This window comes from Orcinus orca, chromosome 1 (assembly GCF_937001465.1).
Source record: "Orcinus orca chromosome 1, mOrcOrc1.1, whole genome shotgun sequence".
NCBI lineage: Eukaryota > Metazoa > Chordata > Mammalia > Artiodactyla > Delphinidae > Orcinus > Orcinus orca.
The window spans coordinates 109,856,745-110,098,300 of record NC_064559.1 but is presented as its reverse complement, the minus strand read 5'-3'; the positions used below and the strand labels follow the sequence as shown (position 1 = coordinate 110,098,300).

Genomic DNA, 241,556 nt, shown 5'->3' with positions numbered 1-241,556 from the left:
TACTCTGCTGAGTGTCTCCTCTACTAGCATAGAAGCTCCAGGAGGAAAAGCACTTTGTTTTGTTCATGCAGTATCCCCAGCACTGAGAACAGTGCCTGGCGTATAGTAGATGCACCATTAAATACTTGTTTCCTGAATTAATCAGGTTGGTTTTCCATCTAAAATCATTCTGTACATTTTCTTCTTTACACATGTCTATATTTTCCAAATTTTCTGCAGTAGCTATATATCACTTTCAGTCACAGAAAGCAATAAATGAAGTCTTCTCCAGGACAGTTCTCTGGGAGACCCTCTGGGGTCTGAGTGGCACCAGGTCTGTCCTGAGCTGCTTGGAGCCATAAGGATACTGGGAGGAACCTCCAGTTTCTGATGGTGGATGGCAAACTCAGTGATGACAAGAAGCCCCTGTTTAGCCACCAGCACCTTGTCTTGGGATCAGTGGTGGGGAGCGCTGAGGAGGGCAGAGAGAAGTGAAAACAGAACCAGCAATAGCTGTGACATTCACCCTGCTCTCCTCTGCCTGGTACACACGCAAACATAAGCACTCCCAAGGATCCGGGCTCCCAGGGCTCTCCTCCAGAGAAGGCCCTGCTGCTGTGGGCTATGGTTTCACGGGCACAACCGGCTTTCCTCCCTCAGGTTTTCGTTCTCTTTTCTTTGGGGACTGTCTCTGGGCCTGGTACCTCCTGGCTCTGCTCAGTTGAGTGACTGAATCTAAAACAAAGAAGCAACATCACGGCTCCAGGGGCAGGTCTCAGGCCTGATGGAGCCCCTCATCTGGTCTCTGTGTCAGAGCCCCTGCCTCCCCAAGTGGGTGGAAATCCCGGGCTCTCCCATGACTCAGAATTCCTGTTCACAAGAGCTCAGCAGTTCCAGATGACAGCACAGCCTCGCACACTAGAAACAATTCAGGAAATGAAAGCACCTTGAACTTGATCATTTTCTGAAGGAATCTTTTCTGAGCCTCTTGCATAAAACCCATCCAAAATAGACATCGGAAGAGAGAACTAAGTGGCCTCGTTTCCCCTCCCTCCTCCAGCCCCAGAGCTTCCCTTGTGGGAGTGACTCAGAGTCCCAGGCCCTGGCTCCTGCCTGTCTTATTGTGACATATCACCAGGTCCCATCACCCTCAGGGACAGAGCTGCTGTCTCCTGGGCTAAGACAAGCCTGAGACGCTCAAGAGCAGGGGTTGGACACCTTCTATAAAGAGCCAGATGGCAAACACTTTAGCCTTTCTGAGCCATCTACAGTCTGGTTCCTGTCACCTATTTTTTGTTTGTTTCCTACAACCCTTTAGAAATGTAAAAACCTTTCTTAGCTCACAGGCCTTACAAAAACAGACTGTAAAGGTGGGCAAGGTACAGCCCATGGGCCAAATCCAGTCCACTGTCTGTTTTTGTAAAATGACGTTGTATGGGAACACAGCCATGCTATGTACCGTCTGTGGCTGCTTTCAGGCTGCAATAGCAGAATTGAACACTTGCCACGGACACCAGCAAAGCCTGAAATAGTTACTATCTGGCCTTTTACAGAGAACATTCGCCAAGCCCTGCTTCAAAGTACTAATATAAATGACTCACTGGTATTCCAGCTTTTCGTGCTGCACACACCTTCCTGTTTCATACTGGAAACATTTTTGGAGATTAGTATTTGTCCCATTTTACAGATGAGGAAACTGAGGACCAAAAGGTTCAGGCTAACCCAAGGTCACACAGCTAATAGGGATTTTGGACCAGGCAAAGCTGCTCTGGAAAGGGCAATCCCTGAAGCCTGGAGTCGACCTCTTGTTCAGCCCCGTCAGGGAAGGAGGCAGCAAGCAGGTCCCTTGGTGCAGCGACAGAGAGAGACACCGGGTATGGAAAGCAAGCAGGCTGACCTGTACAGGCACTCCTAAGATTCTCGTGAAATCCTCGTGTGCAGAATATCTCCAAGGCCTTTCTGTGCACAGGAAAGGCTACTGGCTGACTGACTGGCAGGAAAGAGGTCCTTTCAAATCCATGTTTGGCTTCTGTAAAGATTAAACAGGTAGTCACATAACGGTGAAATCAGGGAGCCACAGCAATCCTCCCACAGAGATCTGGAGGACCTTGCATCCCGCAGACCTGAGGACGGCAGCGCCATCACTGGTGTGAGAGAGACCCCCAGTGGAAATTAGTGGTATCGCAGCTCCCAAGTGTCTAGAAACACCCTCAGGCTTCCAGGAGCTCACTTCCTGGGCTGGGAGTGTAAAAGGCTGGTGTCATCTTTGAGTCATTGTCCCAGTACGTGAAACTAAATGAGTGTTGTCCTCCTCAAAACCCTCCCTGAGGGAGGTTGGTGTCTGCATGCGCTCACAGTGCTGTCATTTCACAGGACGTGTTAGGAGCGCTTCCTAGGCCTGCTTTCATGGCCTTTCCTGTGCTTTTAGAGTTTTATCTGCGGGGCACATCTGACTCCTGAGAACAGCTGGCCTCTGCGAAGCTTTGTTTATGCTTCCTTCAGTCTAACTTTGCTCCAGGACGTGTTTAGTGTGTCTCATAAGGTTGTTAGATGTTGCTATTGTTGGTGGGCTTTTTTTTAAATTGGAATTAAATACCACAGTCATAAATTAGGATTCCTAGCATTTCTGGAAAAGTCAGACAACACTGGTTCTAAGTGTTGGAGCCAGTGGTTGAAGCTGAGGAGCTGCCGCCCCCTTAGAAGGATTCTCCAGTTTGCCACAGTCCTCACTCCGCCCTATTACCTATTATTGCCTGCCCTGCTGTTGATTACATTGCCTTCCTTGTCTCTATGGAAGTGCTATAGTTATATCACATATACGGAATAACTGCCCTAATAATAACTGTTGCCACAGGACCGGACACTATGCGAAGCATGGCACGTACATTCTCTCATCTAACCCAGTGCCTTAGTATCGTTGTTCTCAACTCACAGATGCAGAAACTGGGCTTCACCTTCCCCTAAGCGACTTGCCCAGGATCAAACAGCAAGTATCTTCCCCATGCAATTACCTGCTGTGGTCAGGCAAGCAGGCAGACCTGGATTTGATTCCATGAGATAGTAGAAAGTTAGGTTAAACAGATATAAAATATCTTTATGAGCCATAGGGTTGAACTGAATTTCAGTTACGGACATATGCATTTGACCTTGTCAGATAACGGCTCCTCCCATTAGTTTAGGGGGTGTGTCTGGCTCAGCAAGGCCCCAAACAATCACTAGGTTTTCCTCTTTCTCTACCCATAATGTATTCAAGAATGGCTAGCCCTGATTCCAATTATGAAGCAGGCTACGTATCTCTGGTGTTAAAGACACCGGACTCTTCCCCCTCTCTTCCTCAGGATACCTGTCTTGACCCTCCTCTGATGCCACGTGCCCAGTGCCCTGAGGTCCTGACAAGGGGCCTGGAGACCCTGCTGTAACAGTGTCGAGGCCTGAACTCTGAGACATCACCTCACCTTCCAGATTTTCCCTATGCCCTTTGTCTAGCAAAATGTCCTCCATCAAAACATCCTCTTCTGTGTCCCAAATGTTCAGCCCCTTCTAAATGACTGACTGCTTAATCTGATAAATGAATGGGAAGATGAGGTGCTAAGGGACTTAGTCACTCTTCCAAAAACTCCTTTTAAAACAATCCCAGGGCTTCCCATTGCTCTTTGGAGACTGAAGACAAAATCCTCAGCAAGACCCAAAAGGCCCTTCTGTCCACCGGCCACTCCCCCACCCCACTCTCCATCCGGCATTCCCCCCACCTTCTCCCAGTTCCTCCCACACACCTTAGTTCCCCACTACTGCTGGGTCTTTACACTGATCCTGTCCTCTGCCTGGAAATCTCTTCCACCCCATCTTGGTCAGTGGCTGCCTCCCGTCCTTCACATCTCCATTCAGCCATGACCTCATTAGAAAGCATCCCCTGACCTCCCCAACTAGGTCAATCCCACCATTAGACTCATGCAGGTACCGTGACCTTCTCCAGCACAGAACGCATTCCTCAAGGATGGAATTCTGCACGCATTGATTTACAGTACTTGTGCCTCATTGGACGATGAGTTCAATGATGCCATCATGGAGGTATTTTATCTGTTTCTATTCATTTTTATATCCCTGGTGCCTAGATGCCTAATTCATATGTATTGAAGGAAAGTGGTCGCCAGGGGGAGAGGGAAGGGAAGAATTACAAATGACTTTCTACAGCTGAACCAGAGAGAACCGAAATGGCTTGCTCAAATTCACAGAACTAGCTAGTGATGCAGCAGAAAGTTGGACCCAAGTTTCCAAGGCACATTTCTTTTCCACTCTATCATTCTTTGCTCTGGGGCCTCTGCGGGCCTCTTTGCGCTGAGATGGATAATTGCACCCTGAAAATTATGGCTTTGGAGGCAGGCCTGGCCTGGCTCCAGACAGAGGTGGTGAAGTAGAATCAGGCTGCAGCTGGGTCCCTTTGTCATATGCAGGGGCAGAGCAGACCTCTGGGCCCCCTCCCGGTGGGCTACTGGGGCACTATGGCTGCATTGAGTGGGCATGTAAGACCCGGGATAATCAACGTGCTGGAAGAAGAAAAGTGACCGTCTGCCGTGCTCTTAGAACGTGCAAAAAAACCCTGTAAGGGACACTATTCAGTTGATTCTGACACGAGCTCTGCCAAAGAAATGTTATTCTCTCCATTGACACATGAAGAAACAGGTCCAGAGACTGAGCTTCCAAAAGTCACACAGCCAATCCGTGCAAGAATGGTTTTTTAGACTGAATGTGTGAAATTCCTGAGCAAATTCTTAACATCATGATGCGTCACAGCCTTGAAGAAGAACAGACCTTATTCCTGTTCAGAATATGAGAAATCAACGTGAGAAGAATGAGAGAGCAGGACCTAGGACCCAAGGGGGGAGGGCTGGCTGGGGGACAAGAAGCACAGAACGTACAAGTCGGGAAGGAACTGGGGCTGGGCAGAGAAGGACTGAGATGATGAGCCCCGAGCTCAGTGCGCTGTCCTACTTCTCCAGGCTGTGCCCTGCATTTACCCCCCAGACTTCTTAGCAAAAGCGTTTTTTATTTCCATTGTCTATGGAAACATTAATTCCTCAGCAATCAGATGTCCTAGATCTGGAAGAAGAAAGTGGCTGTCCAGTGGCCTGGTTGTCCAGTTCAAAGGAAAATGCAGTGATGAGTCTCTGAGCCCTGCTTCAGAGAAACGGGCACAGGGAGGGGAGGGAGAAGAAGCCCCGTGTACCCCCGGGAGGCGGGGCTCAGGGAAGGCCACGGGGCTGGTCCTCAGGAGCTCCTGCCTCCCCCTGGGTGACTTTGGGCTGTTGTTCTGGAATTCAGTTTCCTCCCTCTAGAGGGAGGGGCTGGATGGGATGGCCTCTTATACTCTGTGGTTTTATGCTTCTCCAGCCTAGGCCTGGGGTGCAGGTGAGTGAGATGAGAACAAGCACAGTGGTGAGCGAGAGTCATCCAGGAGAAGATTTAGTCAGTGACTGCAGAGCCATTAAACAGCTAGAGATGGGGTTTGAAACTTCTCAGCCTTTGTTTTGAACCTTGAGGTTTTCTCATGGTCAGTGAGAAAAATGATTGTAGATTTGAATAGATTGTGGGTGCTGTGTTATCTAAATGGCATAGGTTTGGGTGTCAGGCCCAGGTTTAAAAGTCAGGGCTTGGGTAGACGGATGACCCTCTCTGAGCCCCAGATGCCTCGTTTGTGAAAGAGGCACACCTCACAGGGTGGCCGAGAGGTTAGATGAGCTTCCATAGAGAGAGCATCTAGCATAGGACCTGGTAGACTTCCTACAAATCATCTGTCCTCCTCCCCCTCCTCCCACTGGGGAGGGAAAAAATGAAAGTGGAGAATGGACTTAAACTGAATTCAAACTCAGCAAGTGTTTATTGAGCCTCAAATGTGTTTTGCCCTACTCTTTCATACATTCATGTATTCACAACGAGGTGAATATCTAGTGCCATTCTACTACTGTACAGAAGAAGACACTGACGGTCAGGGAGGGCTTCAGCTCATAAACAGAACTGAGATCTGAATGTCTGTCTGCTGGATCCAACCCCAAAGAGTCTTTTCACAGATTCGCAGAGACACCTCTGGGACAGATCTCTGGGGCACAAGTCCACTGGGATAGGATTTAGCTTGGGGGTTGCTCTGGGAAGCCCCAGTGTTATATAGTTGTATGTAACATCCTCATATTCTTGGTGGTGTGAGGAGGCGCTGGAACAAGGGCCCTCTGGCCCTTGGTCATGGCTGGAATGGAGCCAGCCTTACGTCCACCTGGGGCAAGGGGATCTCTCAACCGCTTCCTACAGTTAGTCAAGGCTTTTCTGGTATTGACACTCCAGCTCCTCGTAAAAGTTACTATTTACATAGTGCCTTGATGTTTTACAGTGATTTCACTCACCTGCTGTGAGGTGAGGGAGAGTATCATTATCCTTATTTTTTCGGGTGGGAGCAGGCTCAGGACCTTCCCTGATTTGCTGGAGGCCACGCCTCCCGCGCCCACTGCTGAGAATCTTCCCCCCATCACTGTGCTCTGCATCTTGCCCAGGTGGCTCCTTGCCAAGGGCTAAGGGGTTCTTGTCACCCAGAGGTTGAAGTGAGGGAAGGGCACACAGTCAAAGCACCTGTGAATTCAGTGGTAACAAGGGATTGAGTCAATAATAGTTCCTTGGGCTTCCCTGGTGGCGCAGTGGTTGAGAGTCCGCCTGCCGATGCAGGGGACACGGGTTCGTGCCCCAGTCCGGGAAGATCCCACATGCTGCGGAGCGGCTGGGCCCGTGAGCCATGGCCGCTGAGCCTGCGCGTCTGGAGCCTGTGCTCCGCAACGGGAGAGGCCACAACAGTGAGAGGCCCGCGTAACACACACACACACACACACACACACACACCACACACACACAAAATGTTCCTTCAATATGCACATCCTTGGGCTTCCCTGGTGGCGCAGTGGCTAAGAATCCACCTGCCAAGGCAGGGAACGGGGGTTGAGCCCTGGTCTGGGAGGATCCCACATGCCGTGGAGCAGCTAGGCCCGTGCGCCACAACTACTGAAGCCCGCACGTCTAGAGCCCAAGCTCCGCAACAAGAGAAGCCACCGCACCGCAACAAAGAGTGGCCCCCACTTGCCGTAACTAGCGGAAGACTGTGCGCAGCAACGAAGACCCAATGCAGCCAAAAATAAATAAATAAAATAAATTTTTAAAAATTATTATAAAAAAAATAAAATACATAAACCTGTTGACCTAGCAGTTCCACTCCTGAAAATCTACCCTATAGAAATAAAAATACCCGAATGTATGGCTATGTGCACAAATATGTAGAATGAATTGTTTATGGTGGAAAAAAAACAAAACCTAGAAACAGAAAAAATGTCCTTCAAAAGAGGTATTATTGAGTATATTATGACATGCCATGAGTATATTACGACATGCCAGGGAATACTCTACAGCCATTAAAAAGAATAAATTGGAGCTATATCAGGTGCCTCACAGGGACTGCCATGAATAATTGATGAGAAAAAGCAAAGTGCAGGAAATTGGTTATAAAATTTTAAATCATTCCATTTTAAAGAAGAAATAATGCCACCCTCCCCACCCCCGGTCCCCCATGTGCATGTGAGCCAACACACATGAGCATGGAGAAAAACATGGCAGCATCTCGCCCCAGTGGTCATCATGGTTTTTGAGGGAAGGACTGTCCTGTGGCAGGAGAGGGATGGGAGAAAGGGAGGGAGAACCCAATCAGAAGAAAAAGGAAAAGAAAAAAAGACTGCATTGAAATTAATACATATATATGTATTAATATGTATAATATATATATTTATGTATTAACATAAAAGTATCTGTGTAAGCAGATGTAAGAAGAAAATTCTAAATTATATATATATATCTTAAACATTTTTGTTAACCTAAAGCATCCAAATGTACATTCCTTCACCAATAGTTTGACAGACAGCCAAGATCTTTTCACTGAGAATAAGTCTGTTTGGGAGGACTGGTTCTGCCCCACTCTGCTTTTTGTACAAAAATCGCACCTTTAATGCTTTGTCTGCAATTTTTTTTTTTAATTATTTATTTATTTATGGCTGTGTTGGGTCTTCGTTTCTGCGCGAGGGCTTTCTCCAGTTGTGGCAAGCGGGGGCCACTCTTCATCACGGTGTGCGGGCCTCTCACTATCGCGGCCTCTCTTGTTGTGGAGCACAGGCTCCAGACGCGCAGGCTCAGTAGTTGTGGCTCACGGGCCTAGTTGCTCCGCGGCATGTGGGATCTTCCCGGACCAGGGCTCGAACCTGTCTCCCCTGCATTGGCAGGCACATTCTCAACCACTGCGCCACCAGGGAAGGCCTTTGTCTGCAATTTCTAATTTTAGTTTCTGTAGAGTGAAGTGAGGACTTAGACACTTGGAAAACAACTTTGTACAGGAATCTTTCAGATATTATGCTCCCCCCCCCCCCGCAACAACTTATTCAGTTGTCTTGCCTACACCCAATTCAACAATCTTATTTTAGGATCTCTCCTTTACTGTCTTTCCAAAACTGTCAACTTGGTTCTTACAGAAACAATTCTTTTTCTCTTACATTAACCTTAACAAAATTTCTCTTCCCTCATGCGGCAGAGCAACTAAGCCCGTGAGCCACAGCTACTGAGCCTGCACTCTAGAGCCCATGAGCCACATCTAATGAGACCGCGTGCCACAACTACTGAAGCCCGTGTGCCTAGAGCCCGTGCTCTGCAACAAGTGAAACCACTGCAACGAGAAGCCCACGCACCACAACGAAGAGTAGCCCCCAGCTCACCGCAACTAGAGAAAGCCCACGCATAGCAACAAAGACCCAACGCAGCCAAAAATAAATAACTAAATAATAAAATAAATTTATTTTTTTAAAAAAGCAAAAGAATCTTCACAGCTTCTGTTTGACATATTTTCTTTTTAGGAATGAAGGAAAATTCTCCCATGTTTGAGCTATTCTTTTATGTCAATTTTACAAAATTGCATGTAACTTTATAAATATTTTTAAAAGATATAGTTTTGTAAGTATTTAATATTCTGCTAATTTGATTTTGAATTGTAAATGTCAAGTATTCTGTTTTGGGGGGTTTTATGTTTTATTAGACTTTGTTAAAAAGGAAAAATTATACATTTTTCGAATGTTTTTATGAGTAAATTTAATGTACTGAAAATAAAAATTAAAAAAAAAACAAAAAAACAAAACTGAGGGTGGATGTTGGGAGGCACCCTGGTGTCAAAGGAAGGCATTGGAGACGAGGCCAAGATTTTAGGGCTCCTGCTTCTGGGCCTTTCACTGGACTAGCTGTGAGTGCTTGGTCCAGTTCCCTTCTTTCTCTAAGCCCCAGTCTTCTCATCTGTCCGATGGGACCTCTGAAAACCCCTCCAGCTTTGAGTCTAGAAGGTGGAATTCAGCATAATATTGGTGCCTTTGATCCATGGTCAACACAAGTGGTTAAAAGCAAGCCCTCTCTCTAGAGAATACCTAAAGATACACTCTTCCTTTGAGTAAACATAAAACAAAACTTGGAAAAGCATTTCTGAGGACTCCTAACTATATGTGGAAAAATAGACCAAACACATCTATATTATCACAGTGTGGCTTGGTGGTCGAGAGGCCACTGGGGCCACACTGCCTGGGTTTGAATCCTGGTTCTGCCACTTATAACTGACTGACCTTGAACAAGTACATGTCAGTTTTCTCATTTGTGAAACAAGGAGAGTGATAGTACCTGCTTGTCCCTTGGAGAGGGCTGCCAGTGGAGACAGAGTTTTGGGCAGAAGGGCCAGGGGATGCAGAGATGGGTGTGATTAAAACACAAGGCTGAGGCTGCAGGGTAGACGGTTGACGGTGGAAAGGAGGTTCCAGTGGCTTTGCACGAGGACACCCACAGAAGGAGGAGAGGGGCAGGAAGCATGGGGCAGTGTAGAAATGGGTGGGCAGAAGAAGGCAGATGACCGGGGGATGTGTACACTGGGCAGAGCCTGGCTAAGAGGGGAGGAGGGAGAAACACAATGGGACAATCTGTCTCAAGATTCTAAATTAAACTCTGGTTTAAAGGGCTTTCATAGACTCACTAGCTAGCGTCTGAAGCTAGTTCTCTGCTCAGACTTCCAAACAGAAAGTTGCTTTTTGACCTGGTAACTTTCAGCCCCGGGTAGAGAGGAGAAACGAAGTCAGAATCCTGAGGGGAAGGAAGTTGCCTACATAGCCTTTCAGCCTCCAAAGAGCTGAGAGCTGAGCCTGGGCTGAGAAGCTGATGGGGAAGGCCTACTTCAGGATGAGATGCCAGCCTCCTCTATATTTCTTTTTTGGCCACGCCCCGCAGCTTGCGGGATCTTAGTTCCCCCACCAGGGATTGAACCTGTGCCCCCTGCAGTGGAAGCTCACAGTCTTAACCACTGGACCACCAGGGAAGTCCCAATTCCTTAGTTTCTTTTTCAGGAATAACAGTTTTATTAGGACAACCCATATACTATAGAATCCACCCATTCAAAGTGTACAATTCAATAGTTTTAGTGTGTTCAGAGTTGTGCAGTCACTGCAATCAATTCTAGAACATTCTCATCATCCCCCAAAAGAAACCTTGTACTGAGGAGCAGTCCCTCCCTCCCCCCACCCAACATCCCCCTCCCAGCCCTATTCTGGAAATTTTGTATAAATAAAATTGTATAGTATGTGGTCTTTTTAAATTGGCTTCTTTTACTTAGCATGTTTTCAAGGTTCATCCATGTAGTAGCATGAGTCAGACCTTCATTACCTTTTTTTTTTTAGTTTTAAAAAATGTTTTTTATTTTATTTATTTATTAAAATTTTTTATCTTATACTTTTTAAAATAAAAGCATATATTATTTATATAATGGGGGGGAACCCCACAATATTTTCAAGGGAGAGAGAAAAAAATCTGGATTAGTAAAATAGGAACTTGGCATTCAAGATCTATTCCAGGTTTAGAATACCAGTAGAGATTGGCTGACATCCTAAAAGATTGGTCTGTTCTCTAACTTCCAGCCAGTGAGCACCAAACTCAGGAAAACCTTCAACCTTATTCACAGAAGAGAATGGGCAATAGTAGTAGCTACTGTTTATAAACTAGGCCTTGTGCTTAACGATTTGTAACTGTCATCTTCAACAATCCCATGTGGTAGATGCTATGAGCCCTGTTTTATACATGAGACCAAGAGAGCTTACATAACTGACTCCAAATCTGCACATGAACCCTCCTCCGATAACAGGAAAACCATCTGAAGGGCAAGTGACACTGAAGGTTGAACAAATTACCGTCTTGGTGGAAACAGTAACAAATTACAATAAACTCTGACCCAGAAACTGCTGAAGAACAGGATCTAAGAATATTTACTGGTGAAAGATAGGTGTTCAAATATGACCTATCTTCTATCGTTGCCTTAAATAATTAAATGCTAGCTACTTATAAATTCAGTGGGAAACTCATTCTACGCAGATATAGGTAGGTTTCTGTCACCCAAATGCAAATCTAATTAGGTTTGAAATCCTAAAAGTAGAACATTAAGCTAAATGATAACTCTCCCAATATTTTTTCAGTTTTTTTTTTTTTTTAATGGCACCTCATGGGAGCCTGGACACAATGTCCAACTTGAGAATCACCTCTAATTTTCTTTTTTTCTTTAATTAATTAATTTACTTATTTATTTTTGGCTGCGTTGGGTCTTCGTTGCTGCACGCGGGCTTTCTCTAGTTGCGGTGAGCAGGGGCTACTCTTCGTTGTGGTGAGCGGGCTTCTCATTGCGGTGGCTTCTCTTGTTGTGGAGCACAGGCTCCATGCATGTGGGCTTCAGTAGTCGTGGCATGCCGGCTCAGTAGTTGTGGCTCACGGGCTCTAGAGCATAGGCTCAGTAGTTGTGGTGCATGGGCTTAGTTGCTCCGTGGCATGAAAAATGTTTGTTTGTTTTAATTTTAATTTTTAGCTGAGTTGGGTCTTTGTTGCTGTGCTGCGCACGGGCTTTCTCTAGTTGCGGCGAGCGGGGTCTACTCTTCGTTGCGGTGCACCAGCACCAGGGAAGCCCAAAAAATGTTTTTTAATATTATACGAACACACCATAGAGTATATTCTCTCATAAACACTATGTGGGTCAAGAAATAACAATGTCAACTCCCCTGAAGCCCTCATGACCCTTCACAGTCAGTATGCCCTCCTCCCCCATCATTTAGAGTATGAATGACCTTTTCTTTACCATATATCACCACACAGTATAGTCTGCATCACTAAAGACCTTCATTACTTTTTATACTGAATATTATTCCATTGTATGGATAGACCACATTTTATTGATCTGTTCATCAGTGGATGTATATTTGGATTATTTCCATTATTTGCCTATTGTCAATAATGATCTATGAACATCCGTGTACAAGTTTTTCTGTGGACATATGTGTATATTTTTCTTGGGTATATACCAAAGGGTGGAATTGCTGGGTCATGTGGTTATACTTCCTTCATTCTTTGCATGCACTTCCACTTTAGGATATGGTATACTCCTCACAAGCGCTCACAGGTCTGCTTGCCCTGTCATGCTATGAGCTTCCTTCGAATACCCCATGGAAACTAGCACCAAGAAAGCACTAAACAAAAGTGTGTGGGGTCTTCCACTGCTTCAGATGATGCTTACAGAGTAAGACGAGGCCTGGGAACTGACCTTCGGATCTTACAATGAGGGGGTCATCGGTAAGCTTGGCAAATAGTGGGGGTGAAAGGCTGATTGAAGTGTGTTCAAGAAAGAATGGGGGGGACTTCCCCGGTGGTCCAATGCAGGGGACGCGGGGTTCAATCCCTGGTCGGGGAACTAAGATCCCACATGCCGTGGGGCAACTAAGCCCGCCCGCCTCAACTACTGAGCTCGCGCACCTCACCGAGAGAGGCTGTGTGCCGCACGCTACAGAGCCCACGTGCCCTCGAGCCCGCGCCACAACTAGAGAAGAGGAAACCTGCACACCACAACTAGAGAGAAGGCTGCGCGCCCCAATGAAAGATCCCGCATGCCTCAACGAAGATCCCGCGTGCCGCAACTAGGACCCGATGCAGCCAAAACTAAAAATAAAGTCAATAAATAATAAACAAATCTTAAAAAAAAAAGAAAGAATGGGGAGAGAGGAGTCAGAAAAATGAAGTACAGATCATTCTTTTGAGGAACTTTTCATAAAAGAGAGCAGAAAAATGAGACAAGAGCTGCACGGGGAAGTGTAGTCAAGAGCATTTTGGTTTTTTGACGATATGAGAAATGACAGTATGTTTGTATGATGCCGTTGAAAAGTAAAAGCTGGTGATGTGGAGACAGGTGGACAAAGACAAGAGTCATGTCCCTACGCAGATGAGGGGAGATGGTGTCCTGTGCATAAGCAGTGTGAGTGATTCGTCCCCTAAAATTCATGTTGAAACCCTCACCCCTACTGCGGCTGTATTTGGAGATAAGGCCTTCGAGGAGGTGATAAATGTTAAATGAGGTCATAAGGGGAGGTCCCCAATCCGGTAGATTGGTGCCCTTCTAAGAGGAAGAGACACCAGAGCTCTTCTCCCTGCCATGTGAGGACACAGCCAGACAAGAAGGGTTCTCACCAGGAACCACACCGGCCGGCACCTGATGTGGGACTTCCCAGCCTCTAGAACTGAGACAAATACATTTCTGTGTTTTAAGCCAGTCTATGGTATTTTGTTATGGCAACCCGAGCACACTAAGACAAGTGGAAAGATTGGTTTTAGGAGCAAGGAGATTTCATCTACGGTAACAAGAGGCAAAGCCCGTGGGTGCCGATGCAGCTGGGTGAGGAGATGTGTGGTGGGAAGGTGGGAGCTAGGTGGGAGAAGGGTTCTCCTCAGTGCTTTTGTTTTCAGTGATATGGGAAGCAAGGTGAGCAGTTGAGAGTTGTTAGTATTGCAGGTCTAAGAAGAGCAATGAGGAGGCAGTGAACGGACCAGGGCAATGCAGTGAGGACATCTGGGAAACACTGTGAGTCCCTTTGAGGTCTGCGGTCATTGAAATCAAACTTGTCAGCTGGGTGGTGTGTTTTTCTCCAGGATGTTCAGCAGTTTGGATGCAGGGAGGGAACTAGTAGATGCAACTATAACCACAGTTGGGGTTTGGCCAAGTGAAGGGGTAAAGAGTGAGGGTTAGAGGAGTGATGACACTGACGCACGCTGAAGACCCCAAACAGTGAGGAGAATGAGGACCCCGAGCAGCTGAGGGCCAGGGAAGAGGCAGGATGGCTGGCTTGCAGGTCCTGGTGGGGTTGCAGGAGTTTGGGATTCGGGGCCCTCAAGGGTGTGGTGTGGAAGATAACAAGCAGAGAGGGCACACTTGTAGCTGAGATGGTGAGAGACTGCGGGCTTTACTGATAAAAAGGTCAGGAGCAGGGCCAGGGCAGTGCTGGGAAAGGAAGAGCCCTGGGGGAGACCATGATTCGCAGATTTTGAAAACGCTCAGATTCTGAAAGGAGCAGTGTTAAGGGAGAGTGGTTTCCACCTGGTACTAAACATCTTTATGCCACGAGGAATAAAAAGGATAACTCAGAAAAGGGCTATCAGGTGGTGGTGATCTGCTGGTGTGAGCATCAAAGCCGGGCAAGGAGCAATGGTCTGAAAGCAGGAACGAGCTGGGAGGATGCCCCCTCCCTCTGGGACCAGCATACAAGGCGCACAGGAGAGGAGAGCTTCCACTTGAGAGGGTTGCGGGAAGCAGCAACCTAGGGGAGAGCCAGGGTTCCTGACAACAGAAAGGGGACATGAACATTCGTTGAAGAGGATACTAGGAATTTTACTGTTGACTGATGGGGTCAGAAAGGGCCAGAGAGAGCGTATGGGGACCAAAGTACGGAAGACACATTTCGTTAAGACAGCTAAGCCACCTGGAGGCCAAGGCGGGGGCTCTTCTCTGGGGTGCGCAGGGCTTCCAGGCCTCGGTCTCCCTCTTACTGACGCTGTGGGGAGCTGGATGCCACTGTGTCCCGGGGCCCCTTTGCAAACACCCACCTTGGAGGGAAGAAACATCTCTTTCAGGCTGAAGACTCTCATGTGACAGGAACTGCAGGGAGAGTGCGGGCTCAGGAGCGAAGGCCTTTGCACGGTGACTCCGGGGATCTCGGGTTTCTATGATGGCTGCCCAGCGGAGAGCTGGGGCAATTCACCTCTTTATCCAGGAGAAGCTGCTGTTCTGCATGCGTACAGCAGCGGTCCCCAACCTTTTTGGCACCGGGGACTGGCTTCCTGGAAGACAATTTTTCTACGGACCGGTGGTGCGGGCAGTGGGTTGGCAGGGCGTACGGTTCAGGCGGTAATGAGAGCGATGGGGAGCGGCAGGTGAAGCTTTGCTCACCACTCACCTCCTGCTGGGCGGCCCCATTCCTAAGAGGCCGAGGACCGCTCCCGGCCCGAGGCCCAGGGGTCGGGGACCCCTGGTGTATGTCACTTTACAGTTTGTTTTTTTCGTTCGTTTGTTTGTTTTGGGTGCTGATCAAGATACAGATTTTAACACCCAAAGTATTTTATAACTTTTCCCATTTTTGCCACTTTAAAGTATGAATTCCAAGAATAATTCATTTCTCACTTAAGACTGATTGCAGTTAGGAAAAGAGGAAAAAAATAGATGAAGAATTTTTTCAGGTTAGTATTTTCTATTGAGAGGAGACAGTGCAAGTAAGATTGAAGAAGTTATTTCAAACATATACAATAGTACATATATTGGTTACTTAAAATTTAAACATTTGGGAAGAACATGAAATTGTTATAGCCTCGTAATTTACAAGTAATGCACATTGTACAACAAAAATGTATTTTTTGATGAATGACAAACATACGCTTCTGAAACAAATTCTCTAAATATACAATTAAAATTTTAATTTTCTTTTTTAATTAATTTTTATTGGAGTATAGTTGGTTTAAGAGTTCTCTGTTTACCTGCCAATGTGACAGCTAACATGATAAACTACCGTGCTACTGATCCTGCAATGAACTGTTTTTCCTCTAAAACCAAAGAGTGGATTATAGATTTTAGTAAAAAACCTTCACCTCCTGAGTCATGTGACTATTTTGTTTTACAACTCTAACAAGAAAAAAAGAGCCACTTAGTCACACACACACATATATATATATATACATATACATACTTACATTATTTACAAAGATTTACATTTCTCCAAAAATACAATTTATAATAAACAATTACGGGATAAGACAGTATCTGGTGATACTCAGTGTTGGTGACAGAGTAGAAACTAATGCCTGTTGTTTGTTAGTCCTTGTTTCTTCCATGAAGCATTATTTTTTGTTGTTATAAATTTATTTATTTGTTTTATTTTTGGCTGTGTTGGGTCTTCATTGCTGTGCACGGGCTTTCTCTAGTTGTGGTGAGTGGGGACTACTCTTCGTTGCAATGTGCGGGCTTCTCACTGCAGTGGCTTCTTTTGTTGCTCCAGGTGTGCAGGCTTCAGTAGTTGTGGCACGCAGGCTCAGTAGTTGTGGCTCGCAGGCTCTAGAGCGCCGGCTCAGTAGTTGTGGCGCACAGGCTTAGCTGCTCCGCGGCATGTGGGATCTTCGCGGAACAGGGATCAAACCCATGTGCCCTGCATTGGCAGGTGGATTCTTAACCACTGCGCCACCAGGGAAGTCCTGAAACACTGCTTCTTATAAAGGGTCCATTCAGGTTAGACTTCCAAAGTTTCCTCAAGGATGAGGTAATACTCAAATGGTAAATCAGATGCCTTCTGAAAGTGACTGAAATAATGTAATTAGCACGCGTTTGACTTCATCTTCTGTTACCAAACAACAGGTGCTATAAAAGAAATATCTCATATTAGTATAAAATGCAGTCAGTCTGTGCTGCAGTCTATGAGTCTATAAATTACCCTCCGATTCTAATGCGGGTAGCCCTTTTGTAATAAACCCATCAAAAGCAAGGGTTCTAGGGAGCAGAGATGGAGGGAGATTGGTCTTGGGCTCTCATGAGATGGTAGCTGGAGATCCACCAGAAGTTCTACTCTCAGTGCACAGCACTAATTCACAGTCCCATCTTCTCAAACCAACTCAGTCTTTGAGTATAAATGAAATCTCCAAACAACAGAGCTGGGCCCTTAAGACCCATATGTAAACTGTCACCCCTTCTAACAGTCATCTCCTTCTTTGCCACATGAATCCCCGGGTGTGGTTTTCTTCTTTCAGTTTCTCTTTCTGATTATTCATCTCTGTGGTGATGACAGAGCACCCTTGGGTAACTCAGAGGAAATCAGCCCAAACACCCAGCTCCAGCCTTGACCAAGTCCCTGCGAACTGAGATTCCATTCCATGGCGTTTTTTGTCTTCCCCACGGTCTATATTTCCATAGGCCAGATCAGACCACAGCTCCCAAAATATCTGCATTCCTTTGGTAACAGGAATTCATAAAAATTTAGTGCTGGAGTCACGGGTTAGATAAAGGGCATAGGAGTTTTCCTTACGAAGAATCCTGTAGGACTTGAAAATGGGTGCTGTGGATTTCTGAGGGGGATAAAGTGGGCAGCAGCTCTCCACCTAGCCCTGGCAGCACAGGCTCTTCCGCAGGGACTTTCTCACCCTCTCCCACAGCCAGGTGCGTCCATTGCCAAAGAATCAGGCCTGCATCTCCAGTTCTCCTTCAGACTGAGGTAGCACCTGCAAGTCTTTCTTCCCAGAGAACTGGGGGACTCGGCTCCCTTTTTAATTTGGTTGGCTCTGTTTTCCAGACATTTACCAAAAGTGAAGAATACCAGCACTGTCTTGGTGAGAAGTGTAATATCACACCCAACTTCCCTCAGATATCTGATATTTACTTGGTTGCCCTCAGATATATATATTTTTTTGTGGTACGCGGGCCTCTCACTGTTGCGGCCTCTACCATGGCGGAGCGCAGGCTCAGCGGCCATGGCTCACGGGCCCAGCCGCTCTGCGGCATGTGGGATCTTCCCGGACCGGGGCACGAACCCGTGTCCCCTGCATCGGCAGGCGGACTCTCAACCACTGCGCCACCAGGAAAGCCCCCCTCAGATATTTTTAATTGGGGTTAGCTCTTCCTGACACTGGTCTCACGGAGATGTGACAAGTTCACATTTCTTCCTGGTTGTGCTTGCCCCTCCCCAGCTCCTCTCCCAAGCCCTGCCTCTCCATCATATCTGTAACCCTTTAATAACTGAGTTGAGGGAACTCCTCCCTGCAGCCACAGTGGGCTCTTTAAATCTAAAGAGTATTATTAAATAGGGTAGGAAACACACAAAGTACAAAATCTGAATAGCAAACAAAAATACGCCAAGGCAAGTAAGCTCCTCTCCCACACCCAACCCCATCCTACCTAGGTTTCTCCCTGGGATGTTACCTTAAGAAGTCAGGTTTACTTTCCTAGCTCATCATTCCAAAGCAATGTTTTTCACGCAAAACTCTCCTGCTCCAGAACCTACAATGACCCCCTACTCCCATATCACTTGATTTTAACGCCCTTGACTTCCAAAATTTTTCTTGCAAATATTGTCTCTTTTGCCATTTCTTCAACTTGATGCTAAGCAGGTTGACGTCTTTATCAAATAACCACGACAGGTTGCGTTCCCCTCCGTGTCTCTGCTGATTCTCCCAGCTGGAATGCCTTTTCCACTCTGCTCTTGCTTTGAAGATCTAGCTCACATCGTACTCCTTTCAAAATCTTCATGATTATTCTGGCCTCTTCACCTCCCCCTTGTTGGTTGCCCAGCCCTGACCATCCATTCCAGCCCATCACCATGTGCTTCTTGCCTAAGTCTTTCTGTTTCTTACACACTCATCCATTCTCCCCAATGTGACCATAAGCTCCTCAGGGTAGGACCTTTAATATATGCTTTCTCTGAATCCCACACAATGTCTAGCCTCACTGGGTACACTGATCTCAAGCCATGGGCTAACACAGTGCCTGACATCTAGTAATCTCCGTAAGTTATTTGCTGAATGAATAAAGGAGCAAGGGAAAGGAGTGAGTTCTGGGATACCCCATCACCTTTCTCAGTGGCCCGGGATGACAGCGCTCCCATGAACAACATTCCCCGTCACTGTCTGTGATGGCCATGCCTCCACTGCTACCAAGTGGATCTCAGCAGAGGCACTCCTCCGATCTCACCGTCACCTGCCCTCACACACATTACTTCAAATCCGAAACGCCCCACCTCTGACCATAACCCCCAGGTCTTCTACCTCTCCCCACACTGCTAGCACACCTGCCCCTCACCTCATCCATGGCTACCTGACTCCTCTCCAACCCCTCTCCATGGGGCCTCCTGGACCATCAACCCCTCGCAGACTCACTACCGCTGCCCACTTTGCACCCTGAAGCTGGCTGAGCTGTCCCCTAGAACCCCTTGCCCCAGGCCTTCTGCTGCAACTGACTTCCCGGGTGACCTGGTCACTGTCCTGGCTGGCAGCTGGGGAGAAAGGAAGCCTCCCAAGCCCACCCATTGGTCTGACTGCCCCCAGACCCTCACTGCTGTGCTGCGATCCCTCCACTCCAACCACTCACCCAGGGGCTTTCATGAAAGTCAGCAACTCGTTCAACCAAGCGAAAGGTCTCGACCGCTGCCTCCCGCTTTGCCTCCTTGCAGCTCTAGCACGTCGCCTCCCCCTCGGACCCCTAACAGGGAGCCGCCTGGGTCTCCTCCTGGCTCCTCTGCCTCGCCCACCACTCGAAGGCCTTCAGCTTCTCTTTCTTGGTGACCTCAAATGCTCAGGGAATCCATCACTGTTCTGACGAAGATGCTCCCCAACCTGTAACCCCAGCCCCTAAAGCCACTTCTCCAATATGCTGGACGCCCCTATCCACGTGATGTGCCCGCACCCCAGACTCAGCCTGTCAGAGCACAAGTTCACCTTCCCAAACAGGGGCCCCGCCTGAGTCCTCCGCTGTGCCTGCCATGCTGCCAAGGGTCAGAATTCCTGTCCCTTTTGGCTTCTTTCTTTCAAAAAAACTAATTAATTAATCAATTAATTAATTAATTTTTATTTTTGGCTGTGTTGGGTCTTCGTTGCTGTGCGTGGGCTTTCTCTAGTTGTGGCGAGCGGGGGCTGCTCTTCATTGTGGTGCGTGGGCTTCTCATTGTGGTGGCTTCTGTTGGTGCAGAGCACAGGCTCTAGGCACGCGGGCTTCAGTAGTTGTGGCTCATAGGCTTACTCACTCCACGGCACGTGGGATCTGCCCGGGCCAGGGCTCGAACCCGTGTCCCCTGCAGTGGCAGGTGGATTCTTAACCACTGCTCTGCCAGGGAAGCCCCTTGGCTCCTTTCTTGAAGAATAATCATAACCATAATAGCTAACATTTACTGAGCACCATTATGAGCCCGTCACTCTTCTAAGTATTTTGCTTACAATAACTTGTTTGTACATATTATTTCTCTGCTATTATTACCTACACTATCGTTGTGATTTCTATACTATTGTTATGCCCATTGTCCACAGAAGAAAACTGAGGTGGCAAAGAGTTTAATTGACTTGTCCGAGGGCTGTGAGAGACAGAGCTGCCATTTAACCCCAGGGAGTCTGGCACCAGACTACACTCTCCGCTGAGACTTTGTTCATACGATATCCGTACTTTCTCTGAAACCTAGCCCTCCTTCATTTCTGCCATGACCACCCCGATTCAACCTCTCCTCTGCTTGGCTGGATTATTTCATTTATCCACCAACCAGTGTCCCCATCTCTAGCCTCTTGTCTATTAATTCACCCTATGCTTTACCAGCAGAGAGATCTTTCCAAAGCATAGCTCTGCTCAAAAATCCTCAGTGGGGACTTCCCTGGTGGCACAGTGGTTAAGAATCCATCCACCTGCCAATGCAGGGGACACGGGTTCGATCCCTGGTTGGGGAAGATCCCACATGCCGCGGAGCAACTGAGCCCATGAGCCGCAACTACTGAGCCTGCGCTCTACAGCCCGTGCTCCGCAACGAGAGAAGCCACCGCAAAGAGAAGCCCCCGCTTGCCGCAACCAGAGAAAGCCCACACGCAGCAACGGAGACCCAACACAGCCAAAAATAAATAAAATCAATCAATCAATCCTCAGTGGTTTCCCAGAAAAAAATCACCCAACCTCTTGGCAACTCTCTCTCAATATCTTGGCCTGCCTCAACCTCTATCCCACCAACATACGCTGCCCCCAAAAGGGATGACTTGCCACCCCCTACCCTGCCTTTTACAGCCCTGGGCCTTTACTCTTCCCTTCATCCCTCAAAGCCCGGCTCGTGGGCCCCTGCCTCCTGACCACGGGGACTCTGCCAGGACGGGGCCTTCTGGAGCCTCCTTACGGCAACTGACTTCACCCACCGCCACCGTTCATTGTGTTTGGATCCTATCTTTTGTTCACGATACGGGCCCAGCTCTGACCCTGGCTCCTGAAGTGAACCCTATCCTTGGCTCAATTTTCCTGGGATGGGAGAAGGAGGGAGCAGATTGTGGTGGGTAACAGGATAACTCTTGGAGTCTGAAGACCTAGATTTGAATCCCAGCTCTACATTTATGAGCGATGGGACCTGACTTCTCCGAGTCTTACGTTTGCTGTCTCTAAACAAGCTGTAAAGATACCCCCTTGCAAAGCTCACTGAGAGGGTTCAATGAGATGTTACATGGGAAGTCGCCATTTGGTGCTTAATGAACTGTGGTGAGTATATCTGCTGATGTAACTTATTACTGTTCAAGGCAACTAACTGACAGATAAGTAGAATCTGGCTCCCCAAGGAACAGGCCCTCTACATCAGGCTGTTCTGCTTCTAGTGCACGATATACAATGCACCCACTGAGCAGTCTACAGGACACTTACCTAGTTCTCCGTGTTTATCTGCTATGGGCGTCCCAGAAAACCTACAAATGAAGACATTTGCATCTCAGTTAAAGAGCTGAAAAGAAAAGCTGGAATCTGGAGTTGCTGGCTAGAGGCCTGAACTGGGAAAATTCTAAAGCAGAGCCCTGTCGAGCTGGTATTTCCTACTCTCCTAAATGCTTGCATCAAATTGGCCATAGAGTTGGGCCAAAGAGTTGTTCGAAAACTGGTCATCAGATGATAGAAAAACAAAAATTGTTGACGAGCGTTTTCTTCTATAGCAGCTTGTGCATAAAGCTGAAGATGGAGGGCCCAGCGCTGCCTGATAGGGATATAATGTGAGCCACGTAAGTAATTTAAAATGCTTAGTAGCCACATTACACAGTAAAAAGAAATGGATGGGGACTTCCCTGGCGGCCCAGCGGTTAAGACTCTGTGCTTCCACTGCAGGCGGCACGGGTTCAATCCCTGGTCGGGGAACTAAGATCCCGCATGCCACGCAGCACAGCCAAAACATTAATAAAATAAAATAAAGTAAAATAAATAAAATAAAATAAAAATAGTAGTAGAGCAATTATATTTTAAAAAAAGAAATGGATGAAATTAATTTTCATGATACATTTTACTGACTAGCCCAACAAATCAAAGATACTATTTTAACGTGTAATCAATATAAACATTATTAATGAGATACTTTACATTCCTTTTTTAATAAGAAGTCTTACAAACCCGGTGTCTATTTTATACTGATGGCACATCTCAATTTGGACTCTCCTGTTTCAAGGGTTCAACAGCCACATGTGGCTCGTGGCTACCATTTTGGACAGCACCGGTTTGGACGTTAAGATACGGTCCCACGTGTATGCATCAGTTTCCTCCCCATCGAAGGCATCAGCTAGCCTGGAGCCATGCTAATGGTCCAGAAGCCAAGTCCACAGGCTTGACTGAGCTTGTAAAAGTGTCAACTACAACTAGCCGATGGAGCTGTTTACATTCAACTCTCTCCCCTTCTGAAGGCTCCATGTCAAATGCCTCACTTTCCCAATTAATGGCTTTAGGGTTGAGATGCTTGCTGAAGTAATTATTTCTTAGAACAATTTGTTTTTCCAGGTTATATGGTGCTACCAGTAGTGATCACTGGTGTAAGTTTCCCTCCACTGAATAAACTTTTTTTTTTTTTTTTGCGGTACACGGACGCGGGCCTCTCACTGTTGTGGCCTCTCCCGTTGTGGAGCACAGGCTCTGGACGCGCAGGCTCAGCAGCCATGGCTCACGGGCCCAGCCGCTCCGCGGCATGTGGGATCTTCCCGGACCGGGGCACAAACCCGTGTCCCCTGCATCGGCAGGCGGACTCTCAACCACTGCGCCACCAGGGAAGCCCAAACTTTTTTTTTTTTTAATAAGTTAAATCAGACAGAAAAGTCTTCAGTGCTACTTTTCTCTGGTTCAGGAGTTCTGGTGGTAGACACCCGCCCTCCCTCCCAAGAAAAACACATGAGTGGAAAATTATTTTGGTTTCTGGGGACCAATCTGTTAAGGAGATGATTAACTATAATATCGCTATTTGGGGATTAAAAATAACTTTTTAAAAAGAACACCTGAGCTCCCCAAATGTTTTACGTATTGGTAATGATGGCTTAAAACTTTCTTCAGCTGATTTTTTTATAACTTGTTTGGAGGAGATTCAGTTGATGGTAATCTATAACTTAGGGATCTTCGTGGTATTTGAAACCTATAATATAGAAATGGAACCTTCGGGAAATCATATTCTAGTGCCAATACCCCAAAAAAGTCTAGGTCAGCACTGACCAACAGAACTTTCTGCAATGATGGAATTGTTCTCTATTTGGTCTCACATGGTAGCCACTAGCCATCTGTGGCTACTGAGCCCTTGAAATGTGGCTAGTATGACTGAGAAACTAAATTTTAAATTTTATTTAATCTTCATTAATTAAAATTTATATTTAGATCACTGTACGTGGCTAGTACCCACTGTATTGAACAGTGCAGGTCTAGGGAAACTTAAATCTAGTCTGTGAACTTGATTCAAGACATGACTGTGAAATGACATGGACCCCGGATGCCATCACCTTGCAGAAAGCTTCCTCTTCAACATTCCCTGTGAGAGTGACAAATCAGTCTCGGAAATTTCCTTTTGGTGAAGGCTGATATGGAAACTGATGGGGCTTCAAGAACCTCTACTCTGAAATTTACAGCCTAGTCAACATCCTCTGGGACTTGAGGAGGGGTTTCTTGACACCAGGAAAGAACAGGCTGGGATGAGGTTACCAGTTCTCCAGGGCATATGGGTTCCTTTCTGGAGACTGAGGAAGGCTCAGGAAGGCAACACACGTAATACCAGGTCATTTTACCCACTCCATGTCACCTGACTCAACAAATGCTCCTTCCTACCTGGGACCTCCTTCTGGGCTATAAGTCATGAAAATTATGGCAGCCAAGAGTAAGAGGTTTTTTTGCAAAATCTGGCTTGAGACCAGAAGTATAACTATATGTTGAGGTGGGCCACAGATATGAGGCTGTGGAACAGTCCTAAGTATATTCGTCTGTGTTCCCACTCCTGTACAGCTCTCTATGGCCCAAGGATTCATTCCACCTCAAGATAATGCAGAATCTTGGGGAACCCGACACACTCAGCAACCCCAGACAACAAGTACAACAAAAAAGGTTCTGTTTCTTTCGAAACAGCTAAGATTTCAAACTTTGTTTTCATCTTCAAATTAATCATTTTCTGGCCTTTGAAAAACCCATTCCAGTTTGAAAACATATTATTTTTAAAAAAGAAAGTATACGTACATTTTAAAAACAGCAAACCACCTATTAGTGCTGGCAGTATGGTGAAAAGCACAAACCTGTGCCTTGTATTGTCTGAAAAAAAAAAGAAAGAAAGAAATACAATTAGCTGGAACTGACCAAAACAGAGATACAGTTGATCCTCTTTATTTGTAGATTCCGTATTTGCAATTTATCTACTTGCTAAAATTTATTTGTACTCCCCAAACCAATACCTGCAGCGCTTTCACGGTCACGCGCTGACATGGGCCACAGAATGGTGAAACCTGTGTTGCCTGATGTACACATTCCCAAGCTGAGGTTCAAGGCAATGCTCTGCCCTTGTGTTTTAGCCCTTGTACTGTAGACATGTGCCCTATTTGTGGTCTATTTAGTGCCATGTGTTTCACATTTTTGTATTTTTTTGTTGTCTAGTTCACTGTCTAAAACGGCCCCCAAGCACAGTGCTGAAATGCTGTCTCGTGTTCCCAAGCATAAGAAGGCTGTGTGTGCCTTACAGAGAAAACACACGTGTTAGATAAGCTTCACTTAGGCATCAGTTGTGGTGCTGTGAATTCACTGTTCATGCAGCAAGCACATATATTAAATAAGGTGTCTTTAAACAGAAGCACACATAAAGCAAGGTTCTGTATTGATTCCTTGCCAAAAATGTTGTGACCGGAGGCTTGCAGGAACCTAAACCTCTATCTCCCCTGGGAGCAATGGTTCACTATGCACTAATTCTGTGTTTACAGTGACAGTAAAACATAACTATCGTGAATAAAGAGAATCGACTGTGTTTCTAAATAAACGTATATGCACAAGGTTGATACACATCTGGCCCAGTGCTGTTTATTAAAAGCAGCAGATAGTCCACTATTCAGCCATCCTGTCCTGCCAGTGGGAGCACAGCTTGGTATCGTGTGCTTGGCAGGGCAATGTGGCAGCCATGCATTGCAAGCCTGAGAAATGTTCATCATACAGCCGCTGACACTGTGCTAAATGATGTGCCTACAGGCTCACCAAATCATTGCGACAACGTTGGATTAGTGCTCTAACCTCTCAGTGCCTCAGTTTCCTCTTGGGGATCACTATAAATGGAACTGATCAATATGCCTCCTAGGGTAATTGTGAGCATTCATTGAGTCAATGCACTTAAGAACAGCTATTAGCTCTTGCCATGAACCTATTGAGTTGATGCTATTGGAATCTCTACTAACGTCCTTTGATCCTGCAATTCCATGTCTAAGATATTAACCTACAGAAACTATCAGTTATGTGCCCCTCTCCTCCCTCCAAAAAAGGCACAAAGATATTTACCACAGTCTTACAATATCAAAAAGCTGAAACAACCGAAGTGTCCACAATAGAAAAGAATGATGTGTGTTCATGAGGTGGACTCTATCCACCTACTAAAACTCTAAGGGCAGAATACTGAGCATATGGCAAAGCAATCACCACATATTGCTAAGCGAGAGGGTGGGGTCACTCACAGCAGGTACAGCCTGGATGACAGAGAGGGGAGAGGAGGAGAGAGGAGGGGAGGGGAGGGGAGGAGAGGGAAGGGGAGAGAGAAAACGAAAGAATGAATGAGAGTATGAACACACACCCTTTCCTCTTAGTAGGAACACAGGTGGGTTAGAGCAAATAGGCAATAATCCATTGGTTTGATTTGAGAGGCCCCTGGCCAGAAACCGCTAGTTGCTCCCCATACCCATTCTCCCCTCTTTAATAAAAGAATTCCGATTTTCAGCTGGGCATACCACCACTCCCCTAAAAGATTAGTTTCTCAGCCTTTCTTGTAGCAAGGTTTAACCATGTGGCAAGTTTTGGGCCGTGAGATGCAAGAAGGGTTGTGTGGTATTTCTCAAAAGTCTCCCTGAAAGGGGTAAGACACACCATCTTCCCCTCCCTGGGTCCCACTGCCTGAGATAGCAGGGAAGGTGCAGGAGCTGGACCACACAACTGCATAAAGTAGCAATGTGCCCAGGGCTGCCTACCTCCAATTATTATTATTTTTTAGTTGAGAAAAGTTCATCATTTATCCTTTTTTAAAAAAATTGGAGTATAGTTGATTTACAATGTTGTGTTAGTTTCAGGTATACAGCACAGTGATATACCTGATATATTTTACCTTTTCTGTAAGATGTTATGGAGAAACCCGAACAAACTTTTTGGCCAACCATATACATATATACACATATATATACACACACACACATATATATATATTCTTTTTCAGATTCTTTTCCATTATAGGTTATTACAAGATATTGAATATAGTTCCCTGTGCTATACAGTAGGTCCTTGTTTATCTATTTTATATATAGTAGTGTGTATCTTTTTTTTTTTTTTTTTTTTTTTGCTGTGCGTGGGCCTCTCACTGCCGTGGCCTCTCCCGTTGCGGAGCACAGGCTCCGGACGCGCAGGCTCAGCGGCCATGGCTCACGGGCCCAGTCGCTCCGCGGCACGTGGGATCCTCCCGGACCGGGGCACGAACCCGTGTCCCCTGCATCGGCAGGTGGACTCTCAACCACTGTGCCACCAGGGAAGCCCAATAGTGTGTATCTTTTAATCCCAAACTCATAATTTATCCCTCCCTCCCCAATGTTTTTTTTTTAGCATGAAAGAAGTAATCTACATTTTTAAGTCACTGATATTTAAAAAAAATTTTTTAAACAGCTGAATCTAACGCTACTTGATACAGTCCCTTCCAAAATCCTTTCTCCCACGGGATGATGCCAGATGCCGTCATCGCTTTGGGACAGCAGAGATTTAGGGGAGATGAAACAACAAAGATACAAGTTCTTAATGACGTTCTTCCTTCTTGACCTGGCCGGTGCACTGACAGCTGCTCGCTCTCTCTTCACTCGGCTTTGGAGATACCAAGTTTTTGGGGTTTTCTGCCTTCCTCCCTAGCGATCCTTTTCAGTCTCCTTTGCTGGATCCTCTGCCCTTAACAGCCCCTACATGCGGGAGTCCTCAGGACTCAGTCTCAGCACCCCTCTCTGACGACTGCTTCCTCCACATGATCTCTTCTAGTCCCAAGGCTTTAAATGCCTCCTGTACTCTGATTATGCCCAAGTCTCCATCTCCAGCCCTAACCACTCACGAGAGACCTAGACTCATAAATCAGAGGACCGTATTTGACGTCTCCATTTGAAATCTAACGGGAATCTCAAACAACATGTCCCAAACCAAACTCTATTTCTTCCACACACCTGCCGTTCCCCTGCTTTCCAGTCCAATAGCAACACAATTCATTCCGTTGCTTGTGCCAGAAATCTAGGGGTCATCTGAGTATTTCTTTTTAGACACCTTTCTTCCACTCAAACCATTAGAAAATCCTGTTTCTATTTTCCAAACGTAGCCTAATCGGAACCACTTCTCCCAACTCTACTAGTCCAAGACACCATCTTCTCTTGCTTAGACCGAGAGTTTCCAAATTAGGCACATAACCCCAGGGAGAACATAAGATGAGCAATGAGGTGCAAAAAAAATTAGAACCTCTATCTGTTTTTACTACTTATGTCATTCTTTAAGCTTTTTAGATTTTGTATATGTTTTAAAATTGTATGAGTTATATTCATTTTGTAGTACATTGTGGTAGAAGCATCTGCTGTTCCCCGATAAGCAATCTCTCCTTTTCACTCTGGGAGGAGAACCCCTGTGTTTTATTTTTATTTTTATTTTTTTTTTGCGGTACACGGGCCTCTCACTGCTGTGGTCTCTCCCATTGCGGAGCACAGGCTCCGGACACGCAGGCTCAGCAGCCATGGCTCAGGGGCCCAGCCACTTCGCGGCATGTGGGATCCTCCCAGACTGGGGCACGAACCCGCGTCCCCTGCATCAGCAGGCGGACTCTCAACCACTGCACCACCAGGGAAGCCCCAACCCCTGTGTTTTAACTGGGCACATGGCCAGCAAAAGATGGCACTTCTCAGCCCCCCTCAGCTAGATGTGGCCATGAACTCAGACTGGCCAAGGGGGTGTGAATGGAAGTGATGCATGCCACACTTGATCTTTAAAGGGGAGGACCAGGCTCCATCCCTCTCCTTCTCCCCTCCCACTTGCTATGGAGCAATTAGAGGTGCGAGCCCCTGTTTGACTCCAGAGAGCACAATTTTTAAGCTATAAGCATTTCAGTATGTATTTCCGAAAGGTAAGGATTCTTTGTAAAACATAACCATGGCATCGTCAGACTTAAAAAATTGTGTTCAACATCATCAAACATGGAATCACTGTTTAAATTGCTCCTGTTTTTTACTCTTTTCTGTTTGAATCAAGACCTAATAAGGTCCATACATTGCAATTAATTAATATGTTTCTTAAATTTCCTTAAACTTTAAGTCCCCCCATCACCTCTCTTTTTACTCCCCTTATAATTTATTTATTGAAGAAACTAGATCTTCAGTCCTACAAAATCTTCCACAGTCTGTACTTTCATTTAACATGGTATGGTTCTCACTAGCCAATTCCTGTGAATCAGTCCAAAAAGATTTTTTTTATTTGATTTATTTTGAGATATATAATATAAAGAGTCAGGATGGTGTCATGGAAAAAAACTCCAGAAATCGGAAGACTTAAATTTCTATTCTATTTCCATTACTTAAGTGACCTAAATAAATATTAAAAAAAAAAGGAAAAAATTTATTCGCAGAATCACCCTACCCCAGCCCAAGGAGACTCACACTTTTTATCTGCCCTAGAATCCTGTTCACACCTCACAATTGTGATATTATCCTGAAATACAGTATTTACTATTTTCATCTCTTATGCTTTAGTGAGCCACTTTCAAATTACTGATCCGTCTGTTTATAAACTGGGGGTATAATGTATAAAACAGATGAGAAGAATTGTAAATTACAAATATACATGATACTTAAGCAACATAAAAAGACCAGAGCTGAGACAGACTGTCATGCTATTAACCGAGCGTTAGCCTAGACAAACGTATTGAATGCACTTTTTTAAAAAAATTAATTAATTAATTAGGCTGTGCCGGGTCTTAGTTACGGCACACAGGATCTTCGTTGCCGCATGTGGGATCTTTTAGTTGGGGCATGAGGGCTCTTAGTTGCGGCATGCGGGCTCTTAGTTGTAGCACGTACGTGGGATCTAGTTCCCTGACCAAGGATCGAAGCTGGGGCCCCTGCATTGGGAGCTTGGTGTCTTAACCACTGGACCACCAGGGAAGTCTCTGAAGGCACCTTCCTGTTGCACGTGTGCAACCTTGAAGAACACAATGTTAATGAAGAATATTAGGAAGCAGTATTGTGAATAATTAAGAGCATGGGTTCTGAAGCCAGATGGCCTGATTTCAAAACCAGGCTCTACCACTTACTGGCTATTGACCTTGGACAAGCAACTTAAACTCCCAACTATGTCTTGGTTTCTCCTCATGAAATAAGGATAATTACTAGATTGCGTGGGGATGGAATTAATTAACATATGTATTAGAATGGTACTTGACACAGAAAGTACTAAAAAGTATTAGCTTTATATCTGTAATAGAGTGTCTGTGAAAACTGTAACTCAATTTAAGTTTCAAATTTATGAAATGTATGTTAGTTACTGCATCTGTGGTATGAAATTCATGAACCACTACTTGTATGTAGGTCCATGAACCCCACTTGTATATAGGATCTCTACCATGACACACGTAGTCACTTACCACTTGGGACACAGGTTGACAAAATGATTGATGTTGTCCTTCTGAATAATGGATTGCTAATGATACACTGAATTTCCTGTGATAGATCACCTTCCTTCGTAACATACGCTTCAGATGGTTTTGAGCCACTCTGACACTGTATTGTTGAAGGACAGTCCCAGGAGTACTGTATGAGTTCTAGATGGGTGTTGTAATCTTCCAGGATCACGCACTGGAGTGTAATGTTCCCATCAATCAATGTGCAAGATAGTGTTGGTGATGGAAGAGACTCTGGGGAAAAAAAAAAAAAGTAATGTTTAGTACAGAAAAGAGTAATATTTAGACTCCTCATCTGCAAATTCAGAAAGAGCTTCCAGGGACTTCCCTGGTGGCACAGTGGTTAAGAATCTACCTGCCAATGCAGGGGACACGGGTTCAATCCCTGGTCCGGGAAGATCCCACATGCCACGGAGCAACTGAGCCCGTGTGCCACAACTACTGAAGCCCACACCCTAGAGCCTGTGGTCTACAATAAGCGAAGCCACTGCAATGAGAAGCCCGTGCACCACAATGAAGACTAGACCCCACTTGCTACAACTAGAGAAAGCCCGTGCGCAGCAACAAAGATGCAACACAGCCAAAAATTAAAAAAAAAAAAAAGAAAAGAAAGAGCTCCCAACTTCCTTATGAGCTTGAAAAGACGAGCAGTCCACCCCCTTGAGCACCAAGGGGAGAGAATTCTCTCTTCTTCTGGGTCAGATCTATCTGCTCAAATTCAGCATAGATACAGGCCCCAAATGCCTTATCCTCAATTCTGAAATCCAAAGAGTTCCGAAAGCCAAAAGATTTTTCACAAATATTTATTACCATGTTTTACTAAAAATATTTGCATGCTTGAGTGAGCGGCTCTCCGTAACTAAGTGAAGTGCTTCTTAACACACACAGAGGAGATAGTTTATATCTATTGCCTTTCTAAAATCTGAAGAAGGCTGAATTCCAAAGCACACCTGACTCAAAGGATTTTGCAAAAGGTTCTGAGGAGCTGTACTGTGGGCTGGCCCCGCTCTGAGGTAGAGGAGGGCACGGCACTTGTCACAGCCCTGTCGGTCTAGAGGCCTCACCCCCAGGTTTATTCTGGAAGCACCTCCTGCTGGCTAAGGCAGCTGGAGTTGCAAGGATGGATAAGACAAAAGTCATGACACGCCATGATCACCCTCTAAATTTAACCTCAAAGCAATCGGCTCACCCCATTAGTCAGTGGTTTATTAATTCATATACCTTCTTGCATCTCTCCTTTCCACCGAAAACTAATCACAAGAGATTTGAGAAACATGTAAAAATATATGGAATATACAAAAATTGGTCACGGTAGCATTTGGATAATAAAATTTCAATACCTTGCAAACATCTACTAAAAAGCGAATTAAAGTTCATCAAGATGATGCGATACTATGCTGTCATTTAAAATATTTTCTAAGACAAAGGAACACAAGCCCCACTTGATAATCTAAAAAATAAATATGTTCAACTCATCTTGCCTCCCTCTTCTCCTCCTGACTTCTTTCTGGCTCAGTTAAATAACACACCCAGCCTGTCTTGTTAGACCTGAGTCACACACGACTTCGCTTTCTGCTTGGCGTTTCCTCAAGTTTTAGGTTTAATCTAGCTCACATAATTCATTACACACTGCCTTCAAGTTGTGTTCTTTAGTTAAAAGAACTCTAAGACATACACACACACAAGTGTGTATTCACTGCAGACTACCTGCTATCAGTAAGCAGGGTGACGAGTGGTGAGTCGTGGCAGAGGCAGGCACCAACGAAGCTTGGTTTCAAGGGAAAATGGATAAGGAAGGTGAGGGGACACTTGGAAGGCCCAGAAGCCATGCTTCATGATTTGGCCAAGAACAGGTCCTGAGCAGAAATGACTGCTGAACCCAGTGCTCAAGTAGCAACTTGGAGCTCTTCTAATAATCACTTCAGAATCCCATGGTCTACTGGAAAACCACCACAGATAATCCTAACCAGGATCATTCAAAATCACATTTGTACTCAGTCTTAAAAGAAAGGAAATTCAGACACATGCTACAACATGGATGGACCTTGAAGATGTTATGCTAAGTGAAATAAGGCAGTCACGAAAGAATAAATCTTACACGATTCCACTGATAGGAGGTTCTTAACGGTAGCCAGATTCTTAGAGACAGAAAATAGAATGGTAGTTGCCAGGGAACTGGGGGAGAGGGGAATGGGGAGTTCGCGTTTAACGGGTACAGAGTTTCAGTTTGGAAGATGAAAAGTTCACCTGTTCTGTTACAGATTCTAGTTTATTGATCTAGTTCAGCCAAAGTCTCGCTGCCCATGACGGGACTTACCACAGCTATAATCTAACAAATGTTAGTTACATCTGTGCCTTAATCAACTGGCAAGAAATGTGCCTACTTCAGCCCTAAGACAACTTAGTCAATTTATAATTAATGAGTTCAGCTCACTATTCTGTAAGAAATGAGAATTTCTTATACATATCTGATGACATTTCTATATTTCCATAAACTTTAATAAAAAGTCATATGCCAGTCCAAACCTTTTAAGGATAGAGCAGTTAATTGTACTTATATGAACATTACCAGCCTCCATGCAATAAAGGTTTTAAGAGGATGGGCAAGGACTATTAAACGCTGATGGTGGAAATTTTTAAGGGGACTTTGAGGGAAGGAGGAAAGCCAGATGTTCACTTACACAGAAGGACGTAGATGCTCTGAACCTAGAGGTACCAGGAAATCCCCCTGTCTAAAATATCCTTTCTGAAAGGGTCTGGTGTCTCCGGAAGATTACTGAGTCTTATTAGTTTAGTCTTAACATACCATCATGGAAGTATGACTTCCTCATTTCTAAAAACAAAAGTATGACTAATCGTTTTGACATTCACGTATGTATTTTTATAACCAAAATCTAAATCTTATTAACTCTTTCTTGGAAGTGTCTTCTGATTCTTTCCTTTCCAAACATCTACTACTAACACCTCTATCTACCTGGATAATCACAGTAGCTTCCAACCTGGCGTCTCCTTTTCCTAATCCACCGTAAATACCTCCCATCTGATTAACCTTCCAGAAATATATTTCATCAAGGCACTTCTCTGCTCCAGTATCAGATACAGTGGCTCTCCACTCCCACAGGCTAAAACCCAGATTCCCAAACCAGAACTTGAAGTCAACACATTAACGGCCAATATCACTCAGTGCCTCCTGATTGAAACTTGCCTCCCCTGCACCTTGCTCCTCTGCAGGCCTTTGCTGAGCTTCCTAGGGACGATCCAGTTAGTCTCACTACCAAAATCAAGCACCTTTGTTGAGTTACCATGGAATTTTTACAATTAAATTATTTAAAAATTATTACTTTTAAACATTTCATCAAGTTTTAAAAAGAGAAACTTAAATGTTTCGAATTCAGTCTTACAAACTCTATACAGGGGCTCGTGAAATGCATTCTATTCTAATTTAAATTCTGAATCAATCTTTTTGTTTGCTTGCCCTACAACTGCCAAATCTCCAGCTTGCAGGTTTTAAGGATTTTTGCTTCTTCAAAGGCATTGCTTGATCCTTCTAACAGGATGCCTGCACACCTTAACAAGCTTCACTTATCTAAAAGGAGTTCATCATCTCCTGGACAAACCAGTCACCCAGTCTGAGAGCCCCGCCCCCCCCCACTACTCTAAATTGTACATCCCACCTCCCAATCATCCTGATCAATTGCTTCCATATCTGCTGAGTGCCCATCACCTATTCAAATCCTTTGCTGGGCTCTGGGGGTACAACGGTGAACAACAGAGAAATTCTCTCTCCCTCCCACTGTCTCCGATACTGGGTAGCTGAACCGGTGAGGGACAGCTATTCACCCAGCTATATCCTGTTCCACTGAGACCACCTCAAACAGCTCAGACTTGAACTGCTATATTGCACTCTGCCTCTTCTCCATCCCCTGGAAACCATCTTACAGAGTTTGCCACCAGTTGGATCTTCCTAAAACACCCTTTAACATAGAGGAAGTAGGCCTAGAACTATACCCACATCTTGGATAAAACAAGTGAAACTGTGAGGCAGGAGAGGGGACAGATGGGTACAGGTTGAGTTGTGCTGGGTGGAGGCACAGAAAAGGCAGCTATGAGGCAAAAGCATTACTAGGACATCTGAGAAAAGCAAGGGGAGGTCACGGGGCCAGATCTCATGTAGCCTTGTAGGCCACTGTAAAGACTTTAGCTGTAACTCAGAGTCAGATGGGGCCACTAGAAAGTTCTAAGCAGAGGAGTGATGTGATTTGACCTCTGTTTTAAGAAGACCACTCTGGCTTCTGTGTTTAAAATTAAACTGTAGAGGGGCAAGGGTGGAAGCTGGGAGACCAATTAGCAGGCTATTGCAATCCTCCAGGTGAGAATGAAGCAGTCCTGGATCAGACCAGAGGACATGATGAGAGGTGGTCAGATTCTGGTTATATTTTGAAGGCAGAACCAACAAAATTTTCTGGTGGAGTGAATATGGTGTTCAAGAGAAAGAGAGGTGTCAAGGATGATACCAAGGTTTCAGCTTGAGCAACTGCAAGGATGGAGCTGCCATTAACCAAGAGGGGGAAGGTTTGGGGAGGAACAGGTTTTGAGGGAAAGGTCATGAGCTCACTTCTGGACATGTGAGATTTGAGAGGCCACTTAGATATCTGAGTGGAGACAGAGTAGGCAGTCAGATAAACACCTAAGGAGCTCAGTGGAGGTCTGGGCTAGAGCTCTAAATCTATGCACTATCAGCACTGAATGCTATTTAAAGCCCTGACATGTGATAAGCCCACCCAGCTGGGTGTGAATGCAGGCAGAGAAGGGAAGAGGTCCAAGGCTTAAGCCTTGAAGTCGCCAATGTTAAGAGGTTGGGGGAGGGACTTCCCTGGTGGTGCAGTGGTTAGCAGTCTGCCTGCCAATGCAGGGGACACGGAACTGAGCCCGTGCGTCACAACTATGGAGCCTGCGCTCTAGAGCCCGCGTGCCACAACTACTGAGCCCGTGTGCTGCAACTACTGAAGCCCGTGTGCCTAGAGTCTGTGCTCCACAACATGAGAAGCCACCGCAATGAGAAGCCCACGCACCGCAAGGAAGAGTAGACCCCGCTCGCCGCAACTAGAGGAAGCCCGCACGCAGCAACAAAGACCCAACGCGGCCAAAAATAAATAAAAAAAAAAGAGGTTGGGGGATGCAAGGGGATAAGGGAACGAACCAACAAAGGAAACTGAGAAGGAACTGTTAGTGACTTAAAAGGAAACTAGAGTCGGGTGGTGCCCGGATGCTAAGGTGAAGATGTTTCACAGAGGAGGGAGTGAGTAGCTGTCTCAAAAACTTCTGAGAGAAAGATGTGGATGGAGAATGAGTCACTGGATTTATTCATGAGGAAGTCATGAGGAGTTTGGGTACAGCAGTGGGGATGAAAGCCTGTTTGGAGTAGCTTAAAAGTGAACAGGAGAAAGGGGGTATGTAGACAGCTCTTCCAGTAGATTCTCTATAAACTGAAGGCAGAAAAGTGGGTGGTAGGTGGAGGAGTAGAGGGGCCAGAAGAGGGCTTGCAATGATGGTACAGATAATCGCTTATTTGTATGCTGATGGGAATGAGTCATTATCTCGTGGAGGAAATTACTGTAAGGAGAGAGTGGGTAGAATTACAGAAGTGACATCCCTGAGTATAATGAGAGGAGGTGGGATCCAGGGCACAAGTAGAGGGTTTGGCTCCAGATGAGAACTCAGCAAGCTGAAAGTAAGAACTGCCGAACAGGAATGGTAGAGAACAGGGGATACAGGGTCAGGCACAGGTAAGCAGATAGGCTAGTGGTGAGAGCTTGTCGAAGTTCTCTTCTGGTTGCTCGTTTTCCTCAGTGAAACAAGAAGCAAAGCCTTCAGCTGAGCAGTGGGTCTGGAGAAGGAGGTGTTCAAGGTTTGAGGAGAGAAAAGGTAAACTGCTGGGAGTGGGTGAGTGAAGACACTAGGAACATATTGGGTTTAGCTGCAGTAAATCATCAGAATTTTAAAGTGTGGGACTCTGCAAGGTGATGTGCTTTTCTGCAGCTACGAGGTGTGAGCACAGAACGTTGGATTGCACCTGGCTGGACTGGGCTCATCCAGTCAAAGTTCAATCATTGAGCACGACCAATCAGCAAAGGAGCAAAGAAGCTGGGTGTGTCTGCAACAGAGTGAGCCCAGGGAGTGAGCACGGCACTGGGGCGCAGAAGGAGGGCAGGGAGGACATCAGTGGGGGAAGGACTGTCAGAGTTGGCAGAGCAGAGGAACTGAGCTTCCAGCAGAGGAAGTGGAACTGAGATACTGAGGTGATGGAGGGAATGGAATCACTGGTAAAGACAAGTTCTACATTATATCTGTGGGCAGAGGTAAGACAGAGTGAAGGAGAAGATCATTACAGGAGAGGAGAGCAAGGACTAAGAAGTCAGGATATTAGAAAGAACTTTTATTTAAATATTACAAAAGCACCAAGATTATGACAGCAGGAACATCAGAAACAGTGAAAAGGAACCAGGCACTAAAATAATCAGGAAATATTGGGGTGATGTTCTTAGCAGCACTATTTACAATAGCCAAGACATGGAAACATTGTAAGTGTCCATCAACAGATGAATGGATAAAGAAGATGTGGTGTATATAAATGGACTATTATTCAGCCATAAAAGAAAAGTGAGAGAATCCTACCATTTGTGACAACATAGATAGACCCGGAAGGCATTATGCTAAGTGAAATAAATCAGACTGAGAATGCAAATACTGTATGATCTCTAAAAAGAGAGAAATCTCTAGAAATCTTTTTAGATTTAGTGGAACGTAAAAAGAAAAAAACCAAGCTCATAGAAAAAGAGATCAGACTTGTGGTTACCAGAGGTGGAGGGTGGGAGGAAGGGGAGTTGGAGGAAAGTGGTCAAAAGGTATAAACTTCCAGTTATAAAATATATGAACACTAGGGATACAATGTGCTACATGATGACTATAGCTAACACTGCTGTGTGGTATGTAGGTAAGTTGTTAAGAGAGAAGATACTAAGTTCTCATCACAGGAAGAACATTTTTTTCCTTTTTTCTTTCTTTTCTTTTTATGGTATCTATACGAGAAGACGGATGCTAGCTGAACCTATTGTGGTAATCATTTCACAATGCATGTAAATCAAACCACCATGCTGTATGCCTTCAACTTGTACAGTGATGGATGTCAATTATTTCTCAATAAAACTGGGGAAAAAAAGAAACATTAAAGTGTACCCATCAGCCTCTGGATGACTGCAACAAGGAAAGTGCTTTAGAGATGAGGGAAGGAGAATAACCTGGAAACATCAGCGAGAAGCACAGAGGAACCTGTATCCTATCCCCAGTTCCAGTTTAAAGTGGTAAGAGGAGGAAAAAAAAATCCCACCTCCTGTGTGAGCTGCAAGGGGAAGCAGGAACTTTAACTTATAGAGCACCAACTACCCATGGTTCAGAGTTCTGAGCTCACTGATGCCACTACATCCCTTTCCCATTCCCAGCAAGACAAGGGATGCTGCTGCCAGCAGCTCTGCCCAACGTGTGCTGTTCTCCTGACCTCAGTCACATCCTCTCCTCACCAAGAGGATGACAAGGGAGCTGAAAGTGGCTCCTGTGTACCGGAAAGAGAGGAAAACCCTGACAACAGGTGATGACTAATTTTTATTTCTCATAAACCAATGATTAGTATTAGTCTCTTAAAACAGTTAGAAATCTGCCATTTGAACAAACCCATTTATGGCATACTCACCGATCACTCTGAGGGTGAACTTGGTGTTATTTCTAACACTTGGGGATTCAATTCCGTACTCATCTTCGTCCGATGGTGTTAACTTGTAGATTGTGAGGTTACCCGACACAGTGTCTAAGTCAACTCTATCTTTAAAAGATAGAAAAGCTCTGACTTCAGATTGGTCATCCCATTCTACAACTTTATCCTTTCCTCTTTTCCACACAATCTCCTTAAAGGGTTTAAAACTTGATGTGTATAAAGTTACACTCTTGTTCACAGCTCCATATATTACTTGGGAATCACAGCTAATGAAATCTAGGAGAAAAAAAAGAAATTGGTTAGGGAAGATAACATGACTTGATCAAAAGCAGAAAATTATCTTCCAAGATGCCTTGTGGGGGGAAAATGATTAAATTTAGTGGTAAAATTATTCATTAGCTACTTTTTGTACTAAGCTGATAAACTGCTGATAAAAAGTATAGGAAGGAGAACATGCTTGACCCTGTAAGAGTTTATTCTTTAATAGGGAACTGGGGCCCACAGAAATCCAAGAAATGGATTCAACATTTAGGGAGCACCAACTACGTGCCAGGTACTGTGGGCAATGCTGGGAATATGGCAGCAAACAAGACAGGTGTCACTCCAGGCCCTCAAGGGAGGAGACACTGAGCAGACAAGGAGAGCCACCCAGGCAAAGGCCTTTCCTAGCAAATCACGCTGAAATTGACATAGGACAGCAAACCGCCGGAAGATAAGAGGAGTCTGCAAGCTGACAGCCGGGTGAGGAGGGGAAGGAGAGATGGCCAAGCAGACAGAGGAAGCAGCCCCTCTGAAGAGGCAGGCCTTAAATCAGGAAGGCGCTGGGCGTGTCTGAGGAAATAAAAGCAGTTCCAAAAGGCTCAAAGGAAGAGAGTAAGGGGGGAACGGGTGGGGAATGAGGCTGGAGAGGCAGGCAGGGGCCAGACCACAGGGTCTGTGAGTGAGGGGCTGGGCCATGTCCGGTAACATACGCTAAGCGTTTGGAATTTATCCTAATGGCAAGGGAAGGTCACGGACAGGGAAGACCGGCATGACATTTAAGTTTCAGTAGGTTGCCTTTGTCTGCAGGGTGGACACTGGTCAACAGGGTAAGGATGGAGGGCAGAGAAAACCCAGAAGGGCAGTCAGTGCGGGAGCAGTGAAAGAAGGCTGGACCGGGAGACCAGACCAGGGCGCCGGCAGTGGGGATGGATAAGTGGACAGACTCTACATTTGAGAGGGAAATGAACAGGATTTAGTGATTGGATGAGAGGAGTTAATGGTGACTGCCAGGCCTCTCTGCTGGCTGACTGAGGTGCCATTAACTGAAATCAGAATGACCAGGAAGGAAGTCAGGGAGTGTGATGAAGATTACGGTCTCGAGGCCTGGGTGCGGTGGCGTGTTGGAACCAACTGTTAGCCTCTCTGCCGGACTCCGTTCAGGGAAGCCTGGAGAGCTTGGAGTGCACCACAGTGGGAGTATTTATAGCAGAGAAACTGACTCATGCTTCAAATCAGAACCTCCCACCTCCTCCACATCAATCCAGTTGTTAAACATTTACTATTACTACTAGATTGGGATATTCTTGATACCCCAAAATGGGCTTCAATGCATCGTGCTCCAGACTTGACTTCCTTGTTAAGAGAGAAGAGCAGCTGTTAGGGGAGAGACATAAAAGAGAAATTAAAACTTGATTGATTGAAGTTTTTACCTAGAAGCAATCAGGGTAATTGACAGAGTACAGGAAAAATCAAAAATATTAAATAGACCAATTGCAGGCAATTGTATCCAGTAATTTCAAATAAGAAGCAAATACGCCCCATTTGTCTACGTGCAAGGATTTTTAGAACCCACCTCCCTTAATCCAGGGAGGCTGCCTGCAATACACCAGCATCCTTCTGTGGCTTTCCTGACCATGCACTGTTTCTCCCAATCAACCAGAGCCCATGAAAAGGCATGAAAAGGAATAAGATTTGAGGGGTGAGAGTCTATCCACACACAATAGTGGCGGCTCGAAATGTCTTGTACATGAATAGATGAATGAACGGATGAGGGTAAGTAGGGTGGTGGAGGAAGAGAAGAGGTCTCAGTTGAACTGCCCCTCCCTGGCTGCATAAAGCTGGCTTCTGTCTTTCCCAGGGGAAGGTGATGTTTCCTGGGCTTGAGAACAGGAAGAAGAAAAGTCTGGAATGGAGCTAACGGTGGAAAAAAGGGGGAGACCAGTTCAGAAAAAATCATAGTCATTTTGAGCTGGAAGAAACTCCAACAATTAGTCAGTCAAATTACCCCCATTTCACAGGTGAAAGGACAGGGCACCAAGAAAAATGGAAGAAGATGTTACTGAACGCTTACCCTCTGCCAGTTACGTGTTCACGTACTTGTGTCCCTTTTTAATCCTCTCCACATCCCCGTGCAGTGGTGTTGCTAACTCCATCTCTCAGGCCCCGGGAGACATATCAATTGCTCAAGGTCACTCAGCAAGTTTATGGTAGCTGAGGGACCAGAACAGACCTGACATGGCCCAGCCCCTCACTCACAGACCCTGTGGTCTGGCCCCTGCCTGCCTCTCCAGCCTCATTCCCCACCCGTTCCCCCCTTGCTCTCTTCCTTCGAGCCTTTTGGAACTGCTTTTATTTCCTCAGACACGCCAAGCGCCTTCCTGATTCAGGACCTGCCTCCTCAGAGGCACTTCTTCCTCTGTCTGCTTGGCCATCTCTCCTCCCCCTCTTCACCCAGACGTCAGCTGACTGATGGATGCTAAGCATAAGCGACCTGCAAGACATCTGCGTGGAGCTGTCCAGGAGGCTGCGGGGTCCACAGGTCTGCGGGTTCCCAGGGGAAGATACAGATTTGGGATTCATTGCATTTGTAGATGCTATGTCTACCATTTCCTTCCTATAGTAAAGTCTTTTCTGTTGCACCTCCAAGACTGATCCTAAGGTAAGTTACCAATATGACTGCTTCCAATGAAAAAGAGTAGGAGAAAGAAGAGTGAATTTTTTTCTCAAGGTCACACACCCTGAATGAATGAAAGAATGAGCAAACAAACAGCAGCTAAGGAAAGGAGTCAGCAGTGAGTTGCTTACTTTGCTGATAACAGTGAATGGTCAGAAAAGGGACCACAGGGATGCTACCTTACCATGCCAGAGGGCAGAATGAAAAGGGCACCGACTTTCAAGGCAGATGCGCCCAGGGCGAACCTTCAAAAGTTCTCGCCACACTAGGTTTCCTCAGCCTAAAAAACAAATCATAATGCCTACCACAAAAGATTGTTTTGAGGTTTGAATAAGACTGAGAGTCTTTACACAATGGCTGAAATGAAGTAGGCTTTCAACAGGGTTTTCCCTCTTTTTCTTTCAATGATTCAGGCCACCATCAATGCATTCACTGTAGGTGACCCTGGCTGTGTGAGAACTGGGCATAGAGTGAGTTTTTGCTGTTTCGAAGTAGGGAGAGATAGAGGTAGGGGAAAATGTATCAGTGATTGCCTAAACAGATATTCTGTGCTAGACAGAATTTTTTTAACTGTTAGAGGTTTATTTGTTTGGAAGAATACTGAATGATCTTTTCTTTTGAAAGATATGAGGGTACCTAATACCTATATGTACTGTGTTTGTTTCCAATTTCAAAGACTCTTGCAGTCTTAAAAAACATCATCATTATACCCAGTTTTGATAGTTCTTCTCACAGGGCTTGAAGTCCGAAGTGGAACTCAAATATTTTGCAGACAAAGTGACCTGATTTTTGATTTAGAAAATATGGTAACCGTAACTACTGGGTTAATGAAATGGGACCTCCCCCAACTCCCAGCCACAAATTCCTCTGTGCATTTTCACTTGAGTCCTGGGATTCTTTTAAAAAATATTTATTTATTTATTTGGCTGTGTTGAGTCTTAGTTACAGCACGCAGGAACTTTCATTGCGGCGTGCAGGCTCTTTGTTATGGCGCGTGGGCTCTAGAGCATGCACGCAGGCTCAGTAGTTGCAGCGCACAGGCTCTCTAGTTGTGGCATGCGGACTCCAGAGTGCGCAGGTTGTGTAGTTGCGGCACGTGGGCTTTCTAGTTGTGGCGCACGGTCTCTAGAGCACGCGGGCTTAGTTGCCCCATGGCACGTGGGATCTTAGCTCCCCAACTGGAGATCAAACCCGCGTCCCCTGCATTGGAAGGTGGATTCTTATCCACTGGACCACCAGGGAAGTCCCGGGTCCTGGGATTTAGACTGACTGCTATTTTTAGTTTATTTAATCAAACACTTATATAGCACTTACTATCTACTAGGCAGTTGGAAGAACTCTACAAATATGTATTCAGCAAATCCTCTCAAAAACCATATCAGGACTTCCCTGGTGGCACAGTGGTTAAGAATCTGCCTGCCAATGAAGGGGACACAGGTTCGAGCCCTGGTCCGGGAAGATCCCACATGCTGCGAAGCAACTAAGCCCGTGTACCACAACTACTGAGTCCATGCTCTAGAGCCCGTGAGCCACAACTACTGAGCCCACGTGCCACAACTACTGAAGACTGTGCTCCTAGAGCCCGTGCTCTGCAACAAGAGAAGCCACCACAATGAGAAGCCTGTGCACCACAACGAAGAGTAGCCCCCACTGGCTGCAACTAGAGAAAGCCTGCACGCAGCAACAAAGACACAACGCAGCCCAAAAAAATAAATAAATAAATAGATAGATAGATAGAAAAAAAAAAACTTAAAAAGAAAAACCATATTAAGCAGCTGTTATTTTTAACCCTATTTTGCAGATGAGGAAACTGTGACACACAAACGTTAACTGACTAGCTAATTAAGTAGTGAAACTGCTTTTGAACCCGGATAGCCTGACTTTTAACCATTGCTTCTTATTTGGCTAGCTATGTGGTATATGGCTATTAAAGACAGTGACATGATACAGGGTATGTCAGAATGCAATTTCTAGAACGTATGGGAATAGCAGATGTTGGGAATGAGAAAAGTCAAACCATTCTAGTCGGGAGTCAAGCACACCTCTGAAACCTAGAAGGGAAGCATAAGCTCAATGGTCAACACATCACTGAATGTCAGGGCTGGACAGGTCCTCAGAGGACCCTGGCCCGCCCCACACCCATCCTCATATACATGAGGAAATTGCGAAGAGCTGACTGAGCAAGATGGCGATGAACCCAAATCTCCAAAATGTTACATGGGAACCCAAATTTAAACTAAGTTTCATAATGCTGTTGTTTTTTAAAAATAATTTTAGATGTTCAATGGAAAATGAGACAGGGTTTCATAATTAAAGACCAAGAAACTAAGTTGAAAGTAAGGTCTAAGAGTTTGCACTTCTCATGTGTGATGGCAAGGAATATGTGACATGTGAAAAAGTAAGAGAGGGTGAGGGGACAAAAGAGACTCGAAGGCAGGAAGGAAGAAAAGCTGGAGCGGCGTGTGTGGCGAGAAAACAAGGGGCAAACAAAGAGGTAATAAGGACACAAAATCACAGGAGCAGCTGAGAAGCCTGTGAGAACTAGCAAATGAAGCCCTGAGATAGAGACCAGCCGTTCAGCCAACAGAGCAGCCACAGACGGGCCAGGTGTGACCTACAAGGGAGCGGTGGAGGCTGCAGCTCTAGTGAGGCTGGCTCGCCTAGGGAGAGGCCCCTCAGCTCCTACCCACGTGAACACGTGCAAATTGCCGGATCTTCTAAGTTTCCAAGAAATGCTGGACGTTCAAATTTTACGGGAACACAAAAATCAAATTTTATGGGAACACAAAAATCAAATTTTATGGAATCAGTGGGCAATTAATTCCAATCTGAGCGGAGGGGTATCCCATAGTCAGGCCAGCCCCATGAGGACAAAGACAGGGTTGTTCTCCATCTTTGCTGCATCCCCTGCTGGCACATGAAGGACATTCCATAAATATTTGTTGAGTGAATTAACTAAACTGATTTAAATACAACTTAAATGTCATCTAAAAGGCAGGGCTTCCTGACAGAATTACAATATTGGATAGTCACCCCAAACCCTGAGCTTTGCAATACCTCAAATCGCTGTGGAACCTGGTTGGAGAACCATGACTCAGCAAGGAGAGGTGGAGACGTTTAACTGAAGCTGCAGAATGGCCTGGGACCCCTCGTATGCTGTCAGAAGAGAACTCTTTCCTCCTCACTGCCTGCCTCCAGAACCAAAGCAAGACTGGAGGGTCTGCTGGCTCCCCACTCGCCATCCCCTTCAGGTTTAGCGGGGTTTCACCTACCACATGTTGTGGTTGCACCAGATGAGCTTACACCCACTCAGGATATCAGCCCTTCATCAATGTTAACACCCTGTCTGAGGTTTGAGGAGATGCAATTGTTTCACTGATGCCATTGCTGAGAGCCGAGCTAACCACTCTTCTGGGATTTGGAGGAAAGGTTTTTCTGGAGTTTTTTCTTAGAAATGAACAATGTGATTTTAAAATACTTCCTTCTCTTCCTAAAATTTCTTCAAGGTTCCACATGGCTGCAGATTTTAGCAGTTAAGGCAAAAATTCATTTGATGAAAAGAGAAAAAAAATCCCCTGAAAGTTTCAGTACCCAAATACATAAATCTTGGTATTTTCCCCTGTGTGTATGACACCATAACAACAATTCGGTTAAAGATTCATTCAAGCTGGGAGATAGGAGGGCCTTGGGCATTTTTGTACCCAAGTGAGCAGCTGGATTTCTCCTGCAGACAGGGGCTTATGACCATGACCTTGTTCCTCTCACTTCAGCATCACAGCACACTTTCAGTTGATACCCACTTGGGGTACTGGAGCGGTGGCAGCCTGCGAAACTAAGTGTCTGGAGTCACAGACACACATGCTCACAGTACGGAGAGCAGCCACTCTCCTCACGTGTCTATGTCAGGGCTAGTGTCAAACAATCTGTCCTATTAAGTCTACAAACATTCTGTTTGTCAGCCCCCATGTCCCAGTTTGGGCATACGACATATGCTCACCAGGTACATGGATAATCAAAAGAAGAGCACCCAGTCTTTTCACTCAAGGAAGTTTAGTGTAGCTCGTTTCTTTAACCTAGCTCTTAATAAATCCAATCCAAACGAGCCCTAGACCAACTCAGCCTCAGTAATAATATTCCACAACAGCAACGCACTTCCTGAAGGCTCACTGTGTGCCAGGCACTTGTTCCAAGAGATAGATAGATGGATGGATAGATAGATGGACGGATAGATAGATGGACGGATAGATAGATGGACGGATAGATAGATGGATAGATAGATGGACAGATAGATAGATGGATGGATAGATGGATGGATGGATAGACAGATAGATGGATAGGCTCATTTATTCCTCAACTTAACTCTATGAGGTAGGGCTTATTATTCATTTATTCACTCACCAAATATTTGTTGAGTACCTGCTATGTCCCAGGCACTGTACTAAGCAGTGAGGATACAGCACTAAACAAATCAGACAGAATCCTGCCCGCTTGGAGTTTACATTATTGGTGAAGGTGGGGATGCAGGGCAGGGAGGAACACATTAAATGGGAAAGGTGATGTTAAGTGCTACTGAGAAAAATAAAGCAGTGTATTGGGGAGGATGATTAATAGTGAGAAGGGAGGTTGCCATTATACGTGAGGTGGTCCCAGCTGGCATGTGAGCAGGGCCCAGAAAAAACGAGGGAGTGAGCTTGAGCGTGTGGGGCAGAGCATTCAAAGAGTGAGAACCACTAAGTTACAGTTGAGGAAACTGGGGCTCAAAGAGGTTCAGAAGCTGACCGTGGTCACTCAGCTGGTCCAGGACAGAGCTGGTGTCCAGACACAGGTGGCCAGCTCCAAAGCCTGCACTGTTAGCCACAGTGTGAGATGCCTTGGTCCTTCCTTGTCAATTCCACCTGCATCCAGTCCCCGTCAGTGATTTCTGTTTCCATGAGTGCTGAAGGCAGAAATCTACTGGTCTCAGATATGTCACCATGGCTTCCCCGTCTTCAACTATTTCAGACTGAAACTGCAGCCCCCTGACTCCCAACAGACAATAAACCCCCTGGTCCCCCAGTCCCAGAAACTCCACAGAACTCGCCTCACATATGCTCTCAGTTGTCAAGCTATTCCTTGTCTCCTGGATGAGTGCATCCAGAATTAAGACGTTTGTTCTTTAAATCAACTTCCTTTTGAACGTCCCTGTTTCCTGTCATGCTAAAATACTTGCCTTTTTAACCCCTTATTCTTGCACTTAAAAATCCTTCTTTCACCAGACATTTCCCTCTCAATCTGTGCAGTCCGATTCAGTAGCCACTAGCCAATGTGGCTCGCGAGCCCATGCCACGTGGTTAGTCCAAATTGAGATGTGTTGTTAGTATAAGATACACACCAGACTTTGAAGGTCAAGTATGAAAAGGGGAATGTAAAATCTCTCATTAACATTTTCCATATCAACTACATGTCGAAATGAAAATACTGTGGGTGTATTAGGTTAAATAAAATATATTATTAAAATTAATTTTACCTGTTTCATATTATATTTCTATTTAACAGCACTACTCTGGCTGGCTCTTTCAAGATACCCATATCACATCACGCTCAAAAGCCACATTTGCCTTTGACTGTTCTTGTCTTAGATAGGATATATCTGAGACCTACAGCATGCTTTGGAGAATAAGGTTCTTACTAGAGCTATTTAATGCTCTGCAAGTCTTTTTAAATCTATTCTCCAAAGTCTGATTAAAGGTATTTCAATGCACTATTGATCATTTCATTAAAAATTTCTTTATAATCCCTATTATTTTCTAGTTACTCAGTTCATAGTTGAGAAACTCTATTACAACTAATTTATGATGACATAGTCGTTAGTTTCTTATTAATAGGAATTTCTTATTATTTTCTGAATGTGTACAGTAAACTTCATTTTTTTTTTCTAGTTTTTAACTGTTACATGGGAAAAACATTCAGAAACTACAGACCAGAGAGGCTGATGGAAATTCAGACACTGTTCTTAACAGACATTCAGGGGAACATTATGAAAAGTGAAGGTCACTAGGAATCAAAACGAGTTCATTTCCTCAGAACAAGCCTATCAAAATAATTTGGTTCCCTGAGATGGATACTTGCTAAACAGAATAGATCAAGGTCACAAAGGATAGAACTCTGAACTAATAACTTTCAAATGGGGGCAGAGACCAGACATGATTTCTTACAGTGATTCTGGGCAAGAGGTCCCCTCACTTTCACTGGTTTCATTTTGAGCCCCAAAGTCCTTGGGCTAAGAGCTCATCAGCAAAGGCACGAGCAGCATTGAGAAGGAGAAGGCCAATGCGCGCAAGGGAAAGGGACTGAAAACAAGAAAACCAAGAGGCCAAAGGAGAGAATCCCATGCCCATAAAGTAGCTAAAAGACATTTTCCTTTGGGTCTGGTAGATGGGCACTGAAACTTATCTCCAAAGAGGAACTGCTAAAATGTTTTCCACACTTTTTGGGGGACGGTATCACTATTTTAGTCACACTTCATATTAAAACTTGTCTGGGGCTTCCCTGGTGGCGCAGTGGTTGAGAGTCCGCCTGCTGATATAGGGGACATGGGCTCACGTCCCAGTCTGGGAATATCCCACATGCCGCGGAGCGGCTGGGCCCGTGAGCCATGGCCGCTGAGCCTGCGCATCCGGAGCCTGTGCTCCACAACGGGAGAGGCCACAACAGTGAGGCCCATGTACCGCACACCAAAAAAACAAAAAAACAACTTGTCTGAGCAAATGGAAAAGGCTGTATCCAGGTTTCACCTTCAGTCCTGAGATGGAAGCTTTTATCTGTGACTGCAGAATCTAAGGTGCTGTGTGCCCTTAAGTAAAAACTTCAAAAAGCCTTCTGTACTCAAGAGAAAACAACATGAGAAGAAATCAAAAGACAGAAAACTTGTGCACACAAGGGCTGATGTATGCTGCCAAACTTTCTGCTTTTAAACAGAGAAAGCAATGCCTACCATCAAAGCCTATACGAATTAAAACACATTAGAGTGAGACATGCTGGGACCCAGCCCCACCCCCCAGCAGGCCAGCAGGGCTGGCAGCCAGTGGAGTCAGGGGAGTCAGCTGCCCACACTACTTGGCTCTGCCACAGCAGAAGAGTGCATGCAGCCCATATAGGGGGCAGCCTAGAGCACATAACTCTAGTCACCAAAGGGGATGGGGAGAGTCCTGCTGGGCCCCACAGGACATCTCTTACATAAGGCCACTTCTCCAAGACCAGGAAACGTGACCAACCTACCCGCTACATAGAAATAAACATAGAGAATCAGACAAAGTGAGGAGACAGAAATATATAACAGACAAAGGAACAAGACAAACCCCCAAAGAAGAACTAAGTGAGTGGAGATAAGCAATCTAACCAATAAAGACTTCAGGTAATGATCTTAAAGATGCTCAGTGAACTCAAGAGGAGAGTGAATGAACTCTGTGAGAAGTTCAACAAAGAGTTAGAAAATATAAAGAAGACTCAAACAGCTGAAGAATACAATAACTGAAATGTTAAAAATACACTAGAAGGAATCAACAGGAGATTAGATGACACAGAGGAATGCATCAGTGAACTTGGAAGACAGAGTAGTGAAATTCACCCAAGCTGAACAGAAAAAAAAAGAACTTGAAAAAATAAGGCTAGTTTAAGAGACCGCTGAGACAACAGCAGGCACACTAACATTCACATTATAGGGGTGCCAGAAGGAGAAGAGAGAAAGGGACAGAAAACTTATTTAAGTGATAACAGCTAAAAACTTCCCTAACCTGAGAAAGGAAACAGACATCCAAGTTTAGGAAGTACAGAAAGTCCCAAACAAGATGAACCCAAAGAGGTCACACCAAGACACATTGCAATTAAAACAGCAAAAGTTAAAGATAAAAAGAGAATCTTAAAAGCAGTAAGGGAAAAGCAACCAGTACACACAAAGGAACTCACATAAGACTTTCAGCTGACTTTTCAGCAGAATCTTTGCAGGCCAGAAGTACATCATGATGTACTTAACGTGATGAAAGGAAAAAAACTTACAACCAAGAATATTCTACCCGGAAAGGCTATCATTCAGATATGAAGGAGACAAGCAAAAGCTAAAAGAGTTCAGTGTCACTAAACCAGCTTTACAAGGAATGTTAAAGGGACTTCTCTAAGCAGAAAAGACCACAACTAGAAATATGAAAACTCAAAAAGGAAAAATCTCATTGGTAAAGGCAAACATACAGTAAAGGTCAACCACACAAAAAGCTAGTAGGAAGGTTAAAAGACAAAAGCGATAAAATCATCTATATCTATAGTAAAAAGTTAAGGAATACACAAAATAAAAAGATATAAAATATGACATCAAAAACATTAAATGTGGGCTTCCCTGGTGGTGCAGTGGTTGAGAGTCTGCCTGCCAATGCAGGGGACACGGGTTCGTGCCCCGGTCCGGGAAGATCCCACATGCCATGGAGCGGCTGGGCCCGTGAGCCATGACCGCTGAGCCTGTGCGTCCGGAGCTTGTGCTCCGCAACAGGAAAGGCCACAACAGTGAGAGGCCCGCGTACTGCAAAAAAACCAAAAAACAAAAAACATTAAATGTGAGGGTGGGGTGGGCAGCAAAAACACAGGGTTGTTATAATGTGTTCAAACTTAAGAGATCATCAACTTAAAATAATCTCATAAAATTGACTCATTATATAGTTATACATGAACCTCATGGGAACCAAAAGCCTATGATAGATACATACACAAAAAAGAGAAAAGAATCCAAACATAACACTAAAGATAGTCATCAAATCACAAGAAAAGAGAGTAAAAGGAGAAAAAAAGAACAAAAAAGAATTGTAAAAACAACCAGAAAACAATGAACAAAATGGCAATAAGTACACACCTATCAATAATTACTTTCAATGAATGGACTAAATGTTCCAACCAAAAGACATAGAGTGGCTGAATGGATTAAAAAAAAAAAAAGACCCATCTATATGCTGCCTATAAGAGAATCACTTCAGATCTAAAGACATAGACTAAAAGCGAGTGGACGGAAAAAAGGTATTCATGCAAATAGAAATAAAAAGAAAGCTGGGGAAGCAATACTTACATCAGACAAAACAGACTTTAAAATAAAGACTGTGGGGCTTCCCTGGTGGCGCAGTAGTTAACAATCTGCCTGTCAATGCAAGGGACATGGGTTCGAGCCCTGGCCCAGGAAGATCCCACATGCCGTGGAGCAACGAAGCCCAAGCACCACAACTACTGAGCCTGAGCTCTAGAGCCCGCAGGCCACAACTACTGAAGCCTGCGTGCCCAGAGCCCGTGCTCCGCAACAAGAGAAGCCATGACAATGAGAAGCCCACTCACTGCAACGAAGAGCAGCCCCCACTCATCGCAACTAGAGAAAGCCCACATTGCAGCAACGAAGACCCAACACAGCCAAAAATAAATAAATTAATTAATTAAAAAATTAAAACAAAGACTGTAATAAGAGACAGAGAAAGAGATTACATAATGATAAAGGGACCAATCCAACAAGAAGATAAAACAATTGTAAATATCTATGTACCCAACATAGGAACACTTAAATACATAATGCAAATATTAACAAACATAATGGGAAAAATTGTGACAGTAACACAATAATATTAGGGGACTTTAATGTCCCACTTACATCAATGGACAGATCATCCGGACAGGAAATCAATTAGGAAACATTGGCCTTAAATGATACATGAGACCAGATGACCCTAATAGATATATATAGAACATTACATCCAAAAGCAGTTGAATACACATCCTTTTCAAGTACACATAGAACATTCTCCAGGACAGATAACATGCTGGGCTACAAAACAAGTCTCAATAAATTTAAAAGACTAAAATCATATGATGCATCTTTTCCAACCACAGTGCTATAAGACTAGAAATCAACATAGGTAGTATGCTTTTTTTACATCCATCATAGTAATACTTTTTTGGATCTGCCTCCTCAGGCAAGGGAAACAAAAGCAAAAATAAACAAATGGGACTATAGCAAACTAAAAAGGTTCTGCACAGGGAAGGAAACTATCAACGAAATGAAACAGCAGCCTGCCGAATGGGAGAAGCTATCTGCAAATGATATATCTGATAAGGGGTTAATATCCAAACTATACAAAGAACTCATACAACTCAATAGTAAAAGCAACAACAACAACAAAAAAAACCTGATTAGAAAATAGGAAGGGGACCTGAAAACACATTGTCCAAAGAAGCCACAGAGATGGCCAACAGGCACATGAAAAGATGCTCAGCATCACTAATCATCAGGGAAATGCAAATCAAAACCACAATGAGGTGCTACCTCACACTTGTCAGAATGGCTATCCTCAAAAAAGACAACAAAGAACAAGTGTTGGCGAGGGTGTGGAGAAAAGGGAACCCTCATGCATTGCTGGTGGGAACATAAATTGTTGCAGCCACTATGGAAAACAGTGTGGCAGTTCCTCAAAAAATTAATACAAACTGCCGTATGATCCAGCAAATTCACTTCTGTGTACCTGAAGAAAACAAACACACTAACTGGAAAAAAACATATGCACACCAATATTCATTGCAGCATTATTTACAATAGCCAAGATATGGACGCAACCTATGTGTCTACTGATAGATGAATGAATAAAGAAGACGTGGTATTTATATATAATGGAATATTACTCATCCATAAAAAATGGAATCTTGCCTTCTACAACATGGATAGATATAGAAAGTATTAGGCTAAGTAAAACCAGTGAGACAGAGAAAGACCAATACCATATGATTTCACTTATATGTGGAATCTAAAAAACAAAACAAACAAACATTCAAAACAGAAACAGACTCATAGATACAGAGAATAAACTGGTGGTTACCAGAGGGAAGATGGATAGAGAGGGTGAGTGAAATAGGTGAGGGAGATTAAGAGGTACAAACTTCCAGTTATAAAATAAATAAGTCATGGAGATGTAATGTATAGCATAGGGAATATGGTCAATAATATTGTAATAACTTTCTGTGGTGACAGATGGTAACTAGACTTATTGTGACCATTTTGTAATGTAAAAAAATATTGAATCACTATGTTTACACCTGAAACTAATGTATCGATAATATTGTAAGTCAATTTAAAAAGGGAAAAAACAAATAACCATAATAGAGTGTACAATTCAATTTTTTTAATTACAGTAAAAAGACAGCAATAAAACAAATTCCTAGATCTAGTTCTTTAAAAGTAGTTGTAAGTCTTTTTCAAAATTCCTAAAAGATACCTGTCAAAAATAAACAAAAACAGCAACAAATGGAAAAATGTGAAATTTCATTAGATCCTGGTATTTAAAAAAAGACATCCTTGTGACAATTGGAGGAATTTGAGTAAGAGTAGAAGTTAAGTGATATTGTGAGATTACTGTTAATTTTTATAAATATTATGTTACTGGGCTTATGCCAAAGCATTTAGGAGTGAAGTGTGGGTGTATAAAGAAGGTATAATTATGACAAAATGTTAATAAATACATAAATAAAACCCCATTCTGAATTCTATGGCCCAAAGAAGGTTCCCCCACCCCTCTACTGTAGATTACAATATTGGATACAATCTGTGTGATTGGTAATTTGCTGTCATATAATTTCACATGCTTTAGCAAAATTACGTTGGACAATATATATGTTATATATAAGAGATTAACTATGGCTGCACCAATCAACAAAAAGTTGCTTACCTATTCTTGGGTTGGGAATACATAGACTTTGAGTCAAACAGACCTAAGTGCTAGCAGGTTCTACCACTTATTTGTTGTGTGAACTTGGACAAGGTACTTGACCTACCTCAACTTTGTTCTCCTCCTTAACAGTCTCTACCTTATAAAACTGGTGTGACAATTAAATGAAAACAAAAATCTAAAACTCTAAGCACAGCACTTGGCACAGAGCATGTGCTTAATTCATGGCAACTATTATATACACCCCATTATAATACTGGATCTAGTTTTTTGAGAGGAAAACACAACACTATTTTGATTTGGATTACGTTTCATAAATAAAACCTCACAGGCTCTCTGAATCTTAATTAAGCAAAGCATATGAACAAGTCTCACATAATAATGTGAGATAATGATAATTTAAAATGGGGAAATGTTTGACCAATACTTTACCATCTAATGTCCAGATTTAACAATTTGTATTGTTAAAAATATTAAAAGAGATCAATGAAAGAGGGGCTTTCCTGGTGGTGCAGTGGTTGAGAGTCTGCCTGCCAGTGCAGGGGACGCGGGTTCGAGCCCTGGTCTGGGAAGATCCCACATGCCGCGGAGCAACTGGGCCTGTGAGCCACAGCTACTGAGCCTGCGCGTCTGGAGCCTGTGCTCCGCAACAAGAGAGGCCGCGACAGTGAGAAGGTCCGCGCACCGCGATGAAGAGTGGCCCCCGCTCGCCGCAACTAGAGAAAGCCCTCGCACAGAAATGAAGACCCAACACAGCCAAATAAATAAACAAATACATTTAAATCAATGAAAGAAACTTTATATGAAGTGGTATATGACTTGGTTCCTGCATACAAGGATCTAAAATCTAGCTGGAGAGACAACTGTCAAGATAAAGGATCCATAAAAGGTCAACCACAGCAGAATAAGGCAGGCGCTGCTAATGAGAGCTAACTAATACAACAGTTCCTATTTTTGATCTTGCTACTTGCCCAGCGCTACCTAGGTCCTGTCCACATGTTACCCCACTGATGCAAACCAGGGCCAAATCCTGCCAGCCCTACCTTCAAAACACACCCTGCTATCTTCAATTCCTCACCCCAACCCCAGTCATTTCTTACCCACCCCCACCCAGTCATTGTTCCCGCAGCCTCCTAACTGGTCTCCCTGCTTCTCTTTTTTCATCAGCAAGGACCGTCCTCCACCCAGCATCTAGAATCATTCATTTAAACACTCATCACAATTTCACTCCTGTTCATAACTCTCTGAGACTTCCTATTTCACTGGGAATAAAAAAAATGTAGTCTTTCAAAGGGCCACAGGGACTTCCCTGGTGGCGCAGTGGTTAAGAATCCGCCTGCCAATGCAGGGGACACGGGTTTGAGCCCTGGTCCGGGAAGATCCCACATGCCGCAAAGCAACTACGCCGGTGTGCCACAACTACTGAGCCTGCGGAGTTCTAGAGCCCACGAGCCACAACTACTGAGCCCAGGTGCCTAAAGCCTGTGCTCCAAAACAAGAAAAGCCACCGCAATGAGAAGCCCGTGCACCACAACGAAGAGTAGCCCCCTGCTCTCTGCAACTAGAGAAAGCCCACGCACAGCAACGAAGAGCCAACGCAGCAAAAAATAAATAAATAAATAAATTTATTGAAAAAAAAAAAAGGGCCCACAAAACTTTATTTCTAGGGTCCAGCCCTGACTACTTGTACAACTTCATTTCCTATTTACTCTCCAGCACAGTGCCCTCCTCGAAGTTCTTTAAACGGCTGAAGCCTATCTCAGGGTTTTTGCTGCTGTCCTCTCTGTCTGGAATACTACTCTCCCAGATGGTAACCTGGCCTGCTCCATCATTTCCTTTTAAGTCTACACTCAACTGTTACCCTTTTAAAGAGACCCTCCCCTGACCACACTATATAAAATACTAACCACCAGAGAGTGACAATGAAATATCATACCTCCACCCCATGGAGCACTATGAAGCTGTTAAAAAAAAAAAAAAAAAAATGAGGATGCTCTCTATGAACTGATATGGAACGATTTTCCAGACATATGGTTAATTGACAAAAACAAGGTACAAAAGAGTACACAGAGTATGTTACCTGTTGTTTAAAAAAGGGAGTTAGAAATAAACATATGTATCTGTTTATAACTGCAAAAAGAAACAAAGATAAAACTGAAACAAATTATATGTTATGGGGGGAGAGGAAGGGGGGGAATAGAATTTCTGAGTATATATATATATATATATATATATATATATATTTTTTTTTTTTTTTTTTTTTGCGGTACGCGGGCCTCTCACTGTTGTGGCCTCTCCCGTTGTGGAGCATAGGCTCCGGATGCACAGGCTCAGCGGCCATGGCTCACAGGCCCAGCCACTCCGAGGCATGTGGGATCTTCCCGCATGTGGGATTTTCCCGGACCGGGGCACGAACCCGTGTCCCCTGCATCATTAGGCGGACTCTCAACCACTGCGCCACCAGGGAAGCCCCTGAGCATACTTTTTTATGGTCATCCCTCAGTATCCACAGGGAATTGGTTCCAGGATCCCAGTGGATACCAAAATCTGAGGATGATCAAATCCTTCATATAAAATGGCATAATACTTGCATATAACCTATGCACATCCTCTCATATACTGTAAATCATCTCCAGATTACTTATAATACCTAATACAATGTAAATGTTATTTAAATAGTTGTCAGAATGTGGCAAATCAAGTTTTGCTTTCTGGGACTTTTTTTTTTTTTTTCCTGAATATTTTTAATCTGCAGCTGGTTGAATCTGCAAATATGGAAGGCCAGCTGTATATGGTTTTGATTTGAACCATGTTAATAGTTTACATATTTAAAAATTAAATCAAGGTGGGGGAAACCCTAAAACTGAATAGAAAGAGAAACAAATTAATGCAACTATGTATCACTTTGATAACATAACCACACAGAAGAAAAATTCAAATAACTTGAAAATACAGTGTTCTATACATATTTAGTGGGATATATGAAAGAATAAAAAGAACTGCTAAGAAATCTTGAACTGTGTTTAGTAAAGTTTGTGCTTGGGAGTAGTATTGGCATAGCAATTATGGAATTAGTTTGTGTTTAATGTAGATTCGGAAAATATACTAATGCTACTAAGAATAGAATTCACGCCATGGGGAAGGGAGGTACTAATATGGAATGGAGGAAAAGGAAAAACTGAATTGTTGGATTAGCTTTTGCAGTAACAAGATAAATGCCTGACTTTGTGAAAACTATTTCCTAGCACTGAAAACTGACAGGGCCTAGAAGCTATGGCTCCAAGAGCCTTGAGCACACCTAGCACCCAGGTCTTAATTTCTAAATACCATCCCCCACTAACAGGAAAAAAGGAATCTAATGATTCCAAGGCTGAGTCAGGAAAAGAACAAAATGAGTCCAGAATACCCTTCTACACCAGAAAGTAAGGAAAGTGCTCAAAACTGAGGGAAACATGGCAAAAGGACACTGAAACTTGGAAGGGTTCCCACTTGCCAAATACAGAATCACTGAGCATCAAAATGAAAAATGACAGGAATGCCATCTTAAATAATACACGAGTCCTTACTAGTATTAAAAAAAAAAAGAAAATTAAAAAGGGAGGTGCAGAAGCTCTTTGTTACTGAAGAATGTCAATAAAGTATAAACAAAATAGGTATACAAAATTGCTATCTACAAACATTTTAGCAGGAAGAATCGCCACTGGGTTGTAAAACATTGGGTGAAAGATTGGTGGAAAACAGGATATTCACACAATCTCAAAGTGTTACTTAATTAATCAGGTATTACAGACATACCCATTTTATTGTGCTTTGCTTTACTGTGCTTTGTAGATATTGCTTTTTTTGTTTTTTTTTTTGCGGTACGCGGGCCTCTCACTGTTGTGGCCTCTCCCCCTGCGGAGCACAGGCTCCGGACGCGCAGGCTCAGCGGCCATGGCTCACGGGCCCAGCCGCTCCGCGGCATGTGAGATCTTCCCAGACCGGGGCACGAACCCGTGTCCCCTGCATCGGCAGGCAGACTCTCAACCACTGCGCCACCAGGGAAGCCCGATATTGTGTTTTTTTACAAATTAAAGTTTTGTGACAACTCTGCACTGTCAGATGGTAGTTAGCATTTTTTAGCAATAAAGTATCTTTTAATTAAGGTATGTACATTTTTTTAGACATAATGCTATGGCACACTTAATAGACTACAGTATAGTATAAACATCACTTTTAAATATACTAGGAAATCAAAAAACTCGTTATGACTTGCTTTATTGCGATATTTCCAGTGGTTTGGAACCGAGCATGCAAAATCTGTACTCACACGCTTGTATTTTCTCCTCTACAATGGAGAAATCTGGTGGACCTCACCTTCACCACATCATCAACATTAACGTCTCCAATAATGAGACAAATGGACTGCATCTGCAGCCTGATGAGATGCAGACCTGTGAGAATTCCTGCCCAGGAATGTTTAAACCAGAATCTAAGCATGTACTTCAACATCGAGGGACATTTTTATTAAAAAAAAAAAAACAAAACTAGTCCAGACCCCTTCAAAAAGGGCAATACCATAAAGTAGAAAAGAGAAAAAGAAAAAAAGAAGCTGGCTTGGGCTTCCCTGGTGGCGCAGTGGTTGAGAGTCTGCCTGCCGATTCAGGGGACATGGGTTCGTGCCCCGGTCCGGGAAGATCCCACATGCCGTGGAGCGGCTGGGCCCATGAGCCATGGCCGCTGAGCCTGCGCGTCCGTAGCCTGTGCTCCGCAACGGGAGAGGCCACAACAGTGAGAGGCCCGCGTACCGCAAAAAAAAAAAAAAAAAAAAAGAAGCTGGCAACAGTTTAGATTTTTAGATTTAAGGGGATTAAAGAGGAATGACTACCAAATCTGGTGTGTGATCCAAGATCGGCTTCTGGACCCTATCTGAAAACAGTATTGTATCAAGCTATATTTCCTGACTGTGATAATGGTGCCAGGGCTTAACTGCAAACATATTATTCTTAGAAAACCTATGTTGGAAGTTCCCTGGTGGTCCAGTGGGTAAGACTACTCATTCCCAATGCCGGGGGCCCAGGTTCAATCCCTGGTTGGGGAACTAGATCCTGCACGCGTGCCGCCACTAAGACGTGGCACAGCCGAAATAAATAAACAAATATTAAAAAAAAAAAAGACCTATGTTGAAATATTTAGGGTTAAGTTGTCATAAGAACTGCAATTCTCAAATGATTTAACAACAACAACAAAAAAGTTAACTGGATGGGTGTGGGTGTATATAGAGAGGTAATCCAAATGTGATAAAATGTTAATAAGTGGTGATTCAAGAAGAAAGGTGTCTAAGTGTTCACTTTACTATTTTGGCAACTATTCTAAAGATTTTAAATCTTCCAGAATTTTAGAAAATTAAAAGGAACTATTAACCACTTCCATTTCCCTTGCCTCTGCACTAGTAATCTCTATATTAGTAAATGTTCACCACCACCCAACAACTACATAGTTACTGCTTTATTTCCTTACTGTCTCTCCCCCACTATAATGTAAGCTTCCCAGTGCTGACACATAGTTGATAGTCCATAAGTGCGTGTTGAATGGCTGATGCTCACAGTCATCCTATTAAGCAGATATTATTATTATCCTTTCTCTCATGTGAGTGGCGCTCTCTTTAAAGGCAAAGGTGTGGAGGCACACAGAAGTAAGGTAACTTACAGAAGTTTTAACTGCGAGGAGCGGGGCCAGGTCAGAGGCCAGGTATCTCTCTGGGAGCAGATACTCTTCATCACTGTTAGGCAGCTTTCCCTAGTGAGGTGGGTTTGGCCCCCAAAGGGCTCACTGCAGACCTACACGGTTTCCCTTAGCGCAAAGCCTATTCAGAGAAGGCGATATTCATGCTTGCAGAATGAAATGACGTCTGAATAAATAAATGAATTAGGTGGGAGAAACCAGCTAGTTCAGAGGATCTTCCTAGAGGAGGTGTGGCTTGATGGGTAAACTGGGTTTTCAGTTGAAGAGAGAGCACAGAGCAGGCAGTAGTGACCAAAGGTGCATTCTGGGACCGGGGAGAGACCTGTGCCTCTGGAGGAGTTACCTTATCCCTTCAACCTCTGTATATGCCTCTCCCTCCTGCCCATAGCCACCAGCATATGAAACCCTCACAGCTCTTTGGGGTCTGTGATGGTACCTGCCCTGGTCCCCCACCTCCAATTCCTCTCAACTACAATCATTTCTCTTTACTGCTGCCAGATTAATTCTTCCTAAGTGGATGGCTCTGATCCTGTCAGGCCCAGAAAGAGGTCTCCTTCGCCTGCAGAAGAGAATCCCAACTCTCAAAGAGGACATTCAGGGCTCCCCTAGGGGGCCTCAAGCTCCCGTGGGCACTGCAACTCTGCAGTGACACTGATGACTCCCTACTGCCCAAGGTCACCCTCTACACCCTGCTCCCCTGTCTTTCTTTCCTGGTCTCCTGCTCTTGGAATCTTTTCCCACATCACGGCATGTTCACATACCACCTGTCCTCGGAGGCCAGGTTCAAATACCCTCCCTTCCATGAAGTTTCTGCTTCACAAAAGATATTTGATTTCACAAAAGATGTTGCTGTCTTCCCCCTGCACGCCCACAGCACTTTACCTCTCTTAAAACATTTACTTCTGTGCCTTACACTGTAGGTTCTTTTGAACGTATCTCAACCCCCCATTCCGCAGGCTGTAAGCCACAGATGCATGCACCCCAAAGGCACTCAATAAACGCTGAACGCAGAGTGGAGAGGGGAGGTTCATCAGGGGTGTGGGCTAAGGGGCCGGTGGCAGGAAATTCCAAGAAAAGAAGTACTAGTTAAGGGGGTTGTTACTATGCTTCAGGGGTTTGGTTATGACTTAACTAGGGGCCTGTGTGGGGAGAGGTTGCTAAGGGTGGGGAGGTAAAAAATTGAGACAAAGATAACTATTTCATGGCGCTGTCGTAACGATTATGAAAGGGATGAACACAGTCCTAGACACTCACATGTTAGTCCTTTCATGTCCGGAAGGGAGGGGAAAGGGGACCAGCCGACACTCCTTAGGAATTCTGAATTGAGGCCCTCGCCTTCCCGCCGCAGAGCAGTTCTGAACTGCCGCCCTCCGCGCGGGCGCGGGCATACTTGGCTTTGGCCGCAGCGCGCCCACCCCCAGCGCGGAGGCCGGCGCGCGCGCAAAGAGCGCGTTCCTTGGCCAGGGAGGCCAGCCCGAGACAAGCTCCCGCGCTGCGGAAGCGGCGAACCAAGTTCCCCTCAAGTTCTGCGCTACGGCATCTCCGGCTGGAAGCAGTAACTTAGTCACTTGAGTCGCACTGAAAAGGCACCCCTTCCGGAGGAACACGAGTGCGAATCGGGGATCGTGGAGGTTAAGAAGGCTCCCCAGAGGGAGGAAAGAGCCTAGGGGAGGTGAACGAGAAGGAGTCGCGTCCTTCTTTTTCCCAAACAGGCTTCAGAGTCTGCGGTCCACGTTTCCTGCTGACCACCCTAGGGAGACCTGTGGGTGACACGACCAAGTCCCGCGCGCGGGCTGCGTGCCCCACGCCAACCCCACCACCCCACCTTGCAGCGGCCTCGGGCCGCGCCCGTCCACCCGACCCTGGAGCCCCGGGGCCACTGACACCCCGCGCTGCCGGTCCCCGCGGGCTCCCGGGGGAGGCCTCCACTCACCCAACCGGAGCAACAGGCAGACCACTCCGAGGGCCCCCACGGCCCACCCCGCGGCGCTCCCCGCGGCCATAGCGGACGGGCCAGCTTCCGCGACAGGGACCCAGCCGGGCGTCGCCTCGGCCTGCCGGACGGAGAGAGAGCCCGCCCCGCGGTGCGCCCCGCCCCGCGCGTCCCGCCAGGCCCCGGATGACGTCTTGGCGCGCGTTTTCTTCCCCTCCCGAGAACGCGGTCTGGGCCCCGGGTACTTCCTGCTCTTCTGCCGCCTCCCGCCCTCCTCTGTGGAGCTCTCCCCCAAAAGTGGCTTGCGTGTTCACACCAGGTTTATCCTCGTTACTCCCGCACGTCCCGCACTTTTCCTTGGCATTTGGAACGTGATGGAGACGCCCCCATAGCCGGGGGTATCGGACCGTCGCTCCCCGAAAACTGCGCCCCACTCGGCTGGAGGTGACAGCAGAGCTCTGTGCCAGGACAGGGAGGTTCTGAAGCGCTTTATTCCTTCAGCGCTTTCCAGCAGCCGCAGTCGCGCAGCCTCGCTTTTCCTGCCAGTCACTTCGCTACTACGACCCTGGACAAGACAGCTTCCTCAAATATTAAGACAAAAGGAAACGGGCAACATCCTAGACGACTGCTAGACTGTGTGGGGTCCCCTGGTGCGGCCCCAATACCCCTCCCCCAAGTGCCTGCTTCTCATTCAAGTGCAGCCACCTTCTCGTTAAGACGGACCTCACCCCAACACTCCCTCACTGGGAACTGGGATTTCCAGCCTTGGGTTTCTCCTTTCTCCGTTTCCTCTTTGTTTCACTCTTCCTCCATCTCTACTGTGGACTCGCCCTCGCTGCTCACTCCCTCTCCGTTTGGCCTCCCCAAACCTCTCTCCCTCGTGCTGCAGCGGGCGCTTGGAATTCCGCATTTTATTCGCTAGTCCTCTCCCCTCAAATCCATCTGATCCCAGACTCAATTACTACTGTATTCCCAGAACCAGCTACTGGCATCAGTCTCCCGGTCAGCCCCCATTCTTTCAGACAGTGGCACCAGAATGATCCCTGCTCAGCCATTGCCGTTGAGGGAACTCTTCGTTACCATGTGAGCAGGAAACTCCTCCCATGAGCTGGACTCTTGAACGGGACTCTCTGACGTCCCGGCAAACACCAACATGTTTGCCAGTTGTGAAGCGGTGGAAGTGTGCTTTATTGTTGCTGTCATTACCATCATCCTCAGGTGGGGACCTCCACTCAAGACACTTGAACTGCCCTGTTAGGAATTCATAAATTATTTCTTACATTAGCCATGAAATTGTAAAAGGTGTCTATATATATCCGTGAAATTTCTGGGACTGATGTTCTGTACCATGAGCTTAGACATTCCCTATCATCTGAAGATATTGGGAACACAAGGCAGGTACAGTGTGTAGCACAAAATGTGAGAAGATCAAGTTTCTCCTCTGCTCTGGGCTGGTAAGAACTCGGGCTAACTTGTAAAGGTAAGATGGAATCAGAACTTTAAACACTGGGGAGCCCCTCAAAGTTTCTGAGCTGGGAAGTGATATAACAGCAAACATCTGTTGAGTACTTACTATGAGCCAAGCCCTGTGTTAAGTGCATTACCTGCATTAATTTAATCTTATTGCTGTCCTTGTTTTTACAGATTAGGAAACTGAGGCTCTGAGAAGGTAAATGACTTGCCCAAGGACACAGAGTAAGGTGCAGAACTGGGAGTCCAACCCAGGGTAAGTCCAAAGTACCACTCTTACCCTTTCATACAGGATGGGCAGCTATACTGCTGTTTGGACTGGCCAGCAAAAGCTGTCGGCCCCCTCAAGAGCAGGGCTGAGGAAAGGACTGCCCAGTCACCTGGGCTGGGAAGTATTCCCCAGGTCATGGTCTCCAGGTATCAGGCAAGGAATGCTTTAGTAGGTCTTCCTCGATTGGCTGCTTCTCTGGCCAGCGAATGGTGCCAGCTCTTTCATCAAGAGAAATGCTGTGCTTCCAGCAAACATTTTTAGAAGCCCTTATATGCCTGGTCTAGCAGACCTCATGAGTCAAAAGTGGCTCAGAAAGGCTGGACCTGCAATGCATTAGGCAGATGGGCCAAAAGGCCCTATCCATATACTGAGCACTGGCCACCCAAAGGAGGGCTGGATGTATTTTACATCCTGTGACCAGTGTTGAGAGGTCCAGTTTTATCTGCTCATCACTGTAAAGAATCATGGACTAGAAGGGAAAAAAGGAGGGCTCGTTCAGTCTGCTTGGGTGGCGTGGATGGGCTGCTGCTCTTCCCAGCATGCCACTGTAGTTCTCTGGCTCTTGTTCTTGCCAAGCTTGGAACTACACCCAAGAAGCTTGGGAATCCTAGAAAGACAGAGCAAAACACTGATTCTAATCCTGCATACGTGAAAATCGTCCTTGCCCCATATGGAAGTGTATATTCACTTCATTTATATCAACGCTGGGCGGATTTGCACCAAGGGTGTGTGTGTGTGGAGGGGTAATCTTTATTCCATAATACTCTGTTTCCCTTTTTAAAATGCTCCCTGGCAAAAAGAGAGCATTTGGAAAAAATTAGGCAAAAATAATACATAAGACTTAACATGGAACCATTCTGGGTACCCAAGAGATAAACAGTCACATTTCAACTCCCGACCAAGCCAGCAGCTGCAAGAAGTTGATAAGGATGCAGCAAATGGGGCTGGGGAGCAGAGGAAAGCACATATTAAAGCCTTTGAAAGGCTTGAGTTTTAAAAAGAAGAAGAAAAGGAAGTACCTCCTGCTTTTTACCTCCATCTAGTTCCTTTTGCATTCTGTGAATTTTAAAGAACTACAGATGGGTTCTGACTAATCACGTGTCGCTGCTATAGCTTTAAACATTCTATTATTCTTCTCAATTTGCAGATGTGGTGAACTCCCCCCAAAACCTCCCAGCATTTGAGTTGTGCAGGGAACAGAGATGGGTGTGTTCCGTGGGCTCAGTGCACGGGAATGCGCAGCTCCTGCGCTTTCCTCCATCCTGGAAAAGGCTTGCTGAGCATTTCACTGTCAGGACAATACGACAGAGTCTGAAGAAGATGGTGTGCTCTTGCTGCCAAGACAAAGGGAACGCTGTCCCAGGTTCCTGCTCCCCTCCTCTCTCAGTCTCCTCTCACTGCATCCTGTCTCCCCACCTCCACCCCACTCCCACCCAAAAGAAAGCTAGATTCTGAACTGGCCTGTCAGGCCTCCAGGCCTGTGTGTTGAGCGGTGCACGACTCTGCCCTTGACAGTCAGGGTGGATGTGTATGTATGTATGTATGTGTGATATACGCACATTTTCAGCAGCTGAGAGTAAAGTGTCTTGAGAAAGGGGTGGTTTTTATCACTTGTACAAAGGTGCCACTTGCACTGGGGGTGAGGCGTGATAATAGAAGCCGCAATTCACAAACCCTGAGTTTAGCAAGCCAAAGTCTGGGGCAGGACTCCAGGCTCCCAGGGCACAGCTCCGTGGACAGAGTGGCTGATTAGCGAGGAGAAAGAAGGACAGTGGACTCTAGTCAATGTAAACAGCCATATTTTCAACATAATTTACTACAGGTCTCTGAAGTGTATATAAAACATTTTAGTGCAACATCTTACAAATAGATTTCCTTTAAAAAAACAAACAAAAACAAATCAACAGCTCTCTACATCATGCATGGGTAGTTTGCCTACCCTACCTCTTTTTTTTCTTCTTCAAAAGTTAACGCAGAGAAACCATTGTTTGAAAAGAATATGAAAACTTGCTACAGAAACACCCTAGGGAAAGAGGGTGTGGTCATATCCATGTCCTGGAACGGGCCTAGCACAGTGTCGTTTTTCATTAATGCAACATCGTAGATGTAGATAAGTCAAGAGAGCAGTCGGCAGTTTTCCTCTGCGTGTCTCTCCTGTAGGCAACTTGCAGTGAGGTTTCCCAGCCACCGGAGGCCACCATTATCACTCATCTGACGCCACATTTCCATAGAAATGGCCAAAGAAAGAAGGTCCTGGGGATTTTCATAGAAAGCTGAAAAGCTCACCCTTTGACAGTATCCCCTGGCCCAATAGAAAACGCACAGAAAAAAAAAAAGTTATTAAAATACTGGCTTCGGTTTCTTTTTTTCCTTTCAAATCTCCTGCAAGTGCTTCACTTACTTATGTGCAGCACTGGCTTTTCTTTCTTCTGTGAACCAATTCAAACTCAGATCTTCATTATGCGTCCCAGTTCCAGCCAGCCCTCCGGCATCCTTCCTTTCAGACAGAGGGAATGTACATCGTCTTCTCGAGCTGACTCTGTCTATGAATTAAGGTCCAGCAATTTCCCACTGAAAGCCCACACCCTGAAGTGAAGAAATGGGGCCAAAGACCGCCTTATGTCCTCAACACTGCGCCTGCTGTGTAACCTCTACAGCATTGATGCAGCACAAGAAATGGGGATGAGCACATGAGGCTTCAGTGGGATTCAGGCGGCCGCGCCTACACAGTCTCACAGGAGAGTGTATCTGGGAGGGAGAGAAGGCAGGCTATGCAAGCCCCTCAGAAGACGGTTGGGCAGTTGCCTTGCTTCCCCCTTGGCTATGACACATCAAAGCACCTGCCGAGCACCCAGGCCCCCTGCACACCCGCACACGCCAATGAGGATCAGTACCCACGTGGCCTGGAATCCTATAGCGCTCCCCTGGAGTCTGTTCTGTCCCAGAACAGGGTTTCACACTAATCTCTCTGGTTAGACCTAGTTCCAGAATCCCTGGAGGTTTTTTCCAAAGTGGGAACTCCCTTGGGATTCAAGCTGCAAGTTCATAAGGAAGGGAGATGGAACTTGTGGCCAGCAAAACTTGAGAAAGCCAGGGCAGGAAAACATCTTCATGGAGTGCACAAAAGGAAACACTTGCAACCGATGATGCTCCGGAGCCCGGCATCTTGCCCAGCAAGTGTGAAATAACAGGTGACACTGGACTTCGCCAGGCTTTAAGGGGCATTCACATGAAAAGCTGCCATGACAGTGAACAACCAAATCACCTAAAGCCACAAACAAGAGCTAAGAAAGGGAAAGAGAAAAAATCCACGGACAAAGGCATGTGATCACTTTCTGCTGAGATGAGGTAATCCATAAAGATTACAAAGGGCCGCGTCTGGGCCTCACCTGGGCAGACATTCTTATGGCAGTGAGATGCAGGTCAAACGGCGAAGGAGAGAGACATCAGTATCTTTGAGAAAAATCTAATTGGAAGGAAGAAGGAAAACCTAGTCTTCATATCTCCAGGGAGGTAGTTATTCCTCCCTGTTCTACAGTGGCTGGCTCTGGAAACCCCCCCTCACCGCTGGCTGACTGTCCCAAAGTTCACGAACCTTAGCTGTCAGCCAGCCCCCAGTGCCTCCCGACAGTGTATGTGGGGGCTGCTGGGCCCTCTGCAGGCTCACTGGCCATTTTCCCTTAAGAGTTTGTCAAAGCACCTGAAAATAGAAGCCCACCTGCTCGCAATTATCAGTCAGAGACTGCCCTTGCAGAACAGACCAAGGCAACGACCAGCCTTGGTTCCTTCTTTCACTAATCAGTGACTTTGATCAATCTGAAAGTCAGTAGCTGCTAAAAGCAGCCCTCTGCCCACTTTAACTTGCAAAGTGTGTGCTGTTTGGAGCTTCTGACTCGTTCTCCAACAGAGTCTGCTCATTTTTTGGCAAGGTTGGGATGAAGCCTATTGCCTCCCCAACAGATAGGCTAGGCTGGGCGCTATCTACTCCTAGTGGGGTTATGCAGGATTTATCTTGTACATACAGTTCTTTGAAGCAAAATTCAATGCTTTCATCTTGACTACAAAGTGGTTCCAACAACTCCAGCTGAGGGAAAATATAAGATACAAATTGGGCCCACACTACACATAATTTTCAAGTCTCGTTAAGGAAGTAAAAAATGTTTGGGTATATTTTGATCCATGGGTGGCATTTTCAAGTGTGCAAAAATGAAAAAAAGTCTTGGAAGAGATTCCTTTGCGCTATAAAGTTCGTCCTTCCTGCTGCCATCAGTCGTATTTAAGGGTAATTTGTCCACAACATGACGGAATCCAAAAAGCATAAACCAAAGGGATTGAAAAAGCGTCCCTTACAAAGAATAAGAACCCCTGTAACATCTATATCTGAGAATGCTATATAAACCAGTGAGTAGACGGGGCACCGGGAGCTACTCACCACATTACCGAAAACAGAAACAAGCAACCTAATTCGGCAGGATGGCGCCACCTGCTCGAAAATATCTATAACCAACCAAGACTGCCACCTAGAGGCGGTCCGCCTCTGGCTAAGCGGTGACTCCGAACGCTTCGCAAGTCCGACCGCGTTCCGTGGGAGCGCCCCAGAGGTCGGGTGCTGTCCGCTGTCTGATCGCAGAGCAAGAGGCAGTGGGGGAGAGCCTCAGCTCCTCTGTGGCTTATGACCGCCAGGGGTCCCCTTAGTCTATGGCTCCTGGGTGGATACTGAGCACAGGGGGCTCCAGGCAAGTGGGGGAGTAGTTGAGGTGTGGTTCCTTGATCCACAACAGGGGCACCCCATTCTTCCCGTCGGAGTTCTTGCTGGAGTTCCGGCTCTTGAAGCGCACCAGCAGGATGGTGATGATAAGGATGCCAAAGATAGGGAAAGGGTAGAAGAAGACGAAGTAGAAGAGCGCATCGTTGGAGCAGATGATGGACTGCAGGGTGGAACCTGAAAAGGACCGAGAGGGTGACAGGACAATGAGGGCTGAGAACCTGGACTCTCACTCACTCCTGAAGACCCCACCCAACTGCATGGATGCAACTTGGCAGGACTCCTGCATCCACCCTGTCTTTCCCCTCCTGCCACTACTGGAGGGCAGACTACCCTGGTATTCTTGTTTTCACAACCGCATCTCTTCCAACACAGCTGGAAGTTCAAACAAAGCCATGCCTCCATTTCCCACTAGAGTCAATTGTATTGCTCGGAAAGCCACACAAGAAAGTGTAATTTATTGATTGTGAACTCAACTGTATCTGGGGTGGTGAAGATGCTGAATCCACTTCAGCCTGAACCTCCTTCCTGGTTGTATTTTACGTGTCCCTTTGCACTTAGCTCTGCTGCCAATGTCCTTCTTTGGAACAGAACACATTCTCTACCCACCAGCTTCTGAGAGCAGTTTTACCAGAAATGATGCTCATTTGATTAATGTTATCAATTAAAAAGTCGTTATGGACCACTTACAAATGTCTGCAGTGTATCTGTGGCTGCACAGAACACAGTGTTAGTTATTCCTGGATACAGAGGAGAATGAAACCTCACACCCCTGACCTCATCAAGGACTGCTGCTCTGTGACAGGAGCCTGGGCTCTGGGAGGCTGCATTTTCTCTGTAAAATAAGGCTGCTGGATGATCCCTGTGTGCTATGAAGTTTACTAAGTTTGGACAGCCACAGTGGGCTGAAAAAAATGTGGTCTAAACACCTTCCCTTGTACTTTTGGACAGTGGGTTATTCAGCAGATCGTTAGGGGGTCTAAGTATGATTTAGGGTTTTTTGGGGGGGTTTTTGGGGCTTTCCTTTCTACCGCACAGCTGTTGCTCATCAGTATTATTAAGAAAATTTAACGCACACTTACACTTACTAGATTTCCAAGGTCTATGAGACTACTGATATCAAACACTTTTGACCAACGAAACCTCAATTTCATAAGGTTCTATTTAATAAACAGGAGGTTATCAAAGAAAAGAAAAAGCTGACAAAACTGAAAATGATCTGATAAAATGTTGTGATTGAGAAGAAGTTGAAATTTTTAGCCAATTTTTAATTTCTGTATCATAGGCTAATTCTACTATAACAAACAACATTTTCAGTCTGCTAAATTCCACATTTTGACAGAAGGCCAACCAAAAGAGCTCCTCGTTAGAGCTAATAATTCAGGTCAGCAAGAATTTCCTCCAGTCTCTGTTCATGAGTCTCTCGGTATTATAAAAACATTGGGTTCTGGATCATTCTGTAGCAATAGCTGTTGGCTAACGGAGCTGCTGCTAAGCTCTTTCCAGATGCTCTGTAACATCACTGCCCTTCTAGGCTGGTCTTCCCAACTAACCATGCAAAATCCACCTAATCCTCCAAGTTACCCTCCGAAATAAAAATGACTCAGGAACTTGAGAAAAAGGGAGAATGGCAGTGAGGTACTCAGACTTCATTTTATTTTTTCTTCCTCTTCTGTTGCTGATTTGCTAAGAAGAGACTAAGCTGGCTATTCTAACGAGTTAACAAGGTAACATCTAACAATACACTTGTATAATGAAATCCAACGAAAATTGAATCTGGTGGAGCATCAAGCTTATTATAAAGATCATCACTTCAATTATCACTTTAATTCCTCTCTCTATTTTTCCCAAGGGCAATCAAGGGTCAGTTATATGAACTGGTTTGTCAAATCCTAAATGCCCACAACAGGCAAGAAAACTGCTTAGTAGTCCACCATCAAGCTCTGATTTTATCTTCCGGACAGCTGGAATCAACAGTGACACCCCCCCACCCTGAAACCTGGAAAAGCTCACTTGTGTCCAGAACCCGGATGCCGATGGGGGCGGACTCTTCCTCCGTCAGCCGGTACCATTCCTTCTGAGGGCTGGGCAGCCACTCCTCCACGCGGCAGGAGTAGTTGCCCGTGTCCCGAGGGCTTGCCTGCAGCACTGTGAGCCGGTAGAGTAGCGGGGAGAGCCTCTGGAAGCGAAGCCTGCCCTCCCAGGGGCTGCCCTCTGGGCCAAAGACAGCGTCTGGGCCCACGCTCAGCAGGGCCGTCCGCTCTGTGGGGTCCTCTTCCTCCTCTTCTTCCCCCTCCTCCCCTTCCTCCTCCCCATCTTCCAGGCCAGGGCTGCCCCTTTTCCCTCCAGCTTTAGTCCTCAGGGAGTACCAGGCCACAGCGAAGCGGGAGTCCTGGCTGGAGCGAGACACGATGCTACAGTCTAGCTGGAAAGCCGCCTTCTCGGACACCGTGGCATTGGGGACCACCGTGTCCACCTGCAGGGCGGCATCTGGGGGAGATAAGACTGTTTTAATTTCTGTTCAAAACAACCTAAATGTCCACCACTAAATATGTTCTAGTAATATACAAGAGGATTCTACGTATCCACTGAAAGGAACAAGGGGGCGTTGTGTGCAGGGAGGTGGAAGGAGATTCAAGAAAAATTGTTAGAGTACAGCACACTGTGTACTCTATGCATCATCGAGTGGAAGAAAAGAGAAAATAAGTTTTATACTGACATAAGAATCTGTTTATATTTGCAATGGAATATCTGGAAGAATGCACAAGGAGCTGGTAACACGGATGCTTATAGGAATCCAGGGAGGGAGGGACACTCATTTTCACTGTAACCCCTTGCAGTGGGGTTGAATAGTGTCCCCCCAAATTCATGTCCACCTGGACCCTCCAAATTTCCTTAACTGGAAATAGGGTCTTTGCAGATGTAATTAGTTAAGATGCATTCATATACTGATTTGGGGCAGGCCTGGATATAAGAAGAGGAGAGGACACAGAGAGACACACAGAGAGAAGGACACGGGAAGGCAGAGGCAGAGACTGGAGTGATGCAGCCACAAGCCAGGGAACACGGGGCCGTGAGAAGCTGCAAGAGGCGAGGGAGGACCCCTCCCTAGAACCTTCAGGGGAGCGGGGCCCTGATGACACCTTAATTTCACACTTCTAGCCTCCAGAACTGAGAGAGAATAGATTTCTGTTGTTTGAAGCTACAATGCTTGCGCTAATCTGTTATGGCAGCCCTTGGAAATGAACTCACCCCATCAGCAGCTTTTGAATTGAAACCGGGTGCATGTAGATGATTGCCTACACCACAGGGAACCAACCCAAGCAGGTAAAACTTCTCCAAGGATTGAAGCTAAACGAAAGACAATAAACCTGAAAGGGCCCCTCACCCTGAGTATGGACCCCCAGGAGGATAACACAGACAGTGTCCTGACAGAGGTGGGAGATGCAGACTAGCCACGGAGAGACACCTGAGCAGGTAAAGCACATCCCACAGACACCACCAGACAGCTGTATCTGTTTCTTTCTTTCGCGGGTTTTGGCTCACTGGGGTAGGTTCTAAACAAGTAATTCACTCCCTACCTCCTAAAAGATGCTCATGAAAGATGCCAATGTGGCATCAACGAAAGCAGAGAGACCAAATCGGATTCCACTTGGACGACAACCAAACAGGAGCATTTCCCAAGTACCGTCCTGGGCTTTCAATGAAGTGGCTGAATCGGCGTGCCAGTGAACACAAAGCCGGTTACCACTGCTTCCGTGGGGCTCTGACAAGCCCCTCCCCACCCCCCTCAGCACATCTGGAACCTTGTGTGCACCGCTGGACACAAAAGCTTAGGAGCCAGCTATAGGTGGCAGCCAGCCCAGCTCTCACCGGGGCTGGGGAGAGATGCTGGAGGGCGGAAAGCGGCAGGATGGGAAATCAGTTCACAGGTGACTCAAACTCCCTCACTCATCGCCTTATCCCTCCAGGGAGCAAGGCAGACGTGCCCACAGAGAGAGATGCTGTGCAGTGAGGCAATGGACCCATCATGGCAAGGTGGTCAGGGACCGTGGGACATTCAGTTCCCCAGAAGGGCCTCTTCCCATCTACTCTCTCTTTGCTGTCTTCTTGTCTAAAGCTCACAATTTTTCGGGGCCCCTTCAAGTGCCCTGTCTCCGTTAATGACTCAAGTTTTTGGCTTCCCGTGTCTGTCCCCTTCTAGAAGAGGCCAGAGTATCTCCCTGGTCAGCCTTTGACACTCTTTCCTTCCTTTTCCGTGTGTAAGCTACAAGAAAAAAGTTCGTCCCTGCCCCTCCCCGAGGCCATGCTGATGCTCCCATGCTGTGACCTTGACCAGTGACTCTGGGCTGTGGGTGAGGAATGTGGTTCCCTCCCCACCCCAGTGAGCCAAACACAACTACTCATCGACTCAGCTACAATCTCACCCAGGGTAGTCCTTCAGTTTGCATATTTCATAATACGGTCGCCCCTAAGCAATGCAAGGCGATTCTTAACCCAACTTTTAGAGCTCTTTTATTTCAAGTCTTCTATATGTTCAACTTATATCTCAGAAAAAAAGCTTTGAGGTACATCTACATAATGAATGTTATGCAACCAGTAAAAATGGTGGTCATGAAATGCTTTCAATGACATGGGGAAAGGCTCACAAAAGAATGCTGAGTGGGGAAAAAAAAAATCACATAAAACAATAAGATCCTGACTTCGTTTAGAAAGAGAGAGAGAGAGGGAGAGAGACAGAGGGAATATGAAGATATGTAGGTAGTGCGATTACACATAACTTTTTGTTTTTTTTGGCTGTAGGGCATGGGGGATCTCAGTTCCTCAACCAGGGATTGAACCTGTGCCCCCTGCACTGGAAGTATGGAGTCTTAACCACTGGACCACCAGGGAAGTCCCCACAGATAAATTTTCTTTCAAAACTATATTTTTCTGTTTTCCAAATGCTTTGTTACTAGCAATGATCACCTTATATAATCAGGGAAGAAAGGAAGGAAGGAAGGGAGGGAAGGAGGGAGGGAGGGAGGGAGGAAGGCTACTCAACTGACTGAACACAAGGCAGCCTCAGGGCTGCAGACTTAGGGGTCACATTGTGAGCACACAGTGTGGCAGGAGGGAACCTTGGGCGACCACCCAGTCTGCTCAAAGTACTGGCTGTGCGACATTTCTCTTCAGGCTTCAGTTCCCTCGACAGTAAAACCTACCACTTGGGGCTGTGGTGAAGACTGAACATAAACAGCCTCACTGTGGCTGGGGCGCACCTGGCTGCCTCCTCCCACACTGCCTGGGGCCTCAGTGTGCGGATCTCCATAATGGGTGGGAGGTGGAAGAGGACAGTGCTCAGCTGCTGTGTTTACCATTTGCCTTTGGGAAAAGACACGCAGCAGCTTCTAAGCAAGGGGGACAGGGGAAAGAAAGCTCATGGGAAATATGAGTGACTCAAAGTAGAGGCAATTTCCCCTCCAGCTTAGGCAAGACACGGAGGAGAGAGATAATGTCCCTCTCCTGTAACAAAGGCTGTATGCACTCCCCGAAGTGTGTTCATTGATGTGTGGGGCAGGCACAACCGTGAAGCTCCAGGATTCCACCAACAAAAAGAGCTGTTCTACTTAGATGTGAAAACATTATGAAAGCTTCCAACAGTGCCCACGACCACAAACAGCACCCCGGATGCTCAGAACACAAGACAAAGCATTCCCCTGGATGGCGGTCACAGTGCATTTCCGCTCCATGTCCTTCAGGGGATCACTGACTCTTTGCTCTGATATGAATGAATGATGAGGTGATGTTTCGCAGGACACAGGAACCCTGCACATCTTTGCTTTAATTATGTGTGTGAATGTGGAACAATAATTCTACCCAGTAATTATATGCATTTGGGTACTTTAGAAGCAACAATAAAGAAAAGCACAAGGCCACAAAGAACAGTCATTAGTACCAATAAAATTATTAGGAAGTGAGAGTATAACGGCTGCAGTTACGTCATTTTCCATTTAAATCATATGAATCAATTCTTTTCCATTGAAAATCCACAAGCTGAATTTTCTGAACCACATGGCTACTGTTTCAAGATTTTTTTTTTTTTTTTTTTTTGTGGTACGCGGGCCTCTCACTGTTGTGGCTTCTCCCGTTGCGGAGCACAGGTTCTGGACGCACAGGCTCAGCGGCCATGGCTCACGGGCCCAGGCGCTCCGCGGCATGTGGGATTTTCCCGGACCAGGGCATGAACCCGTGTCCCCTGCATCGGCAGGCGGACTCTCAACCACTGCGCCACCAGGGAAGCCCCCTGTTTCAAGATTTTTGCCACTTGTCTGAATCTGAATGTATTCTTTAAAAAGAAAATATTCTAGGCTCTGCAATAAATAATTGACAAATGCTACTCTAGCTAAGAAACAGAATCACCTTAGGCCAAGGCCAGATGTGCAATTTTCCATTCACTAGGGGAAAAAAAATCTCAGACAACTGTGAATGCAAATGTACAGCGTAAATGCTCATATATTTAACTGCAAGTAACTAATTAATTGGGTTAATTTAATTAACAATTAGTTCACTTTAAAATTAACTAATTTTATGCAGTGCATAAAATATCACACTTAGAGGGGAACCACCAAAGAGGGCGGAGGCCTGGGGACATTAACTCTCACCTGGTCGCATGACTTGAACAGCCGTCTGGCCAGCGGTGTCCTCTGCCCGTCTGTACCACGTGCCGCCAGGGCTGGGCAGCCACTCCTCGACGCGGCAGCTGTAGGTTCCGCTGTCCTGCACCGCCACGTTCTGGATGAAGAGCCGGTACACGCCCGGGGAAGGGCTCTCCAAGTGCAGCCGGCCCTTCAGGTTGTTCTTGGCCGCCTGCTCTCCGTAGTGGAAGGTGGCGTCGCGACTCAGGCGGGCCAAGGTCTCCCGCTCTGGGTGGTTGGGCTTCCACACGAACCACTCCACCAGCAGCTGGGAGGCCGCGCTCGTGCGGTTCAGGACCACACACTCCAGCTGCACCTGCCGCGTCTCCAGCACCGACAGGTTGCCCTGCGCCTGGCTGAGCTTCAGGCGGCTGTCTGCAAAGGCAAGGAAAGAGACGTTGCCAACAAGAAAGCAACGAGCCACGTGCATGCACCCCTTCCCAGCGGACGTGAGCAGGTGCCTTCCAAACGCAGGAGGACAGCAGCACGTTCAATCAGCAGAAGCACTGCTCAGACGCACACCCTGACCGTTCTGAGTTCTTCATCACGGGTCTGAGTGCCTGAGTTTCATGGAGTTCAATGTTACGGTAACAGCTGCCCCCTAATTTATAACTCTCATCGGTTCAGATGCTTAGGAGAGGACAAGCGTGCATGGTAGATGACTCCACGTCCAAGGGACAGCAGACCACAAAGAGTATGGCCAAGGGGAGGGCGTGGCTGGGAAGGGACAGCAAAGGGCATGGTGAGAACCCTGCTGGGAGAGCAAATTTTTAAAACTGACCACATGATGGCTAGAATGTGCTGGGCTGTCAGCCTCAAAAGAACTGCAAGGGAAAGCCATGTTAATACGTTCACCAGCTGGCCCTAAGAATTGCGGTTCTTACTTTCTTTACCAAAAACACCCCACACGGGTTCCCTCTCAAGGTGGGAACAGAACCGATCTGACATCAGTAAAGAAAAGACTGATACTGATGGCTGTTTGAAACCTCAGCCAATCAGATTCTCCTCCAGAGAAAAAGTGTCATTAAACGCGGTACACTCTGATCACATACAATTTCATAAAGGCCCCAAAAGCCTCTTTGGACCAGAGGGGTTAAAAAGCTATGAAACTGTAAGTGCACAGAAGCCCCTGAGAAGGACACCTCCTGAGTGATATCTGAGGAGGGAGGGACTTTCACTTTTCCAGTTTAATACTGTCAGAATGTTTTCTAATGCACATTTATTTCACCTTTGTAATAAAAGGTCAAAAAATTTAAAAAAAAAACAAGAGAATATATTTCAAATAACCAGTCTCTGAAAATACATACTTGGGAAGATATTAACTCTGCTTGTCTCTGGGTTGAAAGGTTATTTTCTCCTTTCTGATTTTTTAGTATTTTCCAAAAGCTCTATAAATGTATGCTTTCTTATAAAAAAAAAAAGGGGGGGCGGGGGTGGGGACTAGACGAAGTGGGGCGGGGGGGCGAGAAAAACACACAAATTAAAAATCTCAACGGAAAAGGGGGAGTGTGTTGTTTTAATGTGTCCTGTGAGTTTTCTGTTTATAGTGTTAATATTCCCCATAAGCAGAGATTTCACTGTTTTGACAAGAATCCTTACAGCCCTAGTGCACTGCCCCAGTTAGCTTGCGGTGAGTCTGTTAACCTCCAATGGGGAAATTCCCTTGATAAATTTAGGACCTACCAAGAACCTCTTAGTTTCAGCACAAATGAGAAAAGGGAAAGGCAGAATGATGACTAAGAGGAAACACGGTGGGGGAGGGTGACCATGACCTCCCAACGGGGAAAACGGTCAGAACTGAGAAAAGACAGGAAGAACAGAAACCTGAAAGAACATATGTGGGCCTAATGGCAACCTTCAGTTCTCAAAAGCCCCAGGGACTGGCCTGAAGGCAAGTATTTCACTGGAAATACCAACAGGAATCACTTAGACCACAGCTTCCTATTTTATGCACCAGAAGGGTCGGCATGAAATGTCACCGTGGGCAGACCTGAATCCCTGGATTGGGGCAGCGTGAGACATACAATATCCTGAGGAAAGGAGGGGACAAGCCCCATGGCGTTCAGCAAGGGCCAGGCCACATCTGCACTTCTGCATCTGGTTCCATTTGATCACAGAACTTCTTTTTTTTTTTTGCCATGCCGCGCCATGCGGGATCTTAGTTCCCCAACCAGGGATCGAACCCGCACCCCCTACAGTGGAAGCACGGAGTATTCATCACTAGACCACCAGGGAAATCCCAGAAAAAACTTTTATTGAGGCCTCCTGGGAGACAAGCCATGAGGATAGCATGGTAAAGAGAACAGGACCTGTGCTCACTCATGCGGCTACCCGTCTAGTGAATTTGAATATATTAAGAGTGAACAAGTGATAGTGTTCACTACAGTGAACATAATAACCAATGATAAATGAATTTCCATGAGTATAAAATCTGAACAGGTAGTTCATAATTACTCATATATGAATAGGTATGCCAGGCGGTGACATGTGCTATGAAGGGGCTGGGGAAAGGGGATACAGAGTGACTAGGGTGCCATTTTAGTTAAAGTGAGCTAGGAATGCCTCCCTGAGGAAGAACGAGATAGATGGACATCTATGGTCAACACATTCCAGGTTATGAGAAGAGCAAGTACAAAGGCCCTGGGGTGTCAAGGAAAGCAACCATTTATTCCTTATTCAACCAGTATTTATTAAGGGTGTCATGTCAGTGGCTGGAGATACAAAGACACAGCACCTATCCTCAAAATGCTTACAGTATAGTGGAGAAGAAATGAAAATAATTATTACATTATGTGTTTTATACGGAACCCCTGGTGATATAGGAGAAATCAGGGAAGGCTTCCTGGAGGTGGTGCTGAGTAAAGTCTTAGGAATGGGGTGAAGACAGGGGAGAAGCCACAGGAGGGGTGCATTCCAGGAGGAGAGGGTAGCATAAGCAAAGTCAAGGAGCTCGGACTCAGGGCGGCAACACAGCATCCCACAGCTCATCGGGCACCAGAGGTAGGGATAACAACTAACTATAGGGCACGCAGGAATGACGGATGGAGAGGGAGCTTAGGGCCACACTATGTGAGAAGTTCAAAGAACTAGAGCTTTTCAACAAGGAGAAAGGGCTCCCTTCACATGTTTGAAAGGATATGACTCAGACTAATCTTGGGTTGTTCTCGGGCAGACCTAAAACCTGAGAGGGAAATTACAGGGAGGAGGAACTTTTCAACAACCAGGGCTGCCCAAAAGTGGAACTGAGGGCTGTGGAGGCAGTCAGCTCTCCTGCCTGGGAAGTGCTCCGGCAGAAGTCAGACGCCATCTGTCAGGGAGCTGGATATAAACGGAATAAAGGCTGCACCCACAGGGTCTGAGAGGGGGCCAAAGGGTGGTTCTGTTCAGAGACAGGAAGGGCTCATCCGTGGGCTGTGCGTGGTAAGGAAGAAGGGGAAACCAGAAAACGCCCTCCAGGCAGGAATCCTGGGTATGGAGCCGGCACCAGCCCGAGATCCAAGGTGCAAACTGCAAACCCAGAATGAGATCCAGGTGCTGCCAGGGATCCTGCCTTGCCGCACCTTGCAACCCCCAGCTGCCCCTCGGGCCTCTCCCGGGTGAAGATGCTGCGTACAACAGCAGATGCTGATAGAGGATGCGTCTCTGAGTTCGCCATCAGCACCAGGACCCGCTAGGTAAGGTGGGTGGGCCTGCAGTGAATGAGGATGATGCTCTGTACCACATGCACATCCCTCATGGACCCCGCAGAGCCCTGCCGCACCCCCAGGCAGTCTCTGCCCTCAGCCTACTGGCCCAGGCTGGCTGCACCGTCTATCCTTACCTGGCTGCTTCACAGTGACTTCCGTGCGCCCCGAAACCTCCTCTGCCAGCTTGTACCAGGCGTAGTTGGGGCTCAGCAGCCACTCTTCCACATGGCAGTAGTAGCTGCCGCTGTCGCTGACCTCGGCTCTCTGGACAGTGAGGCTGAACAGACCCCCGGACACGTGCCTCTCAAACTGCAGCCTGGCTCTCAGGCCCTCCTCCTCGGCATAGGTGCCGTACTCAAAGGCGGAGTTGTGGGTGGTTTTGAGGATGAGTTTGCCGTCGGCGTCCGAGGGCTTGTGGACGTACCAGAGCACGGCGAAGTGGGAGTTCTGGCTGGTCTGGGACTTGACCGAACAGTTCAGCTGGATGGGCCTGTTTTCCACCAGGGTGAGGGTCCTCTTTGATTTGCTCACCTGCAACTTTGTCACTGCAGAGGAAAAGGGGATGCTTCAGTAGAATCACCACACAGCCCTGGAATGTGGCCCGAGTCCTGCCTCCAGGCTCCCCGCCTGGTTTTGTCCAGCACGGCTCCTAGAGAACCAAACACTGATGGGCTTCCCCCAAAGCATGGCTCGGCGTGAGGACAGCAGAACAGAGCCAATCGCACCCCAAACAACCCTCCGCTGGCCTCCTCCTTGCCTCTCCCTGGCTCAGGTCCTCGCCGTCTCTCCTGCCAGCTCTCCCTGCCATCATATGGCCGCCAGGGGGATCCGGCAAAAACACACCCAGCCCGTATCAATTCCCTGCTTAAGAAGTTTAATGGCTCCCAACTGCTTATAGACAAGAAAAACATTTCCTTTCACAGTACAAAGTCCCTCCAGGATCTGGCCCTCACCCCGCTGTCCTCATCACCTCCAAGCCTCCCCCGTCACACCCACACCACACCTCCCCATGCCGCTTCTCCCTGAGCTCGGTCTCCGCTCAGCTGTCCTCCCTGCCTGTCTCCTACCATCTCCCCTCCGACCCTTCTCCCTACTCACCCTCTAGTCCTCTTCTCCCTCACTCCCATCCCACTGGGTCAGATGCCCCTCTTCTGTGCTCCCATCAGCACCCTTACGCATCTTCAGCTTGTTTTTCCTTACGTCCCTCCCATGCTATCCATGAGCTCCCCGAGAGCAGAGATCAAGCTTTCTCCATTCGATCTGCAAATACTTAGAGTGTGCCCACTCCGTGCCCCTCACGAGGCTAAGTGCTGGGGGTGCTCTGAAGAATAAGACGGTCCTGCCTGGAGATGTTCTCATCACCGCACCCCCGGATTCAGGCTTTGGAGAGCACCCACTCAATCAACGTTTGCTGGGATGTGTGAGTTAGTGACTGAGTGAGTGGGTGAGCGAACGAGAGAGAGCTGGAGAAATACAGTAGCAGGTGGCTGGAGGATGCTGGGGTGCTCTTCCTGGAGGATGGGAAGAGAGAAGGCAGAGAAGAAAATGACAAACAGTGGGACAGAACAGAGCCGACTCCGGCCTCCCCTTCCCCTCACGATCCTGCTCCTAAACCAGAAGGGAGGGCAGACTCCAGAGGGCCACCCTACCTGCTAATTAATGACTGTGCTCTCCTTTAAGGTGGCAAGAAGCCACGGTCTAATGAAATATATCTTATGAAGGTAATTTGAGATCTCACCCACTCCATCATTATTATACTTGGCTCTGCTCCCCCTCCCCACCATCCTCCCCCTACTGAAAAAGAGAAAAAAGGAAAAAGTCACAATTCCAAGTTCCTCTTACGGAGCTAATAGCATCATCCCACCCTCACCTTTCTCTTTACACTTCACTTGTCGAGGACTAAATCACTCGTCAGCTGAGAAAGGAGCCCAGGACGAGCCACAGACCCTGACAGGGAGAGCAAGCTGGGCTTCCTCCAGTGACCCTGCCCAGAGGGGAGGCCAGAACAGGTTGGCCTGGGCCCTTCTCCAGCATCTCTGCTGGTCATCTCTCTTGGTCTAGACACAGGACTGAGCCCACTGGTCGTGCCTGGGCCTCCTCTGCCAGTACTGGCTAGCTGGCTCGCTTAGAGCTTAGTGTGGAAAGACAGGATCAAGGTCTGAGTTCCATGCACCAAGGCAACTGAAACTTCTGAAAGCCCCAGACTGTCACCTGGGCACTGGGGTAACCCACAGACAAAGGTTCTGAGTGGCTGAGAGGATTCAGCAAGCTAAGTACGGCAGAATCGGACGCCCAATACCATGACTGCAAAAGCAACTCTGAGGCTGTTTCCCGGTGCTAAATCAGGGGACACTCTTCACAAAGGAAGCTGGATTCACGTACCTACAGACCTTCTCAAGCCATCAAGAATGCACCCGGCACCCGTCTGAGAGAAATCCCCTGGCCCATGACCCTACCCTTCTGGTTTCATCTTTTTTTGGGAACAAGCCCAGTCTCCCGCCTTCTCCCTTCTTCAAACGCACGAAGTCCTCCAGGGCACTGGAATACAGGGCAGGCTTTACCAGCAAGCACCCAAGCTCTGGAAACTAGATTCACCTTAGCTTGCCAGTCGACTTTTCCTATCCGCTGCCTCTAATACTTGAAACAACCAGCTCCCTTTTCATTCCTTTCCAACCCGATTCACCGAATGCAAATGATATCTCTATCAGAGCAAATGACACCACCTGAATTATCTGGTTCTGGGCCCAAAAAACTGGGTTGTTCAGTGTAGAGTAGAAAGAGCTTTAAAATGCATTATTAATTGGGGCCAGATTATTTTTGCAACTGTTACTAAGGAAACCTCCATTGCTATAGTAACCGCATATATTAAACTGGATGCCTATGACTAAACTTCAGCTCAGTCACATGGTCTGAGAACGAGAATCCAAGGAAGAGAATTGTTTCAAAGCATTTCCATTTTTTTCCCTCCTTCCCACGTCAAAATATTGTGAAGTGTTGGAAAGCTTGAAAGAGAGGCATTTTTGAAATTTGGTGCATGTCTGACAGGTAGGCAAGGGGTCAGCTCCTCTTCTACGCTCTGAATCTCCTCCCGCTTCTCAAGGACAGGGAGGACCTTTCCTGAAGCCCAGGGGAGACAGCAGCCTGCACAACTAATTAGGAGGCACTCACACATCCTGCCCAGCACTGCCCTGGGCGGTGCGCGGCCTGCTGGCCCCACCTTCCTCCGTGGGGTTAGGAGAGCCCAGCCCGCTTAAGAACCGTAGGTATTCTCATCTGCAAGATGAGAACAATCACAGCATTGACCTGAGAGCAGTGCTGTGCAGATTAAAAGCAATACTCTACAGTAAGAGTTTAGCACAGAACCTGTTCTATAATCAACACGCAGTACATCTTCACTATTCCCCTTTCTTTTCAGTTTCCGGGCTCAGTCCCATGTTCAAAGCTCCATATTAGATGGAGAACTGCCAAACCTGAGTCGCAAACTTGCTACTGAAAGTATTGTCCACGGACTAGCAGCATCCGTGTTGCCTGGAAGCTTGTTGGAAATGCAGACTCTTGGGCCCCACCCCAGACCTGCTGAACCAGACTCTGCCTTTTAACAAGACTCCCAGGTGACTCAAATGAACCTGAAAGCCTGAGAAACCTTGGACTTGGCTGTGTGAGTGAATGGACTTAGGCAATAAGCACAAAGGTGAAAGACAAGACGCTGAGGACTTGGTTGATCGCCAACAGTGAGTCAGCAGGACGAACAGGCAGGAAGAAGGGTGTGAGGCTGCGGGCCAGGCCCCACCTTTCAGCACCCCACCTGCGAGCACAGACTCCAGCGCACCCAGCAGCTGCCTTCTCAGGTACCTCACGACTTCCAGAGCGGGGCTGTACCCTGCTGGAGGGAAGGGCCCTTTCTTTCTGCATCTGGAGAGTTTCCTTCTGAGGCCTCCGATCCCCTGTGGCCAGGCAGCATCAGCACCACCTGGGGTGGAGACGCTGCCTCACAAACGCCTCAGGTGAGGCCCAGAGACCTGCGGGCTCACGTGCCCCCCAGGTGATTCTGATGCGCTAAGTTTGAGAAGCCACAGGTGTGGCAGTGAGGGGGCCACAGGTAACTCTAGAGACAGCAGTTTCTGTGCAATGGTGCAAGCAGCGGCCAGAGGGTAGCATACAGGCAGTGAGGGAGCAGAGGGAGAAAAGGAAGACTCTGTTCTTTATTATAGATCCGTGACAGGAATCAGTCACGTTAGGTGGAGAGGGGGCCAGTGGCTGGACAGCAGAGAGTTTTCAAACTGAGGGATGCAAGTCAGCCAAAAGACTGGGAGAGAATGAAGGAAGAGGTGTGTGTGTGTGTGTGTGTGTGTGTGTGTGTGTGTGTGTGTGTGTGTGCGTGCGCATGTCCGTGTCCCACCTGTCCTCATAGAAGGAGGGTTGCTGCCTGCCTGTGTGTATGTGTGTGTGCACGCGTGCATGTCCATGTCCCACCTGTCCTCATAGAAGGAGGGTTGCTGCCTGCCTGTGTGTATGTGTGTGTGCGCGCGTGCATGTCCATGTCCCACCTGTCCTCATAGAAGGAGGGTTACTGCCTGCCTGCCTGCCTGTGTGTGTGTGTGTGTGTGCGTGCGTGTCCCACCTGTCCTCATAGAAGGAGGGTTACTGCCCCGTCTGCCTTACACGTCTGCAGACACAGCAGTGACCCTTGCTCACTGACTCCAAATAGGTGCACCTGGTGTTACCATGACAACGAGGCCTGAGGCGCGGGGGGGTGGGGGGGGAGGCACGGGGGGTGGGGGTACTCCTCTAGGGCTCCTGCTCTCATGCTCACTCTATCTGTTAACAGCCAGCAGGCAGAAGCCACATGCCCCCGGGATGGAAGGAGAACCCCAGGTTCTCCTGAAAGAAAGGAGGGGCCAATCGCTCTGAAGGATGGGGCAGCCTGTCACCTACTGGACTGTGACAAGGAGAGCCACTGTCACAAGCCCTGGACTCCTGGAAGTCAAAGAAAAAGCCCTCAGCTCTGCCAATCTGCCAGGTCAGCAATAAGAAATTGGAGAGAACGGATTTGGCAGCATCCGGAGGGTACTGAATATTCATCCTGACTGCCCATCAGTAAAATCCCAGCAGAATACACCCACTGACAAGTCAGCTTTCTACACCGGAGGCTGTCCTCCTGGAAGCGTGTTTATTGCTTCGTCAATTTTAATGTGCAATGTTTAATAGCCAAACCAAGATACGGTTGTAAATACCTGGAATATGAGTGCTGACATTTCCCTTATTCCTCTGTATTTAGGGAGATGTAACTGGAGGGTGTTTTGGGTGCTAAAGAAAATCAGAAGGAAGCGCAGCAATGCTTCAAAATTAAAAGAGAAAAGAATTGATTAGGAGCTAAGAATCGAATATGTTGAACCGGCTTAAAGGCTTGCCTAAATGCCCCTTGTGGAGTCACACTCTGCCATCGATGGCTAAGGCTAAGACAAATCAACAACAGAACAGGAGGGATGGCGTTCCTTGAAGATTACCTTAGGGATGTGCATTTGGAACAGGAAGTCTGGAATGGTCAATAAGAGATCCACAACACGTTCATCAGGCCATCCAGCCAGAGATTTTAAAGAAACAAATACCCGTGATGTGGTCAGGTCAGCAGGCGGCTCTGGCAGAAGGACTGGTCTGGGGCACAGACCACACAGAGCCTTCTTGGAAGCCGGCGACATAAGCTGTGGAGGGCTGATAAATGGACTGGCATGAGCGGGCCAACGGTCCCTGGGTTTCTGCTTCATGCTGTCGGAATAAGAATATTGGACAAAATCATCTAAAAGGGTTGGGGGCAGGGGGAGGGCGATGATATTCCTGTGGAGAACAACAGAGCGGGGATAAGAGTCCATGTTTTGAGAAGCAAGATATGGAAGGAGAGCAGCCTTAGAGCCCCCAAGCCTTAGAGCCCCCTGGTGGCAGAAGTTAGAAGAAACAGAGGCATTCGAAGAGGCACAAAAACTCCTACACCATTAGCAAACCGTGTCTTGAGGAACCTCTACAGGGACCTTGTGACCTCAACTTAAAAAGAACAAATTTAAGTATTTGCTAAAGGGGCTCAGGGATGGTAAACCAGAGAGAGCGGGGATTAAATCAAAGTATATGGTACCAAAGAGAATTCCCGAGGAAAAAAAAAAAAAAACTACCATAATAAAATCAAATGAAGAGCCTGGACTCTGGAGCCAGACTGCCTGTCTGGATTTGCCTCTTGCCTCTGCCACTTATTATGACTCACTGGAGAATTTATTTATCCTCTGTGTCAGCGTCCTATAAAATGGGTGAACCTAGCACCCCCTCATGGCATTGCATGAATTAAGAACGAAGAATGTTACTGTATTTAAAGCATTCAAGGTGGTAATGGGCATGCTACGAAAGCTCAAAAAAGATTAGCTACTATCGTTACTGTTGTTACTTCTGCCGCTACAGGTGCTGAGACGCCTCCACACAGCACAAAGAGAAACCGCTTCTGTAAATGATACTATTAACTGAATGCCGAAAGGATAATTTTTTTCCCCCTTTTTTAGGCTGCACCGTGCAGCATGCAGGATCTTAGTTCCCCAACCAGGAATGGAACCCGTGCCCCTGCAATGGAAGCGCAGAGCCTTAAACCACTGGACCACCAGGGAAGTCCTAGGAAGGATAATTTTTTATTATATGGCCTTAAAAAAGGCTGAAGTCTTCCTCTCATCCACCCCAACTGCTTTTTAATAAAGTTCATACCTGGGTTCCCATCCCCACTTCCCACTCTCTATTTCTTGACTCCGCCAAGTCCCAACCTCTCTGAGGCTCAGTTACTCCATTTATAAAATGGGAAAGCAGTCGCTTCCTCCCAGGGCTGCAGCAAAGGTGACTGAGGTCATCTACACCAAGTGTCCAGTATACTCTCCGGCACGCGGTCAGCCCTCTGGTATTTTTCCACTTCTACTTCCCCCAAATAAAAGCACCAGTACCAACCAGCGTGTGCGGGGGAAAAGAGTAAAAATGAACATGAAGCCCTTTGGAAAATAGTAAGTGCTCAATGCATAAATATTTAATAAGGAGAGATTGTAACACTTAAGGAGGATGCACTCTCCCTGGTGCCACAGCCCTTCCCAGGGGCCGCGCCCGCCCAGCCTCAGCACCCCCCCTTGCTCTCTGCGGCCCCCCAGAGGGCCAGCCAAGTGCCTTACCATGCACCTCTGAGGAGAGGCCAAGCACCCTGGTGCTCGTTCCCAAGGTTCCCACGCCAGCCGCCGCTAGTTCTTGCTTTACAGTGAAATCACCAACAAACGGACTCAGCGTAAGCCACAGGAGACACGAAGACAATCCTCAGAGCAGATCCCGGGTCCCCTAACTCTTCTCCAGGGGGCAATAAAATGATGTAATGGAAAATAGAGATACATGGACGTCGGAACGACCTAGGCTCCAGTCTTGTTCCGATCTGTTTTTCATTTGACAAGCTGGTTTGCCTCCGTCAAGGCTCCCAAACACTGGGAGCCTGGGTTTCCTCAGGAGCAAAATGGGCATAAAAGTGTCTACACGTTATTTCATTGCTGGAAAAATTTAAAAAGAAAACAGAGGTACTAAGCACAAGGCCTGGCACCCAAGACGTATTTAATACATTTTTGCCCCTTTTCCCCTTGAGGAGCACCATGAATTGATCTGAATCCAAATAATGAGAACCTTCAATGACCTAACTCCATTTTCTTCCCTGAGGCACTCCAGCCTTAGATTCTAAGTCGTAAGACAAACAGGCAAATATTAGGGATTTATTCAAAAAGGCAAGGCTAGGCAAGGTCCTGGGGTCAGCACTTCCTCTACTTTCTGCAGCTGGAACCACGTGAGGGGCACAAGGAGGCCCACAGCCCGACCCTGAGGCCAGAGGAGACCACAAAGGGTGCAATTACTCAGCGAGGCAGGCAGGCGAGTCCCTCGGCACTTTCCACAACAAGGGTTCACACGAAATGGGGTCTTCCGCTTAACCTTCCATTAACCTGAAAATCCACTTCAGCAGAACAGCCTCTTCCCTGGCATCTCGTTGTCCAAGTTTAGGCTCTAATTGGCCAAGGAACTGTCCCATCATTTATACAGTTCACTTGTTCCAAACTGGTTCGATACAGACTCCGTTATGGGGTTAGAAGAGGCGAAGGATAAGCCCAAACACTGCCATTTCGTAACCTCGCGTTGCTGAAAATAACAAGCACTGTGACCATCTGCAGTGGTGGAGCAGACCGGGTTGGGCACACATCGTGGCTGTGAGCAGGCAGAAAAATCCTTTTTGCAAGGTGTTCAAACCATCTTTGCAAAGTGGGTGGGGCAGAAAGTCAGAAAGAAGTCTTTGCAAAGTCACCTCCCATCCAGCCCCCACCCTTCGTCTCACGCATGCCTGTGCTCTCCTGCTTGGGGCCAGGCAATGGAGGGAAGCAGGAGCCAGGGCCGGGGTCCACCCTCCGTCTGCTTCCACCCTAACCGGAAACAGGTACAGACACGGAGGAAACCATAGAGCAGCACTAACTTACCCTCTCCCCCGCATTAGGGGAAGGGCCTGATGACGGTGAGTGTTTGCACAACGTCCCCTGACTAAGGCTCCCCAGATGAGTGCATCCTTATCACCTGCTGCGAGACAGACTCCACCTGCCTGATCTCACGTGCTCAAATCCAGGGCAGGGGGACAGGGTCTGGGTCAGGGAAAGTGTCGAGGAAGGAAGGACAAGGATTCAAACCTTGGCTCCATTCACCAGCTAGGCAACCCTGGGCTGATCACTTAATCTTTCCTGAGGCTGTTGTGAAATTCTCATAAAATAACCAACCCTAAGCACCTAGCACAAAGCAAATACTCAGTAAGTACCTGTTATTTTCCCTTTTGCCTCTGAGGTTCCTTGTCTTTAAACGCGGGGTGGGGGGGGACAGTGGTACCTTGTTCACATCACTGTTGCAAGGATTATAGGAGATGACATTAAGAGACGGAGCTTGCTGCAAAACAGCCTAGTTGGCCTGCACACTTCACAGATATCAATGTCTTCACACACATGCGCACGCATGCACGTGCGGCTGGGGAACTACTGTAGATTAAAGGAGTCTAAAGAGACATGACAGGGATTTACCTGGTGGCGCAGTGGATAAGACTCCGTGCTCCCAATGCAGGGGGCCCAGGTTTGATCCCTGGTCAGGGAACTAGATCCCACATGCATGCCACAACTAAGAGTTTGCATGCTGCAACTAAGGAGCCGGTGAGCTGCAACTAAGGAGCCCGAGAGCCGTAACTAAGATCCAGTGCAACCAAATAAATAAATAACTTTTTAAAAAAGAAAAGAAACTGCCAAATTATTAAAAATAAATAAATTAATTAAAATTTAACAAATTTTAAAAATTAAAGAAAAATAAAGAGACATGACGACTAAATATAATGTGTGACCCCTGACTGGATCCTAGAAGGAAAAAACACTATAAGGGGCGTTTTCGGGACAACTGCGGAAATGCTGGTACTGTCCTATAATCACGTCAAATTCCCAGAGTCTGATTACACTGCTGTGGTCAGGTGGGACAAAGTCCTGATCTTCAGAGATACACGCTGAAGTATTTAGAAGGAAGTCTCCTGATATTGGCAACTTACCCTCAAACGGTTCAAAAACAACAAAAAATTACACACGGAGGGAGAAACAAACGTGGTAAGATGTTAACAGCTGGTCATCATGAAAAGGGAATAGGAGTCTTGCAACCGCCTACACACCTGAAATTTCTCAAACTAGAAAGTTGGGAAATAAGAGCAGCCGGGCCGAGGGCTCCGCGCACGTCACTTCCTGCCTCTCTGCGGCTCTCCTCAGCCGGAGCAGGCGTGGGGGACCCCGGGACCCTCACCTGGCTGCAGCACCCTGATCTCCAGCAGGTTGGAGGTCCTCTCGGCCAGCCGCGTCCAGCTGTTGTCGTAGTTCCTCCGCCACAGCTCCGCCACACACTGGTACTTGCCCGCCTCCGTGTCGCTGGCCCGGCTGATGCTCAGCCGGACGTTGTTGCTGGACTCAGCCTTTTCAATGGCCGTTCGGGTCCGGAAGCTGGAGGACCTGTCCCCCCACTGGACTCCGCCATCCCGGGTAAAGGTCACCAGGTCATGGAACTCGGCGGTGCCCACCGGCTGGAACCGCCACGTCACTGACACGGGGACCCGGGCGGGGTAATGGGGTTTGATGATGCACTGCAGGTCAAAGGAGTCACTGTAGGTCACCCCCGGCGTGCGGGAGATGGCAGTGACTGCAAAGCCCGTTTCTGGAGAGAGAGCAGAGAAACTCAGGCCAGAGGAGACATTTGGCCTTCTCAGGGCCATGTGACGCGGTGACAGGGCTCCTGGCAGAAGCTAGCGGGACAGAGCAAAGGCTCACACGTGGGGCTCTCTGGATGCCCAGGCCAGTATTACTTTTGCTAGCGTGTTGACACACCAACCCAGCAGTTCACAGGACCCCACAGAAAGAGGCCGGCAGCAATCCTCACGCAGCACTAGCGAACCCTTCCTGATGAACCCTCACGTGGATTTGTGCTCGATCAGTCCCACTCACAGGGACTGAGTGCATGTAGGCGGGACCATCCCGAGATATCTTGGGATTCCGTGCTGAAACAGGAGAAAAGAGCCTCAGGGCCGATTTCCTTCATCACACTCAGGTGGATGCACCCCACCCCAGCCTGGACGGCCCCTGTGCCTGGCCCACCGCTGCGTCAGTGCCGGAGCAGGGGAGGCAGGTGGAGCAGGTGCCTGTGCTCCCTGGGCTGGGCAGCGCCGGCTTGCTCTCCAGTCCCTCTTCTACCTCCCCACAGAATCCAGGGCAAAGAGGCAGCGAGGGACCCACAGCAGGAGGGACTGACCTTCACCAAGTAGGACCTGGGGTGAGGTGGGGCCCTGCAGGTATGCTAGGCTGAGTCTCTCCGTATTCCAGCATCACTAATCCCCAGTACTGACTCCTCAGTAGAAGTGATCAGAGTCCCTTCAGCCTTGAAATACGACTGACTGTTAACACATTAGTTATGCTCATAAAACTGAGAGCAGCCAGTATTTCCTGAGCACCATGGGCCAGGCATGGTGCCAACTGCTTGGCTTTCATCACACTTCACTGAATCCATCACCCCTTTCTTCCAGATGAGGAAACTGAGGCTCAGAGAGGGTAGATAAATTGTCCACTATCAAGCTGCCAGTGAATGGCAGTCACGCTACAAATCTGTGTGCCACTGATTCCGGGGGACTTATTAGGTTGCTTTACTCCCAGGAAGCATAAGACAGTGGTTAAAGGCAGAGACCCTGGAGCCAGATGCCCAACTTTGGCACTGTCTAGCTATGTGACGTTGAGCAAGTTACTTAACTTCTCTCTGCCTCTATTTCCCCATCTGTAAAATGGGTCCTTGTGAAGATTAAATGAGTTAGTATTTATAAAATACTTGGAATAGTACCTGACACACAGTATATACTATATTTTGTTAAATATGTAGTTTGTTTTAAAAAAAATAGACATAAAGGAAAGTACTTTAAACTTCATAGGTAAAAAGGCACCGAGTGAATCTTTTGGCAGAGCCTGGCCAGAGCCCCTTGGTAAGCTCTGGCTCTGGGAACCACAGCCATACGGTGAATATGAAAAAACTCAGAGGACAACCTCATGCTGAAAAATTACTTCTAACCCTAACCACCCCTCAGACATTCCTAGCCTCACAGGATGGGAAAGACTCCCTCTGCTGGACACCCAGGACTTTCCTCACAGGTTCCATTTCCACGTGTCCACATACGGTACTGAGCTGAGAGAGCCATGGGGAGTGAGCTGACCTGGAAACTCAACCACTGGATGAGGTTTCCAGAGACAGAAATCTGAATGGGATGATGAGTGCCGAAAGCAGATCAACCTTTGGGATTAAGCTTATGGAAAGTAAAAATAATTCTAATCTGGGGTGAAAAAGGACTTTGTTGGGGGCAAAACCACTTGGTGTTGCCATCTTTACTGGGGTAGGATGGTCCAAAGCACCACCAGCCCTACCTATGAGGAAGGTGGCAGCATGGTCCCAGGGGTGGAATGCAAAGTCACTGAGGACAACTGATGTCACAGTCTCTTAAACAGAAACACCTAACATGACAAGTTACCTCCCCAACAAAGTAGCAGATTGGTCTTTTAATATACTGATTCTATTAGGCAGATAAATGTTGATAGAAGCCTCTTTACCCTGTGAGAAGCAAATCTAATATTCTTTGGTTTTAGCAAATTTCAAGGTATCTTTTAATTTCATGCTAATCAGGAAATGGCTTTCTTTAGGAAGAGCCTTATAGAGGAAAAGGTAAAAACATGGGCTTTGAAAAAAAAATTTAAGACAGATTGCTGGTTTCCTGGGTTCAGATTGTGTGTCTGTCACTTAAAAGCTATAGTCCTGGGCAAATCAGCCAACTTGTCTCACTAGTCTCCTTGTAAAATGACAGTGTCTATCCGTAGGCTAGGCGAGGATTCCAAGGGACAATTAAGCTTAAGTGCTTACACTCAGCAAGGAAGGGTAGTAAGGGCTAAATAGATGGCAAAAGGTGATTTCCTACCCTTCTCTGCCCTGCTCTGAATTTTCAGGAGGGCTGAGCCCCTGCACAGGAGGGCCTGGGGTGCAGGAGGGAGAGGATTTGTTCCCGCTCTTCCAGGTTAATTTTGGCAGTGGCCTTTGTTCCTCCACCTGGAGCCACCACTCCCCAGGCCAGAATCCTTACAACTTCACTCCTACCACCCAGACCAAGGAGTAGTAACAGTGCTCAGCTGTTGCCCATCCCCAGGGCCCACCATGGAGAACCACTGTTGGTTCCTTGAACCCCATCCACACTTCCATAAATACTTTCTTCAATCAAACCCTTTGGAAGGTGCCGTCTATCTCCTACAAGAGTCTTGACATGGGAGCATCTCCCTAATGGTCCCACGAAAAGACTGCCGAGCTTACTTACCGAGAGCCGTGATGGACACGAGGGTGCTGGCCCGACGTTCCCCCACGACCTGCCACTCTCCATCCACTGCCCGCACCCATTCGGTCACGTGGCATTCGTACTGGCCCTCGTCCTCTCTCCTGCTGTTGAAGATGCCCAGGCTGAACGAGTTGGGCTGCACCTGCTCCATCTGGACGCCCCCAAAGCTGCTGCGCTCCCAGTAGGACGTGCCAGGCTGCACGGTGCCGTCCCGGTCCAGCCACATGATGTTGCTGCGGCGGTTCTGCCTGTCCACCAGCTGCCAGATGACGGAGAAGCGGCCTAGTGGTCTACCCGCTGTGCGGATGCTGCAGGAGAGGTGTAGATTCTCACCCTCCAGGACGACGCTGGCATTGCTGGCCACCTCCACCGAGATGCTGCTCTCTGTGCAGAGGGAGAGAGTGCCACGCTGGGGCTTTCTGGGCTCCACTGAGCCCTCCCCACTGACATCAAAGGAGGAGGGGTACAAATGTCACTCTATTCAGGTACAAGGGGACCTTGGAGGATGCGAGCACTCTGACACTTGCTGCTGCTGCAAGCCCTGGCTGCTTCTGGGTTTCGCTCCCTGTGATTTTAGAGCTGATAACCTAGGAGGCCCTTCACTGGACACAAAGATAACGTGTGGGATCATGAGCGTCTAAGACCTGAGACTGAATCAGAACAGAACGACATTACCCTTAGGGCACAAAGCAATTCATCAGGCCCTCCACATCACTGCTTCCACATCCATGGATTCAACCAACCATGGATAGAAAATATGCCAAAAAAAAAAAAAATTCCAGTAGGTTCCAAAAGGCAAGACTTGAATTTGCTGTGCACTGGCAACTCTTTACATAGCATGTACATTGTATCAGGTATAAGTAAGCTAGAGATGATGTGCACAGGTTATGTGCAAATCCAGTGCCATTTTATATAAGGGACTTGAGCATCCGCAGATTTGGGGCGGTCCTGGAACCAATCCCCCTCGGAATCTGAAGGATGACTGTAATGTGTTCAGCAGGGTTCAAGAACTTTTGACTCGGATTTTCAGTGCGCTGAATACCTTGAAAATTCTACTTCACCGAATCTTCCCATAATTTAGGGGCTGCAGCAGTCACATAAAAGCTGAACATCCAAACATGCCATCTGAGTCCTTCAGGGCAATATCAGGAGATAGAAAAAAAAAAAAGTGACAGGAAGTATTTGGAGGACAACACGTGCTTGCTTGGGTGTGGGCAGTAATAGAGCACAGATGGCCTCATTTCACAGCGTGTGTGGGGAGCAAGCTTTCATACTTTCATTAACACACAGGAACAGACCAAAGCCGGTGGCTCGCCTTCCTGCTGCTGTCCACCTTCAGCCCTGGGGTTCCACTGCTCTTGACCTTGAGTTTCTGCCAATCAAACTCTGGGATAAGGATTCCTCTCTCCTTCGCTCCTCACTTAGCTATATGAACTCCCCCAATGGAATTATTTAAGCTCTACACGCCTTCTTCTATGAGATAGGGAGAGTGCTACGTTTTTCAAAGGTTAAAAAGTAAATGAGACAATGTCTAGAAATCACCTAATACATAGGTTTTCAAAAACTGGTTACCATGATCATAATTAACTTTACTACTCCCATTAACTCTTCGTTTTTATAAAGAATGTGGATACTTTATCTTAATTATGCGTAGATTATTTTGTATAATTATCTATAGAGCTCCAAAAGCCCTTCAGTGTTAAAAAACAGAAAGTACCAGACGAATTCGGCTCCAATTTTCTGGGCACCATCCACATGAAACACATACATCAATTTTAAATCAATCAGTAAATCAAATCCCAGATTAAGACGCACACCCAATTACTGAGGGGAAAAGCATACCCACGACCATGCATTTGCATCAATCTTTTCTCCCGTGTGTTTCCCCCACAGGCAGAAACACGCAAAGATGAGCACGGAGCCCAGGCATGGAGCTCTCGCTATAGTGAACGTGTCTTCCACCCATTCTGGGTTGGCTTGTTTCACATGAAAAAAAGTCCGGACAGACAGGGTGGGGAATAGGAATTTCCCCAGGAGCCATACCTAGATGAGTCATGGCGATGACAGGGCTCCCGAGTAGCTACATCTGTAGCAGGAGTGGCTGAAAGCAAGGATTTGGAGGCAGGCAGACCTCGCTCAGGCCCGGGTCTACTGCTTCCTAACTCTGCAATCTTGGGGCTCTTACTGAACCTACCCAAGCTTCCATTTCTTATGTGCAAAATGGAGATACTAAGAGTCCTACTTCTTAGGGCCACGACACTGAGGGTATCAGATGGGGTAATTATTTTTCATCATCCTCATTAATAATAACAATATTCCTCTTCAGACTAAAGACTCATTAATGACTCACTTCCAGCGTTATCAATTCAAAGTGAGGAATTAAAGAAGGGCAACTTTGGCATCAATGGAAAAAAAAATCCCTTTGCTTGCCTTAAGCAGAAGAATGACTTGCAGGACATCACTCCCACCCCCTACTGTCACCCCAATGGGCTCTATCTTCTATAAGCCCTGGCTTGTTTGTTACAAGGGCTGCTGTTTGGTGCTCTGTTACTTGAGCAAGCCTGGAAAAACCACGCAGTTAGATGTGAAACTACGAGAAGCAAAACCATTCCACAGCCCAGGCAAAGGCAAATGCAGACACGGTGCGGACTGCCCGTTAAAGACTATTTACAAGTGTTCTCAGGCCTGAGAAAAGGCAGCCAACAATTTAAAACTCTCTGGATTAAATGAAAACTAGGACAGAACTAATGAGAATCTGAGTGCACGGTTACAAACGAAATTTCCAATCAGGAGGTTGATGACGGAGCACAGGCTAAGCGCAGAGCAGTGAGTCTGGAGTTAGAAGCAAATACTTCCCATGCGATGCAAGCTCGACCGACCACTATCAGACCAGCTCAGCCACTTCCCTGTACGGTGCTCTGGCCTCTTCATTCACAGGATGAATAGAATACTGGCCTCTCCAAGGATTGGAGGGGTGGGAGTGGAGAAGGAGATGATACACGCAGAAGCACTTTGGGCTCTTGAGAGGAAAAGCGCCATTAAAATCTGAGTTTTTATTATCACCATTACCGATGTGATCACTGTTGTTCTTTGGTAGACTTACCCAAGTGGCCTTGGGGCAGGATCTGGTGGTGCTGGGGGACTTTAACTACCCAGTTATCTGCTGGAAAAGCAATATAGCAGGCCACAGATCATCAAACAAGTTCTCGGAAGGGGATGGAGGAAATCTCTTAGTACAAAAAATAGGGAAGAGTACACAGTGTGGCTGCCCTTCACTGGATCCTTATAGAACAATGAGGAATTAGTTGCAGATTTAAAAGTAGAGAGACCGTGGTTAAGGCAGGCGCAGCCCGACAGGAAAATACTAAAGAGAGTGGGCATCCAGTTTAACCAATTCCATTCAGCAAGCACCTACCCTACGCAAAGCACCATGCTAGGCATTGCAGGGGGAAACAGTCGAAGAAAGAAAAGAATTTCAAGATGAGATGTGTGTGAGAGAGAGATTTAAAAAAAAAAAAACAAAGCACAAAGGAAAGTCATCCTGTTGGTGAGAAAAGAAAAAAAGAGTGGCAAGACCCCTGTTGTCTGTTTCCTTTCTTCACACTTGAAACTATATTAAATATGTAAAAGTGTAAATAAAAATGAAAAAGGAATCATTACAGGGCTAAGAGAAAGAACAGCTTGAGCAGTGGAGCAAAAGGTTAAATAAAGGTTAGTTTAAAAACTTCACCATCTTGCTTAAAATCAGGGCATTCTAAGCATTCTCATTTTACTAAAAACAAAACTATGAGAGAAATGAGATATTAATGAGAACATCCTGATACTGTGGATAATTAAACCCAACATAAGCAAACACAGGCAGTCCCCCGAGTCCCCAGTCCTGACTGATTCCCACCCAGACAATGCCCGCTACCAGGAGGCAGGGAGCCCACCTGAGCAGCCTTGGAAACAAGCTAAGCTTTAAAAGCCTGTGCTCCAGGAAGATGTGAGAGGTCCCATCCACTGACTTTTAAAAACCCAATTCCGACAGGGGATGGACAATTAGGGTAATGCCAATCCCCTATACCTCCAAAACCCAGAGAGCGAATCTTTCTTAATAATGCGCTTTAGCATTTAAAATCCTCCCATAAAAGACCAACCCTCTTAAGTGAGATTTCAAGACGGGCATCCACCCACTTCTTCTGGGACTTCATTCCCACACAGGAGCAAACAGCTGTCCTGGATTCCTGGTTGGCATCCAGGCTGAGCTGGCACTGCAGGCATTTACACAGAGCTGCTAGCGCTAGGATCTGCCGTGCCCCTCTCCAGCCTGCAAACATACACCCGGCGCTCTGCCTACCAGGGTTGCTAAGTGTGGGCAGGTGAGCTGGAGAAAGGAGAGGGGGTAACGGGTTTTCTCTGCCAGCTCGCACTGAACCTGCCCCGCCCTGCCCTGCCCTCCCCACAGCTCTTCTCCTCTCCCCCGACTTCTGTCAGATGGTGCTAGCTACTGAACCAGACGAGTGGGAGGAGGAGGAAGCAGCACATCCCTGCACTTACTGATGGGGAGGACGATGATGGGGATGTTCTTGGGACGCTTGCTCTCCTTGTCGATGAATTCCCCGGTGACTGTTTTCTCTCTCTCTGTCACACGACAGTTGTATTTCCCACTGTCCTCCTGGCGGAGGTGGTAAATCTTCAGCACGAAGACGTTGTCGCTCTCCTTGGCCACTTTGAGTTGGCCCCTGGCCTCCCGATGGGTGAACTCACTGTTGAGGACCGGCACAGCATTCGGCCCCATGCTGGCAATGAGCGAGCTGTTGAAGGCCCAGGAGACGGCAAAGTAACGGTCGGGAGTGTTCTGCCCCTCCAGGATGCACCTGAACTCCGCCGGTTCACCTACCGTATACAGCCGCTTGTCGGTCTCCAGCCGAACGGTGAACTCTTTGTCTGAGAAAACAAATAACAAAACGTTCGCATTCTGGGTGACCGAGGGCACCAGCTCTCCAAACTGCATCAGCAAATTCCCACCACCCACACCTTCGCACCAAGATGACTACTGGGAAGGCACCTCCACACTTGTCTTGAGAGAAAAACTCTCGAATATCACAGAGGGAACTCAAAGGTAGCCAGACCCAGAGAGTCTAAAGGGCTTGCTATCCCAGTCAAGTCGACAGGGCTCTGTCTGCAGCGTATAATGCCCCAGGTTAGACTCTGAGATCAGCAAGCAATATCACTCCTAATTTCACTTGCACAGCAGATTACAAAGGTCCATCCTTGATCTATACACCCAGAACTCCATTAAAGCATCAGGATTACAAATATTTTCAGTAAATATTATAGACATGACCCTGCTGAGACTTGTGAGACAAATTACCCAGTGCCCCAGGTGCTGACCCCAATCTAAATAAACATTCTATCTATCTATCTATCTATCTGGAGAGAGAGAGAGAAATCTGTCTATCTATCTATCTATCTGGAGAGAGAGAGAGAAAGATGTCCTCCACCCCCAAGTGAATACTGGAAGTAAGACACAGGTAAGACAATCCCTAACAAAACTGCATAGGAAAAGTGAAAACTAATGTCTTTTCACTAATCTATCACCTGTCAGATCAAATCTAGAAAGATGGAGTGGGAAAGTACCTACTTCCAAGGACAGCCAGATGATCTCTGAAATGGTCAATGAACCCAAGCACCCTTCAAAGAGCTGGGAGTTAAACCAGGCATGGGGTGGGGGCGTGATCAAAGAAGGACTCATCGCCACTAACTGTCCCACACACCATGTAACGGTGCACGGTGACTGTCAATGCCATGAGATAATGATCGTATCTCGCAGGCACCCGTGGCAGAAGACAAAGGAGTGAAGGGTCCCGGAAAACAGAGTCACAGAGCCTTGGGTGGGAGAGGCTTCAGTTGTAAGTACTGCCCAAGTCCTTCCCCTCCCAGTTCTAGCTCTATGCCTCTAAAGAAAACATTGACTGGAGAATCACATTTACAGGGATGTTTGAATTCCTTGTATAACCATTAGCTCCAATCTCGACTGTCTTCCCCACACTGGCATTTCCAAGCCGTTACCGCTATCTTGAAGTGGTATCTTATCTTTAAGGCCCTTGCCCCATTCTTATCCCCCTATCCCATGCACTCTTCAAGCAGATGAGAATCCTGTTTCCCTAAAAAACACAGCAATCACAGGAGTGCTGCTTCCACATTCCTATTCTCCAGCTCAAGTTTGGCTTTGTACCCACCTGTTCGTCAGGCTCTCCATCTCCTCCCCTCCCACATGAGCCAGGGTCTTGCCCCCAACACCCATTTTCTCCAGTGAATCAGCTTCTTCCTTTATTACCCAAACTTCCTGACAAAGCGAATTACCCTCAACGACTCCAAGGGCTCATTTCTAAAGTGACAGCTGCTGCCTCAGCTTCCCTTCCCAAAAGAACAAGCTGAGAGACCTGGGTTTCACTCTGCCAGCCTCTGCCTAGAGGCATACACCCACGTGGGACGGAGCCCATGTCATTTGCCACATACTGGCTTTCTGGTCAACCAGATTACAGGAATCTATACCTCAACATCAGAGATTTTAGAAAAAAAAAAAAAAAAGAGAAAAAAAGCACCCCTTCCACATAAATGCCACTGAAGACATGCAAACAGGTGCCCCAGACCTCAGACTTCCTACTTCTTCAGAGTTAGGCTGGCTGCAACAGTGGCTGTCTTCTTTTGGCGGCCGAAGAGTCTGCTGGTCTCACGGGAATCTCCCCATGGCTTGATGAAGCTTTCACATTCCCAGGTTGAAGATGAGATTCAGGGCAAACCATCCTCTTTTCTGCACAGCCATTTGCCCTTGTTATACCCAGTCAATTAAACCTCCATAAATCGATTTATGCTTTTTCCAATACCCCCTCACTCCTCAGCTCACTGAAATTGGGCTTTGGGCCTTCTCCCACACTTCACTGACCCAGCAAATGTCCCCAATGACACCCCCTGCCCATCACAACCAAAGGCGTTTCTCAAGTATGTTTTAGCCTCTGGACCAGCTCTCCTCCCTTGGGTCCATGACACCATCCCTCCTGCTTCTCCCGCTGGCCTGACCACTCTGTCTCTCGAACCTGCTCCCCTGACCACCTCTTACTGCCACAGTTATCCTGGGCCCTCATCGCTCCCAAGCTCAGCCTCTGAGCGCCACGTCTGATCACATGCTGGGTGCTTCACGTGCTGAGCATCTCTATGAAGGTCTGCTTGCGGCATGGACTCCTTGACCAAAATTTACAAGAACAAATGCAAAGACGCCCAGTGCTGCCACTGAAGGGGAAGCAGAGGCTCTCAAGCAAGACTTGGCACATTGCCTCATGCCTCCTTATCACAGTTCCAGGCATCCCCCGAAGCCCCAGCCCCGGATCCCTCCTTCCACACACTCTCCATTCTGTTGCCTCGAGCACCCACTGCCCGCTTCCTAGGTCACTGCCACTGAGCTAGCCCTGGCCTTATCAGCCCTTCCCTACCTGGTCTCCCAACTTCAGACCCAACCTGTTTAGCCAACACTAGGTGGCCTCCATGGTTGCTCCCTTCTAAAACCCAGGCCTGACGGTGTCACTCTCTGCTTAAAAATCTCTATTCCCTCCTCCAAATGTTGGCAGCAGTGGTTTTCAAGCTATGCTCAGGCAGGGCGGTAGCGGGGAGCCCTTCCTTTCCTCATACAAAGTCTTTTGCTGCCCGGTACAGAAAACATTTGGTTCCGGCAAAGGGGATACACCGCGGCCTTCAAACGCCCTCCTCAAGCACCCCATGGCATGCACCCATGCACATGAACACACACACATGCCCACCCACAAGCGACCGCTCAGGCACCTCTACAGGACTCCTAAGATTCTAAGGAGAACAACTTGAAATGCTCAGACCACAGGGTCAAGGCCAAGCTCACACTCTAGCATGTGGGCTTCAGGCCACCTTTCCTATCTCCTCTCACCACTCCTAATCCGGAACTCAACATCTGCTCACCCTTGACCTCTCTGTGCTAGCCAAGCAGGTCAAACAATTCTGTACCTTTATGCGTCTCCTCCTGATGTCTGCTCAAGCTTCAAGGCTCAGCTCAAGTCACCAAATGTGTTGGTTTTCCTGAATTTTCCTCAACCACCCCACCCAGGGAAAACATTGTTGCAAGAACACTTCCCATTCACCATGTTCCCAGGGCACCCTTCACTCAGCCACTGGCTTTCACATCTGTAGTTCCCCGAGTGCAGGGACCAAGCGTTATTCATCTCTGAATCCCCGATGCCTATCGCCACACCTGCAGCGTTGCAGAGGCTTACCAAGTGTTGACTGAAATCAACTAAGAGAAGGGCAGCATTGGGGCTGCAACCACTGAACCAGAGCAGCACAGACACGGAGTGAAGTCATCAACTATTTTTTCACCTAGTTTTCCCTTTGCTGGCTTCGTCTGGATACATTTGCTGGGCAAATTCAAAAAAATCCTCATTCCAAATTGGTAAGATTAAAATAAAGAAGATTAACTGATGCAACCTAATTTGAAAGCGCTAAGACTTAAAATCTGGCCCAGACTTTTGAAGCTGCTCTTAACACCATCCAGGAAGGGAAGGGATAAATATGAAATAAAGTGCCTTCTGTAGGTTTAGTAGCGGAAGTTCCAGAAGCGGCTAAATGCTCTGGGTCCTACAGAGCAGATAAAGTGCTCCCAGCGCGGGAGCCCAACCCTTCTCGTAAAAGCCCTCACGCCCATGAGATGTCCAGAGAGTCGCTTCTGCCCTTTTACCTCTAGCTCTGCGTCTGACAAAGCACAGACGGTGGAAGTGTACTGAAAATCCAGCTTCCCGGGTCCCACCCCAGAAGGCTGACTCAGGAATCTGCACTGCCTGAGCCTGGGAATCTGTGCTATTAGGTAAGTCTGAAGCACACCCTTAGGATGGCAGAAGACCAGGTGGCAGGAAAGCTATGCAAAGACCAAGACCACCGCCATCTGACTGGAGCACATGGGATGGGGTGGGGTGGCGGGGTGTCAAACTACAGGTCCTGAAGGGGGCCCCCCACCTGTGCCTCAGATGCCCCAGCTCACCTCCCACAAACCACAGCTCCGCTCACCAGGACAATGGCAGCCCCTCACTGAAGGTGACCAGTAACACAAGGAAAGGCCCTTGGGCACTTGCTGCAGCTCCAGGACGGCACGCCACCAACTTCCAACCAAGCCAGGGAACCGAAGGCCCATGGGAACACCCGCCCCCAGCCCAGCTGAGGCGGTCAAGCAATAGCTTTTGGCTCCGGTCGAGAGCCCAGCTGGACTCAGGGGCCGGGGGAGTGCAGCCTGAGAAGGTCAGGGCTTGGGCTACCCAGGCCCTATGTACCCCGAGTACTTGCAGAACCGCCAGAAGGGTCTGCACAGCCTGTCTGACCACCCTCCCTGCCAGACAGAGAGTGGGGACGAGAGACTGACCGGTGGGCTGGACGTTGACCACAGTCCCCTCAGAACGCTTTCGGGTCATCGGGTACCATGAGCCGTCTGGGTCCTGGATCCACTCGGTGCCCTCGCAGTAGAACTCGCCCTGGTCGGAGGGCTGCAAGTGGAAGACGGTGAGGCGGAAGGTGCTGCTCCCCAGCTTGTCCAGGCGCACCTCCCCCAGGCTCTGCCTCTGCGCGTAGTCGCTGCTCGACTGCAGCACAAAATCCCGGCTCAGGGCAATGACCTCCACCGGCTTCTCGCCGCCCCGCTGCCGTAGCCAGGCCACGGACAGGTGGCTGTGCTGTAACGTCTCCGTGGCCACCTCACACGTGAGCTCTAGGGGGTCCTGCTCCACTCTGTGCAGAGTGTGGCGCACAGCAGTGGACTGCAGGGAGTCCGGGATCACTGCAACACAGGAACAGCCATGGGACACGGTCACAAAGCCACAGATCTTACACCCGTGGGGCTGAGCTCCCACCCACCAGCCTTCGACAGTCCCTGTGTGGCCACGGAGGACCCCAGATGGCACAGAAACCGAACGAGTTTTCTGTTTGGATTTGGACTGCAATTTTTTGGCGCTTACACTTACCTGGTTGATATTTCAATAACACTCAGATAAAAAGTGACTAGGGGGCAGAGGGATAAATTCAGAAATGGACATTCACAGATATACACTACTATATATAAAATAGAAAACTACAAGGACTTACTATATAGCACAGAGAACTATATTCAGTATCTTGTAATAACCTGTAATGGGAAGCAATCTGAAAAAGAATATATGTGTGTATAACTGAATCACTCTGCTATACACCTGAAACATTCTAAATCAACTATACCTCAATAAAAAAAATACATAAGTAAAATAATGTTTGTAGACTTAAAAGAAAGTGGGTCAAATTTCAGTTTATATAATAAATGAACTCCCTGAAAACAACATGTAAAAGGAATTCTCTGTCAGGTCAAATAAGATTTTGTTGTTCACGGTAGTATGGCTTCCAGACATTTTAACTTGGCTTCTCACTGAACTTCAAACAAAAAGAGTTCCTGGAACTTCGAGTTTCCCATTTTCTATACAACTTGCTCATTTTCTCCCTTCTAGCCACCCCACCCCCATGTCAGCAGTGCAGTGCACTAGGAAGGTTATTTCTTCTTCTTCTTCTTTTTTTTTTTTTTTTTTTTTAAAAAAAAGGACTTCCCTGGTGGTGCAGTGGTTAAGAATCCACCTGCCAATGCAGGAGACATGGGTTTGAGCCCTGGTCCAGGAAGACCCCACATGCCACAGAGCAACTAACCCCATGTAGCACAACTACTGAGCCTGTGCTCTAGAGCCCGCGAGCCACAACTACTGAAGCCTGCGCACCTGGAGCCCATGCTCCACAACAAGAGAAGCCACCACAATGAGAAGCCCGCACACCGCAAGGAGGGGGAGCCCCCGCTCGCCGCAACTAGAGAAAGCCCGTGGGCAGCAACGAAGACCCAACACAGCTGTACATAAATAAATAAATAAAGGTTGTGGGAGAGAGAAGCAGCAGCATCCTCAATTTTTTAGTAGGTTTAATCCTCATATTATTCATGTGTCAACATGTGTCATGTTTGTGGGCTGGAAGGAAGCCATGGTATGGGGATGAGTCAGGCAAGCAATGAGATTTCCTCTGTGGTCACCTGGTCAGCAGTTTCCTGCGGAGACTAAACATGACCCCCTCTCTGATGTGAAGGGTCGAAATCTTAATTTCTAGTTTTTATTATCACAATTAAGCCTGGAAATTATGACGTGGACAGAAAAACAGAACAGCCTCGATATTTCTGACCCTTCACATTGGCAAACACTGTGGCGCAGAGCCGGCCACAATGAAATCCCTCTCCCTTCTCTGCCACCTCCTCCATCATCCAGGGGCCAAGGGAGACAGCTGGTACAAAATTCCTCACCCTGGAGCCAAAGGACACACAGACCCACTTCAGGTCTGAGCATGGTCCTGCAGCTGCATCAGCTTCCTGACTCAGCAGCGCCCCAGGCAGCTCAGAGTCACGGTTCCAAAGGCCCATCACTGAGAACAACACCCAGCTCTACCCACCACCAGTCCCTCCCATCAGGAAGCTTGCACAAACCTCTAGATAACCTCACCCACCAGAGGGCAGACAGCAGAAGCAAGAAGAACTACAATTTTGCAGCCTGTGGAAGGAAAACCACATTCACAGAAAGACAGACAAGATGAAAAGGCAGAGGACTTTGTACCAGATGAAGGAACAAGATAAAACCCCAGAAAAACAACTAAATGAAGTGGTAATAGGCAACCTTCCAGAAAAAAAATTCAGAATAATGATAGTGAAGATGATCCAGGGCCTCAGAAAAATAATGGAGGCAAAGATCGAGAAGATGCAAGAAATGTTTAACAAAGACCTAGAAGAATTAAAAACCAAACAAACACAGATGAACAATACAATAACTGAGATGAAAAATACACCTGAAGGAATCAATAGCAGCATAACTGAGGCAGAAGAACGGATAAGTGACCTGGAAGACAGAATGGTGGCATTCACTGCTGCGGAACAGAATAAAGAAAAAGGAATGAAAAGAAATGAAGACAGCCTAAGAGACCTCTGGGACAACATTAAATGCAACAACATTAGCATTAAAGGGGTCCCAGAAGGAGAAGAGAGAGAGAAGTGACCCGAGAAAATATTTGAAGAGATTAAAGTAGAAAAATTCTCTAACATGGGAAAGTAAATAGCCACCCAAGTCCAGGAAGCGCAGAGAGTCCCAGGCAGGATAAACCCAAGGAGAAACAGGCCAAGACACATAGTAATCAAACTGGCAAAAATTAAAGACAAAGAAAAATTATTGAAAGTAACAAGGGAAAAACAACAAATAACATACAAGGGAACTCCCATCAGGCTAACAGCTGATTTCTCAGCAGAAACTCTACAAGCCAGAAGGGAGTAGCATGATATATTTAAAGTGATGAAAGGGAAGAACCTACAACCAAGATTACTCTACCTGGCAAGGATCTCATTCAGATTTGACGTAGAAATCAAAAGCTTTACAGACAAGCAAAAGCTAAGAGAATTCAGCACAACCAAACCAGCTCTACAACAAATGCTATAGGAACTTCTGTAAGTGGGAAACACAAGAGAAGAAAAGGACCTACAAAAACAAACCCAAAACAATTAAGGAAATGGTCATAGAAACAAACATATCGATAATTACCTTAAACGTGAATGGATTAAATGCTCCAACCAAAAGACACAGGCTTGCTGAATGGATACAAAGAAAGACCCATATATATGCTGTCTACAAGAGACCCACTTCAGACCTAGGGACACATGCAGTCTGAAAGTGAGGGGATGGAAAATGATATTCCATGCAAATGGGAATCAAAAGAAAGCTGGAGTAGCAATACTCGTATCAGATAAAATAGACTTTAAAATAAAGAATGTTACAAGAGACAAGGAAGGACACTACATAATGATCAAGGGATCAATCCAAGAAGAAGATATAACAATTATAAATATATATGCACCCCACATAGGAGCACCTCAATACCTAAGGCAACTGCTAACAGCTATAAAAGAGGAAATCGACAGTAACACTATAATAGTGGGGGACTTTAACACCTCACTTACACCAAAGGACAGATCATCCAAACAGAAAATTAATAAGGAAAAACAAGCTGTAAATGACACAATAGACCAGATAGATTTAATTGGTATTTATAGGACATTCCATCCAAAAACAGCAGATTACACTTTCTTCTCAAATGCACATGGAACATTCTCCAGGATAGATCACATCTTGGGCCACAAATCAAGACTCGGTAAATTTAAGAAAATTGGAATCATATCAATCATCTTTTCTGACCACAATGCTATGAGATTAGAAATCAATTACAGGGAAAAAAACGTAAAAAACACAAGTACATGGAGACTAAACAATATGTAACTAAATAACGAAGAGATCACTGAAGAAATCAAAGAGGAAATCAAAAAATACATAGAGACAAATTACAATGAAAACACGATAATCCAAAACCTATGGGATGCAGCAAAAGCAGTACAAAGAGAGAAGTTTATAGCAATACCAAGCCTACCTCAAGAAACAAGAAAACTCTCAAATAAACAATCTAACCTTACTCCTAAAGGAACTACAGAAAGAAAAACGAACAAAACCCAAAGTTAGTAGAAGGAAAGAAATCAAAGATCAGAGCAGAAATAAATGAAATAGAAACAAAGAAAGCAATAGCAAAGATCAATAAAACTAAAAGCTGGTTCTTTGAGAAGAGAAACAAAATTGGTAAACCTTTAGCCAGACTCATCAAGAAAAAGAGGGAGAGGACTCAAATCAATAAAATTAGAAATGAAAAAGGAGAAGTTACAACAGACACTGCAGAAATACAAAGCATACTAAGAGACTACTACAAGCAACTCTATGCCAATAAAATGGACAACCTGGAAGAAATGGACAAATTCTTACAAAGGTATAATCTTCCAAGACAGAATCAGGAAGAAACAGAAAATATGAACAGACCAATCACAAGTAATGAAATTGAAACTGTGATTAAAAATCTTCCAACAAACAAAAGTCCAGGACCAGATGGCTTCACAGGTGAACTCTACCAAACATTTAGAGAAGAGCTAACACCCATCCTTCTCAACCTCTTCCAAAAAATTGCAGAGGAAGGAACACTCCCAAACTCATTCTATGAGGCCACCATCACCCCAATACCAAAACCAAACAAAGATATTACAAAAAAAGAAGATTACAGACCAATATAATTGATGAACACAGATGCAAAAATTCTCAACAAAATACTAGCAAACAGAATCCAACAGCACATTAAAAGGATCAAACACCATGATCAAGTGGGATTTATCCCAGGAATGCAAGGATTCTTCAATGTATGCAAATCAATCAGTGTGATACACCATATTAACAAATTGAAGAATAAAAGCCATATGATCATCTCAATAGATGCAGGAAAATCTTTTGACAAAATTCAATACCCATTCATGATAAAAACTCTCCAGAAAGTGGGCATGGAGGGAACCTACCTCAACATAATAAAGGGCATATATGACAAAACCACAGCAAACATCATTCTCAATGGTGAAAACCTGAAAGCATTACCTGTAAGATCAGGAACAAGACAAGGATGTCTACTCTTGCCGCTATTATTCAACATAGTTTTGGAAGTCCTAGCCACAGCAATTAGAGAAGAAAAAGAAATAAAAGGAATACAAATTGGAAGAGAAGAAGTAAAATTGTCACTGTTTGCAGATGACATGATACTATACATAGAGAATCCTAAAGGTGCCACCAGAAAACTACTAGAGCTCATCAATGAATCTGGTAAAGTTGCAGGATACAAAATTAATGCACAGAAATCTCCTGCATTCCTATACACTAACAATGAAAGATCAGAAAGAGAAATTAAGGAAACAATCCCATTCACCATTGCAACAAAAAGAACAAAATACCTAGGAATAAACCTACCTAAGGAGGTAAAAGACATGTACTCAGAAAACTGTAAGACACTGATGAAAGAAAACAAAGGTGACACAAACAGATGGAGAGATATACCACGTTCGTGGATTGGAAGAATCAATATTGTAAAAATGACTATACTACCCAAAGCAATCTACAGATTCAATGCAATCCCTATCAAATTACCAGTTGCATTTTTTACAGAACTAGAACAAAAAAATCTTAAAATTTGTATGGAGACACAAAAGACCCTGGATAGCCAAAGCACTCCTGAGGGACAAAAACGGAGCGGGAGGAATCAGACTCCCTGACTTCAGACTATACTACAAAGCTACAGTAATCAAGACAATATGGTACTGGCACAAAAACAGAAATATAGATCAATGGAACAGGATAGAAAGCCCAGAGATAAACCCACACACCTATGGTCAACTAATATATGACAGAGGAGGCAAGGATATACAATGGAGAAAAGACAGTCTCTTCAATAAGTGGTTCTGGGAAAACTGGACAGCTACATGTAGAAGAATGAAATTAGAACACTTCCTAACAACATACACAAAAATAAACTCAAAATGGATTAGAGATCTAAATGTAAGACTGGACACTAAAACTCTCAGAGGAAAACATAGGAGGAACACTCTTTAACATAAATCACAGCAGGATCTTTTTTGATCCACCTCCTAGAGTAATGGAAATAAAAACAAAAATAAACAAATGGGACCTAATGAAACGTAGAAGCTTTTGCAAAGCAAAGGAAACTACAAACAAGACAAAAAGACAACCCTCAGAATGGGAGAAAATATTTGCAAATGAATCATCGGACAAAGGATTAATCTCCAAAATATATAAACAGCTCATGCAGCTCAATATTAAAAAAACAAACAACCCAATCCAAAAATGGGCAGAAGACCTAAATAGACACTTCTCCAAAGAAGACATACAGATGGCCAAGAAGCACATGAAAAGCTGCTCAACATCACTAATTATTAGGGAAATGCAAATCCAAACTACAATGAGGTATCACCTCACACCAGTTAGAATGGGCATCATCAGAAAATCTACAAACAACAAATGCTGGAGAGGGTGTGGAGAAAAGGGAACCCTCTTGCACTGTTGGTGGGAATGTAAATTGATACAACCACTATGGAGAACAGTATGGAGGTTCCTTAAAGAAATAAAAATAGAATTATCATATGACCCAACAATCCCACTACTGGGCATATACCCAGAGAAAACCATAATTCAAAAAGACACATGCACCCCAATGTTCATTGCAGCACTATTTACAATAGCCAGGTCATGGAAGCAACCTAAACGCCCAGCAACAGACGAATGAATAAAAAAGATGTGGTAGATATATACAATGGAATATTACTCAGCCATAAAAAGGAAAGAAATTGGGTCTTTTGTTGAGACGTGGATGGATCTAGAGACTGTAAGTAAGAGTGAAGTAAGTCAGAAAGAGAAAAACAAATATGCGTTAATATGTATATTAACGCATATATGTGGAACCTAGAAAAATGGTACAGATGAACCAGGTTGCAGGGCAGAAATAGAGGCACAGATGTAGAGAACAAACGTATGGACACCAAGGGGGGAAAGTGGCGGGAGGGGTGGTGGTGGTGGTGTGTTGAATTGGGAGATTAGGATTGACATGTATACACTAATACGTATAAAATAGGTAACTAATAAGAACCTGCTGTATAAAAAATAAATTAATTAAATTAAAAAAAAAAAGGCCCATAGTTTCTTAGAGGTTTGGCCTCTCTTCCAGCTGATGTCACCTGCTTAGTGCTCTTCATCAGTTCTTCAGCTTATCAACCACAAATGTCCTCGCCTTATATTTTTATATCCCCTTTCACCAGCTTGAGGGTCAGTTGACCTTCTCTGAAATTCTTAACATCTGCATTAGATCTTCTTTAAGTTTTAGCTTCAGCTTTCTACTATTTACAAATGAACACACAAACCTGGTTCACTTATGCTACCTGTTGACCTCTAAAATATTTGGGGAGCTTTGGATTCTCCTTTTAAAGTCAAATAAAACTGCACTATAAAAGAAGTGACTCAGTGTTATGGATTGAATGTTTATGTTCCCCCCCAAATTCCTGTGCTGAAACCTAATCCCCAGTGTGATGGTATCTGGAGATGAGGCTTTGGGGAGGCGATTAGGTCATGAGGGTGAAGCCCTCATGAATGGGATTAGTGCCCCCCACCTTTTTCTTTGGCTGCACCACACTGCATGCAGGGTCCTAGTTCCCAGAGCGGGGATTGAACCCGTGCCCGCTGCAGTGGAAGCGTAGAGTCTTAACCACTGGACCTCCAGGAAAGTCCCTGGGATTAGTGCCCTTATAAACGGACCCCAGACAGCTTTCTCCTTCCCTTTCTGCCATGTAAGGAGACAACAAGAAGTCAGTACTCTGCAACCCTGAAGAGGGCTCTCACCAGTACTAACCATGCTGGCACCCTGATCTGGGACTTCCAGCCTCCAGAACTGGGAAATAAATGCTTGTTGTTTAAGCACCCAGTGCAGTCTATCATAATTTATGATAGCAGCTCACACTGACTATGACACTCAGACAGAACAGCAGCCACGTGAACACAGTTATCTCCTTACCCATGAGGTTCATCTTGGCACTGTAACTCCCGAAGTATCGCTCATCGGTGTTGGGTGTGTGGCATTCATACTCTCCAGCATCCCGGGCCTGGAGATCGGTGATGTGCAATAAAGCCGAGTTCCCCTGGACCCTCTCCACGTAGATCTTCCCGCTGCGGACACGCTGGGTATAGATGGCGTAAGGGAAGGAAGAGTCCATGGTGCTGACAATCTGGACCTCGCGCTCAGGGGCGGAAGGCAGGTAAATGGACCACTGGAAATTCTGCTCAGAAGGCCCCTGGTAGCCACTGACGTTGCACCAGATGGTGATGTGGGAGCCCTCTGTGCGGTACAAGGGTCCTTCCTGGACGGCGACTTGCCGCTGTGCTGACACTACCCCTGTGGGGGAGACACACACAACAGGCTCACTTACTTCTCAGACCAAAATGCAAAGCAGGCAGCAATGTTCAAAGGTTTTGTTATTCGTGTGACATGGTAATAATATAAGTAGCTTACTGGCCCTTTCTGAGGCGCTCTTTGATTTATAAATATTAATTAAAACACTGTGGTAAAGCACTGTCTCTAATTTGCATATATGGGAATTTGATCACGCAAGGACATGGTTCTGTTACTTATTCAATGGCTGACTCTTGGGAATTTCATTTAGTCCCTCTGTCATTTATGCGGCAGTTTTATATCTATTTATTAATGCCCTTTATAAAGTTTTTAATAAAATGAGCAGGAAAAGTTGAATCCTTGGCACAAATTCAGAGGAAAACAAATAAAACCAACTGCCTTGCAATCTGCCTGAAACTAAATAAATGCTCCTTTCTTGATTAGAGGGCTGGTAGGAGGGAGACCTGGGGCCCTTTCTTTGGTGCTGCACCCTTATTTGCAAGAGGTAGCTACTCCCATGACACTAGGTAGAGCATTCATTACACCCTCTTTCCTCCATATGCGGAGGCAGAGCTGAGCTCCTGTAGGCCGCTGTTCGGAGTCCACATGAACAGGAATGGGAAGGGCTGACGCACATCCCTGATGCCCAGATGCCCACACGCCGCCGATGGGGGCAACTGACGGCGCCCCCCCCACCCCCCGTAACAAGGAAGTCGGGCTGCTCTGGAGACTGAGCTCTGATTCACCACCGGCCGCCCCACCCTCTGGCTGGGATATGCGTCTCCGCCTGGCCTCTGCCTGCCTTCTCCATGTTCTTAACATGGTCTCCCCTCACAGACTCAGGGGCGGGAAATAGAGTGAGTTTGCTTACTCATTCCATGCCAGCACAACTGATTCTGCCTGAGCCACTGAGAAGGTGGGAGGGGGGCACACCCCTGTGGCCTTCCCCTTGACAGCAGGGGGCACACAGCACTGTGGCAGAAAGAGCAGGGGAGGGCTAGTCACAGCTTTGCCAGGAACTGGAGCTGGCTGTGCTATCTTGGACAAGCTGCTTTTCCTCTCTTGTACCTTGATCTCTTCATCCACAAAATGATTTCTAAGAAGGCTTTGGAGTGGACTAGCACGTGTGCCGATGCTGGCTCTGTCACTTATTAGATTAGTTGTGACCTTGGATAAGTTACTTAACCTCTCCAAGCTTCAGTTTTCTCATCTGTAAGATAGGGATAATTATGTGTGCCTCGCAGAGTTATCAAAAGACTTAATTAGATAACATATATAAAGCCCCTAGCATGGGGCCTAGCCCATAACTAGTCCTTAAGAAAGAGCTGCTAGCTAGGGCCCCTCCTGGCTGGAATACTCTGTGGCTCTGGATCCAGAGAGGACAGGATTTGGGCCAGGGATCCCTTAAGGACACGCCAATGGCCTCTTGACGATGACACCATGTGTGGGGTCGCCCACCTCCACCCACAGCTGCAGCCCACTCCCACTCCCATGAAAGCTTCTCCCACTCTCCCGCCAAAAGGCCATCACAGCTGCCCCAGCTCAAACTTATCTGCAGTGGATCCAGCTGGGGAACAGCCGGGACGGCTCAAATCCTAGCAGGATGCAGCTCTAAGCCCAGCCCGGGAGATGCCTGAGCCTCAAAGCAAGCTGATCTAATCTAAAACAGACGCTACAAGGAAAGGCCTGTGGCTTATAAACTTTCATTCGTGCACAACCTTTTCTCCCAAACAAAATTTTGCATGGAACCCCACCTTGGCTTAAGCAGCAGAAGCAAGGAAAGTGAAAAGGGGGTGGGAGAGGTGGCAAATCAACAGATGGACGTGGTACGTGAATTGACGTGATACATTCTGGTTGACAGCATTCACAACTATATTGAAGGTCATGGAGAAGACAGCTCATTAGTTATTTTCAGTATGTTAAAATTTAGTGTGTAACATTTTTACTATGTGTCCTACAACAATTTAAAAATATATAGATATGTATATAATGACACTTGAACCAAATGTTTGCAGTACTCCAGAGATGCAGAACTTTGAAAACCATGTAACTACATTCATAACTTTTAGGTCTCCCTGCATTTCAATGTTCTACGACAAAACAGCCACAACCACGCCCCACCCGCTGCAAAGAAGGCCGCAAGCAGGTCAGGGCCAGCCAGCATCTTTGTTAGGGCACTACTTCTCAACCTTAGACCCACACTGGGATCACCTGGAGAGCTTTAAAAACTAAAAGGGCCCGGGCCCCACCCCATGTAACTGGTCTGGTGTGCAGAAGCCTGGGCATTAGGAGTTTTAAAAACTCTAATGCAGAGCAGTGTCGAGATGTCTTTATCGACAGAGTGCCAGCCAGGTGCCCAAATTAAAGACCAGATCCTGGTTTAAGACTCTCAACAGCCTTGAGCTCCTCCCTTTGCTGATTTGGGTCAAGAAAGTTTTATTCTCCTCTAGTGAATGGGCAGAAGTAAGAAGCTGAGGCCCATCAGATACTGGCTATGATGATGCAATACTGAGCTCACCTAGACTGCATTCTATTTACAGACCTTACAAAAGCACTAGATCGGAGGATCATACACATTATTCCCCTGAAAGGTAAACAGTGTTAAGTGGCCTGAATGAGCCAGGGCATCAGGGTCAAAACAACTTGTCCGAGTGGGAAGCCGGTTATAAACAGTCATGACAAATAAATAAATAAATAGATACTAGACTGCACTTTAACCATACACATTCAGCTGCACCTGCTTATTAAATATCTTCTGCATTCCCTTCCGACCCCACAAAGGGCCTCTGACCCTTAAAAATAATGCTGCTCTTAGGAAGTGGACCTTAACATAGAAATAGAAATTAACTTTTTCTTCTCAACAGTTTAATTCCCATTCTATACCCCACATTCCCCATTTCCTTCTCCTGGCACTGCCCCTGCTGTCCGGATCTCATTTTCCTAGATGCTGCTACCTTCAAAAAGACAGAGCCCCGGGCTTCCCTGGTGGCGCAGTGGTTGAGAGTCCGCCTGCCGATGCAGGGGACATGGGTTCGTGCCCCAGTCCGGGAGGATCCCGCATGCCGCGGAGCGTCTGGGCCCGTGGGCCATGGCCGCTGGGCCTGCGCGTCCGGAGCCTGTGCTCCGCAACGGGAGAGGCCACAACAGTGAGAGGCCCCCATATCGCAAAGAAAAAAAAAAAAAAAGAGCCCCGACCCTGGCCAAGGCATCTCCTGACGCCACTGTCCCTTCCATCTTCCCTCTCAGCCTACAATAGAAGGTTCCTCTGGGCAGGGATCAAAAATAACATTTTTTACTTTAGACATTTCTGTACTCTTTGTTTTGCAATAAGTAAGTTATCACTTCTCTAAATTAAAATGATCCAAGTATTATATATAACTGTATAAAAAGGACTAGACACAAAAGACATAAAAAGAGTGGGAGACAAAAATAGGAACAAAAAACAAGGGCAACAAAAAATAGTAATGAATATGGTAGATATTAATCCAACTATATCAATAATCACTTTGAATGTCAATGGTCTAAACGTATCAATTAAAAGACAGAGATTGTCAGAGTGGATTAAAAACACTACCCAACTATATCTTGTCTACAAGAAACCCACTTTAAACATAAAGACAAACATTAAAAGTAAATGAATGGAGAAAAATATACCATGTTAACACTAATCAAAAGACCTGGAGTGGCTATATTAATTTTAGACAGACTTCAAAGTAAGGAAAATTATCAGGAATGAAGAAGGACATTACATAATGATTAAAGGAGTCAATTCTCTAAGAAGACATAACAGGTCTTACTGCATATGCACATAACAACAGAGCATCAAACTACATGAGGCAAAAACTGATAGAACTGCAAGGAAAAAAAGATGAATCCACTAGCATAGTTGATGATGTCAACACCTCTCTCTCAGAAATGGACAGAATCAGCAAGCAGTAAATCCATAAGAACATAGCTGAACTCAACAACACCTTCAATGAACTGGATACAATAGACATCTACAGACTATTTCATCCAACGACAGTAGAATACCCATTCTTCTCATGCTCACATGGAACATTCACCAACACAGACCACATTCTGGGCCATAAAATACCCCTTAACAAATTTTAGAATATAGAAATCATATAATATCTGCTGGTAGACCAAAATGGAATTAAACTAGAAATCAATAATAGAAAGATAACTGGAAAATACCAAAATATGTGGAGATTAAACAACACACCTCTAAATAACACACGGGTCACAGAAGAAAATCTCAAGAGAAATTTAAAAAAAAACTTTTAAACTATCAATAAATGAAAATTAAAATATGACTTAGCAAAACCTATGATATGCAGGGAAAGCAGTGCTTAGAGGAAAATTTATAGCATTGAATTAGAAAAGAATAAAAATCTTAAGTCAATAATCTAAGTTTCTACCTTAGGAAATTAGGAAAGGAGGAGTAAAGTAAATCCAAAGTAAGCAGAAGAAATAAGAATTAGGGTAGAAATCAATGAAATTAAAAACAGAAAATCAACAGAGAAAAGTCAATGAAACCAAAAGCTGTTTTTTTTGAAAATATCAATAAAACCAATAAGCCTGTAGCCAGGTTAACAAAGAAAAAAAGAGGGTACAAGTTATTAATATCCAAAATGAAAGAGAGGAAATTATAAGATTCTATGGAAATTAAAAGAATAATAAAGAAATCCTATGAACAACTGTATGATCACAAATTTGATAACCTAGATGAAATGGACCAATTCCTTGAAATATACAATCCGCAAAAACTCACACAAGAAGCAAAGATGATCTGAATAGGTCTATACCTATTAAAGACACTGAATCAATAATTAATAACTGTCCAAAACAGAAAGCACCAGGCCCAGATGGGGTAACTGGCGAATTCTACCAAACATTTAAGGAAGAAATTATACCAATTCTCTACAATCTCTTTCATAGGATGGAAACAGAGGGAATACCCCCTCCTAACTCATTCTATCAGGCCAGCATTACCCTAATACCAAAATCAACAAAGGCATTATAAGAAAACTACAGACAAATATTTCTCATGAACATAGGTGCAAAAATTCTCAACAAAATATGAGCAAATTGAATCCAAAAAATATAAAAAGAATTATATACCAGAACCAAATGAGATTCATCCCAGGTGTAGTTGTTCAACATTCGAAAATCAGTCAATGTATTATAACATATCACATCAAACTAAAAAAGAAAAACCACATGGTCATATCAACAGATGCAGAAAAAGTATTTGACAAAATTCAACACCCATTCATTAAGAAAACTCACAGTAAACTAGGAACAGAATGGAACTTCCTCAACTTGATAAAGACTACCTACAAAAAACCTATAGCTAACATCACACTTAATGGTGAGAAACTCAAAGCTTTCCCACTAAGATCAGGAACAATGCAAAGATGTCCCTTCTCACCATTCCTTTTCAATAAGGCAAGAAAAAGACTTAAAATGTATATATATTGGGAAGGAAGACATAAAACTAAATTTGTTTGCAGGTGACATGATTGCCTATGTAAAAATAAAAAAGTTTTTATTGACAAAGAAACTCCTGAACTAAGAGATTACAGCAAGACTGCAGGATACAAGAGGTTAATGTACAAAAGTCAACTGCTTTCCTATATACCAATAATGAATAAATAGAATCTAAAAGTAAAAGCACAATACCATTTACATTAGCATCATAAATATAGTCAACTGATCTCTGACACAGGTCAAAGGAAAAACAGTGGAGTAAAGATAGTCTCTTCAACAAATGGTGTTCAAACTACTAGACACTCACATAAAAAAAAAATGAATCTAGACACAAACCTTACACTCTTCACAAAAATTAACTCAAAATAGATCACAGACCTAATTGTAAAATGCAAAACTATAAAACTCCTAAGAGTGGACTTCCCTGGTGGCGCAGTGGTTAAGAACCCGCCTGCCAATGCAGGGGACATGGGTTTGAGCCCTGGTCCGGGAAGATCCCACATGCCGTGGAGCAACTGGGCCCGTGCGCCACAACTACTGAGCCTGTGCTCTGGAGCCCGTGAGCCACAACTACTGAGCCCACATGCCACAACTACTGAACCCGCATGCCTAGAGCCCGTGCTCCGCAACAAGAGAAGCCACCGCATTGAGAAGCCCACACACCGCAATGAAGAGTGGCCCCCACTCGCTGCAACTAGAGAAAGCCCGCGTGCAGCAACGAAGACCCAATGCAACCATAAATAAATTAATTAATTAAAAACTCCTAAAAGATAACATAGGAGAAAACCCAGATGACCTTGGGTATGGTGATGTCCTTTCAGCCCTAGTACCAAAGGCATTATCCATGAAAGCAATAAATGATAAGTTGGCCTTCATTAAAATTTAAAACGTCTGCTCTGCAAAAGCCAATATCAAGAGAATTAGAAGACAAGCCACAGACTGGGAGAAAATACTTGTAAAAGACACATCTGATAATGAACTGTACTGTAAAACATAAAATGAACTCCTAAAACAAAGGAAAAAAAAAACAACCTGATTAAAAGATTGGCCAAAGACCTTAACAGACACCTCACCAAAGAAGATATACAGATGGCAAGTAAGCATATGAAAGGATGCTCCCTCCACATCAGACATCATCAGGGAAATGCAAATTAAAGCAAAAATGAGATACTACTACACACCTAGTAGAATGACCAAAATCTGGAATGCTGACAACACCAAATGCTGGTGAGGATGCAGAGCAACAGGAATGCTCATTCACTGCTGGTGGACATGTTAGGGGAAGCACTGACTGAAACCGCCCACCCTGGCCAGGCAAAGACAGTAACAATTTGCATGCGTTATTTTGCTACAGGAGATCTGGTAAGGAACACATAACTAACAAGCCACCAACAACCGGAAGAATTCGGGAAAGGTCAAAAGGAGAGAGAAGACGCCAGTCCACATGTCCTATCAACCTCCCAGAATCCTCCTCGCTGGAATCCATCTTGGCTGAGTGACGTGCATGCCACCGGGAAGGGCCCTGAGTCAGAATGATTGGCTAGAAACAACCCGGAAACTAATCCCATCACCATAAAACCTGAGACTGTGAGCCACGTGGCAGAGCAGTCCTCCTGGGTTCCCTCACCCTCCTGCCCTCCGCCCAGGCGCCCCTTCCCAATAAAGTCTCCTGCTTTGTCAGCACGTGTGTCTCCTCGGACAATTCATTTCCGAGAGTTAGACGAGAGCCCGCTCTCGGGCCCTGGAAGGGGTCTCCCTTCCTGCAACAGAAATGCAAAATGGTACTGATGCTTTGGAGGACAGTCTTGTGGTATCTTGTAAAAGTAACCATATTCCTACCAAACAATTCAGCAATTGCACTCCTTGGTATTTACACAAAGCAATTGAAAACTTCTGTCTACACAAACACCTACACATGGATATGTACAGCGGCTCTCTTCATATCTGCCAAAACTTGGAAGCAAATGAGATGTCCTTCAGTAGGTGAATGGATACATAAACTGTGATACATCCAGACAATGGAATATTATTCAGCAGTGAAAAGAAATGGGCTATCAAGCCATGAAAGGACACGGAGGAACTTGAAAATACATATTATTAAGTGAAAGAAGGCGATCAGAAAATGCTACACACTGTAGGATTCCAAGTAAATGACATTCTGAAAAAAGCAAAACTATGGAGACAAATCAGTCTCCATAAAGATCAGTGGTTGTGAGGGCTGGGATATGAATACGGAGAGCACAAAGTATTTTTAGGGCAGTGAAAATACTCTGTATGATACTATCAATACAATGATGGATATATGTCGTTCATTATACATTTGTCCAAACCCACAGAATGTATAACACCAAGAGTGAACCCTGAGGTCAACTATGGACTTTGGGTGATGATGATGTTTTAATACAGGTTCATTCTTGGTTAAAAAACGTACCACTCTGATGAGTGATGTTGATAATGGGGCAATTTATGAATGTGTGGGGACTAAAGGTATATGGAAAATCTCTGTATCTTCCTCTCAATCTTACTGAAAAACCAAAACTGCTCTAAAGAAAATAAAGTCCTTATAAAGAACTCATACAACTCAACAGCAAAGAAACCATCTGATTGAAAAGTGGGCAGAGGATCTGAACAGATGTTTTTTCCAAAGAAGATACACAAATGGCCAATAGACACGCGAAAAGATGCTCAACATCGTCAGGGAAATGCAACTTAAAATCACAATGAGGCATCAGCTCACATGTATTAGAATGGCTATTATCAAAAAGACAAGAAAAAACAAGTGTTGGTGAGGATGTGGAGAAAAGGGAATCTCTCTGCTCCGTGGGTGGGAATATAAATTGATGCAGCCGCTATGGAAAACAATACTGAGGTTCCTCAAAAAAATTAAAAAATAGTACTACCGGGCTTCCCTGGTGGCGCGGTGGTTGAGAGTCTACCTGCCGATGCGCGGGACACGGGTTCGTGCCCCGGTCCGGGAAGATCCCACATGCCGCAGAGCGGCTGGGCCCGTGAGCCATGGCCGCTGAGCCTGCGCGTCCGGAGCCTGTGCTCCGCAACGGGAGAGGCCACAGCAGTGAGAGGCCTGTGTACAGCAAACAAACAAACAAACCATTGGGGAGTTTGGGTCTTTTGCGCATTAGGCGCCTGCAATAAACGCTGTACCTTGCTTCACCACAACCCAGTGTCAGTAGATTGGCTTTGCTGTGTGCATCAAGGAAGTAGACCTGAGTGTGGTTCAGTAACAATTTCACAACATATACAATACCGAATCATTATGTTGTACACTTGACACTAATATAATGTTAAATGTCAATGATATCTCAAAAAAATGAATTTTTTAAAATAAGAGACTTAAAAAAACAAAGAGAGAAAAGGACGAGAAAGAAAATACTGGGTAATAGAATGGCAAGTGATTAAGGAATGCAGGAACTGAGGAGGAGCAGCCGTGGGGCAGGGTCCTGGTTCCTCCTCAAGGAGAAAAACATCAACAATACCTTTGAGTTCTTCTGCAGGTACTAAGGTCCCCACCCAGGTGGAGGATGGTAACTTCAGGCTGAGCACAAGATTCCTGGAGCACTGGCCTGTTACTTCACCACCAACCAATCAAAAGAAAGTCTGCAAACCGTGGAAGGTAACGAAGACTCTGACCCCCTCCGCAAATGATTCTCCCTTTCAGGGTCAAGCAGAATCTTGGAGCTGGGTTTGGCCAGCCTCCTGAATAGAGCAACCTTTCCTTTCCAGCCAACATGTGTCTCTTGTATTGCCTTTCAAGCAGCAAGCAGCCAAGCCCAAGTAACAAGAAGGACTATATATTTGGTCTTTGTCCCCTAGTTCCTGGCCCACAGCTCCTAAAACTCTGGGAATTTCCTTAGCTATAGAGTCTTTTGTTATTCACAAGGAGACTCTGACCATACAGAAGTTGTTGCTAATGAGGTCATTCAAGGTAGGCCCTTAGATATTTTCAAGAGAGGGCTGGAATGTTCAGCCCCACCCTCTGAAGTCCAGGGAGGAGAAAGGGGTTGGAAGTTGAGTTTAATCACCAATGGCCAATGATTTAATCAATCGTGCCTATGTAATAGCACCCCGCCCTCCAGCCCCAGATAAAAACCCTAAATGACAGGATTAGAACTTCCAGGTCAATGTGCTGGGAGGGTGGCACACCTGGAGAGGGCCTGGAAGCTACTCCCCCATACCTTGCCCTAGGTACTGAATACAGCTGACCTGTGTGACCAAAAGGAAATGCAGAAATGATGGAGTGTGATTTCCAAAGCTAGGTCATAAAAAAACACTGGGGTTTTCACCGTGCTCTCTGGTGAAAGCCAAATGCCATGTCATGAGGACATCAAAGCAGCCCTGTGACCAGGTCCACGTGAAGCCTAGTGCCGACAACCAGCATATAACTAAGGCTTCTAGGAGCTACTTCCTCCAGCCCTTGCCAAGCCTTCAGACGACTGCGGCCCCAAATGACATCTTGACTGAACCCCCCTGGGAGCCCCAGTGTCAGAGTTTCACGGTTAAGATGCTCCTGAATTCCTGATCCACAGAAACTGTGAGAGATAATAAATGTTAACTGTTGTTTTTTTGGTTTGGTTTTGGGTTTTTTTGTTTTGTTTTGCTTTAAGAATTATACTCACAATTGCAACAACTACTGGTTTAGCAGAACACAGTTTCTCCCATCAAGATTTTTATTTTAGGACAATTTTTATTTTAAGAGCAGTTTTACATTTGCAATAAAATTGAGAAGAATTTACTGTTCTTTTAGTCTTAAGTGTTGGAGTAATTTGTTTTGTACCAACATGTATCTAATATAGACACCTGTGGGTCCTAAGATTGAAAGAAAAATTATATTACATGCACTTGTGTGTGTTCTTCTAGAAAAAAAGTCCATGAACTTCAAAAGATAAAGAGATTCAAGACCCAGAAAAAAAGATTAAGAATCACTGATTTAGACAATAAATGGTCAGTGGGAAAGGCTACATCCTTTTAGATTAGTTTTGGCAGTCTGTAATCCATAAACACATGATATCACTTAACTAGTTTTTCAAGCTATTGCTTGTCCAAGTTTGCTCCCACTTTTTCCTTCGTGCTGAGTCCTAGACAACCTGGCTAGAGGCAACGTGATTCAGGAGTTAGTGAGCAGGGAGGTGTGGCTGCGCCTGTGAAAGCCAGCTTCCCAAGCATTTTTTGAACATGCCTGGGCTCAGGGACACACATCTCTAAGCACGGGATCCAATTTCTGAGTTCAAGATGCATAAGTGAGCATGTCAAAGTGTCAGAAGGATCTAGCTCACCATTCCACATCTCCTGTTCCAGTTGTGACCTCTATAATCCTCAGAGCTCAAACAGCACACAGTTGTTACGAATTCTGCATGTGCCTCGGCCACACTAGTACATTTCTTAATCTGTAAAATGGGAATAATGTAAATGCACTATATATCAATCTCAGAGGTAATCCTAGAGATCAAATAATACTGTGAAAGTCACCAAATGAAAAATTTTAAATTTCATCTTGTTTCTACCAACGTGAGATACTAATCCAAAACCAGGAAAAATCTTTGTTAAGTACAAAAGCATGAAAGAGAAGATTAACGTTTGAATTTCAGTTAAAAATGAAAAACTGCACACACAGTAAATTTATGTTAAAAAATATATATACTGTACCTAGAAAAATAACCAAACAAAACATTAATGGTACTGGGCTGAATCTGAATGGTGAATGATTGTTCCCTCTCTCTTTTCCTTTCCTCTATTTTACCATTTTTAAAAATAAGCAAGTATATGTTTAAAATGAAGGTGAATGAGGATAATGATTAGCACCTTAGTGTGTCAGGCATACTCTGCACGCGTCATCTCATTTAATCCGCACAGTAAATGAGGTTGATTTCATCGTAGCCACATTTACCCGAGGAGGAAATGGTTTTTCAGGTTACATCACTTTCTCCATGACAAAGAACATGGCTAATGGTTTTCTTAGTCTGTGGCTCATACTGAAGGTGCCTGGTGAATATCAGTGATGAGTGATGATGAACCGCCCACTGGGTTTCCTTGCCAACTTGGTCCTGAAGACGATGATGGGGAGTGTGCAAGGTCTCATGTTAAAAATGCCAAACAGACCAGCCATGGGGTGGAAACCAGGCCACCTCAGGGCCTCACAGAACGGAAAGGCTCCCAAGAGAGCAGTCAGGAAGGCCACTCCAGTGACAAGGCTGGGAATTCTCACATTTTAGCCTTCAGCCAAGGGAGGACAAGAAGGGGCATGAGCTAAAACGAATCCTCACTGGATCCCTTTCTGGGTCAGGGGACAGACAGACACGGAGCTTGGCCCTTACCACCAAGAGCCAGCAGTTGCTGGGTCCCAATCAGGGACAGTAAGTTATGTGTATTAATATGTCAACGAAGCCAGGCTGGAGACACCCACACTACGGAAAACACCTTAACAAGGAAGGCCCCGTTAGGTCAACGTCACTGCCTTCCAGAGGCAGCCTGACCACGGTCCACACACACGGGGGAGCCACAGAGCCAGGACGGCTCATGGCTCAGCTTCCCCAGACCACGAGCACAAAGACCTGCACCCAGGTTCTTACTGCCATCAAAAACATCCCTTGAAATAGCCATGCAGTGGCACAACACAGCAGCAGACCTGAAGGATGGAGCTAATTCTGGAAGCTTCTCCCTCTCTGACCTCTCACAGCACAGGCAGTAGCTGGAGACCCTGGCTGGTCACTTAACCTCTCTGTGACCCAGCATCCTTATCTGTAAAGTAATATAATCTTCACAGTATTGTTGAAGGATTAAATGAGTTAAAACCCTTAGGACCTGGCCCACCATAAGTGCTCAGTATGCATTAAGCCAGCAACTGTAGTTGTAGCAGTAGTTGTAAGTGTTCGTTCTAGCTGTGCAACTAATCTCTCCCACACACCAACCACGGCAGTTTGTATTTTCCAAACATGGCAGTAACGATATCTCCCGTCCCACATGCTCCTCTGCACTGTGACCAAGAGATGGAGTTTATACCCTTCCCTTTGAATCTGGGCAGGTTTGTGACATGGTGTGACTTGCAAGGCTCGGCCATAAAAAGCAATGCGGCTTCCACTCTGCAACTTGATGCCAACATGGAAGAAGTCCTGAGGCTGCCATGCTGTGAGGGAGTCCAAGACATGGAGAGGGCGCTCCAGTCCACAGCCCCAGTAGAGCTCGCCATCAGTAGCCAGCCAAGGGCAGGAACCAGCCTTCATGATTCCAGGCCTGAGCTGTGAGCCGCCTCCCAGCCTTGGGATCCTCCAAGCCGAGGCCCCCGACATTGTAGAGCAGAGAGAAGCCACCCCTGCCAGTGCCTGCCCAAATTTCCAACCCACAGATGCTGTGAGCCTAATAAAATGGTTATTTTAAGTCACTGAGTTGTGAAACAATTTGTTACACAACAAATGTAACTAGAACATGTGTTATACTTTCAGCCAACATTTTTTGAATACCTATTATATGAGGGGGACCAGCACAGAAACCATGAAGGAGAGATGAATAAGACGTAGTTTTATCCTAAGTTGACAATTCCCAAAGAAATACTCATAACTAATTAATACTATACAACAGGATGTGATGGCAGTGAGGTGCAAAGTGCAAGGTTAAGACCCCTCAAAAGGAGAAAGTAAGGACAAAGAGGCTTCACAGAGGCAGTAACATCTGAACTGGGTCTTGAAGGAAGCAAGGTGAGGTACATGCCATGTGAAAACATTGTACTATGTCCCAGGATTATTAGCAAGAAGTTTGCCAAGGTCTCTTTTGTCACGTGACTGGGGGGCACGTCAGTGCCAGGTGGGAAAGGGCACTGAAAGTCATGCAAATAAAATCAAACCCCTCCTCTGGGACCAGGGCAGCTGAGAAGAGGCAAGTGGGAGACAGGTCAGGTTTTGTGTTTCTGAATCATCACTCAAGTGGCAGGGGGAGGACAGAGTAGAGGGCAAGACTGGAAGCAGGGAGACCAAATTAACAGTCAGGTGAGACAAGATGAGGGCCTGACCTGGTTTTAAGTTCAAGGACAAAAATATCACTCATTTAATCCTTCATTCTTTTTTTAGTTTAAATCTCCAGTGGTACCTAAAAGAGATGTTCTAGAGACAATGATGAATAAATGTTAAATTATTGATGCTACTTCTAAGGTGTGACTACCAGCTCCAGAACCAGCAAAGAGGGCTGCAAACAAGTGAATCACTTCGTCCCAAACTGACTTTGATCTCCATGATGTCCGCTGAGTCACTAGGTGCCCCACCATCCCAGGACGTTTAGCTACCAAGACCCTGGGCTGGGTCCCTGCTTCTGAGCTGTTGTCTAATTCACTCATTACTAGATGTTGAAGCTGCCACCTTAGAGGACTGCTAAACTATGACTTCAAAAGTTTTTTAAACATTCTAATACTTTAGACAAAAATTTTTAGTTAAAATATTACAAGCTTTTAATCTCTTCTGACTACTAGCTAGAATCCTGCTTCCCCCTCCTTTCCCCAGAGATTGGTACAGTTAAGACTTAGGGATGGATCACTCCTGACTTAAAAAAGGAAAAAAAAAAAAAAAAAATATATATATATATATATATAGTAAATATATATTTATACATATATAAAGCCATTGAAAATATACACTATTGATCAGCATTTTTTAACATAAACATCATCCTTTCATACAGAAATGTTCCTTAGTTTTCCTCCTCAACACTTTTGAGATTGAATAGAATTCTGGGTCTTTCCTTTTATACAGCTGTATAGTATTCCACAACAGGACGACACCCCATTTTATTCATTCCCATATTGGTGGATATTTAGGTTTACTTTTTTCTTTTTTTGGGGGGGGGGTGGGGGCTATAACAAACAAGCCCTTCTCTTTTCACATGCCTTCAATTTCTTGTCCTTTTCTCACCTGAATTTATGAAATCCTCCAGCTCTCCTCTCCTTCACTATTTAAACCATAGGGAAGACCTGGGCACTTCCAGGATGTCCATGGCTCTTTTCATCCCATGACGTGCTTGGCACGAGGACCAATCCAAAGACCACACCTCCCTGCTCTTCCATCTCAGCCCCTCCTCTCCTGGCACTCACCTCTTGCCACTACCCTCCACTCCTTTCCCTGAAAAGGCAGGAATAACCCTCCAGAGTCCTACCCAGCCCATAATATTCCTCACCTGTATTCCCCCTCACCCCCAAACCAGGAATGGCATGGAAGCAACATCTGGAAGGACAGGCAGCCAAGGGGGAGTCCTGCAGCCCTGCCAACCATGCCCATGGCTATGAGATGGACCCGTCTCCCAGCTCCACCAGGACTCAAGGCAGCAAATCCAATGGAAGATGATCATAATTGAATATAAGTACCTGTATTTGCCTTCTGTTTTCCAGAGGGGAAAAAAATTAAGATAAAAAGAATCACATTACTTGCCTGTAAATGCTCTCGCTGTAGTTACCCTAGATCTACTGACCACTGTTTCCTTCCATCCGGTCTCAAAAATAACACAAGTGGGCTGAGTGTCAGGCTGATTCTTTTTAGTAAGAAGGCGGCCTCATGGCACAGCAGTTCCTGCCAAGTCCAGGGGCCCAGGAACCACAAGCTTACAGTGAGTTCTAGAAAAGGACCGTCCCTCAGAACCAGCAGATGCCTTAGTCCTTCTCACAAGCATACATTTCAGGACTATTGCCGCTGCTGCTCGTTTAGGCTGCATTTCTGGACCTAGGATGTCTCGGTTGCTCCAGATTCTGAGCCAGATCGAGAGGTGTCTGCTGGGCTTCACAACAGTCTCTTTACTGTCTGCCCACCCTCCCGGCACACGGGGCAGAACAACTCCTCCGCGGCTGCCCTCACACTCAGCCGTCCTGTTTTTTCTCCTGGAAGCTGGCCAGTCCCATCAGGAAGAGGACCACTGAGCCCAGGTCCTTCCTGAACAATCTCAAAGGGCTTCTTTGGGCAGCAGAAGGAAGCAGAAGACCTTCCGGGGCTTCCCCAGTGACATCAGGAACAAGACTTGACGTGAAGGGGTCCTTGACACACGCCCCCCGCTTCTGCCTCTCAGCACCCAAGCCTCGGAGACACAGAGCTAGAAAGTGGGGGCTGCCTGGCTGCCCAGGGGCGCCCAGTTCTGAATGGGTTGTCTGCAGGGGCCCTCAGAGCAGTTTCCCACTCCAGGTGCAGCCCCTCCAGCTCCGACCCAGTAAGCCTCCTTGTGCAAAACACAAATGCTCTTCTCAACTCCATCCAAGGCCCCTGCCCAGAGCCTTCTCCTCTGGTCCCCCGGCCGTGCAGTGACTCTCAGGGCTGGAGTCACCAGACAGTGACCAACTGTGTCTCTCTCTGTGCGGCCCTGGGCAGAGCCCAGCACTGGGCTTAGGAGAGACTTCAGTAAACATTACTGATGGATGCGTGAATGAGTTCGATGACTCCAGCAGGGCACTGGCTCCAAGCGCTCACTTCCCTGAGGTGAGGAAAAGCCCTGAACACCCGCATTTGGTTCCAGAGGTTCCCGGCCAGCTTCCTGGGGGAAAGGGCAGGTGGCTCTGGGAGCTGGGGTTGGCTGCAGAGGACAGTAAGGGCAGCAGCTGGGCGGGCAGCAGAGATGACCATTCTCCTAGACCGCAACCATCTCCAACACACGCGGGCTGTCCTGTTGGACGGTGAACAGATAATTACAGGAAGCTGAGCCCATTCGACTAGCTCAAGTGTGTGCCGGGGAGGAGGGTGGAGAAGGGGGTACAACTCAGAGTGGAGGTTCAGAGCAACCCGAGAGTACAACCACAGCACAGCTAAGCCCTGGAAGGCCCAGAACTGGAAAACCTGCATGACCTAGGCCCCCTCCCCACAGACAGCTCCACTCCACCCTTCAGGGATGTGCTTCCTGCCCTTGGCCTCAGTTTCTGGGCTCCGAAAACGCAGCCTACACACGTGCCTACTGTCGCCGCTGCACTCACCCGCAGCTCCCCGCTCTGTCTCTTGGTGCAAATTACCCAGACAGCAAGCTCAATGATTGAGCAACTCTTAACCAGCCCTCCCAAGCTGTAGACTTGGGGGCCCACCCAGGTCCAGCCAGACTTGACCAGCTGGGCATCTGTACTCCATGACCTGGCATACAACCACTTAGGGCAGCAGGGACCACCCGAGGAGGGGGCCACTTTGCTTTGAGTGTGGGCGGCCAGTAATAATTAAGTACCAACGTCTACACTCAACAAAAACTTAAGAGTCAAGTGCCCTGACATGGCTTCTGGGGATTTTCCCAGGCACGTGTTACTCAGAATAGCAATCCGTGGCCCTTCTTCATCTCTCAGCTGTGACTTTCCTTGTTGGTGGTTCAGTCTCTTGCTCTTTGCCCTCCTCTGTGGGCAACCCTGGGGTTGAATCTTTTCTTCCCAATTCAGTTAGAGGAACATGCTTCGAGCATGACTGTGAACAGGTGATAGGCAGTGGGCCCTGCCTGTTCTTACTGGGGGGCACAGGCACGGAAGACAGAACCACGGTGACAGAGATTAACTCTGCAGCAGCCCCGAGCAGAGAACTGAGGTGGAGTAGTCTGGACACAGTACTGGAACGTGGAGGGTTGTGCTGGCACAGAGTACGGGAACCTTCCAGAGGGAGGTAGAAGAATGAGCAACACACCCCTGGGGCATTCCCAGAGCAAGGAAAGGTCCACCGGGAGACTCGGTTATATAAATTACAGCACTTCCCCGTGAGGTGAAATACTACGCAGCCATTACAAATCACAGAGAAAAACACTGATGAACACCAGCACTGCTGAAAGCGCATTACTAAGTTAGAGGAGGAAAAGGCTCTAAAAGGGTTTGGACGTGTTTTTGTAAAGACCCCCCCACACACACACACACACATGGGTGGGGAAAGTTCTGAGCGAACACACAAGAGAATGCTAAAAGGCAGAAAGGTAACAAGTGACCGTTTTCTTTGCACTTACTGTTTTCCAACCGTTCTGCACTCTGTGTGGATTACTCCTGCAACGAGGACAAATGGTCCTAAGTCATTTCTCAGACCACCTTCCTCCTCACTGCCCCCCAGAAAGGAGTCAAGAGGGGTGAGCACTCTGGTGCAGATGAGTCAGAGGTTGTATAAGCGGCGGAGGGGGTTGATGTGACATAGGGAAGGGGCTGAGAGAGGCACTGATGCCCAAACGAGCCGGGGCCACACTGGCCAAGTGGCCCAGCAAGTGTGCGACGTGTCACGTGTTTAATCGGTCGCCTTCTATTTGAGCTACCTACTGCTCAAGGACCTGGTTGAACAGGTTTGACCTCATCTCCATTCTTTTAAAGCTGTTTAGTCGCTTCCCTAAAACTCCTTTTTTTCCAAGTTATTAAACTTTCAATTCCAGGTTGATCTCTCTAACACATCTCCCCTGCTTCTTCCCACTGGATGCCTCTGCACGGCACTAACAGATACCATGAGCCTTGATGAAAATCGTCCTTCCGGGATACAACAGAGAAGGCACCTGAGGGACAGGTGGTTGGAGAAATCCTGAGAAAGCAGAAGTCCAGGCATTAACAGGCAGGCTGCCACTGGTTTACACAGGGCTCAGGACACGACAGCCCACGCAGGGCCGTTTCTCAACCCCTGCTGGCAGCCAAGGGGACGCACCAGGCCCTGGAGAAACTTGGACAAACAGGATTCGGGTTCTGAACATTTGCTGAGGCCTCCACAGAGTAAGGAGGGTTCACACGCCTTTGCCCCCCGGTGGCAAACCCAGCCCTCCTGCTGTAAGGCACCCCCAGGCACACACACCCCCCCGCAACAGGGGCAAGATGAGAAGCCCTCTCTGAGAGGAGACAGAAGCACGAGGTGGTCATGAGACTCATCACCGCGAAATGGAGACTTCCTCCCCAGCTGTCAGCTGAAGTGGGCAACAGGGACCGAGTCCCTGCTCGGCTCCAGACACGCGCCAAATCTGCGCCACACTAGCCTTTTCCCAGGTGTCTTCTCATTTTAACTTCACAGCCATCTCGTAAGAAAAGTGTACTGTCCCCATTTCACAGATGAGATGAGCAAACTGAGGCTCGGAGAAATTCAGTGTCCTAGTAGGTGCAGAGCCAGCACCACAACCCACAATCTCTGACTCCAAGCTCCTTTCTCATCCATTCTACAAATACTGATATATCGTGCTCTTCTTTGCCAGGCGTCGCGCAGACCCAAATCCCCAGTCTAGGAGGGGGAGATAGATGTGTAAATGGAGGCTGCAACGTGCTCGTGGCACGGTCAAGGACGCTTGGAGGACGTGGAGCAAGGGTCCCCTCTAACCAGGGGAAGTCAGGAAAGGCTTCAGAGAAGGAGCTTCCTTGAGCCAGGTTTTAATTGAGAGGAGTGGGCATGCCTGCTGGGTGACAGCAGGAGGACATGTCGCAGGATCTCAGCACAGAGCAACCTGAGTGTGCGCAGAGCTACAGGAGAGAGCCAGAGGGGCCAGCGTGCTGTAGCAGTTTGCCATTGACAGGTGAGGGGAAAACTGAGGGGTAAAGGAAGACCAAGAGGAAGCAACAGAAAGGGGCGGATCAGGGTGTGGCTTGGATGCCACGCGAAAGAAGCTTCGGCCCATGGACCACAGGCAATGGGGAGCCACTGAGGGGTGTAAATAAGGGAAAATCTACCTATCTATCTATTTATCTATCTATCTATCTTCTGAATCAGGTCTCGGGAAGATAGTTCTGGCAGGAATGCTGGGAAAGGGGCCCCAGCAGAAGGCTCCGGCAGTGATCCAGATGAGAGCTGCTGAGGCCCCAACTAGAGCAGAGCACAGGGGGTGGAGGGGGTGTAGTCTGGCAGGAGAGATGCTAAGGAAATGACATCAGCAGTCAAGAGCGCACGGGGGTGTCTAGGGAGCTGTCGAGAACAACCCCCAAATCTTAGGCAACCGGGGTGGGGGGGTGGTGGCGTGCAGAATGGAAACAGAGGAGGGGTAGGCTTAGGGGGAAGTGGATGATGTCATCATTGGACTGAGAATTTATTCCCTGGGCCCATCCAGCTCTCTAGACCACCGCATCACGTGCAGCGAGAAATCATCTCCTCCAGCTAGCCCCTGGCAGGACAGAGGGAGCAGAGAACAGTCACACGACTGATGGATAGCAAGCGTTCAGACAAGAGGGGCCTCAGAGGTCATAATAAACCATCGATCCGTTTGAGAAAGTTGCCAGAAGACTGTTCATTTCCAAGCTGCTCCCAAATACTTGGCATTCAGTCCTCCAAGTCTGCATCAGTTGCAGACCCCGCAGCTCCCAAATGGGTATCGTCAGCACAAAGGTCAAGACGTAGCAGAAGTCAACAAGGGCAGAGCCCATCCCTGGAAAGCAATCGAGCACTCCAGGCTCACGCGACCTAACCAAGGAAGGCTTGATTGAGGAAAGACAGGAAAGACAACCGAGACGTTCAAAACAGAAAATGATCCCAGTGATGAGGGCTCTGATGATACGGCTGTGATTATTGCTTGGCTAGAGCTGCACCTTGAAAATACCGGACAATGATGACCATCCCCAAAGGTCTCCAGCCCACCCAGGGCTGAGAACTGGAATGATCAGTTGCCTTTTGTGTTGGCCAGATGAGATGTGGAGCCGGTGTGGGTCTGGGCAGGGGCTGTCAGCATCTCTCAGCACAGCAGACTGTCATCGCATGGTGACACATCCTCCAGGATTGAAACAGCGTCTCCGAAACCACTTTCAAGACCACTGTGGAATAACTAACCACACAACATGCTGAGTGAGGCGCCCTCGGAGCTGGGACGGAGAGCAAACCCGGAAGGCAACAAATGCGCACGTGGACGCTGAAGGATTAGTTTTTAATCCTGCCCCGCAATCCTTTTTCAGCCATATATTTCTGTCTCTCCAAAGTTAGGAAAGACTTTTAAAAAATCCATGTTCCAAGGGGGGGAAGAGAGATTGTACTCATTAACTCAGAGCTGCTCTTGTCCGACAGGATTAACTCACCAGACCTGCAGGGCCAAGAGAACAGGCCCCAGGGCATGGGGGGCACTTTTGGGGGGCAAAGGAGCTGCTGTTTAAATGCTTTTAACAGAACCTCCAGCCAAATCCAGAAAGATAAAGGGCTGCAGTGAGGAACAGGTGAGGCAACAGATAGAAAGGGGCTTTGAAAAAGTTCTAACTCCCCATGGGTAGGGACCGTGACATTAGCGTGTTTACAGAGTACTTGATTCACTTGCCAAGGCAAAATTCCAGAAGTATGAGGCCCTGGGACTGGAGTGGAGCATTTCTTCACTGCAGCTATCCCTGACAGGCTCATTGTAAAGTAATGCATTTTGTGGACACGCAGAGAGAAAAAATAGACTCGAACGCTACGGATCGATGCTGCGCACTGCAGACACAGCCTCGGGTTTCTAGGAGCTGCACTAGGGTCTTGGGCAGAGTTCAGCTGCAATCCGTCCCCCTGAAAGCCAGCTAAGGAGAAGTCAGCCCCAAGCCTGGACACAGCACCAAACATCCCACACTCGGATCATCTAGAATATCCCGGGTTCAAGCATTCCTGTCCAGAGCTGGGCCAGGTACTTCCACCACCTGCACCAGGGAACTGGGAGGTCTCAGCAGGTCACCATCCATCCCAGGAAGGATAGCAGAGTTGGTTTGGGTTTTTTGTTTTTGGTGGGGGGGGGGGGGGGGGAGGGACTTTAGACAATATTTTAGTTTCCTGTCTAGTGCTGAATACCCTATATGCAAAAAAAAAAAAAAAAGCTTTTTTAAAAAACATTTTAAACCCAAACAAAAAAACACAAAAGGGAAAACACCTAGACAAGCCTTAAAGTCCCTTTTCAGATTGTGTGATTTTGTGATACCAAAATTCAGAGCCCCGGGACTCCCCTAATTATATATATTTTCCTCTTTCAGGAAATTTTACATGTAAATGATAGAATGAAACCAAATATCAGAATCACCACCTTGGGAGTAAAAGAACACTTAGAAACCACACAAAGTAGAAATGAAGAACCACCATGAGAGGAAGCTGACCTGAATTAAGAAGCAACATTTAAAATTCCAGGTTCAGAACAGCTTGAACAGAATCCAGGGCTGAAGTCAGCCCTGAGCCCGCAGGCCCTGACTTCCTGCAAAGGTGGGTAGATTCTGGTCTGCAGAGGAGATGCCAGCTAGGGAAGGGCCTCCACCCCACCCCATCCCACTCTACGCTGTGGAGGCTGAAATGGAGGCCAGAGAGCTGGAGCCCACAGTCAGCATCACAGCAGCAACACAGAGAGAGAACACTTTTTGAAGGAAACATGTGAAACGGAGAACACCGGTGACCTCTGGGGGGAATGGGGTGAGAAGCAGACACTCTGCACAGTCTACCCCCTAAGCTACCCTTTTTAATTGCATTACCGATTCAAAAATAAATGAATAAAATACATGGCATGCCAAAATAAAACAGGAAAGCAATAAAAAAGACAAAGATAGTTTAAAACTTCTCCTAATGAAATGTCATTTCAAAATCTAAGGGGAAAATGGGGCTAGGGGAGGAGGATGCAGAGGGCTCAAGCTAGTGAAGAAACCAACTTGATAAACAAGAGCCATCATCCTGGCCAAACCCACCACTCTCCGGTCCCCACTGTTCACATCTGCCTCGGAGCTCCCACAGCAAGCCCGGCTCTGCGCCCAGAACACCTGGTTCTCCTCCTCCATCCCTGCCCACATCTCCTCAGTAATTGGTTACGTCCCCTCCTGCCTCCTGCCCAGAGACTCAGGTTGCCCACCAAACCACAGGAGGTGCCCTCCACGCTCCTCTGCTGTAATCATACTATTAGGGAGTTCACCTGTTCATACAAGCGCCCCACCTGAACCCAGGTGTATTTCCCAAAGTTGCCTGTAACGCGATCTCCCATCCTGCCAGCTCTGCCTACGTGACTTTGACACTGTTCCCATCCAGAAAAGGGATCTGTGTTTCTTCCCCTTGAAGCTGGGTGGGCTCATGACTGTGAGAGCAGTGACCCTCTGTGACTTCAACTGGAGCTCTGAGAGCCACATAAGCAGCCGGACTGCTCTGAGCGCCCCATGCTGAGGAACCCAAGTCACCGCCCGGGAGTGACCCCGTGAAGACAGTTAGATGGTGGCCCTGCTGTTCCAGCTCGCCAGTGGCCCGGCCCCAGCATGAAAGACACTGACACACAGCCACCAGCCAAACCCTTCCCGGAATCCTGAGCTACAGAGAATTCCTGAAAGACAATAAAATAATTTTTAAGACACAGATTTGGGATGACTGCTTACAAAGCATTTATTAATTAATTATTTTATTAATTAATTAATTTATTAACCTGCCTCTAAACAGCACAATCCCAAAGCCCCATCTCAAACTCACCTTCGGTTCCCACTTCTCACTGGTGTTAAGGCACTGAGCTTGACAAAGCTCTCAAGTCGCCATCTCCAGAAATTTGTTTACGTAAATTCATTGTGTCTGCCCATAATGCCTATTCCTCCAAAACTGTCCCCCCGATGTCTACCTTACTCAGTTCTCTTCCTGGAATAGAGGAGTCCATGGTCTCCTCCACTCCTTGGTTAATTTCATGCCCACTCATGCAACTGTCCCTAAACTCTGCGTATTCATAGGAACTCTGCCCGGTTCCTTTCTTGCCTTCCTGCGCTCACATCTCCGTCCATTGTCCTAGGCCTCTGCGCCCAGGGCTGTGTCAGTCACCTCGCTGCCCCTCATCCTTTCCAACTCCCCACACACAGAACAGGAAAGACTATTCTGTTCGTTTGTTTTACACCCACGATGTTTCAGAAAAGACTGGAGGCAGCGTAAGCACCGAGAATTCTCATCCTCAAACACAGGGATGACCGTCCCCTTGCGGGGGCACTGAAGCAGTATATCCCACAGAGAACCAAGAATCCCATGAACAACATCTGGGTACGGGGTCTCTGGCCTCCACTCACAACATGAAGGTAAACTCGGGAAGATTTCAAGGCTCCTCCCCTGCAATGGCCTTTTCTCTACTCCACACCCAACCAACTCCTAGTCACACTTTGAGGCCCAGCTCATTTGTCATCCCTGCTGGGAAGCCTTCCTCGCCCCCTTAGGCTGTCAGTCACTCTCTCCCCGTGTGGTGTGCCTGCCCGGCACCAACATTTATCTCCACGCTCGCCTGCCTGAGTGCAGACTCAGGGCACCTTAAGTCAGAGCCTCACCTTAACTCATCTCTGTGCACCCTCCGCACTTCGGACGGTAGGTGCCCAGTGAGTGCTCGTGGGATGAACTCAGTTGGCTGCTCTCTGGGAACCCCCTTTCCGTGTACCCACCCTCCTCACAGAGGCTGACATCACCCCTCACCCCACTCTGAGGCCTCCCTCAGCCTCTCCTTGAACAAAGCAGGACCCCTCATCCTGCTGAGAGCCCCACTCCACAGCCATCTTTCCCGGGAAGAATGCCCCACCCCAGGTTCACGATTCCTTCCAGGCTGGAAGGTGCCTCTAGAAGCATCTGTTCAGCTATCCAAGGCTTCACGGCTTGATCTTCATGAACTTCTGAGTCAGCCCTACTTGCCCTTTAGGTTTCAAGCACATCAGCTGGAAGGCTGGTGACAACATCCCCCAGCTCAGAACAGTTTTCCCACATGCGGTTCTCATGCCTGAAGGAAATGCTGTGCTCTCCAGTAACATTAGTGTAATGGATGGTGATGTTCTTAGCATCCTAGGTCTTAGACTAGAAAAAGCACCAATACTGCCGAATCCCCAGCTTCAAGAATGGTGTGTGGGGCCTGGTGGCGCAGTGGTTAAGAATCCGCCTGCCAATGCAGGGGACATGGGTTCGATCCCTAGTCCAGGAAGATCCCACATGCCGCGGAGCAACTAAGCCTGTGCGCCACAGCTACTGAGCCTGCGTTCTAGAGCCTGCGAGCCACAACTACTGAGTCCACATGGCGCAACTACCGAAGCCCACGTGCCTAGAGCCCGTGCTCCGCAACAAGAGAAGGCACCGCAATGAGAAGCCCGTGCACTGCAGCCAAGAGTAGCCCCCGCTCGCCACAACTAGAGAAAGCCTGTGCGCAGCAACAAAGACCCAATGCAGCCAAAAAAAAAAAAAAAAAAAAATGGGGCCTGGCAGTTAATAGGAGCTCAAAAATGCTAGCTGAATGAATGAAAAACTGAACAGTCACCTGGCCCAGCCCTGACGTGGAGAAGCTGTGGTCTGCCGGGCCGCTCCACACCAGGCCCCAACGCATAAGAGGTTGTGCAACTTCCCCAAGGTTATGAGCAAGCCAGCGAGGGAAACTGGAACCCCCGTCTCTTGCCTCCCAGCACATGGCCCTCCTTCTGCCCAAGTGGGCAGCTTTCTCACCACCCACCCCTTCCACATTCCAAAGACAGCATCTCCACGAGAAGTTCTGGATGGCATCCAGGAGTATTTTTCTTCCTGGCTTTAAAACAAATTGTGACAAATGGCTCTGCAGATCTACTGGGCCATGAAGCCAAGCAGATGGCACTGCAGTTCACACTATTAACTTAAATTCTACTCGATGCTATTTCAAATTAGGGCATTTTACCTAGAAATTGTAAAAAGCACCGTTTTGGGGACGGGGGTGTGTACTTGTAAGTAAATTTGCCATCAGATTCATTTACAAATCTACTTGCTCCTGGCCACCCTCAATGATCACACATTTTTACCCACTCCCCCTTCCTCTCCTCCACCAAGAAGTCCTGACTCATGTAAACAATGATAGATTCTTGGGGCCCACTGGTATAACCACCCACCTAAACTTGACTGTGCCTGTGGACATCCCCCCGGCAGAGGCACATCGCCGCTGATGGCAGCCCAGGCGGGGAAGCTCTATGGGAAAGTTCTTTACTCTGAACTGAAATCGGGCTCCAGGGTCCTGGACAAACCCAGTCTCTCATTTATCCATTCAATGGGCAATAAACAAGCACATCCTCGGCACTGGACACTGAAGCGGACACTGAGGCTACAAAGAGACGCACAGAACGATCTTGAACCTCAAGGAGCTCGCCATCTAGAAGCTCTGAAGCTTCTGTCTCCAGGCTGAACAGCTGGACATCTTCCGTGGCTGTGCATGACACGGATTTGGTTCCTCTCCCTGTTTCTTACAAACGGGCTCCAGTTTGCCTCTGTCCCGCCAAGCATGTCGCCCGGAACTTTGTGCTCTTCCCCACGCATGGTCTGGTCAGCAAGGAGCAAGCAGACCACTACCCCTCGGCTCTAGACACCACAGATAAGACAGATAAGACAGATTTGTTTGGTGGACACATCACATGGTTGACGCCTGCCAGCTAAAACCTTCCATCCTTCCACCACCTGCCCTTCCTACACTTGTGCAACTGGATTCAGAACCTTGCACTTATCCCTGTCCGTCCTAACAGGAGCCAGCCCATCAGCCCATCTCTTTCTTCCTTATCAAGCCACATGCTTGCTGTCCTTTCTTGTTTTAAAGTGATGTACATAACTTTAAATGATTTGGAGGAGTATGACCTCTACCTTCATCAAAACGGACTAGAAAAATGCAGAGAGGTCGAGGACAGAATCCTACAACACCTAACCCGGCCAGAGAGCTCTGACGACGATGCTTGGGCACATTGTTTCCCGGCTCTTGTCCTGCCTGTAAGTGTAGGAGCGCATGGTGTCTCTAGCTGGCATCCACAGCAGGTATTCTCAATACATACACCAATTTGATGCCAAATCCTAAGCCATTCCACATGTATTAAAACTAAAAATAAAATTTAAAAAAAAAGTTATCTCTGCTATCTTCCCTCTTTTTGTGGCTTCCTGCAGCCTAACTCTACCGCTTCACCCAAGCCTGCTCCTTCCTCACCAGAACCCCTCCTGTTCCCCTGCCACCACAAGCAGCCCTGTCCAGCTGTCTTCTCTTCAATCTTAAAGGTCTTTAGCATATTTTAATACTTGGCTCCTTACTGCCACTCTCTCCTTCCGCCCCAGCCAGTCCACCCAGTAACTTACTGCCTCTTATGTCCCCCACGGCAGTTTCCCGCCTCAGGCACAATGGCCCAGGGGCTCCACTTAGCCAATCCCTTCATGTCCAACTCCTCCTCTTGGTATTCTAGGCTCCCAGATTCTGGCCTCGCTCTCCCATCTATGTAATCTGATTCTTACCAGTCCTTCCACAATTTGCCTTTCCCCCCCAAGCCCGCCGTGACTCATTCCCACCTATACATTTTGCTTCCAATGTTTTCCATCTTCCGGTGTTGAAGAGCTAAACAAGATGGAAAAAGAAGGGCTTCCCTGGTGGCGCAGTGGTTGAGAGTCCGCCTGCCGATGCAGGGGACACGGGTTCATGCCCCGGTTGGGGAAGATCCCACGTGCCGCGGAGCGGCTGGGCCCGTGAGCCGTGGCCGCTGAGCCTGCGCGTCCGGAGCCTGTGCTCCGCAACGGGAGAGGCCACAACAGTGAGAGGCCCGCGTACCGTCAAAAAAAAAAAAAAAAAGATGTTAAAAGACAGAGGAAGGAGGGAAGGGAGAAGAGGAGGAAGAGTGAAAAGAAAGAGGAAGGGAAGAGAATGGAAGAATGACGACAGCAGCACCAGCTAACTCTCGCAGAAGTATCCTGCCAGGCCCTGCTCTAAACGCCTCATACACGTGACAACATTTAACCCTGACAACAACGACAGGAGGCAGGTGCCATCCTTATCCTCATTTGCAGGTGAGTGTGGCGCCCAGAGGTTAAGTACTCTGCCCCGGGCACACGTGGGGTCTGTACTCTGAACCACGCCACTTGCACGACAGGTAGGGAGATGAGCATGGAATCAAGCACCAGCTACACACAAGCAGCGAGCTGTACAGGTACTGGGGGAGGCGGGGTCAGCCTGGGGAGTCAGGGAAGGCGTCACACGCAGCGCACCTTGATCTGAGTCTCGGAAGCAGGAGTCAGGCAGGCAGCCCAGGAGCAGGTACAGGCACTCACGCCACGTGAGAAGACAGGGCACGGGCAAAGCCAGAGGCCAGAGAACCAAGGATGAGTTCACTCACAGGGCTGGTGTGGGCTCTCTGGCTGGAAGGGGAGCATGAATGGAGGTGGGCAGGGAGCAGAGGTGAAGATGGCGGGCAGGGACTAGGTCTTGAGAGGTCTGTCTCACTATAGATGGGCCCTCAATCCTGCGACACATCAGGTCAACCACTTCTCATTATCTAAACCCTCCCTCTTCCAAGGCGCATCCAGCCTATTCCAGTGCAAACAGGTGTTAACCAACTGCAGATGAAATGGAAGAAGCTAGGACCTAGAAGCTAGGACCAGTCCCCATACGGGCAAGACAGGATGCCCTCCTCAGTCTCCCCTCTTCACACTGTCCTCACCTTCTCCAACAGGAAAAGAAAATACAATGCAATTGCTTCTTCTGTAAGCTTGTTAAGTCAAATCCTTAGGGCTTCATTACTTGGCTTTTGCTAACTATCAATATGAGCGTCTGGAAAATACGTCATGGACTTCTAGGAATCCATTAAATTTAGGGAGAAACTGTGATCTAATGTCATTAGATGACAAAGAAAATAAGCATTTTCTCAGGACTGGACAAGTTTTTGAGCTTTGGTTTAGATGCTGACAACATCATGTGACACAGTGACCATCTCAAGTTCATCAGAAGATGAAGAACAATTATACATTTCTTAAATTTACTTCTTGAATGAGAAAGTATTTAAAATATATAGAAAAGTATAGAGAATAATAAATACCTGTATACATCCAAGACAGTCAAATCCTCATTTTTGCCACATTTGCTTTAGATTTTTTTTCAAGAAAGAAAGCATTATGGGACTTGCCTGGTAGTCCAGTGGTTAAGAATCTGCCTTCCAATGTAGGGGACGTGTGTTCGATCCCTGGTCGGGCAACTAAGATCCCACACGTCATGGGGCAACTAAGCCCACATGCTAAAACTACTGAGCCCGCGCCACAACTAGAGAACCCACACGCCGCAACTACTGAGCCTGCGCGCTCTGGAGCCCGCATGCCTCAACTAGAGAGAAGCCCGCACACCGCAAGGAGGAGACTGCATGCCGCAACGAGAGATCTCGCATGCCACTACTAAGACCCGATGCAGCCAAATTAATTAATTAATCGCAAAAAGAAAGAAAGAAAGAAAGCATTAGACACTGATCAAGTCCCTTCCCAATTCAATTACCCCTACCCACCCCAGAAATAACATTCTGAACTTGGTATTTATCACTCTCATGCATTTTTATGCTTTTACTATATATGTATGTATCCAAAAACATATTAATAATTTTTGCATGATTTCAAACTTTGTAAAATGGCATCATACTGTATGTACTCTTCTGCATCTTTCTTACTTGACAAAACACTTTTGAGAGTAATCCTTGCTGACATATGTCACTCTAGTGAATTCATTCTGATCGCTGCAGATCACAGTTCATTGCAGGAATATTCACCACCATCTGTATCACAAATTTTAAATTCATTTTCCTGTTGATGAATTTTTCAGACGTTTCCAACATGTCACTGCAATAAATATGCTTGTAGATGTTTGTCTAGGGGTATCTTTGGTCACAGAAGACATTGCCCAAATGACTCTGCAACACTGGTACACCAATTTTATATTCCCAAGGTCAGTGTTTAAGTATTCTTTTTGTATCTTCATCATCTCCTGGTATTGTTCGACTACTACAGCGTCACCAATCTGATGGGGATGAAATGTTATCTCCTTGTTATTCTGAAAATTATTTTTAAATGAGAAAATACATTACTAATAAATGCAGCTTAGTGGGCAAGAGTTCTCAACAACACATGGGAGTAGAGTAAGTTTTCCTTGGATTTTCTGGAAAATAATACAGAAAGGATACGGAAGTGAGCAAGGGTACACATAAAACAAGACTGGCCATGAGCTGATAATTGTTAGAACTGGGTGATAGGTGCATGGGGGTTCATTATCCTATATTCTCTACTTTAGTATATATTTGAAATTTTCCACAATAAAAAATTAAAATAAGGAAAAGCAGCAGCTGCATTTGGAGCAAAGAAAACGCAACAAAGAGGAGCCCCTGTAACAGTGGAAGGAAGGCAACCTTCAGAAAGGGCAGAGCCTGGAGCTGCAGGTAGAAGAGGACAAAAGGAAGCTGGGAGAGGGGGCTTTCAAATTGTGTTATGATTTAAGTCAGAAGAGTTAGGAACATTATTTCTCAAACTGGTGTTTCTGATGACCCTTTACAATACTGCAGCACCTAATAAAATGTTATCAGATTTTAAACGTAGGATTGATAGAATGATCACCATTCAAAATCACTCAAGTGGTTGTTCCATGAAATTTTACTTTGAATTACAGAACATTTGTTTTCATACTCCCAAGTTTGTTGTTTAATATGTGCAAGAATTACCTGTTAACATCATTTAAAAAAAACACACACACACAACTTTTTAGTGGAAAAAAAATGGTCCTTAGGCTTTTAAGTCTGGAATGACTTCAGTAAGGATAAGAGGTCATACTGTATGCTTTTGAGTGAAACTGTCATCATCATGAACCATATTAGAATTCTGGATGCCTCCAAGCAGGTAGGACCTGAGTCCCCACGCTTACAGGGCAGGGGTCCAAGCAATGGAGTTGGTCAGGATGCCTGGGATATAAAAGATAAACCCCGAAGAAACACAGTGGAATTCTAGACAGAGCAAAACTTGACCTGAGAGGGAGCTAAAAATTCCTGTCACATAGGTAGGAAAAGGCAGATTAGCTCAACTGGATTAAGAAAATGTGGAAAAGGGAAAGCCTCAACCAGAATTATAGCCAGTGGTTTTCAACTGGGACGTAGGATGTCTGAAGTGTACTGAATGGCAGGGCATGGCAGCGGCAGGTGCAGGGCAGAGGCTTGGCCGCAGCGACATCAATTACGGCTCCAGCGGGCCTTGGGAGCTCAGGGCCACCAGGGCCACCTGCCATTGAGCCTGCAGCAAAAACCACTTAGCAAGTCGTTTCCAAGTTCCTCGGAATGCTGTTGCCTAAAATCATCTCACACACGTGTGTCCCACACATCTTCACTCATAGTCGTCACTCGCCCACCTCTGCCCCTGAAGCAATTATTCATTAACCACAGGCATTTAGCAGCCAGTAACAAAGCCCACAGGTCCGGAAAGCACAGTGTGAACAGTGAAAGGGGCTGGGCTTGTAGCGCCAGCTCCTCTGCAGAGGCAATGCACTCCAGAGCTGGGGTCAACCTGTCCAAGGTCACACGACCAGTTCCTGACAAAGGGACTTAGAGAGGCCAGGTCTCCAGACTCCCAGATCAGTGCTCTCGTCCCTCCCATGGCACCATGTGGGTCCTTAGTTCCCCAACCAGGGATGGAACCCATTCCCCCTGCGGTGGAAGAACAGAGACTTAACCACTGGACCGCCAGGGAAGTCCCGCGCCTCCCTCCTCTAAAGCATCCTCCTTGCGCTGGAATCCCGGCAATTGTTCTGTTCACACCGCTGGGCCTCTGAGATCTCATCTGGATGGACACTTGTGGCAGGACCTTCAGGGGCCTTGACTCACTCCCCTGCAGTCCTTTGTGTCCTCGACTCTGGGCCGCTCGTCAGCAGCTCTGTCCTCTTTTGTGCATCTATTCCTGCCAGTCTAAGGGAGCAAGCAGGAAGTTTCCAGGCCGGGTGCTCAGAGGCTGACCGTTCTCAGCAGACGTCACCTGGTGCCGGCCTACCCCCGGCACCCATCCATGCCTGGTCCTCCTGGGGGGGTGCTGGGCAGCAATCAGATCCGGGGGAGAGGAAGGGAGGGGAGCTGAGGCCAGGTTATAGCTGCAGGAAGGGAGTTCACGCACTCAGGAGGATTCCCTGTGGGCAGGGCGGTTGGCATCCAAATCCCTGGGCCACCGGGATGTTGTTCCTACTCCTCAGTGAGGAGCTAAGGGCCAGGGAGTCAGTGACTCACCCAAGGTCATCAAGTTAGTAGGAGTCAAGGCAAGGGCAGCAGCCAGGGCGTCCCACTCTGAGGGCAGGGCTCGTTCTGCCCCCACGGGCGGGTTTGCCAGAGGGCTCTGACCTCCCCAAACCTGTGGCCCCAACGTGGCGAGGCCCCTCCACGGTCCACGTGCCGCAGGACAAACAGCTGCGCACTCTCACTCCGGCTATCACTCCTTTAGAAAGGATGGCCTGTGCTTCCTTCCATCCTGACCCCTACCAAGAACACCGCTCCGGAAATGTTGCCACAAGTGAAGAAAAAAGTACACCCAACCACAGGTCCTCAAACTCCTCCTCTCCATTTCCCCCAGAGGCCGCACCAGGGCGAACTGCATCCACCGCTACCATTTATGGGCTCTGTCAAAACCTCGGCACAAAACAGGAGAAGAATCCAGGCCGCTGCCGTCGCTGGGTGCCTGTTCACCAAGCTCCAGCCCTGAGATGCCCGTGAAACCGCGGCCGCCAAACGGCTGCCCAGGCCCCAGCAAAACACCCTCCAGCGTGGAGCCTGCCCACGGCTCCCAGTGGCTGCCGCTCCCGCCGCTGCTGGGGAGAGGGCGTCTCCAACTCCAGCTCTGGCCTGAAGCTAGCACAGAGCCACGATGGCTGGGGAAGGGAACAACGCATGTGCAGAATGTTCCCGTGTCCACCCTGCAAGAAGGCCCCGGTTACAGCAGCGCAAATCCACGGGTGATTGTGAATTGTGAACCGAGGTGACGGCCAAAGGGAAAGCCAGCAAAGGAGGACGTCCGTGGAGTGCACGGCCGTCAGAGGAGAAGGCTGCCCTGCCTGGCTGGAGGGTCCCTTCATCAAGCCTTCCCCGTAGCAACTGGCTCCAAACATTGAAACCTCTCCAGACACCCACTCTTAGAAGGGCCGGCTCGGGACTCGTTAACTTATCAGCCACTAAAACAGCAGCGAGTGACACCACAGTCTGACCAGAAAGGTCCGAGATTAGAAGTCAAATGTACCGGGTCCCTTTCATTCTCTGCTGGTGGGAACGTGAGATGCGCCTCACTATGGGAAACGATCTGGAAGTTTCTTATAAAGTTAAACACACTCACCATATGGCTCAGCAATCCCACTCCTGGTGTTTACACAAGACAAATGAGAACCTACGTCCACACAAAGACTGACACACAGAAGAGCAGCTTTATTCATAACAGCCCCAAACTAGAAACAGACCTGGAGATGTGGGGAGGGAGCTTTCGGGGGTGATGGGAGCATTCTACATTTGTCTGTGATGGTGGTTTCCATGACTGTTTACACTTGTCAACACTCAACGAATTGTACACTTAAAATTGGTGAATTTTGTTGTATGTACATTATACCACAATAAAGCACATTAAAACAATACTAGGTTCCTTTTCCTTAACTGGAGCTCAAAGAAGTGGCCCGAGCTGGCTGTAACTTGGAGAAATCACATAACCTTGCCGGGCCCCAACTATGCCATCTGTACAGGGGCTGCCTCACGGTCCCCTGGCTCGAAACGACAAGAATGAAGTCGGAGGATGTGAGCGAATGTACAGACCTGGCACCCAGTGGGGGTCCATGAGTGTCAGCCTCTGCCCACCCGCCCTCCCCAGTGTAAGTGAGTGACTCCACTGACCCACAGCCTTCAACCAGCCGGGGTCGGGGATGAGCCGGAGGACCCGGTGAGGAACTGAAACACTGCGGAGGGTGAAGGACAAAGGCCGCAGCCTGGGGGGGCGGAGCGGGTCGGGGGAGCTCGTGGAGGCGGCTGCTGGGGAAGGCGCTGAGGCTGGGGACAGCACAGAGGTGGGTGGGACAGCCCCGCGCTTGATCATTTTGCTCAAGGCCGGCCTGGCTGTGGCCTCCAGGTCTCTCATTTCCTCTACTTTAAAGAGGGGTCACAGAAGTGCTTTCCCACAACTGCATCATTTCCCTATAAAGTCGTCAGCTTAAACACAGAGCCAAGCTGGGGCAGGACAAAGTCTCCTTTATGACACATTGCGGTTCATCCCCACCCGTTTGAACCCTTGGGCTCTGACACAGAACACGAGCTCCAGCCACTCCCCGTCACTTCCCACAGGCGCCAGGACACAGCATTCCTTTCCCTGGCTTCTGGTTAAATGCCATCGTCAGTATCTTTAGGAGGAAGCGGGGGGACTTGGGGGTGGGTGGGGGTGGGGTCAAAAATAGAGAATGGATCCAAAGGACTTCTAGGAACTTTAAAAGGCTTGGCAATTCATGGTGCCAGTTCTTTACTATGTCTAATTTTACTCTGAAAGTTCCTCTTAACACAAAACATGTTCCAGCCAAGACAGGGTTAGTTTGGGCTCATGAATAACGAAGGCGAGGGACTGCCCCTGGAGGCGCAGTGGTTAAGAACCCGCCTGCCAATGCAGGGGACATGGGTTTGAGCCCTGGTCCGGGAAGATCCCACGTGCCGTGGAGCAACTAAGCCCGTGTGCCACAACTACTGAGCCCGCGCTCTAGAGTCCGTGAGCCACAACTACTGAGCCCTCGCACCACAACTGCTGAAGCCCGCGTGCCTAGAGCCCGTGCTCCGCAACGAGAAGCCACCGCAATGAGAAGCCCACGCACCGCAATGAAGAGTAGCCCCCGCTCGCCGCAACTAGAGAAAGCCCACGTGCAGCAACAAAGACACAACACAGCCAGTAATTAAATAAAATTTTAAAAAGAAATAAATTTTAAAAATAACGAAGGCAAGAATTTCCTCAGTTCTCTGAATGGAGCTGGAATGGGGCAGAAAGCGGCCCCAGAAGAGAACCCACAGGAAACTAAAGTTGCCCGAGGCAGAATCAAGTGAGCTGTCAGGGGTGAAATGCAGAGAGGGCATTAGCTGCAGACAGCTAAGCTGGGCAACAAAGGAAACTGGGAACAAGACTGCGGGTCCTTCAGGAAAGCCGGGTAGAGCCTTCTTGCCTGTTAGATGCCAGTGTTTCAGGTGACACCCAGTCAGGTAAGGCTGCTATCTCCGCAAACCCTCCCCGCCACCCAGTGATAAACCACTCCCTTTCTCCAGGACGGTCTAATTACATCCTTTTTGCTTGACACTCACAGGGCCAGGGCAGGTTCTCTGGAGTAAAGCCCAGTACGGTACACAGAGGATGTCAACGCTGCTCCCTGAAGCACTGGGAGAGAACGCAAAACGAAGGAAACCTTGAAGAACAGGCAAGAGACAGCAGTGTTGACAGGAACAGGTGCTGGAGGAGATGGAGAAGGGGGAACAATGGTTGACACATTGGGGGACATCAGAGGCAGAGGTGTGGCAGGTGGCAAAAGAGGTGACTGCTGCAGGGCAGGGCAGGGGAGACCCAGGCAGCACCACCCAGACCATGGGGGGAGGACCCCTCAGAGCCACCCGATGCTGTCAGCATGAGAGAACACCAAAGCTGGGGAACGCCCAGGGGCCATTTGGTCAAAGGCTCAGAGATTTCACCCACAATGGCCTCGCCAAGACTGAAACAAGAACAGCAAGATATCCCGAGGGAGGTGACAATGTGGTCCAAAGGTGGTGTCTTAATGGCTCAGCAGTATGTACTGTGGCCTAAATCCAACCTCCAAATGACCACGTTATCTAACTAAGGCCAACCTGAGGCCGTCAGCTGACTAGGGTGGCACCCTGGTCCTGAACAACAATGGTGACAACTACCACTTACATTAAGACTCTCCCCGACGGTTCCATTCAAGTCTCATGATAACCCAAATGAATGGCTCCTGCTACGTCCGGATAAGGAAATGGGCGCTTAGAAGAGTTAAGTAACTTGCTCCAAATCACACCGCTGGCTGAATAACCAATGCTTATCGAGTGGTGGTCGGGTGGACGGATGGATGGACGACTGGATGGACAAAGGAAAGGCCAGGCTGACAGACAGCTCTCTTGGGACTAGACTTGGCCCTTCTGCGCCTGTCAGAGGAAGCAGGGAGAGTGGTGGGTAAAACGAGCCCATGAACAGGACAGCATCGACAAATATATATGACAGCCCTATTTTGCTGAAAGTGGGGGGAAAATAAAAACACCATCTCTCCACGAGAAACAGGAAAAAGAGAAACAGTCTGTCCCTGTCTTTAAATTTTCAAATCATAAAGAAGAGCCCCGGTGGCCCACGTCGGCTGTCCCCAGGTCTGAAGGGTTTTCCTCCGAGTATTTATTTGCAGAGTCAAAGTTCTCAGTTAGAGGAGAAACAGGACACAGCAGAGATTACATCGGAGCAGGAGAGGCGCCGCACAAAGGCCCTTCCTTTGTGTCTAACTCTGCTTTGTTTAAAGCAAGATCAGATTCAGCATCTGCACTTTTACTCGCTGCCTGATGAAAACCAGATGCCAAATGCCTCGCAGCACTGCGTCGGGGCCCCTGCCCTTCGGAAAACAACTTGAGTCAGGCAGGCCAAATGCACCCGGCACTGAACAAAGCGCGCCCGTGCTTCAAGGGCCGAGATCTGCGCTCCTGAGCCTTTAAGAACAGGCACACTCGGAATCTTTTCGGGCTAGGAAAGGCGAAAAAGATGGGCTTCGTACCTCATTCTTCGTCTAGTCTAGAGGCCTGGAACTTTTTCCTGAAGCTCCACCTATAGCTGGATGGTTGAGATGCTCAAGCTGGTCACCAGTGGATACCAGTCACCAAAACATTCCCCTCTGCAAGCCACTGACATTCTGGTGACCGATGGGAGAGAGCAGCCATCTTGCTGACACGGCTCAGGGACAAGGATCCCCCTAAGCTAAAGGGCCTTGGGGGTGGCAGTAAACTCACCCTCCAAAAATACTCAGAGCCCCAGAGAGAGAATAAACACCAGCCAGCAAGCTCTAGCTCCTGGATCTCTGAGCAAATCAGGTCAGAAGTAAATCAAGTCAGAACACAGATCTCTGAGCAAATCAAGTCAGAAGCAGAGGGAAAAGTGTAACCTGAAGACCACTTATCTATCACCTGGACCACAAACAGCCGTCAGCGGCGCCACCCTGTTACAGCTCCAGACCTGGCTTCCCCAAGGATCCCCAGCTAAAGGTGGAGCAATCCAAGTCCGATTCTGGAAGGACAGCACTCCTCCCTCTGTGGCCACACCCCCGGCCCCTGGCCCTGGGCCCCAAGGATGCTATGGCAGGGGAGGACAAAATGAAGGAATACAGGCTCTTAGCTGCCTCGGCCAGGAGATGACACCTGTCACTTCCTCACCCGTTTCACTGGCTCACATTAGTCACACAGTGTCAAAAAATCTGCACAAATTTGGAGGGGTGCGTGCACATCTGGTGAGCTGTTGTCTCTGCCACATCGTCTATGTCCTAAGACTTCTCATTCCCAAGGTCAAGCCCCTATTTTCAAATGAATTCAAGGTCTCATCACTTAGAGCTTCCGTCATTACCTCAAAACCCCAGTGGCAAAAACAGACAGCATCTTCCTAAATTCGGTCCCCTCTTCCAAATTTCCATTTTATGTCAAGTCATCACACTCAAACTCCTACAGTCATCTTCTAGACGCAAGATTCAATCATCTCTTCATTCAATCCTCCCTTCTTTCAACAGTTACTTTCCTTTACAGTTTTCCTTTGATATTTTCCCCCATTTCCTACTACTTCCAACTCAAATCTCACCACCAACAACTGAATTATTCCAGGAGCTTAAACTGGTCACTCAGCTTTTATTTTCTTCCCTTGCCATCGACCTGGTACGCGGCTGCCTAATCCTCCCTTCCAAGGTCCACTTTCTTAGTTTCTCCCCCGCTCAGGGGCCCACAGTCCTCCCCACTGTGTAAATCAAGGGTCACCTTCTAAGCCTGCAATTTGCAGTGCTCTAGAATCTGCCTGTGGAATTAGGCAGGACATAACCTCCCTGTTCTCTGCCACAGCCATGTCCACTCCCATCTCCACAGGTCTGTTCATGCCACCCTCCTACTCTTCTTGTGCAAATCCTAATCCTACCTCATGATCCACTCCAAATACGACCTCCTCACCTGACTCCTTCCCACTAACATACTTAACCTCCTTCTCTTCTGGTTTACCACAGGGCTAAGCGCTGTCTCTGCCTAGTGTGCCTTCTCATGAGAATCTACATTGTACTGTTTTACAAGTGTAAATCCTATTTCCGGCTCCTTTGAGGGAGTGTCTGATGTAGGTTGCCTTCAACTGTACGTACTGGAAAACGGCAATTCTCTCACTCGGAAGACTGGGTTTGCCTCTTGGTGGGTGTTCAACCAAGAAAGACACAACCAAGCCAACACTCAGGAGAAGGAAGGATTTATTACTTGAAGCAAGTTAAGGAGAACACGGGGGGTCTTTCCCAAAGCAGTGTCACCCTGAACAGCAAAATTAGGATAGTTTTAAGCTCAGGGTACACTGATATTCATGGAGGGGCTTGGGTGGTTGAGTGTCTAAGCTTTAGTTGACTGAAGTCACGAGGGTCAGAAAAGGTCAACAGCATCATCCCTTAGGCTCCAGTTGATCTGGTGGTTGAGTGCTTCAGGCTAATCTTCACTATTGAAAAAGAAGTGGGAGTCTTTATAACTGATCTATTATCTTTGTTATATACTTACTATCTCTCGCCTGATAACAGTTCTTGCATTCTTTTGTTCCCTTAAGATTATTAACTACTGAGGTCTGTTCAAGGGCAAGCACTGTGGCCAGGCTCAGATCCCAAAGTAACTTAGGCCAAAAATGGCTTCTCTTATGTCAAGAAAGCCACGCCTGGTTCTTTTCCTCCGGGGACTCCTTACCCTAACTGCTTACAATTCCTTCGGCTGAAACGGTGATGACAGAAAGTGCAAGGTCGGCCTGCTCAGTCTTCAGTGCCTCTATCGTCAAGGACCCTGGTTCTTCCCATCTTTTCCCCTCGGATGGCCTCAACAGATTTGCTTTTCCTCGTGGTGACAAAATGGCTGCCTCTTTTCCAAGAATCTAGTGCATGGAGCTGTCCCTTCTGTGTTTCCTTTTAAGAGAGAAAATGTCTTTCCCAGAATCCACTCCCCGACCTCCCCAGAGGACTTCTCATATCTCACTGGCCAAAACGATGTCACACGCCCGTATCTAGACTATGGGCGTCCATGACTGGCTTGGACCCATCAGTTTTTACCATGGAGCTTAAAGCAGAGTTACCTTTCCTTGAGTAGTTGGCAGGGAGGTGGGGAGGGAGGCATGACATTCAAAGGAAACCAGAGCTCTGCCAACAAGAAGAGAAAACAAATGGCTGTTGTGTAGGTAACCAACAGTGTCTGCCACGGGCAGGGCCCGGCGTCATGCATCCTTGCGTCTTCCCTCCCTGGCCACACCCGTCCTGCACTGGCACATATGGACGCTCAACAAATATCGGTGGAATTCAGCCAAACGAGGAATTATCCTGTGGGTGTGAGAAAACAGTGAGCATTACAATAGAGTGGCACAATTGGACATTTGTGCATAGAAAGTGGAAAGAGGGCCATGAAATCCAAACAGATGCAAAAAAGGACTTAGCAGAGGAGGTTGGGAAGCTCCGGTCCAAACCCTAGGCTGGGCCTGACTGGCCTGACTCCCAGTTCCACATCCAGGGAGCGGGCCCCAGGCCAGAGGGCTGGGCCTCTCCCAGCAGGGCCCAGCTGGGCCTTCTCCTCATTTCAACCCTTGCTTCCACTGGGCCAGGGGTCTACATCCAGCCCACAGCCTGTCAGGCACAAAGGAGGTTCCCAATGAGGCCTGCCAGTGCCTAGCTGCTCTCTGGGCACATCATGGGCACCATAACTCTGTGGACCAAGAATACCTTAGCACAGGAGGTCTGGGCTCTGAAAACAAGTCCTCCCTTCACTCAGGGTCAGGGACAACTCCTTCAGCTGGGCTCACAGGTCTCTGCACCCTCGTTCCTCTTCAGGCCACCCTGTTCCTATCCTTGCCTCCCAGCTCAGCTTTCCAGCACATTCTCCCAGATTCTTTGGGCTACGGACAGCAGTCCAGACCCCAAAGGCACATGCCTCCATCCTTGAGTGGAAAATGCACAAAGAACTGTATAGAAAATATACTGAACACAAGGCTCTGAAGTCTCACAGATGCCCTACGTCTACATCACAGGTCCATGAGTTTTTACTTATTGGAAGTTTTGGAGTTCCTTTTCAAATACTGTAGAGCTGGGATTTCAGTGGCTAAAGAAAACTGTGTTGAATGCAGCCACTCTCAGAACTCATGACACGTATGCAACATTCGATACACAGTGACGGAGCAATATTAGGTTGAACTGTATGACACTGCCGATATTCAACCGTTTTTGACCTACGAACATGGCAATGTCACACAGTTCAACCTAATATTTACTCTGTGCCAGGCAACTGGCTTGGGACACCATGACCAACTACACAGCCATAATCCCTGTCCTGATGGAACTTACAGTCTAGTGCATTAAACCATTAACTAAAAAGTCATCTCGGGTGGGAGGGAGGGAGACGCAAGAGGGAAGAGATATGGGAACATAAGTATATGTATAGCTGATTCACTTTGTTATAAAGCAGAAACTAACACACGACTGTAAAGCAATTATACCCCAATAAAGATGTTAAAAAAAAAAAGTCATCTCAGTTTTTAAAAAAAGAAAAGAAAGGAATACACAGTTTAGCTGCACTATTATAATTAACTATATGCGTATTTATGTGTTTACTGCCTGACTTCTTTGCACGCCTATAACCCACAAGGATGGCTGTGTCTCCTCTATATAACACACAGCCAAACACGTAGCAGAAAGCACTGGATATCTGTTAAACTTATTAATTCATGTTACAGTAGACAAGTGCAGGTGCTGTGGAAGCATCCGGCAAAGTGATCTAACTAATTCGGGGACATAAGTGTCAGGGCCTTCACCAACTTGGAATTTCTAACATTGCTGACAAGGCTGAATTAGGTCCTCGAAAAACAGCTCTGTATACCACACAGATACTGCCAGCAGCATAAGTACATGGGGTTTCACGGGGATTATTTAAAATACTTAATAGAACAAACTGTTTTTAAGCACAGCCTAGTATTTCAGAAACGCCATTTACATGAACAATTGGTACGTTAATTGCAAATCCTTCTTATTTCTCTCCTAAAGCAGGATGCCCCGAGGATCTTCAGTAGGTGCTCTATGAGCCTAGTCTGAGTTCCAGTATTTACTTAAAAGTACTAACAGTGAAGTTCTGGAGAAATATTTGGTAACTCGGACATTTTTCTAATTCAGACTAATCTTCCTCGTTAGTCTACGTTGTTAGGGATTTTACGATCCTATTAAGACGAAGCATCAAAGGCTGCCCTTCGAGGAATAGTCACCAAATTCTTTTGCAGGACACTTCGGGCAGCGAGAACCAGAGCTAACATCAGAGAGCAGGTGGGGAAAAAAATAAAGAAATGACAATTTGGAGAGCAGCTGTAATCCAATTCAGCCTAATACGTGACACCTAGATGAAGTCACATTCAAATTCCAAGCAAAGCACGTGAAAACTTTAGGCCCCGCACCCCTGATCTTTTGATTGACCTGACGTAATTTCATGAAAAACATCGGTGAACACCACTAACCAGCAGGCCTCCTATCTATTTTGCGGCATCTCCGTGAGAGCCAGCCCTTGACACACTGCAGAGACATCAATGAGCCTGGACGGTATCTTCATGCGTGTCTGGCCCGTCACTGCTCGCTGTACCAGCACAGAGATTTGGTAAAACACTGGTCACATTCATGGAACGTCTTAAACTCTCTTGACATAGCAAATGATCAGCAGGCCCTGTCCCCATGCCAAAGGCAAACAAAACTCTGTCGCCAGCAAGGAGGACACCCGGTCTCTCCGAAGCACGCCAAAGTCCCTGTCCTGCCTCCTTTGCGGAACCTTGCCAATCTCTGGGATGCAGGCATGATCAGGGGCTAGGGGAGATTATGCTCTGAATGTCTTAAGTGATTAGTTACTTAAAATCCTCCACCTGACTTCAGTCATTCCCCATTGCAGATGACAGAGAAAAAGCCTACTTGATTAAAGCCTGAATGCCTATACATTTGAAAAAGGGAAAATATGCAGAAGAAAACAAGAGTCAGATTACTGATGGGCATAGCACCAGCCCCAGGACATCAGGGGCTGCTGAATAAATTATGACAAGAAAGCACATACATTAACCATAGATTCGCCAGAAATGCCTCCGCCCTTCCGGCTCTCACAGTTACTTACTTTCCCCCAAAGCATAGATTGAATCTGGCCTTGTCCTCAAGCGTGGCCTGGCTCTCCCTAGATTCCAAATATGGGAAATTACAGCTCTTCTGTGGTGGGGTAAGAGTGGGAAGGCAATGTTTGTGTTGCGTAACGTTTTAATTAAAACAAAGACGACGTACCCAGAATTTCTCTCTTCTGCTGGGAGAGTTTTCCAGGCCTCCTTCCACTCTCTCCCCACCCAGGCCATCAGTCTTTTCATCACCTCCAGAATAATTCCCCTTTTAAATAAGGGGATTATGCATAATGAGATCTGCAAAGAGTCTTCTAAAATAAATTCAAGTCTTGAGCCACATTCGTTTTCACCTACTTTCAACCTTCTTAGAAATCCACCCTTGGGGGTGGGGGGTGGAGTGGATGGACCTGGACTCGGAGTGTGAGAGAGAAAGGGGCTACTACGCGTGCTGCTTCTCCCAGCCGAGAGGTGCGGGGACACCCAGCTAAAAGTCATCCCCCATCCTGACACAGGGAAGGAGAAAGACCTGGGCCGGTGCTCCGAATGCAATCTTGCTTTTTTGTAATGCAATACCAGTAGACAGATTGCCAAACTCTCCAGCAAGCTACCTTACTGTACTGAAACATCAGAAGACCTTAAGAAACTGCTCAGCAAATCATCTCTGAACAGCGTCAGGGAGGGTTGTCTAGCTTGGGGATGAGCCAAGAACAAACTTATCCGCACAGTCCCTCCTCTAATAAACCAACAGACGTGTCCATCTGCGAAGCAGAACCCCCCCAACGGACCATCCATCTCCAGACCAACACAAAACCACCGCGGAACAAAAGCACTGCGGAAAACCAGAAAGGCCTCTGAGGAGCGCTGCTCCTGGGGAGAAGGCTGGCCCTGCGCACAGGCTCCTGGGAGCAGCCCTGCCTGCTCCGGGGCTCAAGCCATCGCCACCGGGCACAGCTTACAACCTGCCTGGGACCTGCAGACTTAGAGTACGTGGGCGAGAGGGGAGAAATACCAGGGACGAGGGAGAGACGCGCAGATCAGGGCTTCTTAGGGTTAACCCCATGTCGAGGGAAGGCCCCTGGGAAGGTGCAGATCTGGAAGAGTCCGTCAGTGTGTCCCGTGCCACCCGGCTGAGCTAACCCAGCAGCTTCTGGAAAACCACCGTGGTGAGAGCCTTGGGCTCCGGACAGGAGTTAAGGGAGGCCAAGTACCACGTAAGGGTGATCAGCCTTAACACCACCATACCCCTAACACCAGGGTCCTCAGCAGAAAGCTGGCTGTGGACGCTGTCTCCTATCTGACGGCAAAGTATGTGACTATTCTAGGTCTCCTTTGTTCTGACTTCCTAGAAGTTCAGAGCTAAGTATGAAATTCCCAATTCCAATACAACATCCCCAGCAGTTAATAAGCACGTCTCCCACCATCATTGGTACCCTTCTCTTACTCCTATAGGCCCTTCACCAGGCCTGCCCAGGGCATGTGTAATTCATGGCTGCTAATGAAGAGCTGAGAACAAAACAGGAAGAAAAGATTTAAGAAATAGTCAGAAAAAAGACTTACCTTAGGAAAAGAGTTCCCTTACGTCAGAGTGTCTTTAATTAATCTTTCTATTTATTGAATATTAAAAATACCTATCAGGTGACTACTTAAAATGTTCATTATGATTTTAGCTTTCGGTTCTTGGTATTTGAGATAACAGAACGACGACTGCTTGTAACAGGCACTCAAATATTTGTCGAAGGAAGAGATGGAAGTCTTTTCAGGAAAGTACTGTAAGGAGATTCTAGTGGTCTCTGGATGGGTGGTAGCCAGGTCAAACCCTGATGTTTAAGAAGGCTTGGCTGTGATATGTGAACCCGACAACCACCCCTCCAAAATAGCGACTCTTTTAAAAATCAGGTCTAAAGGTGTACCATCCAGGAAACCTGCTTTTGCCCCCAGGGTTTTAAAGAAAGTCACACCAGTGAACCTGAGAAGTAACCCAACACTTTGAAATGATCATCTTTTTACAGCAATAGTTGCTCCTGCAGGGTTAAAGAAAAAAAGTTCTCTTCCTTTGGGTTAAGGCCTTGAAGGTCTGGTAGCCAGCAACCTTAAAGGTTACTCCAGTCCAGCTCACTCTAAATGGAAGAATCATGTGGGAGTTGAAAACGCAGGAAAACGTCTCATTTTTTTCCTAGTCTATGAACAAATAAGAACAGTTGATTGAATTGGATACAAAATCCAGTATTTACGACTGTCCTCTTAACAAGTTTTGAATGGGCTTTATTTTAATTCAAGATTATAACTAAGACGGTCAATAAAATATGTGTGTGCTTAATTTGTTAAATGTATGTGTTTCTAGAGAACATATTCAGAATAAACAAGTCAATTATTTCTCTTAAGTACATTAAAACTTAAGGGTAGTGTTTTTATTATGACTCTTGCTCTTGATACAGCAAGACAAAATCATTCTGTTATATAGCTATTGAATAAGGCTCACTACTCCCCAACGATTTCACCAATTACAGCTTCTTCTAGCTATAAAATAACCAAATCAGTTCTGATATGGCCATAAAACTGAGACTGAAAAAACAGTGGAATAAATCACCCCTTTAAAATCAAGTTGTTGAACAATATGTTCTGTATGAGTCCATTTATGTCAAAAAAAATCCATATTTGTGCGAGTATATGACTAGAAATTATAGAAAAAAAGCCTGAGAGAACATAGTGTATCAAACTGTAAAAAATATATTTCAGACTCAACAAGGGGCTCAGGGCAGAGAGGGGAACTTTCACTTTTTACTTTCTGTCGATACTGTTTGGATTTTTACAACAGAACTATATTCACATGTCACTCTGTCCAAAAAATTAGAAGTCAAAGAAACAGAGCAAGCAAAAATAAGCTATCTTGTGAAACTGCAACTTACAGCTCATCACCTTTCTGTTATGTAACATTCTACCCTGAAGCACTTTATTTGTTTTAAATGATGCCAAATCTTCAGTGAAAATCGAGATTTCCTTCCTGATGGGGGTGCTACATCTAAAAGGTTGTGAAATTTCATTCTCTGGAAGTCTTTAGAAAGGCTGGGTATGTGGGGTGGGGAAGTGGTAACTGGCCAGGACAGGGAAGGTGGGGTTTGCCCTGAAGCAGCGATGGTTACTCACACACAGGTCTCCAGTTCCTGCTCCTCCTAAAAGCCCTTCCCAGCAACAGGTCAAATCAAGGTTGCCGATGCAACCAGTTAATGGGCAAAAACCCCTAAGTAAGTTACACAAGCCCCTTAGGGCTCTCAAAGTAACACTTGGGGTGAGGAAGCTGGCCACCTTACAGGTTTCAAAAACACCTCACCATGATACCTCTTTCCCTAAGCTGCGGACACAGGGCTAAGGTACCTAATGGGTCCAGGCTATGTCTCCTTTGGTCGCTGGCAACCCAGAGCACCAAACTAATTTTGCTTTAAAACTGGACTACTGGGCTTCCCTGGTGGCGCAGTGGTTTAGAGTCCACCTGCCGATGCAGGGGACATGGGTTCATGCCCCGGTCCGGGAAGATCCCACACGCCGCAGAGCGGCTAGGCCCGTGCGCCACAACTACTGAGCCTGTGCTCTAGAGCCCGCGAGCCACAGCTACTGAAGCCCGCGCACCTAGAGCCCGAGCTCCGCAACAAGAGAAGCCACCACAACGAAAAGCCCACGTGCCACAACAAAGACCCAATGCAGCCAAAAATAAATAAATAAAAGAAATAAATTTATATAAAAAAAGAAAGAATCATAATGGGAAAGTACGCATAGCTGGTATCAGATTTCTTCCCTCTGTTTTAATAAAGGGAAGGTCTGGGGACCTGTAAGTTGATGGGAAGAGGTCCCACGAGAAGACTGGACACCAGTCTCTTTGAGTTCACAGTTTTGTTAGAATGTTTTTGCTCTGATGATGTTTTGATGGACACACAAAAGCTCTTCCTTCGGTACAGAAACAGGTCCCCTTCACTTCCACTCTGGACCCCCCACCTCCAGTAATGCCCCCTGCCCTCCCTGCCACTTCTCCCGCTGGTCCTCTAGGACACCTACCTACAGCTCTCTGGTATCTGCCATCTGTCTCTGATCCAAATACCTAGACCTCATACCAACCAACTGTTCCAGTTCTTCCCACCAGCACCTCTAAGGGCCCAGGCCCACTGACACTCGGGCTTCTCCACCCCTTTAGAAGTCTTCTCAAAACAGCCCCTTGTGCCCCGGTGTCCTCCACCCCACAATTCTGCCAGGACCTCACTCTCCTATTAAATAAATGCCTAAAATTCCCGCCCATCCAGAAAGCCCTTCCAGACTGACCACTCAAGAGCTACTCCAGTCGCATCCCTCTCCTGGACAGAGCATTCCCTTCACTCCTCCTGCTAAGCTGAAAGCAAGACCAAACTTGCCTCGCCTCTCCTTCCCCAACAAGACAACTGTCCTTGGAGAACACGTGGTATGTCACTGTCTCCTTGTCCACTTGCAAAGTGATTTACCACTTTTTTCACCCCAGGCTTTAGATTATCATCTCCTAGAGGGGAGGGACATGGTTGTGTTCCAGCAAAGCCTGGATCACCTGGATGAAGGGAAACAGGGTATTCGGGTGAATTTCATAGAGGGTTAATAGAGGGTTAGGCAGAACCTTTGTTTCAACTCTCATGATCATAAAACCTATTATAAAGCTTTTTAAGATACATCTGACCACTTCCCAGCCTGAGTAGAGTTAATATAATTTAATCTTTGATTCAGAATCTTGCAGTGCCCCCAGGCTCATGATTCTCTCCTGCTACTGTAATTACAGATGCGGAAGATGTAGAGACTGGGCTGATGGTGGCCTGGAAGACAATTTCTACAATCAATCCCTGCTACTACATCTTGTGATTTTCACCTTCCTGAAAGTGGAGCTCAAAAGTAAAAACAAGGGCTTCCCTGGTGGTGTAGTGGCTGGGAGTCCGCCTCCCGATGCAGGGGGTGCGGGCTCGTGCCCCGGTCCGGGAGGATCCCGCGTGCCGCGGGGCGGCTGGGCCCGTGGGCCGTGGCCGCTGGGCCTGCGCGTCCGGAGACTGTGCTCCGCGGCGGGAGAGGCCACAGTGGTGAGAGGCCCGTGTGCCGCAAAAAAAAAAAAAAAGTAAAAGCAAAATCCCATTTATCTGGGATGGGATTCTAGTTAAGGGAGGCCCATTGTCATGGTCTTTGTTAAGTGCCTGCCACTGTGGCCCACAATTAGTCACTTAATAAAGGGGTCTCGATGAGGGAATTTGGCAACATGTGATTTTCTACAAATATAAGCTTGGTTTTCATGCAACCATTCATTTCTTTGAAAAATCAGGGTCATTCACACACAGGTGTCCTAAATTTCCTTAAATTAAAATCCAACCCTTTACAAGGAATAGCTGTGCTCACATCAAAGCAGCAAAGAAACAGGTGTCCAATCACGGTGAATGAGGAACTCCCAAAGGAACCTACAAATACTAATCAAGGAGCCATAATTCAGGATGCACAAGGCCAGGGACCATGGGAGGCCAGGAAGTGGAGACACTTCATCCAGTTCCCAGGCTAGGGCTCAGTGGAAGTGGTCTGCCTGGGCTCCAGGCAGACCCAGTCTAAGCCCAAATCCCAAACTCATTACAATCTGAACTAATTCTCTGTGTCCGGCATCATCCCACATGAACTGGTCCCTAAAACTACTGACAGTCATTTCTCCAATCCCTAAAGGGCCACTCTGCCACCACTATGACTGCTGACTCCTCTGCATCTGCAGGACTCTCATGGGAAGAGAATGCCCTCCCCATCCAAAGACTGCCCATTTCTGAAAGCCCAGCCCAAGTCCTCACGCATAGGTCTTTCCCAGTGACCTATGGGAAACAACAACCAGTGACCACATTGAACTTTACCTTGAACTTCCCGGGAGTCCATGGACAGATTTCAGGAGGTATGTGAACTTGAACGGGAAAAAAAATTACATCTTCATTTTCACGAACCTCTAAGTTAACTGTTCCTTAATTGTGAATGTAGGCAAGCATCATGGTAATGTTTCCAGGACCTGTGACTGTCACAATACAAATCATACCTACTTTCATATCACATCACAGTGGATGCAGATACCTCAAAATATCATTTTCACCCTTCACTACAGCAAAATTACGTAATTGTTAGATCTGCTGGTAGATCTTGTTATTAATGTGTTATTAAAGAAGCACATTGCTGTATCATAATTTTAAATATTTTGATGGCAGCATTTCAATATAATTGATTTGCTCTGTTATCCTGTTTTTATTTATGCATTTGAGAATGTTATCCTAAGAAGGGGTCCATAGGCTTCACCAGGCTGCCAGAAGGATCCACGGCACAAAAAAGGTTAAGAACCCCTGGTCAGTGGAGTAAAAGCAAGAGCTCTATAGCCAGACAACCTGGATTCAAATCCAGGCCCTGCCAATTTCTAGCTCTTTCCCTTTGAGCACAATGATTTGAACTCCCTGAGCCTTGAATTGCCTCATCTTGATCGAGGGAGTCAATATAGAAACAACACCTACCTTGTGAAACCATTCATTCATCAAAAATTTAACTGAATACCTACTTCGTGCCAGGCACAAGGCTGAGTTCTGGGGCTACAGTAGTGAACTGGACAGAGATGGTCCCTAAGCACTTTATACGGAAGATCATGCTCTATAAAGTGTTTGGCTGTGATTGGCACATAAGCATTCTATAAACACTACAGTACCACTGTTAAAACCACAATATTGAGCATTCAATTGTATGCTGATTTGCGTTGCTTCCCAGGTAACAAGTGTTGGTTCATCTAGCTCACACCTTCCCAAAAAGGCTTCCCGGAGGCCCGGGGCGGGGCCTCATACTCAGAGGGGCAACTTGTTAGATGCAAGAACGCAGGATTTGAACCAAATGGTCCTGATTTCAAAACCCTGTTCTGCCACTTCCTAGCTTTGTAACTGTGCCAGAGACCAAGAGCTGTCCCCCCCCAAATTCTGTCCTCTCCTTCCCCTACAATAATAGAGCCCCAGTTTTGGCTGGATACTTAGAATTAAGGATGACATTTCCCAGCCTCCGTTGCAGCAAAGTATGGTCATGTGATCAAGTTCTAACCAATGGGGATATAAGCAGAAGCAATGTGTGCACAAGGGCATGCCCTTCACCAACCCTCTTCCTCCTTCGTAATGGTTGGGACTAGCACAGCCATCTTGGACCATGAGATGACCTTGGGAATAGAGGCATGCACTTGGAACAAGACAGAAAGGACCTAGATCCCCACCCCTGTGGAGCACCATTTCAAACCATTTCAGGCAAGTTCCTTAACCTCCCTGGACCTCGATATCCCCATCTACGAAAGAATGATAATATAAGGTGCCTAGCTGGCAAGACTGAGGATTTAATGAGATAGGACTTGCTTCACAGTAAGGGCTAGAGTTAGGAGAGGTGGTAGTACTGTTATTCTCTTGCTGCAATGACAAATGGAGGGATTGGGACATCTTAACACAGCCCTGGGTGCCCAGGGGTGGCTCAATGATTCACACAGTTGAAAGGCATCTTAGCAAGCCTAGTCCTGACAAGAATTCCCTTCTCTGGCACCCTTGTCAAATGGTCCCCAGAAAAGGGAAGGGCACTGCCTCTGGGACAACGGTGGGGACAGTGGTGTTTGTTCATCCGTAAATCACGATCTTCATCCTCTTCCTTCCAAACCCTTCCCCCGACTACCCCAGGCCACCTCGCTGCTCTCCACTTCCTCCTCCTTCTCCTCTGCCTTTGATCACCCAGTCCTGCCTCTGAGCTCACTCTCCCCAGAACATCAAAGTCTCTTTCAATCTCTTTTGGAAGCACCCTCTGGCCTCTCCCCTAAGAAGCCTTCCCTAACTAACTGGGAAGGTCGTGATCGCTTCCTCAGTCCCAACCTATTCAAACAAGAGGCTTTTCAAACTCTACGAACGAATTTCTCTCCCACTGGAAAAGAACACAGATGACCATCTGACATCTACAAGTTCTCTGTGTTGAGCCAGGGATGTCCCCATCACTTACGTTTTTCATTGCTAACACTTTCAAAGCTATTTCATCTTGTTTGCCACATCAGCACTGGTCTGGAAGGCCTAACTCCTCATGGTTACGCAAAATCGAAATCTGCCTTATGTGCCTAAAGCTTATATTCAACTTCCCTGATTATTCCCTTCCTGCTCTTGCAGACACAAATGCTACTGTCTCCCCCACAGTGCTGTCACCTTCCCATGTCCCTGTCACTCACACAGGCTGCTCCCTGCCCCAGGCCTAGGCACAGACACAACCACCCTCTTCTCTCCTCATTCCCTCTTTCACACTGAAGCCACGTCCACACCAGCCCCTGTTCTCTACTCATCTTCTGCCCCTCCGGCTCCATCCATTCTCAGTAGCGGACACTCTACTATTCTCTTGGCTCAACCAAGCCCATGCTTAAGACGGCTTTCGAACTGGAATAAGGGTGGCCATGGCAGCCGATGGTTGCCTAGTTGGGTGGGGCACGCAGAGCTGCAACAGGACGAAACAAGACACGGTGGTCGAGAGCGCAGGAATCGGTACCCAAGCAGGCAGAAAAGGAGGAACCTGATCCAAGTCCTAGACATCGGTAACGAAAGGGAGCGGAAAGCACGGGTCTGATGATGTCGAGGGAGTCACAAGCATCTCAGATCTACCCTGTACGCCCCTCACATACTGTCACAGGGTTTTCTCAGATTGCCACTTCTGGAGGCTGGCAGCACCTGTATCAGTCTCACTTTGCAGAGCACTTAAACTGGTCCTACTTTTTACGTACAAAATTTTATTCCAAGCGTGTGACCCACCCGGACACAAAACCTTGAGAGTCTCTGCTATTTTCAATTCACATTACACATTAATTTTCATTGCACAGCCAGAATGCTGACACATGAATCCCATCACACCAGATCACAAGCAAGAAATAAGACCCCAACCTGGGTTCTGCTCCCTCCACAAAGACCTTCTAGTCTCCAAAGTAGTAGCGAGGCCCCCTCCCTGCCATGCTGCCAGCCATCGAGTGGTAAGAAAGGGTGAGATTTCACCAGTGGGGATCAAAAACCCAGGCATGTCCAGAGTTCTAAACCTCCCCACTCTCACCCAGGTGTGCTCTTCGGCCGCCGTTCCCCTCTGACACCACCTTGACACTCATTTTCCTCCGTGGCACCTGTTTATACTTGAGGCTGGGAGTGGAGGAAAGATACTAGTGCCCAGTGCCAGGGCTCCACTCCAGGGTGGCCCAGAGGGTGAACAGAAGGGGAAGCAGCCAGCAGCCTTACATTTCTGGAGCAGCCAGGAGAAACAAAAGGCACAAATGTCACATTGCCTTGTTTGCCCATTGGTGATTCCTTCTCCTGCCCTGGGCCCCACCCTTCCACTCAGCCCTCTTTCCCGCCTTAGCCACACCATCAACCCCACGCCCAAGCCTCCCGGAGGGCTCGCCTGTTTGTCCTCTTGTATCCACATGAATCGCTAATTACTGATTTAAACCCACACACTAAGTGAATGACAAATACCAATACAATACTTAGGACTGGCGAATGGAGAGCTACCTGTGTTCTTGACTCTGCCTGAGCATACAGGAGACACAGAGACACTGTATCCTGACCCACACCTGAGCAGAAGACTGACTAAACTTGCCGCCAGACTGGGTGTCCCTGTGAGCGCTGAGGAGGGGAGGCCAGCGCTGGCAGTGATGAACTCACACACCGGTTCTCCAACTCAGCTCCACACTGGAATTGTCTACGAGAGCTAAGACTCATGCCTGGGTCACCTTCCCAGAGAACCTGGTTTAATTGGTCTGGGGCCGCTGCCTGGACATCGGGATTTTTTTAAAGCTCCCCCAGTGATTCTAACATGCTCCCACGTTTGAGAACCACTGATGGCTCATACTTACGTGCTCCCGACATTTTTCAAAGCAGTCAAGACCTTCAGGACACCTTATAGCCTTTAACTGTCAAGATAGCCCTTGGCGGTACACCCCATTTTACTGTGATTCAGACGTCAATCATAGTGAGGCTGAGATCTGAACTCAGGTTCTCCACCGCAAAGTCCACTCCTTTTCCACTCTTCTGTGAACTCTTCTTGCAAGGGTGTAGACAACACATGAAAGCAATCTCCACTGCCACTAGGTCACAAGTAAGTCCCATAAATGCAAGACACCTCGATGTGGAGATGCAAACACCACAAGCAGCAGTGATAACCTCTTCTGAATGCAGGGGACTGAGCTGAACCCAGAGGGCAGCAGGGTGTGCTCACGTGCGAGGTCTAAGGCAATGGAGGGAGAGGATGCATCAGATCCCGGGCAGGGAGCTTATCCTAGACCCAAGACGTGTCCTGAGATAACACACTTAAGAGTAAGACAGCATTCAGTGGCATGGAAAGCACTGTTGAATGGGAGAATGTCGGGCAAAGGAGGGACTCTTCAATGGGAGGGAATCTTAAGAGAGGTGTCAAGGGTTCACCTCTCAGGCCCCAGTTTCTCCATCCCGATCTAACCATCCTAACCTTCTGTGGGGTCACAAAACCCAATCCTAGCACAGCCCCTACCAGGCACCACTCCTCCAGTCTCTCTTCCCCCCAGAACTACAATCTGAGCTTCTTTGGTGAGGGGACATATGACTAGACCCTCAAACATTTTTAGTCTACTGATCACTTAGGTAGGGCAAAGCATCCCTTCAACCCCTATTCCACCCATGCTTACTTCCCCCTCAAAAAAACCAAAAAACAAACAAAAAAAAACACCATCGTTATCGCCAAACCAACTTTCCTGAGAGTGGGAATAACGCTGCCACTTCGGATCGGATTAGGAATTGATGTGGACTGACACAGACATGAAGCCGCTGAAGCACCATGTTTATAAAAGACAAGAAACCAATCCACGATCCACATGGAGTCCCTAAAGCGTCGACATAGATGGGGGACCCCACGGCGGGGCCCGGGACAGACACTTAAGGACAGCAAATGTTCCTTCTTAAAGACAACAAACGATGGGCCACCTTTCCTCCTGGGTCAGAAATGGGGCTCTATTCCAACCTGTGACACACACCTCTGCCTCCCGGGGTCCCCCAAAGCCGAGTGTTGATGGGAAAGAACCACAAGGAATTACAGGAACCAAGAGCAGGTGAAACTTTCACATCGATCGCGCTGCTAAGCAGTAGCCACTTACCCAGCACAGCCAGACAGCTCAGCACTGGGAGAAAGCACTTCATGTCGGCAGCTGAGAGGAGACACAACACAGGGCGCTTCCTCCTCTCCCAGCACTTAATCTCTCATTTCTGGCAATCCACTTAGAGCTCCAGAAGACAGTTTTGGAAAGAGAACTTAACTCAGGGAATGAGAACAGGTTAAAGAGCTCAGCAGGAGGGAGTGGGGGAGGGGGGGCGGGTGGCAAGTGTTAAACTCCCCTAGGCTAAAGGAAGGGTCCAAAACAATTCGGACGGCGCTGGAGGCTCGTGCCACATCCTGTGCCTTGTGGTTTCCACTGTAATTGTAGATTGCGGTGGATTAATCCTCAAGGAAAAGGAAAGAAAGAGTCTGAGAAAATCCTTTCATCCACTGATTATACAGAAATGTCCTTGGCTTCGCAGTGAAGGTGTCTGTAATCTCCCTCATTCGGATTCCCCAAAGGGAACGGGGCAGGTTTTGTCAAAACCTTTGACAGCCAAATCGCCCTGGTCGGCATCGACTGCTCTGGGTTTCTTCATCAAAAAGTCCGTCTCCACGCATGATGGTGGATCACGGGGCTACCACCTGCCCCAGACCTGCCCGCAACACACGAAGCAAGTTGGCGTTCGTTCGGCAGCCCTGAAGCGGTCCCACAATGCCAGCAGCTCTCTAAAACAAACACAACAGAGATTTATCAAAGGCAAGCACGGCCGCCGCAAAAGCGAGAGGGGCTGAGCGCCAAGCTGGTCCGGGCACCTGGTCCTGGACCAGGACGGTCAACCTTTGCAGTCTGACCTTGGCCAAGTCGCCACCTTAGCCTCCACTTCAGTTTCCCCGCACAGAGCCGAGCAATTGTGGGAAGCCCGATTGTTCCTGCAATACTTTCACCAAATGCTTCACTCCTGGGAATTCCTTCCGCCTCCCACCGAGCCCCGGCGCCGCGGGTAGCCCCACCCTCCGCGGGGGCAAATCGGGAAGAGGCTCCGAGGTGGGGCCGCCACTCCCCGTTCCACCCCCGGCCCTCGCCCCAACGTGGGAGCTGTGCGCGCGCCGCGTCCCAGGTGGCCCCGCTATTGTTTTACCTCTCCGGGTGTTTATTTTTCGCTGATTGGAAAGAAAAGAGAAGGAGGGAGAAGGGAGCCCGGGGCTCCGCTTTCGCTGCCAGGGGAGGGGTCTCAGGCCGACCCCCCGAGCGGAGCCGCAGCCGGGCCCACCGCCGCCCCTCCCACCGCCCTCCCCCCGGGCTCCGGCTCCCCTCGCTGCCGCCCTCCCCGCGCCGCGCGCGCGGTCGCCGGATACCGACCTCGCCGCCGGCCCTCTCCCTTCGCGCGTCGGTCCGTCGGTCCGTCTGTCCTGGCGCACGCCTCTAGGGACGCGCCGCCTCCTCTCTCTGCTCCGGCAGCGGCACCGGCGGCCGCGCTCCGGCCCCTCCCCAGTCCCCGCCCCCTCCACCCGGCCCGTTGCACCCGGGCCAGCCGAGCGCGGGGCGAGGGCGGTGGCCTCGGCTAGAGGCACCGCCCCCGGGCCCGCCCCTTCCCCCCAACCCCGGGGGCCGGGCGGCCGCGCTGGGGGCCGGGCGGGGGCTCGGGGTGCGGCTGGTGGAGCCCCGCCCGCACCTGCGGGTAGCAAGGGCCAACCGAGGACCTGGGCGCAGCTGGCGTGGGGGCCGGGCAGCGCCGAAAGTTAATCAGGGGGCTCACACACAGACTAGCCGGCCGCGGGCTGGATGCACAGGCCCTTCCCAAAGCCCAGCAAAGGACCCCTGAGCCTGGAAGAGGGCGGACCGAGAGCGCGTCCCCTCTCTGGGAAACAAAAACAAAGCCCTCTGCAGGAGCCTTGAATCTGTTCATATAGTAGAACCCCACATTGCACTTCACTCTAAGACAGAATTTCCTAGACGTTGAGACTGAATTGGACTCTGGAAACAGTCTGGCTTCTAACCCCGGCTCTTCCACTTCCCTGCTGCAGACCTTGGTCGAGTTACTCAATAGCCCTGTGCCTCAGTTTACCCACCTGTTATATGAGGAAATGGCCTATGCTTAATAGGGATATATGAGATGTCCATGGCACACTTGTAAAACACTTAGGATGGTGCCTGCTACATCTTAAGCACTCAGTAAATGCAAGCCATAATTATTTTATGAGGAACACTCATATCCAAGCAAGTGCATTTTCATTCATTCAATACTTGTCTAACACACGCATGTACTGAGTAAGCACAGACCCGAGGTAACCAAGGTAGAATAGGACAGTCCTGCCCTCCTGGAGCTTGCAGTCTAGTAAGGAAACCATAAAACAGGTATGGCAGGAAAAGAACAGTGTTGAGGAAGCACATGCAAGGCCTCTGACCCTGTGTTGCGGGGTCAGGGCATGAGGAGGAGGGGGGTTTGATCAGATCAGGCCAGGTGCCGGGAAGGCTTCTCAGAGGAAATGAAAACTAGGTAGAATCCAAAAGAGCAGAAGGAGGCACCAGGGGGAGAGAGAGGAGGAAGGGGAGGACTCACAGGCCCTGGAATCAGTATCCTTGAAGGCCCGGAGCGGAGAGAGAGAGTGGCCCAGGTAGGGGATCAGAGATCTCTGTTGGGCCCAAATTAGTCTGTAAGAAAGAAGTGGCAAGAAACGAGCAGAGAAGAAACCAGGTGTCAGAACCTGAAGGGCTTTGTATGATGTGTTAAGGGGTGTGGACTTTAGCCCAGAGCCATAGCAAAGCCCCTGCAGATTTTGAGTAAGGCAGTATTGTTATCAGAAGTACATTCTAGAAAGCCCACTCTGGCCTAGGTGTGGAGGATGGATGGGAGGGGAGTTCTACAGGAGGCTCAACATCTGCAGACGAGAGATGATGGTGACCAGGACCACAGAAGTAGCAACAGGGAGGGAGAGGAATGAGCAGGTCAGGAGCTAGGCTCTGTGGAGTGCCAGGTTGAGGGTGAGGCATGGAACACAGTGCAACCTCAGCAACTGAGATCACAGTACATAGGATCAGATTGGATGTATTGAGCTTGAGATGCTCAAGAGGCATGCAAATGAAGATGTCCAAAATGTAATTGGGGTGGGGGGTAAGGGTAGAGCGGAGTTCAGAAGTCAGAAAGGTGCTGTGGCTTTGTAAGGTATTTTCCACCCCACTGGACAGTGTGATGGCGACAGTATTTAGTGAAGAAATAGTCTGATAATTCACTGATACCCAGAAAAAAAAAATGTTAATTACCCCCTCCCTTCACCAGGGTGCAGCGCAATGAAGGTCATGCTATGGGGATGCAAAAATAACTAAGGGGTCTTATTTGCCCTCACCCCTCTCTCTTGGCTATAAATTTCTTGTGGGCAGGATCTGCCCTTTAATTATCATTTACCCCAAACAGCTCTTGACATTGTGATCTGCATACAATAATTACACTGTTAATACTTCGACCAAATTGAATTAAATTAAATATTTATCACATCTGCCAAGTGTTGTATTGAAAATCTCTTCTTGTGTTTAATATTACCTCTTTCCCCCAAGACAACCCTGACTCCGGCATCTCTCACTTCTCCTTATCTGCTAAACCCCTTCCTTTATTTATTGAGCCTCTATTATGTGCCAAGAAAACTCTCTGCTCTCACTCGTGGTGCTTACATTCTCACGGGAAACACAGACAATGAGACAAAGAGATATATGGCATAATGTGACATATTCTGAGGAAAACTGGGATAAGGGAATATGCACGTATGTGTGTGGGGTTAGAAGGAAGATTCTGCTCTAAGTAGGCAGTCAGGGAAGGTCTCACAAAGGCAGTGACATCTGAGCTGAGATCAAATTAGAAGGAGTGAGTGAGCCCCGGATATTTCTAGAGGAAGAGCATTCCAAGCTTAAGGAAGAGCAAGCACAAAGCCCCTTAACATGCTCTGATAATAGAAGGTGTGTTAGCGTGCCTGAAACGGCATAGGAGGGAAGGAGAAGGAGAAATACGATCAGGGAAGTGGCAAAGGCAAAATCCTGTAGGACTTTGCAGGCTTGGGGGCAGTCTGGTGTGGGGGGGACTACAGTGTTGGGAGATAGGAGTGGAAGAGGCACACTGAAAAGGCGACAGAGGATAGTGGCTCAGACTAGGGTGGTAGAGATACAGGTTGTGAGAAATGGGTGGCGTCTGGAAGCATTTTAAAGGTAGATTCAATGGAATTTTCTGGAGAACTGGATATGGAAGGGGCGAGAAAAAGGAGAGTCGAGGATTCTTCCAGGAGATCCACTTCAGCCTGCAATGGAGCTCTCAGCCCCACCAGGCTGCCCAACCCCTTCTCCACGACCACGCTTCCCAAGCATGCAATCCCCAGTCCTCTGCCCAGGCCACTTCCTGCATCTTTGAACCCTGTACTCAATTATCCCTTCTCAGTTCTTTCCTTCTCAACCCACCCCACCTCCTACCACCTAGACCCCTGGCATCCGTCTGGATGATCTGTCAACCCTGGACTTCCATCACCACCCCAGATACGTTATGGCTGGTTCCCAGCCTAGTATCTTTCCTATTTCCACATTGATATTCAAAGAGCTGTGCTGTCAGGCGGGGAGAGTAAAGTACAATTAAAAGGATGCCTCTGCCCTTCGGACAGAGGAGCAAGTACATGAAGTAAGTGCTGAACAGTGGCCCTTTCAGGAGATCATCCACAGGCCGAGAGAGACTCAAGTCACAAGGGAGCGGGAAGCACCCAAGGAGAAGAGGGGACAGGAGTCCCCAGTCAGCAAATGCCTGGTGCCCAGGCTGAACATTAGCAACTTGCTTCAAAACATCTTACGCTGGAATGTTGACGCCTCTCCTGGACTGGTCTGGAATCGGGTGGATAGTTTGAGTGTTTTGGAAAACTCAATCTTCTCCCTCGGGGAGTCAAATGAAGAAGCCTACAGAAGCACAGCTCCAGCAAAGCGCTGCACTCAAAAGCAAAGATCCAATATTGCCTGATTTTCCTACTTTTCAGGAAAAGCAGTAGATCCAGAATTCACTGAATTCTTCCTAATTTTATTTGTTGGAAGCTAGTGTTTAAAAATGAACACTCTTGGGAAACAACAGCACAGAATTTCTTTGTGGATAAATATGGCCAAGTGGTTCTATCTGTTTTGACGTCTCCAGGCCTGTTGTGGCTGCAATCGAAAGACTAATATAAAACCACAAGTGACAGAAAGTTCTATTTTTTAAAAAAGGAAAAAAAGGAAGGGGGCATTAACCTCATTCTCTGTTGTCAGCTGAAAGAAAGTGGAGGGCAAGGCATTTTGCCTAAAGATAGCCTGACACTGCGTGCTCACAAGCACTGATGTTAATTGCTCCTAATGCATCTTGAAATACTGGGTGGAAATAGCAATGCCTTCACTAAACAGCCAAGTCAGAGCTCAAAGTGCCACTAAACAATCTTCCTGGTAGAAGCTTCCTTCTTGGTGATTACCCTCCTGTGCGGGCGAGGATCCCCAGAGCTGAAGACTAGGAATTGCTTACTCAGGATACCGTCTGTCTTTAAAAAATATAGAGTTGTCTCTTATATGTTGAGATGGCGTGGTGAAGGGGTAGGCCCCTTAAGCTTTCCCCACAGGTGGGTGCTCAGAACCCAAGGGGTGTCATCTAGCGTTAGAGAAGGGTCTGGACTTGCACCCACCCGCACCTGGAACTCTGAAGGCTGGTTCATCTGGGATGAAAAGTAAGATTCATTCAGCGAATATTCTCCTTCCTCCACAAAACCCCACAGCTGTGCTCGCTTATTCTCCGGCTGACAGAGAACAGTGGACCTGGAGAAGGGTGCCTGGGTTTGTATGATCTGCACTTACTGACACTCAACTCTGGTCAAGTTACTTCACCTCCTTCACCCTAGGTTTCTGGTTTGTAAAAAGGGATTGCAATAGCATCTGCTGTCGCAAGGAGCTTGTGAGGATTAAACGAGCTGATATGTAGAAAGAGCTTAGCAAAATGCCTGGTACTTAGTTCTCAGTGCTCATTAGCTATTTTCTTCACTGATTATAAACCTCACACAGTCCAAGGAGCCGGGAACCAGGAGCCAGAAATTCGAGCTTTCAGTCCAGGCTCTGCTGCCTACGCTGTCTTTTGACCTCTCTGGACCCAAGTTTTTCATCTTCTGTAAAATGGGGTTGGTCAGATGAGTCAGAAGGTCCCAAACTGCTGTGCTTGAATTACTCCAGAAGCATTAAAATCCAGATTCCCAAGCCCCATCCCAGAAGATTCAGTCTCCAAGCATCGGTGTGAGACAGGACTAAATGAGTTCTAAGGGCTCTTCCAGCTCAAAATTTTATGACAGATCTTTCCATCATAAATGGAAATTCAAGATCCAACTCCTCTATCCAAGTCCATTTCTGATTTTGATTGGGAGGACCCTCAACTACAATAGCATGTCACCGAGATCAAAAGAATTAGAAGAACCCATCATTTCCACCACTATTCCATTCTAAACTTAGTCCTGACCGTGTCAAGAGGCTCACCATCCTTCTCACCCCAAGCCTTGAGCATCTCATTGCTCTTCATTCCTCCTTTCCAAAATCTCAGCAAGTCCTAATCTTTTTGTTTGTTTGTTTAAACCCAACAACAGCCTTAGATGGGCTTCTTGCACCCAACTCTGGCTCACCACCTGTGCTCTTCTCTCTCTGCACTCTCTCCCTTTGCTAAAGAATGGAAATAACAGAGCCTCTGGGTAGGCAAGGATTTTGAGCTCAGGCTGAACACTGTGGCTCTTGTCATGTTGGAGTGATTCCTCTGAGTTAGATTGGCTGACCCCAATCTCTCTCTCACTCTCTCAGTGTCCCAGGGCAGCCGGGCTGGCTGCCAGGGCTGGCTGCCACTTTCAACCATGCTGTTGCCCAGGTGGAGGACTCTTAAGAATTTGGCTTGGCCTCTCTTGTAAAAAAAAAGAACATTAGTTTGATCATAGAGCCTCCGTCCTCCTACAGGGGAAGGTGTGTCACCATAGACCTAAGATTCTAAGGATTAAGCAACCATGAGCTCAGAGCGGAACAGAGCCTTCTGGATGTGGAGGTGCTCTTTCTGAGACATCTGTTACCCCACTGATCACCCAGCCTGTCTGGCCTGGTCTGGCTGGCATGTTGCCTGTTCCTATAAAAGAATGCAAAGACATTGGCCAATCTCACCCAAATATATATGGGCCCGGCTGACAGTTTCCAAAAGTTCACTTTGAAGTTAATTATTTGGAACTCAGAACACAATTCCCCATAAGAGTAAGATAATAAATGGTGATTATATTTCCAGGCTGACATACAAGTCTATTTAACCCTTTATATGCTTAAAATACTACATATTTAAGAGGAAAAGAGCAGTCAGCCAGCAATACAGTTGAAACACCAGTGATTAAGTAATACTGAAAAATAACATTGGGACAGGATTGTTTTTTTAATGTAGCAAATATTTAGTTAACATAAAGCACTGTTCTATGCCCTGAAGTGCTGGAGAAAGCAGGCATGCTTCCTATCCTTGTAGAATTTGCACTGTGTTGATTCTTCTGTTCATTGTCTGTCTTTTCCTGAGAATGCAAGTTCCCTGTGGGCCAGAATCTGGTCTGCCTTGTCCTCTAGTGTATGCCAATGCCTAGCAAAATGCCTGGCGCAAAGAATGTGCTCAGTAAGTAAATATTTGTTGACTTGGCTTCAAGTCATCTGGATGCGACAGGAGACCTTGAGCCTAGAACTTCCATGAAAGGAGTTGCAGACTGCAAGCGGCACCAGGCACCTTCTAGAAGCAAATGAAAATCCTCTCAGGAGGGAGATCCTATTATGATTCTACAAAGAAATTTCCAGCATATAATCATATATAACCAGGAAATAAGACAGTATGAGTGAGAACCAGTAGAAACTGCAGAAAACTAAAACAGGCCCACACATCCTTAAGATATCGGAGTTATCTGACACAGCCAATAGAATAACTATGCCTACTAAAATTCAAACTGGAAAATTTTGTCAGAGAACTGGAAGCTGTAGAAAGATCTAGAGGAAGACTATTCCAGGCTGAGAGGAAAACATGTGCAAAGGCCCTGAGACACATTTGAGGGAGAGAAAGTCAGTGTGGCAGAAGCAGAGTGAGCGGGGGAGAGAGAGAGTGGTGGAAGGTGAGTTCAGGAAACAAGGCAAAGGCAGATCATGTGAGGAGGGGAATTTGGGTTTTATTCCATGTGTCAAGGCAAACCATTGGATGGCTTACAGCATTAAAGTGACATGACTTACTTTACTTTTTTAAAAGGCCAATCTGGCTGTTGTATAGCAAATAGGCTACAGGGACGCAAAAGTAGAAGCAAGAAGACGAATTAGTAGATCATTGCAAGGTCCAGGTGGGAGATGATGGAGGCTTAGACTAGGGTGGTGGTGATGGAGGTGGTGAGAAGTGAATTCAGGATATACTTTGAAGGGAGAGCTGACAGCTCTTCCTGATACATAGGACATGGGGTATGGGAAAAAGGCCAGAATAGCTCACCGCCCCTGTGTACTCTCTCTATGACCCCGTTCTCCCGCAGCCCCCACATGGTCTCTACTTCTCTCTCAGTAGACAGCTTCCTAATGGTAATTTTCAGCCCAGTCCTTTTTTCTGAGCTTTACCCCTATGGAGGAAACCGCCTTTCGAGACCTTAGACTAAACATGCCCAAAACTTAGCTCGTCATTTTTCCCTCTAAACTTTTTTTTTTTTGAGGTATGCGGGCCTCTCACTGTTGTGGCCTCTCCCGTTGCGGAGCACAGGCTCTGGATGCGCAGGCCCAGCGGCCACGGCTCACAGGCCCAGCCGCTCAGTGGCATGTGGGATCCTCCCAGACCGGGGCACGAACCCATGTCCACTGCATCGGCAGGCGGACTCTCAACCACTGCACTACCAGGGAAGCCCTAAACTATTTTTTTTCTCCTCAATTTCCTGTCTCAGTTAATGATACCACTTTTCACTGGCCAAGTCAGAACCTTGGGACTAATTTTAGACTTCTCACTTTCCAGGTCCAAGTGGTAACAGGGACTGGCGACTCTACCTCCTTCCTTAACATCTTTCAAAGCTGTGTGCTCCTTTCTGTTTTCATGGCTTCTGCCCTTGCTCAGGCTTCATCACCCCTTTCTAGACTCTTGTCATGGTTTCCCACCTGGTCTCACTCCCAGCCCATGCATCCTTCTAAAGTACACATCTTTCTAAAGTGCAGGTGGAACCCTTCTGGAGCTTCCAATTGCTTACAGAAGATTCAGACCCCTTAGAATGGGTTACTGGCCTCTCCTCCAATACCCCCATCCCCACGCCCGCCCTGGAGCCATTTCCAACTTCTCTATGCCCTTGATGCTTCCCACTATGATATGATCTGGTCTCACCCAGTTACCTATGGCTTCCTGGATGCGCCTTTATATATGCCATCATCTGCCAGGTATGCCCTTTCTCCTCCCACTACCATCAAACGCTCACCCTTCTAGAAGGAACAGTTGAAGCATCAGCTTCTCTATGAAGCAGACTTCCTCCCCTCTCCTTGCTTGCCTCCTCCCAGCACTGAGTTCATCATCTAGGAAAGCTGTGTAGACCTCTGGGCTAGCGCTTTTCCACTGATTAAGGTTATGTGTTTACTTGTGTATTTTGTCTAACGAGTTTCTTGAGGTCAGAGACTGTCTGATAGAACTGTGTCTTCCCCTCTCTGCATTGAGCCTGGCACCTAGCCGGCACTCAACTAAAGCTCTAGTGGCTAGGTGAAGGAGTGGTTATGCGAATACCCCGGACTGCATCCTCAAGCCCACAGAGTGGACCCTCAGCCCCTGAGCTCCAGGAAGCCACGGCAGCCCGGGGTTGGGGCATTTCATGAGTTTTATTCTGGGTGACTTTATCCATGGCATCTGCTTCTCTGCCCAGCTGCTCTGGATGGATGGTCCCTGCAGACAAGTAGGAGGTCAAATTTTTTGTTCCTACTTGTGCCCAAGAGCCTTCCTTTTTAGTTCCATCCACAAAGTCCCCAGGCAAGGGACATATGCCGTCCACCACCCCTGCCCATCTCCCTGGGATCCCCAAGTTCCACCCCAGCCCAGACCTCATGGCCCTTGGGACTTAATCAGAGACAGCATTTCTATTGGGTGGCTTTGGGTAAAGCTGACAATGTTTAGGAGCCCACAGTTGTGCCTGAAGTTCACAGCACAAATGACCATACATGGATATTAACAAGCTTCTTTCATAATCACGTGTGATTTCCATAACACGTCTCTGACACCCGCCCCCCCGCCCCCCGGTCCTCTTTCCACTCTTTTCCTCACTTATAATTTTCTATTTATGGAAAAAGTGGTAGGGAGCAGCAGAAAGGGAAGAAAAGAACTTGGAAAAGAGAGAATGAACCAAAGAAGAAAAATTAGGAAGGGAGAGGAATGAAGGAAGGAGCAGAGGGAAAGAAAAGAAAGAAGGAAGAGAGAGAAAGAGGGAGACAATGAGAGAGAAAGAGACAGAGAGAGAAGAAAGGAAGAAAGAAAGAAAGAAAGAAAGAAAGAAAGAAAGAAAGAAAGAAAGAAAGAGAAAGAAAGAAAGAAAGAAAGAAAGAAAGAAAGAAAGAAAAAGAAAGAAGAAAGAAAGAACCTTAAATTAAGTAACCACACATGTCTCTAAGAAACATATCTAAAGTACCTCTACTTAAACAGCAGGGACCTCATGGCAGATATTATACGTTTAATGACTAGAGAAACCAATCACAGAACAAAGCCCCTTTCTTTGTGAGCTGTCATATGATAACCCAAACACAGTAGTTGCTAGTTTTCTGCAGACACTACCCAACCACAGCCGTCTGTCTTGGTCCTAGACTGTTTAAAAAAAAGAAGAATTTTTTTTTTTTTTAAATATGTGCGTGTGTGTATCAGTCACAAGACCATCGCAACAATGGCTGCCCTGTGGAATTCAGCTGGGTTGTCCCAGCCCACAGGCCGCTCCTGGCCGCCAGATGTCAGCCAGCCAGAGGTTCCCTTTCATCCTCACCCACCGCAGAGCCATTCTGGTCTGTGCAGTGGTGAGGGCTGACAACCCTCTCCAAGCTCCACCCCAGATCTGAGAGAGGCCTAATCTTGCCTGAGGCCAGCTAGGGGTGCAGGGTGAGGGGGTGGGGAGGGTGAGAGCAAAGCCTCCTGGGAACGGAGATGGGGTAGCTCAGGGCTGTTCTCAAAGCTCAGCACCTGCTGCTCATTAAGAGGCTTGTTTTCAACCTAGGAATCCAGTCGTGACCATCAGGGAAAACCAGGACAGACCTCACTGCCAGGGTTTGAAAGAAGCACCAGGAGCTGGGGTGTGTGGTGGGAAGCACACACGAGTCCTCCGCCCGTGGGTGCTTCCCGGGTGCTCGTGGGTCCTACTGTCGAGGCAGGAAGCAGCTGGATGGCTCCGGACCCCACTACTTCCACCGCTTCCTCCATCCCTTTCTCTCCCAACGCTTTCTTCTTCTCTTCTTCCTCCTCTTCCTTCTCCTCCTCCTTCTTTTTTCTTTCACACTGCAGATTTGGAACAGCAATGGAAGTCCAGCAAGGCAGTTGGAAGGCTCACCACGCAAAGATGTCGCCCAGAGGGCCCCAGAGCTCCCAACCCCACCTCTGGGCTGTGAGAGAACACCGTAATACAGTTCAGCTTTCGGGGAAGAGCTTCTTCCTTCACTGGCTACGTGTCCTTAGATAATTTAGTTACCCTACCAGCCTCAGTTTCCTCACCTTCAAACTGGAGGTAATAGCACCTGGTTCACGTGAGGAGGTATCCGAGTGCTTCATTCACAGGGTTAGCACAGGGAGCTCAGGGGTAATACGGTGGGTAATATCTGTAGCACGTAGTAAATGCTTAAAGAATTCCGTCATTTAACGGATATGATTAACACCTACTAAATGTCAGTCTGTGTTCCAGGTGCTGGGAGAAAAAACAGACAAAAAGAAAATCCCGATCTCATGGAGTTAATATTCTAGGAGGGGGAGACAGACAAGAAACAAGTAAATAAGTAAAATAGACAGGATGTTAGATGATGAAAAGGGCTGTGGAAAGAATAAAATCAGGGAGGGGATAGGAGTGCTGGAGGAGGGGGGATTTGCAATTTTCAATCCAGTGGCCAACACTCCCTGGAAAGTGATATTTGAATAAAGAGCTGAAGGAGGTGAAAGAGCCCAGCCTGCAGATGTCTGAGGGAAAAACCTTTTGGGTGGGGGGTGGGGGAGGGACAGCAAGTGCAAAGGCCCTGAGGCAGGAGTGCACCAGGTGGGGCTAAGAAACATCTAGGAGGCTGGTGTGGCTGCAGCTGAGTCGGGGTGGGAGAATAGTTGGAAATGAGGCCAGAGAGGTAATGGTTCGCATGTGCAGGAGGGTAGGGTGGTAACAGGGAGTGCAGTCATGTAGGGACTTGTTGATCATTGTAAAAACTTGGGAGAGTTTTAAGGAGAGGAGTGGTATAATCCAATTAAGGTTTTAACAGGAGTGCTCAGGATGATGGGTTGAAGGTAGACCACAGGGGTCAGAGTGGCAGCAGGGAAACTAGTTAAAGGCCAGTGCAATAGTAGTTCAGGGAAGAGACGGCGGTGGCCTCGATCACGCGGAAGAAAGGAGGTGGTGAGAAGTGGGTTGGATTCAGCATATGTTTTTTAAGGAGGAAGTGACAGAATTTGATGACGGATTCCATGAGCAGTGTGAAAATAAGAGAGGAGTTCTAGAATGTCTGTGAGAGTTTTGGCCTGAATGAAATTGCCATTTAGAGTAAATGCTCTGAGTTCTGTTTTGGATATTGTGAGAGACTGTTGCCTCAATGGCTCCCAATGAGTCATGCACTGGGGCTTGTACCCTGGGACTTGCGCTCTTAGAAGGCTGCCTCAGCCATGTGAGAAGCACAGACTGTCCTGCTGGAGAGGAATATGGAGGACGACCAAGAGCTCCAGCTAATGGCCCGACATGTAAATGAGGGCATCTTCAACCATCTGGTCCCAGTAGAGCCTCCAGAGCATTTCAGTCTCCTGAGTGATCCAGCTGGTCCAGCCCAAAATGCCACGAAGCTTTAGGGTTTCTGATGAGCAATAGATAACTGGTACAATCACGTGAAATTTGAAACGTCTTATGGACATTCAAACTGGGATGTCAAGTAGGCAGTTGGATGTATGAGTCTAGAATCCAGGGGATGTCCAGGCTGCAAACACATCTTGGGAGTCATCAGCATATCAATGATAGTTAAAGCCATGAGACTGAAAGCACCAACGGTGTGTGTATAGGTACAGAAGAGGAGTCCAAGGACTGAGGCCCGAGAACCATAACATCCAGAAAGGAAGAAGGATTGCAAATGTGACCGAGAAGGACCAGTCGGTGCAAAAGGAGAAGAACCAGGCATGTGTGGTGTCCTGGTACCAAGTAACAGACTGTGTTACTGGTAGAAAGAAGGAATCAATTATGTCAAATACTGCTAATGGATTCAATAAGATGATGACTGAGAATTGACCACTGGATTTAGTCCACGAACGTTTTTAGTTAGCTTGAGAGGAACAGTTTTAGTGGAGTGGTAAGAGTGGAAGCCTGCTTACAAGGAATTGAAGAGTGAATGGGAGGAGAGGAACTGGAACCACGGCCATAGAAATCCCCTTTGAGGGATTCTGATATAAAAGAAAAATAGGAAAATGCATCCATAGTGGTAGAAGGATGTGCAATCAGGGAAGGTGTCTTAAGGTTGGGAGCATGTTGTTTATGGATGGGAATGATTCAGTAGAGAGAGGAAAATCAAGTGATGCAGGAGACAGAAAGGAGATTCGCCGGATGATGGCCTTGAGTTGAGTGGAAATAAGACGCAGGGTATAAATGGAGGCACTGGCCTTAGCTGGGAACAAGAATGGACCATACATAATGTGGGAGGAAAGGCACAATACGTGGGCACTGACGTAAGCTAGTGAGTAGATGTCGGTAGAAGTATACGAAATTTCACTGCTTATGTTTTCCTGGCAAAGTCATTGGCTGAACTTGAGGATAAGGGAAGGGGTGTTGGAAGGTCAAGGAGGAAGGGATAGAAATGAATGGTAGCCATCGTATGATCTCCCTGTGAGCGGTGAGCGTTCCCATCCTACCCATTACTCTCCAGGACTACTTTAGGACACTGGTAGATCCAGGCTTTATATAGCCTGTAATGTAGAGTGACTTTGGTAGGCACTACTGAGCCTAGACAAAGCCATTTCTTACTTCCTCCTTGACACAGAACCCAGTTTTGTTCAGATACATGGTGGCCACGTGCTTAGGGGAGTCTGGGTCTTTTCCCTGACCAAGGCTGTGAATCTTGACTAGTGTGAGCTGATCAAGATAATTCTGGTCCCTCTGCCAGCAATTGTTGTAGGCCTGGACATGTGTTGCGATTCTGATCAATAACATGTGAGGGGAGATCTGTTGGCAGTCTCTTAGAAAAGATTTTCCCTTATGATATAAAGAGAATCATAGAAAGGATATTTCTTCTCTTAGCTCCCCTGTGTTATCTGTGTATAGAACCTGAGTCTGAAGCAGCCATACTGAGGCCAGGTCTAAGGGGGGCCCACATGGAAGAAGGAAGGTCTTTCATGACATCACTGAATTCAACCCAGGAGCCTCCCTACCTCCTGCCATCTTAGTATGTGAGATATTATCAACTAGTTTCCTTATTGACGCTGCCCTTTTGTGTTGGTTCATCTGTGTTTTGCAACTAGAAGAAATTTGATACCCAGAATATCAGCAAAATAGTTGCAGAATTTAGCTTGGCTTTATTGAGGACACCAATTCAATTCGATGCAACATAGAGAAAATGAGACAACGTGCCAGGCATGGTATCAGACACGGATGAATAAAACTCCCTTACCATAAATTACTTATAACAAATCTATGTGTGTTTGTATTGGGGGATGGGAATAATAAAATATAAAACGACTCTTCTAGAAAGCAGAATGTGTTAAGTGCCTTGAAAGAGATACAGGAGGTCAAAGAAGATAGTGATAGCATCCATTGGGGGAAAGTGGGCTAGTCTCCATGAAGGAAGTAGAGTAGAAGCCGGGTCTTGAAAAGTAGGTAGGATTTTTAGAGACAGAGTGAAGGGCTTTCCAGGTCTAGAAACTAGGAGTCTGTACTAGGAAAGGCAGAATCCAGAAAGTGGACTGGTCTGGAAAGCCAAGTGGAATATCCGGTTCAGCTGGCATATGGATAGTGTGTAGAGGAGGGGTGGAAATAATGTTGAAAAGTTACACTGGGTCAGGATTTGAGACGCCTTAAATAGCAGGCCAAGAAATGAGGGTCTGCTTAGGTTGCAAAGGGCGGCCCCTGGGGATATTCTCAATAGACAGGTAACAGGATCAGAGCTGAATGTGGGGAGATCCATCTTTAGTAGACGGACTGAAGCCTGTTCTTTTTTACCAAATAATAACTGTTTTAATTATTTGCCACACCCTCAACACACACAGACATTAATATAGATGCACCTAAAGCCTCAGCAAAAACAAACAAGAGAGAATTACATTCTCAGACCCAAGCCATGGGAGGGAGGAACAGGGACAGATCATTTGCCCCGGTCTTGTACAAACCTCTCCAACCCTTCTTCCTGGATTCCGCTTGCCCCTCTTCTTTTAGGCTCCCTATAACAGGAAAGAATCCCCATTCTGTTCATTTATTTATTTATTTTTGGCTGCGTTGGGTCTTCGTTGTTACGCGCGGGCTTTCTCCAGTTGCAGCGAGCGGGGGCTACGCTTCGTTGCAGCGCGCAGGCTTCTCATTGCGGTGGCTTCTCTTGTTGCGGAGCATGGGCTCTAGGCACACGGGCTTCAGTAGTTGTGGCATGTGGGCTCAGTAGTTGTGGCTCGTGGGCTCTAGAGCACAGGCTCAGTAGTTGTGGCGCACGGGCTTAGTTGCTCCGCGGCATGTGGGATCTTCCTGGACCAGGGATCGAACCCATGTCCCCTGCATTGGCAGGCGGGTTCTTAACCACTGTGCCACCAGGGGAGTCCCCCCCACCCCCCATTCTGTTTACAATCTGCCCCCAGAGCCCACATTTGCACCAGGACAGTGGTTCTCTATCTTCTAGTCTCTAATGTTTTATACAGTGGAGCTCCTATTAATCACGGTACCCTTTTCAGAACACCATAAAATATTGATATGTTTAAGTCCAAAATACAGCCTATGATTTAGCACAAAATTAGATATTTAGGTACTGTATGCTTAAGTTGCTTAGAAATGTTAAATTTAATTAAATTTACAGACACTAACACCCAATATAAAACCACAACCATAAGCCCAAACACCTGTCCATAGAAAAAACAAGCTGTCAAACTAAGTGCTGGCGGCTATGTCTGGGTCCATTAATATTCATTTGCTACTTGCTAATTCTCTCTGTCATCTGCTAGCACTGGCCAGTGGACAAGCAGTAACAGGTGCCAAAGATTTAATAAAAATGTAGAGAGCAAAAAACAAAAAACTGGAGAAATTCTATTCATTAACTTAATTTTCTGGGAATTAGCCTATTTCTTCATTCATTCAACAAAGACTGATTGGGCAGTTACTGTGTGCCAGGCACCGTGCCAGGCGGAGGAGACACACAGAAGTAAGGTGCAGGCCTGCCTTCCAGAAGATGTCTAGTCATGGCTGCGGTCGAGAAAACGCTAACAGGACCAGAGGAAGTGAATGCCGTGGTGGAAACAGTGGAGGGACCTACGGAGCCTAGAGCCCAGGGCCAGGGAGGGCATCCTGGAGGATGAGCCATGAGAGGTAAGTCCTGAAAATAAGCTCAGGTAATCTCAGCCAGTGCTGGTCAGAGACCAGCACAATGTTCATGGCATCATTGGGGAGGGCAGGGCCACTACTGGGTCACCGACGTTTACATTTTGTGAGATAATGATCATACAAAATATCATAATTTTATAGATGAAAGGCCTTTTAGTACCTGAAATTTAAAAAGAAAGAAAGAAAGAAAGAGAAATCAGAAGTTCATAACTTCATTACAGATCTAGAAAACAAACTTATGGTTACCGGGGGAAAGGAGGGGGAGGGACAAATTGGGAGGTTGGGACTGACATATACACACCACTATATATAAATTAGATAACGAATAAGGACCTACTGTATAGCACAGGACACTCTACTCAATACTGTGTAATGACCTATATGGGAAAATAACCTAAAAAAAGAGTAGATATATGTATATGTATAACAGATTCACTTTGCTGTACACCTGAAACTAACACATTGTAAATCAATTATACTCCAATAAAAATTAAAAAAAAAGAAATATACAACTTCAGAAAAAAGGAACGTCCTGTACTGGGTATAATTTTAACTTTGTGAAGAAATCATCACATTGTTCTTACTTGTCTCACTTGGCTGCAGATTCATGAAAACATGAGTCCTAGAGCTGCAGTGGGGAGAGAAGCTGGGGAAGGCGCAGCAGCAGAGCAAAGGAACGTGGACAGAGGTGCTGAGGCGTATGGGACCTTCGTCTTTCTGGGCGCCCTGGGTTTGGGGGAGGGAGGGGAGTAGAGGCAACTAGCCCCCAGGGCTGTGTCATGACCTTCCAGGGCATGCTTTCCTTGGGGGTGTGTAGGGAGCAGGTCTTCTCCTATAAAAATATTACAAATTATGTTTTATGACTATGTTGGAATAAAGAATATAATCTTTGACCCTAACAGCTCATTTTTTCCCCTTTGATGTTAAAAGAAATTAAAACATTTTTGTGGGCCCCTAAAAGTATTGTGGACTTAAGGTTCTTTGTCCTCTATGCCTAATGGGTAAATCAGGCCTGACAGTCCTAAAACTAGGGGCAGCATCCCGTGAGGTGGGGTGCCAGAGGGCCTCTGTGTCACCATCAGGACCTTGCTGGTCCTGCCTGTGGAAAAGTCGGGCCCTGCTTGGGGAGCAGGGGTGTACCAGAGGAAAGTTGAGGAATGAAGTCACAAGACAGCCAAATACCATAGAGGTGTGTGGATCTGGTAAATGAGCACAGCCAAGACTGGATACCCCAGAGGACAAAGGGCCACTTGCCAATGGCCAGTAGGACAGCCTGGCCTCTTCCTGCTTCAGGGACTAGACACAGCAGGGACCAGCCCTTCCTAGAAATTCTGCCAGATGGTCTAGCATCCTGGGCTTGGCCTGATCTACATTTTATCAGCCAGGGCCAGACCAAGCCTTTCAATTCAGAGCCCCTCCCTCTACCACGATCCTTCCCCAAATACCACCTCTACTGTGGACTGGATAAACCAAGGCTAAATTTTAGTCCAGCTGACCCTTTCTGTCCAAGTCTCAGGTGTGTTTATACAAGGTAGGCATTGGGGCTGTGACTGGTGCTTTTTCCCTTGCTTGGCTCAAAGGAAGTCTTGTGTAGGGTATACAGGACTGGAGGGCAGGGACCAAGGTCGTTTAAATGCATAGGGCACTTGAGGTCGCTGATGGGAAGACACGAGAGGATAGAAAGAGAGAGAGAGAGAGAGAAGAGGCACAGAAGGAATCCACAGCAGGAGCCCAGATGATGTTTTTGAAAGAATGATGTATCCTTACAAATATATGTGCTCTGATACATTACCCTAATTTTTCTAATTTAGCCTAGGTAAAAGGATTCCAGAGACAAATGCATAATAATAAAAATTGAGGGAATCAAAATGGACAAAATGTAAATGTCTAACTAGAATAGTGTCTAAATAAGTAAATAGGATTTTCATGCTCTCTGCTAATGTCTTTCTGCCCAGTATTTTTGTTGTTGTTGTTGTGGTACGCGGGCCTCTCACTGTTGCGGCCTCTCCCGTTGCAGAGCACAGGCTCCGGACGCGCAGGCTCAGCGGCCATGGCTCATGGCTCCAGCCGCTCCATGACATGTAGGATCTTCCGGGACCGGGGCACGAACCCGTGTGCCCTGCATCGGCAGGCGGACTCTCAACCACTGCGCCACCAGGGAAGCCCTGACTTTTTTTCTTAATGACACTGATATTATCAAAGAGTTCAGCTGGTTATCCTGTGGAATGTCCCACGATCTGGGTTTTGCTGATTGTTTCCTCATGATTATATTCAGGCTGAGTGTCTGAGACAAGAATACTACACAGGTGAAGCCGTGTGCATCCCACTGCCCACATCAGGAGGCCATAACGTCAGTTACCCTCACTGTCTGTGATACCAACTTTAAAAATTTGGCTAAGGGAATGTCTATCACATCTCTTCATTGTAAAGATAACTTTTGACCTTTGTAATTAATAATTACACTGTGGGGGCTTCCCTGGTGGCGCAGTGGTTGAGAGTCCGCCTGCCGATGCAGGGGACGCGGGTTCGTGCCCCGGTCCGGGAGGATCCCACATGCCGCGGAGCGGCTGTGCCCGTGAGCCATGGCCGCTGAGCCTGCGCGTCCGGAGCCTGTGCTCCGCAACGGGAGAGGCCACAACAGTGAGAGGCCCACATACCAAATAATTACACTGTGGGTGTTAAATTCTTTTTTATCTTTTCTTTAGGGGCCAAAAATCATCTACTTTTCCTGAAAAAAAAAAATCTTCCCTCCGTTGTCCTATCAAAAACCTCGCCGACAGTATGATGTGCCTTAGAGCCCATACTAGTATCCAATAGGCTGCTCCTACAGCAGGAAGCTTCATGATTGTAATAATGAATACACATAACATTTCCTAAAGTTTTTGCAGCATCTCACAGGTTACAGAGCATTTTCACACTTATTACAGCTTTCTATTTTCCCCCAATTTCCTTTTCCTTCTATAAGAAGGGAGACTGTTTCTAATCACTCATTCATTCATTCACCCACCCATCTCTTCATCCCGACCGCATTCAGGCACGGAGCTAGAGGAAGGGGGCTTTCGGAGATGAGTGAGGGGATCAGGTCCAGGGGAGGAGACAAACACACAAACTGCAGTAGAGAGACATGCTCTGGTGAGGAGAACGTAGGGAGAAAAGGGGCCCACCAGGAGAGAATCACAGGGAAGTAGCAGCAGAGCCTCCAGCCTGCCCTAACCATGGCCAAGTGAGAAAACATCTTTCCTCCTTTTTAAAGTCTTGTCAGTTGGGTTTTCCGTTACTGCCGCCAAATGTGTGCTAACTGATACAGTAGCCTCACTTGCAGATGAGGAAATTAAGCCCCCAGAAGCAAAATAGTTTTGCCAAATGACCCTCAGCTAGTAAGTACCTGAGGTGCTTCTTGATCCTGACAGCCTGATTCCAAGCCCCACGTGTCTCTGTACCCTGTGCTGGTCCCCTAGGGGAAGAGACAAGGGAATTCCCTCTGGTCTGAGCCTTGGTGTACTCCCTGACACCCCTCTTCTGCATGCAGAGCGGAGATGGCCAGACAGAAAGGAGATGCCCAGGGACACTTATTCAGGTGGCATGAGTGTCAGTCACTTCCTCCCAGTAGGCTGAGCGACGGGCATTTCGGAATAGGAAGCAATTTCCTTAAGTCCACCGGTGTTCACATAGACAGATGGGGCGGGTACACAGTTAATCAGCCCACACGTCAACAGACTTTCTGAAGGCCACAGAGGGCCCCATGTAAATAGGAATCCAGTGCCTAAGTTTCAGGGAGCCTGATTGGGTGTGGGAAAGACTGAATGGCTCTGGGAACAGGAGTTAATGGGTGGGAGGAGTCTATTGGACTTGGGGTTGGAGAGTGGGCACATTGTAGCAAAGAAGGAGCTTCAGCAGCAAGCTGTGAGTTTGAAGTATGGGGGCCATTAGGTGTGAGCTATTTGCAGACAGAGAGAGAAAAGGTGAGCTTAGCGGCGCCGTTCTAGGTGCAGCCTTGACGCTGAGGACTGGCACCCTCAGTAGAGGCTGTGAAATGATGCACAGGGTTATCCTTGTAGAGGGGAGGGCCCAGAGTCAGAAACATTTAAAGTACATCTTTGGAGCGTTAAAAGAGGCACCAAATGTATAAACGTGAAGGTCAAGAATTCTAAACCCTTAACCACGAATCATCCTGCTTCCCCTTAAGTAATTTTGCTAGAGTACGCTGGTGCAGCCTGTATTTGCTGTGGGGTGCGGGGTGGTGTGTCTGTGTGTGTCTGTGTAGGGGAGGTAGTGAGAGGGGGAAAACGTGGCGTTTTTGCCAGCATTTGCTTTTTTTTCCCTTAATTTTGGTCTTTTTTTTTTTTTTCTTTCCTGCTGTTCTCCACCCCTACAATAAGCTGAGGCAGTGTAAGTTACAATTTATTAGCTGGTTGCTATGGGTTACACCAGCGCGCCACAGATACTCCCTTCAGAAATAGTAACATTTAATGTAATGTAAAACAGAACTACCTCATCACCACTTGGTTGGCTTCTGCTGGCTTGTAATGTTATATCCTTCCCTGCTGAGATCGAAGCCTCGGGAAATTAGCTGGTGTCATTATTTTATTATGATGATGGGTGTCTGCCATACCCCTTGTTTCATGAAAAAGAGAGTTTGCAAACCGGAGTGTCTGCAGGATCTGGGGTGCTAACCTGCAGGGCCACGCAGTGCCTGGAGACGGAGTGTTTGTTTCATCTTCCTGTTCATTATTTAAGGCCGTCTTCTCAAAGCCTAGTCCCTGGGAGTCGGAGGCCACTTATCATTTCAGGGAGGCTAGTCATAACTACTGATAGGTTTTATTTATTTTGCCATCTGTATAATATGTGTAGCAGGCTGGTTAACAAAAATGTGTGGGCTGGTAAGTTTTTAGGATAATATTTAGCTATAAGGGTGATGTAAAAGAAAATGGTTAGGAGATGGCAACCCTGACTATAGTCATGCAACTTAAAATAAACCCCATGTAAGAGAGGGAGGCATTTCCAGGTCACCTACGTTCTCCTTTCTGCCCACCGTCTCTCCGTCAACCACCCACCTCACCTCTACCCCACCCAGAGCACACTGCCAATTGCTTCTCACTCACTTCTCTCTGCTGCTCACGGAGCCGTGTCTCTTCTACATGTGGGTCACCGGGTCAGACTACAAATGTGTTCTTGCTGGGTCCACGTCTGTAGGAAGAGTGCTGGGGTAGTAGAAAAAATATGGGATCTGGAGCCAGACAGTCCATGTTCAAAGCCTGACCCTGCCACTTTCTGGCTGCATGACCTTGGGTACATCACAACTAGTTGAAGCCTCAGTTTCCATACTGTAAAATGGGTTAACAGTATTTGCCTTGAAATGCATATCCTTAGGATGAGAGGGGAAATGTATGTTAAATCACTTAGCACAGTGCCTGGCTCATTGTAGGCGTTTAAAAAGCCGTCCCGCTCACTCTTTTACTTGTCTAGAATGGGAGATATTATTGTTCCCTCTGCCAGCTTGTCCATCTGGGCAACTCCTGTTTTTTGTTCAAGACTCAGCTCACACACAACCTCTTTTGTAGTCACCCTCCCGCCTCCTGCTTTCAGACGCTTGTTTCCCCTGCTCTCGACTCCACGTGGCACCTCGCAGACCCCTGTTGTAACAGGCGCCCTCCGGATTGCCAGTCTATTCACAAGCTTTCCTCGCATGGGTTCTGAGCTCCTTCAGGACCGGGACGTTGCCTCATCCATCTCTCTTTCTAGCACAGATGTTTTCAGTGAAGTTTGTTGGATGTACAGATGAGGTAAGGAAGGAACTAGTTCATTAATTCATGTTCACTTAACACTACACTCAGGGGATAAAAGCCGAGGCTCCAGTCTACTGGCCAGGGGCCGCCGCTAGGACTAAGGACCAGCATATGCCGTAGTCTCTATGGTCCAAAAGCCTTTGGCAGCAAGGAACAAAAGATGCCGCTTACAATGGCTTAAAAATGGGAACATTTATTATGCCCAGAACAGGAAGTCCTGTTCTTCAGTAACGCCATAAAGGACCCAGGGTCTACAGTTGCACTCAGGCGTGGTATTCGGATCAAATGGCAGTATCTGCTGCTCTTTTCACGATGCGAAAACCTCTTTTAGAACCTCTGACCCTCACCTAGTAGACTTCTGCTCATGGTTCAGGCCAGAATTCTATTACTTGTTCTTTCCGTAGCCACTTACTAGCACAGGGAAAGGGACACCATGATGGCTCGTAACTCATGGTAATGAGTAGGACAGGCTGCCAAACAACACTGAGTTTCTGTGAAGAAGGGAGAAGCGTGGGGGTGAGTTTATCATGGCTGCTGTGGCGTTCATTCATTTATTTATTCATCCAACAGATACTTGTTAAGCGTCTACCATGCACCAGGCAACGTGCTGGAAGCTGTGGACAGTTGTGAATAAGAAACAAAAGACCCCTTCCCGCAAAGAGCTAACGTTCCAGTGGGGAACGGGACAGCGAACATGTCAGCAGGTTAACAGGAGAATTACAGATTGTTGGGAGTGCCAAAAAGGAAATAAACAGGGCAGTATAGCAGAGAGAGAACAGGGGCTACACTAGCCTGGGTGGTCAGGGAAGGCCTCTCTGAGAAGGTAACATCTGACGGAACAGGGAGCACACGTCAGGTGAAGATCAGGAGGAAAAGTACTCTAGGCAGAGGGACAGCAAGTGCAAAGGCCCTGAGGCAGGAATGAGGTGATGGTGTGGCTGGAGCAGAGTCTGTGTCTAATGACTGATCAAATGTTGCTCCTGGAATCCAGCCCAGCTCCCTCCCCAGGCTGGAAACAGATGACTGGCAACAACTCTGGCTTCCCAAAGCCTCTCCTGCCCAGACTTGCAGCCCCACCCAGGTCAGAGGCACAGCTGCTGAGGCCACAGGACAATAGGCAAGCTGTGGGATCAGCCTGTGAAGAGAGGGAAAGCCACCATGATTCTGACAAAGGACCCACACATCGGGTCAAAGGCTTCTGCCTAATCTGTGTAGCAGAGATTTCCTCGGCCACAGCTACCTGGGGGTATGAACAGACAGGTGCAAGGTAACCATGGCACTGCTTCCTGTGTGTGTCTTTCTGTGTCCCCCATGGGCTCACAGCCTCCCCCATCGTGCCAGGGCGGGCCCAGCTGCCCCTCCTTTGCGTGGAAGCAGGGGAAGGCTGCTGCTAGGTGTGACAGCTCTGCGGGATGAAGAGGCAGGGCCTGAAATTCTGGGCTGTTGGTGTAGGAATCTCTCCCACCTTTCTGTAGCCCAGTTTCTAGGTGGGCATGAGGATGGACTGATAGATGTGGTCCCCAAATCTCATTCCATTTCAGAGGCTGGTCATTCTTCTTTCCTCGTCTTGCCAACAGTGAAAACCTGTCTGGGGATTTTCACCTGCTTCTGCCAGGTTCAAGCTAGTCCTGCCCGTCATAGCCCGGCCAGGCCAGAGCAGTGTGTCCTCCTCCCCCTTCCTGTGTCAGCTGTGATGGCAGGCTTGCTCACAGGGCTTCCTCTGGAGGCTGGTCTTTTTGCCTCTGTCTTCCAGGCAGCTACCTCCCCGGATCCATATTAAGTAAACTAGTGTAGGCTCGTGGAGTGTCCAAATGAGGCCACATTAACATCAGTACCCCGTCCCTGTTCACTGCCCCAGGACACCCACCTGCCTGGTGTGTCTTATACCCACTTTCTGGAAATCCCTGGGGATGTCTCAGCCATGTCTGCAAATCGCTTTGCCTTCCTGGACCTTTGGCTCTTGGCAGTCAGTTTGGGAGTACAAGAAGGAAAACACCTCCCTGCCCCCAGTGTGACAATACTACTGGGCCCTAGAACAGGGTCGCTCAGCATCCGGGGGGCTGGGAGGAGGGCGAGACACCCCAGCTGTCCTCTTGCCTCCAGGGTGACTGGTTGCCATAGAGACAACCACACTGGCCCCCAGGACCACTGATTCCTCCTGACTTGGACCTGTGCCGCTGAATCTGCCAGGCTCTGTTCTCCTTGAGGCTAAACCATCTCATAGGAGCTTCACATTTGACATTTTTTTTTTGCGGTACGCGGGCCTCTCACTGTCGCGGCCTCTCCCGTTGCAGAGCACAGGCTCTGGACATGCAGGCTCAGCGGCCATGGCTCACGGGCCCAGCCGCTCCGCGGCATGTGGGATCTTCCCGGACCGGTGCACGAACCCGTGTCCCCTGCATCGGCAGGCGGACTCTCAACCACTGTGCCACCAGGGAAGCCCTTCACATTTGACTTTTGTCACCAATCTCTCTGCCTCCTTCCTCTCCTTTCCCAAGTCTGCAGGCAACCCCAGCGGGGGTTCTTTCTCTGGAGATCCGGAAATCCAGGTGGGAAGATGTCACTCCATCATTCAGACGTACCTGAATCTTAGCTCTAACCCAGCCTGTTGTAGAATATTAACAGCAAAGGGAGTTGGGGGGGGGGGTGTCCCTAAGATCAACTGTCTCATTCTGCAGATGAGCCAACAGAGGTCTAGAGAGGGGAAGTGGTTGAACTCAGGACGTGGACCACAGAACTCACGGCAGGATGGGGCTAACCACGTCTCCTGACTTTCAGTCTGGGTCTCTGTTTACTGGATCATCTGCCCTCTCCCATTCAGAATTTTACAAAAGTCCTTCTATCTTGGAGCACCTCCTCCTTCAGCCCTCTCCCAACTTTGTATGACATCTGAAAAGGGGCCCAGCTACGAGTGGCATCGGTGGTCTGTCTTGAGGATGAAGACCACCTTTGACAGTCCCTCTCCTAGGCCAAGTAGGAGAATCAACACATATTTATTGAATCAGATTAGGGAATAATTTGCAATTTTGTACTTATTCTATAGTATATTAATAGGACTCCTGTGAAAATAAGAATGCATATATTCTGCTCAAACAATTAGATTAAACAAATTATGATTGTTATTACTGCAGGACTTAGAGCTTCTGACTATGACCATCTAATAGGAACCTATAATAACTCCAGAAACTGTGCTCTGTACCACATTTTGGGAAATGCTGCATGAGGGAAGAGGCATGGAAAATCTGAAGCTCCCTTGCTCCTCGAACAGGGTCTCCTGGCTCCCTAAGACAGCCAAGCCCCTAATGACTCTCGGGAAATAGCGTTCCTACTCCCGGTGAAGCTGCCTCTCTGTGGCCTCAGGGCTGCTGCAGGGCAGGGTGGAGTTCAGATCACCCCATTTGCACAGGTGGGGCTTCTGGAGTGGCTGAGATGCTTCTGCTCCTTGCCCCCTGTTTCTTGGAGCAGAATTTAAGGAAGTCAAACAGGATTTTGGCCCAAGAGACCAGACATGAAATGAAACCTATTTTCCAACGGGCATTCTTCTGGCGTTTCCTCCAAGTGGGATTTTTGACGGTAGGATTAGGTTTAAACATTGAATTTCAATTTTGTATACACATACCAAGAGGCCCCAGGGCAATGGGGACATTTTAAATGAACACCAGCCTAAGTCCTCTACCTGCCAAGTGTTCGATTAAGCTGCTTAGGTCTGTTTCCACCATCCTGTCTTTCAAATATTTATGTGTCAGATTATAGGCAATCTTCAAAGGCAAGGATATGCAAATCTGTTCTATAAATCAGAGAATAACACAGCTGCTGTCTTCCTCAGAGTGACAGCTCACGAATGCCAGCATTTCTGCCTGCGGAGGGGGTGGTGGGAGGTAGGCTTCTTGCCCTCAGACAGGCCTGGTGTGTGTGTGTGTGTGTGTGTGTGTGTGTGTGTAGTGAAGGTGGGGAAGGGAGTGGGAAGTTCTTTGCCTTTTTGTAGAACAGCAGGTTTTATTTTTTGTTTTTTAAATTTCCCAACAGCGAAGGAGTTAACTTATTCCACGAACCGTAACAAACTACCAAGGGATAGAACCTCTCCGGGGATCTGAGGCACCCAGGAAACTAGAGAAGAGGGTGACTTTCAGTTTGGGAGGAAATGTACCCAGAATGTGACGTAAGGGTGACGGGAGAAATCAACAAGTAATGACTTTGAGAATTCCAAAATGAATTTAATTTAGTCCAAATGAGTAAAAAGGAAATTGTGCCTTGCAAATGCTCGTGCACATTAAGCTCCGGCCCAGGGTCTTAACAATCTGTCAGGACGGGCCCAGTGTGCTGAAGATTATACCTTCGTGGGCTCTTTTCGGCTGTTGGCGTGAACACATGGATTTGGTACACTGGTGTTCTGTGACAAATGCACATCCACCAAGACCAAAGCTGGAGTTTCTGGTCCTTGCCAAGCAGCTGGTTCTGGCCTCGTGTCACCCTGTGGAAGCACCTGGGGAAGGCTTTAGTCAACAGGGTGCAGAGGCCCTGGGAAGTGATGTGTACGAGGAAACGTGTTGGGAAAAGATTTGCTGGGTATTAGTCAGAATTCTGCTGAAAGTGACTCAAACTCACTTAGGCAAGAGGGGAATTTTCAGGGTCACAGAAGGGAGTGTTGAATAACCAAATTACGGGGAATAAAAGGGCATATAGTTGGGCTTGGGAATAGCTGGAACAGCTGGAACACTGCCAGGCTCTCTTCTATGAACTGTCTTTAATTTTCCTCTGTGCTGGTTCTAACATGGCTGGCAACAACTAGCAGATTCTGTACCTAACACCTTCACCACTATAGTAACTATTCTGTACCGAACAACTTTTGTCATGATCAAGTCCTATTTCAAGTTATCCTAGGGAAGAACTATGATTGGCCAAACTGGGATCAGGTGTTCATGCCTGGACCAATCAACCGTAGGGAGGGAGGGGGCATGGGGTTATATAAAAACATGGCAGCTCTTATGGACCTCATACTGATAAGGAAAGGCCTTTTTAGCAAAAGGAGTGGGTAAGTTTTGGACAGACAATCCATTGATATCTACTATAGCCAAGAGAGGACCTGAAAAGGGACCAGGGAAGATAATGTGATGAATGAATTAAATATTGGAATTCCACTGACCTCCTCCTTGAAACTCAGTGTTCCATAGGATTCCTTAATGACACTAAATTCACCTGGTTTGTCTTTTTCTTTTTCCTGACAGCTCTTATTCTTTCTCCTTGATTGCCCTGGATCCTCCTCTTCTCTGCATTAAGGATCTCCTCAAGATTGCAGGCCCTTTACAATCTTGCCTCTAGAGGAGACCAATAGACTCTTTCCTTCCATGCATAAAAATCACTCCCTGTTACAAACTTCCCCTTATCTTCCAGAAGAAACCTACACTTGAATTTCTGTTAGCTACTCAAAGCGTGCCCCTTGAATCAGCCATGTCAGAATCACCTGGAAACTTCTTGGAATTGCAGAAAGTTGGGACTTGTCCCAAAACTACTGAATCAGTCTGCATTCCAACAGGATGACCTGGCAAGTTCATTAATCTGAAACGCATTGCTTCGAGCAGTTGCAAATTGAACTCGTAGCTTTTCTGCTCTCGACAGCTAAATAAATATTTCTTCACAATCGTCGCATGAGGTCAAAAGCAACTACATCTAAAAACTCAGATTCCAATCCTCAGAATTACTTTTCTGAGGTCAAAAGCAACTACATCTAAAAACTCAGATTCCAACCCTCAGAATTACTTTCCTCAATACTTGTCTTCACTACCTATATCCAATCCATAACCAGTTTGTACCTATTCATCCCACTGTCTCATTGGTCTGCTTTTCCTAACCACCTACAGCAGGCTCTAACAGATACATTTGCCACTCATTTATAAAACAAGCCTAGTAGTAGTATGCCTCATTTACATATTTACATACAAATTTAATGTGCAATTATATTCATTCTGCTAGGAGCAGTTTTCAACCATGGCTTTGTGAGCAGTTGTAAGGGATATTGCAAACAATATATTAATAATTATAAGGTATCATAATTTATGAACAATTTATATTCTTAAATATATTAGTTGGGATTAAAGATTATTTCTAAAATTATGTTGACTAACCTGCATTCTAATATGCTATAACGAGCAGCAGAGAAAGTGGTAGAATAATACCTTTCGGGCCAGGAATTGTACATAAGAGTATGTCTTATATATAAACATCATCTATCACAGGGGTCAGAAAACTCTGTAAAAGGCTAGATAGTAAATATTTTAGGATTTGTGGGCCATATGGTCCCTGTCACAGCTCTTCAACTTAGCCATTACAGTGAGAAAGCAACTACAGACAATATATCTTGGTTACAGTAGCTTTAAAACAAGACTTGAACTCCAATAGTTCAAGTCCTCCAAGTTTGAATTTCTTTTTCACAGTTACTTTGGCTAATATAGGTTCTCTGCAATTCCATATAAATTTTAGGTTTAGCATGACAATTGCTAAAAAATAATCTTCTCAGATTTTCTTTGGGATTGTATTGAATCAATTTATGGAGAACTGACAGCTTAACAACACTGAGTCTTCCAATTCGCAAACAGGGTATGTCTTTCCTTTTTTTAATATAAATTTTTTTATTCATAAATATTTTCCAAAATGAAAATATGTTTACCAAAAAATGTCCCTTACTGGGGAGGTCGGGGACAGCCCTGGCTCCTGGGCCACCAGGATGGGAAAACTTCGGGGCTCGCTCCCTGCTTTCTATAGGGGGGCGGGGAGTCCCATCAATCTTCCAGGGCAGGGCCCTCACCTGGGCAGAAGGATCAACATGCCAGGGAGAGGGGTGGGGTGGAGTGAGGGGCCGGCGCACTCAAAGGTGAAGTCTTCCTTCTTCCATGATCCCCGCTTCTCCTAATTAAAGTAGGTTTAGGTGCCCTGCCCCAACTGGACGGCGGTGGCCTCGGGCTCCTTGTGCCTCTGGAAGCATATCATGTATCTGGTATGGAATTGCCACGACTGTTTTTTTTTAGGGCTTTGGCTGCCTGGTACTGCACCTTAGTGCCCTGCAGATAGAAGAAGATGAAGGAGAGCGTCTCTGTCCACAGACGCTGGTAGAACTCTGCAGTGTGCAAGTGCGGGGGCAGCACCTGCTGGTGCCTGGGGATTCGGACAGGGGCTCCTGGGGAGGGACTGCCAGATGCGCTCACAGTCTGAGGGGTGAGGAGTGTGGTACCAGGCGGCCTCCTGGTTGAGCTCTCCTTGGTGAGGGCCACAGACCCCAGTGGACACACAGCTAGTAGTGGAACTGCCGCGGTGCTGCTCAGGATGATGTCTTGCACAGTCAGGTGCAGCATAGGCAAGGGGTCCTCAGTGCTAGAGCTGAAAGCTGCTGGCTCTACCATGGACTGGAAAGAGCTCAGAGGCTCGGGGCCTTGATCTCCAGGGTGGTGCTGAGCTGCCTTGGTCTTGCTGAAGCTAGGCTCTGGGGAGCTGGGAGGATTCACAGGTAGTAACACCAGGAGCTACGCCCCCATCCCCCAGGTGGTTCCCTGATCCTGGGATCACACAGTACTGGGTTCCTTTGAGGTAGGTTGTGGGTCCAGATGAGGGACCCAGAGCCTGGCTTTTGGCATTTTTGCTCCCACTGCTGCTAAGGGCAGGGTTTTTTTTTTTTTTTGTAGTTTTTAGTGTACAGGTCATGTACATGTTTGGTTAAATTTATTCTTAAGTATTTTGTATTTTTGGTGCTGTTGAAAAATTCCATTTAAAATTTTATTTTCCATGCTTATTGTTGGTAGACAGAAATACGTTCTATTTGTTTTGTATATTGATCTTGTGTTCTGCAACCATACTAAACTCACTTATTTTTTTTTCTTATTAGTTATCCATTTTATACAGAACAGTGTATACAGGTCAACCCCAATCTCCCAATTCATCACACCACCACCAGCATGCCCCCGCCGCTTTCCCCCCTTGGTGTCCATACGTTTGCTCTCTACATCTGTGTCTCAATTTCTGCTCTGAAAACCGGTTCATCTGTACCATTTTCTAGGTTCCAGATATATGCGTTTATATATGATATTTGTTTTTCTCTTTCTGACTTACCTCACTCTGTATGACAGTCTCTAGATGCATCCACGTCTCTACAAATGACCCAATTACATTCCTTTTTATGGCTGAATAATATTCCATTGTATATATGTACCACATCCTCTTTATCCATTCATCTGTCGATGGGCATTTAGGTTGCTTGCATGACCTGGCTACTGTAAATAGTGCTGCAATGATGTATACAACTCTTAGAGGAAAACATAGGAAGAATACTCTTTGACATAAATCACAGCAAGGTATTTTTTGATCCACCTCCTAGAGTAATGGAAATAAAAACAAAAATAAACAAATGGGACTTAATGAAACTTAAAAACTTTTGCACAGCAAAGGAAACCACAAACAAGACGAAAAGACAACCCTCAGAATTGGAGAAAATATTTGCAAATGAATCATTGGACAAAGGATTAATCTCCAAAATACATAAACAGCTCATGCAGCTCAATATTAAAAAAGCAAACAACCCAATCCAAAAATGGGCAGAAGACGTAAATAGACATTTCTCCAGAGAAGACATACAGATGAAAAGATGTTCAACATCACTAGTTATTAGAGAAATGCAAATTAAAACTACAATGAGGTATCACCTCACACCAGTTAGAATGGGCATCATCAGAAAATCTACAAACAACAAATGCTGGAGAGGGTGTGGAGAAAAGGGAACCCTCTTGCACTGCTGGTAGGAATGTAAATTGATACAGCCACTATGGAGAACAGTATGGAGGTTCCTTTAAGAACTAAAAATAGAACTACCATATGACCCAGCAATCCCACTACTGGGCATATACCCAGAGAAAACCATAATTCAAAAAGACACATGTGCCCCAGTGTTCATTGCAGCACTATTTACAATAGCCAGGTCATGGAAGCAACCTAAATGCCCATCGACAGATGAATGGATAAAGAAGATGTGGTACATAAATACAATGGAATGTTATTCAGCCATAAAAAGGAACGAACTTGGGTCATTTGTAGAGACGTGGATGCATCTAGAGACTGTCATATAGAGTGAAGTAAGTCAGAAGGGGAAAAACAAATATCGTATATTAACGCACATATGTGGAACCTAGAAAATGGTACAGATGAACCAGTTTGCAGAGCAGAAATTGAGACACAGAAGTAGAGAAAAAAACGTATGGACACCAAGTGGGGGAAAGCGGCAGCGGGTGTGGTGGTGGTGATGAATTGGGAGATTGGGATTGACCTGTATACACTGATGTGTATAAAATGGATGACTAATAAGAAAAAAATAAATTAAAAAAAAAACAAAACAGAAGGTGACTTCTGAAAACCACAAATGGTAAGCAACCTGGATCCCGGGTAGTATTTATGAAAGAATTGTTTCAAGGGAATTTATGAGTACCTATAAAAGGAAATAGTGATTACTAGGAGCCAGTATAGATTCACCCATAATGTTAAGGTGTTGTAACCATTTTCTTTTCTTTTTGAGAGGACTATTAAGGGGATTCTGAGCCAGTGTCTGTGTTTTAGGAAGACAGCGACACTGTTCACTCCATCTCTGACCCCATAAATTAGAAGTTATAAATCAGCAGCTTGTGGTTCCCTGTGTTTCTTTGGCTCTGCCCACATTTTATGATGCTTCTGGTGCAGTTGCCAACGTTTAAAAGAGGAAGTGTGGCGGATCATATTCTTGCCCCGATTACCGTCTCCCCTCCCACCAGTGGCCACGTGAACAGCTATGTCTCCCTGTGCGGGGGTGAGGGGGTGGGCAATCACCCTTCTCCTCAGTTGCTCAGGATTGGCCAGGGTGCTTGCTTTGGTGGATGGGATGTGAGCAGGAGTTCCCTCTGACACCTGGGAGCACATCCAGGATGGGGTCTGCTCTTCAGTCTGGATCCTGGAAAGAGAGGAACCGCAGAGCAGAACCATTGCTGCTGATATGTAACAGGAACAGAAATGAACCTTTACTGTTACAAGCCAGTGATACTCTGAGGGCTACTTGTTACCACAGCCTAACCTAGAAAAAGTGACGGATAGAGGAGATAGCCCATAACAATCTAGACCTTGCCCTTCTCTTAAAGAATCAGAAGATCTGATGACACTGGCCTCCAGAGCCCCATGGCAACAAGTGGCTGGAGATAAAGGGCGGCTCCCCCTTTGGATGGAGACCAGTCACCACCTGCCTGCTTTACTCATCTACAGGGCTGTGGGCCCTTGTAAACATCTAACTCAAAATCCCATGCCACCCATGTATAACGAGAGTCACAGAGAGCTGTAAAAGCCAGTTCTGGGCAATAATACCCTGTTTCAGGCACCCGTCACATGTTCCACATGGCTTCCTCTGTTTCCAATCTCACTGACACATCCACCGCATGTACTCCTCACTTCAGCCTGGCAACTTCTCCAAGCTCCTTGAACACAGAAGGCTTGCTCACAGCACAAACCATGTGAGAAACAAGGGCTGACCCGACCATCTCCCAGATTTCATGAGTCATTGCTAGAAGCCGTGACCCCTGCCGTTCAGCCACTGCTCAGCTACATCCCTGGGAGACCCTCTCCACCCTCCTCCCATTCCTGGAATCCTCAGCAAGTGCTCCACGGGAGGGTGAGCTCAGGAGAGGATGGAAATGAACGTATCCAGAGTTCTAGTGCTGTGTGGACACTGCCGTGTGGAAGCCGCCCAGTGCCTGGGAGCAAGCCAAGAGTCTCGAAGGGCTACTGCTGACGTTTGCCTGGTTGCAGCCACCCCCTGCTGACGTTCCCCTATCTTCCTTGGCCTCTCCTAACTGGAGAATGCCAACCCCACTCAAGTGAAATGCAGTTGCACCATCTAAATATCTCCTCTCTGGACACCCCTCAGGTGCCAAGACCCTAAACACTTAGATCTGAGTGCCCGGGGCCTCCCAAACATCCTCCATTCAGCTGGACCCCAAGGCTCTCGGCATATTCATAGGCACTGGTTTGTGGCAGTGACATATCAGGGTCCCCCATCTCTGCAGGGTCCCTGCTGGATAGGGAGGGAAGGTAGAATGCAGTAAGGATTCAGAGATGCCACTGCTCACAGTCACTGCCTTTTCCTGGAGCCCATGGTTTTATGAAACTAGACCCAGATGGTACCCACCCCGTCACCTGGAACAGGGAGGAAGACAGTAGAAACAGATTCCCAGGCTCCCATTGCCCAGAGCTAGGCCGTGCTGTTTGTGTTGTCTGCCAGCAGAGAGCGGCGGGGGCCCTGGACCACCCCAGGGCATCGCCATATAGTCGCCTCACTTAGCCTCTAATCTCACGTCCTTGCCAATCCCGTTTACAGGCTGCTGCCAGAAAGAGCCTCATACAATGCACCTCTGATTATGCCCTCTCTTGCCTGGTTCCCATCTGTTTCAGGAAATAGTTCAAGCTTCTTAGCATAGCAAGCATGTCTGTTCATGATCCGGCCCCACAGGCCTTGCTGCCCACCCCTACCCTCACTCCCCACCTGCCCCAAATTCACGCCACATCAGAGTGTTCAGGGCTCGTATCCTGCTTTCCCATATGCCGGAATCTCCTCTTCTGGCTTCTTCTCACAGCCAGTTCCTTCTATGTGTTGTCTCCTTTGGCCAGTGTCCCTTGACCCCACAGGCTAATTTTGACGCCCATCCCCTGAGCACCCTGGGCTCCCTGTGACAGAGCAGCCCTCACGGTATGCTGCCACCTGTGCCCACACACTCATGAGAGCAGGTGCTCCAAACGCCAGGTGTCTGCACTGCCTTTGGCATCAGATAAAACTTAATGTTAAAAATTGCAAAAGGAATCATCCCACGTCCTTTCTTCTCCCCACCCGACCATCTACTCTAAATCTTATTATTTTCTCCACTAATCCTTGAGATTGTTCGTCTATTCATTCATTCATTCATTCATTCATCAGACATTTATTGAACCTCTACGCTGTAGCAGGGACTGTGCTCAGCCCCGGGGACACGTGGGTGCTTACATTCTAGTGGAGTGAGAGAGACGGCACACAACTCAGGCACTGAGCGATGAGCTAGTAAGTAGAGACTGTCAGGTGATGGTGTGTGCTATGAAGCAAAATAAAACAGTACAGGGTGGATAGTACTGGGGTAGCAGGTGATTTGCTCTCTTCTATTTAGGGTCATCTGGGAAAGTCTCTAGGTTAAGATGGCATTTGAACAGAGACCTAAAGGAAGTGAAAAGCCATACAGATATTTGGGGAAGAGGCTTCCAGGCAGAGGGAACAGCAAGTACAAAGGCCCTGTCTTAGTCCAGATAATGCTGCCATGACAGACAAATCCTAAAACTCCATAATGAAAGGATGGCAACAATGAATGTTTATTTCCTGCTCAAGTTCCAGTCCACTGTTAAGCTGCTGGTGATGGGCAGTCTTCATTTGGGTCCAGAGACGCAAATGCCTTTTATCCTACGACTTTCCTTTTTCCAAGGGCCTCGAAGACCTCCCCATTAAGGGGCAGATGGGGAGTGGAGAAGGCACAGACGGTTCTGAAGACCACACCCCCAGTGGAAGTGACAAGCACCGCTTTCTGTTATGTTCCCTCAGTGAGAACCAGTCACGATGCCACCCTTGAATGCCAGGGGTCTGACTGGGTTGCTACTTCCCGGCAACAGGGCATTCTGTGGACAGGCATTTTGGGGGCCAGGTGGCCCCCTCTGCCTGTGAGTGGAGACAGGGCCTGGTAGTTCAAGGCTAAATAAGGAGGCTGCTTCGGCTGGGGCAGGGGAAGCCAGGTGGGGCAAGGTGGGTGGTGGTGAGATGATGGAGGGGCCTACAGGTCACCCTAAGGACTTCGGACTTTACTCTCTATGAAATGGAAGCCCTTGGAGGGCTTTGAGCAAGGTAATGATAAGAAAGGGCTTATGTTTCAAAGGGGCACTCTGGCTGCAGTGACTAGACCAGTCACTGGAGAATAGAGAATAGACTGCAGGGGACAGGGAGACACAGGTAGGCAGGGAGTAGGCCAGGGCAGTCATGCAGGGGTGAGGTGATGGTGCCCTGGACCAGGTGGGAGGGCAGGGTCCATGCAAACCCTCCAATAGAGACACCCAAACAGGATAGGACTGGGCTTCCCTGGTGGCGCAGTGGTTGAGAGTCCACCTGCCGATGCAGGGGACGCGGGCTCGTGCCCCGGTCCGGGAAGATCCCACATGCCGCGGAGCGGCTGGGCCTGTGAGCCATGGCCGCTGAGCCTGCGCGTCCGGAGCCTGTGCTCCGCAATGGGAGAGGCCACAACAGTGAGAGGCCCACGTACCGCAAAAACAACAAAAGAATACAGGATAGGACTGAGACCTCTGATCTACCCCAACTCCTGCCTTCTAAGCCAGGGGCTGGTGAAAGGGCAGAGGGTATTTTAGGCTTTACAGATGGAGTCCATGGCAGCTACTCAGCTCTGCTGTTGTAGCATGGAAGCCACCGTAAACAATGGGTAAACCAATGAGCATGACTAGGTCCCAATAATGCTTTATTGGCAAAAACAGGCAGGCAGCTCACAAAGCTTCCTGACCCCGATAAACCTGTCACAAACGACGCCGGTCTTCTCTTATCACACTTTTCCAGTCCAGGCACAGGTGTTGGTGGCAGAACATGGCTGAGAACTCTGTCACTGCTTAAAGTTTGTGCGACAGTGAACCGAATTTTTTATAGTAACACTGTGGCATAAGAATGAATCATGGCTTCTCACTGTCTTTGAGCAAGTTCTCTCTTGACAAAGGAAATGGCTTTTGGCAAGACCTCTTTATGGTGGTGCAGGCTCATCAGCTATTCTTCTATAACTAAGTACCTTTATTATATGTAATTAAGGCAGCAACTGAGAAAAGATGCAAATGTGTTCTTAAAAATCTGACTTCGCAACAGCTGGGAGCTTTGCAAATTTTTAAAAGAGCAGGTTTAAATGAAAGCACATGTGGCATGTGCCAAAATGGGAAAAGGAGGGAGGAAGAGCTAAAGAAAGGAGGGGAAAGATAAGGGGGCTGCAACTTAGTGTTCAGGAATTCAGGCCAGTCTAGGGGCCATCCTGTGAGCTGAGCTGACTGTAAACTGCAGGGAACATCCTCCACCCCAGGCCGGCTCTGCCCTCCACAGTGGCTCCCCTGCCCCAGAGTTAAGTACTGTAGCAGCACGAATAACACACGCCACCGCTTTTCCAACTTTCGTGGGTATTTTCTTTTTCAGAATTTCTTTCATCTCTTTGCATGGCTGAGCTGTATGTGTAACAAGATGGGGCTACAGAAACGGGAAAGGGGGCCAGAGAAAAGAAGAGACTATCTCATCGCCTCATTTATGATGAGAGCTGGAATCCAGGAATGATCCATCCGTGTAGCACAGGGTGGTCCAATAGAACTGTCTGTGATGCTGGAAATGCTCTATATATTCGCTATCCAATATGGTAGCTACTAGCCACATGTGGCTACTGAGCCCTTGAAATGTGGCTAGTGGGACTGAGGAACTTCATTTTTAATTTAATTCCATTTAATTAATTTTAATCTAAATGTACGTGTGGCTGGCGACCACCGTATGGGACGGCGCAGCTGCTGTGTGTGTATGTGTATTAGGCTCAGAGTCAGACAGACCCTTTAGGTTTTGACCCTGCTTTCCCACTTACTAACTCTGATCAGACAAAATGCTTATCGCCACTAATCCTTGGTTTCCTCAAGTGCAGTCTGGGCACATTTGTGCCTACCTCATGGAGTAGCTGTAAGAATGAGGTGAGAGATTGGAGATAAAACACTTCGCACAGCACCTGGCAGAAGGTAAACACTCAACAAGTGTTCACTATTTTTGTTATTCTCTAGGAAGCTCCTCAAAGGACCCATTACCACCTTCCAAGCATTTCAGAAAGGTAGCTCCTAAGGCATCTGTGCTGGTCTTCCCCTCTGAGGCTTCCTTGATCTTAAGTGATACCCACAAACCTAACTGTAGAGAGCTGATGGGCACCAAATGAGACCTCTGCCTACCTCTGATCACCTTGAGAGTTCCTTGGGGAGGAAAAGATTGCTAGCTTCCCATTCAATATTTGGGTGGCAAAGTGCCCAGCTGAAAGATCATATACTTCCCAGGCTGTCCTGAAATTAGAGGTGGTCAATAAGATATAAGCAGACATTGTTAAGTACAACTCTCAGGAAGTCTTAAGAGGGCAGTTTGTATGTGCCTTTTGCCATTTGTCCCTTCACTATTCCTCCTACTTCCTGTTTGGAATGCAGACGTGATGGCTGGAGCTCCAGCAGCCTTCAGGAAGTATCCCTGTGGATAAAAGCCTGAACTACTAAGGATGGAAGAGCAAAAATAAAAGAGGCCTGCGTTCATGAACACTATGAAACTACCATACCAGCCTGGGACTGCCCACCTCCAGATTTCTTTTATGTAAAAGAAAACTCCATATCATGTTTATGCTATTATTCCTTTTGTTTTCTCTTATATGCAGCAGAACCTAAAATTAGCTATGGCTAATTACTCCTGAGCAGAGATTAATTCTATAAGTCCAGGTTTTTATGACATATACAGTCAGTGCGAGGCAAATTCCACAGCCACACGTTCTGCATCTGTGTGTTCAACCAACCACGGATCAAAAATATATATATATTTTAAATTCCAGAAAGTTCCAAAAAGCAAAATTTGTATTTGCCTTGCACTGGCAACTACTTACATAATATCTGTACTGTATTTACAACTATTTACATAGCATTTACATTGTGTTAGCTATTATAAGTAATCTAGAGGTGATTTAAAGTATATGTAAAGGGGGCTTCCCTGGTGGTGCAGTGGTTGGGAGTCCGCCTGCCAATGCAGGGAACACGGGTTTGTGCCCCGGTCTGGGAGGATCCCACATGCCGCGGAGCGGCTGGGCCCGTGAGCCACGGCCGCTGGGCCTGCGCGTCCAGAGCCTGTGCTCCGCAATGGGAGAGGCCATGACAGTGAGAGGCCCGCGTACCGCCAAAAAAAAAAAAAAAAAAAAAAAGTATATGGAACGGAGGATGTGCGTAGGTTATATGCAAATACCACACCATTTTATATAAAGGACAAGAGCCTCTGCAGATTTTGGTGTCCACAGAGGGTCCTGGAACCAATCTCCCTTGGATGCTGAGGGACAACTGTATTTGATGAAGCAAAGAGCTTGAGAAAAATCAGTTCAGTTCTTATTCCTCTATCTTGCCTGCAGGGGGCACCGAAGCCTGGGAGTGACATTAGAAATCATCCTTTCTGATCAATTTTTTTTTTTAATCATCAAGCATGTTCATTACTTTTTTCTTCTATGGATCCAATGTTTCAAAATAAATTTTTCCCCCATCAATTAAGTTCTAATTAGTTTACTCATCATGGCAAACATTTAACAACCATAGTGGACATTTGCCATTTGGGGGGCTGTCCAACAGCTGATTCTCTTTCTATATTTGGGGAATTTTCCTAATACAGTAGAGTCTCTGAAGAACTGATACTAGAAAGTACCCAGCAAGTATCCTTGTTCTCCAGAAGCTGGACATGAGCACAGAAAGTTTAAGATTAGCCCACGGGATGATCACCTGAGACTTTGCATCTGGAGTGAGGGACACAAAGCAGCCACCATGGTTTGGAATTCATCTCACTGGGCAACAGCGTCCTATGCGCCAGAGTGGTGCTTCCAGTGGGTCGGTGCCTGGTGTCCAGTGGCACCCCCCCACTGGGCTGCTCCTTTGATGGGACCTTCGCTGAGTACCTCATTGCTCAGCTTTCTCTGTTTACTGCCCATTTCCAGAGCCTGTTCCTCCTGCTTTTCCATTTCTTCTGGAGCTAGCTGACATCTTTCCAATGTACTTATGTTTTGTTTTAGTCAAGCAGACTTGGTTTCTGTTCTGCACAACCAAGAATCCTGACTGGTGCACATGCTGAGTAACTGTACCTGTGATACTGCACAGAACTGACATCATTCCAACTAGATCAAGAGACAGGGTTTACATGAACCAGTGTAGCCATAATTGGGTAGTTGCACACTTTCTTTTGGACTCTTAAAAACATTCAGAGTAGTTTTCTCCTTTTCTCCATTTCTCCCACTGTGGATCCCTAAACACGACGAACTCCAGCCTGGAAACCACTAATATCATTGTATTTCCTCATTTTACAGATAAATTGAGAATTGAAGTGACTTTCTCCATATGCCAGGCTGTAGAAGAGCTTCCCAGGGAGGGTCACCAGCCCTTTATTCACGCACTGTGCTTGGCCTGTGGGCGTGCGTGGTCTCTCAAGGAACTCAGAGTCGTGTAGGAGAGATGCGTGGTTCGAGTGAATGCAAACTCCCACCCTTCTGGGGAAGAACTTTGGGGAAACCAAAAAGACTCAAATAACAAAAAAAAGAGCAGGTAAAGATGTTCAGAAGCAGACGTAGATGACAGTGAGAACAGAGGAATGTGACTTACGCGTCAAGAACTCAGGCTTGCTGAGTAGAAGCAGACTTGGCAAAGCAGCGGCTAGCCCTGCAGATGTTAACCTCTGTTATGGACCAGGTGAGAAGGTCTGTCAGAACAGGGTGGGGCCCAGAGGGGAGAACCCAAGACAAGGTTTGGTAGAAGGTTCCTAAGTCAGTGAAGGAAATCAATGTTTGCTGCGTCCTGCTTTAAGGACGTGTGATCAGAAACGTCTGAACTTGCAAAATAGATTTTTGAGAAGATTATTTACTTTAAAAAATGATTCTCCACTTTAAAGAGAGAAAGATGTATCTATTTCCTGAGTTGCAGGGATTTTGCTTTGCATAGTTATTTTACTTATTTATTTACTTTTGGCTGCGTTGGGTCCTCGTTGCTATGCATGGGCTTTCTCTAGCTGCGGCGAGCCGGGGCTACTCTTCGTTGCGGTGAGTGGGCTTCTCATTGCGGTGGCTTCCCTTGGTATGGAGCACGGGCTCTAGGTGCGGGGTTTCAGTAGTTGTGGCACGTGGGCTCAGTAATTGTGGCTCACAGACTCTAGAGCGCAGGCTCAGTAGTTGTGGCACACAGGCTGAGTTGCTCCACGACATGTGGGATCCTCCCGGACCAGAAATCGAACCCGTGTCCCTTGCACTGGCAGGAGGATTCTTAACCACTGCGCCACCAGGGAAATCCTTGCTTAGTTATTTTTTTCCAACAACGTTTTGAGGCGGCGCTATTATCTCCATTTCGTGGATTAGAAACAAAGGCCCACATAGATTATGTAACCAGTCAAGGTTACACAGCTTGTAAGACACAGACCCCGATCTGGGTGGTTTCGTTTTCTCGCTCCAAAGGCCCAGTGTTTCCCATTCTACCAGGCCACCTCCCACAGAACGCCTCAAAATGACACTCGGGCTTTCCTGGTGGCGTAGTGGTTGGGAGTGCGCCTGCCCATGCAGGGGACACAGGTTCATGCCCCGGTCCGGGAAGATCCCACATGCCGCGGAGCGGCTGGGCCCATGAGCCATGGCCGCTGAGCCTGCGTGTCCGGAGCCTGTGCTCCGCGATGAGAGAGGCCACAACAGTGAGAGGCCCTCGTACCGCAAAAAAAAAAAAAAAAAAATGACACTCAAAATGCATTTGGAAGGCACTTCTAATTGAAGAGACTCAATTTACAAAGATTAGATTTGCACACAGTTTTGAGAACACATCCATCACAAAAAGCATTTGCAACAATATAAGGATAAATAGCATGGATTCCATACAAAAAAGAGGAAAATAATAGAGGAAGTGTGGTTAATTAATGCAGTAGGAACTGAAACAGAAGCAGAAGGAGCAGAAGAACATGCACTCCCGGAAAATGATACAATAAGCGGCTTCATTAGGAAGACAATTTATGTGGTGGGAGAGATAATAGCAAGAAAGGAAAATGTGAAAACAAATTAGTCTACTAGAAAACACTGCTTGTGTTTTGTAGAAAATATTTGAAAATATTTTACAATGATTGATTTGTAAGAAGCCTCTTGGCAATCAACATCCGTGGAATCCTTGCTTTTAGAGATGTTAAAAAATAGGTCAGCTTCTCTGGGTTGGACAGGTTTAGGTGTGATCTCTTCAGGGAAAGGGACCAGCTGGGTATTTTCAAAGGCTTTAGTTTATGATTCTAAGGTTCTTCTTATGGACGCTTTCTATGATTGCCATTTTCTAAAGCTGGTTAACTCGGTGGCTTTATTTTTTTCCCCTCTAAATTCCCCACAGGGCTTTAATTAAATCAGACCACATTTGGAGTCTTGTGTCGCCTTCTGGGCACCACATTTTAAAAGGGACATTGACCTGCTCTGCTTCCAGAGAATGGAACGAAGACAAATGGGTGGAGATTGCTCAGAGATACATTCCGACTGAATGCAAGAAAACCCTATCTCCTGCTATCAGAGCCCTCTGACAATGGAGTCGGCTGCTTGTTCAGACAGTTTGCCCCCAGCAATTGGAAATGCTGAAGCAGGGAGTGTTTTAACAGCTGTCAGAGTTGCTCTGGAAGAGATTTTTTTCTTTCACTAAGTTTTTTTTCGGCTCCAACACTGTATGGTTGATTGATCGTGTAACTCTTCCATATGTTTTCCCAAGTCGATAGCTCCTTTTAAAGTTCTTGTCTTCATCATTAGACTCTTGTCTTCCCTCTAGAGGGGGGAGCAGAAAAGTTGGCAAAAACAATATAGCCACAACTTCAAGGTCTTATTGCTGTCTGGCTGTGCCTCTCCCTCCACTGAGAAAGCAGGACACCTTGTGGCCTATTGATCAAAGGAGAAGTCTGGAGGCCAATCAGGGCGACGGTGACAGTGCTGGTACCTCCAAACGGTCCTTGGCAAGGTCCACGCACGAGAGCAAAGGGCGCTGAGGCTTAGTAAGGCCACAGTCCTCTTCTGGGGTCCCCACCTTTATTGATGGTACCTCTGACCATCAGATATGCTATGCCTTCGTCTCCCTACCCGCCCCCCACTCCACCATATTCAGTCCATCACCACATCCTGCCCACTTTCCATCTATCTTCTGTCATCTGAACCTGAACCCACACCAGGTGGCTCCCTCCAGTTTATTTTACACAAATCAGAACCCGTCCGGTCACCCACTGCTTACACTCTTCAGTGGCTTCCCATTGCTGTTGGGATAAAGAATCAGCCTCGTCCCTGCCTGTTCTGGCACCTGTGTACTTCTCCAGCTCGGTCTTACTTCAAGCCCCTCCCCCAGCCCCTGCTCTCTCAGTTCTAGGCACACGACCTTCCTTCCACCCACGGGCCCTCCCACCATGGGCCTCTGCTCCGCTCTCCTCTCTGCCTCGGAGACTGTTCTTCCCACCCCTCTCAGTCTAGGTAAGGCACCTGTCCTGGCCATCCCAGGTTAGTGGAGCTTTCTCAGGGAGGCCTCCCCTGGTCTTCCTGGCCAGATCACACCGCCTGCACCACCACCCCCCGCCCCCCGACTCAGTCCTGTCCACGGTCACAACACCCATGCCTCTCCTTCCCAGCACTTCTCCCACTGGCAGCTGTCCATTCATTTCTGTGATGATCTGAGCCTCCTGCTAGCCTCTAGCCTTTGGGAGGGCAGGAGTCATCTGTGCGCTCAGCATGGCGCCCCCAGAACAAAAGAATGAGGAGAAGAAGGTGTGTGAGGTGCTGTGTGCTTCCAGTGGCCTAGGGGCCATCTAGACAGAGGAGGTGGTCATCAATAGGGTGCTCTCCAGCCCTTGAGTCCCTCCCCGACTCCCTCCAAACCTCTGTAACCACCAAGTCAGGAGGTCTATTACTTGATTAGGTACTATCCTTAACCAAGTCTTTGAGTTAGAACAGCTGCTGTTCTAAGAATTGGATATACAGCAGCAAACTAAACAGTCCAAGTTTCTCATAGGATGTACGTGCTAATGAAGAGATACAGATAATAATAGCCACATATATATGCAATTTTTCAGTCTTTTTTTTTTTTTTTTTTTTTGCGGAACGCGGGCCTCTCACTGCTGTGGCCTCTCCCGTTGCGGAGCACAGGCTCCAGACGCGCAGTCCCAGCGGCCATGGCTCACGGGCCCAGCCGCTGCGCGGCATGTGGGATCCTCCCCGACCGGGGCACGAACCCGTGTCCCCTGCATCGGCAGGCAGACTCCCAACCACTGCGCCACCAGGGGAGCCCTTTCAGTCTTTTTTGTAATGCAGTTAAGGGAGGTAAGAGTGTCCTAACACTTGAGTTTAGCCAAAAGTTTAATCTATTCCTAAAACACTCTCTCTAGCAAGAAATATTTGTCACAAGAGAATGTTAGGCAGCTGGAGGATGGAGACATTGGAAAGAGTTAGAAACGGAAGGGAATGACTTACATCCTGGAGGCCACACGCTGTTGGTGCCTCTTGGCCTTGGAACTCAGGGTTCCCGCTGTCCGAAAAGCGCTCCTATGCCACATGTCAAAAATCCCAGGCATCTGTCAGAAGCAAGCTCAAGAGACCTTTAGAAGCCTTCACTGGTCCACCTGAGCAGAGTCGCTTCCTCCTCTGAGCTGTTGGGGCACCTCCTCCAGACGTTCACCCTGATTGCCTCCATCGCACTGTATTGCAAAAAGTTGTGTATGTGTGAGGTCTCTCCTACGGGGCTGTGAGCTCTTTGAGAGCAGTGCCCTTATCTTCATACCGTTGTATCTCCAGTGCCTGTCATAGAACCTGGCTGGCTAAGTCAGGACTTTTGGTTACAAGTTGTAGAAATCAACTTGATCTCCTCACTTAAGCAAAAAAGGACAAGCCACTCTTGCTTGGTCAGCACGCCCTAGCCTCTCCGTTTCTCAGAAACAGGACAGTCCTGTGGGTGGGCTCTTCACAGGGAAAAGGTTCAGAAATGTGCACTAAACACTGGATAGTAAGCCCTGAGGCCGGAGGTCCCGAGGCAGGGCGGGAAGGATGGGAGGGGAGGGGCCACGCTGAAGCCCAGCTGAACTCAGTTCGGGGTCATTATGATGGTTCCAAACTCACCAGAGCATAGGAGTCTCTCCTTCCCCTTCTCACTCTGTCTCTTTCCTCAGCTCCATCAGTTCATTAGACTCAGGAGAATGAGGGTACCACTCCCACCAGCCCAGTGCACATGCCGGGCTGCGGCTGACACGAGAGCCCTGTATGTCAGGTCCCAAAAAAGTGCCCGAAAAATCTGAGGACCATGGAGGTAGACCCCTCCTCCCTGCCGGCAGCTGTGTCACTCTCTTCTCAAGTTGTCCTTGCTTTTTTCTTTTTTTAAAATAAATTTATTTATTTTTGGCTGCGTTGGGTGTTCGCCGCTGTGCACGGGCTTTCTCTAGTTGCAGCGAGCGGGGGCTACTCTTCCTTGTGGTGCGCGGGCTTCTCATTGCAGTGGCTTCTCTTGTTGCGGAGCACAGGCTCTAGGCTCACGGGTTCAGTAGTTGTGGCTCGCGGGCTCTAGAGCGCAGGCTCAGTAGTTGTGGCGCACGGGCTTAGTTGCTCCACGGCATGTGAGATCTTCCCGGACCAGGGCTCGAACCTGTGTCCCCTGCATTGGTACGCAGATTCTTAACCACTGCACCACCAGGGAAGCCCCTGTCCTTGCTTTTTAATTGCTCAATTTCTTTTCTTTGTTTTCCTACTTAAAGGCTAACAAAGAATGAATCGGTGTTTCAGCCATTTGTGGTCATCGTTAATTTCATGGTCCTCTGCATTTATTAAGTCTTATTTCCTCTTCATAATCTCCCTTCCCCTGATATTTGTGAAAGCACATCTTATTCTCCTTAATTGCTTTGGCTGGCGTGATCTAATTCTGATTTTTCACCACTCTTATCTTTTCCCAGGAAGCTTTAACTGATGCAGCCTATTCTCGTTTAATTCTCTCCGTTTTTCTCCACAGACAGGAGTGGATTTCTTTCTCTGCGGCTCTCTCATCGGTCTTTGGAGGAAGTTGCACTGATTGTATTTCGCTTCCCTTTTAGAAGGGCTGGGCTGGGCTGGGCTTTAATTACGGGTGGGCCCCCTCCTTTGCCACCTGTTTCTCCCCTGAAAACCACCCAGGTTTCTCCGGTTTTCCATCTGCAGCCAAAGTGCTCTTTGCCCGTCAACTGCAGGTGATTCTTCCCCTGGCTGTTTCGCTGCTGGTACAGAAGGCTGTGCCTGAGGGAGAGGGAAGCTGGGCAGTCAGATGGGTACCTATTAGCAGCTCGGGGCACAGACTGCTGGAGAAGCTAACAACTGAAGAGATGCTGCACACTTAGCGGGGCCAGCGGCCCTGGATAATTAAGTGCCCGTTATCAGTGACAGTGAAACGCCACTCCTGGTCTGTTGAGAGGCAGACCTAAATGTCTACCTGACTGTGCTGTCCTTGTCTCCATTTCTGACCTGCGGGCACAACAGTTAAAGCTTCCCAGGTGTATTTTGCTTATGCCTCTCATTTAACATCTATTTTGTCCTGCCTTGACTCGTGGTTAGTCATTTATGTGTCTCTCACATGGCAAAACCTAACTCATCAACTCACCCCTTTGCAATATAAACATACTTTGGATCCCACGGTCCTCATTTCTGTTAACATATTGCCTAAATGATTCTAGCATTATCTCTGACCTCCCTTCTCCCTCAACCTCCACACACGATATTTTGCCAATTAGCATCTTTGGTGTATACCTGTTTCTATTTGCCCTGGCTGCCCTTGCTGAAGTTCCCCCGGTTGCTGTGCACATGGCAGCAGCCGTGCCACAGCCAGCCCCCTTCTCTCAGTAGCCACTCTTGGTTTTCTTTCCTTTACCTGCATCTCCTCCCGCGCCAAGTGGAAGCTAACTCTCCCCACTGCTCTAGAAAGGGATCACGTGGCTTAGCCTATCCCAGTCAATGTGACTCCATCCCCTGGCCATTCTCATTGGTTCACTGTGAGCGCAGGGCCCTGTTCAAACCGATGAGACGAGAGAGGACATCTACTGAAGACTTTGGAACAAATGCTTCCTTGCCCTTCTGAGAGGGCTTCCCGAAGTAAGTCATAGGGGCAGGTGGCCATCTTTACCACCATGTGGCAGAGTCCACCCGAAAATGAAACCAACAGAAGAAAGCAAAGCCAAGAGATACAGAAAGGCTAAGAGTGTTGATTTTAATATTTGTACTCATGGATCCAGCTGTGCTGGAACCACCCTAGACCTTTGTGGTAACCTACACCCTACATCCGAGCCATAAACACATCCCACGAGCACTGCCTGAGAGATACATCCATAATCCAGCCCCTCCTTGTATGTCTGCAGCCAGCTTCCTAATCCTCAGACTCAGGCCACTGCAACACCTGCACACTGGTCTCCCTGGCTCCACTCTCTTCCCTTATGCACTATTCTCCACAGGGTAGCCCAAGAGATCCTGTTAAAACCGTAAGTCAGATAATACCACTGCTCTGCTTAGAACCCTCTGAAAGCTCTCTGTTCAATTCCAAGATCCTTCCCTTGACTCAGAGGCCCTGCGTGACCTGCCTGCTCCCCTCTGACCTCATCTCTCACCACTCTCGCCCTAGCTCAGCTCATTCCATCCTCACTGGCCCTTGACTCCCACCTCAGGGCCTTTGCACTTGCTGTTCCCACTCTCTGGAATGCTCTTCCATCAGACTGCTGCATGGTTTGCTCCCTCTTTCTTTCAGGGCTCTGCTCAGCTGCTGCCTTTTCAGTTAGGCCATCCCTGGCCACTCCTCCTTAAAACAGCACTTCCTTGTCACTCTGTGTCCCCTTGCCTTGCTTAATTTTTCTTTATATCACTCACCGCTACCTGAAAATTTACATATATATGTGGCTATTACTATCTGTATCTCTTCATTAGCATGTACATCCTGAGAAACTTGGACTGTTTAGTTTGCTGCCGTATATCCAATTCTTAGAACAGCAACTGGCACAGAGCAGGGACTCAGAGTATTGTCAATTTACTGTTGAATGAATGAATAAGTGAATGAACTAATGACTTCCCTATTTTGAGTAAGGTATTTTCATTTGGCTTTACGCCACCTGTAGACAGAGTGTCCTAATACAGCATTCAAGTAATAGTTGCTTAAAAAGTGGACAAATGAATAACTTAGCTTTGGTCAGATTGTAAGTTACATCTTCATATAATAACAGTACCTGGCCTGTGACCACCGCTTTTGTGTCCCAAGTCAGTGTTATATATGGTGTCCCTTTTACTCACATCGGTTTTCCAAAATAAACAGGGCAAAATTTGCCCTCGCCTCACATCCCAGGCAAAGCGTGGTTCAGAAGAGGTAAGCGACGGAGCAGGGACCAAAGCCCACGTTTCCTTGCTCCCAGCCACAGCTCTCCTTAGTTTTGCATTTCTGTCTGCAGAGCTGCAGCTTCACAACACGAAGCTCATCCACAGCCCTGGGGGAGTGCTACGAGATTCTGGTCCACATGGTCTCTATTTAGCTAACATTTCCAATTCCCTCTTCTCCGAAAGCCAATAAAACTCTGAATTTTTCCCACATGAGATCGTGGGCTCTTTGGGGAAAAGACAAGCGACCATATGGTCTCAGGAAATCAAATCTGCCTTGTGAGATAAAAATTTTTCTCCCTGTAAGTCAGCCCGTGTGTAACATTCTGTGCAGCTGCCTTTTACACATTGGGGGTGCGGACAGCAGACGTGTGCTCCTGCCTGAGCGGCCGTGACACATGGCAAAAAAATCCTTCGGCAGCCCTTCTCCTCCAGAGCGGGTTTTTCCCTCCCCCAGCTATTCCCCACGGATGACATTAGCTCCCTTTTTAATTCCTCTCCCCTCGCTGCACACTCTGATGTTACTCACCAACTCCCAGTGGACACGTGTAGACTTATTCGGTTTCACGTGTCATAGATAAAAGAGCAGGGGCTTCTAATCGGAAAACGTTTTCCAGGTTGCAAAAGGCTGCAGAAAACCACAAAGCTGCCAATATGGTTCAGGGTTTATTAATACATACTTGGCACAGATTTGGTACCCGACACTGCCCCGTCCCCCGTGGGGAGGGAGGAGGGATTCGTTGTATGTTTACAGACACAGCCTACAGTGGGAAAAGGCCTAGGATGCAACCGCCTTTCCAGGGCCCTTCTGGAGAACTGTTCTCTTTCTTCTTTTTTTTTTTTTAAACAGTTTTATTGATGTATAAATGATATGCAAAGAACTGCACATATTTAATGTACACAATTTGATGGGTTTGGACATATGCCAAGATCCATGATACCACAATCCAGGTAACAGCCATATCCAGCACCTTCCAAAGTCCCCTTGTGTCCCTTTGTTTGTTTTTTTGTCATAACAACACTTAACATGATGGTACAGCCATTGTGGAAAATAGTATGGAGGTTCCTCATAAAATTAAACATAGAACTACCATATGATCCAGCAATTCCACTTCTGGGTTTATTTCCAAAGGAAATAAAAACACTAACTCAGAGATCTCTGCATGCTGTGTACGTGGCAGCACTATTCACAATAGCCAAGACATGGAAACAACCTAAATGTCCCTCAACGGATGAACGTTAAAGAAAATACATAATTCAGCCATAAAAGAGGAGGAACCCCTGCCATTTGTGGCAACATGGATGGACCTTGAGGGTATTATGCTAAGCAAAATAATTCAGAGAAGGACAAATACTGCATGATCTCACTTATAGGTGGAATCTAAAAAAGCTGAACTCATAGAAACAGAGAGTTAGAATGGTGGTTGCCAGGGGCTGGGAGTGGGGGACATGGGAAGATTTTCCTCTACAAACTTTGCTCATCAAAGGAATACGTTCTGGGGATCTAATGTACAGCATGGCGACTATAGTTAACAATGCTGAATTACGTGCTTGAAAGTTGCTAAGAGTAGGTCTTAAATGTTCTTAACACACACACACACACACACACACACACACACACACAAAGATAATTATGTGAGGTGACGGAGCTCTTAACTAACTTTATTATGATAGTCATTTTGCAACATACACTCCTATCAAATCATTGGGTTGTAAGCCTTAAACATATACAATGTTATATGTCAAGTATATCTCAGTAAAGCTGGGGGCGGGGGGGAAGAACACAACGTGAGATCTACCCTCTTAACAAATTTTGAGGTGCACAATACCGTATTGCGAACTACAGGCCCTGTGTTGCAGAGCAGGTCTCTGGAACTTATTCACCTGGCATAACTGAAACTTTACATCCACTGAGCAACAACTCCCCATGTCCCCTTCCCTCAGCCCCTGGCGACCACACTGTATTCTCTGCTTCCATGAGTGTGACTATTTTAGGTACCTCAGATAAGTGGAATCATGCAGTCCTTGTCCTTCTGTGACACAGCATAATGTCCACCATTATCTATGTTGTCAAAATGACAGGATCTCCTTCTTTTTAAAGGATGAAAAATGTTCCATTGTATGCATATACCACGTTTTCTTTATCCATTCATCTGTCGATGGACACTGGGCATGTTTCCATCTATTGACTATTGTGAATCATGTATTCCCATGTTCATCAGAGCTCGTTCTTTAAAGGCCCAGAGATACACAGGCAGTAGACCTCTTCACGTGAGCACGGTGTTAAAGGTAACTTGGGTCTTCTGTCTGATTTTGTTTTAATATAAATGTATTTATTTACTTATTTTGGGCTGCATGGGGTCTTCGTTGCTGTGCGTGGGCTTTCTCTAGTTGCGGCGAGCAGGGGTTACCCTTCGTTGCGGTGTGTGGGCTTCTCCTTGCGGTGGCTTCTCTTGTTGCGGGACATGGGCTCTAGGTGCACGTGGGCTTCAGTAGTTGTGGCACGTGGACTCATTAGTTGTGGCTCGCAGGCTCAGTAGTTGTGGTGCACGGGCTTAGTTGCTCCGTGGCATGTGGGATCTTCCCGGACCAGGGCTCGAACCCGTGTCCCCTGCATTGACAGGCGGATTCTTAACCACTGCGCCACCAGGGAAGTCTGGTGCTCTGCTCTGACCGGCCTGTAGACCGGCCTCAGGCCTCACGGTTCATTGAGGTGGTGTTTTAAAGAGGCTGCTATTATTTTGAGATGCTCCCCATCAAGACATGGGACCTAGTCGCCCCTGAAATCTGAGCTCTGTGACCCCTTCAGCCAGCTGAGTGCATGGGAATGATGTCTGGGACTCATGAGGCTATAGGTCATAAAAGGCCAGGCCCTTGTGCCTGCTCTTCTTGGAATCCTGGCTCTCTGGGGGCCCCTCCCTCTCGGAAGGAAGCCACCACACTGCCGCATAAAGGGCCACGTGGTGTCCTCCAGCCCACAGTGCTGCAGCCCCCCAGTGCAAGCATCAGGCCTACGAACAGAGTCAGTGTTGGATGTGCCTCCCCCAGGCCCAGCTCTCCCAGCATCCTTCCAGCCACCTGAGCCTTCCCAGTGGAGGCTACAGACGTGGCAGGGCAGGGAAGAGCCGTGCCCACGGGTTCTGGGAGCATAATGGCATGGTGGTTGTTTTATGCCACTATGTTTGTGGTGGTTTGTTGTGCATCCCAGGGCCCCCTGGCCTCACTTCCCCACACCCCAGTCGAATCTACAGAGCCAGGCTGCAGAAAAGTCTCCTTTCACATTGCTTTAAACTCTGCAGAAAGAAGGAGACTTCAAGGCAGGCAGCACTGCATTGCTTCTGCTCGGAACAAAGCCTCCTATGACTTCCTACCGCCTGTCCCTCCTCTGCCTCCCTGACCTCTTCTCCTCCCAACACCTGCCCGGCCCCACACGTCCCCACTGGAAACCCCCTCCCCAAACGCCATGCGCTGCGGTCCCACCTCAGGGCCTTCGTGTGCTCTGTTCCCCCGCCTGGAGCACTCCTCCCCGACACACTCCACCCCTCCACACACACTCCCTTAGGCCTTTACCCTGAGCCACTTCCTCAGTAAGACCTTCGTGGTCACACTCTCTAAAAGTGCAAAACCTCCACCCCAGCTTGCACCCCTGCTTTAGTCCTCATTTTTCTCCCTCATTTTCACCATCGAAATGCTTATATGTTACTTATTTATGCTGTAGATTGTCTGTGTCTCCACTGGAATGTAAGTTCACTGGGGGAGGGGGGCGTAGAATACATCCCAGGGCCCCGGAGAGCACCTGGCACAGGGAAATAGGCAGTCGATAAATATTCATTGAATAAATAAATGAATACTATGTGACAAAGTGTTGGTTTTGCTATTATCCTTAGAAACAAACTGAATATGTGCCTGTCACAATAAATATTTGTTAAAAGAGTAAGTGGAAAGCATGGAAGAATGGAGGGCCCTTAGAAAGGAGTGTGAATGTCATCCTGTCCCCAACCTCCAGGTCCAGCGTCACTGCCCACTTCTCTCTTCTGCCGAACAGGAGCACCTCTTTCCCTCGCAATGAAGCTTGTCTGCATCTGTGCTTCCCTCCTGCTGGGCCCTCAGCCTGGGATGTCCTTCACTGACCACTTCATGAACTTGTATCCTGTTAGTCTCTTAAGGGTCAGCTCAGGCTCAACCTCTCCCAGCTGGAGCCTCTTTGCTCTCCCATGAATTCCACCTGAGCGTGTCCGTGGCACTTCTCATGGGTACTGGGGTCCCTGGATGCCCGTCTCACCTCCGTCACGAGTCTGAGATCCCTGGAAGGACAGGGGCTGCACGTCCCTTGCTCATCTTTGTAGCCGCACCACCCCTGCTCACAGGTGGCCTCGGATACAGATGGGGTATCAGGAGTTTGGGACCGTGGAGGAAGGATGGGGTAGAAGAAGACGTAAGGAGAAGCCCATGCTCAGATTCTGAGACCTACTATAGTAGTGGCAGAAAGAACGCAGTTCTTGGATAAAAGAATCTGGGTCATCTCCTGGCTAAATTCATTTAACTTCCTCAAGCTTTGGTTTCTTCACCTACAAAAATGCTTATACTGCAAGGATATTGTGTGGGTGAAAGAACATGGTTTTTTTAAGGGGGGAGGAAATGTAAACAAAAACACTACACAAATAGTGTGTATGCAAAGGTTAAGCGTTCTAACCACCTCCAGTGCAATTAGCAAGGGTGCAGTTCAGGTTGTGACCAGAGGGTGGCAGCAGCAGCAGCAGCAGCAGGCGGAAGCTTTGCCCCATGGTCCTCTGAAATAAAGCAGTCCCGGGAGCTGCTGGATTGCCCTGCAGTGATCGGTGATCTTTTTCTTTTCCGCCCAGCTCATCTAACTCGGAAGAGATTGCCCTCTCTCCTGCAGTGGGATCTGGCTATGCCTGCACTGAGCCCAGACACCTCCCTTTGATGATTTCCCCATAAGTTTTTGATGGCCACTCTCACTGTCACGTGTGTTTTTCATCAGTTACCTTATCTAGCTCTCACCACAACCTTCTGAGCTAAACTGAGCCAGCAGAATTGCTGCCCCTCTCCTACCTCACCATCCCAGACTCGATGAAATTGAGGCTCACAGAAGGACTTTGAGCGGCACACAGCTAGCAAGTGGGAAAAGTTAGAGCTCACTTTAAACCTGGATCTTCCAGCTCGAATTCCAGCATACCACCACTTCTTTTACCTTCTCTATTCAGTTGTTCATGCAACCAGCATTTACTGCGTTCTTGCTGTTTGTGGGAGAGTTACATGGACTTCCAGCCACCGTGGACCCTTCTCAGGGCCTAGGCCAGCCGGTGTCTCCATCCTGTTCTTCTCAGGCGCTGGCCCTCAGTCTTTTCCCCTACTCTGCAGCCAGTACCGTCTTCTTGTTCCCTGGGCTCGTGTCCCCAAGCCTAGCATCTGAGAAGCGCTCTGTTTCACTGCTTCTTCTATCACAAACTCACAGGTCCTGCTGGCGTTCTAGCTCAGCAGCCCTGAGAAATAAGTACGGGGAAGAAGGCTACAAAAATAAAAAGCAGAGCAAAGCAATACGTGCCCTAAGAAATCTTATAGTTTCCTAGCTCTTGTTGGTCTTAATCCGCAACTTTCTCGCTGGAAAGTATTCCGAAACCCTGAGAGCCTCCAGCTCTCCCGGCTAATTTCTGAAGGCAAAGCTTCTCAGTTTTGTCCCCGCCCCTTATTCTCTTAAGTAGACCCGTTTATCAGGAACATAGTGGCAAACAGGAAAGGTGATGTTTGTCGAGGATCTCCTCGGGGCCAGGCACTGCCCTAGACACTGGACACACATCACTTCATCTGACTCACAATAAGCTTGAGGATGGAGCCTTTGTCGTCTTTCACAAACGTGGAAACTGAGGCTCACAAGCTGAAACTGCATGCCTAGGTCTGTATAACTAGTATGTGTGGGCCAGCTCTGTTTGGCACAAATCTCTTTTCTCTGTAATCATGTGATTATACAACTAGTGACGTACATAGACATAGTGTATCCCTTCTCTCAGAGGCATTTACGGCCCCCCCCAGCCCCCTCCCCGCCCCGTGGGGGACTTCCAGGCTGAATGACTCTCATTTCAGGTATCCAGACTTCACACAGGAACTGTCTCTGTGGGTTGATTCTCTCCTGCCTGCTGTGTGGGTGGGAAACTCCAAAGGAAAAGAAAACTCAGTTCTTGCCTCAGAGGAGATAACACCTGGCAGAGGACTTGGCGCTCAGAGATGGAGGTCTCCCTACGTGGAATATGCATCGGCGGCTGTCTGCACGCGGCTGCCTTTGGGAGAAGACCCACTCACTGCCTGGCAGTGAAAATGGCTGCGGATTGATGCCGATTCTGATGTGACCACCCAGATACACAGCCAAGCTGAGTAACAGCAGGACCAGGCTGCAAACACACACACACACACACACACACACACACACACACACACACACGGGTGGCCTTTCTGATCCTCACTGAAGCCACAGCACACTCAGTTTTTAGTATAAAATGCCACCTGCTTACCTCCTTTATCGTGTTTCTCACCTGAGCTTGCGGGAAGGTATAACCAGGGCACAAGCAGTGGTACCAAAGAGAGGAGATGTATGTTAAGTAGGAAAGCGAGGCTGGACATAGTGGTTCCTAAGTTGAGGAAGCACACGAGGGGTGGGAGGCAAAGATGACCCTGAGGTCTCAGTGGGTAACAGACAGTGTCCCAGAAGCTGGGCATTAGGCTGCTGACTTGGACAAGGCGGACAGACACACCCCAGAACCTCCCTGAGCTCAAGACCCTCAGCTGAAATGCAGAGAGGAGACCAGATCGCTTCCTGAATTTCCTGCTGCTCTAAAATCTGACAATTCAGGACATTTGGTTGGGCGTGAACTGCTGCAGCATGAACACAACCTGATTCTCTCCCGAGCGCATTACCTTGACACAACTTGAGGGAGGCAGGAGTAAGGACCAAAGGTATTTCAGTAGTCAGGGATAGGGATTGGTCCTAGACTGAAATCTCTGGAAATGTCTTCTTCCGCCCCCTCCTGCTCTGCTTCTTACTCCCTTCCCTCTTAGACTATTTCCCCAGGAGTATTAGTTTGGGTAAGAAGAGTCAATGAAGACAGAACAAGAGACAGCCCCTAGAGGGCAGTGAGGTTGGAGAGGGAAAATTTGGAATGAGTCATCAGTGGATTTTCCCCAGAAGCTCACATACAGGAGGGTAGGAACTGCACCCACCCTCAGTACTGGGAGGTTTTACCTAAGTGGGAGGCCCACTTAGAATTAAAAAGAAAACAATTGAATAGCAATATATATTCAATTCGGAAATGTTAGAATAGCAGCAACAAACAAGGACAACAGAACAATAGCCATTATCCCACGCGCAGAGATCAACACCCTGGTGGACATCCTTCCAAAAGACACACACCCAGCACACACTTTTTGAGAAACAAAAATGGGATTACATTTTTTATCGTGACCTTTTTTTTTTCCATATTCAGTTTTTGTCCATATCATGATTTGTTTAACAAATTTCCTCCTTTCAAATATTTAAACCGATGCCAGTTTTATTACCCTGAACTGGGCAGGTACTTTAGATGCAGCTGAGTGAGTTGACTAATTGTCAAAGAGCTGCCACTATCATCATTGGTATACAACAATTAAATACTCTCTGGGGGGTTTCCCTGGTGGCGCAGTGGTTGGGAGTCCGCCTGCCGATGCAGGGAACGCAGGTTCGTGCCCCGGTCCGGGAGGATCCCACATGCCGCAGAGCGGCTGGCCCCGTGAGCCATGGCCGCTGAGCCTGCGCGTCCGGAGCCTATGCTCCGCAACCAGAGAGGCCACAACAGTGAGAGGCCCGTGTACCGCACACACACACACAAAATATTTAAATCATCTGCAATTTTGACTTAGAAAAAATGCTACAAGATATAAACTTTCAGCCAAGTCTTGTAAGTCTTTCATTATTTCCTTAAGATAAAATCATTCTTGTGGACTTGCTAGGTCAAAATATGAATATTCTTGACGCTTCTGATTCACACTGACAAACTGTCCACCAGAAACTCTACACCTGTTTGCATTTCTACTGTCCATATTCAAGAATTTCTGTTTTTACTATCATTAATACTGTATAGTTTATTTTTTAAAAAAAGATGAAAAATGCATCTATGTTAAAATTTACATTGCTTTATTAATAAATTGACTACATTTTCATAGGCTTATTCAGTTGTATTTCTTTTTTTGTGAATTGTCCCTTTGACAACTTTAACCAAATTTAATATCAAGGTGTTTTTTCTACACTTTCTTTCTACATTTACATAAAAAATTCAATTTTAAGGATATTAAACTTTGTTATATATCTTGCAAATAATTTGCCCCCTTTAGTACTTTGTCTTTTAATGGTTTTTAGGGCTTTTTATGTACAAAATTTTTAAATTTTACATAGATTTATCGATCCCTTTCTTTTTCAGTTTCTGCCCTTTGAAGTCCAGCTCATTCGTCATTCAGAATTAAGAAAGATGTGAGAGGAGCAGGATTAACGTTTTAAAAAGAACAGAAAGTTGCTCTCCACTTGCTCCATGAGAGCCTAGGAAAACTATCAGGAAAGCTGAAACAGGTAACACCATGGCGGTCACCACATCGTCTGGACCAGACCTTCAGAGGCTGGCGTTGGCAGCTGGCCAGTGAGTTAGCCACTTACAAGCAAGGAAGCTAGATGATAATTGCTTCTCAGGATCTGCACATACTTTTGAGAAAGCATGTGCCTTAAGCACCCTCTATCAAAAAAAACTTTTTATTACAAAATTAATGTATTCATTATCAAAATTTCTCACTTCACAGAAGTTGATAAAGTAAAAAGTAAAAGTTTCCTTTCTTCCGCTTCCAAATTTTAGTCCTGAGAGGGGAAACACTGTTAAAAGTTTGGCATGAGTCCTTACAGACTTTTTCCTATGCATACACTATTACATGTGATATAATATAATAATGATATAATATAATATATTCTTACTTTTAGGGCTACTTCATTCTATTTTAACTGTTATTCCATATTTCATAGTGTGAATATACCATAATTTTAGTTGTTTGAAAATTTTTATTACAAAAAAACACGATAACAAACATCCTTGAACAGGATTTTCGCACATTTATGCAAGTATTTGTGAAGCATAGATTTCTCACGTTAAAATTACTAGGTAAAAAATACATATATTTTAAAGTTTAATGAAATTTTCCAAATTCCACCCCATGGGAGGTATGGCTTTATATACTCTCTCTAATATTCTATGAAGGTGCTTGTTTCTCCCTACATTCGTGCCAATAATGTAAATCACTATCTTTTCTAACTTTGTCAATCTGATTGTGAAAATGGTGTTTTATGGCTATAATATATATATATGTAACATTAGATGGCTTCTCATACATTTATTGACACTTTTTTCTATAAAGTTTTTCTTCTATAAACTGCTCATTTATATCCTTTGCTCATTTTAAAAACTGAATTTCATTTGTCTTTTTGATTGATAGGAATAATTTATATACTTTGGATATTAATAATTTTTCATATATATGGCAAATTTTTCTGTCATTCTTTTCATTTTGTTCATCATCTCTTTGCCTATACTTCAGTATTACATTTTTACATAGCTGTGTCCATCTTTTCTTTATTAATACTTTTGGAACCTATAGTATATGTAGGTAGGCCTTCCATACTCAAAGGCATGAAAATATCCTTCCATACTGTGTTATACTTTTAATATTTAAAAATGTAATCCAACTGCGTTCTATTTTTGTGGATGATGTGAATTAGGGATTTGCCACACAATCGTGAGGTAAATATCCTATTCAGGCTTCCTTTTGCCCAGTGGTTGAGATTCATTGTTTCGACTTACTTTCATTTCCTGGGCAACTTTCTGAGACAGGACATCCACAGTTGCACCTAAAGTTGAAACAGAAAACAAGCACAATTTTTAAGATTTTTGCTCACTCTATCCTAAAGAATCATAAGGCTAGAATTTTACATTGGAAATCTGTAACTGGGTGCTCCTCTCTCTATAGCTGGGTCTCTCTGTGCCTCTTTTTCTGGTTGTGTCCATCAGGGCATCTCTGTTTCTCTCCCTGTCTCACACGTTTCTCTCCTCTGTCTTTCTCCTGTCCTCTAGCACTTCTCTTTTTTCTCCTTATCTCTTCCTTTCCTTAACCATCTACAGTGTTAACCATCTTAAATGTTTCTTGGATGATTTGTTCTGATTGTTTAATAGCATTTCATAGTCTCAATGCATTTTTGTTTGTTTTGGAACAATTTTTTATTTACCTATCTGTGAATTTCAATATAGCTATAAAATGTATGCTAAACATAAGATTTGGGGATTTCAAGCATTTACAGCTGAGACTCAATTTGTATTTGTTTCTTTTTATCACATAAACAGTCTTAGAACATTTAAAATGCCTTTTGAGAAAGAGAAAAAAATCCACTTTCATAATTGTTTAGTATGTATACATTTTCCAGTATTTGTAATCATGGAATAAATGATTGTATTCTGCTAGCTATTCGCTTACAAACATTTACCTATATTTCTATGTGGTCCTGTTAGGGACATTACAGCAGAACAGATAGAAGATGGGCCGTATGGTTGAATTTGGCTCCTTGTTAACTAAAGGGGGATCCTGTGTGATTTATTTAGCCTCTTAGTTCCTTTTCTCTTCGACGGGAATAATAAAACCCACTCAAGGTTGTTGTGAGGATTAAAATGTTATAAGAAGACACACACTCATAAATACACCTGCTTTGGCAAAGGAGCACATCAGCCAGGTTTTGTATGTGTGTGCGCGCGCGCATGTGTGTGTGTCTGTTTTCTATGTCACCGTAAAGAAGCAAAAAGGAGAGGCACGTGGTTAAGCTCTCAGGGGGTGGATTCCACTGGTGTTATTTCAGTTCCTTTTTAAAGAAGAGCTCAGAATCACAAGGAGGAAACTAACGCCAAAGATGAGCCTCACATGTAAAATCTTAACCAGCTTCCTTCTGATTTTCACTGTTTCCACCAAAGGTAAGTTGGTGCGTGGGTCTCCACTGTCACCATTAGAAGCTTCTTTGGCAACCCTGAAGTGAGTGCAAGAGTCAGAGAGGTCACAGCCCAGCTTTCCTCGGCAGTGAGCTACCTCAGTAACTTTCTTGCTTTTTGTAGGTGAGGTCTCTGAAAATACTGAAGTCATCTGGGGTTGCCTGGATCATGACATCAACCTGGACATTCCTGGTTTTCAAATGAATGATGGGGTAGCAGATACACGATGGGACAAAAACAAAATCAAGATTGCACAATTAAAACAAGACAAGCCACCTTACCAGATAACGGACACGTATGTGATGTTAAAAAATGGAACTCTGAAAATTAAAGCTCTGAAGAGAAATGATAGCGACGTCTACACAGTATCTGTATATGATTTGAATGGAAAAAACATATTGGAGAAAGCATTTGATTTGAAGGTTCAAGGTAAGTCTCTGTCCCCTAAATTCCTCCATCTCAGGATGGGCGCTATTTAGCAAGTGGAGGAATAGCATTTATGAAATGTCCCCAGCCCTGACCTTGGCCTTGGGGGAGCCCTAAAGGAAATCGAATGCATCCCTCCTACCTCGGTGCAGACTCCAGTCCTGTGAGAGAGATGGAATCCACAGCTAATAGACCCTCAAGTCTACATACCTCAAACTCTCTCTTCAGAGGCTGCGGGGATGCAGGGTTGAGTGAAGGATCTGGATTAAGATCCTGCGTTAATCACGAAGAGGGGAACAGGTGGGCAGAAGAAAAAGGTGGCCGTTCCAGGTGGATGCTGAAGGGCAAGCTAGGTATGAGACTGGGAAGGGGAGGCTGACTGGAGGGCAGCGGGTCTTCCATCCAGAGAGACAATTTCAAGCCAAGATGTCCTGAAGGAGTAATTGTAAGGCAGAAAAGGGCTGGAAATGATGAATTTCAGGATGAACAGCCCTTGTTTCTAATCAGCTCAACATCGGCATGATCAAAGGTGGAAGATGATTTTTGCTGATATCTGTAGAAAATACACAAGGTGTGGCTTTGTATGTCTCCGCGTGTACTGGGAGGGTAGTAGTAGCTATTGAAGATGGAAGCTTGAAGCCTAGCTAGGAAGCTGCTGCTTTACTCCAAGTGAAGTAGGGAAGGGCTGGTCGGTGACACTCAATTCAGGTTTCACATTGGAATCAGCTGAGGCGCTATTAAAGTTACCAGTGCTGAGTCCCATCCCAGACCAATTTAATCAGTGTTTCTTGGTGCGGGGCCTGGGCATCGTAGGCGCTAAAGTCCCCAGGTGATTTTAATGAGCAGCCAACGCTGATAACTAGTGGCCTAGACTGAAGGGTGCCTATAAAATGCCTAAAGAACGATGACGTCGGGGGTCATGTGTGGAGAAAGGATGAGCAAAGTGGCTTGAGTTTGGGAGAGAGGGAAGAGAAAGTACAATAGAATGGAAGTGAAAATGAAGTCATAAGTCCAGGGGTCACTTGGCTGGGTGTGGATAAAAGTGAGAAGAGGAAGCTGTACTTAGCTTGGAGAGGAAGACAGGAACCCCAGCGTGAGCACAGCCAGAGATTCAGTGAGCAAATAAGCATTTCCATGCTTTGCACAGGAAACGCTGCCATAGGACGGGCCCCCTTCTCCTACCTAGAGTCACCATCCAGCCCTGTTCTTGAGCGCTCGGAACTGGTAGCAGCCCCCCTCCAACAGTCACAGACATTGTCAGCTCCTCTGCAAATGACAACTTTCCATACCTGGACCTGCACCAGGACGGAGAGTACATTCCAGAAATGGGGCGAGACAGAATGGAGCCAGAAGGGACTTCTGCTTGTGGGCTCTGGGAACCACAGATGTCGTGACTCCGCCAGCATGGGCTTGAGTGTCCTGTTTTGAACTTGAGCTTCACATTCATGTTTCCTTTGGTACTGCAGTGGTAGTAATGGTTACCAGTGAGATGTCACGTGCTTTGCTACAGGATCTTATTTAAGGTTCCCACCAATCCTGAGAGGTAGCTGTTATTATCCGCTTACTATCTATAAGGAAACAGAAGTGGCTTGACAGGAGCAAAGTCAGGATCCAAACCCAAGGCTAGTTTTAGCAAGGATGGTGACATTCCCCCACCCACCACCCCAAACAGCTTTATTGTGGTATAATTCACATACTATAAAATTCAGCCATGATTCCATGGCTTGTAGTATATTTACAGAGTTGTACAACCATGACCACAATCAATTTTAGAATGCTTTCATGACCTCAAAAATAAACCTTCACTCCTTTGCCAAAAGACACAGATCTTTCCATGACACAGCAGCCATCTCATTGTGTGTGTGTGTGTGTATGTGTGTGTGAATGTCACACAGCGTGTCAATTTGTGGGTCCAGGCACCATTTCCTGCCACATGACCCTGGACAAATTCTCTGTCTGCTCTGAGTCTGATTTTCATAGTGATAACTATCGGCTATTCCGTGGGACAAGGCTTCAGGGAGACAGCTAAGCATAGGTGCCTTGGGCACCTGGAACACTATACCTGATTCCTCAGTGCTCGTGCTCTCCCCATCTCTTAGTTCCTCCATGCTTCTCAGTCTCCAACCTTGGTACCCACAGCTCCTTAAGGAGGGGGCTGCTGCTGCCAGCTGAGGAACCAGTGGAAGGCCCCTTAAAAGCAGATGTTAGTGGAGAAGGAGTTTGTCCTAGCAACCTGGAATCAAAGAGCCTCATCTGTGAGATGTGCCCCACAGGATCCAACCATGCCTCTTGTAGGAAAGTATCTTACGGAGAGGATGTATGTGAAGATATGACTTCAAGTGGCCGCTCATCTCTGGGTGGTTCATATCAGTGAAATGCTGGAAAGGATCTTAAAGTCCCCAGCAGTTAGAAACTTATTAATTAAATCAAGAATAGATCATTTAAAAAGATGATGAAAGTGTATATTTATTGGTGTTCCTAAAAGAATTTCATAATAGATCATTAAAGGAAAACAAGCAGACTAAAAAAATCTATGATCCAGTTTTAGTTTCTAGAACACTATTTATATGTGGTATGCATGGCATAGAAAACATTTGTTAAAGGGATGCAGCGAAACATTAATAATTATTGACTCTGGGTAGTAGAATTGCAAGTGGTTTTTAATCTTCTTGAAACTTTTTTGGTATTTTATCAATTTTTGCAGTGACGTGATTTACTGTCATAAATAAAAAAAGAGTATTTCCATTTTGAAAACACAAGCAAACTCCTTGACTCAACCCCTAGAGTATGCACTGACCCTGTCTTGTTGTATATGGTCATGTTTTTCCATCCTCTTCATTCTGGGTCACACCGAATCCCTGGATGGGAAAAAAAAAAACCCTTCATTTCTGCCTGCCTATATTTTGGGACGGAAATGAAATTTGGTGAGAAAGTTCATGGGGAAGATATTATTGTCTGGGAGGGAGGAAATCAGAAAAAAAAAAAAAACTATCCATCTGCATAAAGAATGGAAGGATGCTGAGAGAGGAAAGTGGCAAGTCTGAGGAAAGAGAGGGAAGGATGAGAAAAAGGGCAGAAGTTGGTCACACGGCTCGCAAGTGGTGGAGTAGGATTTGGACCCGGCCCAACTGACACCAAGGCCAGGGCTTTTTCTTTCATGACGCAGCCTTCGAATGTTATCATGTCAGAAAAGGAGAGGCAGGGCGTGTATGATTACGATTACAACAACTACCACCAATATTGTCAGTACCTGTCCGTGTGCCAGGGCTTTGTCACATGTCATCCCTGCTGTGATAGGTGGGGAATGTCTTTCTTATCCTTCTCTTGTGGATGAGGTCCAGTGAGGTCCAGTGGTGAGGTCCAGCAGCTCTGGGACGCCGAAGGCGTTCTCTCCCTCCAGAGCTTGAACTGCACACCTGACCCCCTGCTCCCAGGACCTGCTGCTTCATTTGTGACCAAGGCCCCAGGCTACACATGTACCAGTCCTCCAGGGACAAGTTCCCAGCTGCTCTTAAAGCATTGCCCCCACCCCGCTATCCCTCACAGGCTCCTGAGCATATGGGGAGCAGGGTGTGGTAAACCTCTTACCCGTACTACTGAACTTGGATTTGGAAGGGTGAGCTCCTCTCCTGATTTGCCATTTATTAGTGGGTGCCCTTGGACTGTCCATTTAACCTCTCAGAGCCTTGGGTGCTTCATCTGTAAACAAGAAGAAAAACATGTGTCTCTCTGTTGGGATGAAAGGATATCCTATATGTGAAAACATTTTAAGGTCTAAAACAGCACATAAGCCTGTGATATGATGTATCTTTTACTGATATAATGTATCTGTAAATATCAGAAATAAATTTGTTGTGAATGTGCTGTATAAATAAAATGAAATAGAAATGATTTTTGAAAATTGGTAGGGGTCCTTGAAATTTTTTCTGGTCCCAAACTAACTCAATTTCCCCTCTATAAATAGGTACGTCTTTTACAATCAGTAAATGGCCTAATATGAATTGAATCTTTCTTTTCTTTCCAGAGATGGTCTCAAAACCTGTAATTTCCTGGAGTTGTACCAACAGAACCCTGATCTGCGAGGTAGCAAAAGGAAGTGACCCTCAATTAAAACTGTTTATAAATGAGACCCGTATCAAAGAAAGTCATCAGAAGGTCATCACATACAAGTTGAAGAGCAAACGGACTGAATCATTCAACTGCGTGGCGAGTAACAATGTCGGTGCCCAAACGAGCACGGTGACCATCAGCTGTTCAGGTGCGTGGTGGGCACTGGTCAGACACCCCAAGTTCACTTCACAAACACGGCCTTTGAGGCCCACAGCAGAGGACCGCTCCAGGGCCTGGGTGCTTGGGCTGGGAGGCATCCTCGGCTCAGGGTGAGGACTGAAAACATACCCCCTTTCCCCGGAAATCTTCAAGGGAAGTCCTAGAGGAGAGAGGAGGTAGTGCTCTATGGTTGCCCATCTTGGGAATCTTCTCAGAGAGCATGGTATAACCTCAGGCAATGAAAAAGATTCTCTGCTAGGAGGAAGAATTGCCGAGTTGAAGAGATAAAAGGAGCTGTGACGGTGATCTCACACAGACCGCCACTTCCCAGAGAGGCAAGCTGACTGGCCCACGATCCCTCAGCTAGTCAGTGACCATGATTGTGGCTCCTAGGGCAATAATGGAGAAGGGAGCAAAAAAGATTCCTTTCTGGAGGGGAGATGGCTGGCACCTCCTATCAGGGGCAGGTGCAGAAGGGCTGTAGAAACCCTGGGAGTTAGAGGCTTGGGGGGAAGAAGAGCTCGAGGCCAGGGAGGACCATGAACACAGGTGGGCAATGCTCTCACTGCCTCAGAGCAGACAGCCCAGCACCAGAAAGTTCTGAAACTTCAAGAGTCTAAGCTCTTCCCTGGACCACCAGCCTCATGTGACCCCTAGAAGTAATTTTTTTTAATAAATTTATTTATTTTTGGCTGTGTTGGGTCTTCGCTGCTGTGTGTGGGCTTTCTCTAGTTGCGGCGAGCAGGGGCTACTCTTTGTTGTGGTGCGTGGGCTTCTCACTGCGGTGGCTTCTCTTGTTGTGGAACCTGGGTTCTAGGTGCGAGGGCTTCAGCAGTTGTGGCTCGTGGGCTCTACAGCACAGGCTCAGTAGTTGTGGTGCATGGGCCCAGTTGCTCCGCGGCACGTGGGATCTTCCCGGACTGGGGCACGAACACGTGTCCCCTGCATCGGCAGGCGGACTCTCAACCATTGCACCACCAGGGAAGCCCTAGAAGTAATTTTTGAAAGGTGGCCTGCTCTGGGAGCCAGGAGTCTTGGCTTCTAGTTTGGGTCTGTCCAAATATATAGGGACGACCTGGACAGAGTTCCTTCCCCTTTCCGGGCTTCAGCCTCCTGGTCCACAAAGAAGATGAGCCCTGTGATCCCCAAGAGTCTACTCATCTGCTACTCTGGGATTATGTCTCCACTGCTGTCTAGTCAACCCCCCGACAGGAAACTGAGCACAAAAGATAGTTATTTGGCCAGAGGCCCTGAGTTTCTATAGTGAGTATGGCTGGTCAGTGACCCTAGGAAGCAGCCCTGAGCTGGTGTGAAATCAGAAGTGAGACATTTTAATATACATTTTGAATTAGTTATCAGTTGCTGCATAACAAACAACCCCACATTTAGTGGCTTAAAACACAAGCAGTTATTATCTCACAGTTTCTGTGGGACATGAATCTGGGAGTGACTTAACTGGATGTTTCTGGCTCAGAGTCTTTCATGAAGCTGTAATCAAGACACAGGCAGGGGCCTTTCCTGGTGGTGCAGTGGTTGAGCGTCTGCCTGCCAATGCAGGGGACACGGGTTCGTGCCCCCGTCCTCGAGGATCCCACGTGCCGCGGAGCGGCTGGGCCCGTGAGCCATGGCCGCTGAGCCTGCGCGTCCGGAGCCTGTGCTCCGCAACGGGAGAGGCCACAACAGTGAGAGGCCTGCGTACCGCAAAAAAAAAAAAAAAAAAGACACAGGCAGGGGCTGCAGTCATGTCAGTCAGGTGCAAGCACTACTGGGGGAGCATCCATGTCCAAGTTCACTCACGGGGGCGGCATTGGGCTGCCTTACAATATGGCAGCTACTTCCCCCAGAGCAACCTTTTTTTTTTTTTTTGCGGTACGCGGGCTTCTCACTGTTGTGGCCTCTCCCGCTGCGGAGCACACGCTCCGGACGCGCAGGCCCAGCGGCCATGGCTCACGGGCCCAGCCACTCCGCGGCACGTGGGATCTTCCCGGACCGGGGCACGAACCCGTGTCCCCTGCATCGGCAGGCAGACTCTCAACCACTGCGCCACCAGGGAAGCCCAAGCCGTGGACTTTTTGTACTTGATCTCAGGAGTGATAGATGGTGCATCACTGCTGCGGTATTCTATTCATTAGGAGCCTGTCAGTAAGTCCAGCCCACATTTAATCAGAAAGGGTCTCACACCAGCGGGAATACCAGGAGGCAGGGCTCAGCGGGGACCATGCTAGAGTCTGCCAGTCACACGCTCAGACCAGCGTCCCTTCACCTCCTGTGAGGTCTATGTCTGCCCACCAGCCGTCCCTCCGTGCCCCCCATCACTAAGGCACAGTGAGTGAAGTCGCCCCTCCTCGACTTCACAAGCTCTTAATCCCCTTTTAGGAGGCTCTTGATTAGAGCTGCCAGATTTAGCAAATAAAAAGAGACAGTATAAATGTGTTCCAAGTGTTGCGTGGGACATACTTATACTAAAAACTATTCGTTGTTTATTTCAAATTTAACTGGGCATCCGGTGTTTTATCTGGCAGCCCTACTCCACGCTTATTTTAACTAGATCCCACCAGTATAAAAATGTGTGTGCATGAGGGATGGAGCGAGGGAAGAAGGGCTTTGGGGGAAGATGAGGTTGGAAGACTGGAGCATTCCTGTCCCTTACTCTGTGGTACAGAGTGGGAGCCAGTCTGGGAAGGGGCCATTAGAGAGATGGGAGGAATACCTAGGGGGAGACTGGGGAGGACAGGGCTGCTCTTGAAAACCCTAAAATGGACCTGGATGTTTCATCCTAAAAGGCCAAGGCAGAGTGGAGCAATGACAAGATTAACCACTTGGCTCAGAAAAGATGAGCATGTACTTAAAACCGAAATAGTAGGAGGAAGGAGCAGGTTTGGACACACAAGAAGGACTCCACCACATAAACTCGTGGGCACATTATCTCCAAGAGGGAGTGCAGGAAGGAGTGTGTCTGGATTTAGTGACTGTGAGGACATAGCTTTCAATGACAGAGCCACAGCTGCCTCTGAGACACACTGGAGCATTCCCCGCAGAAAGCCCCCAGAGGCTGTGCTGGACGAATCTGTGAACAGACTGTGTAAGGCGCTCCAACATTCCCAAGTGTGCCCAGATAGGGGCGTGCTTGCCCTGCCTGAGGACTCTGAGAAGACAAGCTAGTGGCTGCATGGTTTAGTCCCTGCTCCCCAACTGGTCCTAGGCCCATGCCCCCCCACACCCAGGTCAGACCCTGGGAAGTCCTTGGCTCAGCCCAAGGTGGACTCCAATAGCCCTGGCCCTTCCTCCAAGCAGGCAGAGCCTAAAGGACCCCCCTAACTTTCCCGGTCCAGTTTCACAGCAGGTTATGATTATGCCTGCTTTTCCAATGGAAGCCGCTTCATCCGCAGAGCATAGAGAGGCTGTGTAACTGGCAGGCAAAGAGTGGGTCAGAGGGAGACTTAGGAAAGAAAGCAAGGATTAACAACCCACCGCAGTCTGGAAACCTGTTTCGTTTCGTTTCTGAGCCTCTGACTTGCTCCTGGGGCCCATCCTGGGCTTCATGAACAGCAGTATCTTCCCAGGAATGTTTGGCTAGAGAAGGGTTTCCTTGTGATGTTGGGCAGAACTCCATTTGTTCTCCAGATGTACGAGTCCCCTGACCCCTGGCCCCAGCTGCTGCCTCTGTGACTGCTGTTGACTCACTAAAGGGCAGATGGCCCAGCATCCCTCCCGGGAAATAGCTCCCAGAAGCACCGGTGCACGGAACTGTAGTCAGAGCAGACCCTGATCTTTGTGTGTAGTTTTACAGTTTACAAAGCACTTTCACATCCATTATCTGATTGACTTCCAGCAGCCGCCTGTGATATAAGTTCCTTCTCTCCATTTTTTAAAGACAGGAACAGGCTCAGAGAGGTGGAGTAACTTGCCAAAGGTCACACAGCTCTTGCCTAGAAGAGCCTGCTCTCAAACCCATTTCTCTTAACACGGTCGTTGTTATCCTCATTGCATGACAGCAGCTGAAGATCTGTGAGCTGAAGATCAAGTCCACTGCTGCTGCTAACTCTCTGTGTGTCTGAGTTTCTCTCACAGGCCAGGGAAAATCTGGGACGGGGTGCTGCCTCTGAGGTCAGAGAACTGGGTTGGACACGTGAAACATGTATCCTGTCTTTAGAAACTTTCTGGTCAAGAGGGTGAGAAAAAATCATGACGTGGGAGGGCAGCCGGAGATGAAGCTAGAAAAACAGTGCAGAAACATGGAGACGAGGGGCTGCTTAAAGGAACCACTCAGGAATGGATACTGTGTGGCCTCAGGCAACTCATCCTCCCTCTCTGGGCCTTTTCTGTGAAACTAGAGATTACCCTAGATTTTCTCTAAACTCTTTCTCAGATCTAAACTTCTGTGACATTCTCCTTGATAGGGGACAGTGCTTGGTACGTGAAGAATCAGGCATTTGTGGTTCAGGAGAGCAGTTCTCCAAGGAACGTTCTGAGAGGGCTTATCCTGGACCCTGCACCCGCTCAGGTATTGACCCAGTTCACAGCCTCCATGAGCTTGGCTTCCCTGAGGTTGAAAAGTCCCACCAAGCTCTTTTATCTGAAAGAGAGGAGGCAGGAGTCCTCGAGTCCTCGGCCAGAGCAACGAAATGGCCCCTCTTCCCAGGACGCTCCCATCCATCCCACGTCTGTTCCTCTTGCAGAGAAAGGTCTGGATATCTATCTCATCATCGGCATTTGTGGAGGAGGCACCGTCTTCCTTGTCTTCGTGGCACTACTCGTTTTCTACATTAGCAAGAGGAAAAAACAGAGGAGTAGGAGAAATGGTAAGCTCCCTCTCTTCTGTCCCACCACAGGCCTGGGTGAAATCCCCGTGGAAACAACTCATGGGTCTGGCACTTAGAGTCTGGAAAGAAAATAATGGAGATGGGTAGTTTCAGAATGTCAGGGCTGTAACCGGCAGTTACAGTTTGTTCCATTTTGTGGTTAGCTTGAGTTTTGAAAAACAAATTCTCAGTGATAACAATGTGGGAGCTTTGAGAAGCTCCATCCAGGCTGGCCTCATTGGAATCCACCACCTGAGGCTGACTGGGTACAAAGCTGTGTGGACATATGTTGAATGAGCCACATATATCTATGTGGGTAGAAAGATAAGCTTCGAAACACAATTTCTGTGAAGAAACACCTTGTCTTCTCCTGAGGGTGTGGCCAAGGTGGGTTCAAGACCAAGCTCCTAGGAATACAGGTAAAATTTCAGGACATCAGGGACTCACAGGAACACACTTGTTCTAAAACTGGATGTTTATATCCCCTTTCCAATTCACTGTTCCAAGGGGAGGAGTTAGGGCTGTGAGTGTTTCTTCCTTGAATCAGGCCAGTCTGACAACTCACCTAGAATGAAAAAGTTATGCTCATAAGCGAGGAGCTGGCTCAAGGAGCGTCCAGGCCACTCGAAGCAGTGTGGGTGAATGACAGCAGAACTGGGGGGAAGGCAGATCTAACTGAGAGACCCATCCAAAGGCAGGGAGTGACTAATGTCCTGTCTGACTACTCAGATCCTATTACAAGGGCTGTAACCCTGAGGTGCTCTAGGGCATGATCCCTGGGATGACTCAGAGGCAGGGCTGGGGTCTGAGTGCCCTCTCTGCTCCCTGGAGACCCAGGCACAAAACCATCCCCCACTGGTCTCTAAAGCCCTGGGCTCTCCCTCTATTTTTCTGGTGGGCATTTCTGTCTCCCCTACCCACCCAAGGCCTGGAATCTCTAGAGGGTAGAGGTGGCTTCTGCTTCCTCATCATATCCCCCAGAGCAGCTAGCATGACATCTTGTACACAGGAGGGGCACTCAATAAATAGTTATATTGATCTTGATTGTATCTTGCCAAGAAAAACTCTTCCGAGGTTTTTATTGTTGCAGATGAAGAGATGGAGATAAGAGGGAAGAGACTGACCCCTGAGGAAAGGGGCTGGAAGCCCCACCAAATTCCAGGCTCAACTCCTCAAAATCCAGCCATGTCCCAAACGCCTCCAATACCTGGTCATCGTCCCCAAGCACCCGCTCATCGTCCCAGGCCTCCTGGCCCCCGTGTCCAGCACCAGCAGAAGAAGAGGGCTCCTCCTACCCTGGGCAAACAAGTTCACCTGCAAAAAGGCCCTCCCCTCCCCAAGCCTCGAGTTCAAACGAAACCTCCCTGTGAGGTCGAAGAAAACTCGTAACTGTCTCCTGACGCAGCTGTCCTCTTCCTCTAATTAAAAGAGATTAAAAACCGTCCTTTCCCATAAAAGGCACTGTGGAATTTCTCCACTCCAGGTGTGCATGCCTACACTTCCATCAAGTGTGCTCTACAAGCAGACCATGATCTCCTCCCCAGCCCAGGAGCCACAGCCATGTCTGTACCTTCCAACTCAGCCATGTGGTCTGACGTCTGGAGTCTCTGGCCTCCTCACAGATCTCCACCTCAGCAGGAAGGGAAAAACAATAAAAGTGCACACATTAGGATGATGGGTGATGGAGCGCAGAATCCTAGAGCTCTCGTACCCTCCCTCTCAGAGCACGTGCCGGTGTCAGATGTCAAGCAGTCGCTGTGGCCATGTCTCGCTACAAGCAGCTTCCTGCTTGAGAGACCCTTGGTTTTCTTAGGGTGGACACCTGCTCACCATATCGCGAGTACAAGTGAAACAAATGCCTTGAATTTGACCCCAGCATCTACTCGCTGTAGAAAGGAGCCCAGCATCGAGCTGCTGAATGAGAAAGAGGCTAGTGGGTGGGGTGTGACGGCAGGACCAAATTTGGCCATCCCACTTCAACTGGGCCACCTTAATCCCCACCAGAACAACCAGAATCCACTCCCCAGGTCTCAGCTGCAAAGCTGGACCCACAGCCTATTGGTAGATTTATACAATGAATTGAAATCTCTGTGCACACACTTCAACAAGAGACACCAGAAAACATAACCTCATTTTGGGTTTCACTTCCTTGACTCTTCAGACATGGTCACCACGATCTGTAGAACCATCCTTGAAAAGAGGGGAATCCATGAATACTGAAGGTGCCATGAGCCTAGCAGACAACCTGTAGAAGGGCAGGCTAAGAGACAACTTGGCTGGAGCAAATCCCAAGTCTTAAGGGACCATTATTAAAAGTTCAGGCCCCACCCCCAGCTAGCAGTCATGCTAGCTGTACTTTGAGGGAAGTGGGAGAAAAAAAAAACAGTTTACAGTTAAGGTTCTAAAACAATAGGTGGTGAGAAGGCACCTGCTTTGAAATGTTGGTACCATGTTGTTTGTGGTCCCATCCGCCCACCTTCTCCCAGCTTCTTAGACTTGCTAAACCTTGTCAGGCTCGGGCAGGAAGCTCTGAGGTCTAAACCACAAAGTCTATGTACATTCAGGACTTCCTGTGAGAGCTCACGGAGGGTTGAACTGTTCTTTTCTCTGAACCTGAACAGGCATTGTTTTAGCTCCCAGAGTTAATTATTAAGAATAATGATGAATGGAAGCCCATAGCTTCCTGAAATTCAAACATGAAATCCAGTCAAGTAACAGTCATCACAAGATCAACCTAGGAAGAGAAATGAAGGTCTTAGCACTGCCCCCTTTCTCCTTCCTCATTGCAGTCCTGAGCTATTCCATCAGCCATCCTGCCAGAATGGCTCCTATCCCATTCCCTTCCTGAAGCCCTCCCTGGCCTTACCAGCCCACGCTGCGCTTTTCTCCTGAAATCTTGTGGCATTATATATCATACAGAACACGTATTGCCTCTAACTATTCAATCCTTCATCATTTACTCATTCAACAAACATTTATTGAACTTCTACTACATACCAAGCTCTGTGCTAGGTACTAGGAAAACAGAGGTGTACATGGAATCTTTGCTCTCAAGGCACTCACTGTCTAGTTGGGGGAGGAGTAGACTAATTACAGGATAAATGTAACAGTGTGATAAGTATAGGTTAGAGGCCAATACAGGAGCCCAGAGGAAGGACTTGGAATCTGGATTGAGTGGTGGGACTGGGGTGACACAGAAGGCTTCCTGGAGGAGGTGGCATTTGAACTGAGTTGTAATAGATGAGTAGAACTGGTGAAGCAGAGGTGCAGAATTACCCATGTAGAGGGAACAGCAAGAGGAAGCTCATGCCAACTACCTGTTTATATAAATATGTTATTCATTTTTCAACTACTATGTTTCATCAATTTGAAGATACCATTGATTTTTAACTGGCACCATTATTTACATACCACGAGAAAGAAAAAAACACTCTCAATCACACTGTTAACAAATGCTAAGATACAATCAATTTTAGGCCCAACCCCATTCCTGAGGTGTTATAATGTGAATAAAAAGTGCATTTTAGAAGCAATGAAATGCATGGTTAACAAGCCTCCTGAGGACGTTGACCACTTCTCAGCGTTGCTCATACTACTTTACTGAAAATTTCACTGGCCAGTTGACTCAATGGGTGAGTACAGTCTTGATGAAAGGAAGGGAAGTGAACATCCGTGGCATCTACATACGGAAGATACACTCCCTGGCCTGCTGGAATCTCCACCGTGAGGCGGAAAACACAGGCCTCACTCAAGATTTGTGCTGCAGTCACCCCTGCTGAGGTTGTGTGATCTCCCACTGAGCCTGTCCCAGAGCGTGGACTTTCTGAGAAGTGGTCAGGCCAGCTGCAGAATAGCTAGCTGAGCTTGTGAGAAAAAAAAAAATCGATGATTCAGTAGCTTAGGTTGGGGCCCGAGACTCTGTTATTTTTAACAATAACAATTCTGAGGGATTTTCAAGTGGGGAACCGCAGGTGTGATGGTCCAATACTGGTCCTCCAATTATTAATCATCAGTGACTTGTCAAACCCGAGGACTTTATAGATAATACAGCATTGTTAGAAAAGCAGCCACAGTCCAGTTAAAGAATCCTCTACGGGTAACGTCCACTACAATGAATTCATCCTGGTTGGAAGATATATTTAGGTCATTTGAGACACTGGAACACCCTAGAGTGTCACATGAAGATGGAAAATTCCGGTCTTTTTGATATCCTCCCTGCTCTCCCTAAAAGCAGTCTGATCCTAGCAACTGGGTCAGCCTAGCTCCAAGGGGACCTTGGCAGCAGACTAGCAGTTTCATCTCAGTCTTCCTTCTGCAGTCTCTAGGGTGAGCTCGCCTGGGCTGGCTGGGCTGCAGCCACACGGTTCCTCAAGCTCACCCATGCGTTCCCCACTGCAGGATCATTGCACATGCTGACCCCACTGCCCAAACCCCTCACCTGGCTCTTCACCTGTCCACACTCTTCTTTCAGGACTCAGATTGAGGGTCATGAAAGAGGCCCTTCCTGACCCCTGAACTCTGCTGTGACATGAACCTTGTGAGACCATCTCATCTCTGTGTCTCATTCTGTGGTCCTTTAGTTCAAAGGAGGATGAGGCCCACAGGTACTGCAGCCAGAAGGTTCTGACTCTCTCTCACTGGCTTTGAAAGCTTGAATAATTTACTCAGCCTCTTTGAACGTTGGTTTCCTCATCTGTAAAATGGGGATAACACCTCACAGGGTTAAAGTGAGGATTAACTAGAAATAATGTCTGTAAATGTAACTGGGATGCCCCGGTGTACAGCAGAAATCTGAAAACTCTGAGCTTTCTTTCTGGCTTGATACCTGAGAATGAATACGTTGGATGGCGGATACAAATGGTCCAGTATTGGAAAGAGACACCACCCGTTTTAAATTAATAAATAAGCACTCTGTAAGGTGACTTAGTGTGCTGTGAGTTTGAGTCACCTGAGTTAGTTTCCTAACATCTGGCCACATAGGACAAATTGATAAAATCCAATGCCAGATATATTAAAAGCAAAGAACACACCTGTGAGGCAGCCCCACAAATCCTGGATTGAGCCACCAGCATGCTGACACCTCCCTGGCCCCATAAGCAGGGCCACCCTGATGACACATTTGGACATCACTCCCCAAGATGGAGGTTGAAAACCACAAGAAGGTGGTTTATTCACAGCAATACAGAGCAGGGGAAGGGGTGGCAGGGGAAGTTCGGGTCTTTCTGATAGCCTGCCTCTGATAGGGTGTGAGATCTACCCACTGGTCAGGGCTGGCATCCGGAAGGTGCTTACAGCAGATGCTGGGAGGGGCAATCAATTTCATGGATTTTAGCAAACAGTCAAACAGCCCCGGAAGTCCCACATGAACTGGTGCCGCAGAGCCTAGCCACATGGACTGGGGAAGCAAAACCTGGATTGCGGGGAGCTGTCTTCAGGGAGAGAACAGGGCAGGGGTAAAAGTAAGGCAGGGGAGTTTCTAGTTAAGCAGCTTAACTCATGAGTCAGCCTTTACTCCCATCTGAAACCCAACAAAAATAACATTAAACTTAACAAAAATAAAAGACACAAACCACAAAGGCAAAGAGAACAGAGGGAAAAAAAAAAAAACAGTAGACAATTAAAAACAGAGGGATTAAATACAAGTTCTCTACTGAATGTTGGGACTGAGCTCTTACCCCACCCAGCTTGCAGAAATCAGGCAGAGTATTCATGATATTTTCAGGCAGGATATTGGGAAAGATTTATCAGCTAAAGAAAAATCTCATCTAAAAAGACCTAACGACACTGACAACCAAGGTTTCCCAGTAAAACCACCCAGCTAGTTGTTAAACCCCTCCTGATCACAGAGATTTTGGTCTTTACTCTTCCTCCATCTCCAAATACGGTCACATTGGGGATTAGGGCTTCAACATATAAATTTTGGTAGAAATAATTTAGTCCATAACACTGTTGAAGTGCTAGTGTTTCTAAGGTCAAAAAGGCTCTATGTGTCCTATGGAAAAAACCCACATGTCAGATAAGCTTCATTGAAGAATGAGTTATAGTACTGTTGGCTGTGAGTTCAATGTTAATGCATCAGCAATGTATCCTAAATTAGGTGTCTTTAAACAGAAACACACGTAAAACAAGGTTCAAGGCTCTGTATTGATCAGTTGATAAAAATGTGTGACCAGAGGTTTCCAGGAACCTAACCCTGTATTCCGCCTGGGAGCATAGTTCAGTATTTGCTGAGTCAGTGTTTGTGGTTACTTTAGAGAACACAACCACTATGAATAATGAGAACTGACTGTATATGCGTTTGTTTTTTCTTCTGGCACTGCCTTCAGATTAGCTCCCCTCACTCTCTCTGCCACCACCAAGCTGATGGGACTCTTGCCCTGGATTGCTGTGGTGATGAGGCAGCCCAGGCAGGGAGGAGAGAGCAGGGATGGTTTAAAAGCTCTCTGCTGACTTACCCTCTTCTACCCCAGGTTGTGGACATCCATCCCCTCGGGTCCCCTTGCTCACACTCCTACTCACAAAGAGCCTTCAGTCTTCTCAGAGGGTCCTTAGTTTTATGTTTTTCATATCCATGCTCTTTTCCCTTCAGTAGTTCTGTAGTTTGCCAAGAGTTAATTTTGGAGGAAGGAACCTGCAGCACAAGCTGGTTCATTGGCTTGTCAGGAATCTCGATCAGGGAAGATATTAGTAATACGATGTAAGAACAACCAAGTGGAAATATCAAATATGAAAAATATAGTAGTTGAAGCAAAAGACATAATAGCTGGGATAAGTAGCAAGATAGATACAGTGAAAGAATGAATTAAGGAGCTGTAAAATAATCCTGAAGACTTATCCCAGAAGGCAGGGGAAAATATAAAGAGATTCTAAAAAGTAAAAGAAATACTAAGAAATATGAGGGATAAAAATACCAACATTCAGATAACAGGGATCTCACAGGAGAAAAAAAACAAACAAACATAGGGGAGAAAATGAAGGCTAGAGATAGAAACCCCCAAATTAGACACATTACTATGAATTAAAATCACTGAATACTAAGAAAATTCTGGAATGTTTTCAGAGAGAGAAAGAAGCTCACATACAAAAAAACAGGCATCAGATTTACATTATACTTCTCAGTAGCAACACTGGATGCAAGAAGATAAAAAAGCAATACTATTTTAAAGTGTCGTACATAGAATTTTATATTCAGCCAAATTGACATTGAAATGTGAGGATCTAATAGAAAATATTGTGGATATTTTCTGACATAAAAAACCTCAGAATCTATGCTATGCATAGACTCATTTTGAAAAACTCTTGGAAGAAATATTCAAAAAAGAGGAAAATGAATCCAACAGATGCTGAGGAGGAATGTAGAGTTAGGTTGATCAAATAACCTAGCAAAACTGTTGTGTAAAAAAAAAAGGGGAAGGTTACAGAAAAAAAGCAAAGGGAAAACTATATTCATAAGAACCCAGAACTATAATTTGATCTAGGCTATATCAGTCTCGTGTGTATGTGTGTGTATTGTTTTCGCTGTTGTGTGTATTATGTGTGGGACAGGGGAAGCAGAGTCCAAATAGCTGAGACAACCTGTTAAACTACCTGCCTTGTCAGGGAGAGGAAATAAATATTGATACATTTAATGAGTCAGGAAGAATAAATAAACAAATATGTATCTTAAGGTAAGGGCAACCACTATAAGAACAAAAATTAAATATGTTCTTTTAAACCAGCAGAAGAAAATCACACCTACTCAGTGAAGAGTAAGAAGGTTAAAACAGAAAAAAAAAAAAAAAAGATATCAGTAATGCAAACTACAAAATAAGATGGCAGAAACAAGTCCTAATATGGAGTGGTTATGATAAATGTATATAGATTAAGTCACAAATCAAAAGGCAGAGCATCTCAAATTGGACATTTTAAAAGATCCAACAATATATTGTTTACAGAGGACACATTTACAACAAAAGAATATAGAAAGGCTGAAAATAAAAAGATATCAAGCAAAAAAGATGAGACAGCAGTCTTAATACCTGACAAAAGAAAATTCCAGGGACAAGGGAGGAAATCATGTGTCGGTAGAAGCAATAATAGAGCAAACACATATGCACCTGAGATATTACCTCAAAAAATATAAAATGACAACTGATAGAGCTTGATAAGAAAGAGCCAAATTAATAATTTTAGTCAGAAGTTTTAACATTAAAAAAATATATAGGAGAAAACTGAGCCTTCAGAAATGAATAGGTTAAACAGAGGAAAAAATAAGCCGTGATGTAGAAGATCTGAATATTTCAATCAATAAAGCTCAATTTATCTATACCCAATAGAGTACATATTCTTTTTGAGTACACATAAAAGAGTTTAAAAAATTAATCACATACTAGGCCACAAAGGAAATTACAAGAAAGTCTAAAGAATGACTATTATTCGGATTACCTTTTTCAATCATAATGAATTAAATTGGAAAATTTTTTTAAAAAGATAGTGAAAAGAGTGCTTCACTGGTGGCGCAGTGGTTAAGAATCTGCCTGCCAATGCAGGGGACACGGGTTTGAGCATTGGTCTGGGAAGAGCCCACATACCATGGAGTGACTAAGCCCGTGAGCCACAACTACTGAGCCCATGTGCCGCAACCGCTGAAGCCTGTGTGCCTAGAGCCCATGCTCTGCAACCAGAAAAGCCAACTCAATGAGAAGCACATGCACCACAACAAAGAGTAGCCCCTGCTCGCCGCAGCTAGAGAAAGCCCACGCACAGCAACAAAGACCCAATGCAGCCAAGAATAAACATAAATAAATAAATTTTAAAAATTAGTGAAAAGAAATCTATGTCAGATTACTAGAAAACATTACTTTTCTGGAAATACATTATTTCTAGAAAAATAGAAAACATATAATTAAGTAATTCTTGGGTTAATAATAAAATCACCAAAGAAGTAAATATATAAAACCAAACGATAATGAAAGTACTACATGTTAAAATTTGAAGACTACATCTACAGCAGTACGTATTGAGAAACAAATATGTAGTTTTAAATACATTTATCAAGATATAAGACAGGTTGAAAACAAGCAAAGGATAATATTCAGGAAGGTGGGAAAAGAATAAGGAAAGAAACAGAAAGAAAAGAATAATAATGAAGGTGGAACAGATATCAATGAAATCGCAAATCACAACAACAAAACTAGAGAGTATTAACAAAATCATAAACTAGTGTTTTAGAAACTAGTGTTTTAGAAAGACTAATAGACCTGTGGTGAGACTACTTAAGGAAAAAGACAGGGGTTGAAGATTCAAATAAGAAAAAAAATACAGAATGTAAATGAGGGGATAACTGCAGATGCAGCAGAAATTTAAAAATTCATAGAAGAGTATTATGAATAGCTATACACTAATATATTTTTAACACTAAGGAAATTTGCTATATTTCTTGAAAAATATAAAAAGCAAAATTGGCACAAGAAGAGGCACAAAACGGGAATAAACTATGAGGTGTTAAAGAAAGTGATATATTATCAGAGATCTACCTTTTAAAATATCTCCAGTGCATTTTACAGGTGACTTTTATGAAATGTCTAATTTCTATCTTATACAAGTAATTTCAGAAAATAGAGAAAGAGTGAAAACTGCCCAGTTCAATTTATGAGGTTAATATAATCCTGATTCTAAAACTGAATAAGAACAATGTAGAAAGGAAAGTATGAGTTCATTTCACTTATGAATGTAGATTTTCAAAATCCTAGATAAAATATTAACAAACAAAGCCAACATTATATTTTTAAAAATACATCGTGATCAAGTAGTGTTCATCCAACAAATTCAGGGAAACATCAACATAAAAATAATCTATCAATAAAATTACAAAATAGCTGCAAGGAGAAAAATCATGATTATATTAGTGTACAAACAAACAACAATTGATTAAAAGTCTTAGCCTAGTAAGAATAAAAGATCCAGCCGTGGTTGCTAATTGGTCTCCTTCTAATGATAACAGTTGACCTGGATAGCATGGTTGCCAAGGTAAAGACTACATTTCCCATCCACCCTAGGCAACTAGATGTGGCCAAGTGTTTCGGCTCTAGTCAAAGGGGTGCGTTCTGAGCCATCTGGCAGTGCGGAGTCAAATCAAGAATTCATAAAACATCTGACCTGACAAATCTATCCTTGGGCGTATATATCTTAGAGAAATACCTGTACAAGCCCCTTATATCTGTTCTTACAAAGAATCATAGGTAATCTAGAAGGTGACCAAGAGAATGGATAAGCATATTTTGGTGCTTGTGTAGAATTTTATGCAATTAGACACAAGTTGAATGAGTACACAGCAACAAGGAGACATCTTAAAAACAGTACTGCTAACGAATTATGTTTGCCAGGGGGAGCAATTATAAAGGGATAGATGAGAGAGTTCTTCATGGTGATGGAACAGTTCAATATTTACAGATTCATTACATAGATCTGTACATGGGACCCAAATGCCTAGAGCTACACACACATATATACATACATACACTCAGAGTTCATGTGAAAACCAGATAAAACCTGTGATTTAGTCAATAGGATTGTACTAATATCTATTTCCTGGTTTTGATATTGTAACACTGTTATATAAGATGTCACCATTGAAGAAGTCTGGGTGAAGAGTTTATTGGACTCTAGATACTATTTTTGCAACTTCCTATGAATCTATAATTATTTTACCATAAAAAAAAAAACTAGAAGGAAACTTGGGTGGGTAAGTCTGTTGACTAGTCCAGAACAATGAGACATTTTTGCAGATAATTACAAGACTAAAGGAGAAACAGAGGCAGGCTAGCAAGAACCTTCCATACAAACATTATGCAATGAGAGTCTGGAAGCAATTGCAGAATTAAGGGCAAAGACGTCAGGGATGTCGTTAGATCTTTGCTCTTCTGCCGTAATTTCAATTCCCGACCAAGAATATTACTTGTGTGGCAGGAGGTTATTTAGCTCATAGGTATGAGACTGTGGAGAACTTGGTGCTCAGGCATGAATGCTCTGCTCTGTTACAGTAGTGAATAAATCCTAATCTTAAGAAGAAGTTATAAAATACCAGTGCTGCTTAAGAGCCATCTTATTTCCATGTCCTCTAAAAAAAAAAAGGCCCAACTTTTTTTAACTTTTCATTTTATATTGGAGTATAGTTGATTAACAATGTCGTGTTAGTTTCAGGTGCACAGCAGAATGATTCAGTTATACATATACATGTAGTTTTTCCAAATTCAAAAAAGGCCCAACTCTTTACTGCCACTTTTTGAAGGCCTCCCAACCTGACTTCCACCTGCCTCTCAAGCATCTCCTCACATCTACCCCCATCACTAAGTTCTAGGTGTATGAACTTTATTCAGTTCTTTAAATATACTTAAACTCTCACTTCTAGGCCTTTGCATATGCCAGCCCTGCCACCATATTTGGCAAACTCCTATCTGTCCTTCAGGTTCCAGATTAAATATCATTCTTCTTACCTAAGACCCCAACCACATTCCCTAATAGACTAGAGTACGAGGCCCCTGTCCCAAATCCCCCACAGCACCATGACCATCCCCTTCCACAACCTTCCTAACATTTTAGAGCAGTCACTTGCTTAATGCTGCCTTTTGTGCTGGGCTATGTGTCCTGGGTCTGTCTTGTTTGCCTTGGAGTCACCCGTACTTAATATGGTGCCTGAAACATAGTAGGTGCTCAATAAATATTTTTAAACGAATTCACTGATTTAATCATTAATATATATTTGTGTGACTGGTTCAAGGAGCCAGAGGCCCACCTCAGGAACCACATCCCCGACCAGAAGTACGGCGTAATCAATGCGTAGTTTTTTTCCCACGATAGGAACAGGATGGACCTGGTCGGGACTCATCTGAGAACTGGGATAGGGTTGTGTCTACAGATGAGGAGGTGACCAGGACCATCTGTGAGAAGTGGGCAGGTGGCAGCCAGGGAAGAGCCCAGGGACCCGAGGCAGGTTCTCCACTTACGCTCCCTGGCCCCAGATGGAATGAGCTTAAGAGAATAGGGAAGCAATTTCCAGAAAACAAAAGCACCAGTGTTGGTATTTTTGTCCTTTTCACCTTCACAATCACCAGACTGAAAATTGACCCTCAGAAGACTTTGGGAGAAGGCAGGTGGCCTGAAGAGGTGGGTTTCCTGCCAGAGGAGAGCCCACAGAGACTCTAGCTGCTTCCTTTTGCTCCTGCCGCAAGGTCAGGCCATTGAGGTTGACTTTATACGATGCTCTTGGGGCAAAGCTGGCGGCATGTGCCTTATGAGTGCTAACAGTAGCGATAGCCTGACGACAGCAGAGCTACCTGAAGTAAGAATGCTGACTAACCAGTGTTTGAATGAGTAGGTCCCACATCAGCATGTCCATCAGGGGACGCAAACCCTGATGGGAAAAAGCAAGGTATCTGTGACCTAGATTGGTCACTGCATCAACACCTGCCCTCACAGAGCTGATAAAGAGATTCAGTGTGACAGTTGGTTACACCATAGAAACACATTTCCCTAAGAACGCGAGGGGAACAAGTAGCAGAGATTCCTGCTTTGGGAGCAGGCCTGTCATCAGTGTGTCCTACCACTCACCTCCCTGGAGCAGGGGT

At 46.8% G+C, this 241,556-nt stretch overlaps 3 protein-coding genes and 2 long non-coding RNA genes across 12 annotated transcripts; 3 read left to right on the top strand and 2 right to left on the bottom strand.

Annotated features, from left to right (window-relative positions):
- Nucleotides 1–11,609: 11,609 nt before the first annotated feature.
- CD58 (CD58 molecule) lies at nt 11,610–60,662 on the bottom strand (the record flags this gene model as incomplete). The annotated part of the gene is made up of 6 exons (XM_033431271.2): nt 11,610–16,777; nt 21,779–21,819; nt 24,593–24,664; nt 30,243–30,512; nt 38,026–38,322; nt 60,356–60,662. Coding segments are annotated over 5 exons (966 nt in total), but the record flags the coding sequence as incomplete, so codon positions are not given.
- Nucleotides 60,663–63,878: 3,216 nt separating this feature from the next.
- On the bottom strand, nt 63,879–162,169 carry IGSF3 (immunoglobulin superfamily member 3). 8 transcript variants are annotated; one of them, XM_049709945.1, is made up of 13 exons: nt 146,516–146,576; nt 107,706–108,083; nt 99,601–100,011; nt 94,722–95,111; nt 93,286–93,345; nt 90,165–90,566; nt 87,080–87,484; nt 77,359–77,769; nt 73,506–73,913; nt 68,875–69,351; nt 66,814–67,038; nt 64,498–64,635; nt 63,879–64,398 (listed from the first exon to the last, which is right to left on the bottom strand). In XM_049709945.1, exons 1-12 carry the CDS (start codon nt 146,559–146,561, stop codon nt 64,544–64,546), a joined length of 3,705 nt encoding a protein of 1,234 aa, XP_049565902.1. In that variant the 5' UTR covers nt 146,562–146,576; the 3' UTR covers nt 63,879–64,398; nt 64,498–64,543. The 8 variants fall into 8 exon arrangements, with proteins under 8 accessions (XP_049565902.1, XP_033292177.1, XP_049565896.1 ...); XM_033436286.2 differs by lacking the exon at nt 146,516–146,576 and adding an exon at nt 160,728–161,642 and having other exon boundaries at nt 63,879–64,635; XM_049709939.1 differs by having other exon boundaries at nt 63,879–64,635.
- A 14,907-nt stretch (nt 162,170–177,076) lies between these two features.
- On the top strand, nt 177,077–178,314 carry LOC117202085 (uncharacterized). The gene is made up of 2 exons (XR_004484257.2): nt 177,077–177,400; nt 178,019–178,314. It is a non-coding gene; the product is annotated as an uncharacterized LOC117202085 (long non-coding RNA).
- Nucleotides 178,315–184,337: 6,023 nt separating this feature from the next.
- On the top strand, nt 184,338–188,844 carry LOC117203010 (uncharacterized). Its single transcript, XR_004485571.2, has 2 exons — nt 184,338–184,468; nt 188,427–188,844. It is a non-coding gene; the product is annotated as an uncharacterized LOC117203010 (long non-coding RNA).
- A 30,441-nt stretch (nt 188,845–219,285) lies between these two features.
- On the top strand, nt 219,286–231,877 carry CD2 (CD2 molecule). The gene is made up of 5 exons (XM_004263242.4): nt 219,286–219,439; nt 219,578–219,883; nt 223,905–224,138; nt 228,829–228,951; nt 230,042–231,877. The coding sequence occupies exons 1-5, from the start codon at nt 219,379–219,381 to the stop codon at nt 230,338–230,340; spliced, it is 1,023 nt and encodes a 340-aa protein (XP_004263290.1). The 5' UTR covers nt 219,286–219,378; the 3' UTR covers nt 230,341–231,877.
- Nucleotides 231,878–241,556: the final 9,679 nt, after the last annotated feature.

Excerpts from the sequence above, each read along its gene's own strand:
- IGSF3 (XM_049709939.1), bottom strand. The coding sequence starts at position 146,561 with ATGTCATGCCTCCCTCCCCACCTCCCTGCCAACTACTCAAGGAAAG. Across the intron at positions 95,112-99,600 it reads GGTCAACGTCCAGCCCACCG|ACAAAGAGTTCACCGTTCGG; the intron begins GTCAGTCTCTCG and ends TTGTTTTCTCAG. Across the intron at positions 77,770-87,079 it reads GATCAGGGTGCTGCAGCCAG|TGACAAAGTTGCAGGTGAGC; the intron begins GTGAGGGTCCCG and ends TTTCCTCTGCAG.
- CD2 (XM_004263242.4), top strand. The coding sequence starts at position 219,379 with ATGAGCCTCACATGTAAAATCTTAACCAGCTTCCTTCTGATTTTCACT. Across the intron at positions 219,884-223,904 it reads ATTTGATTTGAAGGTTCAAG|AGATGGTCTCAAAACCTGTA; the intron begins GTAAGTCTCTGT and ends TTTTCTTTCCAG. Across the intron at positions 224,139-228,828 it reads GGTGACCATCAGCTGTTCAG|AGAAAGGTCTGGATATCTAT; the intron begins GTGCGTGGTGGG and ends TTCCTCTTGCAG.